The sequence below is a fragment of the Thermobia domestica genome, chromosome 5, assembly GCF_964235325.1.
Source record: "Thermobia domestica chromosome 5, izTheDome1.hap1.1, whole genome shotgun sequence".
NCBI lineage: Eukaryota > Metazoa > Arthropoda > Insecta > Zygentoma > Lepismatidae > Thermobia > Thermobia domestica.
Genome location: NC_137458.1, coordinates 34241617 through 34502946, shown reverse-complemented (window position 1 = coordinate 34502946; position 261330 = coordinate 34241617). Strand labels below are relative to the sequence as shown.

At 35.2% G+C, this 261330-nt stretch overlaps 2 protein-coding genes across 3 annotated transcripts; both read left to right on the top strand.

Annotated features, from left to right (window-relative positions):
- Window positions 1-12004: 12004 nt before the first annotated feature.
- On the top strand, window positions 12005-19328 carry LOC145685848 (uncharacterized). Its single transcript, XM_081758474.1, has 2 exons — window positions 12005-15314; window positions 18247-19328. Exons 1-2 carry the CDS (start codon window positions 13202-13204, stop codon window positions 18258-18260), a joined length of 2127 nt encoding a protein of 708 aa, XP_081614600.1. The 5' UTR covers window positions 12005-13201; the 3' UTR covers window positions 18261-19328.
- Window positions 19329-55335: 36007 nt separating this feature from the next.
- LOC145685851 (TNF receptor-associated factor 4-like) lies at window positions 55336-237980 on the top strand. Of its 2 annotated transcripts, XM_081758478.1 has the most exons (3): window positions 55336-55569; window positions 87815-87900; window positions 233058-237980. In XM_081758478.1, the coding sequence occupies exon 3, from the start codon at window positions 233248-233250 to the stop codon at window positions 234727-234729; it is 1482 nt and encodes a 493-aa protein (XP_081614604.1). In that variant the 5' UTR covers window positions 55336-55569; window positions 87815-87900; window positions 233058-233247; the 3' UTR covers window positions 234730-237980. The 2 variants fall into 2 exon arrangements, with proteins under 2 accessions (XP_081614604.1, XP_081614605.1); XM_081758479.1 differs by lacking the exon at window positions 87815-87900.
- Window positions 237981-261330: the final 23350 nt, after the last annotated feature.

Below are 261330 nucleotides of genomic sequence, written 5' to 3'. Positions count from 1 at the left end.
TCACCATTCAAAGTACATTGGAAATAGCCGAATATTTGTGGAATAATAGTTTTCCTACATATTAACATCAACATTTAATCAGGATCCACTGGAATGACATTTCGGAATTATAAGATCATTGTCATGTGATGATTGCCCTTCTACCCTTGACTTTCTTCATTTGCATATGTTGCAATCTTTGTACCTGTACTATGTTCCTGTAAAAAACGTGCTTTCTTCAAGTTCCAACTGCGAACCTCAAATAATATTTCTCTCACGACTTTTGTTAATCAAATGAGAAAATTGGCAAAAAATCACTGAAGAACAAACAAATAACTAAAGAAAAAGGCGTTACAAAATATCACTTTCAAGTTGATTTTGGTTGAAAAGGGTACAGATGCATGTGACTGGATAAGTAATTCTCCACCACTTCCAAAATGCACTACTGCAAAAGAAGGTCTCGCCTATCATTTGTCAGGTTACATAGTAAAGAGTCAAAATTCACTAAATAGGTCTATACATGCTGTATAAGCAAATTACGAAGAATATCTTCAAAAGAAAATAACGGCGCTGTCTTCTCTAAATTAAAAGACTGGAGATTCATTTCTAATGTACCCAACTCAAGAAGTGTTTAGCGTGTTATTACAGGCAGAAAAGTAGTGACCGCTAACATTGCATCTAATTAAAACATGTAAGGTGACATATTTTTTATGATACTTTGGACAGTTTGAATGACATCAAAGTTGAGGCCATTGTGCTGGGATGTAGGAAGGAACATTCATTCCATGGAACTAATTCCCAAATTGATTTTACATTATATCAAATGCCGTTTCTCTTTTCGCTCAAAGGAAATTCGGAAGGAGTTGGCGTCGTCAAAAATCGCAAAATCATCACTAGAGTTTTCAAAAATTGCTAGTGTCTAATTACTGACCCAGGGCTCAACGAAGAAATCTTGCAGTATAGTTATAGGTAGGCCTATATTTCCTATTTATAATGAAACTCCTTATAGTATATAGTGCATAAAGCACGGAAAGCAATGGGTCCGCCATTTTCGTCCGTTTTGGACAGATTTCCGTTTTATACAAATTTGAAGAGCAATATAAAGACATATCGGGTATTTGAAAAGTTTCCGTTAATGACAGATTTCCACTTTATTGAAGTTCCGGTTTATACAAGTTTCATTATATTTTAAAATTTAACTTGGGTTTTGGCTCAATGCCATGTATAAAATATACAATGACTTTATTAATAGATGGAAAAATATTATATCAAATTTGAGAGTTTGGAAATTTGTGAGTGCAGAAGTTCTTTTTCAGTTATTTTTTTTAAATTTTATGTTTATCTACAAATTACTGCTACACATGTATTAAGTATACAATTTAATACTGAAATGAATTAACTACACGCTACGTTTCTGTAGGTGAATTAACGAATTGTTAAAAAAAAAGAAAAATGTATGAGATTTACATTTATTTCCGTAACGTTTCATACGAAGTCGAATCGTAAAACTACGACAGCGCCTCTCTGTGGTGAACCACTCTAACTAACTGAGTGTTCACACTTTCTCTTCAAAGCGCTATGGTAGTATTATGAAGGATAATATCATATCAGTAAGTTTTTTTCAGGCATCTTTCAGTCAGGGTTGCCAACTATGAAAAATGAAATTACCCTCACTCGCTCATAATTTTCAAAACAGATGAAGAATACTTGTATTTTAAACAATGAAATACATTGTCGAGTTTGACAAAAATCCCGATCTGGCAGTAAAATACCGACCAGTTGCCAACCTAACTCCCAGTTCCTCCTGTTATGACATCTTCAGTCTAGCAAAGAGGAAGTTGCACCGTAGTCGCAATGGAAACTCAATTTTCGTGATATCGGAAAAGTCTAGTAGTTTCCAGTCTGTTCAGAGAGAAGGTGGGTGACTGTTTGTGCTCACCACATGGTGTTGTGTTGTGTATCCATCCAGTGCCACGAGGACAAATGGGGAGCCACTTGAGGAAATGAAGTCCAGGCTAGAAAGCTAGCTGCTGTCGAGAGGGACCAATTACAACAAAGCCATAAGTACTACAAGCCGACTGATAGGCCAAGGCCTCATAAGGGATTTAGAGATTTAGAATTTACATTTCAGGGCTTGTGGCATCTATGGATATTTATCCCGTCACGTATGAGGGATGAAGTCCCTCGGCGAGTACGCTATCCGGAGAAAGGGAAGGAAGAAAGGATTGGGGAAGGAAGAAAGCGACATGGCACCTATAAGTTTGGTACCATCTCGGCATTTGCCTGGTGTGGATGAGGAAAACCGAAGAAAACCTCATTCAGGATAGTTATCCTGAAAAAAAAACTCTTTACACTTTTTCGACCGAGTACCCCCAACGGGAATAGAACCCAGGACCACTCGCACCGAAGGCGAGGGCCGCATAAGGGTTGTAGCATCAGAAGTTTTATTTATTTATTTATTTATTTAGCTTATAAAGCATAAAATACTGATTAAACTAAATATTTAATTCCTGTAAATATTCAAGTAAAAAATGATACATTTTTGGCTATGTTCATAACTTTTGAGAAGTTTGTATCGGCCTTCGGAGATTTGGCACATTCTAATCAAATAACCTGAATAGTCTAACTTGTAGATTATTTTGGACTACAAACAGATGACTCGTGGTTTGTGGTTTGTCGGACAACTCTGGTGTTGTTTTGTAAGAGTTTTTCTTTCATTGACGAACGTTGTCTGAGGCTTCTTTTATTTTTTGGAACAGGGGCGTAATTTCGAGAGGGAAGAAAGACACATTGTTTCAATAAATTGTATACTAATATAGTAATAAAACACTGAAACCCTTATGACGGTGGACATTCTAGCCCCCATGTCAAAACATGAAATGACGTCATTGTTTTTGAATTTTATCTACTGGTGTTAATTTAAAGTTTACCAGTTGTTGCTTCAAACGAAATTGAATGAAATTCTTAATTTAATGCCCCGTAGTTATATTCTTTAGGCTAGAGGAAACGTAGGGTGGTTGTGCCAGTCTTCGACCACCCCCTAGTTGCCGACCACTTTTCACTTTAAAACCATATATTAGGCTTATTTTCCGATAAAAAAGCATGCTTTTCCGTTATAATTGAATTGCAGCTTATTCTGAACCAATCACAAAGATACTGTCAAAATGTATTGCACATGCATTCGGTAATAGCCAATCAAATGTATGCCTACGGAAGACGCACTGAATTTTCGACAACTTTAATCTGTTGCAAATGGGAACGACAGCGCCCTGTTTTTCGTGCTTTTCCATAGTTTTATCTCACCAGGTAAGAAATGCACATATTATTCTGTTACATGGAACTGTAGAGCACATTTTAGTAATTAAATTTTAATGATAACTGTAAAGTATGAAGAATAAATCAATAAAATGTAGTGGTCGGATAATGACTTATGAAATATTCTTTGTTAACTAGTGTTCGACCACAGGGTGGTCGAGCACTGAAAAATTGTAGAAATATCAATAACGACTAACTTTCGATTCATCTGCATGAAATGAGTACCTAGTTATCAATTGTGAAATTATAATGGAATACGAAAACATTTACTAGTGTTCGACCACTACTTTTCGTAATACATTTGTACTGGTCGAAGATTAGCTGTTTCTTTATCAGTGTCCGGCCATGCTTTGCGTATGTATTTTCTCGCAGAATTTCTTGATTCAAACACTAATTCAGTGATCAATTTACATTTGTATAATCATCTGCTGAGTCTTACCGTTAATACATGAATATTAACCGAATGGCCGTGGCTCAGTGGTAATGGTGAAGAGGCAATCCACTGATGGTTCGAATCCCTCTCATGAGCAAGGGTATTTTTAATTGTCCTCGATACTTCTGTGTTCGTGTCCTTGTCAGGATTGGATTATCTCCAATTGGCTCGAGGAGCATTCAGGCTTAATGTCTCGGCTGAGACGAGCTTTGAAAAAATAGTAAAGCGTTGGCTTAGCATTCGGAAGGTCCTCGGTTCGATCCCAGCGGTCGACCATCTTGACTGAGTTTTTTCGGGTTTTTCCTCAGTCACACCAGGCAAATGCTGGGATAGTATCTTCAAAATAGGCCCTGGCCGTCTAACTTCCAACATCCTCTCCCTCACCTTATCCCGGTCGGAACCGTAGATGCCTAAAGGCCAAAAAAAAATTCAAATAACTGAATATTCATGTAGTTTCCCAACATGTTCATGGAAAATTAACGGCACTGTTAGGGTATGACACTTCATTTGAATAATAAATTTATTATATTTGGTCTAATTCGTTTAATACTGAACTACACTATTCTCGCTTCGTCGTGGAATGCATTCAAATATTGTTAGCGGAATAGCAACTATCAGCTTACGTCTGGATTACATGTTTTCCTTGCATGTCCTTAAGAATTTTTGTTTCTTCAGAGATAATGAGTGAGTAGGCTTAAGCTTAAACTGCCAGCTTATTCAAACGAGGATCTACAAAAAGCTCTGGAGGCTTGTTGCAAATAATAATAATAATAATAATAATAATAATAATAATAATAATAATAATAATAATAATAATAATAATAATAATAATAATAATAAATAAAAATAAAAAAATAAAAAAGCGCTCCATACGAAAGGCATCGGGCATCGGGAATCTATGGAATTCCTCGGGTAACGCTGATGGGTAAATTTCATGGTCACAATCCCAAAAAGCGAAAAATAGATCCAGAACCATACCTAACACAGAGAGAAGAAGAGGGATTAGCAAACTGGCTCCTTAATATGAGCAAAAGGGCTTTGTACAGAAGAAATACGAACTTCTGAACAGTGTTAAAAAATTGTCGATTCAGAAAAACGCAAAACGCCGTTCAAAGACAATCGAGCCGGTGAAACCTGGTACTACACTTACTTGAGGAGACACCCACCGAGGGAAACATTCGCTTGTGGTTTTAGGACCTTGAGAAATACTTGAAAGAAACGGGACAATGTGTTATTCTAAATGATTCTGAGCGAATATTTAATCCTGATGAATCCAGCTTTCAACTGTGTCACAAATCAGGAAAGGCGTTGAGGTCCAAAGCGTGGAAAAATATGTACGAGGTGAAGGGCAACGAGAAAGAAACATTAACACTGCTTTGCACTTTTTCCGCAGCAAGAGAAATTATATCCCCGATGGTCGTATATCTGTATGTAAGACATCTTCCAAAGGACGTCAGCAGTGCAGTTCAGAGATTTTCAGAGGCAGGTCAGGTCAGATAGCGGCTGGATGCGAAGTGAAACACTACGAATGGATAGCAAACGGTTTCCTAAAATTGGTGAATGATCCCTCTATTAAGAAACCAGTCCTTCTGCTAACCGACGGCCACAAGACTCACTTGGCAATGGAAGTCAACGAATTTTGTTCCAGTCATGCTATAGTACTCTACTGCCTTCCACCAAACAGCACACATATTCTTCAACCCTGCGACGTATCAGTGTTCAAATCGTTTTCGAGAGTACTACATGGAAACTGAGTAAAATGTTACACGTGTTATTTCTGCACCACTAATTAAAAGAGTAATATACAAGGTAGCAACACAATTAGTAATTAAAAACGAATTTAGAAGATGGGGTTTATACCCCTTCAACCCAGAGAACACGAAGCATGTTTGGTGCTGCATTGGATTGAACCTTAAATGAATTTGGTGGTCCCTTTCTTGACAAAACTATCACAAAATTACTTAATCTCAGCGACTATTGTGCGAAAATGCGAAGTGATACCTGAAAAACTAATGATGTAACATCTACAGATGCTATTAGTTTGGTAAAGTTATGCTTTAGCCTTCATACTGTAATTAAAAGCACATTAACCGAGTAGTGGTCGCTGACTAAACAGTAGGCGGTCGAACATTAACGAAAAATGGTCGAACACTGAAAGAAATCAGTTATTGGTGTTTCTCTGACTAATATTACATAAATGGTATAAGGTATCTCAGTTTTGGATAAAGTATAGATAAAATATAGTTTTAGGAACACATGTGAGCTACTTGCATCCTCCTAAGTTGTTCCACTGAGTGAAAAACGATTAAGGACCATTAGAAAATGAGTTAGGTGGTCGAAGACTGGCACATTTACCCTATGGCTAATTAAACAGAATGGTTGAAAGAATTGATAGAATGAGAATGTGGGAGAAAGTGGAGGACCTCTAGAATATCCACAGACATGATGTAGTCCATCCACCTGAAAGGCACATGACCTGAAGTTAAGCCGGTTGATTCCTCGCACTAGAGGTGAACGATCTAACACTGGGCCACCATGTTCTCATTTGTTATTTCAAATCTATTTTTACTTGATTTATTTGATTAAAGCTTGAATTTATACAGCTTTATGTTTTTATTTTATTCATAGGCCTACTTTCATTTCCCTCGAGCCTCTTACATACTTTTCAGTCTGAAGTGTGTGAATTAATATTGTGACCATTATTAGCCTCAAATGTGATCGAAGGAAATAGCTCAGATCCTAGCAATTATTTTTTGTGCTGCATTACTAGCTTTCCACCCGTCATGAATACTTCGGGAATTTCCCGATGAGAACTGACATACTGAAGGTTACTTGCCTGGGCTATTATCTTGTGTATTTATGCTCCCCCCTCCCGCGCCTTCGCTGTTGCATGTTGATTCAGTCTGGCGTTGCCACATATTGCAACACGCACTCCACAACGTGACTGCAAGTAGCAAATAAGATAATCCACATGAAACCAGACACAGCGTTTCCCACACAGACACAGATGTATTGTCTTGACCGTAAGAATACGGTAATTTGCAGTAGGCCAACTATTTATTTATTTATTCTAATTTTAAGTGACTTCAGATCTATAACTCGCCGTAACCAATTCTAGTGATGCTCTGGTCGATGAGTTGACATTTCGTCTTTGAATAAAATAATGTAATACAAGCAGGGCTGCAGTCGAGGGTACACGCCGTATATCCTCTCTGCTTAATCTTAGTCATTGGAGTATACCTTGTGCTTCAGAGCGTATAGTACTTTCTACTTTTATTTGGTTTTTATTTATTTATTTAATCAAAGCCATGATTCCAATGATAAAGTGACTATATCACCAGCCCAAAACACAAAATTGTTATTTTAGGATTAGAGAATAGATCGACGCAAAGAGAAACAGTTTTGTTCTGAGAGGATATCCTAGCGGTTCTGAAGGTCGATGCCTGTAATATTTCAATTGCTTAAGACCGTGTTCTCTGCTGAAGAGAACCAAACTTGTTAGATACATTCAAACTAAGGTATGAATATTTTCAAGGTCATGCTAATGCTAATAAGTAACCGAGCAATACAGATCCTATTAATTGAAATAAAAAACGTCTTAATGATTTTATAAAATTTAATTTGGATTTTTTTTTCTGGCACGTCGTGCGCGATTTTTACTGTCCCTACTCGGAGTGAGGAGATTCCTTCTCCATACTTACGCCCATTTATGTTTTTAACGAAGTGATTTAAGTAAAGAATGTCATCAAGAAAATAGTATGAAGTGCTTTTAGACTATAAAACAGAAGTAGGCTATATTCTTTACATTTTAATAAAATTAATTAATACATGCGTTGTACATTGTTCATCAAAAATGCCTTTTATGTCTTTTAGGGCAATCATAGAAGATCACAGAACAGCGTGTACTCTGAAAATTTTAGGACTACAGCACTGAATACAAATGATAAACTTATTCTTAACAGTGAATGTATATGCTTTAGCCAGACAGTATGCATTGTAATGCACGGGCGGCACTGGTGGGGAGACAAGGGGGACGTGTCTCCCCCAATATTTTGTTGAGGAGCAGGAGAAGAAATTGACCAATGCTGATCTATATGGAACAAGTACAGAGAGGCAAAACAAACGAATTTATATATGTTATTAAAAATTAGGTTGACATGTTAGCCACTTTCAAGGAAATAAAGCTACATTTCTTAGTTAGTCAAAGTAGTCTCGGATTCAGTCATACACCTTTGTCATTACGCTACTTAAGAGGCCTTACCACTACGAAATTAAAATACCGCTAATTTTACAGTCATTATGTGATATCTTCAAATAAATAAAAGATAATCGAAATGTGGAACAAGCGTGCTGTAGACAATATTATTTTACATGAGGTACCGCTATCACAAGTCTCCTAGTAGCAGTCCGTGTGCAGCCATTTAGAAATGAAATGAAATGAAATTTTTGAGTTTTACGTCCCACGGTTATGCCGGTTAGGCTAAAGGAGACGGTGATGATGAGAAATTAATGAAATGGTGGAATGAAGACAGTGAAAGGAAACCGGAGAACCCTGAGAAAACCCACAAGCGCGGTGTTGGTCCACTACAAAGTTCACACGGCGCGAGCTGGGATCGAACCAGGAACCGCAAGCACCCGAGGTGAACACTCTTCCACTGAGCCCTCCACGGTTATGCCGGTTAGGCTAAAGGAGACGGTGATGATGAGAAATGAATGAAATGGTGGAATGAAGAAAGTGAAAGGAAACCGGAGAACCCTGAGAAAACTCACAAGAACGGTGTTGGTCCACCACAAAGTTCACACGGCGCGAGCTGGGATCGAACCAGGAACCGCAAGCACCGGAGGTGAACACTCTACCACTGAACCCTCGCACCCCCGCAGCCATTTAGAAACGCGAAAAAATGCCGATTTTCTAAATAGCTGGAAATCGAAAGCAGATAATTGAGTCGTGATAACGGTATCTCATGTAAAATACTGTAATATTGGCTAGGGCAAAGGCACCCATCAGGAGGAGCAAGGAAGGGCGCTCGCTCCACTCTACAGGAAATTGTACTTCGGAAGATCGAAAACCCAATAGAAAAAATTAAAAAATGAAATCTTTAAGTTTTACGTCCCATGGTTATGCCGGTTAGGCTAAAGGAGACGGTGATAATGAGTGAGATGGTGGAATGAAGAAAGTGGGAGGAAACGGGAGAACCACGAGAAAACCTACGAGCACGGTGTTTGTCCACCACAAAGTCCACACGGCGCGAGCTGGAATCGAACCAGGGACCCCAAGAACCGGAGGTGAACGCTCTGCCACTGAGCCACCGCGCCCCCGAAAAAAACCCAATGGATTTTTTAGAATAGTTACTGCAAAATTTGAAATGTCACTTATACTTGCCCCCCCCCCCCCCCTTTCTGGAAACTACAACATGGGCACCCTTAGCCTAAGCGCTCTTGTTCTACACTTCGATTATCTTTTACCTATTCGAAGATATCACATAATTACTGTAAAATTAATTGTATTTTCATTTCGCCGTGATAGGGACTCTTAACCAGCAACAATTGGATTTCATGACGAAAGAATACCAGAGAAGGGAAAAAATGTATAGAAAGTTCAACTGCGAATTAAAAAAGGAAATCTACAAAGATAGAGGAATCTGCAATAGAAGTAAAAATGAGAAGAAGAATTAAAAGGGATAGAGAAATTATAATAATGTATATGAAGATAAATTTCTTGGAAATGGAAGGTAGCAAGGGAAAACTACGATGACAATACAGAAACTAAAGATAGAAATGCACTTTTAATGAAAGAATTGTAGCTTGACAAAGACGGAAAGAACACACTGAGGAACCGGATGATAACAACAATAAATTTTATATCTTAGGCATTAAAACGGAAAAGGAAGTAAATGATGGTAGCAAAGGAATTGGATGCTAAGGGACAAGTTCAAAAACATATAACAAAATTAAGTGTGAAAAGATCGACAATATACACCACTTCATTAAGAACACAGGAGAAGAAGGAAAAAGAAATACTGTATTCGAAATGTGTAATGAAATCAAGAATGTCATTGCAAGACTTCTTTCAGGGAGTCAAAATTTTGTAGATTACCATTTACTCATAATTTTGACGTAAATTCAGTTGGGTCTAGTAGCATTTTAGTACCCCCCCCCCCCATTTTAACTTGCCAGAGATGCCTATTTTGTAATGGAACCAAATGTGGCAATATCACATCACCTAAAAATACAGCATCGGCCCCGCGTAGCGTAGTTCCTAATGCTCTCGCCTTCGGCGCGAGCATTCCCGGGTTCAATTACCGGTGGGGGCACATGGTCGAAGAAGTACTAAAAAGTATTTTCAGGCCATCCACCCTGAATGAGGTTTTCCTCATTCACACCAGACAAATGCCGGGGTGGTACCTAACTTATAGGTCCCAGACCGCTTCCTTCCTTCCCCAATGCTTCCATCCTTCCCTTTCCCCGGATTGTGTGCTCGCGGAGGGACGTCATCTTTCAAACGTGACGGGCTATATGGCCTTAGATGCCGAAATCCCACAAATCTAAATTTTATCCTCAAAAAGTATTGCATTGCAAGCTATCGTCTGTAAGGCTGAACACAAAATAACATTCAATAGCAAGTGACAAAAGTCCCTTTTGAGTACGAAAATGGTAACTTCAGTTTTGATAATTTACAATTCGTTTTATTATTATTATTATTATTATTATTTATATTATTATTATTATTATTATTATTATTTCTTTCTTTCTTTCTTTCTTTCTTGTTTGTTTTGAGTTTTCCGAAACTGAAAAATAATATTAAAGCTACATTTTAAAATATCTGCCATCAGCTTGTAATATTTTATCGTACATAATGTCAAAACAAAACTATAAATACGTCTGGATATGGTTAAAAAAAATGTGTATATTTAAACGGTGAAACGCTTTCATAAGAAATGCTATTGTAGGTTGTGTTGCCACGAGACGAGACATTTCTCGTGTCTCGTCTCGTCTCGTATCGTAAACGAGACGAGACACGAGACGAGACAGAACCTTTTAGACGAGACACGAGACAAGACAGACTACTTGGCCCGTCTCGAAAACGAGACGAGACACGAGACGAGACGGGACGTCTCTTGAAATGTCTCGTCTCGTCTCGGTTCTCGAAAATGAAAACGCTGGCGGAAATGGCCAAGATTGAAATTGCCAGTAGTCATATAGATTGCAAAAGGAGAAGACATGTTTGTGTGAAAACATGTTGAAAGCCTTCATAGAAAAGTGTCCTCTGTCTATTGAATGAAACAATCGTGATACATGAGCTTCCAGGAATATCATCCTTAATGTCTTGTCCCCAATTCCCCTTGCTGTAAACTGAGGAATTCTCATTTTTTTCATTTCTGGCTGGAATGATGACAAACAAAATCAAAGACAGGGAAGATTTTTACAAGGTCAAGAAACCGAACTACCACGACCATCTATTCAATTTGAAAACTGGATAAGGTCTACACTCATTACAGGCTGTAGTTGAAAGTTCTGGCTGAGATGGCGGAAGAAAACAGAACACACTACACTTGTCTTTATTCTCTGGTGGCGGTATTCTTTTTGCTATATGAACCGAAAACGGCAATTGAAGTATGTCATCTTGCAACTAAAATTTTGTCTTCTCTCTCTCTCTCTCACACACACACACACACACACACATACACATAAGAAAACACTTTTACCATTTTACCAATCGCTCGCTTATTATACAGCAGTCATGTTGTAAAATTCACCTCTTTGTTTGGAAGGCGGTCGAAGGACAAAAAAAGCGAAGATATTATCGACGAACCCTTCAAATTGTTTGCTTTCAGCAAATTTATGATACTAACAATAACACTTTAAGTGAAGAGTTTTACAGGGGGACCTTCGTTTTGTTACGCGGAAATGTTTGATCTGACCTCTGCGAAATTGCCCTCTGCTTCCATGTTGAGAGGAGGGGAATACTTCTCTTTCCTAGTGAATAATATTCATTAGGACCTAAATTATCTTCAGAAATGTTTTCTTACAGAGTGAAAAGAACATTTGGTATAATATTCATGGAACTCCGTTGAAAGCAGAAAATATCATGAGAATGATCAAAATTCGAACATTGAAGAACATAATTAAGAGAAAAGAAATAGGATACCCATAATTTTAAACCTGCTATAAAATGTATATCCTATATTTTTACTAATTTCTTACTCCCATGAAAGTATCTTGGGGAGGATATTCTCTCCAATTTTTTCAGACTGAAATCCTTTTATCCCGTACGATTTCGCCCCCTGACACAATACGAAAAAACAAATGCTGTTAAAATCCATACACATGACCCTTCCGGGACTCAACCCGGGGCCTTCAAGCCGATGGTCTATCCCCGCAGACCGCTCGGCTTGGTATGAAGATTGTAACGTAATCGACACATAAATGAAAATATTGTAAATTAATATTAGAAACTTGATAGGTTATAGAATGAGGACTTTTACGCTCACCTGTAATGTGAGCGCCTCTAGTGGCGATTCTCTGAATTATAAACCTTCTTCCTTGATGTAGAAGGAATGACCGCCATTGTGGTTTCTGAACTAAGTGAAGAACGTGGTGGCAACGACTCTCCTCTACAATCATGAATTTTCATGATTTCTCGGCAACGAAATTACTCTAAAGCATGCTATTTTGTAAATCAGGTTTGATTCTTAATAGAAATAACTTTTCAGGCGATGCGTTTGGCAATTTCGGATATTAGGAGAGAAAAGAATTTACGTGATTTCTTGCTTCTTTCGTGCCATGTTATATATATTTAAATTACATTTCTTAGTCCTCATGTCTATAACTAGTGTCTATTAATATTTAATGTGCTTATTATATATGTCTGGTGTATTCATATATGTTTCTTTTGTGCTAGTAGCTCAACTGAGGTAATTTTGCTATTTAAGAATTTTCTTGTTAAACTCGAGCCAACATGTGTTAGTTTGTTAGCTTCAATAAGCTTTAATGGCTGTTGACTCAACTTATTTAAAGGAACTTTCGAAGTGAAATTAACTATTAAATCGAACGAACCTATGAGAGACATTCTATATTTAGTTTTGTGGAAATTTAAAATTGAAATTGTTAAAATCTAAGTGAAAATAGAATTACAGCCAAAGAACATTTTTCATGAGTATTACCTATTTATCTTCTTGTTGTTATATATATATATATTTTTCTGTTACTAGTTACAATAAAAAGAGGACTAAACATAGATAGTGTTAATCAAACTATTTCCATGCATATCTCATTCCGCCGCCACTTAATTTGTATGAGCAAACATTTTTTTTTTCTTCTTTCGGAGTATTTTAACCTCTAAATCGCTACATACAAATTATATTTTAAGTTCAGAAACCACAATCGCCTTGTGTTAGCTTTGGTAAAAAGGGCTACACATTGTGCGTGCATGGAAATAAAAAAGAAATTAGTAATTATTGTGAAAAGGGTAACATGGCACGACGAGAGAATTTACTTATAGAATTTTCTGATAGTGAGAACATGTCTGATTATGAAAGTACAGTAGAAGGATCTGAATTGAGTGCAGGTAAAGATGAAGGCCGCCATAGAAATGAAATGGAGGGTACTTGTAATGTAGGAATTCAAACCACATTTCCAATTACGGAACATGTGCCAGTAAGAGGTGCGTGTGAACCATTAAATTGTTTAAATCAGTGTGTAGGTAATTATTCAGAAGGGAGTTCTTCATCTTATAATGAAATTCAAACTACAGGGTGCGATTTTGCGCCGCATTTATTACGAGCTAATCAATTCAAACCGCACAAAATAATGTCTACCTTTTCTCGAATGCAAATGGGTGCTCATGCTCAAACTTCTAATATTTTGCAAGGGCAGAGAATTAGCATAAGAAAAGTGGGTTCAATCGAGGAATCACATGTAAGAAATATTCATTACCCCGAAACTCAGTTTCATGGTTGTATCTTATCTGAATCTAACCCGCATTTTCTTAGGTCTAACATTGAAAGAAGTCAAAATTTAGATTCACATGTAACTGTTAATATGCCTCGTGGCACAGAGGTAATTAGGGGTGACACTGAAGAAACTCACGTAAAACAGCCTTATGCTGATATTAAGAGTACTAATATATTTCAAAATCATTTGAGTAATAATCTTGAAACTGGTAGGCCTATTTTAGGTAATGATAACTTAGGTTTCACTATGGCTAGACCCGCCTTAGCATGTGACTTTCGAAAGCATGTATCCCAGAGTGCCTATGTTGCATTGCAGAAACAAATTCATTCTTTACCGGTGGTTGACGGATCTGAAAGTCATTCTTCTTTCATATTTTTGGTTCGTCTAGACGAAATAATTAGGCGTCAAGAAATGACTATAGAGGTAATTTTAGTTGCGAGTTTAGAACAAACTCGTGGTGAGTTTAACCGCACCTTATATTCCTTCTTGAGTATATCTAATAATTGGGGACAGATTTGTTCTAGTTTGCTTGCAAGATTCGTATCTACAATTAGTAGAACACAATTTGTGAGTCAGTATTTTTACAGAATTATGTTAGAGCACGAAAATATGTATACCTTCTTACAAGAAAAACTAAGTATTGCTAATGTTTTGGGTCTTCACTATGACGATCATGTGTTTTGCGACATAGTAACAAATTTAGTACCTCCGCATATTTATGCAAGATATTTCACAAGTCAGATACCTACTACTGTACCCGAGCTTATGACCATTGCTCAATCTTGCGACCACTTTATCAGGTATAATAATGATTATAGTAAATTAAAGGGGAATGTAAAATTCGCTCAAGGTATTTTGAACTTTTCTAAACCAATGGATGTTTCGGATAAAAACTCTTCACCTCAAAAATCCCATATGGAAAGGAATATTAAGTGCTTTAGATGCAAACAAACTGGACATTTTCAGAACTCCTGTCCTTCCTTACCCAAAGTTACATCTCAAGGAAAATTCTTACCTCGAACTTTGTTAAATCATCTAGAAAGGGACAAACAAGTGCTATTTATTCCAGTAACAGTGGATGGTGTTTCAAATTCTTGTATTTTGGACTCAGCGTCTTGTGTAAATTTGATAAGTAGAAAATTTCTGAACCTTATACGTAATAGGGTACAAGTAAATATTATACCCACCAACTTCACCACTGTGGGAATAGGTGAGACTGTTGTAACGCTCCATCAAAAGGTCAAAATTACCATCAAAATTAGTGATACAGACTTTCACTTGTGGTTTTACGTAACAAACTCTACCCATTTCGATCTTCTATTGGGAAATCAGTTCATTTTGGACAATAAGGTTATTATAGACATATCCCAAAAGAAACTTATTATCACCACGTTAAACCTAACAGTGCCTTTACACTGGAGGGAAGATTTAGTGCCTGCTAACGTTGTACGTTCAGATATTTCTTCCAGTGAGTTTAAATCTGTGTTTAGTCAACCAAAATCCACCTATTCCAAACCCAAGGCGCCTGTTCAAAGGAAAAGGAACTATCCTAGTAGCACCATACGGAGTTTGAATGAGGATCCTAGGAAGGAAGGAAGGAGGGAGGAGGAGCCAGTCCAAGGACAAACCGCAGGTAGCACTATTCCTAATCAATTATGTTGTTTTAATAATGTTTTCAATTCCAGGGAATTATATAAGGACACCAATAAAAATTACGAATTGGTCGAGAATGAAAATAATGAGGTAGATAATATTGAAATTTCAGATAGTTTAAAAGAGAGGTATCCTGAATTGGTAGAATATGTTCAAAATTTATGTAATTCCTATTCAGATGTTATCTCGAATTCTTTAGGCGAAATTAAAGATTTTACTTATGAGATAGAAATGGAAGATCCCACACCTGTTAGATTACAACCGTACCAAGTTACAGGAAGTAAATTAAAAGAACTGGAATCCCATATTGATGAGCTAATAAAAGAGGGCGTTTTAGAAGAGGTTCCCTATTCTCCTTATTCGTCTCCATGTTTTTTGGTGACGAATAACGATAAATCTAAACGTTTAGTTGTGGCCTTCTCAGAAATTAATAAGAAAGTTAGGGTAACCAGTTTTCCTAGCCCACATGTAGAGGCTACTATAGCCAATTTAGGCCAAGATACTCTGTTTTCTCGGTTAGATATTCGGAAAAGTTTCTTTCAGATGAACATCTCTGAAGAAAGCAAGAAATATACTACCATTTGCACGCCCACTCGCTTGCTTGTTCATCGTAAACTCCCAATGGGGTTTAGATGTAGTACGTTTGTTTTAACTAGCTTTATGCACAAGATCTTTGGTGATATGATAGGTAAAAACTTAGAAGTATTTTGTGACGATTTTCTTATACACACCAAAGATGTTGAAACGCACAAGCAAATATTAGAGGAAGTGTTAGAAAGATTGCGTAAATGGGGTATAACTGTTTCGAAAAAGAAATTATCATTATTTCAAACAAAGATAAAGTTTTTAGGATATGAATTTGAAGGTGGCTTTTCTAGAATGGATCCCGACCGTGTAGAAGCTGTGCAAAATCTACCTCAGCCTAAAAACAGGAGAGGCGTTAATCGCATTTGTGGTTACTTAAATTATTATAAGAAATACATACCGGATTATGCCGAAATTATGGCTCCTTTGCATAAATTACGTTCTGTAAAAAATAAATTTCATTGGGGACCACAAGAACAGGAAGCCTTACAACGAGTAAAACAGGCTTTTGTAGATCATGTAATTTTGCGTGTGCCTGATATGGATAAACCTTTTGTTATTCATTGCGACAGTTCATTTAAAAGATTTTCTGCAATTCTTTCGCAGTATGATGAGGAAAAACTTCTAAGACCTGTAGCTTTGTTTTCTAAGGCTGTTCCTGAGTCCGATTGGTCTAAGAACATCTTTGAATTGGAACTTAAATCTCTCTGTTTGGCGCTCCAGAAATTTGAAATGTATTTGATTAAGCCTTGTACTATATTTTCTGACAACTCTTCCTTAACATGGCTATTGCGTAATCACAAAAGAATGAGGAAGTATGGAACGTTAATTGAAAAAATATCGCGATTTCAATTTAAAATTATTCATTTAAGAACGTCTCAGAACTTTTTGGCAGATTTCTGGTCTAGAGTTAACAATGGGGTGGAATTTCATAATTTTGACGATCAATATAACGAAATTCAAGATTTTAAAGGACAAACAGTAAATTTATCTTTGGCTAATTTCTGGAATGCACCTGTGTTCAGTCGTCCTCTTAAGGAGTTACAAAGTGAAGACCAAGAAATAAAAGGAATTATAGAGCAGGTTAAGCAGGGTCAGCTTGCTGACAAATACAAAATAAATGATGGTATTCTTTTTGTCAAAACTAAAGGAAGGAAAAATCAAGGATGGAGGATTTTAGTGCCTGAAGCCATGAAATACAGCATCATGAAATTCTTTCACGAGGATGAAGTGGGCGGATGTCACACCGGCTTTTCACGGACAGCAGCCAAGATTGCCCAAAGATGCAGTTGGAAGAACTTATTCCTCGACGTTAGGAAGTACGTCCAAGGATGCTTGCGATGTCAGACGTGCAAGGATGGTAACAGGAAGAAACAGGGTGTTTATTACTCCCGGAAAACAACCAGACCTAACCACTGCTGGTATTTTGATACCGCCGGGCCGTTCCCAAATTCAGGACCGTTTAGGCATCTATTCATTGTTTGTGACGCTGCATCCAGGTTTGTGATGATTGAACCACTAAGATCTTTAAACTCCAAGGTTATTTGCAGTAAGCTGGAAAACCTTTACTTTCTTCTGGGAATTCCTAATAAAGTCGTCCACGATCGTGCGCAGATCTTCACAAGTTTCTACATGAAGCAACATCTTTTTAGCCTTGGTATTCAGGACATTACTACGGCTCCCTACTCACCTAGCAGCAACCAGGCGGAGAGACAGATTCGATCGATTAAGAACATTCTGAGAACGTATGTTAATGAGCATCAATCAGATTGGGCCCAATACATCAAGAAAATACAGTATACGCTCAACATGTGTGTCTCAGAATCGACTGGATTTGAGCCGGCGGAGGTCTATCTTGGTCGTAAGTTGTCCTCACCCTTGGATGTTCTATGGGAATTAAACTTGGAAGAACTAGACGGAACTCCTGATAAAGAAGAGAAAATGGCGAAACTTGTCGAAAACATTGATCGATCTTGGAAAAGAAAGCAGAAATGTTACTCTAAAACCAGAAACTTGCCAAATTATCATAGAGACCAGTTAGTTTTGGTAAAGAAGTTCCAAAAGGCCTCAATTATTAAACATTTTACTCCTAAGTTAAGTCCTTTATTCGAAGGTCCCTTTAAAGTTTTGAGCAAACCTAATTTAAATACATTGTGGTTGCAAGAGGTTGCAAATCCTAAGCGTATCATTAAGAGAAATGTTAATCACGTTAAGCCTTATAATTCAGTAAGCCAAACGTAAAATGTAATAGAAAAAAAAAATTTTAAAATGTAACAATAATATTCTGTACAGTTATTTTGTGTGTTTTTCATTTTTGTATTTTCCAGATATCTGGCAGTGAAGTGTATAGTGTCTTAGTGTAGTGAGATGTGAAAGAGTGTATCATCTTATCATAATACCGCGGTATTTCATCCATAAGAGTTGTGTCCATAAGTTGTAAGTGGTCGTCGCTGGAATTACTGTATGTATTATATTTTTTTTATTTTTGCAATGGTCATAGTCTATTATCCTTTATGTGCCGATTAACTTCTGTAGTCTAAAATATATATGTATTTATACATATATATTTTGGCGGGGACAGGGAATTTTTATGTAACGTAATCGACACATAAATGAAAATATTGTAAATTAATATTAGAAACTTGATAGGTTATAGAATGAGGACATTTACGCTCACCTGTAATGTGAGCGCCTCTAGTGGCGATTCTCTGAATTATAAACCTTCTTCCTTGATGTAGAAGGAATGACCGCCATTGTGGTTTCTGAACTAAGTGAAGAACGTGGTGGCAACGACTCTCCTCTACAATCATGAATTTTCATGATTTCTCGGCAACGAAATTACTCTAAAGCATGCTATTTTGTAAATCAGGTTTGATTCTTAATAGAAATAACTTTTCAGGCGATGCGTTTGGCAATTTCGGATATTAGGAGAGAAAAGAATTTACGTGATTTCTTGCTTCTTTCGTGCCATGTTATATATATTTAAATTACATTTCTTAGTCCTCATGTCTATAACTAGTGTCTATTAATATTTAATGTGCTTATTATATATGTCTGGTGTATTCATATATGTTTCTTTTGTGCTAGTAGCTCAACTGAGGTAATTTTGCTATTTAAGAATTTTCTTGTTAAACTCGAGCCAACATGTGTTAGTTTGTTAGCTTCAATAAGCTTTAATGGCTGTTGACTCAACTTATTTAAAGGAACTTTCGAAGTGAAATTAACTATTAAATCGAACGAACCTATGAGAGACATTCTATATTTAGTTTTGTGGAAATTTAAAATTGAAATTGTTAAAATCTAAGTGAAAATAGAATTACAGCCAAAGAACATTTTTCATGAGTATTACCTATTTATCTTCTTGTTGTTATATATATATATATATTTCTGTTACTAGTTACAATAAAAAGAGGACTAAACATAGATAGTGTTAATCAAACTATTTCCATGCATATCTCATTCCGCCGCCACTTAATTTGTATGAGCAAACATTTTTTTTTTCTTCTTTCGGAGTATTTTAACCTCTAAATCGCTACAAGATGTACGTTGTATGATTACGAATAGATCACGACAATATAAGAACTTTAATCCAAAATGACCACCCAAAAATCAACTACTTTTCTAGACCACTAGCTAATCTAGGTGTAATGTTATGAGTTTGTTACACAAACGGGGCAACCACCATATAGTGGCACACACTCCGCGGTTATAGGAACAGATTTGTACCATGGAGGTGAAGACTGACCCTAAGCATTCTTTGGTCCGATGTGCCATTCAGCTTCCAATACTGTGGCACTTTAAGTAGAGCTTACTGTGCAGTAACATATAAAATTTCAATCAAATACTTTCCATTACTCAATAAAATTATTTGGTTCCGAGCTTTTTTTTTTTTTAAAAAAAAAAGAATAATTGCAACAAATCTAAATATGCTAAAATGGAAAGTAGTTTTTGGATTGGTATGGAAACCTAAAGGCTGGAATATATGAAATCAAAGTGTACACACATATCTATCTCTCTATTTATCTATATATCTTTCCATCTCTCTCTCTCTCTCTCTCTCTCTCTCTCTATATATATATATATATATATATATATATATATATATATAGACACTATAAAGCAAGTGGGCTACGATCAGTGGCGTCGGAAGTATTTTTCAGCTGGGGGGGCAAACTGCTGTCTTGAAAATAGACACGGGAATGTAACATGGGTCAGATAATACGAATATATGTTTGTAATGTAACAGTAATTTGATTTGATTGGTTAATAATAATAATAATAATAATAATAATAATAATAATAATAATAATAATAATAATAATAATAATAATAATAATAATATAATGAAGCTGTAAACAGTTTCGTGAGAGTAAAATTTCTATCTATTAGAGGCATCTTAGTTTACACCTTTAGATTAATTAATCCCGTGTCAGTTTTGTGCTGGATTTTGGTCTGGTGCAGAAATTTTCAACCACTGAAATCAGAATTAAAAACATATAAAATTGTAAAATTTGTACTGCTCACAAACTGTATTGGACGTGGTCACACGGACACTATTAAAGAGTCTTAAAGCTACTTAAATCACTTGGAAACGAGGAAATTAAAATTATATATTTAAAAACCCAGTTCTGGTGTTGCAGTAGGCCTACACTGTAATATTAGACATTGCTATTTAGAACTACAAACTTTGTAGCACTTTGTTGTAGAAAGTAACTTGTACATTATAAAACAGGCTACATAATTAAGTAAAAAATAAGAAAATATATTTTTTTCTACCTACTTGACTTCGTACCAGAAGTGGAAAAATGGAATTTTTACTAAAGACTTCATAAAATGTATATAGAAAATTCAATTACACTAATTATCCAGAGTTATTGTATTTTTTTACTATACTTACTTCAGTATATCCAGTTTGTTATTACATTCACCTCTCTTCCTAATTTCATTATATTCACTTCACTTCACACTAATAAAGTACGACACAATTAATAAGAAATAATTCAAGTTTATATTGAACTTTAAGTGCTATTTTGTAATTTAAATAATTGGTTATAATACGCATAATATTTTCACTTACGTAATTCTACATTTATTTCTTTTCAAAATTGACTAATAGTATCTTTTCTTTCGCTTGTCTTTGATATGAATTCTCTTGCAGTGGTGTTTAAGTCTGGTCGCCACACATATGCAGCAACAGCAGATGAGCCAATCTTTCCTGCGTCATGGACGTCCTCAAATATGACGCACATAGCTGAATGATCTTTCGCAAATGCTCAAGAAGCTGGCATAGTGAGAACGAAAGTCCCTAGACAACCAACTTGGTCGAAAAGGCTGTGAACAGTTTGGGTTTTAGCACTAATAGTTTTTAATATTCTGATGATCGTCAGCGACTCAGTCATCATCAAAGTAGGCGGATGCAGCCTGAGCTGAGCTCATAATCTATCCAGGTTAAAATCCGACGAGTGAACTCCCAATTCCTGCTTCAAATAATCTCTTGAGAGAGGCCCACCAGCACATATAGCTTCTTCACAAAGTATCTTCTAGAGTTTTATGAGTTGTTTGAGGCATGGCTAATTGAAACGACGCTGCACTTCATTCAACAAATAGTCAATGATTTCGAAGTACATTTTTGGAAGATCTGATACAGGTTCTAGGGTAGGTGCTATAGAAGGATTATCAGTCTCCTCCAACGTAATTGGTGTTGTTTGATCTTGATGAAGTGGGCAATTTTAAGTGTAGTCTGTCTGCATTTTCCTTTGCTTCCTTATAGATGTTTTCAAATGCACTGTTTATTCGTAGGTTTCTCAGAGTGTCCTTTAGATAGAATCGCTGCTGCTCTTTTAGCTCCAGAAGCAGAAGCTTCAGAATTTTGAAGCACTTTCGCCAGTTGTCCGCAAGGTACAAAAGCACGTATTCTGACTATCAGAAACAATATCATTCCGAATTTGTTCATTCTTTTCAAATGCCCTTTTAGAATTACTTTTTGATCATCATTTGGACAACTTGTATTACTGATGGTTCTTTTCCAACGTGATTTGAACTCGTTTGTAGTAGATTGAAATCTGTCCTACTCGCTCGCCTAACACACCAGTGAGTAGGACAAGGAGGCAGCAGATGTTTAGGGTTACTTTCGTTGATAGTTTTACAGGGTTCAAGAACAATGTCGGCGTGCGTATTCTGTCTATCGTTTTGCAGAATCCAGGTTGATGTTTCAAACGTCTTTCACTATAGCACGCACGTCACACAAAGATTCGCATTTTCGTGCTACTTCCTGCAATGGAAGACCTAATGCATGATTGTTGCAATGAATGTATACAACTTTCGGATGTTGAGTCGAAGTTATCTTCTGCACATCATTCAATCGTCCTGACATAATAGCTGCACCATCATGACACTGTTCGCGTGTTTCTGCATTCAGGTTAGGTTTCGTTAGAATATCTTTGATCGTGAATTCTGTTTCCGATTTTGTGCCATGTGGGGAAATCATTTCCATCAATATTTTGTTGGGTTTGATGAATCAGAGTCAATACAGCGCACACAGAGACAACTGTTCTTTCTTTGAAATATCAGTCGTGGAGTCGGCTATGATTGCATAAAATGGAGACTCTTTAACTTCTGCTACCAAGTCTCTCTATATTGCATGTCCCATAATCTTTAAAATTTCATTCTTTCAATCAGCACTAAGCCAGTTATCCTGTCGATTAATCCATTGGCTGAGAACAGGCACATCCATTTTTCTTTCATCCAGGAGTGACATCAAATTACCCGTACTATGCAAATGTCCACTGATTGCTTGACCACTGCGAGCTAGATATCTAACACTAATAGTTATTATAAGCAGTGACTGTCTTCCTTATTCTTGTTTACAAACTTGGTCTGAAAGGAGAGCTGAAACAGGTGTTATGTTTCTGCACTCATATCTTAAACCTTTCACTGCCACTGGGACATGTGTGTTCCAAGATACATTCTCAGAGGACCCCTGGTAATTTACCACATTTTATTGCTATGAATCGATGTTCCACTGGTAAAGAGAGACCTGCTAATGGTTCACAGAATTCTTATTAACATTATCAAATAGACAGTAATGGAAGTGAACGTGAACAATGAAAGTGATAATAGAACAGATGAAAGTGAGGAACAATGTGCTAGTGATAAAGCAGTGGTTGCATGTACTGTAATTTGGAAAAGGATGCCGAAATGTAAAATATTTGTAATCATAAATTCGACCCAATTGTTTTTGTGACAATATACATTTCATAATTGAAAATACAAGATGATCATTCATGTCAATACCACTGGGACATATAGATCACACGTAAAAATATCAGAGGGATACATAATGTCCCACCCTTCCCACGTCGAGAAACGAAACGGTGGAAAATGTCTTATATTTATACGTTTGAAAACAACTTAAAATAGCCCATATATTAATGTTTCTCACTCCGAAAAAAAATGGTAGTGAAAGGATTAAACGAACGGGACGACAATAGAGTTCGCATTTTTCATATGCTCTGAATTTTCAACCCTACCTTATACATTTTTCCCCCTCACTATAAAACTTACTGCACTCTGCATATTGTTTGTAAGTACATTAATTTAACTTTATGGAAAATGTATTAGGCCCTAAATGTCCTGTTACTCATTTAAACTGTTATATTTTTGAAACTTTAAAATCTCGCTCGACGACTCGTTTCCTATTCCAGACTTACGATTACTTAAACAACAATTCTAAAAGAATTTACAGTGTTTTGAGAGTGTACACCAATGGAAATAAAGAGAATTTTCAATTATTTTTCCTAACTCTTTTTGTCTAACATAGGGGCAGAAAAAGCGCCCGGTCCCTTGTTTCAAATAGAAAGATCAATCTGGAATAGAGAATTTTTTTCACATTACTATAAAAAGCAAAATTTACTTCATATAATCAGTGTTGTGTGATGTTTTTACAGTCTGAAAGTGAGGGGGCAAAACGAGTATCTTGCCCCCTCTGAAAATTTCAGGAGGGGCAACTGCCCCCCTTGCCCCCCCGGTTCCGGCGCCCCTGGCTACGATAGTGTCGGGGATGGTGACACCTTTACATCGAACTTTGCTTGTCGTGTAAACATTATTTGACATTAGTGTCTTCATCTTGGACGTACCTATGAGCAATTTACTGTATATTCGTGTATTGAAACTGGTGAAACAAATTACGTTTCAGAATGAAAAAAAAAAAAAAAAAACAGGGTCGAGAAGCCTCAGACAACTAACAGCAGAGATATATTATCTTGTAAACTATTTTTCCTTGCCTCGTGAGCTTATTTGAATTTATTTTTAAGACCTTTAGGCAACTTTGGCCCACCCCGAATGGATGTTGATGGAAAAATTAGTGGAATGAAGAAAGTGATAGGATACTAGACAACTTCGAGAAAACACACACATACGAAAAATGAAATGAAATGAAATCTTTGAGTTTTACGTCCCACGGTTATGCCGGTTAGGCTAAAGGAGACGGTGATGATGAGTAATGAATGAAATGGTGGAATGAAGAAAGTGGGAGGAAACGGGATAACCCGAGAAAACCCACGCACACGGTGTTTGTCCACCACAAAGTTCACTTGGCGGGGACTGGGATCAAACCCGAGACCCCAAGCACCAAAGGTGAACGCTCTACCACTGACCTACCGCGGCCCCCACACACATTAGACGTTTGTCCACCACAAAGCTCACATGGCACTAACCGAGATCGAACCGAATACCACATACACCAGGTGAGAAGGCTTCACGGTGTAGCTACCGTGACATTTCTTGTCTTGTGTGTTCTGGGTAATACTTGTAACTTAGTTGTATCTTGATTAGCATGGTGCAGTCGGCTACATTTTACTTTCGTTCCCATGGTATGCTGCTATATTTTTTACGAAACAAGACGAGACAAAACGAGACGAGACGGGACGGGACAGAACCTCTCGAGACGAGACACGAGACGGGACGAGCACATTTTTTCGAGACGAGACACGAGACGGGACATGCTTTGCACGAGACGAGACGAGACAGCCTAAAGTCTCGTCTCGTCTCGTGGCAACACTAATTGTAGGGTCCTCTGGATAATAACATGGACATTACACGAAAATGAAAGCGACTGGAAGCTTTCGAAATGTGTGTGTGTGAGGAGAAGAACTAAGGAAGATTAACAGGGTCGAACGGAAAAAGAATGAGAGGGCATTAAAAATGGTCGGAGAGAAAAGAACAATTTTAGATATTGGGCGATTCTCAGCGTTACGCATGGGACATTAGTACACAAAAACTGTTTTTTTTTAAACAAAAATGTATTTTCAAATAAAATAAAAAGTATGTCAAAATTAGGGGGGAAATTATTAGTGCATAGTTAAATAAATGAAACACAAAACAATTACAAATTTGAGTTATAAGTCAAAATTAAGCGTTACGAACGGGACTCAGACAAAAAGCTCATTTGACAACCTCAATTTCATTGGACATTCTCTGCGATTTATGGCACCATTTTCATTTTATATGCCATCACTTATGTTCTACATTCATTCTCCTTACTGTGCATTATATTTTTTAAATTGGAAAATAGAATTTAATTAGCTTCACACTATGTTTTATTTTTCGACTCACCGTTACGCACGGGATGTTACGCACGGGACAGAAAAGTAACCATGCAATTGTTTGATTGCTCTAAGGCTGTTATTATGCAATATGCTTACTAAAGAGATTGATATTTTAAGATTAACATTTGGACATTAACAAGCACAAAAAATTTGTATCCATAATTTAATTTAAATGAATTAAATTATATTTGAAAATATCAAAGTCGAACTTTGCTAGGCAACTCGCTTAGTGTTATTACCATATCTTTAGGGTATTTGTCTGAGTGCTGATTGGTGGCGTTCAAACCACATAATGTTGTTGTACAACTGTTGAGCTGCTCGATCTTCTGTGCTACCTACCAAACATTGATTCGTTTGAAAGCTGCCATTGTCAGATGAAATGCGGGAAAGTGAATTGAAGGGAAACAGTTGGTTTTTGCTTATTTGGTATGAGTGTTTGTTACTTCACAGTGAAGATTTGATTTAGTGTGAGTTTTTTTTAAATAAGTAATATGGATTCACATGGAAGTAACTCTGTTCCAAGTACTATTATCAGTGATGAACTGAATCTATCAACAAAAGCAATAAGTGGCGCTGAAAGGGCTAGAAAATATAGACTTAAACATAGCAACAAGGTGAGACTGAAAAATGAAGTGAGGATGCAGCATTATAGGCAAGTTAAAAGATTACAGTAACTCTTTTCCTCTCACGTTCCTTTTGCGAAATTCATTCCGCATTGCTTCGTTGTGGGCCATTTAGAAGAGGAAAACACTCTAAAATGTGAACAAGAACAAGAATTCAAGTTAGATTGGTTCAAGGAAAACAAAAAGAGTGCCAGCGTACAGAATGATATATTCACCAAGTGATGAGAGCGACATTAATTCAGAATACAACTTTGAAGACGATGTTCATAATGATTTTCCAACCCTTCAAATGTCGGGCTCAGAATGGACAATATTAGAGCACGTGTATTTCTCCTAGTGAAATTTGATTGTGGTTCTTCCAGAAATAGGATTAAATATCAGTATGTATATGTGTCTGAAAGTGATGTAGAAGAAGATGGAGACATTAGAGTAACAAATCTGAAATGCATGAACAACAGTTGTACAAAGTTTTGTTTTGATGAAAAGAACAGATCTTATGTCTCATTTGATCAAGTTTTAAATATACTTCATGCACCTAATTTTCTGATAAAGAGTGAAAGAATATAGTAAAAAGTTGTGAATCCATTTGCTCCCTACAAGCTGTCAAACCAACTTAGATACCTACCTTTCTAATGAAATGAAAAAAGTGAGATTTATCATGATAATTTGTCTTTAAGCCTCCTGGTAAATGTTTCTATGTAACTTAACGTAAACGTTTTTGGTAGTTACGTTTAGTTATATTTGATTTAGTTTCAGCAAATTCATGTTTCTTTGAGTTAATATAAAAATTGATTCTTCATTGTTTAATCTCAATAACAATAAACACGTATTGAAATCTTAATAACTTAATTTTATTCACTTCCTTGGATAAATCTGTAATGTTCCGTGCGTAACGTTACGCACGGGACAACATTTCTATACCTCATGCAAAACCAATTTAATAAGTACCACTAACAGGCTAATAATAATTCTACTTTGGAGCAAAAGCTTCAATACTTTATACTCTGCAATTACAAAGGAAATACAAAAAATACATGTTTTCCGTTACGCACGGGACAGCGAAACATGATATGAGAAAACTACGATTTTTGCCTACCAGAATAAAACATTAATTAAAACAAAATTGTCAAATTTATGCCAAAGGTTCACTTCATATTTTTTGCTATTCTTCATATAATTACAGATTTAAAATTTAGTTTGAAAATTATTTGAAAATTGGGATATGTGAACAATATTGAGCATGGTGTAGAACAGATAAAATTTATGTGGTCAAAACCTAGTAAATATATTTTACAAAAACATTTTAAATGTCTCACTCAGTATATAGTTACATTATTTCTTAATAGAAAAACATTAACATCATAGTTTCAAATTAATTTTGAAAATTTATTGACAATGGACCACTTGCCTCCGAATTTAACGTCCCATAGTTATGCGTCTTAGCCTTGATTTAGGCCGGTTTTACACAACTTTATTGATTTGATTGTTTGGCTTAGCGTTCCTTTCAGCAGCGAGGCTATATGAAACGTGCACCTACGGTTTAACGTGGAAAACCACATGAGCTCCCGCCGGGAATCGAACCCAGGTCTCCATACCAAAGGCGCGTATGCTAACCGCTTAGCCCCAAAGAAGTTCTACACAGCTTTTGGCGTGGGTGAATCAATGATCTGACACCATCGGCCTCAACTGTTATGGTGGGAGATAGTTCAGATGCTGGTATCTCCAATCAATAAAATTCTTTGTGCTGCATAAACTAACTTTTCATTATTTTGCCTTGAAACCGGGAATTTCCCGAAGATGAAAAGTTCACATTGGAAGTTGCTGCGTGGACTATTATCACATTCTCTCTTCCGTTTGTTCCAACGCTAGCTGTCGCGTGTTGACTTATTCCGGCGTTGCCACATATTGCAACACACATTCCAAAACGTGACTACAAGTTACTGTTATAAAGAAAGAAAGAAAGACGAAATGAAACCAGATTTGCAAATAAGAGAGCAAGAAACTGAAACTGAACCGTACCCAGCTTGTTAGGCAAACTGGTACGGTATTTTTTGCTACATTATTTTGTAGACAATGAACATTTATGGTCTATATTATTATTAGAATGACACATCCACATGTGATGCCTGCTAGCGAAGAGGTTCTCAACCGGTGTATCGCGCAGTCCCGTTGGGTCGCATTAAAATTTGAAAGTGGATAATAGAAATTTCTCATGAATAATGTAGTCCATGTGTGTATGCAGTGCGTCATTTAGGGAAAGAAGGAGGCCAATTTTCTTCCCCCTGAGTTTGAAAATACATTATTTTAATACATTATATACTAATATACTAGCAAAAACGTGAAACTCATGTCATTAGACATTTTTTTTTTATTCCCGCATTTAAAGTTGCCAACTCTGGAAAATAAAATTACCATCACCCCCTCAAAATTTCTTATGACTCCTGTTACCAACTGGGCAGTGTTACGCATAGAAAGGCTGGGACGTTTGGAATCAAAGTTGTAGAATGAATACGTCTTCGGCGTACATCTTAAACAAAGTAATAAATAATAATATATCTATTTACATGCACAAGGAGACAGAGGGCATACACCATAGAACTTCTCCAAATAAACAAAATTTGCAGGATTTACTGTCCTTAACGCTCTGAAAAATAAAATAATTTTAAAATCCATTACTAATATAATTGTAAAATTTTAATTTCGAACAATTACTTAAAGATATACAGAATAATAATTATATTGGGGATGTTGCATCTTGAACTACGAGGGTTGAGTGTTTTCGGGAATTCAGATGAAATTCACCTCTGGAAAAGTAGGGTGCCATACTTGATTTTAGTTGTATCATAAATACTGTCACAAAGTTTGGAGTGGCGCTGTAGGCATGCGGAGTGGCACAGTGGCCATCTGTGTATAAAGCAGAAGATGCATGTTTGATATTGACTGAGATGTTTGACTGTTCATGACATACGTTGATATTGTACTGAGTTCTGATGGAGTGGGGCGATTACGAAAATCGTGTAGCAGTAATTGTACTACACAAGGTCGGGAAGACAGCAGGTGAGATTTTCAACCCCCTGAAACCCCTACAAACCAGCAAGAGATTCGTGTGTCGCGCCATACAGCGATACACCTAGACTAGAACCTCAGCTGACCGCGCAAGGAGTGGCAGACCACGAACGGTACGAACCCCGCAGGTCCAGAAAGCAGTCGTAGCAAGAATTCGAAGAAATCCTGTTCGAACACAAAGTGTGATGGCTGCTGAGATGAACATCAGCAGAAATTCCATGTCTCGTGTGCTCAGGAGTGACCTAGATCTACGGACGAATAAGAGGCGGACTGGTCACTTTCTGATCCAAGCATTAATGTCGCAGAGGGTCCTTAAATCAAAGAGACTGTTGCGGCGTTAAGCCAACAATCTGCACAGACAGATTCTGTTCACTGACGAAAAGGTGTTCACAATTGAGCAGACCTATGTGAACGTCACATTATCTATGTTATAAGATGATTTGCATATTTAAATTTTTCGTGAAATTATGAATAATATTTCAATTTAATTAGGAATTTGCATATAAAGAATTCTGAGATTTAAATAATTACCAGCGGGAGCATATAACTTTTATTAATATTTCTATGTATAGTTATGGTTTATTGTGTTATGTAAATGAATAGTAATGAACAACAGGGCAGGACTTAAGTGAGAAGCAATGAGAATTTGATATTAATTAATATTAACGTATAAGAAGATAGCGAATTTTGTATTTTGATATGCTAGTTTGCATGGATAGAGGCAGAGAAAGCTTCCCACAGAAAAAAAAAAAAACTCAAAGAAAGCAGGTGTACTCAACGGAGCGTTGGACACCCAAGTTGAGAAGAATTTTGAAATCAATATAACCATCCGAATAAGGATAGAAAACCTATGAGATTCAGATTTTGCTTAGAGGTAGTGCTAGTTGAATTTCTTAGTGTTGTTATAGGGAGTAGCATACACTATCACTACCGAGACACAAATCCTGCAGATACAATACTTGAAAAATCATAAAATTTTTAGCATGTCTACGAGAGAAATCCTAATACAAAGAGGTGTTATTTTTTTAAAACACGCCCATTTTTAGCGTGTTCGACTTGTGAAGCGTTGTTTTGCCAACGGAACTTTCTCAGAGAAAGAAAAGTTGACTATTTTAAAATTATTGACTAGTCCACTTGAACTAGAGGGGAAGCCGTCTAGAACGTTGTTTGTAATGGTTCCATGACATCCGCTAGATGTCTCTGTAAAAATATAGTTATCGTCTGCACCGCTGATATGATTTGAATGATAATATGTGTTATGTTATGTAAATAAACTTTCTGGGTGTTCCCGTAGTATTAGACATATGTAGTTCGATATATATATTTTGTCTTGTCTAATTGGCTTGTACTAAAACCAGTTTAGGCCTAGTTTGTGGCTGTGGAAGGTATGCAGGGAGACGAACACATACCGTTGTTTTTTTTTTTTTTTAAATATAACCGAGAAGGCAATACTGTTGCAAAGGAAAAGCGACCTTCCAATCAGTAATATTATTTTGTTTATCATGTGTCAGGCTACTCCAGCCTTATCTAAAGTTATTTTAATTTGTTTGCATTTTGCATAGTGCATTTAATTTGTTTAATTAACACCATTAATTTGTTCAGAAGCCAAATCCTTCAATGCATCCACTTTTTGTAATTCATCATGTTCAATGTCACTTGTTCAAGTAGCTCCTGGTGTCGCCGATAGATGGTGTCACCTGACAAAGGTGTTTAAGTAAACATGTCAAGTGACAGAGTTTAAATAATGTTGGTGTTTGTGTTAATATTTTTTGCAATTACGGCACAGTGTGTGTGCATAACAGATACTAAATTGAAGCTTGATTATTAAGCAAGTGAACAAACATAGTGACAGACAACGATGTCATTGAAGTGATAAACAAAGTGGAAAAGAACATGAACAAGTGTGTTTTTTTTTTTAAGTTATGTAGGTCATTGGAAACTCGCAAGTGAGGGAGGCACCCTCACCCCTATTCCAGTGGAGCGGGCTACTTTGGTTCGGCCCAACCCTGCAGTTGAAAGAAACAATGAAACTGCAAAGGAATATAACTGTACGCGGGACAACCAGAGAGTTAGTTATTGCTAAATCGCGAGAGAGTGCAGATCTAAGTACTGCAAGTCGTAATAGTGTTGACCGTCAGCCTTTTTGGAACTCTGACCATTCAGAGATGTGTGTACTAGAATAGTGCTTGAGTTACACACTGATATTCTGTGCGTGTGTTCTGTAGAATGGGCAATCATAGTTAGTTTACTTTCAGTATTTCCACGTTTTTTTCTCCGGACTAACATTCTCGTGGTGGAATGGGAGAGTTGGAGATACCGAGTATATATATATTTAAAAGTGTGTTTTCTCAAAAGTGATATGAGAACAAGTGCAACATATATCACCAATTACTAGTGAGAAGAGACAAAGCTTTACATCATATTTCGTAAAGTGCTTCGCACCGGTATCAGTTTTTTTTGCCATGTTTACGTCACACGCTATAACACTTGTTCACGCAACTAACAGTGAAATCGAAAGCAAGTAACTTTCTTAGTGAAGAAAAAGCATTGCCGTGTTCAATAGGAAATCTCCAATGCTATAGTATAGTATAGTTTAATTAAAACCCATTCAATACAAGAACTGAGCTAATTTTGCTTGTATTAAGTAGGCGGGTTTTGTGCAAAAGAACGTCATGAGAACTTTCGTCAAATAACAAGTGTATCTTATCGTTGTATCACACCAAGGACTACCCAGTGGAATTGCACCTGGTGTTTACTGGAATTCCATGGGAGAGGAAACCTGACGGTTAGCGGAACCTAGGAAGAGGATGGTCCACAACTTTGGAAGAAACTCGACCCAGAAGCGCATTCAATCGTGAAACTAGAGACACTACAAGAAAGAAGAGTGCGGCGCGATGAAAACAAAAGTGCACAAACAGTATTAATTGAGAGCTCAAAGTGTGAGAAAGAAATATTAAAAGAAATATATTTTTTTTCTTTTCTTTTGCTCAGGTCTCTTAGCAAGACCACGCGCGCGAGTGCTTTTGTAAATATAATTTCTGTGTGCTCTGGAATTACGAAAGTGGTGCATTAAATCAGGATTACCACTGGAATGTTGACTCCTTTTATTGTAGCAGTTGGCCGCAAGGTAATGTGTTACTCTTTTTTTGTCTTTCTTGTTTGCTTTTCAGGCCGGAAGCTGGGTCTATTGGTGGATCGTAATTGCGATGAACATATTGTGGGTATCTTTCGCATACAGGATGGGTGTTAAAACCATGTGAACCTGTAAATTAGAGTGTCATGCTTAGCAGGAATCTTATTTACTTTTTTTCAAAATTTTAACTTTTATTCATTCTAAGACTCTACCGACTGACTAAATTCACTAAATTAACTTTGTGGCAGGAGGTTATAGTAATTTAAAGTCAATATCAGTTTAAATATTAAGATTCCTCCCACATTTGCATTTTTGCATATTAATGATTTTAGTAATTTATTCAGATTATGCAAACTCACAGTCCTCCGCTCACAAAGAACTTGGCTGCCTTACGCATGGGGCACGACACACACACCATCCTGGATGTATGTTTTGTTTTAGAAATGTCCTTTGCTAAATTTTGCTTTTAATATTAAATTGTGGCAAGAGAATTAAAGTAAAGTCTTGTTTTCTTTTTCATTTTCGATTCAGTAAAGAATGTTGCCACAAGAAATGAAAGATACCCAACGTTTTTACGATATTTAGTGCAAGCCAGACGCGGGTAGCAGTAGATGTGTTTTTTCTTTCAGGTTGTCGCGCAGCCATCCAGAAAGTTTATTATTTCTGTGTGTATTATTGTTGTGTTATATGCATTTATTTTGTTGAAGTGTATTGCCAAATTTTAAACCTTTTGGAGGGGAATAACATTTAGCGCATCAAGTTTAGGCATATTAGAGAACCTAGTTACTTATTTAGAGTTCATAATCACTTGATGGTAGTAACGCGAAGTCAAGCTAGAGCGATGGAAGGCTTTGTAGGCGACAACATTATTGACGATCAATATGCGCAAATAATGGAATTTCCATCGGAGTCTCAGGACACCGGAAGCGATTCAGTAGGAAATGTAAATACCTCTCTCCAGGAAGTAGTTCCGCCTGGAGAAGGTACAGTTAGTAATGAGAGGGCTAATGAATCGGAGCAGGTTAGGGAACCGGTTCCTAGCACCTCAGCGCAAGTCACATCTGTACCTGACCCGTGTCTCGCGTCCCTGTTTATCATGTTAAAAGAAATGGCAGACAAACAAGAGAAATCATTAAATGACATTGCGAATAAGCTTGAGAACCAAGAAAAAATTCATGAGAAGTCACTTTCGGAAATTTCAAGTAAATTAGAAACCCAAGAAAAGACCCATCAGAAAACGTTATCGGAGTTAGCAAGTAGGCAGGAGAACGCTAACAGAACCATGTTAGAGAAGTTGGAGGCTGTTGAAAAACAGATCACTAACAGTTTCCGGCGTGAAATGATGCAAAACGTGACAGAGCTAGAGGCCAGGATTGATTCCTCAGCGGAAGCTCTGGAATCCAAGATAACAGCATCCTGCCAAGAATTAAAATCATCAGTAGAGGCAACCGAGAATAAAATCAGCGAATTAGAGGCACATACCGAAAACAGGATAGGCGAGATATCTGAGGTCCTTGGTTCAGCCCTCGCTCAGGTCTCTCGAGATGTCAACCATTTACGTGGTGACATGGAGAGAGTGGGGGAAAATGTAGCCGCCGTTTCTACAGAAATTGACAGAGTAAAAGCTACAGTAGATAGTTCAGTGGGCCACTTACAATCTAAGTTGCGTAGAGCAGAACTGAGATGGGAGGAACAGCTGGAACTGTTAAAGGAGTCGGTGCGAGAAAACAGTTCCAGTTGTCAAAACACAGCCTCTGTCTCGCATGAGAGAATCGAAACGCCGGTCGCTGGACCGAGCCATGCGGGACAGTTCCCTGAGCTTCCCAGGCGTGAGAACTCAGACGAGCAGGCTGCCCCTCCCCCTCCAAACATAAACAACGTCAGCAGTAGCAATAGTAGTGTTGCGAATTGCCAGGTAGCGTCAGCCTTAGGGCTGTTACATCGAGATTTGTCACTGCCTGTTTTTACAGGAGTTGAATCAGAAATACAGGCCCATAATTTTCTAGTAGAACTAGATAATTATTTCGATTTAACGGGTGTACCAGAAGAGAGACGGTTGGCCTTCTCCTCCCACTGCTTCCGTGGCATCTCACGCCAGTGGATGCAGGTGACTTTGAAGAAATGCGCTAATTACCAAGATCTCGTTAGACATTTCAAGAACGCCTATCTTAGCGAGGAGAAACTTGCTAATCTCCGTGCCTCTATTTTGACGTCACGCTTCGAGACACGGGGAAGCAAGAAGCCGACAGAATACTTGTTGGAATACCAACAGTATTCTCGACCCCCCATTACCGCCCCAGGTACTTTTGCGAGTTCTTCCACGGCAATTGCCATTCTCCATCTATAGATGTATTGTGTCATCTAAACCTCGATCTATAGATGAGTTGTTGAACATTGTTGGTGAGCTGCAGTCCACCTATCAGCCACCAAGTAATAACAACAATAGGAGGGGAATAAACACACTGTCTGTAGAGGAAGAAGAAGAAGATGTAGGACGATCTTCCCCCCCCCACGAAACAGTAGGCCGAGTAACCCCACCAGAGACAGGAGGTTCCACAGGGACAATGGGCCTTATTATAATAGGGGTTCACGAAGAGGCAATGGAAGCAGAAATAACAATAACAATGGCAATTGGCGTTCGAGAAATTCCAGTGGTCAGGAGCGTGACACTGGGGATTCTCGAACGAGAACTCAGGGAAATCGAGGACAACGACGTGGAAGGAATAGGGGTCGTGCACAAACTCGTAATAATAATAATAATAGAAATAGTGACTATGCTGCGGAGGTAAATGAGCTCCGAGTTCATAACGATAGGACTGAACAGTCCACGAGACAAGTCTCGTCTCGTGGGAATTCACGTGCAAACAGCCCTGGAACTAGTCAACGCCACTGAGAACTGTCCGCATGTTCTCAGAGCGGTGACTTGAATACTGGAGTACTGAATATTCAGGATAAACCGGCGAAATGTATTTCTGAGGATATGCGTAATTGTGTTATTGCATGTACCAATATTGTAGAAGAAGAAAAAGAAGAAAGTAGTGAGACATTTGTAAAGACTTTAGAGACACTTGAGAATGGGGATTGTGAAACCTGTAGACGTATAATTAGCACGACACATTTCGATCGTGAAGGAAATAACGACATTCGTCAGCCCGAAATTATGCTTTTACAGAGAAATGGGGACAAAATTAGAATAAACAAAAAGTTGTTTGAAGAGACGAATGCGATTTTTAGGAACCTTTTAGATAGTTCGACTGAAAAGCTACCCAATAACAATTTAGTAACACTTCCGGAGGTAGAAGTAGGTCTATTTAATAGCAAAATTCTGGCATTATTGGACAGTGGCGCGAGCATCTCGGCTATCTCATTGAAATGTTGGGAAGAAATACGTAAGCGAGACCCCCCACCAGCGTTCATTAAGTCAGCGAACATTAGAGTCAGTTCAGCGTTCGGTCGCGCCGTCGCTTCGATCATCGGCCAAGTATTGTTAGAGTTAGTGATTGCAGAAAAGGAGTACTATACTTCGGCAATAGTAGTGAAAGGGCTGAACCGTGAACTCATTTTGGGTTCACAGTTCTTTGTAGAAAGTAGAGCGATCCTAGATTATGAGAGAAACGTCCTTTCGCTTAACCATCCCCACCATATAGAAGTTTCTTTTCGAGACATCGAAATAGAGGAAGAAGACCTTTTCATAAGAAAATTATCCTGGGAGTTCGAAGAGGATGTGGTCGATTGTGAGAATCCCACACTTAGTAGTATGTGCGTGTCGAGGAGAGGACCGCTGACTACAGAGCAGTTCGAGCGAGCGTCAGCAGGCGGAGGCCACCAGGGAGAGTTGGCTACCCTGCGCAGCCAGTTGGACGATGGGAAGTTCCCAACTGCAGCCGAACTTGCAAACGTCGTTTACTCGCCTCAGGAATGGGCGAAGGTTCGAACCCAGGCTACCCCAGAAGAAATTAGAGATCATGTCGAAAAGTATACTGATTTGAGTGGGGAGGAAAAGCAAAAGTTGTACGGCGTGCTCTACAAACATCGAAGCATATTTGACGAGAAGCCCGGTACCATTAGGGATTATCAGCATTCCACTGAAGTGACCGATGATCGAACCATGAAGACGAGGATGTATCTTTACCCTCTGTGACCTAGATCCGCCGCTAACGATACGTTTAGTTGATAGTTGACGTGGGGATTAGTATTGAAGAATACCACTTCGTGTTAGAGTCCGCTGGTTGAGTGCGAAAGTAGAATGAATTATTGCACCACTGTAATAGAAGAAATTAGCCAGTAAAAATTAAGTTTCCTTGCACGATAGCATAGCGTAGAAAATTGAAGAAATCGTTAAGAGCTTGAAGCCGTGGTGAGCTTCGCTCGTGTGTGTGCCTCTCAACCATCCTGGTTGATGAGTAAAGAAAGTGTCAATAAAATATATCGGAAAATTAAGTCTTAATAACTACTCACAAATGAATATCATTAACGCATTTTCGTCGGTTATGCGCAAAGTTCAGTACGCAGTATTCGAGATAGCATTGCTGTAAGATAAACGATCCTGAGCTGAGACTAAGGAAATATTAATGAAGAGAAACGTGTTCCACCTGAAAAAATACGTTCAGCGTGAAGCCACGCCTCCTCAGGACACAGCTGACCTGATGACGTAGGAAAGGCAGGAAATAAACACAGCACGTCATACAGGATGGAGAGCTGAAGAAGAAAGAAACACTCCCAGACGCACCTCTTTACGTCTGGCCTTCAAGAGAGTAGTTGCGCGGAGTGTAATACAACAGCTGAATCAGGATATTACAAAAGAGATGAATCTTGTATAGAATTATGATGATAAAGTGATTATGACATGTTAGGGATTATCTTTATGTGTTATTAGTGTTTAGTTTATTATCTTTTATTTGCTATGATATATTGATGTATTTAGGGAAATCTTGTATAAAGTTAATATATACGGAATATGTATGTGATTTACGTAAAGTAGAGTAGTACAACTTCTGAGAAAATGCAACGATTAAGCGATTAACGGTTGCATTTCCTTAAGAGGGGAATAAATGTGAACGTCACATTATCTATGTTATAAGATGATTTGCATATTTAAATTTTTCGTGAAATTATGAATAATATTTCAATTTAATTAGGAATTTGCATATAAAGAATTCTGAGATTTAAATAATTACCAGCGGGAGCATATAACTTTTATTAATATTTCTATGTATAGTTATGGTTTATTGTGTTATGTAAATGAATAGTAATGAACAACAGGGCAGGACTTAAGTGAGAAGCAATGAGAATTTGATATTAATTAATATTAACGTATAAGAAGATAGCGAATTTTGTATTTTGATATGCTAGTTTGCATGGATAGAGGCAGAGAAAGCTTCCCACAGAAAAAAAAAAAACTCAAAGAAAGCAGGTGTACTCAACGGAGCGTTGGACACCCAAGTTGAGAAGAATTTTGAAATCAATATAACCATCCGAATAAGGATAGAAAACCTATGAGATTCAGATTTTGCTTAGAGGTAGTGCTAGTTGAATTTCTTAGTGTTGTTATAGGGAGTAGCATACACTATCACTACCGAGACACAAATCCTGCAGATACAATACTTGAAAAATCATAAAATTTTTAGCATGTCTACGAGAGAAATCCTAATACAAAGAGGTGTTATTTTTTTAAAACACGCCCATTTTTAGCGTGTTCGACTTGTGAAGCGTTGTTTTGCCAACGGAACTTTCTCAGAGAAAGAAAAGTTGACTATTTTAAAATTATTGACTAGTCCACTTGAACTAGAGGGGAAGCCGTCTAGAACGTTGTTTGTAATGGTTCCATGACATCCGCTAGATGTCTCTGTAAAAATATAGTTATCGTCTGCACCGCTGATATGATTTGAATGATAATATGTGTTATGTTATGTAAATAAACTTTCTGGGTGTTCCCGTAGTATTAGACATATGTAGTTCGATATATATATTTTGTCTTGTCTAATTGGCTTGTACTAAAACCAGTTTAGGCCTAGTTTGTGGCTGTGGAAGGTATGCAGGGAGACGAACACATACCGTTGTTTTTTTTTTTTTTTAAATATAACCGAGAAGGCAATACTGTTGCAAAGGAAAAGCGACCTTCCAATCAGTAATATTATTTTGTTTATCATGTGTCAGGCTACTCCAGCCTTATCTAAAGTTATTTTAATTTGTTTGCATTTTGCATAGTGCATTTAATTTGTTTAATTAACACCATTAATTTGTTCAGAAGCCAAATCCTTCAATGCATCCACTTTTTGTAATTCATCATGTTCAATGTCACTTGTTCAAGTAGCTCCTGGTGTCGCCGATAGATGGTGTCACCTGACAAAGGTGTTTAAGTAAACATGTCAAGTGACAGAGTTTAAATAATGTTGGTGTTTGTGTTAATATTTTTTGCAATTACGGCACAGTGTGTGTGCATAACAGATACTAAATTGAAGCTTGATTATTAAGCAAGTGAACAAACATAGTGACAGACAACGATGTCATTGAAGTGATAAACAAAGTGGAAAAGAACATGAACAAGTGTGTTTTTTTTTTAAGTTATGTAGGTCATTGGAAACTCGCAAGTGAGGGAGGCACCCTCACCCCTATTCCAGTGGAGCGGGCTACTTTGGTTCGGCCCAACCCTGCAGTTGAAAGAAACAATGAAACTGCAAAGGAATATAACTGTACGCGGGACAACCAGAGAGTTAGTTATTGCTAAATCGCGAGAGAGTGCAGATCTAAGTACTGCAAGTCGTAATAGTGTTGACCGTCAGCCTTTTTGGAACTCTGACCATTCAGAGATGTGTGTACTAGAATAGTGCTTGAGTTACACACTGATATTCTGTGCGTGTGTTCTGTAGAATGGGCAATCATAGTTAGTTTACTTTCAGTATTTCCACGTTTTTTTCTCCGGACTAACATTCTCGTGGTGGAATGGGAGAGTTGGAGATACCGAGTATATATATATTTAAAAGTGTGTTTTCTCAAAAGTGATATGAGAACAAGTGCAACATATATCACCAATTACTAGTGAGAAGAGACAAAGCTTTACATCATATTTCGTAAAGTGCTTCGCACCGGTATCAGTTTTTTTTGCCATGTTTACGTCACACGCTATAACACTTGTTCACGCAACTAACAGTGAAATCGAAAGCAAGTAACTTTCTTAGTGAAGAAAAAGCATTGCCGTGTTCAATAGGAAATCTCCAATGCTATAGTATAGTATAGTTTAATTAAAACCCATTCAATACAAGAACTGAGCTAATTTTGCTTGTATTAAGTAGGCGGGTTTTGTGCAAAAGAACGTCATGAGAACTTTCGTCAAATAACAAGTGTATCTTATCGTTGTATCACACCAAGGACTACCCAGTGGAATTGCACCTGGTGTTTACTGGAATTCCATGGGAGAGGAAACCTGACGGTTAGCGGAACCTAGGAAGAGGATGGTCCACAACTTTGGAAGAAACTCGACCCAGAAGCGCATTCAATCGTGAAACTAGAGACACTACAAGAAAGAAGAGTGCGGCGCGATGAAAACAAAAGTGCACAAACAGTATTAATTGAGAGCTCAAAGTGTGAGAAAGAAATATTAAAAGAAATATATTTTTTTTTCTTTTCTTTTGCTCAGGTCTCTTAGCAAGACCACGCGCGCGAGTGCTTTTGTAAATATAATTTCTGTGTGCTCTGGAATTACGAAAGTGGTGCATTAAATCAGGATTACCACTGGAATGTTGACTCCTTTTATTGTAGCAGTTGGCCGCAAGGTAATGTGTTACTCTTTTTTTGTCTTTCTTGTTTGCTTTTCAGGCCGGAAGCTGGGTCTATTGGTGGATCGTAATTGCGATGAACATATTGTGGGTATCTTTCGCATACAGGATGGGTGTTAAAACCATGTGAACCTGTAAATTAGAGTGTCATGCTTAGCAGGAATCTTATTTACTTTTTTTCAAAATTTTAACTTTTATTCATTCTAAGACTCTACCGACTGACTAAATTCACTAAATTAACTTTGTGGCAGGAGGTTATAGTAATTTAAAGTCAATATCAGTTTAAATATTAAGATTCCTCCCACATTTGCATTTTTGCATATTAATGATTTTAGTAATTTATTCAGATTATGCAAACTCACAATCCTCCGCTCACACCTACCACGCCCAAAATGACCGTTTGTATGCCACATCATCTACTGCAGCTGCTGAGGCAGCTCCAAGGGTTCAGAGGGCACATCATCTTGCCTCAGCGACGGTTTGGTGGGGAGTGAGCTACTCAGGCACAACCCAGCTGCATTTTTAAGAACAAGGTGTTAAAACATCTGCCAAGATGTACCAGGACACAGTGCTAACACTTATAGTGAAACCCTGTCTTCTACCATGTTCAATGGTGAAAGGTGGACCTTCCAGCACGATTCTGCTCCTGGCCACAAAGCGAAAACAACCCAGGACTGGCTGGCACGGAACATCCCCGACTTCATTTCTACCGCTGATTGGCCTTCTAGCAACCCTGACCTCAATCCATTGGACTACAAACTTTGGGCAGTCCTTCAGGCACAGGTCTTCCATAAACGGCATCCATATGTCGACAGTCTGAAACAAGCCTTGACCCGAGCAGTGAACAATTTTCCCATAGACGTGGTGTATAATGCCATTGACCAGTGGCCGGACATACTTCGTGTCTGCATCAAGGCCAATTGGAAACATTTCGAAAAATGATTCATGCATTTGGTGTACAACATATCAATGTAAAACATGACCAAAACAAATTGCCTTGGTGTTAATACTTTCTGTGTTATTCACATTCAGACTTGTGACAGTATTTATGATATAACTATGTATATTATTTTTTTATAGAAAAAAATTCACATGTACTTTTCTATTTTTGTGGTGTTAATATTTAATATGAACAAAAACGCCAGAGGTGCAAAAAGTGCAGCCAAGTTCGTCAGCCTTAAAAAGTGTTGAGATGAGGATGAATGAGCCTGTATATAAAACTACATGAACTACATGAGGCTAACTGTATATAAAACTACACGAACTGACATATAAAACTGAGGATGAGGATGAATCAGCTTGTATATAAAACTACATGAACTACATGAGGCTAACTGTATATAAAACTACACGAACTGACATATAAAACTGAGGATGAGGATGAATGAGCCTGTATATAAAACTACATGAACTACATGAGGCTAACTGTATAAAACTACATGAACTGGCATATAAAACTGAGGATGAGGATGAATGAGCCTGTATATAAAACTATATGAACTACATGAGGCTAACTGTATATAAAACTACACGAACTGACATATAAAACTGAGGATGAGGATGAATGAGCCTGTATATAAAACTACATGAGCTACATGAGGCTAACTGTATATAAAACTACATGAACTGACATAAATTAAAGGGGTGCTTCCGGTTGACGTGGAAAGTTGAAGGGGGATGAAGAATTCCCCCATGTTATTTAAATGGGTATTTTTGAGCTATAATCTCATGTTTTAGGAACTTGGAATTAGAATAAAATATTCAAATTCGGTATGCTTGTACTTTTTCTTTAGTATTACCTAAGTAAATCAGTAAAAATAAACAATTCCAACTTTAGAGTGGTTTTATGTGGAACTGAAAAATCTTTCCCATGGTATTTATATGAGACACCTTTTACACCTCAAAATTATAGGGCACTTCCTGTAGGGCTACAATGATTAAATTTGACATGATTGAAACTAACCGACAGAAAAATTGCCAAAAGTGAATATTTTTAAATTTAGGGAGTCTAAAGAGAGATGAAGAAATTCCCATGCTATTTAAATGGGCCTTTTTTGAACTTATAATCTCATATCTTAGGTACTTGAAATTGGAATACAAACGTGAAATTCGGTATGCTTGAACGTTGTTGTTAGTATTACCTATGTAAGTTAGTAAAAATAAAAATTTCCAACTGTAGAGTGGTTTTATGGGGAACAGAAAAACCTTTTTCATGTTATTTATATTGGACGTCTTCTACACCCCACAATGTTTAGGCACTTCCGCAGGATTAGAATGATGAAAGTTGGCACGATTGTAGCCTCCCGAGACTAACTACAGGAAAATTGCTAAAAGTGAATATTTTTAATTTTTAAGGAGACTAAAGGGAGATTAAGAAATCCACATGTTATTTAAATAGGCGTTTTCCTGGAATACAAAATCTTATCTTTTAGATAGTTGAAATAGGAAAAGAAACTTGAAATTTGGTAGAATTGTGGGGTTAAGAGGTGTGAGGAAGTAGGCCGAGCAAAGGCGAGGGTGTGGGAGCGAACCTCCAGGTGGGCAAATTCAGGATATATGAATAGCAAAGGAAAATTCACTGTTGATGAAAAGACTGATATGTAAGAGATTCGCACACTGTTCACAGATAGAGACACGAAGCATCAAGAACATTTTTACATAACGACTGTGATAACCATAATATAACTCGTGGTAGCAATATATTTACGAAATCGATTACATTTTGTTGCTAGTCTCACATAAATTCGAACAATTGGATTTCTCATTTCTTCGAAAACTTCATTAATTTTAAATATTCTCACCTCTACATTATCTCACTTATCAAATCAATTTCAATATCTATTTAGTACCAATGACTGCAATAAAGGAAAAATCTGCACCGAAAAAAGAAAAAAAAATATCGGCTTTCTTTGTCTGGGTTTCCAACTACGAAATTTACGGCAGTATGTACGTGTCTGAGCCTACGTTTTTAAAAGTTAACTGAGTCACAGAATTTCCTCATTAACTTGCTTAACTACTTATTACTAGCTTTCACTTATTTTACTCGCACACTGAGAAAAAATGTATGTGGTGTGCGTAAAAACGTTGGTTACATGTGTAAATCCTGTAGTTTTTGGACTTAACATACACTAAACGTATAACTGAAAAAGTATATTTTAAACATACTTCTTCGTGTAAGTGTTCCGAATAAACGTACTTTCCGCACGAACAAAAGAACTGCATGTAGGCGGTCAGTATCTCACATACAGATGGTCGTATGTAACTTATAGCTGACGTATGTAATGTACGGAAGACTGTTAGATGTCAGACACCCTGCAACGACATTGTGTAACATCTAAGCGGTAAAGAGGGCAGTACGTATGTAGCATATGGATAACGTATGTTAAGTATTGATTTCTGTACTAAACATAAGGATCTCGTATATTTGTACACTATACTGCTGTCCGGATAACGGATTTTTCTCAGTGACCTTAGCTCATTTTTCTATTATTCTAGAACGACAGGGACACGAACACAGAAACACGGAGGAGAGTTAAGATTCCAAAGGCTCTTCCATCGGGAATCGAACCCAGGACCCCATACACCAAAGGCGCACGTGGTAGCTAATAGACCAGCGAGGAGGGCACCAACTCGACCACTCGCACGATTGACAACATTATCACTATGCACATGATTTGCTCAATAACGGAATCGTTCCCGATTTCTGATTGTAAAGGCAGTTTTTTTTCTTGTTTTTTTTTGCCAGTGAAAAATTTTGCATAGCAAATTCCTCAAATTTCATTCTCAAGCCGTTATAGGATACCGTTATGGAGAGTTTCGCATCTTTATCTCGTTATGAAGTACCTAATGGGTATGGACAGTTTTCGCCTATAAAACTTCCCACAGTACATTCCTTAATTTTGGAACCTTTTACTTACACAAGTCATTACGTAAGGTAGGTTCCATTATGTAGAGTTTCAATTCTTACTCTCATTTGGAAGCACCTAATCAATGACGAGTGAGTAAATGAACCGATCTCTGTTTGAGTAAGGACAGCTTTTCGCACATAGAAAATTCCATAGCACATTCCTTAAATTTCTGATATTTTTCATATTCAAGCCATTATAAGCTACCTTCGTGTAGACATTTACATCTTCATCTCATTGGGAAGTACTGTACCTAATGGTTACGGACAATTTTTCGTCTATAAAAAAATTCCCATAACACATTCGTCACATTTCGGACCTTCTCCATACTCAGGCCATTATAAGATACCTTTATGTAGAGTTTCATGTCTTATCTCATTGGGAAGTACAAAATTAATGTGATGAGTGAGTGAGTGAACCGATTTCTGTTTGACTAAGGACAGTTTTCAACCATAAAAGTTTTCCGTAGCTCTTCCTTAACTTTCGAACACTTTCCATACTCAAATCATTATAAGGTACATTTATGCAGAGATTCATCCCTCTATCTCATTGGGAAGTGCCTAATCAATGCTATGAATGAGTCAGTCAATGAGTGAATCGATTTCAGCTGGCTAAGGACAGTTTTCACCCATAAAAAATGTCCTTTAGTACATTACTTAAATTTCAAACCTTTTCCATACTCGAGTCATTATAAGATACCAATATACAGACTTTTACGTCAATATTTCATGAACAAGTACTTAATCAATGTGACGAGTGAATGAATGAACTGATTTCTGCTTGGCTAAAAACAGTTTTTCACCCATAAAAAATTCCCATAGTACATTCCTCACATTTCGAACTTTTTTACACTCAAGTCATTATAAGGTACCTTTATGCAGAGTTTTACGTCTCTATTTCATTGGAAACTAGCAAAGCAATGTGATGGGTGAATGAGTGAACCGATTTCTACTTTGCTAAGGACAGTTTACATCCATGAAAAATTTCCCATAGCACATTCCTCAGATTTCAGACTTTTCCCATACTCAAGTCGTTATAGGTACCTTTATGCAAAGTTTCAAGTTTCTATCTCATTGGGGAGTACCTAATCAATTTGATGAGTGAGAGGACGAACCTATTTATGTTTGGCTAAGGACAGTTTCTCGCCCACAAAAAAATTCCTTTAGCATATGCCACGCATTTCGGAATTTTTCTATGTTCAAGTCATTATAGGGTGCTTCTATGCAAAGTTTCACATCTCTATCTCATTGAGAAGTACCTAATCAATTTGATGAGTGAGAGAATGAACCGATTTGTGTTTGACTAAGGACAATTTTGCTCCCATAAAAACTCCCATAGCACATTCATCACATTTCGGACTTTTTCCGTATTCAAGTCATTATAATGTACATTCATGCAGAGTTTCACGTCTCTATCCCATTGGGAAGAACCTAATCAACTTGATGAGTGAGTGAGTGAAACGATTTTTTCCTGGCTAAGGACAGTTTTCTGCCCATAAAAAAATTCCCATAGCACATTCCTCAGATTTCGGACTTTTCCCATACTCAAGTCGATATAGGGTACCTTTATGCAAAGTTTCAAGTTTCTATCTCATTGGGAAGTATTTAAGCAATTTGATGAATGAGTCAGTGATTCAGTGAGCCTGAAAACTGCATAGTTTAGGGGTTCAGTACTCGAAAATGATTAAAGGTAGGAATGTGAGGTTTGATATGAGTAGGGGTGGGATGGGGATTCTGCGCCACCTCATCATTTCCAATAACAATCTAGCACACCATCAATAATAATAGCGCACTCTTAATAACAATAGCGCATCCCCCTACCTCCAAATAACTTCTAAACTACCCCTAATAATTTCTACCGCACTCCCTATTTCCCAAATAACTTCTATCACCATATCAAATAACTTCTATCTTACTCATAATAACTTCTAACATATTCTATCATTAAATTTAGTTACAAAAAATCAAGAAATCTGGTTACAAAAAAATCATTAAATCTGATTCAAAAAATCATTAAATCTAGTTCAAAAAAATCACTAAATCTAGTTATAAAAAATCACTAAATCTAGTAAAATAAAATTAATAAACACTTTTATGATATTACCATAAAAGTTAACTAAATTCTACATAATTACATAATAGTTACAAATTAGTATATTGATAGTTACAAGTTCGGATATTGATAATGGAATCTTCTGTTAACCTCGTTCTCTATAGGAAACAATGACTTCTTAAACTCTGTCCACTGATCATAATTCAAGCTGAATAGACAACCGTTAATATCAAAAATAACTTGAACTTCGGTCTGCACATTTTTCACAATTACATTGAAATTATTAGTAAGTATAAATTTCTTTTGAGGATCCATTCTATTCACTCCATTTTTTACTTCTGACGACATATTTTTGATCATTTTTTGGATTTACATACAGAACTCAACAGTTGGATAGTTATCTTTTAAACCAGTGTATTTGATTTTTATTCCATCTTTAACAATTTCATCAATCATTTTATCTGTTAAGTGTTTTGTAAATCTAGGTGGAAGAAATACCTTAAACTCCTCACATTCAACTAAAATGCTCTTTCCAAACTTAGTTTTAATCTTTTCCATTTTCACAATCTTATATTCTGTATTTAATTCTAATTCTCTTAATCCAATAACCTGTTTTTGTTCAAGACTTCCAAGTTTATTTAAAAGTTCAATATGACTCGCCATCGTATTTATTATATTAAAACTTTTTAAAAATCAGTTTCTAATAGCCTCGAATTTCGTTAAGTATGTCATTGATTCTGTTAACAATATCTCTTACATTTTCATCTGTTAATTCACCATTCATGAGCTTAATTACATTAAGCTCATCTTTAAACAGTCGAATTCGATTCACCATATTTTTATAATATTCTTTCTTTGAAGCTATATTAAACCGTGTTGATAGACCAGTAATAACAGCAGAAGCCGAAGCAAATGCAGTTGTAATAATTGAATACACTGTAACAGGAATAAATACATTGATGAACCCTGTAGAAGGTGATAATAGAATTGATAACGTAATAAGAGTAATATAAACACATTTTATTCTCTTAAACTTCCTTTTGTTTTTCATTAATAACTTCTCAAGATTTAATATAGTATCTTCAATTAACACAATTAAATTCTCACGTGGAATGTTATCTGGAATAGTCATTTTATTAAATAAGTTTTTATGATATTTTCATAAAAACACTTACAAACTAAACAAATCTAATAAACATATAATTGATTTATATCTTCTCAATTATTTTTTCTTTCTCAACATCATACTCTAAATTTTTCTTACCAATCATAACAACATAACAAATTGTTTTATCTGGTACATCGCTTTCAAAATTAACAGTCAGTTTCAAATTAGTTCTATCACTTACAGTTACTGATTTATGTTTGCTAGTATTAATTACGAACATCGGCCTATTTTCTAAAAATTCCTTAGGATAATAAAACATCTCAGTATTTCCAATTGTAGCTCGCTTATATACCGTATACATTTCATAAACTTTCAAATACTTATGTTTTGCAAAATCTAAGTTTAAAGATTCTAATGGGAAAGATTCATTTCTAGAATTACGAAAATGGATATTCTGAACTTTACAATGATCAAAATAGCTTGAATCTCTTTCTTGATTATCATTTCTATCAGTTTGGAAAAAGGCAATCACAAAATTAGGCATATCAAATTCACTTGAGTTAAATTGTGAATTTCATCTTTAATTGAAACTTTGAAATTATTAAATTTATTGTGATGTATTGGGAAAAATATCTTTTCATTAGGTTCATATATAATTGGTTCTCTAAACTCTGCATTTGTTCTAAATGTTGCAATTAAGTCTGTTTCGTTGTGTGTTGTATCATTGTGTTTTAAAATCATACCTTCTGCTAAATCACAGTGAATATTTATAGTATCAAACGGATGAAACCTTGGTGGTTTATCTCCAATATGTTCTATGTTATTAGCCAAGTTTTTATCACTAAAACCTAATACAGTGTTAATGGTATCTAAGGTTATATCACAAACCTCACTAAATATTTTAACTCTATTTCTTTTCCTGTCTTCTGTAATTTCAAAAGTATCTTTGAATTCATCAGTGTAGAATGGAAGGTTTGATTTAATATATTCTTCTAATTCTTTTAAACTATATTGACCAGGTTGAACTATGGCTTGTCTTGTAACTTCAGGTTCTTCAGTGCAAAACGTTAATTTATTATTTTTTTCTGTAATGTTTGGAGTTAAGTATGTTGTGTAAAATCCTGCAACAGCTACTTCTAAATCGTTTTCAAATGGGTAATGCAATGACATGTTTAATACAGATGAATAACCATTTAAATTAAATACTTTCATTTATTATATAATAAATAATTAAAATGGATAATTGGGATAATAAAGTAAGGTTAACAGAAGAAACGGCGAAGAGTAAGAGGAATGGAGAGTTGTTACCTGATGATATAAGATGTTTAATAGTTGGGCCTAGTGGTTGTGGTAAAACGACGTTAGTGATTGATAATTTTTTGTTAGCACCTAAATGGTTAAAATATGCAAATGTTTATATATATTCTAAAAGTTTAAATCAACCTAAATACCAACACTTAATACAACTTTTTCGAGATATAGAACGTAATATTAAAGACGCAATAGCAATAATAAAAGGAAACAATGAAGAGATTATTCCATTAGATGAATGTGAGGACTATTCTGTGGTAGTATTTGATGATTTCATATTAGAAGAACAAAACCACGTTAGAGAATATTTTACTCGAGGGCGTCATAAGGGTTTGAACTGTTTTTATCTTGGACAAACATATTCTAAAGTGCCAAAACAATTAATTAGGGACAACTTAAACTTTCTTTGTATATTTAGACAGGATAATGTAAATTTAAAACATATATATGATGAATTTGTTGCATCTAATATGTCGTTTGAAAAATTACAATTATTATGTAGCAAGTGTTGGAGTGAAGAATATGGTTTCTTAACAATAGATATGACTAGGAAGGTGAATAATGGTAAATATAGAAATAAAATTAAAGAATTTATAAAAGTGTGAACTAAACGTATATGAATGTAGGTGAACGTATATGTTATGTTATGTTATGTTATGTTATGTTATGTTATGTTATGTTATATTATATTATATTATATTATATTATATTTTTATTTTTTCTTTATATAATAAATGGATGTTAATAAAGCTAAGAAGTATATTAAGTTAAAAGAAGAACTTATTAAAAGATTTAAGGAAATTAAACAAAGTAATCGAAGTAAGTATGAAAAATTTAAAGAACAAGATCAACCTGTTATTGATGCAATTAAAGATTTAGGGCAAGATATATCAAAAGTAGCAGAAGAAAATAAAAATCTAATTCAAGAGTTAGTTCCAGTTGTACATAAAAGTGCGAGAGTGGATTCAAGCTTATTAGAAACACCACCTATGTATGATAGTTCTATAAATGAAAGTGATACGCCTATAACAGAAGAAATAAAACACATGAAAAAACAAATTAAATATAAAGTAGAAGGAATAGAATCTTTAGCAACAACTCATTTGGGTAAAATTGCCTCAAGATATTATGCAACTAGAGATGATAAAAGTTTTGGAATACAACCATATGATGAAGATGGGAAAATTATACATATGATAGGAAATGCGGAAGTTAAAATTCATGGTGATGATTTAGTTATTAATAATCGACATTATACAGGAACAGAAGGTTTATGGGAATTATTGACAAAACATAATCCAACAAATTATAATGATGATGATCTAGAAAAATATAAACAAATAGTAATTGATTCTAGTGTTGCATTTCATAATAATGATTCAAGTACAAGAAAACAAAAATCTAGTAAAGGTAAAAAATATAAAGAAATTATCAAACCTATTTGGGATGAATATATAAAACCAACAACACCTTCAAAAAGGACAACAAAATCTGGAGAAGGAATAAAGGTATATAACGAATTATCAAAAGGATACATATGGATGGATGATGTGAGAAAACTGATTGATCGCTTGATTGTTATTGATGGGGAAGAAAAATCTGGAAATGATAACTTTTATAATGAGAAAGTAGGTATTATGGATATGATTAATTCTAAACTTGCACAATTTATTCCTAATGATAAAAAAGGTATAGGTTATTTGATTAAGATATTGAATACGCTGCCACCAAAATTTTGGAATAATGAAAAGTATGGAAAAGTATTAGTAAATGATTTGATTAATAAACTTCCATTTGAGTTGCATATTCCAGGATTTAGATTTTGCGGGCCTGGGACTAAGTTAGAAGAAAGATTAGAAAGAGGTGATGAAGGTATTAACAAATTAGATGAGGCTTGTAAAGAACATGATATATACTATAGGGATAATAAAGATACAGAATCAAGACACATTGCAGATAAGGAATTAGAAAATAAAGCTTGGGAAAGAGTTTTTGCTAAAGATGCTAATTTAATAACTGAAAAACTACCTGCTCTTGGAACTGCTTTAATGATTAATACAAAAGTAAGATTTGGTTTAGGTTTATAAGTAATGAAAGTAAGATTAGGTTTATAAGTATTTTTTAGATTTAGGTTTATATATGTACTTTTTATGGAATTTTTTCATAAAAAGCTTTTAATTTATATAATAAATATGCAGTTAAAAGGTTTTACATTTACGATTCCTAATCAGGAACTTAAACAATTAAATATAGATCACATTTTAACTAACAAACAACTCAAACAAAAGGAAGCAAAACTAAGTAAAGGACAATGTATGTCTCTATCTCTTTCTATACCACAACTTAAGAAAATAAACAAAGAAATGAAGGCAAATGATAATAAAGTTCATTATGGTGGTTTTATATTTACTATTCCAACGATTTTAGCTTTAATAGGTGCTTTAGGTTCTGTTGCTGAAGGTGCGGCTGCTATTGCTAAGACTGTAGATGATGCAAAAAAGAATAAAATGGAATTAGAGGAACAAAAGCGATATAACTTAGCAATGGAAGAAAAACAAGGTGGTAAGATTTCAAAAAACGTAAATTCCAAAACAGTAAAGAAAAAGAAGAAATTAAACCTTTAAGTAATTTACATCTAATACAACTTGTTAAAAAACTTAAGATAAGAAACTTTAGAGGTGTATTTATGAGTGATGAATTGCCTAAACAACCAAGGAAGAATGAGTGTGGTATTGTTAATTTTGATACGTCTAAAAATATAGGAACGCATTGGATTTGTTATTGGAAAAAAGGAAATAGAAAGTATGTGTTTGATTCATTTGGAGGTAATCCACCAAAAACACTCGTAAAATATCTTGGTCATAATATAGAGTACAATAGCAACCGTATACAACATTTTAACGAGGTAATTTGTGGACATTTATGCATTACAGTGTTAAAAATGTTTACAGATGGGTATAGTTTTTCAGAAATTATTAGTCAGTTGAATAGGAATAAGGATATTTGGAGAAGTTATATTTAAGATTTTATGGGTTTAATTTATGGGCTTAATTCATAAAACGATTATAAATATTTTTATAATAAATATGGATAAGATAGAATCATATGAATTACAATCCTTTAAACCTAATCAAAAAACAATCGAGAATTTAAATAAGCCAAACAGGTCTATTGAATTTGATATTGACGTGGGTGATGGCTTTATACATCCTTATTATGCTGATATTTATGTAACTTTTGAAATTAGAGGTAGAGATGGTGATGGAGAATATACTACTGGTCAAAATATTAGACTTAATAATTTCTTCCCACATTTGTTTTCTCAAATTCAAGTTAGTAAGCATGGACAGATATTAGATATTATAGATTATCCTGGTTTAACTTCAACAGCTGTAAACACATGTACGATTTCAAAACCAGAGGCAAATCACTATGATGAATGTGGATGGGAAGGAATTACGTGGGCAAGAACAGATGAAGAAATAGTGTTTTTGCTCAGACTTTTGCCAGGATTTTGTTCAGATTTTAAAGATCTTATGTGGAAAGGAGGTTTGAAATATACATTTAAAAGAAGTGGTTCTGATGATAATGCATTTGCTATTTGGAAAACAAAAAAGCAGGATGGAACATATGAGAATGATCAACCACATCCAGGTAAAATTAAGATTACAAATATGGAGTTAAGAATGCCTATTGTTAATTATGAACCTAACTATGCCACCTTGTTAAGATCTAATATGTTAAAAGAAGGTAAGATTCCTATTTCATTCAATACGTATCAATGTTTCCAGAAATCAGTTAGTGGGAAATATTTAGAATTCGATTTAACCACACAATTTAACTCAAGTGAATTTGATATGCCTAATTTTGTGATTGCCTTTTTCCAAACTGATAGAAATGATAATCAAGAAAGAGATTCAAGCTATTTTGATCATTGTAAAGTTCAGAATATCCATTTTCGTAATTCTAGAAATGAATCTTTCCCATTAGAATCTTTAAACTTAGATTTTGCAAAACATAAGTATTTGAAAGTTTATGAAATGTATACGGTATATAAGCGAGCTACAATTGGAAATACTGAGATGTTTTATTATCCTAAGGAATTTTTAGAAAATAGGCCGATGTTCGTAATTAATACTAGCAAACATAAATCAGTAACTGTAAGTGATAGAACTAATTTGAAACTGACTGTTAATTTTGAAAGCGATGTACCAGATAAAACAATTTGTTATGTTGTTATGATTGGTAAGAAAAATTTAGAGTATGATGTTGAGAAAGAAAAAATAATTGAGAAGATATAAATCAATTATATGTTTATTAGATTTGTTTAGTTTGTAAGTGTTTTTATGAAAATATCATAAAAACTTATTTAATAAAATGACTATTCCAGATAACATTCCACGTGAGAATTTAATTGTGTTAATTGAAGATACTATATTAAATCTTGAGAAGTTATTAATGAAAAACAAAAGGAAGTTTAAGAGAATAAAATGTGTTTATATTACTCTTATTACGTTATCAATTCTATTATCACCTTCTACAGGGTTCATCAATGTATTTATTCCTGTTACAGTGTATTCAATTATTACAACTGCATTTGCTTCGGCTTCTGCTGTTATTACTGGTCTATCAACACGGTTTAATATAGCTTCAAAGAAAGAATATTATAAAAATATGGTGAATCGAATTCGACTGTTTAAAGATGAGCTTAATGTAATTAAGCTCATGAATGGTGAATTAACAGATGAAAATGTAAGAGATATTGTTAACAGAATCAATGACATACTTAACGAAATTCGAGGCTATTAGAAACTGATTTTTAAAAAGTTTTAATATAATAAATACGATGGCGAGTCATATTGAACTTTTAAATAAACTTGGAAGTCTTGAACAAAAACAGGTTATTGGATTAAGAGAATTAGAATTAAATACAGAATATAAGATTGTGAAAATGGAAAAGATTAAAACTAAGTTTGGAAAGAGCATTTTAGTTGAATGTGAGGAGTTTAAGGTATTTCTTCCACCTAGATTTACAAAACACTTAACAGATAAAATGATTGATGAAATTGTTAAAGATGGAATAAAAATCAAATTCACTGGTTTAAAAGATAACTATCCAACTGTTGAGTTCTGTATGTAAATCCAAAAAATGATCAAAAATATGTCGTCAGAAGTAAAAAATGGAGTGAATAGAATGGATCCTCAAAAGAAATTTATACTTACTAATAATTTCAATGTAATTGTGAAAAATGTGCAGACCGAAGTTCAAGTTGTTTTTGATATTAACGGTTGTCTATTCAGCTTGAATTATGATCAGTGGACAGAGTTTAAGAAGTCATTGTTTCCTATAGAGAACGAGGTTAACAGAAGATTCCATTATCAATATCCGAACTTGTAACTATCAATATACTAATTTGTAACTATTATGTAATTATGTAGAATTTAGTTAACTTTTATGGTAATATCATAAAAGTGTTTATTAATTTTATTTTACTAGATTTAGTGATTTTTTATAACTAGATTTAGTGATTTTTTTGAACTAGATTTAATGATTTTTTGAATCAGATTTAATGATTTTTTTGTAACCAGATTTCTTGATTTTTTGTAACTAAATTTAATGATAGAATATGTTAGAAGTTATTATGAGTAAGATAGAAGTTATTTGATATGGTGATAGAAGTTATTTGGGAAATAGGGAGTGCGGTAGAAATTATTAGGGGTAGTTTAGAAGTTATTTGGAGGTAGGGGGATGCGCTATTGTTATTAGGAGTGCGCTATTATTATTGATGGTGTGCTAGATTGTTATTGGAAATGATGAGGTGGCGCAGAATCCCCATCCCACCCCTACTGATATGTGAGTACATCTCTCGGATATCTCCTTACATTCTAAATTGCATGTTTTTACCCTTAATAGAGTCGTTTTTACAAAGCCTCGAAATCGACGAATTTACCCAAAACTCTTGTTCGTGTATAATATGCTTAGGGCAGTGCAGGCCAGTTTTCATTTTCTTCGCAGAACTTGGCTGCCAGGCACTGTCGTGCATGTTGATAATATTACATACATTGGAGATCCAATGTAATTTTGTTAATGTAAATAAATAAATATTTTTCTTTTTCTAATTTGCGGAAGCAGGGGTAAGCCCCATGTAATGTTGTGATTGTTCCAATCAGACACATTTTATAGATTATGCCCTGTGCCCCCTTGTATATGTAAATATATAAGTTGTATTATTATTATTATTATTATTATTATTATTATTATTATTATTATTATTATTATTATCATTATTATTATTATTATTAACAGAGAGCTATGGGTCCTGCAAGTTAGTTCCTGTCATTCTACTCATTATATGCTAGAGCCAAAGCATAGGATTACATGGGTGACCATGCCTCTCCGCTACCTCAGAACAGGAAAAGAAAAATCGAAATACTATGTAGCTTTGTATGACTAAGAGCATAACTTCAGTTTTGATAATTAAGAAATGAGTGAGTGATTTTTTTTATTATTGCCATGCTGCAACTAATATTATTTATTTAGAAATAATTTTAATAATGTTCTTTTACTTTTCTTTTCTCGTCCATAATTTCAAAGCAAAACACTAAATATGTATTCATAAGTCAAAAAGGAAAAAAATATGTATGTTTAAGAATAAAAGCGCCTTGATGTTGCTGTACTGTTCTCCTGATGATAGAATGGTCCATACTTTTCTTGCGTATGGTTTTCGCAGTTAGTGAGTCTGGCAATGCTGCTTTCTATGTACTTGGAAGATAGAGAAAAGTTCGTTGCAGTTCTCGAAGCATTTAGATGATAACGTATTTTAGTGGCTGACACGTGATACTTAAGTGATATCTGGCAGGGTGTGATAAGATTTGCAAAGAGGAGAGGAGAGTAAATATAATTATCGTTATAATAATAATTATGAACGCTTTTGAGATTGAACGGCAAGTATTCTCGTCCTGTTGTTACAAAGCGCTGACTTCCGAAGGCCCTATTCTTGTCGGAGGTTCCAGGTCAGTTCCCGGAGTTCTACAAGCAGTTGAGGAAAGAAAACCATATAGCAGCATAAAGGTACGCAATCCCTTCTGTTTAATTTTCAGGAAATGTTACCACCTTTGTGCAGAAAGATTAGCTACTGGATAGTTTCAAATTAAATGCAGTTTCAAGTTTATTTTCCCTAAAAAGATATGGAGATAAAAAGAAATTGCAAACGAAAAGTGGTCCAAATTAGCAGTTCCAAGGTTTTATATATATATAACGAAAACGGTAATAGGTGCGTGAATAGTTTCGTTTTGCCTACAATTCAGAGTCTGATGACGACATACTCTAAAAAGAAGTCGTTCAAATTTAGTATTACTTCCGGTTTCAATACCGGTTTCAACGTTTCTCGCCATACAACGTAACAGTAGCAGCGATAAGCGCTTTGTTTGCAAACTATTCAGCGTCTCAAGAACATATATTGTGACTATCCAAAACATTCTGTCTAAACCAAAAATGGTTCAAATTTATTATTCCAGTTACAATACTGATTTCCATAGAGGCGAAACAGTAAATGCTATCAAGATGCGGTTTTAGACAATCGATTCACGGTTCCAAAAATAGGTTGCATTCCCTCTGGTTAACACTTCATTCCAGCCTAAGTGGTTCATATTAGCCATTTTTGGTTCAACGTTTATCTCTATAGAACGAAAGCTGTAAGAGCAACAAGGGTTTTAATATTTTTCGCCTGCGATTCAGTAGCTCAATACAACATATCACGACTGTCGACAACACTCTCCTAAAACCGGAAGTGCTTTAAATTTACTGTTATTTTAAGTTCTAATATGATTTTCGTAGATCAAAAACGGTAAATGCTATCAAGATGCTCTTTTCTACAATCGATTAAGCGTTTTAAGAGTGTGTTCTGTTTCCTCCGTTGAAGCTATATTCAAACCAGGCCCGTATCCAGGGGGGTCTAGGGGGCCGAGCCCCCCTAAAGTTTTGCTGGCCCCCTCTAAAGTTTTCACGGTAGGCTTGCAAATGAACTATAATATGGTGATGAACTATAATATTGTGGGATCGGGCCCCCTTAACTTCAGCCGGGCCCCCCTAAATTTTTAGGTTGGCTACCGGCCTGATTCAAACCGAAAGTAGGTAAAATTGCGATTTTTGGTTTCAATGTTTATCGTCACAGAACGAACATAGTAATAGCGAGAAGCGTTTGTTTTTTCAAACATTTTAGCGTCCGAAGACAACATGATTATTTACAGCACTACTAAACTGGAAGTGGTTCAAATTTACTATTGCTTCTGCTTTCAATACGTATTTCTATAGAACAAATACATTAAGAGATGTCAAGATGTAAGTTTTTGCAATCGATTCAGCTTGCCAAGAATAGGTTCAAATCTTTTCCATTAACTTTCTTTTAAACCCTTTCGGGCCCAGGTCATTTTTTGCTTTTTCCTACATTTTCAGTTAGTGACTTCTTCCTGAAAAACTGTTTACGCGATTGATATGGTTATGGCCTTGCTTTTTAGAAGAGGAATATCGCTACTTTTGGTGTAAGTTACCTTTCAGTGTTGGCAACGGGAGGGAAAATATTGAGAGAAATATAGGGGGTGAGAATTTACAAAAAAAAAAAAAAAATCACTAACCTAATTTAACGATTTTTTTGTAGCTGGCATCACTTTTGCCACATGGGTCCAAGTCACCTAAAAATTCTTTGCTGTGTTGAGAAGGCACAATGAAAACCTGAAGACGCTGACTGTCATACTAAGAAAGAAAGAAAAATTCTTTCTCGTTGTACACACGAAATTTTTACATTTTTTCCGCCTCAGCTCCTCTATTTGTCCTATTGAAGTATTGTATGCTACATTGAGTTGCCCAAAGACGAGACGTTGAGATACGGTCAAACTATGACGTCACATGGCGACAACTAAAGGGACAAACACACACATACACAAATACAAAATAATGGGAAACATGTGTGGCTGAAAATAAGAATTTGAGAAGCATTTCTGTTAGAAATTAGTTTGTTTTGTGATTGTGTTGTGAGCTGTGTTTTGTTGTGTGTATTTTTCCATTATTATCATATATTCATGTGTTAATGCTGAGTGAGTGAGTGCATGTCTAATATCTATAGAAAATGCCGTCTGAGTGTGCTTTTTCAACTTGTAAGAACAACAGCAAAGTTGCAATAAGGACATTATTTTTCATCGTTTTCCAAAAGATTCTGCGGTCTCTGCGGTGTGGACAGTAGGGCGGAGCGAAAAATCACTTTTTTGTATATCGAAGACGCAATAGTGCGGAAAAGTTGTCAATTGATATAGATAAAATACTATAAAAATTTCGTTTCTGAAATCAAATATCTTCCGGTGGCGAATCGCCAAAAAAGATTTTGTGTCTTTATGCAAACCCGCCGTACACTTACTTTTTTGTGTTTCTACAATAAATGAATAAATTAATACCTAAGCAGTCTATAAAATTGAAGAAATAATTTCTAGATGATTTAGGCAGATTTGGAACCATAAAATAGCCAATTTTAGCAAAACAAAGTATTGCATATCATATGCTGTACTTGTGGTTTCTTATAAGGTTCTAGCATTAAATTAATATGCCGATAAATGTATTCATTATAATTTTTCCTTCAACATTCTTTTTCCTTTTAAAACTTTTCGTACTCTTTTATAGAATTTAACTTCCTCCCCTGAATATGAATTCAATTTGGACTAGTCCAATTGATAGTAGCAGTATTAAAAAGAAACAACGTTAGTATTGGATAACTTTGTTCGAGTGTGGAAGACGATATTTTCAAGGTAATTTTGCGGTGTTAACATTGCGTTTCAGTGTTTACTTCGTTGTGCGTACTTGGTACGTGTATAAACAGTTTGTTTTTGTACTGTCAATTAAACTTTATGTAATGTGTGTGAGATCTGTATTTTATATCAATATTGAAACTCGAGCCATGTCGAAGATAAAAACAAGATTAAGAACGACTCACCCCGTGCTTGGACATTCAGCTGAACTTTCAGGTGTGTAGTTGCCCACAAAATTAGATATAATGAAACATTATTTTCAATTGGTAGAGCTGGAAAAGTGTGAGAAAGGGTATGATCGATCTGTAAAGAAGTTGGCGAGAGACGTTGCTCAATGTGTGAAATCTGTTTAGGGCAAAGCTTCCATCCCTACTTTGTCGTTAGAACGTGTAGTTCAGTTTCTACTTGCTTTGCATGGAAAGTATATAAGAAGTTTGTTAAATCTGAGAAGAAAACGAAAGCTTCTGCTAGCTTCCAGAAAAACTGGATATATTTAAACAAGTTTACACGAAGTCTTTTGATATATGTTCCTGAACTTTCCATGTGCTCATGTGAATTAAAATAGAAAATACCTAGGAAGGAGTGAACATTTCTTCAAGATCAGAGAACACGAGTAGCCAGAATAGAGGGAGTTGACAACGAGGAGACTTTAAAACTAATCATACTCACTAAAAGTAAATCATGAGAGACCACTTGGCAACAGTCTTCTTACACATCACAAACGAGTACTTCTAATGAACTCCAGACATCATCTTCTGATGGCGATGAATCAGGTGTTGACGATTACTTTGCAAAACAACATAATATTAGAGAGAAAAGAAGCAAGCAGCAACGACATGTCCTTAGATTTCTCAGTATGCTGGCAGACCGATTTCGAACATCTGATCGTGCAACTGCTTTGATAGCAACAGCTACACTGCAATCTTTTGGAATAATTGATCCACAAAATGCTGGCTAGATGACAGACTGCCCAAAAGTCCGGCGGGAAAGGGAAAATATAGGACAAAAGGAAGTGCTAATGGCCAAAGGAAAGGATCTTAGAGGCTTGTACTTTGATGGCCTTAAAGATCAAACTCTATACAGGAAAGAGACTGGAGGTCGCTGATTTTCAGTAAAGAGATACGCTACTTGTAAAGATGGAGCTAAATACGTGTGGTTAATGAGAACTTCTTCAAGGTACATACCGCCAAAGGAGCGGCAATTGATTCATGAAGTGCGTAATCCAAAATAACTGTTATTTCGCACACTCGGAGAATATATTGCCTTCTATGAAAGACTTCACGTCAGAAAAGAGGCATAGAGAAAGATAGTCAACGTACTGGGAAAAGCTAGGAATGGGAAGAGTAGATATTATGACAGTAGTATCAGTATGAAGACGAAACGAGGAAGACCAGCTAAAGAAGACAATGAGTCACATGTAAAAAAAAAAAAAAAAAAGTATGCTACCAAAGCTCAATTTCAATGCAAACGATTACACAGACCTTATTAATTGGAAATCAGTTGAAGTGAGGCATCCTCCAGCGTTGTCTTGTTTTCAAACAAAGAACTTGACATCTACAATAATAACCGTGAACATCCAGTCATAAAAAGAGCTTTAAAATATTACTGTCACATTACGAGTACAGAACGCTACGTGAAATTTGTAACAGAAGCATCTGCAGCAGTTTGTGGCAGAGATGGTTTTATCAGACTTAAACTAAAAATACCGATTTTTAAACACAAAATAGAAACAAAGGCAAACTATGCCTCGTCGTGGGTCCTCGGTCGTTTCGCTGAAACAAGCAGAGAGGTGCAGAAAAAATATGTTACTTTTTATTAAGTAGATTGTTATTTTGATCAAATTGACTACTGTGTGATCCAAAATGCGCCTAAATCATGCAGAAAACATTTCTTAAATTTTATATATTACTTAACTTAAGAAATGTAGGTTATACTTTTTTCATTTGCCGTAGAAACGCAAAAATGTGATGTGTACGGCGGGTTTGCATACCCTATAAAGACACAAAATCTTTTTTGGCGATTTGCCACCCGAAGAAATTCGATTTCAGCGACGAAATTTTTACAGTATTTTATCAACATCAGTTGACAACTTTTCCGCACTATTGCGTTTTCGATATATAAAAAAGTGATTTTTCGCTCCGCCCTAGTGGACAGTGAGGTGCAAATGAAAAGACAGTTTTAAGCCCGAAAATAGTATAATTTGTTCTATGCATTTTTGTAGTAATGATTATGAGCGTGGCTTGGAACGTGAATTATTAGGCCTCCCTCCCAGAAAACGTCTTAAACAAGATGCAGTCCCCAAAATAAGTTTACCGTCTAATTTTTCTCTCCAAAAATCAGAACGAGGTGCTCGACAGTTAGTAAGAGAGAGGAAACGACAAATAGCGAGCATACTACAAGAATTACCATCATCTCCTAAGAAGAAGTGTAAAAGTGTACCGAGTGATAATATATATGATAATGATAATGTTCTCCAAAATAACTTAGTAAAAGAAAACGAAGAATTACGTGCACAGCTAAATAATTTAAAGAATCAACTAGAAACCGAAAAAAGCCACAACAGAGCGTATTAAGCTCAAATTTCGAATTTGCGTAAAAAATTAAATCCCAGTAGGCAGCGCAGATTCGTTGCGAGTGAAGTTCGAAGAATTTTACAAACGTCATAGCCAAATTGATTGCCTACTCAATCAGAAAACGAGAACTAAGTGGCAATAAGAAGATATGACAATGTGTTTGTCTCTTTGGACTTTGTCAAAGAAAACATACATGTTCTTGCGCGAAAAGTGTCATTTTCCACTGCCAAGTGTAAGTACCATTCGCCGTTGGTTTCGTTCAATAAAATGTGAACTAGGTCTTCTGCAGCAAGTCATATGCATATTGAAGGCCGAAGGTGAAGGTCTATCTGTTTCAGAAAAATTGTGTGTGATCTCGTTTGATGAAATGAACATTCTACAAAAAGCTTGTTATGACAAACGGACTGACACTGTATATGAACCTTCTAAACAGGTGTTAGTGGTGATGGTTCGAGAATTAGTGGGTAAATGGAAACAACCAATATATTTTGATTTTGATATTAGGCTTACAAAAACATTATTTGACACAATTGTCCAAGCTCTGGAAGAAATAGGGTATCCTGTGGTTGCTGCAGTATCAGATCTTGGAGGATCAAATAGGCGTCTTTGGAAAGAGTTAGGGATAACAATGAGTAACACGTCATATCGCAATCCTTTCGACACCGAAAGAAATATATTCTTTTTTGCCGATATTCCTCACATGATTAAGTTATTAAGGAATCATTTCTTAGATGAAGGCTATGTATCAGCATCAGGAGAGAGAATTTCAAAATTCCCTTAGTAGCTCTTTCGAAATATGACTGTAATGAAATTAAAATATGTCCCAAGCTTCGTGACATTCATATTAACGTTCATGGAACAAACAGACAGTGCGTGAAATATGCAACAGAACTTTTTTCGGAAAGTGTTGCAAAGGCAGTGCGGTATGTGTATTCAAAGGAAGAAACATTATCGAATTTCATTTTGGCTATAGATAAATTTTTGATGTTTTTAATTCGCGTCTACCTTTCGATTTTAGAAAACCCTTAAGAAGTGCTTTTGGAAATCCTATTCAATCCCAATTAAGTATTTTGTCGCAAATGCTAAATCTTACCTTAGGTATAAGAAAAGTAGGAAGCAAAAATATTTTGCCATTTCAGGAAGGTATTGCAATATCTATTAAATCTTTAATATCTTTATTCAAATATGTCAAAAGTAAATATGGTATACAATATGTATTAACGAGTAGACTTAACCAGGATTGCCTAGAGAATCTCTTTTCGCAGCTGCGCTTTGCTGGTGGACAGTATGATCATCCTACACCAGTTGAAGTTAAGTATCGATTAAGGAAACTAATTTTAAGTCGCAATGTTTCCGCTGTAAGTTCAAATTTGAATGTGAGTGAAGACAGTGACGAGCCGTATGTTTCCTCCGAGTTTTATGTATCACTATTGAAAGAATCACAGAGTATAGTTAAGAACCTCGAACATAAAACTGGTGAATGTTCAAGTAGTAATTATGCAATTGAACATGAAGGGCTTCATCGGAACTCTGTACACGAAACGCTGGAGGAAAATAGTTATGAGAACATAAACATGTCAAACGAAGGTTTGTTGTATATAGCTGGATATATAGCTTTCAAAGAAGGTAAAAAATATCCAGAATTATGCTCAGAAGACAAGAAAATAATAGATGGAAAAGTTTCATGGTTGTCGTTTCTCTCTAGAGGTAGTCTTGTGCATCCATCGAATAAATTTTATGAAGATGTGATGTTCATGAACAGAGTTTTTGAAGTTTCATGGTTTAACATATTTCGAAAAGGGCATTAGTTGTGAAAACCCTATCCGAATTGATATCGCGCAAGATACCTCATGTGCCTCTTAGTGTAATCGAAAGATTTATAAGATTAAGAACTATTATTAGGATTAGGCATATAAACAACGTTAGTTCACCAAGTCACGTTCAACAAAAGAAAATGAAAAAGTTAGCGAAGTAGTCACGCAATGAAGCTTAACGTATCGATATAGCGTCGAAGGAGAGGGTAAGTTCTTCATTTTATATTTCTCGCAAAAAAAAAAAAAAAAAAGAAAAAGAAAAGAAAAGAACTCGTCTTTTAGTAGAATAGTTTTAAACTTATGCATATATATATATATATATATATATATATATATATATATATATATTTGTAAATATAGCAAGTCGATTCAAATTTCTTACGCAAATTACTTTTTTAGGTATTTGTTAATTACTTCTTATTTACTCGTTTCATATTTATTCCGTTAGTTACTTCATTTCGGTGTTCGTGCGTGTGTCAGGGGGAGTAGACTGTTGCAACTTCTAAAGTTAGTGCGAAAAATGCTATTTATAGGTAGCATTTTTTCGTTTCGCCTTAATTTTCGGGGGAATCTACACTCCATGATCTATTTGTCGCTAAGATACAAATAGAATTGCTTAGATAGCTGAAGGAAGGGAGTGATCACCGTCCCCAGTATTTTGCACCTTATTTTTAATAATAGAAATGTAACTAAATCTGGTGATCTGGGCGAATATTGTAAAGTTAACGTACTCCAAACTAGGAAATTATTTTTTTCCTATTTCGTTTCTTTCATCCGAAATTTTTTGCTATTATCCTCTTTCCATAGAATTTACAAGATGTAAAATCTCCGTATTTCAATAGGCGCGGGAAATGTCTTCCGCAAGCTCTGTGGGTCTCCTAGCTTGATTCTTGTCGCCACTCAACGTCACAAATACGTCACAGATCACGTGACAGAGTACGACCCCAGCCTTATATAGAGCAGTCTTGCGTTTCTTCCAATGCGGAAAACGAGAGGAAAATTACACAAGGAAAAGTGGGATATTTTTTAAACTTTCCACCTAAAATCAGGAATAAAAATTTTCTGTGACTGGAAATACTGGTACCGGACAACCGCAAACTATCTTTAGAAAAAAACCTTTCTTACACCATTAATAAATCCTACAAGTATCATGACTATATCTAATAAACTAAGCATGTCATTAACAAAATATCTCATTCTACCTAAAGAAAAATCACAATTATCTTTCCGCTTAGAGAACAAAAGGTCTACTGCAAACCTCTACTGTACTAACCCTAATTATCCTATTGAAACTGTCTATGGTGCATTGTCTAGGGCAAAGACGAGACTTTCAGCTACTGGTACGTTTGTCCGGATGTAGCCAATATGACGGATATGTAGTCAGCAAGAGAGAAAAAAGGGATTTTTCCAAATTTTCCCTAAAATAAGGAATTAAAATATGGCTGGAAACACTGCTACCAGACAGACACAAACTATTTTAAAATAAACCTTGGTACACTTAATACTTACCCAATAGATGAAAAATTTAAGAAAAGAAAATAAAACACAATATTTTAAAAACATAAAATATCTTAAGAATATTTTCTTTTGTATTGGTGCTTCTGATTTGTAAGAATATCTAGTGTTTTTGATAAAACGTCGAGTGCTTTGTGAAGCAGAAACAGCCACAAACAACAAAGATGAAACAAACATTTTAAATGGTATTGTATGTATTACCTATCTGACGAGTTCTTGCGCATGTTTCGTGAGTCGCTTTTTGTGTTTATTCGTTAATGAAGGAGTTGTCGAGAGGAAAGGTGCGGTTTTCTGTTTTACTTTACACGGTGGCCAGAAGATACGAACACTAACAGTCATTACCCATAGTCCATTTCTTGATTTCTTGTGTTATACCTATTATTGTTAAAGTAATTTTTGTGATTTGAAGTGGAAAATGGAAACGAAAAGAAAAAAATCTCGACACGAAGTAACGCATTCGGATACTAGGAGTGCTGTATATAACTTTATACAAAAGAAAGGAAAATGCGCACTGATATTGCAGTTGGTAAAACAACAGAAATAACTGCCTGTGAGGTAGATAGAAGTGTGAGAACTCTTATAAAAAAATTGATACACTTTATCCAACCATGCTTTTGAAACTAGATTATACGCTTAAAACCACAGTAGACCAGTGGCGTAGGGGAGCTGACGCACTTACGGTTACCCCCTCTTAGTGATATCAAAATTTGATTCTGCTAATATGTAGTGTATTCCATTTGTGATCCCCGATAATACGACTTCCTTATAATTTATCATAAGTATTGTGCAGCCATGTTAAAGACGGAACCTACTTTCCAGAAGTTTCCTTTAACCCTAGATAAGGTTTTACTAAATTAGTTATGTAGGCCTACTGAATGATTCTTTTAGACAAATATGTTCTTTCTCGTCAGCATTAGCATCACAATGTACAGTCTGCGGGGGCGAGTTAGAGCATCAAAAAATAAACAACTTGTTTTACTTTTTTAATGTAATGGTGTGCTTAGTAGAATTGTTAGTGCCCATGATTTCGTAGTGCGTGGTCCTGATTCTACTCCCAATTGAACCATTAACATTTTATGATGTTGGCTCATCATCATAAAGGACAGTGGTGTGTCAGTAGTAGAGCATTTCCCTCTGGTGCTTGAAATCTCTGGTTTAATCCCAGCTAGCGCCAAGTAGGCCTTGTGCTGTACAACCGCCATTTCGAGGGTTTTCTCATGTTCTTCCGTTTCCTTCCACTTTTTTCATTTCACCATTTCGATCATTATCATCATCTCCCTTAGCCTCAAAAGTATAACGGTGGGTCGTAAAACTAATATATATATATATATATATATATATATATATATAGTAAGATAGATAGATAGATATACACAAAGATGTGTGTGTGTGGGTGTGTAATTATTTACTGAATTGTTTAAGTTAATTAATTGTTAGTTTAAATTAGTTAAGATCGTCATTTTGTATAATTAGCAACAATAGAAAGCATCTATATAGAAATTTTCAAATAAGTATAATTGAAAGGGATTTGCTGCTGCCAGGAGCCAATCAGAAGAAAGATCTCTCAGCTCTTGAATGTATATACGATTGTACAGTTATCCTGTATCACAAAGTGTCTGATGAAGCCAAAGAATAGTTGTTGAAACTGTAACACGTGTTGAATTTTAATGAAAATATAGTTTTGCTCAGCAAATAATTAGTTTGTATTTAAAATAAAATCATTGTTTTCATATCATGAGGCAATTCGGGGATTACGTGAATTAAGAAGTAAGGAACTCTTGTCCATAAAAACTAAAATAATGACACCTGAGAGCTGTTGCACTAACCAGGCATCACCATCTTGGAAGTCATAACCGTTCATGGAGTGTAGCGGCAGCTAATTAGGTAACTTGTTTATGTGTGTTAACTAATTTCATCAGTAGCTATATCAAGCCATATTACCCTAAAGAAAACTTTGAGATTTGTTTGTTATTTGTCTCTACTGGAATTTGACTCACCTCAGGTACTTCACGTAGTAAATAAAATATTTAACGTGGTATCTAAAGAGCACATGAAAGCTCATTTTACCATGCGAAGAGGGTTTTAGCCGATGACGCATGGTCAGTGCATCCGTTGATATATAAAGTGTGTTAACGAAGTAGACCAACAAACTGAAACAAGTGATTCCTCACATCAAAAAAGGAAAAAGGAAAAAATGATCATATGGACTTGTGGTCAGGAGTTCATAGTTCCAGAGCTAGAGCTGTCCACAATCGTGGAAAAATGATATTTGGGGAATGAATATCTCCGAAACTATTAGCCATTGGTCTGAGGCGGCATGTTATTGTCTCAGACTTCCAATCTGCTCTTTTCTAAATATGCATGATTCTAAATCATTCAGTGGCGGCGCAAGAGATTCCTAACAGGAAGCGGGGAGTCCCGAATATTCCGTTAGAAAAGATATTTCTGATCCATAACAGATAGAACGACTCCCAACAAGTAACAAAAAGTCGATAAACTATTGATATTTGGAACACAATCAAGATGGCGAAGGATTTGTGGTGTTGTGTGTATGGTCGCATAACTACGACATTGACTACATGAGTGGATAAAATGAAATTAAATAAAATCATTACATCTGCAGATTCATAACCTCCTATCGTGATCTGTGTACTAAAGGAGATAAAAATTAATTATTCTTACTTATATTCGTACACAGTTCAGCTATGTGATCAGATGAAGGGAAGTCGTTACTTTAGGCAAGGCAGTGACAATAGTCAATTCATCTGAACCGGTTCCCGCAGTTACAGTTATAGTTCCCAAGAAGGAAAGACAGAAAACAACGTGCCCTGCGGGGCTCTAACCCACCTTCACTCGCTAACGCTCGCTCGGCAATACTATGTACTGGCATAATATCATTACCTTACCCAAAGTAAAGAGTTACCCAGATTGACAACAACGGACAATGTTCTGATATAAGCATGCCTACTTTGGCTTCAGTTAAACGCGAACATTATGATAATGATGTATGAATAGGTTTCAACCCTGATGTTTTTTTGTTTTCTATTAATAAAAGAATTTGAAGCCTTCTTGTGTTTTGGTCTTTTCACGTGTGTTCTTGGCAGGGCGGATCCAGGACCAACTTCTGGGGGGGGGGGGCGGTGGTTTGTCATACTGCTACTTTTAAGGGCTCCAAACTCTATGATGGGTTTTATTTATATATATAAAATAAGGAAGTTTCCTCTACTGGGGGAAGGGGGGGGGGCGATCGGGGCGATCACCTTTCCCCCTGGATCCGCCCCTGGTTCTTAGAGCATATAATTTCGTCCTTAACTCTCATTTACAATACATACAGTATAATGTGCCTTACCGACATCATTAGAAACAACCTCCAACCAAATACATTAGAAACAATGTACAACGAACCATAACATTCGCCAGTTGATTCCCACTCTTGTCTATAATGTTGGGCGTACTTCGGAGACATTTTAGGAACATTCTATAGTGTGATTCACGAAACCAAATCCACCACCCATACACTACCAAAAGTTTAGACTGACCACTCGTAAATATAACATTTTCGTATTTTGTGTCAAATTATTATTTCCCAGAAGTTGGAGAAGGAAGGTGTTCTGCAGAAGAAACACTCTGTCAAGCTTGTAACTTCAAACTCCTAAATTAAATTGGCGATGACACATTGAGAAGATGTGAAGCAGTGTTTCTCTCCTCAGAGGGTGGGCAGATAGAAAAATATATGAAAGTCAGAACAAGATGAGTAAAATGACATTTTCGAATTGTGTTCATGTCGAGTGTTGAGAAACCAAGAGTTTGACATAGATACACACACGTTTCCTTCTTTCTCTTAATATCAAGAAATATTCTATTACAAGGATATGAGGGGGTTTATTAGTACTAGATTGCTCACTACTTGTGTATACGTCTGGTTTAATTCCAGGAATGGTAGTTTGTATGCTCCCTTATTATGTCTTACTTATTTGTCTATAAACCAGGAAAATATTCATTAAAGCAGAAATTTACAAAATCAATCCTACAAGTAATTGATCAGAAATTCTGCTTTAAACAATATAAGGAACACATGCACATTTATACTTGATTCATTTAACAAACTTCCAGCTACAGAATACGGCGCTAATATACACGATTAAAGTGGCCGACGGCAGAGTGTCAAATCACTGGAGTTACCAATTCAACTATCCCACCGTAAGTCACTTACTGAAGGGGCTGTCAGCGACGCGTATCTCAACCGTAGGTCTCCAGAATTAGGCTGAAGGAGTAATTAGGTAAAATAGTTAGAATACTGCTTGATCTTAATTATTTAAAGGAATTCCCTGACGGGTAAACTTAGACTTCGTGAGGTATCTCAAAGTCGATACCAATTTCATAAGGTGAAGAGATGGTCTGTTCCGTTCGAATAACTGTCAACCAACAATTAATTAGAACAAAAAGTTAGTAAGAATTCAAAATTTCACTAATGTGTAGGTGCCTCACAAATATATATATCAGTTGAAGTGGTGTCAGCGCCAGGTAACTATTCCACAGTTGCCGACCAGTTGAAGCGGCCGACGGTGGGAAGGAAACTTAATTTGAACACGAAGGCCAAAAGGAACAACAAAGTCTAGCGTTGAGAAGTAATTATTTGTACTGGGATGACAACCTTGCTCAATATTGTATGCACAAGCAATTTATACACAAAAAATTAATTAGGCAAGATTAATTACAATGGAAATGAATTTGATTTAATAACGTAATTATTCACACCATAAAATTATAATTGAAAATAGAGGCGCTGACTATTCTTAGTCAACAATAGCAACATGTAATTAACTGACAAGATCATAAAATTAGTTTGTTTAGTAATAAGTTTTGAATCAATCAAAACAAATGAACGGACGAGATATTTGTTGCCAGCAACCAAGTTTTGAGGGATCACCTTAATAACAAAATTAAACATTTAGTACAGACACTAGGCACATGAAATAGCGCGTGATCTCGTAATCGAATGCACAAAAGAGACACAACAAAATCAGAACAATGAATATATCATTTACTCACCCTACAGCTAAAAAGGGATGTAATGATAACAACGTATGGTGGTGTATGGAGCGTCGTCACATCGTCTCGATGATGATGGTGAGCGTGGCAATACTAGTTGTCTAGAAGAAAGTCATCGTTCCGAAAGGCAAAACGAAGTGCAAAAGATCCGAGCGGTTGATCTTCCAGTGGCGTAGCCGATTTCCTTCAGAGAGGTCGAAGTCATCGCTCCAACAGAAATCACACGGACGAAGGCCTGGATGGAGCTGGACTCACGGGACACAAGGTGGTGTTAGTCCTTTCAGCTTTCTAGACACAGGAGTCAGTTTGGCACGGTAACTCTCCAACGGATGTGAAAGAGAATTAAGTCCACAAGAAAATCGATGACGGTAAAGCAGTTTTCATAAGTGAGCGACGACAGACGGTTCGCTGATATTCGAAGGCAAATAAAGAGAAAGAATTGCTTAATGAATGAGATAATATGATTTATAGGCGTTGATTAACTGGAACGCCATGTTAGATAAAGAATGAGTTTTTATTGCTGGTTGCCAAGATACAGTACAAAGGAATTTTTGAAGTAATTCAGTTCATACAGGTGACTAAGAAACTAGAGTCTGAATTCTTAGATGCGTTAAAGTCTCTAGCAGTGGCGTATGTGCTGCTCCTGCATAATTAAGAATGCAGTGTGATATAAAAAGAGAATAAGAGAAGTCAAGGTAATGTGTCAGAAGTTAACTGCCAGCACGGGCGTCTCTGGCGGGGAGACGAGGGGGACGCGTCCCCTCAATATTTTGAAGTACAAAAATATCCAATATTTTATTCTAATTTATTTACTAACGATAGAATAACATATAAATAATAAAAATTATATTTACTTGGAATTTAATATCAGGCTGTGAAACGATAATAACAGAGTTTTTGTATATCTCAGGGTGTCCGTGAAGGTAAGCAGAATGGTAACAAATGTGATCGAAGATAATAAACAGGTTGGGCTAGGTGGTACAATTTAAATCAATTTCTTTGATGCCCCCCCCCCCCAATTTTACATGCCGGAGACGCCAGTGACTGCCAGAGTGTTTGTTCGAGGGGTTTGAAGTTAAGATATCAGCAAACAATAAAGTTGTTAGTAATTGTCACACACACTGAATGTCGGCTAGTACACTAATAGAGAACGAAGATGAGCGGAGTTCTCTCACTGAGGCGGTGTAGTAATACACTGAGAAACTACGCAATAATTTGTTTCTCTCAATGACTAACAACCAAAGTTAAAGCCGCAGGAAAAACGTAGAAGTTCGGAGGGCGTGGGACAGAGTCCTAGCCTAAAGAGTGGCTTGAGCCCCTAAACTTCTACAAGCACGAAGTTCGTGCCTTGCAAAGTGCAGATGGTAATCCCTCACAAAACGAGCTTGCATAGCTGTTTTGTCTTGAGGAAGGATTTCCACACGGCCCTAATCACAGGCGTGGAGTAAGAAGTATCCTTCTCTGATATTACACATTCGTGTGCAAATAGGATATTCGTCTATTTCGTATTGAGTGTGAATTATGTTAATGAGAGTTGTGTGTAATTCGGATTTCCGCACATAAGCCGAATATTAGCTGATCTAAGCCTTCGGGGTCCTCTATAATAAAATATTCCAATTAAAGTTCAATAGGTAAACTGACATCTGCTACAAAATCGAGTTTTGGCCGGAAATTACAAATTATAAGGTGACACACACACCTGTACACATGAGTCAGACTAATAAGTATACAGTGTCTAAAATAGACAAGTATATGAGGTTCAAGTGTCACCACTGGAGACAAAACTTTAATTATGCGTCTACGAGATGTAACTAGAACACTTGTATTAAAACTGAAAAAATAGTAGCATTCAGAAAATACACGGAGCACATATAAATAACTACAGAACTGGGATATATTGGACACGTCCACAGTGAATCATAATTCAAAAGGTTAGAGTTTCATTTTCTTTCATGGGGAAAGAGAGAGATGAGATGAGATGACTCTCAATCAATGATACAGAATACAGAGCTTTGGATTTTAATTTTCACTAAGTTACACCAAACTGAATTAATGCAAAATAAAGAAATAAACACAAGTAGATTAAAACTATCTTAATTAACTGTGTAGTAATAAATGATAATAAATTCTAATTATGCTATTGAAACCAAGAAAAGGCAAAACCTAACCTCGGAAAAAATGAAAATATTCACACCACTACACTATAACCAATAGTAATCAACATCATCTTCAACAATAGTGAGAAATTAAGTCGCCTAAAACCTGTATTAAATGTACGGTATTCACCTAGAAACAAATTCTCAGTCAGGAAGGCCAGCTCATGGATTCGATACTCATACGTAACAACTGCGGGTAAAAGCGCAACCCACTGGCCTATCCCAGTTGTAAACAGAAGTATTTTCCGTGTAGCCAGTGATACTATTAACCATAATCCTCTTACCTTAAATTTTCTGTTCTGTATCAATTAATTTCATTTTTCTGATTTGAAATGTTGTAAAGATAAATTAGAAAATACTTACGTAAGTTTTGAAGCTTAGTAATACTGCATTAGATTAAATTAGAGTTATTTTATATTTTATTTTATTTAGCTTATAATCTTTCTACTTTCCTTGTACTTTCCTTTGTATATAGCATCGTATTTCAATGTTTATCTATTAGATTTACCTTATAGCATTTTGAGTGCACTTACTGTGATTATTTCCAGTAGCGTAGCGTGATGTTCCGAAAGGGGGTTGCCAAAGTTAGTCATTTGTGCGATATATTTAGTACTATTGCAAGCAGCAATACATAGCTATTCGTAATGGAAATATAGGGTTATACAAAATTTAGGAGGAAGCCCCCCCTAATTGGAGGTCTAGTGGGGCATAGAGAAGCGAATGCGTGGACTACGTTAGAATTTAATAACCAATTGTCTCAGCTCCTTCTTGCCACTACCGTTGTGACGAGAAAACTAGGCCCCACTTTTGTATGAACATTGTTTCCAGTATCGTTCCCTTCATTTCTTTCTCGTGGGCGGCTTTTTTCTCCACATACCACACGTCAATCTCGTTCTTTATATATATATCGCCCCTAGAAATTTGTCATCTTGGGTCCGGAACTCAGACTCCCGTTCGTGAATATGGGCCTGAGTGTATATATCATTTGAAGATGTAAATACAAAGCACTTAAACCAACTCTGGCGGCCTGTTTCTGTATCCAGATACTGAAGTCAAGGGCGCAAATCTGTCTTCAACGTTCGTGGGATGGGTAAGACTGTTCCCATAATCCTTTCCTTTTCGTAACGATGTTCAAAATATTTATGAAGTTGAAAAAAAATGCTGTGGAGGATTAGAGGAGCAGAGTTGTCTATAACATCGGCAGGAGGGCACATTTTAAGGCTTATTATGGGGGGAGGGGAGAAGAGACTCATATTACAGTAGATGAATCAGATTTCTGAGGTAAACCTGTTGTACTCGTATATTATATACCAAATGATGTAGATGAAATAGTGGTACATATCATTATTACAACTCAGTGCCGTGAGCACATTCTGAAATTTGAATATATGCATAATAATAATTGACATGTTTCTACTTACGCATCCACAATGATCCACATTAAAATTTTAGGACATTTGTTTTATAACAATACAAATAATGACTTCCCCAAAACTATGAAAGAAAATCAATCAGGCCTATATTTGGCGCAACAATACTCTTATCTGAGCAAAATTATGATTACCACAATAGAATTATAGGAATTGTTACAGGAATTAAACAAATAGTTGAAAATAGACTACTAATAATTAATGACAATGAAATATTAAAGAATACGATTCTTTTTTTAAAATGAAACAAGTCAAAGGACATCAGTTTCCTTTGTGGCAGTCGGATAGAAATCATCATCATCACAATCTCAAATCGGATTATTGGGGGGGGATGGACAAGATTGTAGGGAACATATTCCCTTTATGTCCCCGAGATTTGTGCCAGTGACTGAAGGGCCCTGGCACAATCTTTGCGAGTGACGGGGAGTGGTGGCTTTCTTGTCCTACCAGATCGGTGACCGTAATTCTACAGAATGCTTTAAATTTATGCCTGTGTCTGTGAGCTCCTTTACGATGAAGATTACAATTACGATGCATTTAGTTACGATTAAGGCATAACTATTTTAATACTATTATTTACATAACCGGCATGCTTCAAAAATGCGTTGAACTAACCATTTCCGTTTTGTTCTATTTCGTTTATATTAGGGCTCGTACGTTCTGTTCAGAAACTATAGCTTAGTTCAAAATATATACAGTTGGAAATACTTGAATATGCCAGCGTATATCTAAAGCAAATGTAGGGTTGCAAGGGATGAGGAGAAGTGAGAAGGGAAGTATTGCGCATGCGCATTCAACAGAAAGCAGACGAAAACCCCGATGCTTTCAGTAGGCCTGGAAGCCCGAGGAAAATAGCATACGACAGGAGGAAAGACAGAAAATGTGCATCTGAGCGACGCGCATGCGTAGGTTCCTCTTGTCAAAGTAAGTCGAGAGAGCGCGCCAGAAGATTGCAGTGGAAATAATTGTGATAATTACAAGCAAACAATTTATATATAGTGAAATACGTACTTTTTCTTATTAACAGGGGATGCCGGGCTTACCGGCGTTCCATTACGCTACGCCTCTGATTATTTCTTTCACACGATAATAGATAAATATTTTACTGTAATATCAAATGGTTTCATTATAATACTTGAAAATAAGACTTCAAAGTATTAAAAGTAGAGAAAATAGTTTATTATACGTACCTCTTCCTCCGTTTTTGCGCTGTTGGTCATTTTCCTGGAATCTAGGCGTGATTATATGTATCCTATATATATAAGTAACCAAGCAAGTTGTCTCGCTTTTTCACTCACCACCTTCGAACATCGATATGTCACGTAAGACGTATCTGGGAGATCAAAAATAATCCCCATCAGCATCGATGACTTTCTGCCAACGTTCTGGGAGGCCATGGATTCCATCGCGGTACAACATAGTGGGCCGTGAAGCGAATAAGGTATCAAATGCATTTTGTACCTCTACTAGGGATTTGAACTGGCGTCCTCTAAGGTGATTGTCCAAGGAATGGAACATGTGGTAATCGGACTGTGCAATGCCCGTCGAGTATGGCGGATGCAATAGTATGTCTCATCCAACGCGTAGAATGGTGTCCCGGGTCATCCTAGTCACATGGGGCTTAGCGTTGTCCTGTAAGCGGAGGACCCTTTGCAATTCAGAAGTGGTGGTGGCTCCAGAGTTTAGAGTTTTTCTTGAACACGGCTCAACTGCTGACAGTACACAATTGCATTAGTGCTCTGACCAGCTGGTAGCAGTTCCCGATGCACGATGCCGCGAGCAGTCCATCAATAACACATGTGGACCTTCTGCTGCAACGCTGGTTTCAGCTGTATATATATATATATATACACTTTTGCTCATAAATTAAGGATAATGCGGATACATGGTGAAACAACGCTCTGTTGGGCGGTTTTCTGTTGGAAATCACCTCGGGGTATGACCATGCGGTACATTTGACAATTCGTTGCGGTGCATGTGGGGCGGTCGTCGCACGGTGGCGCTGGCAGCGGTCCAAATACGCAGAGGTGTGTTGGTGCATGTCAGAGTACGGTGCAGCATGTAAGTGTTCAGATGTTGTCAGACGTGCTAATGGCGCCTGTGTGTTGAAAATGGCTCAAAGAACACATATTGATGACGTTATGACGGATAGAATAACAGGGCGACTGGAGGATGGTCATACACAGCAGGTCGTAACACGGGCCCTCTGTGTACCACAAAGTGTGGTCTCAAGATTATGGCAACGATTCCAGCAGACAGGAAACTTGTCCAGGCGCTACAGTACGGGACGTCCACAGTGTACGACACCACAAGAAGACCGATATCTCACCATCAGTGCCCGCAGACGGCCACGGAGTACAGCAGGTAGCCTTGCTCGGAGCCTTGCCACAGCTACTGGAACGGTTGTCTCCTGACACACAATCTACAGACGACTGAACAGACATGGTATATTCGCCCGAAGACCTGCAAGGTGCATTCCACTGACCCCTGTTCACAGGAGAGGCAGTAAAGCCTGGTGTCAAGAACACAGTACATGGTCAATGGAACAGTGGTTCCAGGTTATGTTCACGGACGAGTCCAGGTATAGTCTGAACAGTGATTCTCGCCGGGTTATCATCTGGCGTGAACCAGGAACCAGACACCAACCCCATAATGTTCTTGAAAGGGACCTGTATGGAGGTAGTGATTTGATGGTGTGGGGTGGGACTATGATTGGTTCACGTACATCTCTGCATGTCTTTGACAGAGGAACTGTAACAGGTCAGGTGTATCGGGACGCCATTTTGCATCAGTATGTTCGCCATATAGATCTAAATACTAGTATACGATCAGAAGTGCAGAATGAATTTGAGAAGGACTTTTATAAGTTGGTTAATAATGCTGTCTTTGGTAAAACTATGGAAAATATAAGAAAAAGAATAAATGTAAGATTAGTACATAATGAAAATTTATTAGAGGATTTAGTAGCTAAAACCTAGCTTCAAAGATAGAACGATATTCTCTGAGAATTTAGCTGCTATTCATATGTATAAAACTAAAATTATATTTAACAAGCCTATCTATGTAGGAATGGCAGTACTAGATATTTCTAAAATATGTTTGTATGATTTTTACTACAATGTTTTGAAAAAGAGATATGGAGACAATGTAAAATTGTTAACGACTGATACTGGTTCTGTTATAGCACATATAGAAACAGAAGACTTTTACAAAGATATGAGAGATATGTATGAATATTTAGATATTTCTGATTATAAAGAAAACAGTGAATATGGATTGAAATTAGTTAATAAAAAGGTATTAGGAAAATTTCAAGATGAATTGAAAGGTGTTGTAATAGAGAAGTTTGTAGGTCTAAAATCAAAAATGTATGCTATTAAAAAGAAAGGGGTAGATCAGGATGAACCGATTAGAAAAGCAAAGGGTATAAAGAAAAGTGTAGTTATAAAAGATATATCATTTGAGGATTATGAGAACTGTGTTTTAGAAAAGAAAGAGATATATAAAATACAAAATCATATTCGTAGTAAAAAGCATAATGTATACTCAGTAGAAGAAAACAAGTTAGCTTTAAGTGCTTATGACGATGAGATATATATATTGAATGATGGTATACATACTCTAGCTTGGAGTCATTATAAGATACAATTAAGGAAAGAAGATTTGATTCCCAAGTTAAAAGAGTTATATGATCAATGTACTAAGAGTAGACGAGAAAGAGAAACACAACGAATAGAAGAGGTAAAATAGATTTAAGTTCTTTATAGTTAAGTGCTATAAAGTTCTATACGCAAACAACTATTTAGTGAATTTCCATATGCCAAAAGTCTAGTCTCAAAAATATAGTAAAAATTGTGCTAGTCAACTAATGTTAAAAAATGCTTAGTAATTACGTTAGTCATCTAGTGGCGATTTATAGTTATTGATATTATACCCATTTTCTTTCAATTCTGACATTTTACTTTGTATCCAATCATGAAGCTTTATATGGGATATGGAACAAATGTTCTCATTATAATATGCAGGAATTCCACATACAACACATTTATTATTAATATTTCTTTCATTAATTAAATCATAACAAGATGTAGTATAGCTTCTTCTAGTTAAATATGGTGGGAAACCAACACGTATTATATCTTTAAATAAAATAACTTGTGGTGCTGTTAATGTAAAACCTATGGGGCTATATGTTGAATCTACAAACTTACATTCCGATAATGTAGCTGGTCTTAAAATCATAAATCGTGTGTCTATATCCTTAAAGAAAAAATACATTATTTTTATAAAGTCATGCTCTAACATTTTATTATGTATTTCAACCACTCGTTCTTTTGATGAGAGTGAATAATTTACCAATGGTCCAGAATATTTTAAACCCTGTTCAATTTCTTTATTCAAATTCTTTGCTCTATAACATATTTTACAGTTATCAGACCTCTTGTTTCTATTTCTAGTAAACTCTTGGAATTGTTTTAATTCTCCACAAATTACACACTTTTTCATGATTTATTAAATATAAAATATCCAAAATAGTTCATTTTTTGTTATAACTAGATAGATTTCACGATTCGATTTGCATATGATAAAAGCCAATGCGCAGAGACACTACCCAATCTACTTTGGAGTTGCAATTATGTAAATATTTTGTGCTATTTTTCTGTTCTAGTCAAAAAATATGGAGGTAGGGGTGCGCTAGGGCTGGTATCAATGATACTATTAACACAGATACCTTAGATACCTCTGTTCACCCGTACCAAGTTTAAGTTAATGTAAGACCTCGTGATTTATATCGTTCTCCTTGAATAATGATCGATTGGTATGTTATAGACATTGCAATCGTCCAGAGTTCGATTCTTGGTGCTAGTGTTAAAAAAATTTTAAGTTTAACGTTCCCTCGAGGCTAAGTTAAACGATGATGATAAGAAATGGTGAAATGAGAAAACACCATAAACTTACTTGGCTGAGGATTGAAGCAGAGACTTCACACATCAGAGACAGGCGCTGAGCCACCGTGCCCCATTGATAACTTTTAATTTTCTGTGCGAGCAGTTTTGCGTATGAAAAGAAGACGAGCAGTTGTAAACAGATTATGTTAAATTACACATTTCTGCTCGTTGTTCGCATAGAAGTTTGTTATTGTGAAATTGCAGAATCTGCCTTTACCATGAGTACTACATGAGCATTTCTTTTTTTCAGCTGACGTTCTTTTAAAGCTCAACTTTACATTTATGTCAAAGACAGTTTCGTAACATATCAATGAGTGTTATATTTTCAATCAAGTTTAAGGAAAATGAATCACATTTTAGATGTGTTAATTTGAATGTCGTAAGAAACTAACGAAAGCATGTTTTTTGTCAACGGTATGATGTCATGACCAGAATCGCGATACTAGATGATTAATTATAATATGTTGTAACTATTGATGTGTAAAGAGAAAAAAGTGAATAATGTCACAACCAATCAGATTGTTTCACGTTCCGGCTCATGATACATGATGAAAGCTGCGGTTTCATTGGTTCTCCGTGATGTCATTTATTAATTTCCTTGTTTTTGATTGGCTGATAGTGATGTCACTTTATAGTTGAACACGTTTCTGACCTAAATAAAAATCCATTTTTCATTTTTCAAGTCTTACTTCCAAGAAGATCTTGAAATTGAGCAGGTGTACCTCTCGTGTCAGCGTGACTTTACTCCGTTCCTTGAATTTGAGGTAAGTTCATTAAGATTTTATCCTCAGACAAGTTTATATTCAATGTGAATGGAGTGCTTTTGAAATGCATTACGCATGAGGATAATATTGTTATCACTAACGCACTGTTTTATTTTAGCATGAAATATTTAGTCTATGGGAGAGCAAATGGAAGAATAAGTGGGATTACCCTCACTTACTTGACCGGGGATCGAATTAGGAATTCTACACATTAGAAGTAAGCACGAGAAATGATATGATCTGTTGATTTTGGTTTAGCGTCCTTTCAGTAGTGGGGCTAGGAATCTGAGCGCATACTGGGTGTTGAACCCAGGCCAGAGGTGCGTAACGCTAACCACTTAGCTATGAGGAAGCTCAGTTTCTGAAAGTTACCATTAACGTAAATTAAAATTACAAAATTTTAGTTTTTCAAAAAACTACGAACGAGTTTGTTTCCCTACAGCGTGCCTTTTAACAACGAGACGTGGACCTTCAGTTTAATGTGAGATCTGATCTCTCGCCGAGAATCGAATTCAAGTCTTCCTTGTTTAACCGCTTAGCTCGAAAAAAAGCAAGCGCATGAGATTTTGTTTCCGTTTCATGTTCGTTATACGTTTCAAAGTTCAGTGTCAGGAGAAAAATGCTTACTACAATGATTCTCTCAGCTGAGTTGGAAAACAATTACATTCATTCTTTTTATCACTACAGAAACTTAGGTGAGTTACATGTTGATGTTGGTCCCGGGTTTGATTTCCAGTATGACGACAATAAAACGTTTCAGCAGTAGGACTATTTGAGATATGATAATTCTTTTAGGATTGATCGTGTAGTCATTTGATACCTTTAAACTTGTAAGCAAACTCTGATTTGGTAATTCAATTTTAATTTGTGCTTTTTTCTCTTTCTCGTTTTAGATATTTGTTTCCTTTGCCTATTCCTTTTTCTTCTACCTTACCTTTTCCTGTTTGAATATGGCTACCTCTGGGTTTACTGTTTTACGAGAAATCAATAGACATGATCGGCGTTTTAATCTCGAACGAATGCTTGAAATTCAAATCAATATTCCGACCAGTGATACCGATATTGTTGAGTGGGTTCAGACTTCCTTTCAACATATGTTGGATTACTTATTGGAAAATGTTGACGAATTATCGATGGCTGGATTATCGATTTTATCTCATGATGAGAAGAACAAGCCGTTTTATTTATCGTTTAGGCGTGCAAGTAATTTGACACTGGAAACTTTATGGGCTTCCTTCGATGGTATCCTTCAAAGTAACGATAGTTTTCTCATGAACGAACCGTTCATTGTACATTTTCATCATGTGGATGTGCCCCGTGGATTTGAATTAGTGCGTGAAGGTCTTTTATCAAACGATGAGTTATTAAAGTGCAAGAAAAGCATTCTACGAGTGAAAAACACCGACAAGAAATGTTTAGCTTATGCGATTGTAATTTCTATTGGCCTTAAGAAATATAAGGATACGAACAAGAAACTGTACAGACAATATCAGGACCAGAGAAAGTGTGTTGTTCTCCCTGACGTACATAAACTTTTGTCCAGATCCTCAGTGAATTTAGATCATGGGGGATCTGTGGAAGAATTGCGACAATTGCAACGCTACTTGACCGATTGTAAACTTACCGTATACACCAGCTTTTCCGGAGAGGATATTCAGTATGAAAGGCCTGATGGCGAAGACAAAATTCCAATCAATTTGATGTGTATCAATTCTCATTATAGCATCATCACATCATTAACGTCCGTTTTTCTACTAAGTACTATTGTGTTGCATGCCACAAAAAATATGATCATCTTAATAGACACGTTAAAAACTGTTCGACCATGTGTGAGAAATGATTGCAGAAACCGCCATGCAGTAAGACCAATACGGAGAAACAATGCCCAGAATGTAATCGTGAATTTTATGGTGAAACATGCTATACAAATCATCTGACTGTACCATATCATAAGGGCCAACCAATATGCAAGATGGTGAAACAATGTTCCAAATGTCTACGCATTTATTCGTTTGTCCATACAGGAGAAAGAGAACATCATTGTACAGATTATTTTTGTAATGTGTGTCATAAACACGTTTTGTCGTCTCACCAATGTTATATGATGCATAATACGACTCAATTAAAGTCTGTAGTTCCATCAGCGTTACATGCCAAGAAGGCTATGATTGTTTTTTATGATATCGAAACTACAAGGATACTTTCTTTGATGAAGACACGTTCATTCATAAACGCAATTTACTGGTGGCCCAACAAGTATGTTACAACTGTGTTCAAGATGAAGATATACATCATCCGTGTGAAGTTTGTGGACAGCGGGAATATATTTTTCAAGACGATCCGATCAATGCCTTTCTTGCATATTTACGTCAACCACGACCCAACATCAAAGTTATTGTATCTTTGGCACATAACTCTAAGGGATTTGATGGTCATTTTATTCTTAAATCTTTAGTGGAAGAACATGAATTGAAACCTACTTTGATCTTGAACGAAGCAAAAATTTTAAGCATGAAAGTGAATCACTTATCGTTTATTGACTCCTTAAATTTCATGCCAATGACTTTAAGTAAATTATCCAAGGCATTTCATTTACCAGCGACCAAAGGATAATTTCCATACTTTTTAATACTGCTGCAAATCAAGCGTATGTGGGAAAATTACCGGACATCCATTATTATGGTGCAGATGAAATGAAAGTGGATGAACGAGAGAAATTCGTGACATGGTACAACGAACACCAGAAGAATACGTTTATTTTCCAAGAAGAAATGGTGAAATATTGTGTCCAGGACGTCAACGTACTTCGAATGGCTTGTATATCTTTCATGAACACTTTTGAACAAGAAACTCACGTCAATCCTTTCCTGGAGTCTATCACTTTGGCGAGTGCGTGCAATTTAGTATTTCGACGAAATTTCTTAAAATCCAATACCATTAGCATTCTTCCTGCACGAGAATACCTTCACAGAAATAATCAGTAATGGATTGCTTTGCAGTGGCTTGCCTACATGGAAGAAAAAGAGGGACATCCAATTCTACATGCAGCAAGAGGAAAAGAAGTTTTTATTGCTGGTTTTCACCTGGACGGTTACTATGAACAGCCCGTGTATGAGTTTCAAGGTTGTAGGTTCCATCCCTGTCCTCTCTGTGTCTCTACAGGCCGTGATCAGCCCATTTATGAGAATTCTGAAGAAACTATGAACTATCGCTACGAGAGAACACAGCGTAAAATGAAATTATTGCGATCCATGGGATATAAAGTACATGACATGTGGGAATGTGAATTTCGTCAAGTGTTAAAATCCAATTCAGCATTGAGCTCTTCTTTAAGCACACATCCTTATACTAATAAGACATCGTTAAATCCAAGAGACAGCTTCTATGGTGGCCGTGTTAATGCAATTAAATTGTATCCCGTCGCAAATGAAAATGAAGGCGAAGAAATTCAATTTTTGGATATTGTTTCGTTGTATCCATATGTTAATAAATGAGGACGGTATCCAATAAGACACCCACGAATTTACCTACAGGGAGATCCAAATATGATCACCATTCAAGATGTCAACGGTTTAATTAAGTTAAAGATTTTCCCTAGCAGAAATGTCTTTCACCCAGTACTGTCATTTCGCTGAAATAAGAAGTTGTTGTTTTCACTTTGTGCTGCCTGTGCCACAGCATTAAATCAAGATTCTGAATGTACACATTCCGACAGTGAACGAAGTCTAACAGAAACGTGGGTGTCCTAAGAAATTCAAAAAGCCATTGAACTTGGGTATCAAGTAGAAATTTACGAAATTTGGGATTACAACATCACCGTATATTATCCAGAAACCAAGACCGGCGGATTATTCAGCGAATACACATTTTTGAAATCTTATCTGGAAGCTTCTGGATGGCCGGCCAATTGCGTCACCGAAGAAGAAAAGCAGCATTACATTCAAATGGTACAACAACGTGAAGGCATAACTTTAGATGCAGCAAATATAATGACTAATTCAGCACGTCGTAATCTTGCAAAACTGTTTGAATGCCTTCTGAGGACGACTCGCTATAAGAGACAATTTCAGCCAAACGACCATCATTAACGACCCCAAAGAGCTGTATCAGAAATTAACTGCTCCAGATATATAAGTCAACCAAATTTTACCTATCAGTGATTCGTTCTTATACCTTTATTGGCAGTATGAAGATAATGTTCCAGTACAAAATCACAATGTTAATGTTGTCCTTGGAGCATTTACAACGTGTCAAGCTCGTCTGGAACTCTACAAATATTTAGAACTGCTGCAAGAAAGAGTACTATATTTCGATACAGATTCCGTGATATTCACACAACGACCATCAGAGCCCACAATAGAACCAGAAGTATTTCTTGGTTCAATGTCAAATGAACTGGAATCATATTGGACCAAAAGCATACATTAAAAACTTCGTGTCTGGTGGCCCAAAACAGTATGCTTTAGAAATCTATGACACCGACGCGAAATCAACCAGTTAGTTACGTATGCAAAATTCGTGGATTCACACTCAATTATACAGCAAGCCAAATGTTAAATTTGAATAGTTTGGAGCAAATGACCGTTAGTCAATCCAGTGAAAAAATCTCCATTAGTACGCCACACAAAATTTACAGAGCCCACGATCATCATCTTGTCACAAAACCTGAAGAAAAGAAGCACAGTTTCAATTATAATAAACACCGATTAATACCAGATACATACAAACATTGCCCTATGAGTATAAAAAAGCCAAAACAGAATAACAGCCATATTTTTCCCTAATCCCACCAACATCAACTCCCAAAGACGGGCAAAGAATCAACTTCAACACGAGACATGCTTCAGCGATGCACGAGTTACTTCTGATGCTACAGCAGAGAAAATTTCAAGTCACATCACCCTACAGAAACCAGTCGAGAACAAAAGGAATTCAGGTACGTCACATTTGCTTTTCTTTTTCTCACCTCACTCTCTCTTGATCAGTTAGTTTGTGTTCTTGTTAGATGTTAATAATCTGTTTTCTTCTTTCACATGAAACAAATAAATATTACGACTTATATTTATATGTTTTATTTTCTCTTTACAGAATTTGTACCCGTCACGGACACGTCTTTCCTTGAAGAAAAATAAATGCACACAAACATGGAGAAAAAAGAAATTCTGTATTCTATTTCACATGCTAAAATAAATGTAAAGAAATATAAAGAAAAAAAGTAATTCTGTATTTTTTTTCACATCCTAAAATCAAATTCTTTTTCTGTATTGCGATTTCAATTTCTTTTCTGAATCAGTTTACCGATAAAATAAAATTTCTGAAAATCAATGTTTTGCGGGGAAAAACTAAATTTTTTGTTTCAGAACTTTTTTCGTGTACGAAATAAAAAGTTTTGTGTACAAAATAAAATTGTTTCAGAAAAAAAAACTGTGTACGAAAAATGTTCTGTTTCAGAAAATTTTTGTGTACGAAACAAAATTGTTTTCAGAAAAAAATTTGTGTACAAAACAAAACTGTTTCATAAAAAAATTGTGTTCAAAACAAAAACTGTTTCAGAAAAATTTTTGTGTACAAAACAAAATTCTCTTTCAGAAAATTTGTGTACGAAACAAAAACCAGTTTTCGTCACGAAACTGCTAAGACTAAATGAATCGATTTATTTTGATAGTGTTGGCAACACTGAAAAATAGCGCGATCATTGTTACCGATTCACTGACGACGAGTTACAGCGAACACAACTAGATTCGAACCAACAATCCTAAACGTCTGATTCATCTCTCAATACAGCCAACTAAACAATAAGGTTATGTTTATACATTTTAATGCCAACGCTTAGCACTGAGTCAGCAAGGTTTTCTGTCAAGGTCAAAATCGTACACAAAGTAAAAAAGATGACGTGCCTGAAGTTGGCCCCCCACCTCTCCCAAATTACACCAAACGTTGCACATCGTTAGTGCATCGTTAGTGCACGCTAGTCCACTCAGAACTAACGCTAGTGCTATCAGCGTTTACGAGATATTGAAGATTTTTGGTGCGGGGGCAAACTTCATATGAAGTTAGCCCCCGACCCATCTTAATGCAGACAGATTTTCACAAAACTTAGCGCATCGTTAGTGCATAGTTAGTGCACTTAAACACACTAAGCACTACCGTTAGTGCTACCATATTTTGGGATTTATTCAAGTTTTTTGGTGGGGGGCCAACTTCAGAAATATCAAATTCTATACAAATAGAGGTAGAAACATGGGGTTAACGGCAATCGTTAGTGCACTTAAAAGCACTAAGCACTAACGTTAGTGCTATCATATTTTGGGATTTATTCAAAATTTTTGGTGCGGGGGGCCAACTTCAGAAATATCAAATTCTATACAAATAGAGGTAGAAACATAGGGTTAACGGGAATCGTTAGTGCATCGTTAGTGCACTTAAACGAACTAAGCACTAACTTTAGTGCTACCATATTTTGGGATTTATTCAAGATTTTTGGTTGGGGGCCAACTTCAGAAATATCAAATTCTATACAAATACTGGTAGAAACATTGGGTTAACGTCAACCGTTAGTGCATCGTTAGTGCACTTAAACGTACTAAGCACTATCGTTAGTGCTACCATATTTTGGGATTTATTGAAGATTTTAGGTGGGGGCCAACTTCAGAAATATCAAATTCTATATAGGAGGGTTACCAAATAGTACGCACGCCCTAAGAGCCTGCAGCGCCAATTACGCTGAAGTGGTAACACACAGAATTATTATTGATACGCTGTTTGATGCGTCTTTGTGTGAGTGTTGATACTAAGAAAGCAGAGGTGAACGTATAGCTCCAAACAGAAAATGAGATAAATATATATATATATATATATATATATATATATATATTTTGAATTCTTGATGTAATATTTTAGTACTCTTAGTTAAGAATTTTTTCTGATATAATAGCTAACTACAGTACTTTTGTTGCATGGTAGAAACATAAATGCTGATAGAATTGTTTACTATGGCTTTGTTTTGGGGGTCTTGCATGTGCAGCCACCTGGACGAATTTCACTCGAATTGACAGCTGTTTCGCAAAGAGCGCGCGCGAACTCTTTGAGATAATTTCTTTAAGTGTGTGTGTGGATAGTGGCATTCATCATACAAACTATTTGGTTATGCACTGTAGTTAGTTACTTTAAGAAAGCGAAATGTAATGGAATGTTTAAATGGATTGTGGAATCTTTTCAATTGTCTGTCTTGGATTCAAGCACCAACTGTAATAAGAAGTATTTTCGATTTACAGAATTTCTTAAATTACAATGATGATGATGATTTCGTATTCTGCCCGAAGATCTTTGGCTCGAAGGTTCCCGGGCATGGTGAATCCATGCTAGTTTGCTATTGCCTTTCATGGTATGGCGATGACATCCTAAATAGTGAGCAAATGAACGAAAGAAATGATCAAAATGAAAATCCTGGAAAGTTGAGCGAAACATGGATCCGATTTCCATGGAGGAAGGGAAACGTCTTAGACGTACAGAAGCTGCAACTACAAGCACGTCTGTTCATCCGAGATACATAATTCCTCTTCCGAAATTTAAAAAAAAAAGCCCGACAAACTGCACGAACCAAACGTCGATTTGAAATTCTTATTGGTTCTCCTTTTCATAAGGTCCTTCAGAGCAAACGAATCAAAGGATATAAGTGAAAGAGAAAACTCTTCCATCATTAAAATGGACCACCTCTTCAACAGGGTAAACTACAGCTGAGATCAACCAAATTTCATACCCAATGTGTCACAAATTGTATGAAGAACCAATTAACAAGAACTGGATATAGTGCATTAATTGTGAATGATGGCGACATGAGCAGTGTTCGTCTTACGAAGGGGATTTGGGTTTCAAGTGTGATAGGTGTTGAGTGCACCCTCTTAGGGACCATGAAACGCACTTTTTGGGACAGTGATTCTTAAGAGTACGCGGGGTTTTTCACTTTTTAACGGATATCTCCATATCTACATCTACACTGAGAGAAAAAAATGTAGGTGGCATACTTAAAAACGTAGGTTACATTCGTAATTCCTGTAGTTTCTGGACTTAACGTACAACCGTATATAACATCCTGCAGCAAACGTATAGCTGAAAAAGTATGTATTATACGTACTGTCTGCATAAGTGCAATGACGTCATTCGTGTGACGTCATCTGTAGTAACAAGTATATACGGAGGTAATATCTAGCTTTGTGACGTCAGGATCGTATGTAGCATGTGGGTTAATAATGACGACACTCACTGACGATCAGGACAGAGCATAATTTCAAGAAGTATGCAATATACGTTCTGTACGTATGTTTCTTTCGTTCAACCCCAACACAGCATCTATATTGTACTTGTGCCCCGTACGTACGACTAGATACAGTATACGTATTGTACGTATGTATTATACAGATTTTCCTTATGTCGCACACAGCTTGTCCCGATACAGCATACAGAATATCCGTATGCACGATACAGAGTGCACATATGTAGCTTACAGACTGTCTGCATGCAGCATATAGATTGTACGTATGTCGCGTACAGATTGGTCATATGTAATGTATGGATTGGATGTATGTAGCTAATAGGTTGTCTATATGAACTATACGGATTTTACCTGTATCGCATACATATTGCCTTCTTGTAATATATGGATTGGACATATGCAGGATCTAGATTGTACGTATAGTGCACCATTATTAAAGTGCTGCAACATACTACAAAATGCATGATACATTCTTACTGTAATGTTATCAAATATGTTTTTTTCTCTGTATGAAAACAAAAATAGCTTAAAATATGGTTGATCTCCTTTGTGCCAATAATAATAAAATTAACAATACTACACTTTTCAAATCTTAGTTTGGAGCAGTGAAACTATCCAAAGAAATGTATTTACCTGCAGGGTGTCCTATAAGTTTGGGCTTCCTGCTAATTCGTTGGAAAGCTACTGCAAAGCCAAGCGTTGAAAAGTGAAACAAGCGTTAATTTTAAAATTATGGGCACAAAGGAGGTTAACCATATGTTAAACTATTTTTCTTTTCATACAGAGTAAATCAATATGTGATATATTACTGTAAGAATTTATCATATGGTTTGCAGTTAGTTAGTTGCAGCACTTCAATAATAATGCAAAATGCACAGCCATATACAATCCTATATTCAAACTCAAACATGATTTACGTACAATCATTTATTAAGCTGTTATCATCCATTGCTTGTACGATACAAAGATTGTTTTACCTTCTTCTTTTCTTTAATAGAATCCTCTTCCAATGTGCAGTTGTTACCACAAGAGGCCTGAATAGAATTTTCCAGAAATAACTTCTCTGTACATTTTAATTAACAGGTATGTTTTTTTCTATGTCGCAATAATTAAAAGTATGGTGTCAGTCGAAAACGTGTTCGTTCAAAAGATGATTCCTACTCAGTACTCGCCATTAAAAATGCAACAGCAAGGAGGAGACAAGATAGCTGCGCCGAAGTTCCCAGGCCGATACCTAATAGTAAGTGCAGAATACTCTTAACATCCGCTGTATTTGCTGTGTGACAACGTGGTGACAGGTGTTGTGCAGCCATCGACTAAACATATTTATCCTTCCCTGCTATAGACATTCTACAAATTTGGACTTTCCTGGCTGCATCCTTCTTAGTGCAACATTTTAAGCAACGAGCAGTTTAACAGTCTCATACATTGCTTAAAGAAAGAGCAATGATTCTCAGAATTACTCGGAAGATGTATATACAATAATTTAAAACGGTTATTTCAAACTTTGCAATTCAGAGCACGAAAAGAAGTATAGCTAAAGGAACACTGATTTTAGCCAGATAGTAACTAGTAAACTCAATCACACTCAGTACCATTAGTTGCTTGGTGTTATCCGTAAGTCAGAGATCATGGTATCTCATTTCGTGTAGATTTTTGCATTTGTTTAATGCTAAAAATGTATTTTATCGCTAATTGAACCCAGTACCATATATATACAGACAGGACGTACCTTAGTCACAAAGTGACATGAGTGAAACACTAAACTGTTCGATTGACACCTGCGGCCTTGTCAACACTAGAGAAAGTTACAAAGTGATTAAGTGAACACGGAACATAGTTCATACACAGTATAGCGATGTATGAAGTCTCCGTTTCATACGACTTGGATAAAATATACATCTGAAAATAGCAACAAAGAAATATATAATGATTTCTCTGGATAATTTGGATTAGTCCAGAATTCGAACACATGTAAGTTGGTTAGTTCAACTTTTTTTTTTTTAAAAAAAAACTTCTTTCTTTGGATTCCGAATAAAGTTGACTACTGAAAAGCTGAGTTATAGATTCTGTATTAAAACAACACTTTCGCTAGACATGTTCAGTATACACATTGTCTTACATACAGAACAATGCATTAGTTATTAATGCATGTCTGAAATAATAGTGCTTCGTATAGAATTTTACTTCATCCAATCGTAAAAGCACAAAGATAAAAAAATATTGCGAGGGATAATGTTCTTATTACAGAGAAAAAGAGTTGAAATGACTTAACACTAACAAACATTTTCTTTAAACAGAGATAATATTTTATTCTAATTTATGGAAGAAAGAAATAATTTGTAGTACAGTATCTTTATTAGGGTTATATATTCGTACAAAAGAATGTAAGTACACTTGGGTCTGTCTTCAGAAAGGACGTACTTTTAGCCACAACCTACACTGCTTCTTTTGACTGTCTTTCAAGCAGAATCCTGGTTTGATGCACGAAATACCTGAAACAAAAATCAGAAAATATTTAAAATGTTATATTCGGTGTGCTTAACTTGGATGTACTTAACAATACAAAGTATCTTAACATTTTTTTGAGATTAAATGGACAAAATCTGCTCGGTCAGGTATGGACTTTTGGGTTGCACGTAGAAAAACTATGAAGTGTTTATTGATGCTGAACAACAACTCAAAATGTATTACTATTCAAAAGTAAGTGGGTTCCCCAATGGTGTTCGGGATACCATGAGGTACCTAATGTCTGTATTTTTTAGATATATGAAAATATATGTATTTAAAATGTAAGGAACTGACATCTGTTTACCGAAAACCTCAACTCGGTAAGCCTTATGGATATCGAGATATGGGAAAATAAAGAGCGACACTACAGAAGTGTGAAGTTTGCGTACTAGATGGTGCAGTTTCGGAAACGTAATTACGAGGGCTTACAACAACCTCAAAAGTAGTTTCAATTAAATACACTACACACACGCCCTGATGGGGGTTTTCGGGTACCATGACATTCGCAGAACTCTCATTTCTAAACATTCTAAAATATGTCTTAATAACATTTTAAAGAACGTTAGAGATGTGTGTTTACCGAAACCGCAAGTCGGTACGCCTAACAGTTACCGAAATATGGTGAAATAAAAAGCGACACCATAGGTACGTGGTGCTTGCATATTAGACAGTACAATTTAGAAAATTAATTAAAATATGACTATCAAGATTTTGTCAAATAAAGGGAGGATCCATTCAGTTATGGGGTTTTCGTGTTAGGTGGTAAAATTTCCAAAACCGGTCATGGAAAGTTAATAAGCATCAGTAGCAATTTCATCTTAATGTAATTAGGTATTTCCATAGAGTTTAAGAACATCATGGGGTCTACCAAGAGAGATTAGAAATATGTATTTACCTAAAACTTCCAGCTAGTACATCTAGCAGCTAGAGAGACACCATACAATAAAAGTGTAGATCTTGATCTTAGCTTAGATCTTGAAATTTCAGAAAACAATTATTGATCCTAACAAAAGCTAAATAAGATGGTACTTCTATGGGTTAAGTGAGTACCTCAGACAGAGTCGATTTTTTTTTGTCAATATCTAATATAGCAAGCGAGATATAAGGAATTGTGTATTTTATGACGTCGTAAAAATAGAGACCCACATAGATTTGTACATTTGAGTCTTTGCTGTAAGAAGAAAAAATTTCAGAAAACAACCGTATATACCTTAATAGACAAATAAATGGGCGGGGGGCACGGTGGCTTAGTGGTAGAGTGCTTACCACAGGTGTATTATGTTCTTGGTTCGATCCGCGGCCGTCAGTTTGTAGTGGAGATCGTATTCGTGGGTTTTCTCGGGGTACTCTCTTTCCTCCCACCTTTGCATTCCATCAATTCTGTCAACAACATTCACTTGCTTTAATCATAATCTCCCTGAGACTAAAATGCATAATCGTGGGTCACTACTCTGAAATATTTCCTTTTATTTAATTTTAAAATTAAATAGGGAGTTAAGTACGATCTATCTCTATGGGTTAAGTGAATACTCCAATAGTTTCTGCGAAAAAGATTAGTTAAACACACTACCACTAAGCTACTGTGTCCCCGCCCATTAAATTGTCTATTAAGGTATATACAGTAGTTTTCTGAATTTTTTTCTTATAGGAAAGACCCAAAAGTACAAATCCATAAAGATCTCTATTTTTACGTCATAAAATATATAATTCCTTATATTTGGTTACTATCTTAGATATTGACAGCGAATTTTCATTCTTTTGCACAGCTCGATGAACCCTTGGAATTGCCTGAAGAAAACCTAGGACTGAACTAATCTTTCGATCGAAATTGTACTGAGGTACTCATTTAACCCATAGAAGTACCATCTTATTTAATTTTGTTGCGACCAATAATTGTTTCCGAAATTTCAAGATCTCATACGCTTTTATTTCACAGTGTTTCTCCAGATGTTAGATGTACTAGCTGGAAGTTTTGGGTAAACACATATTTCAAATACTGTTTACAAATGTCAGATTATATTTTCAAAAGCTTTTAAAATTTAATTTTGGTAGACTCCATGATGTTCTAACACCCCATGAAGATATCTAATTACTTTAAGGTGAAATTGCTACTTGTGTTTATTAACTTTCCATGACTGGTTTCGGAAATTTTAGCATCTAACACGAAAACCTCGTAACTGTGTTGGTCCTCCCTTTATTTGACATCTTGATAGCCGTTAGTCATATTTTAATCCATTTTCTGAATTGTAGCGTCAAGTATGCAAGCCCCACATACCTATGGTATCGCTCTTTATTTTCCCATATATTGGTATCCATAAGGCTTACCGAGTTGCAATTTTCAGTTTTAAAAAAAAAATCAGTTCTTTACATTTTAAAGACATGTATTTCCAAATATCTAAAATGCAGAAATTAGGTACCGCATTGGAACCCCATTGGAGTACCCACTTACTTTTGCATAGCAGGGTAAAAACGCCAGTGGTTCTCACTTTAAGGTTGAAAACGTACTATTTTGTCTTTTCTCTGAGCATCGTGCATCTGTCGGAGATGTACCATAGTTGGAAAGACTCACTGATCCTTCCTATAATGACCATGTAGTCTGAATTAAAAAAGAAGTAGCCGTTGAAGGAAAAACAGTATTTTAAAATCCTTGCACCAGTAGTCGTCACCTTAAAATCAAAATGTTCCAGTAGTAATCAGGATTTTCTACCAGTGTTCGTCACTCAAATAACTTGACATAATTTATTCAAAAACGCACTGTGTATCAGTTTAGGGTTAAGAATACAATATAAAGTAGTAAGCTTAATAACTTTGCAACACTTTTAGCACTCAAGAAAGAAAATAAAAACGTTTTTACATACTTTTTAAAGCAATTTTAAAAAAAAATGTTAACTGAATTCAAAAGTTAACTGTATATCACTTTCACGTTAAGAGTACAATATTAAATACTATGTTTAATAACTATACGTCACTTTAAACACTCAAGAATGAAAAACGTTTGTACATACATTTTAAAAACAATATGAGAAACAAAATAAGTTAACTGAATTCAAAATTTAATTATACATCACCTTAAGCTTAAGAATACACTATAAAATACTGAAATTAATAACAATGCATTACTGAAGAATGAAAACAAAAATGTTTTAGCTACCTATATTGTATTTACATGTTATTTCTCATTAACATTTTTTTTTGTTAGCTCATGATCAAGCCTAGGGATGCGCAAGAGAAAAGATTTGAGATTGTCTCCTCTCGAAAAGGTGCAGCGAAAGTTATGTCTCGTCCCGAAAACTGGATCCGTTTCTATTGGAAGAGCTCTGTCTCGTCTCGAATTTCATAACAAAAATTCTGTCTCGTCTTGTCTCGTGCGCATCCCTAATCAGGTCCATAGCGAAATACTTCATTTCGGAGGGGGTTCGATAGGGCTTTGCGATATCCGAATTTAGATATAGATAATCGATATCGACAAACTATCGAAACTCGTTCGAAATATCGAAAAATACAGCAATATCGAAATATAAACAATATCAAAAATCGAAAATATAAAAATACGAAAGAGATAAAAAATATGGATATATCGATCAAAAATTTCGATATCGATGTTTTAATATTTGAAAATATCCACCGTTCGATCTAAATATCACATAGCCCTAGGCTCCAACTGTTGTCACCTTTAAAATTAATGTGAAAATTGCTGACTAATCTTCTGTGAGTACCATAAGACGGGATTATTTTGCACTTCAGGATTAACTTTGCAGAAAATACGGCAAAGTTTCACAGTCCTCTGTCGGTAAAATAATGGACTGTAAAGAGAAAGTTTCAACTGTCACCGTAAGGTAGAACATCTAACTGGATTTTGACTATTTGGTTGGCGGTTAACATCAGTTCTAATTACCTGAAGGGTTTGTTGTTGTAGAGGTATGGAAAGCAGTCACTGTAAAGGCCGACAAAATTTGAAAGATATCACCTACAAGAATTTTCGTCAAAGTCAAGTCAGTTTCTTAGAATACTCTGTGTATAATGGGACTTTGAGACAATAGTTGAAATTGAAGTGTGAAACGTTTTAAAGTCATAGAAAAATAAAACTGGGAGAAGGTTGTTTCAGCCTCTAATCGGGGGGGCTACTTTGCACCGATCAAACGTAACTCCTCAGATAGGAAATTATTACTACTGATACCTCCTGCCATCTAACTTTAGGAAAATTTCCTATTCAGGTAAATGTCGGGATGGATTTATTGTTGGAAAATAAATTACGAACAGCGGCGGATTCAGAAAAATAGTTTGAGAGGGACTTCACACAGAAAGACTTCCTTTATTTAGAAACGACTAGACTTTTTGAAGGGCTTGAAGCGTAGACGCATAGGAATGACTAACATCAGATAGTTTAAAAAAGAAATCCTGAAATTTGGGTGAGCTTCAGCCTGAAAGCCTCAAATCCCGTTAATCTTCCACTGATTACGGTTGGGATGATATTCTTGGATATAAAGAGCAACCAAGGCAAATCAGATCTCAAAGATTTTTCCTGTTCTTGAGTTGCCATTTTTGTGGGACATACTAAATTATCAGAATGTGGTTCTTATGTCGGTACCAGAAAATACATAATTTTCTTTACAAATATCAATAATTCGTACTAAGTACTGACACCGGTACCGTAAGTCTAACCTCAATATTTGTAGACTGCATGCAGTGTTGTGTAGGAAGTGAAATGTATAAATAGAGGAGAGAAAAACACTGCACAGAAACATTATGTTCGTATGTTGAAAATACTTTTTTGTATGTGTAGCAAAGTATCTTCAGCTATCAGGTTACTTTGCAACAAAGTTTATATGAAATGAAATGAAATGAAATTTTTGAGTTTTACGTTCCACGATTATGCCGGGTATGCTCAAGGAGACGATGATGATGAGAATGAATGGAATAGTAGAATGAAAAATGTGTGAGAAAACGGGAAAACCCCGAGAAAAACCACACACACTGTTTCTCGAACACAAAGCCCATTTAGCACGTGCTGGGATCGATCCAGGAACTTCACGCAGGGGAGGTGAACGCTCCACAACTGAGCTATCACGTCACCCAAAACACAACCTTAGAATATATTTCATATAGAGTAGAAATAACAATATGTTGTAAAAAAAAAAAGGCCGGTCTGAAAGGCATGTAAGCTAAAAAATTACAATTGCTACTCGATTTGTTTACTAGCATTGTTTAATTATCTACGGTACTGAACATCGCAACACCAACATCATTATGTTATATCACATCCTTTCAAAACTATGCCAACTGCAAAGTACCTGCTTTGCTTCGTGATGTCCAAAGAGAGACTGAAGGCGAAAGCAGGCAAGTGGCATACAAATTTATGATGTTGAAGGCATTATTTTTCACAGCTATGGAGAAAAGAGATAGAAACAAAAAATAACGAAATCTTTGTTTTACGTCCTACGAATATGTTATGTAGGCTGACGGTCACAAATGAGTAATGAAAATTTATGATCTTGGAATACGATTTGGTGGAATAATAAGGGAGAAAAATAATCATTGATTAAATATTAAATTGAAAAGAAATAAGAGCCTGATGCTCAAATACTTATCTATCCGGCACCCATCTTGATCCCCCTAAAATATCATGAAGTGCTTGATTGATTCTAAACCCAATAATAGTAATAGTAAACACAGAATATATAATTTACGCACCTTGAAATGTAGAAATTAATGATTGTAATTCCCAGCTTTCCAATAGACCTTTGATTTCTCCAAATGAAGATTCGGATATCTTGTTTCTTCTCAAGCAATAATGGGTTAGAATAATCAGTTGCAGTCCAAAGCCAAGTCACTAAGTTAAGTATGAATATAAAAGAATTCATTAGTTAGATGCATACAAATCCTACGCATGTAAATCCGAATCTACTTGTATTAAATTGTAAATTTAAACAAACTAAATTATACCACAGTTATAGTGACATCAAACATATATTAAATAAGATATACAGGGTGTCTCAAAAGTCCCCTGACATAGGGTAACTCTGTTATTATCCGTTACAACAAAATGTCGGAGGGGAAAGCATTTCCAAATATGATGTGTCCAATCTAAAGTGAAGGAATTTTTAAAATCGGATTACCCGTTTGCGCTGTACACTCTTTATGCGCCCAATGTGAAATGAAAATGCAACGCTGCCATTTACCTGGACCCACAACATAAGTGAGTGAAGTTACTGTCTTTTACGCTAACATGTCGATGGCCAGCCCCCGTTTCAAACAGTAACTTCAATCACTTATGTTGTGGGTTCAGGTAAATGGCAACGTTGCATTTTCATTTAAAATTGGGTGCATAAAGAGTATACAGCACAAACATCTCGTCCGATTTTTTTGAAGTGTTCACTTTAGATTGAAAACGTCATATTTCGAGATTTTTTCCCCCTCTTACATTTTGTTGTAACTCTGATAACAGAGTTACCCTATGTTAGGGAACTGTTGAGACATCCTGTATACATCATAAGAAGTTCCTTTCTAAATTCTACACGGATGTGGTTACATTGAATGTGAGGTGGGTGATACACATTAGGCCTTTTGGGAATACGTCACACGGACGACCGTAGTTTTGTGTTCAAAATTTTTATTATGAACTGGTGGGATATATGATACATATGGCCACGGGTTAGAATTTTCTCAGTATGTCAAATATGCAATCAGATGTCATGCAGCTTAATTTGGTGAAAAGCTATTGCCAATTGAACGTTACACTTACATCTTTCTTGCAGATGCCATTAGCACGTGAGGAATGGATCGAAATAATCAAACTGTAGGGCGGGAGGAGCATGTGTCCAGTGGTTGCCGATTGCAGAGTTATCCACAATGTGACTCTGTGTCACATGTTTCAGTCTCACACTAATTAACTAAATTTGAGAAGACGGGTACATTTGTGGACATACGTCGTAGCGGTTCAAACTCGCGGGCCTTTTTCCTTCCCCATTTTGAACTGGTACATGAAAATGCTATTTTCTGCATGTTTGCCTACGCCGATTTTGAAAAATCCTTCACTAATCGATTTCTCTCGTCGAGTACTACAAGAATCAGTTAAAATCTCGCGGGCCCTTTTTTCTTCCCCATTTTGAACCGGTACATGAAAATGAGATTTTCTCCATGTTTGCCTGCGCCGATTTTGAAAATCCCTTCACTAATCGATTTCTCTCGCCGAGTACTACAAGAATCAGTTAAAATCTCGCGGGCCCTTTTTTCTTCCCCATTTTGAACCGGAACATGAAAATGAGATTTTCTCCATGTTTGCCTGCGCCGATTTTGAAAATCCCTTCACTAATCGATTTCTCTCGCCGAGTACTACAAGAATCAGTTAAAATCTCGCAGGCTCTTTTTTCTTCCCCATTTTGAACCGGTACATGAAAATACGATTTTCTCCATATTTGCCTGCCCCGATTTTGAAAATTCTTTCAGTAATCGATTTCTGTCGTCGAATGCTACCAGAATCAGTTAAAATATCGCGGTCCTTTTTTCTTCCCCATTTTGAACCGGTACATGAGAATACGATTTTCTCCATGTTTGAATGCGCCGATTTTGAAAATTCTTTCAATAATCGATTTCTGTCGTCGAATACTACAAGAATCAGTTAAAATCTCGTGGTCCTTTTTTCTTCCCCATTTTGAACCGGTACATGAGAATACGATTTTCTCCATGTTTGCAAGCGCCGATTTTGAAAATTCTTTCAGTAATCGATTTCTGTCGTCGAATACTACAAGAATCAGTTAAAATCTCGTGGTCCTTTTTTCTTCCCCATTTTGAACCGGTACATGAGAATACGATTTTCTCCATGTTTGCATGCGCCGATTTTGAAAATTCTTTCAGTAATCGATTTCTGTCGTCGAATACTACAAGAATCAGTTAAAATCTCGTGGTCCTTTTTTCTTCCCCATTTTGAACCGGTACATGAGAATACGATTTTCTCCATGTTTGCATGCGCCGATTTTGAAAATTCTTTCAGTAATCGATTTCTGTCGTCGGGTACTACAAGAATCAGTTAAAATCTCGCGGGCCCTTTTTTCTTCCCCAATATTTTTGTATATTTTGAATATATTCAAGTATGGAACAAAAGTATTTAATTAATTCCCTTAGTAGGTTTCTCAACTTAATATTTTTCAACTTAAATTTTATTTCTTTTAATTATTTAGTTTCTTGTGACTCAATATTTAATTGCAATCGTTCATTGTGGAGAAGGGTGGCCATTCTCAAATATATAAATATATTATTCTTAAAATTTATGTGTTCTCGTATTGTTAGTTCCTTCCACTATACCTGGAAATTGCAAAATTAATACCTGGAAAACCTAAAAAATTCAGGGAAATCGAGTTCCATATTTATGTATGAACCCTGCTATTTACAGGTTTTTCGAATAGGGAGAACTGTACAAAAGGGTTTTTTGGGAATGGTATAACATTAGGTTTCTGGGGGTGTTGTTCGAAATGAAATGAAATCTTTAAGTTTTACGTCCCACTATTATGCTGGCTAGGCTAAAGATGTCGGGGTGTTGTTCGGTGGGGCCAATGTTGCCAATTTTGGGAAAAGTCGCTAAATCAGGGGAATTCCACCTCCACGATAGCGTAGGGTGACCATAAAATTTTCAGTTAAAAACGGGACAGGTTCTGGCAACCCTAGACTTTTAGATCTACCTTTGTTCTTATCAGTACCTTGATATCAGTTTCCCCCAGTTGTTACAGAGCGGGCACTTATGAAAAAGGAAAGACACGTTGAAGCAGTGATGTGAGGTAAACTATAATTTTACGTCTACGCGATTGTCTACTGTAATCTATACGTAATCTACATTACATCTTTTCTCGTGTAGACTATGTAGACAACCACGATCAAATGTAGGGAAGAATTTCGTTGCTCGTTTGTTCATATTTCCTCATTCAGTTGTTTTGCTTCGGTACAGCGAAAGATTAGGGAAACGACTAACATATAAAAAGTAGAGGGAATTATCTAATCTGAAAGTTATACGGATGACAACGCTGAACTTGCGCTGTCGATGCTGCTGTAGTGTTTAAGAAAGGTAGAAGAATGAATCCTATATCCTTTGTCTGTGCATACCACTTCCTTAGATTTTCCACTTCGAGCACTGCTTTTATAATGAAACGTACAAAACTAATTCTCACCTGTGGGCTTTCAGTCTTGAAGCTGCTGTATTTGCTAATTTTTTTCTTGCATATTTTACAAAATGCATAATATTTGTTATTTTCCTTCATCAAGACGAAACTAACAAGGGAACCTACCGAAAATGATAGTTGCAGTAAAAGATGTGATCTATGCCAATTGAAAGAGCTGTAACAGAGATGAGCATTCCCAAAAAATTAGCTGCCCATAGCAATAGGTTCAAGAAATATAAGGGGTGGAAGTTCGGGAAACAGCAAGGTTGGGCAAGGGGGAAAAAGTGCAAATTCCGCAAAAAAGGGGGCACGGCAAAATACAATGCTGACAAGTGATGCATAGAAAGAGACTTGCCACAATAGGAAACATATGAAGGCCACAGTGGAGTTAACAGTGTTGCCAATTGCAATGAAAAGTACATGTTTTGCAAAGAGCACTATATGAAGTGAGTGCAATATTCAGTGTCAACCTGTCATATAGAACATAAGATATGGCGTGTATAATCAGTGGTACAATCTAACAAAAGAGAACACAATAAACAGAAGTACGAAAAATACGGAAAAGGCGAAGTTGGCCATAATGCGCCACATTTGATCACGAGCTGTGCATATTAGAATGAACAAAATAAGAAAGCACTGAACCGACAGCAGGAAACCGACGTACCTAGAGTCGAAAAGAAAAACAAGTTCCAAAGTTGGCAACACTGGCCATGAACATCCAGACAAGTCTAATATAGTTAGGCCACTCGCTTCACAAAAAGAAAATTCCGGCAACAGGCATCACTCGGAATGCATCAATGCTAGAGTGATTGAGCCGGGGAATGCATCAATGTCAAGCCGGGGAACATGAAATGGTTGGGTTGAGCCAACAACCGATAATAGAAGTAGTGAACGTTATGTTATGGTTGGGTCGTATGTGGGAATATACAGGGTGTCCCACCAAACTTTGTGATCTGAAAGATTTGCGAAACGAACAAAAAAGTGACGGATCCAGTTGTGCAGGAATGTACCAATGTCAGGGGGTGATAAAAGTCTGTGAGAAGCAAGTGCACCCAGGATCCCCATCATAGGGCCCCAGGAGCCAACTTCAAAATTTCAAATGGCAACAGGGACCGAGTGGTACCTCTCTCGATAGATCATGGAATGTGCAACTACACCTATAGGAAACATTTGCTATATGAAGCGTGTTTTTCAAAATGGCCGCCACAAATATGTGTTGTGTCTTAATATGGTATCGAACATTGTGATCTCAAATTGCTGCGAAGCGAAAAGAGATGTTGCAAATCCAATTGCACAGGAATGTACTCATGTCGAGGGCCAAGAAAACTTTGTAAGAAGCAAGTCCCCCAGGGCCCCCATCATAAGGCTCGAGGGGTCAACCGCAACATTTCAAATGGGAACAAGGGGCGGATGATATTTCTCTGGATAGATACAACACCGCCTATAAAAAACATTTGCTATATGAAGCACGTGTTTCAAAATGGCCGCCAAAAATGCACGTTGTTCTTGTCACCGAGCAGATATTTTTGGCGGCCATTTTGAAATCCCATATAGTAAATATTTCTGATATGCGTTGTTGCATATTCCAAGATTTATCGAAAGAAATATAACTCGACCGATCGTGCTATTTGAATTTTTGAAGTTGGCCCCTGGGACCCTATGATGGGGGACTCGGAGGCACTTGCGTGTCACAGAAGTTTGTCGCCCGCTGACATGAGTACATTCCTGCACAACTGGATGTGTCACATTTTTTTTTTTCGCTTTGAAACTATTTCAGTCGCAGAATTAGGTGGGACACTCTGGATATATCATATAGGCGGTGATAGTACTGCAGACAGCAACACACAGCAGATCAAGCCTTTGATTATGTCTGCTTTCTACATGTGTGGATATGTGATAGAAAGACCACCAAAGGTTCCGACACCTCTAGAGAGTAGTAGGGGTCCGCGTATGGCTCGCCGAGTCAGCAAAAATTTTAGTGACGTCATAGGTCAAAGGTCAATGACCTTGGCCCGGGGTCAATGACCGAGGGGTACCTAGGACCACCCCCTCTAAATTTTGGCAGGGGTACCTTGGCCCACCCCCTAAATTTTGGCAGGGGTACATAGGACCACCCCCCTTAAATTTTGGAAATTGCCAAATTTAAAAATTGGGTATGGTAGCCTAGGACCATAGTATGTACCTCTATTAGTATTGGGGTCTATGTCGTTCCCTTTCATGGGTAAAAAATTGCCAAAAAGTCAAATTTCGGGGTTTTTTGACCTAATTTATCCCCTTTGATGAGGTGTTATTACCCTATATAGTTATATGGGCGTATACAGGGGTTCATTACCTTTCATAAGACATGGGTATATTAATGCACCCCTTGAAAAATTTGGGAGGGGTACCTTGGCCCACCCCTTAAATTTTGGAAATTGCCCAATTTAAACATTTGGTATTATAGTATAGGACCCTAATATGTATTATGATAAATTTGGATGGTCCACCTCGTTCCCTTCTAGGGGTACAAAATTGCCAAAATATAAACGTAAGCAATACGTAGTACCACGTGTTTGGTTTTTGGTCGATTTTATCTCCTTGGATGAGGTCCTATTACCTTATATGGTTATATGGTCATGTATAGGGGTCCATTACCTTTCATAAGATATGGGTATATTTGTGCACTCCTTTAAAAATTTGGGAGGGGTACTTTGGCCCACCCCTTAAATTTTGGAAATTGCTCATTTTATATATTTGGTATTATAGTACTGGACCCTAACATGTATTATAATAAATTTGGGTGGTCCACTTCGTTCCCTTTTAGGGGTACAAAATTGACAAAATATAAACGTAAGCAATACGTTGTACCACGTGTTTGGTTTCGACCCAAGTTATCCCCTTGGATGAGGTCCTATTACCTTATATGGTTATATGGTCATGTATAGGGGTCCATTCCCTTTCATAACATATGGGTATATTGGTGCACCCCTTTAAAAATTTGGGAGGGGTACATTGGCCCACCCCTTAAATTTTAGAAATTGACCATTTTACATATTTGGTATAATAGTATAGGACCCTAACATGTATTATAATAAATTTGGGTGGTCCACTTCGTTCCCTTTCATGGGTACGAAATTGCCAAATTGTTAGTACAACCACGTGTTTCGTTTTTGACCTAATTTATTCCCTTGGATGAGGTCCTATTACCTTATATGGTTATATGGTCATGTATAGGGGTCCATTACCTTTCATAAGACATGGGTATATTCGTGCACTCCTTTAAAAATTTGGGAGGGGTACTTTGGCCCACCCCTTAAATTTTGGAAATTGCCCAATTTAAACATTTGGTATTATAGTACCGGATCCTAACATGTATTATGATAAATTTGGATGGTCCACCTCGTTTCCTTCTAGGGGTACAAAATTGTCAAAATATAAACGTAAGCAATACGTAGTACCACGTGTTTGGTTTTTTTTTGTCGATTTTATTTCCTTTGATGAGGTGTTATTATCCTATATAGTTATATGGTCATGTATAGGGGTCCATTACATTTCATAAGATATGGGTATGTTTGTGCACTCCTTTAAAAATTTGGGAGGGGTACTTTGGCCCACCCCTTAAATTTTGGAAATTGCCCAATTTAAACATTTGGTATTATAGTACTGGACCCTAACATGTATTATGATAAATTTGGGTGGTCCACATCGTTCTCTTTTAGGGGTACAAAATTGCTAAAATATAAACATAAGCAATATGTTGTACCATGTGTTTGGTTTTTGGCCCAATTTCTCCCCTTTGATGAGGTTCTATTACCTTATATGGTTATATGGTCATGTATATAGGTTCATTTCCTATCATAAGATATGGGTACGTTGATGCATCCTTTAAAAATTTGGGAGGGGTATCTTGACACATCCACTCGGTTTTAGAAATTGTTTAATATAAGCATTTGGTATCATAGTACAGGTCTTCAATATGTACCACTATAAATTTGGATGGTCCACATCGTTCCCTTTTCATAGGTAAAGAACTACCAAAAATCAAATTTCGGAGGTTATTGACCCCTATTTAGCACGTTATATGGTTTATTACCTTTATATGTTTATGTTCCCTTTTAAATTTGGGAATTATCGAATAACAAAATTCGGTAAACGTTTTCTAGGACCCGTTGGTATTCCTCTTATGGCCAAATATTCAAAATTTAAAGGTTATTGACCGGCTTTATTATTGAATAAGTACAGGATTTATTACTTTTTTCATAAGACACAGGTGTATTTGTGTACCAATCTTAAATTTTGGGAGGGGTACATTTCTTATTGTCATATCAATAATTGGTAAATGTTCTTTGGGTAAATCATTGTGATCACGTGATCAGTTATTGACCTATGATGGGATTAGGAGTCCAGGACATTGGTACATTGAAACTTTGTAGGATAATTTGAGAATGCGTCATTGGTATATATTATTACAGCCAAATATAAACGTAAGCAAGACGTTGTACCACGTGATTGACCTTGATGAGGTAGTGTACAGGGATACATAGCTAACCTTATTGAAACTTATGACTCATAGTCTTAAGGGAATACATGCTACAACACTGGCAAAGTTATTGTTGATGCAATTTGATTGGCTGATCACTATCTTTCGTGCAATCTGATTGGTTGATCACTATCTTTCGTGCAATCTGATTGGTTGATGAGTTTTAAATCTTTGCTGTATTCAGTTTTTAAGTTTTGTTTTACATTTAAAAATCTTGTTTTTGTTCAACATTTTGCACTCAATGATAAATATGATCAAAACCGTTTATTTGTTAATCGAATAGTTAAAAACCGGATAAAGTTTGACGGTTAACCGTGAAACGTAAAAATTTTTTAGTTTGAAATTTTTTTTTGCTTGAAACATTTTGTTTGAAAATTCTTGCTTTCAAATTTTTTTGTTTGAATTTTTTGTTTGAGAATTTTGTTTGAAATTTTTTTTGACAACTTTTGTTTCAAAATTTTTTGTTTAAATTTTTTTTGTTTGAAATTTTTTTTCGTTTCAAAATTTTGTTTAAAATTTTTGTTTGAAATTTTTTCGTTTCCAAATTTTTTGTTTGAAAAAATTTTTGTTTGAAATTTTTTTGTTTCAAAATTTTGTTTCAAAATTTTGTTTGAATTTTTTCGTTTGAAATTTTTTGTTTAAAAATTTTTCGTTTGAAATTTTTTCGTTTCAAAATTTTGTTTAAAATTTTTTTCGTTTCAAAATTTTGTTTGGAAAATTTTGTTTGAATTTTTTTCGTTTGAATTTTTTTTCGTTTCAAAATTTTGTTTCAAAGATTTTTGTTTGAAATTTTTGTTTCAAAGTTTGAGTTGACATTTTTAAAAGTTTGTGCACTTATTAGTAAAGAACCGGAACTGTTTAGAACAGAAACCTTTGACAACATTGTGGTGCAATAGTACACGTCAGAACCTGGGGTTGTACTTGAAATGAAAAAACACAATTCATTGAAATGGATCATTTTATTACACTCCACATACATCCATACCAGATAGTGGTTCTGGATATTGTCGATACAATGTATTTTGAACTTCTTGCACTAGTTTGTCTTTAGCATATAATTTTAATTCCAGTTGAAGTCTTTTAAGGTCTAGTGCAATATCAATTGGTGGAAACTCAATGTCCATTTGATCACAAATAAACTGTTTATCAATACAGGTATGCACCCATGAACGATGTTGACAACCATCACAATATCTAGATACATGTTGTACAATATGCATAACACATTTTTCAAAATAGTACTTTTTCAGGAATATACTTGTTTTGTTACACACTTCCACTGCATGTTTCACACACTGAAATACGCTGATGAATTTGTTCCATTCCGTTTGTGTTAGATACACCATGTTGCGAGGGACATGGAATGTACTCTTTTTACGTAACAGCACCATCTTCTCATCGAGGACTGTACGCAGCACCACTTCATGATTTGAGCCTAATGATTTGACTATGGTCACATTTAGCTCATCATGAAAATAATCGTTCATTTGGTCGATTCGTGAACATAATATTTGCCATTCTTCACAGGTCAGTTGTACACCAAATTGTTCTGCTTTGCCCAATCGAATCACAGGTTCAAATGTTCTAGCACTGATACCAATCATCACATGTTTTGTTTGAAATATATTTATTGGATAATAGCTTGCGAAGATGAACTCTTTATCGTTAGAAGTACACATCTTTCCTCCTGAAAAGCACTTGCTCAAATGATTTCGTGGGATGACAGTGTATTTACTGGTTTATAGTTATTGCTGACGTCATTGGTAAGGAATGTGCTGATTCATGATTTCATCACAGTTGCTGACGTCATGCCGACCAACCACATTCATACAACTACAGCTGACGTCATTGGAAAGAAATGTGCTGATTCATGATTTCATCACAATGGCTGACGAATCTGGCTGTGTACTAAATTCAAGTTGATGACTTCGACCCAAGAATCCTTTGTAACATAAAGATACAGATCCAGTATTTAAGAAACGCAGCAGTTCTTCTTGTTTTGATGCCTCCATGGGTAAATATCTTGCTGGTAAAATTATATTCTTATCATTTTCAAGCTTCACTACGATTCTTAATCCAAACTTTGTAGGGATCATTTGGCTAGCTAAGATTCTATAAGGTACACTTTGTTGTAAATCAGTAATCTTGGTAAATGATTTCATCACATCACGTGTGTTTAGAAACTGCAGACAAGTAGCCATGATGATGTTATCATGAATACTAACTCGAACGATACTTATATATGATGCAAAACTGATGACGTTGCATTATCATGTTCTGACGTGTACTATTGCACCACAACGTTGCCAGATGTTTTTGTTCTAAACAGTTCCGGCTAGTGCATACCTGTATTGATAAACAGTTTATTTGTGATCAAATGGACATTGAGTTTCCACCAATTGATATTGCACTAGACCTTAAAAGACTTCAACTGGAATTAAAATTATATGCTAAAGACAAACTAGTGCAAGAAGTTCAAAATACATTGTATCGACAATATCCAGAACCACTATCTGGTATGGATGTATGTGGAGTGTAATAAAATGATCCATTTCAATGAATTGTGTTTTTTCATTTCAAGTACAACCCCAGGTTCTGACGTGTACTATTGCACCACAATGTTGTCAAAGGTTTCTGTTCTAAACAGTTCCGGTTCTTTACTAATAAGTGCACAAACTTTTAAAAATGTCAACTCAAACTTTGAAACAAAAATTTCAAACAAAAATCTTTGAAACAAAATTTTGAAACGAAAAAAAATTCAAACGAAAAAAATTCAAACAAAATTTTCCAAACAAAATTTTGAAACGAAAAAAATTTTAAACAAAATTTTGAAACGAAAAAATTTCAAACGAAAAATTTTTAAACAAAAAATTTCAAACGAAAAAATTCAAACAAAATTTTGAAACAAAATTTTGAAACAAAAAAATTTCAAACAAAAATTTTTTCAAACAAAAAATTTGGAAACGAAAAAATTTCAAACAAAAATTTTAAACAAAATTTTGAAACGAAAAAAAATTTCAAACAAAAAAAATTTAAACAAAAAATTTTGAAACAAAAGTTGTCAAAAAAAATTTCAAACAAAATTCTCAAACAAAAAATTCAAACAAAAAAATTTGAAAGCAAGAATTTTCAAACAAAATGTTTCAAGCAAAAAAAAATTTCAAACTAAAAAATTTTTACGTTTCACGGTTAACCGTCAAACTTTATCCGGTTTTTAACTATTCGATTAACAAATAAACGGTTTTGATCATATTTATCATTGAGTGCAAAATGTTGAACAAAAACAAGATTTTTAAATGTAAAACAAAACTTAAAAACTGAATACAGCAAAGATTTAAAACTCATCAACCAATCAGATTGCACGAAAGATAGTGATCAACCAATCAGATTGCACGAAAGATAGTGATCAGCCAATCAAATTGCATCAACAATAACTTTGCCAGTGTTGTAGCATGTATTCCCTTAAGACTATGAGTCATAAGTTTCAATAAGGTTAGCTATGTATCCCTGTACACTACCTCATCAAGGTCAATCACGTGGTACAACGTCTTGCTTACGTTTATATTTGGCTGTAATAATATATACCAATGACGCATTCTCAAATTATCCTACAAAGTTTCAATGTACCAATGTCCTGGACTCCTAATCCCATCATAGGTCAATAACTGATCACGTGATCACAATGATTTACCCAAAGAACATTTACCAATTATTGATATGACAATAAGAAATGTACCCCCTCCCAAAATTTAAGATTGGTACACAAATACACCTGTGTCTTATGAAAAAAGTAATAAATCCTGTACTTATTCAATAATAAAGCCGGTCAATAACCTTTAAATTTTGAATATTTGGCCATAAGAGGAATACCAACGGGTCCTAGAAAACGTTTACCGAATTTTGTTATTCGATAATTCCCAAATTTAAAAGGGAACATAAACATATAAAGGTAATAAACCATATAACGTGCTAAATAGGGGTCAATAACCTCCGAAATTTGATTTTTGGTAGTTCTTTACCTATGAAAAGGGAACGATGTGGACCATCCAAATTTATAGTGGTACATATTGAAGACCTGTACTATGATACCAAATGCTTATATTAAACAATTTCTAAAACCGAGTGGATGTGTCAAGATACCCCTCCCAAATTTTTAAAGGATGCATCAACGTACCCATATCTTATGATAGGAAATGAACCTATATACATGACCATATAACCATATAAGGTAATAGAACCTCATCAAAGGGGAGAAATTGGGCCAAAAACCAAACACATGGTACAACATATTGCTTATGTTTATATTTTAGCAATTTTGTACCCCTAAAAGAGAACGATGTGGACCACCCAAATTTATCATAATACATGTTGAGGCCTGTACTATGATACCGAATCCCCTCCCGGGGTGCATCAATGTACCTATGTCTTATGATAGGGAATGAACACCTATACATTACCATATAAGGTAATAGGACCTCATCCAAAGGAATAAATTAGGTCAAAAACCAAACACGTGGTACAACGTAATGCTTACGTTTATATTTTGGCAATTTTGTACCCCTAGAAGGGAACGAGGTGGACCACCCAAATTTATCATAATACATGTTAGGGTCCAGTACTATAATACCAAATGTTTAAATTGGGCAATTTCCAAAATTTAAGGGGTGGGCCAAAGTACCCCTCCCAAATTTTTAAAGGAGTGCACAAACATACCCATATCTTATGAAATGTAATGGACCCCTATACATGACCATATAACTATATAGGATAATAACACCTCATCAAAGGAAATAAAATCGACAAAAAAAAACCACTGTTTATCAATACAGGTATGCACTAGCCGGAACTGTTTAGAACAAAAACATCTGGCAACGTTGTGGTGCAATAGTACACGTCAGAACATGATAATGCAACGTCATCAGTTTTGCATCATATATAAGTATCGTTCGAGTTAGTATTCATGATAACATCATCATGGCTACTTGTCTGCAGTTTCTAAACACACGTGATGTGATGAAATCATTTACCAAGATTACTGATTTACAACAAAGTGTACCTTATAGAATCTTAGCTAGCCAAATGATCCCTACAAAGTTTGGATTAAGAATCGTAGTGAAGCTTGAAAATGATAAGAATATAATTTTACCAGCAAGATATTTACCCATGGAGGCATCAAAACAAGAAGAACTGCTGCGTTTCTTAAATACTGGATCTGTATCTTTATGTTACAAAGGATTCTTGGGTCGAAGTCATCAACTTGAATTTAGTACACAGCCAGATTCGTCAGCCATTGTGATGAAATCATGAATCAGCACATTTCTTTCCAATGACGTCAGCTGTAGTTGTATGAATGTGGTTGGTCGGCATGACGTCAGCAACTGTGATGAAATCATGAATCAGCACATTCCTTACCAATGACGTCAGCAATAACTATAAACCAGTAAATACACTGTCATCCCACGAAATCATTTGAGCAAGTGCTTTTCAGGAGGAAAGATGTGTACTTCTAACGATAAAGAGTTCATCTTCGCAAGCTATTATCCAATAAATATATTTCAAACAAAACATGTGATGATTGGTATCAGTGCTAGAACATTTGAACCTGTGATTCGATTGGGCAAAGCAGAACAATTTGGTGTACAACTGACCTGTGAAGAATGGCAAATATTATGTTCACGAATCGACCAAATGAACGATTATTTTCATGATGAGCTAAATGTGACCATAGTCAAATCATTAGGCTCAAATCATGAAGTGGTGCTGCGTACAGTCCTCGATGAGAAGATGGTGCTGTTACGTAAAAAGAGTACATTCCATGTCCCTCGCAACATGGTGTATCTAACACAAACGGAATGGAACAAATTCATCAGCGTATTTCAGTGTGTGAAACATGCAGTGGAAGTGTGTAACAAAACAAGTATATTCCTGAAAAAGTACTATTTTGAAAAATGTGTTATGCATATTGTACAACATGTATCTAGATATTGTGATGGTTGTCAACATCGTTCATGGGTGCATACCTGTATTGATAAACAGTTTATTTGTGATCAAATGGACATTGAGTTTCCACCAATTGATATTGCACTAGACCTTAAAAGACTTCAACTGGAATTAAAATTATATGCTAAAGACAAACTAGTGCAAGAAGTTCAAAATACATTGTATCGACAATATCCAGAACCACTATCTGGTATGGATGTATGTGGAGTGTAATAAAATGATCCATTTCAATGAATTGTGTTTTTTCATTTCAAGTACAACCCCAGGTTCTGACGTGTACTATTGCACCACAATGTTGTCAAAGGTTTCTGTTCTAAACAGTTCCGGTTCTTTACTAATAAGTGCACAAACTTTTAAAAATGTCAACTCAAACTTTGAAACAAAAATTTCAAACAAAAATCTTTGAAACAAAATTTTGAAACGAAAAAAAATTCAAACGAAAAAAATTCAAACAAAATTTTCCAAACAAAATTTTGAAACGAAAAAAATTTTAAACAAAATTTTGAAACGAAAAAATTTCAAACGAAAAATTTTTAAACAAAAAATTTCAAACGAAAAAATTCAAACAAAATTTTGAAACAAAATTTTGAAACAAAAAAATTTCAAACAAAAATTTTTTCAAACAAAAAATTTGGAAACGAAAAAATTTCAAACAAAAATTTTAAACAAAATTTTGAAACGAAAAAAAATTTCAAACAAAAAAAATTTAAACAAAAAATTTTGAAACAAAAGTTGTCAAAAAAAATTTCAAACAAAATTCTCAAACAAAAAATTCAAACAAAAAAATTTGAAAGCAAGAATTTTCAAACAAAATGTTTCAAGCAAAAAAAAATTTCAAACTAAAAAATTTTTACGTTTCACGGTTAACCGTCAAACTTTATCCGGTTTTTAACTATTCGATTAACAAATAAACGGTTTTGATCATATTTATCATTGAGTGCAAAATGTTGAACAAAAACAAGATTTTTAAATGTAAAACAAAACTTAAAAACTGAATACAGCAAAGATTTAAAACTCATCAACCAATCAGATTGCACGAAAGATAGTGATCAACCAATCAGATTGCACGAAAGATAGTGATCAGCCAATCAAATTGCATCAACAATAACTTTGCCAGTGTTGTAGCATGTATTCCCTTAAGACTATGAGTCATAAGTTTCAATAAGGTTAGCTATGTATCCCTGTACACTACCTCATCAAGGTCAATCACGTGGTACAACGTCTTGCTTACGTTTATATTTGGCTGTAATAATATATACCAATGACGCATTCTCAAATTATCCTACAAAGTTTCAATGTACCAATGTCCTGGACTCCTAATCCCATCATAGGTCAATAACTGATCACGTGATCACAATGATTTACCCAAAGAACATTTACCAATTATTGATATGACAATAAGAAATGTACCCCCTCCCAAAATTTAAGATTGGTACACAAATACACCTGTGTCTTATGAAAAAAGTAATAAATCCTGTACTTATTCAATAATAAAGCCGGTCAATAACCTTTAAATTTTGAATATTTGGCCATAAGAGGAATACCAACGGGTCCTAGAAAACGTTTACCGAATTTTGTTATTCGATAATTCCCAAATTTAAAAGGGAACATAAACATATAAAGGTAATAAACCATATAACGTGCTAAATAGGGGTCAATAACCTCCGAAATTTGATTTTTGGTAGTTCTTTACCTATGAAAAGGGAACGATGTGGACCATCCAAATTTATAGTGGTACATATTGAAGACCTGTACTATGATACCAAATGCTTATATTAAACAATTTCTAAAACCGAGTGGATGTGTCAAGATACCCCTCCCAAATTTTTAAAGGATGCATCAACGTACCCATATCTTATGATAGGAAATGAACCTATATACATGACCATATAACCATATAAGGTAATAGAACCTCATCAAAGGGGAGAAATTGGGCCAAAAACCAAACACATGGTACAACATATTGCTTATGTTTATATTTTAGCAATTTTGTACCCCTAAAAGAGAACGATGTGGACCACCCAAATTTATCATAATACATGTTGAGGCCTGTACTATGATACCGAATCCCCTCCCGGGGTGCATCAATGTACCTATGTCTTATGATAGGGAATGAACACCTATACATTACCATATAAGGTAATAGGACCTCATCCAAAGGAATAAATTAGGTCAAAAACCAAACACGTGGTACAACGTAATGCTTACGTTTATATTTTGGCAATTTTGTACCCCTAGAAGGGAACGAGGTGGACCACCCAAATTTATCATAATACATGTTAGGGTCCAGTACTATAATACCAAATGTTTAAATTGGGCAATTTCCAAAATTTAAGGGGTGGGCCAAAGTACCCCTCCCAAATTTTTAAAGGAGTGCACAAACATACCCATATCTTATGAAATGTAATGGACCCCTATACATGACCATATAACTATATAGGATAATAACACCTCATCAAAGGAAATAAAATCGACAAAAAAAAACCAAACACGTGGTACTACGTATTGCTTACGTTTATATTTTGACAATTTTGTACCCCTAGAAGGAAACGAGGTGGACCATCCAAATTTATCATAATAAATGTTAGGATCCGGTACTATAATACCAAATGTTTAAATTGGGCAATTTCCAAAATTTAAGGGGTGGGCCAAAGTACCCCTCCCAAATTTTTAAAGGAGTGCACGAATATACCCATGTCTTATGAAAGGTAATGGACCCCTATACATGACCATATAACCATATAAGGTAATAGGACCTCATCCAAGGGAATAAATTAGGTCAAAAACGAAACACGTGGTTGTACTAACAATTTGGCAATTTCGTACCCATGAAAGGGAACGAAGTGGACCACCCAAATTTATTATAATACATGTTAGGGTCCTATACTATTATACCAAATATGTAAAATGGTCAATTTCTAAAATTTAAGGGGTGGGCCAATGTACCCCTCCCAAATTTTTAAAGGGGTGCACCAATATACCCATATGTTATGAAAGGGAATGGACCCCTATACATGACCATATAACCATATAAGGTAATAGGACCTCATCCAAGGGGATAACTTGGGTCGAAACCAAACACGTGGTACAACGTATTGCTTACGTTTATATTTTGTCAATTTTGTACCCCTAAAAGGGAACGAAGTGGACCACCCAAATTTATTATAATACATGTTAGGGTCCAGTACTATAATACCAAATATATAAAATGAGCAATTTCCAAAATTTAAGGGGTGGGCCAAAGTACCCCTCCCAAATTTTTAAAGGAGTGCACAAATATACCCATATTTTATGAAAGGTAATGGACCCCTATACATGACCATATAACCATATAAGGTAATAGGACCTCATCCAAGGAGATAAAATCGGCCAAAAACCAAACACGTGGTACTACGTATTGCTTACGTTTATATTTTGGCAATTTTGTACCCCTAGAAGGGAACGAGGTGGACCATCCAAATTTATCATAATACATATTAGGGTCCTATACTATAATACCAAATGTTTAAATTGGGCAATTTCCAAAATTTAAGGGGTGGGCCAAGGTACCCCTCCCAAATTTTTCAAGGGGTGCATTAATATACCCATGTCTTATGAAAGGTAATGAACCCCTGTATACGCCCATATAACTATATAGGGTAATAACACCTCATCAAAGGGGATAAATTAGGTCAAAAAACCCCGAAATTTGACTTTTTGGCAATTTTTTACCCATGAAAGGGAACGACATAGACCCCAATACTAATAGAGGTACATACTATGGTCCTAGGCTACCATACCCAATTTTTAAATTTGGCAATTTCCAAAATTTAAGGGGGGTGGTCCTATGTACCCCTGCCAAAATTTAGGGGGTGGGCCAAGGTACCCCTGCCAAAATTTAGAGGGGGTGGTCCTAGGTACCCCTCGGTCATTGACCCCGGGCCAAGGTCATTGACCTTTGACCTATGACGTCACTAAAATTTTTGCTGACTCGGCGAGCCATACGCGGACCCCTACTACTTAGAGTACTGTTTCGAGACATTCACAGGCGATCATTGTACCATGTGTGACGGATTGGCAGTATTCCGCTGTGCTCACTGCAAATGTATCTTCTGTTGGACCATTGTCTCATCGAACAATTGTACGTACAATGTAGACGAGCATGTACAAATGATGCAAAGGCTAATGCCTGTTGCCGGAATTTTCTTTTTGTGAAGCGAGTGGCCTAACTATATTAGACTTGTCTGGATGTTCATGGCCAGTGTTGCCAACTTTGGAATTAGTTTTTCTTTTCGACTCTAGGTACGTCGGTTTCCTGCGGTCGGTTCAGTGCTTTCTTATTTTGTTCATTCTAATATGCACAGCTCGTGATCAAATGTGGCGCATTATGGCCAACTTCGCCTTTTCCGTATTTTTCGTAGTTCTGTTTATTGTGTTCTCTATTGTTAGATTGTACCACTGATTATACACGCCATATCTTATGTTCTATATGACAGGTTGACGCTGAATATTGCACTCACTTCATATAGTGCTCTTTGCAAAACATGTACTTTTCATTGCAATTGGCAACACTGTTAACCCCACTGTGGCCTTCATATGTTTCCTATTGTGGCAAGTCTCTTTCTATGCATCACTTGTCAGCATTGTATTTTGCCGTGCCCCCTTTTTTGCGGAATTTGCACTTTTTCTCCCTTGTCCAACCTTGCTGTTTCCCGAACTTCCACCCCTTATATTTCTTGAACCTATTGCTATGGGCAGCTAATTGTTTGGGAATGAACATCTCTGTTACAGCTCTCTCAATTAGCATAGGTCAAATCTTTTACTGCGACTATTATTTTCGGAAGGTTCCCTTGTAAGTATTCGAAAGTTACTATTCGCTGGTCTAGGTATTTTATTTTGTTCGCAATTTCGCAAGGTAACGACAAAAGAAAGCTCTTTTATTGCCCACGACGCCATATTAAATTACGTGTTGTTGACATATTCTACATAGTCTACGTTGTTTACATTGTCTACGCATTGTTGACACGTAAACTATCGTTTATTTACGCGTAGACGCACATCTCTGCGTTGAAGTTTGTTCAACACACAAACTGCTAAAGCCTGTGCTGCCTTTCGAGCAGTACTGCGAACTATAGAGTATGTTTAATATAGGGAATTTCAGTTTAATTTTTGCCTCTTTGTTGTTATTAATTATTAATACTTTTAAAAGGAGTAAAGGTACTGGGTTTGTTATTTACTTCTTTCATTTGCATGAAACTGGACGAATACTACTTTTTTCCATCTACTGACGGGACGGCCGGGACACGCCCCTAAAATGGGACTGTCCCGGTCAAAACGGGACGTATGGTCGCCCTACGATAGCGACATTTTTTTTTTTCGATTGGAGACTTTTTTCGGTGATTTTTAAAGGACGATTTAGCTACTTGCACATTTAGTGACCTTTTGCTGCAAACAAAATGTTCATCTGTAGAGAAGCATTATTAGTTCAAAACGGTTTTTACGTTCTTTTTTTCTGTTTGTTTGTTTTAATCAGCGCAAGTGATGAGTTTGGAAATACAGCGTACTCACTGCCCCACAATCCTGCATTGTTATGTTAGTTAACCTTGCCCTCTAACGAAGAACAACTACAAACTTGATGTCCTTTAGTTCGCAGAGTTTCCGTTGAGAGACACACGTAATACATCATTACCGATAGCAACAAGATTAGCTATAGATGCGTGAATAAAGGCGAAGTGGGTGTTTGTTATATTTGTCCTTTGGGGTCTTTTAATTATTCTGCATTTTTTTTTTTTTTTTTACAAAAAATTGTTTAACGTAAGTACTGTAGTGTTAATTATTTCGGAACTATTTTGACTCCACAATATTAAAAAAAGTACCCGAAACAATCTGAAATGATCCCTGAATTCAAGGATTGGTTGCACTCTGTTTACAAAGATGTGAGTAGAACCAGCGGCGCAAATCTGTCTTCAACATTGGGGGGAAAGGGTAAGACTGTTACCATACTTTTTTTTTTTTTGCGATGTCTAAAATACTTATGAAGTTGGAAAACAATGTTGTGGAGGATCAGAGTTGTCTCCAGCGTTGGGAGGCTGCAGATTTGAGTCTTATTCTGGGAGACGTATATTTTATCTCACGTTCCTTTGTAGCAATCGGACAAAAATCATCAAATTTCTCCCAAAAAACACATTTCAAATCGGATTATTGGGGAGAAGTTCCCCTCAGTTCCAAGATTGGAGGGGGCAAATATCCGTCATCCCACCAAGGGATTTGCGCCAGTGAGTAGAACATATTGTTTAGTTTACATCTACAACTTTAAAACAATGCTTATACACAATGAATTTCTCGATTATTTTTTATAGCGACTTTTCACCCAAAATTGGAGTCGTCATCTCTCGTTTCGCAAACTTATTGTCAACATTTTGGCAACACTGGTTGCTGGGAGAGCTGAAATGAAAATGAAATAAAATCTTTGAGTTTTACGTCTCACGGTTATATCGGTTAGGCTAAAGGAGACGGTGATGATGAGTAATGAATGAAATGGTGGAATGAAGAAAGTGGGAGGAAACGGGAGAACACCGGGAAAACCCACGCACATAGTGTTTGTCCACCACAAAGTTCACTTGGCGGGTGCTGGGATCGAATCCGGGACCCCAAGCACCAGAGGTGAACGCCCTACCACTGAGCCACCGCGGCCCCGAGAGCTACGATGGATGAGTCAAGTTATTTTGTCGCTTCCGCTGTGAACCTAAGTACAAGATTCCAAAAGTCACATTTTTTTTTTTGGTTCCAAACAATATGTCTGCTGGGTGAAAGCATAGACTGGAATGTATTTCACTTCATTTGTGTTGCCTTTCCTACCTTATCTTTAATCCCATAGTAGCTTCTTTCCGAAAGTTAAAAAAATGCAATTCTTTCTTTCTTAATAGTATTTATAACTCAAAGTATTACGTAAGCATTGTATGTTACTTATGTAACTCACAGAGCCGCAGCTATGGGGGAGCAAGCAAAGCACGTGCCCCGGGCTCGTGGTTGGAGGGGCGCCTAAAAGAGAGGTTATATATTAGTACTTTTCCTGGCGGTATTTAATACTTTTCATCAGAGTGTGAAATCATGAAATCAAAGTGAGAGGAGACTGGAGGAGTGGAGAAAGAGAGAAGAAAACGCTTGCAATTTTACACTTCAAAGTAAATTAAGTCTTATTTATTTTTTCTGTCACCCTCCTCCCCCTCCCCTAAATTCTACTGTCAAAGTATATAGCTAAAAACACTCCCAGGCCAGAACCACATCTACCTTGGAAATTTGATCGAGATCGGTCAGGTGGTTCAAGAGATTAAGAAAAAATGAAATGAAACCTTTGAGTTTTACGTCCCACGCTTATGCCGGTTAGGCTAAAGGAGACGGTGATGATGAGCAATGAATGAAATGGTGGAATGAAGAAAGTGGGAGGAAACGGGAGAACCCTGAGGAATCCCACTCACTCGGTGTTTGTCCACCACAAAGTTCATTTGGCGGGGGCTGGGATCGAACCCGGAACCCTAAGCACAGAGGTGAACGCTCTACCACTGAGCCACCGCGGCCCTAAGAGATTATGAATCACATAGTCACTTTCATATTTTGTAATATATATATATATATAGCATCACTGACTGATAACTAAAATGCTTGGATTGTATATATAAAAGACGCCTCCTGCCCGAACTCGGAATCGAACAATTGCATCTGTAAAGCAGTGCGGAGTTGATTTTAACGTTCTTTTCAGCAGCAAGGCTGTATGAGACGTGGACCTACAGATGAACGTGGAATCCGAACCACATAAGCTCCGGCTGGGAATCGAACCCGGGTGTTCCACGCCAAAGGCGTGTACACTAATCACTTAGCCACGAGGGAACTCATCTGTAAGGCAGTGTAAGCAACAACAACAACAACAACAACAACAACAACAAAAAACAAAAAAAACACTGGATGTTTGTGCAACTGAGGATCAAAACATTCTCAATGGAGTATGAGATAGTAAACGTCAATCAAAGTGTACTTTTGCTTATTCATTACTTCGTTAATACTTAATTCCTTCTAGAAATAGTGAAACAATACTATGAAGAAACACTAATTAAACTAATAACTATTACGTTGTATTTCTTGCCACACCACGAAAGTAATATACCGTTTTTACCAGCCATAGAACTTGAACCTAGTACTGTACTGCATTAGTCACGCCGTAATGAAAGCTGAAATTCAAACGCCTGGCACTCATAGCTGTTGAAACTGTTGTAGCTATATCACGCGGCCTGCGTTGGTACTCCTCAACATAAATACGTCACAGCCCAAAGCCAGAAAACATCACAGACAGAAGAAGACAGGGGCACAAGCAGTGCCTGACACTTCACGAACTCAAACCCGCCAAGATTCAACTCAACATGACCTTCAATTACGTTCTAGAAACCAAACCAACGCTAAGGCACAAACTCACCAACTTCCTATATGAAAACACAAGAAAAAAAATTCTAACTTTTTGGTTCCAAAGTGATGACATAACAATGATACTAAAAAAGGTTTTAATTCTCAGTAACCTAAACATTGATTAACTAGGGGACATAACAAGCAAAAATAAATAAATAAATAAAAATAAAATCAAATTAAATTAAAAAATAAAAACCTGACAAGTAAGCTCTCCCTGACTACTTTGTTTTTAAAAATTTCCGTGAGGCTGTAAAATATGTCAATATCTTCGTAAAATATATATATTTCAATGTAAACAAGTTCTTTAAACAAAAGAAAGCTCTGTAGTAGAGCGCTTACCTCTGACCCGTTAGGTCCCTGGTTCGATTCCTGCTCCCGACAAATAGGCTTTTGGTGAACACTGTAGGTATGGTTATTCTTAAGACTTTCCAGTTTTCTTACATTTTCTTGATTCCACCATTATCATGTATCTCATCGTCACCTTCTCACTTACATTTATGTACAATCCTGGGGCGTTAAACTAAAAGCCAAAAAAAAAAAAAACAAAAAAAACTTGCAAATATCCTAGTAAAAATGAGTTTTCTAGACTACACAAGTAGCCCCGCGTAGCGTAGTCGCTAACGCTCTCGCCTTCGGTGCGAACGGTTCCGGGTTCCATCCCGGTGGGGGAACTCGGTCGAAAAAGTATCAAAAGATTTTAAGTCCAGCCATCCTGAATGAGGTTTCCTTGAGTTTTCCTCATTCACAGCAGGCAAATGCCGGAGTGGTACCTAACATATAGGTCCCAGGCTGTTTTCTTCCTTCCCCAATCCTTTCTTCCCTTCCTTTCCCCGGATAGTGTGCTCACCGAGGGAAGTCATCCCTCATGTGTGATGGGCTAACAAGGCCATTGATGCCGAAAGCCCAGAAATCTAAATCCTAAATCTTCACTACAGAAGGAGATTTTCGCGCTTGAAACGGTTTCTTAGCAATTATGATAAGCAGTCCTGTAGTAACTTTGCACCAAGTACTAAATCGTCACATATAAAACGGAATGAATAAACACATAACATTCATTTTCTTACCTTGAAACGTAAAATGTTTCAAAACATTAATATTCAAAGATTTCTCAAAATTCAGATTCACCCATTCCATTCTCCTCAATCATTAACGAGTTACAATAGTAAGAATTGTAGTCATAAACTATATTACTTATTTAGTACTATATTAAAGCAAGTTACACTAAAAGAATATGTAATTAATGGATATTTAACTAAAGTAATAGTTAACTGTTTTACTTACCCAGGCTTTTGTTTCCTTCCTCTCTTCTTTTCCGTTTGTAAACAACCTCGTTTCGCAAGCAAAAGTCGGTAGTTCAATGACGTCAGCCATTTCGAAAGAAAGAGTATCTATAGGCGGTCTGGATCTCACACACAGATGGACGTATATAACATATAGCTGAAGTATTTAACATACGTATATACGGAATATGTAAAATATGTAAAATACGGATGTATATGTAAAATACGGAAGATTGTTAGATGTCAGACATCCTGCAAAGACATGATGTAATATCTAAGCGGGTAAAAGACAGTACCTGTGTAGTATATGGATAAAGTACGCTCCGTACAGATTTCCTTAGTAAACATAACGAATCCTTGTATTTGTACAATATACCGCTGTCCGGATAATGGATTTTTCTCAGTGTAGTACTAAAGTTTTTCATTTCTTACAATGTATCGTAACATTCAATTAAAATTATATTCAACTTTTATAATTTTTGCTTCATTCTTTTTGGAGTTTTTTCAAGATGAATATGAAATGCGTACTTTATGGTAACCTTCCTTTACAAATAGAGGTTGAAACATGCAGTTAACGACAATCGTTATTGCATCGTTAGTGCACTTAAATGCACTAAGCACTAACGTTAGCATTACCATACTTTGGGATTTATTCAAGATTTTTGGTGGGGATCAACTTCAGAAATATCAAAGTCCATACAAACGTTTAGTGCTTTCTAGAAGCACTAACGATCCACTAACGAATGGCATTAATTTTTTGTCAGTGCTTGAAGTTGGGGCTAGTTCACCGTTGCCCTCCAAAGTTATTGTACTTGTAGCACCTACACTAATGAAGTAATAGGGGTTGGTGCACTAAGAAGCACTAATAATTGCACTAGAAGATATCATTAGTGCTTTTGAATTTGGCGGAAATTTCATGCAGTTAAAAATTCCCAATAAATTTCTTATGGGAGTTTCGTGACATCTAATTGTCCAGAACTACACTAATATTGAAGTATTAACGAAACTGTTAGTGTTTTCCAGAAGCACTAACGATTGCACTAGAAGAGATCATTAGTGCTCTTGAATTTGACGGTAATTTGATGCAATGAAAAATTTCCGATAAATTTATTATGAGTTTCGTGACATGTAATTGGCCATAACGAAACTAATAGTGAAGTACTAACTAAACTGTTTGTGTTTTCTAGAAGCACTAACAATGCACTAACGAATGGCGCTAAGTTTTTAGTTAGTGCTTGAAGTGGGGGCGCAAAGTTCATTCTGGCCTCAAAAGGTATTTTAATTGTAGCACCTATACTAATGAAGCACTAACCTTAGGTGTAGATGCACTAAGAAGCACTAACAATGCACTAACGGTTGCTCTAGAAGTGATCATTAGTGATTTTGAATTTGGCGGAAATTTGATTCAATGAAAAATTTGCCATAAATTTCTTGTGAGTCTCGTGATATGTAATTGGCAATAACTACACTAATAGTGAGGCACTAACGAAATTGTTAGTGCTTTACAGAAGCATTAACGAATGCCACTATTTTTTCGTTACTGCTTAAAGTGTGGGTGCGAAGTTCACGCTGACTCCCTCAAAGTTTTTTTTACTTGTAACACCTACACTAATGAAGCACTAACGTTAGGTGTTTGTGCTCTAAGAAGCATTTACGATGCACTAACAATTGCATTAACAGAGGTAATTAGTGCTTTTGAATGTGATGGGAACTTGATACAATGAATAATTCCCCATGTGTTTCTTATGGGAGTTTTGTGACTTATAATTGGCAATATCTACACTAATAGTGAAACACTAACGAAACTACTTGTATCTGCTAGAGATACTAACAATGCACTAACAAATAAAACTAATTTTTTCGTTAGTGTTTGTAGTGGGGGCTAAGTTCATGCTAATTTGGAAAGTTTTATTTACTTGTAACATTAGTGCTTCCTAGTGCACCAACACCTAAGTTTAGTGCTTCATTAGTGTACGTGCTACAAGTAAAATATCTTTGGTGGTCAGCGTGAATTTGCGCCCACTTTAAGCACTAACAAAGTAATTAGTGCATTCGTTAGTGTTTCCTGAAAATACTAACACTTTGTATGAAATTTGATATTTCTGAAGTTGGCCCCCACCAAAAATGTTGAATAAATCCCAAAATGTGGTAGCACTAACGCTAGTGCTTAGTGCATTTAAGTGCACTAATGACGCTCTAACGATTGCCGTTAACCCCATATTTATACATCAATTGGGTGGAATTTAATATTTCTGACGTTGACATCTAACCAAAAATCTTGAATAAATACCAAAATATTGTAGAACTGACATTAGTCCTTAGTGCGTTTAAGTGCACTAACGATGCACTAACGATTGCCGTTAACCCCATGTTTCTACCTCTATTTGTATAGAATTTGATACTTCTGAAGTTGGCCCACACCAAAAATTTTGAATAAATCCCAAAATATGGCAGCACTAACGTTAGTGCTTAGTGCTTTTAAGTGCACTAACGATGCACTAACGATTGCCGTTAACCCCACGTTTCTACTGCTATTTGTATAGAATTTGATATTTCTGAAGTTGGCCCCCCAACAAAAATTTTGAATAAATCCCAAAATATGGTAGCACTAACGTTAGTGCTTAGTGCTTTTAAGTGCACTAACAATGCACTAACGATTGCCGTTAACCCCATGTTTTCACCTGTATTTATATAGAATTTGATATTTCTGAAGTTGGCCCGCACCGAAAATCTTGAATAAATCCCAAAATATGGTAGCACTAAAGTTAGTGCTTAGTGCTTTTAAGTGCACTAACGATGCACTAACGATTGCCGTTAACCCCTTGTTTCTACCTCTATTTGTATAGAATTTGATACTTCTGAAGTTGGCCCCCACCAAAAATGTTGAATAAATCCCAAAATATGGTAGCACTAACGTTAGTTCTTAGTGCTTTTAAGTGCACTAACGATGCACTAACGATTGCCGTTAACCCCATGTTTCTACCTGTATTTATATAGAATTTGATATTTCTGAAGTTGCCCCCCACCGAAAATCTTGAATAAATCCCAAAATATGGTAATACTAACGGTAGTGCTTAGTGTGTTTAAGTGCTCTAACGATGCACTAACGATGTACTGAGTTTTGTAAAAATCTGTCTGCTTAAAGATGGGTGGGGGCTAACTTCATATGAAGTTGGCCCCCTTACCGAAAATCTTCAATATCTCGTAAACGCTGATAGCACTAACGTTAGTTCTGAATGTACTAACGTGCACTAACGATGCACTAACGATGTGCAACGTTTGGTATAATTTGGGAGAGGTGGGGGGCCAACTTCAGGCTCGTAAAAAAATGATAACACAGACCTCCTTTTCTATGTGAAACATAAACCTAGCGTGAGAACTGCTTGCACCGAAATGTGTAATATAACATAATCTGTTTAAATCTGCTCCTGTTCTTTTCATACGTAAAACTTGCTCGCACAGAATAGAGTACGGTGGCTCAGCGCTTGTCTCTAATGTATGAGGTTTCTGCTTCAATCCACAATGAAGTAAGTTCATGTTTCCCCCTGTTTCGTCCTGTCATTTCTCATCAACGTATCGCTTAGCCTCGAGAGGGGCATTAAACTCAGCATTTCCTGAAACTCGGACTCGAACTCGGACGATTACAATGTCTATAATGTAGCAATCAACAAACTAAACTTCTCAATGAAGTACGGTGGCTCAGCACTTGTCTCTGATGTGTGAGGTCTCTGCTTCAATCCTCAGCCAAGAAGTTTATGATGTTTCTGATTTCACCATTTCTTATCATCATCTTTTAACTTAGCCTCGAGGGAACGTTAAACTTAAAATTTCCTAACACTAGTACCAAGAATCGAACTCTGGACGATTGCAATGTCTATAACATAGTAATCGATCATTATTCAAGAAGAACGATCTAAATCACGAGGTTTTACATTAACTTAAACTTGGTACGGGTGAACAATACACTTTTAAGGTATCTATGTTCATCCCAGAGGTGGAACGAAATGGATCACGAAGTATAAATCAAATTTAAGGGAATGATCTTAAGTACGCGTCCATATAATCATATAACGTAATGACCCCGGTTACCCTAGCAGACATCTGCTACGTTAAATACAAAATGTTAACAGGGTTGCCAGCAACACACGAAATTTAATACCATACAGTGTTCCACTAATTATTCGATATACACAAACCAAATAGAAACAAACATGGCATACTGCAATAATTATAAATGTATCAACTAAACGGCGATATGTAAACAATGGTCAAAATAAAGGTATAAATTAAACAACAAAATGAAAAAGTAATTTTGAAAACATGAGCAAAACCACAAATGACCGGTGATTAATCGTAGCAATAATTATCCAATATTAATCTACATAAATACCACTAAAATATAAACCACTTAGAATGTGGGAACCTCACCGTGAAAGACCAAAAATACGAGGTGTTCTTAAAAGTAATTATATGCTGCAAGGTTAAGCTAATTTTCCATTTAAAACGCATGAAACGAAAGTAACCTCACAAAAATCGAAATCTAAATTATACAGTAATAATCTACCTAGACTCTTATATAATTGGCAACCGCTCAGAATCTAGGAACGGTACAACAAAAGACCGAACGTACGAAGTGTTTTAATAATGATTTTGTAATTCTTGTCCAGCTCCATAAGATTTAAGACACAAAAATCGGAAGTGACCTTATAGAAAGCAAATCCAAGTTATGCAATAATGATCTACATAGATCCCACTATAATTATACCCACCTATTTGGTCTAGGAATTAATTCGTGCGGTTGGTACGCACACATTGAAGCTGTAGTACAAACACAAAATACTTAAATACCTTAAGAAAAATATTGTCCATCGCTAGCCACCACTTTCGCCCATCTGTCAGGCAATGTACGGATTCCGTGGCGAAAGAAGTCCTCATCCTTGGAAGCGATCCAGTCAGAGACCCATGTTTCGATATCTTCTGAAGAAGTAAACGCTGTCCAATCAAATCGTTGTTCATGCAATCGAACAAGTAGTAGTCCGAAGGAGCAACGTCTGGTGAATACGGCGGGTGGGGTAAAACTTCCCATCCGACATTTTCTAAATAGGTTTTGACCGGTTTTGCGACATGTGGGCGAGCGTTATCATGTTGAACAATAAGTTTATCATGTCTGCTCTCCCATTCTGGTCGTGTTCTGGCCAGAGCTTGCTTCAAACGCATTAATTGTCGTCGATAACGTTCTCCATTCATAGTTTCACCGGTTGCAGCAGCTCATAGTACACCACACCTTTCATATCCCACCATATGCACACCATAACCTTTGCACAGTGAATATCTCGTTTTGGTTGTGATGACCTGGTTCACCTGGTTTCACCCAGGCCTTTTTTCGTTTAGGGTTCTCGTAATGGATCCACTTCTCATCACCCGTAATAATTCGATGCAGAAACCCCTTTCTGCCCTGTCGTTGAAGCAGCAATTCGCAAATGGTTTTTCGTCTTTCAACGTCTCTGTCTTTCAATTCATGTGGAACCCAATGTGACATCTTTGAATCATTCCCATGGCTATCAAGCGTTTGGAGACTGTTGTTTGATCAACGCCTAATGCTGCTGCAAGTTGCTCCTGCGTTTGACACGAATCCTGCTCGAGCAATGCTGTCAATTCTTCGTCTTGAAATTTTTTTGGCTGTCCAGCTCGCTCTTGGTCTGCCAAGCCGAAATCACCACTTCTAAACCGTGCAAACCACTTCTGACACGTTCGCTCAGCTAGAGCATGGTCACCATACACTTCCACCAAAATACGGTGACTTTCAGTCGCACTTTTCTGCATGTTAAAGTAATGCAGCAGGACACCCCGCAAAAACACTTTATCAGGCACTAAATTGCGCCATGTTCACTTAACTACAAACTGTGTTGTTGACGCTTTAATCCACTGCCCTATACTACGAACGATACGCGATGACAGGGGTTTGCAACACATGTGTGGATACACGGAACTGTGGGACGCTCCGTTCGTTGCGCCATCTCTTGTCCACCCGCACGAATTAATTCCTAGACCAAATAGAATCTAGGGACGGTACTACAAAATACAGAAAATACGAGGGGTTTTAAAAAATAATTTTGTATTTCAAGTCCAGCTCAAATACCAATTAAGACACAAAAACCGGAAGTGACCTATAGAAATCGAAATACAAGTATGCAATAATGATCTACACCGATACCACTATAATTTATACCCATCTAGAATCTACGGACGATACTACAAAATACCGAAAATACAAGGTGTTGTAAAAAATACTGAACTTTCAAGTCCAGCTCCCATACCAATTAGACACAAAAACCGGAAATGACCTTATAGAAATCGAAATCCCAAGTTATGCAATAATGATCTACATCGATCCCACTATAATTTATACCCACCAAGAATCTAGGGACGGTACGACAAAATACCGAAAATACGAGGTGTTTTAAAAAATAATTTTGTATTTCAAGTCCAGCTCCCATACCAATTAAGACACAAAAACCGGAAGTGACCTTATAGAAATCGAAATCAAAGTTATGCAATAATGATCTACATCGATCCCACTATAATTTATACCCACTTAGAATCTAGGGACGGTACGACAAAATACCGAAAATACGAGGTGTTTTAAAAAATAATTTTGTATTTCAAGTCTAGCTCCCATACCAATTAAGACACAAAAACCGGAAGTGACCTTATAGAAATCGAAATCCAAGTTATGCAATAATGATCTATATCGATACCACTATAATTTATACCCACTTAGAATCTAGGACGGTACTACAAATGACAGAAAATACGAGGTGTTTTAAAAAATAATTGTGTACTTTCAAGTCCAGCTCCCATACCAATTAAGACACAAAAACCGGAAGTGACCTTAAAGAAATCGAAATCCAAGTATGCAATAATGATCTACATCGATACCACTATAATTTATACTTACCTAGAATCTAGGGACGGTACTACAAATGACAGAAAATACGAGGTGTTTTAAAAAATAATTTTGTATTTAGAGTCCAGCTCCCATACCAATTAAGACACAAAAAACCGGAAGTGACCTTATAGAAATCGAAATCCAAGTAATGCAATAATGATCTATATCGATACCACTATAATTTATACCCACTTAGAATCTAGGGACGGTACAACAACATACCGAAAATACGAGGTGTTTTAAAAAAAATATTTTGTACTTTCAGGTTCAGCGCCCATACCAATTAAGACAGAGAAACCGGATGTGACCTTATAGAAATCGAAATCCAAGTTATGCAATCATAATCTACATCGATCCCACTACAATTTATACCCACCTAGAATCTAGGGACGGTACTACAAATGACAGAAAATACGAGGTGTTTAAAAAATAATTTTGTACTTTCAAGTCCAGCTCCCATACAAATTAAGACACAAAAACCGGAAGTGACCTTATAGAAATCGAAATCCAAGTATTGCAATAATGATCGACATTGATCCCACTATAATTTATACTCACCTAGAGTCTTGGGACGGTACGACAAAATACCGAAAATACGAGGTGTTTTAAAAAATAATTTTGTATTTCAAGTCCAGCTCCCATACCAATTAAGACACAAAACCGGAAGTGACCTTCTAGAAATAGAAATCCAAGTTATGCAATAATGATCTATATCGACACCACTATAATTTATACCCACTTAGAATCTAGGGACGGTACTACAAATGACAGAAAATACGAGGTGTTTTAAAAAATATTTCTGTACTTTCAAGTCCAGCTCCCATACCAATTAAGACACAAAAACCGGAAGTGACCTTATAGAAATCGAAATCCAAGTTATGCAATAATGATCTACATCGAAACCACAATAATTTATACCCACCTAGAATCCAGGGACGGTACTACAAATGACAGAAAATACGAGGTGTTTTAAAAAATAATTTTGTACTTTCAAGTCCATCTCCCATACCAATTAAGACACAAAAACCGGAAGTGACCTTATAGAAATCGAAATCCAAGTTATGCAATAATGATCGACATCGATCCCACAATAATTTATACCCACCTAGAATCTAGGTACGGTACGACAAAATACCGAAAATACCAGGTGATTTAAAAAATAATTTTCTATTTCAAGTCCAGCTCCCATACCAATTAAGACACAAAAACCGGAAGTGACCTTATAGAAATCGAAATCCAAGTAACGCAATAATGATCTACATCGATCTCACTATAACTTATACCCACTTAGAATCTAGGGACGGTAATACAAATGACAGAAAATACGAGGTGTTTTAAAAATAATTTTGTACTTTCAAGTCCAGTTCCCATACCAATTAAGGCACAAAAACCGGAAGTGACCGTATAGAAATAGAAATCCAAGTTATGCAATAATGATCTACATCCATCGCACTATAATTTATACCCACCTCGAATCTAGGGACGGTACTACAAATGACAGAAAATACCAGGTGTTTTAAAAAATAATTTTGTACTTTCAAGTCCAACTCCCATACCAATTAAGACACAAAAACCGGAAGTGACCTTAAAGAAATCGAAATCCAAGTTATGCAATAATGATCTACATCGATCCCACTATAATTTATACTTACCTAGAATCTAGGGACGGTACTACAAATGACAGAAAATACGAGGTGTTTTAAAAAATAATTTTGTATTTAGAGTCCAGCTCCCATACCAATTAAGACACAAAAACCGGAAGTGACCTTATAGAAATCGAAATCCAAGTAATGCAATAATGATCTATATCGATACCACCATAACTTATACCCACTTAGAATCTAGGGACGGTACAACAAAATACCGAAAATACGAGGTGTTTTAAAAAAAAATATTTTGTACTTTCAGGTTCAGCGCCCATACCAATTAAGACAGAGAAACCGGATGTGACCTTATAGAAATCGAAATCCAAGTTATGCAATCATAATCTACATCGATCCCACTACAATTTATACCCACCTAGAATCTAGGGACGGTACTACAAATGACAGAAAATACGAGGTGTTTTAAAAAATAATTTTGTACTTTCAAGTCCAGCTCCCATATCAATTAAGACACAAAAACCGGAAGTGACCTTATAGAAATCGAAATCCAAGTAACGCAATAATGATCGACATCGATCCCACTATAATTTATACCCACCTAGAATCTAGGGACGGTACTACAAAATACAGAAAATACGAGGTGTTTTAAAAAATAATTTTGTATTTCAAGTCCAGCTCCCATACCAATTAAGACAGAAAAACCGGAAGTGACCTTCTAGAAATAGAAATCCAAGTTATGCAATAATGATCTACATTCATCGCACTATAATTTATACCTACCTAGAATCTAGGGACGGTACTACAAATGACAGAAAATACGAGGTGTTTTAAAAATAATTTTGTACTTTCAAGTCCAGTTCCCATACCAATTAAGACACAAAAACCGGAAGTGACCTTATAGAAATCGAAATCCAAGTAACGCAATAATGATCTACATCGATCTCACTATAATTTATACCCACTTAGAATCTAGGGACGGTACTACAAAATACAGAAAATACGAGGTGTTTTAAAAAATAATTTTGTATTTCAAGTCCAGCTCCCATACCAATTAAGACAGAAAAACCGGAAGTGACCTTCTAGAAATAGAAATCCAAGTTATGCAATAATGATCTACATTTATCGCACTATAATTTATACCTACCTAAAATCTAGGGACGGTACTACAAATGACAGAAACTACGAGGTGTTTTAAAAATAATTTTGTACTTTCAAGTCCAGTTCCCATACCAATTAAGGCACAAAAACCGGAAGTGACCGTATAGAAATAGAAATCCAAGTTATGCAATAATGATCTACATCCATCGCACTATAATTTATACCCACCTAGAATCTAGGGACGGTACTACAAATGACAGAAAATACCAGGTGTTTTAAAAAATAATTTTGTATTTCAAGTCCAGCTCCCATACCAATTAAGACACAAAAACCGGAAGCGACCTTATAGAAATCGAAATCCAAGTTATGCAATAATGATCGACATCGATCCCACTATAATTTATACCCACCTAGGATCTAGGGACGGTACTACAAATGACAGAAAATACAAGGTGTTTTAAAATAATTATTTTGTATTTCAAGTCCAGCTCCCATACCAATTAAGACACAAAAACCGGAAGTGACCTTATACAAATCGAAACACAAGTAACGCAGTAATGATCTACATCGATCCCACTATAATTTATACCCACTTAGAATCTAGGGACGGTACTACAAAATACAGAATATACGAGGTGTTTTAAAAAATAATTTTGTATTTCAAGTCCAGCTCCCATACCAATTAAGACACAAAAACCGGAAGCGACCTTATAGAAATCGAAATCCAAGTTATGCAATAATGATCTACATTCATCGCACTATAATTTATACCTACCTAGAATCTAGGGACGGTATTACAAATGACAGAAAATACGAGGTGTTTTAAAAATAATTTTGTACTTTCAAGTCCAGTTCCCATACCAATTAAGACACAAAAACCGGAAGTGACCTTATAGAAATCGAAATTCAAGTTATGCAATCATAATCTACATCGATCCTACTACAATTTATACCCACCTAGAATCTAGGGACGGTACAACAAAATACCGAAAATACGAGGTGTTTTAAAAAAAATATTTTGTACTTTCAGGTTCAGCGCCCATACCAATTAAGACAGAGAAACCGGATGTGACCTTATAGAAATCGAAATCCAAGTTATGCAATCATAATCTACATCGATCCCACTACAATTTATACCCACTTAGAATTTAGGGACGGTACAACAAAATACCGAAAATAGGAGATATTTTAAAAAATAATTTTGTATTTCAAGTCCAGCTCAAATACCAATTAAGACACAAAAACCGGAAGTGACCTTATAGAAATCGAAATCCAAGTTATGCAATAATGATCTACATCGATACCACTATAATTTATACCCACTTAGAATCTAGGGACGGTACTACAAATGACAGAAAATACGAGGTGTTTTAAAAAATAATTGTGTACTTTCAAGTCCAGCTCCCATACCAATTAAGACACAAAAACCGGAAGCGACCTTATAGAAATCGAAATCCAAGTTATGCAATAATGATCGACATCGATCCCACTATAATTTATACCCACTTAGAATCTAGGGACGGTATTACAAATGACAGAAAATACGAGGTGTTTTAAAAAATAATTCTGTACTTTCAAGTCCAGCTCCCATACCAATTAAGACACAAAAGCCGGAAGTGACCTTATAGAAATCGAAATCCAAGTTATGCAATAATAATCTACACCAATCCTACTACAATTTATACCCACCTAGAATCTAGGGACGGTACTACAAATGACAGAAAATACGAGGTGTTTTAAAAAATAATTTTGTACTTTCAAGTCCAGCTCCCATACAAATTAAGACACAAAAATCGGAAGTGACCTTATAGAAATCGAAATACAATTTATGCAATCATGATTTACATCGGTTCCACTCTAATTTATACCCATTTAGAATCTAGGGACGGTAGACAAAATACAGAAAATACGAGGTGTTTTAAAAAATAATTTTGTATTTCAAGTCCAGCTCCCATACCAATTAAGACACAAAAACCGGAAGCGACCTTATAGAAATCGAAATCCAAGTTATGCAATAATGATCTACATTCATCGCACTATAATTTATACCTACCTAGAATCTAGGGACGGTACTACAAATGATAGAAAATACGAGGTGTTTTAAAAATAATTTTGTACTTTGAAGTCCAGTTCCCATACCAATTAAGACACAAAAACCGGAAGTGACCGTATAGAAATAGAAATCCAAGTTATGCAATAATGATCTACATCCATCGCACTATAATTTATACCCACCTTGAATCTAGGGACGGTACTACAAATGACAGAAAATACCAGGTGTTTTAAAAAATAATTTTGTACTTTCAAGTACAACTCCCATACCAATTAAGACACAAAAACCGGAAGTGACCTTAAAGAAATCGAAATCCAAGTATGCAATAATGATCTACATCGATACCACTATAATTTATACTTACCTAGAATCTAGGGACTGTACAACAAAATACCGAAAATACGAGGTGTTTTAAAAAAAATATTTTGTACTTTCAGGTTCAGCGCCCATACCAATTAAGACAGAGAAACCGGATGTGACCTTATAGAAATCGAAATCCAAGTTATGCAATCATAATCTACATCGATCCCACTACAATTTATACCCACCTAGAATCTAGGGACGGTACTACAAATGACAGAGAATACGAGGTGTTTTAAAAAATAATTTTGTACTTTCAAGTCCAGCTCCCATACAAATTAAGACACAAAAACCGGAAGTGACCTTATAGAAATCGAAATCCAAGTAATGCAATAATGATCGACATCGATCCCACTATAATTTATACCCACCTAGAGTCTTGGGACGGTACGACAAAATACCGAAAATACGAGGTGTTTTAAAAAATAATTTTGTATTTCAAGTCCAGCTCCCATACCAATTAAGACACAAAAACCGGAAGTGACCTTATAGAAATCGAAATCCAAGTAACGCAATAATGATCTACATCGATCTCACTATAATTTATACCCACTTAGAATCTAGGGACGGTACTACAAAATACAGAAAATTCGAGGTGTTTTAAAAAAAATTTGTATTTCAAGTCCAGCTCCCATACCAATTAAGAAAGAAAAACCGGAAGTGACCTTCCAGAAATAGAAATCCAAGTTATGCAATAATGATCTACATTCATCACACTATAATTTATACTTACCTAGAATCTAGGGACGGTACTACAAATGACAGTAAATACGAGGTGTTTTAAAAATAATTTTGTACTTTCAAGTCCAGTTCCCGTACCAATTAAGACACAAAAACCGGAAGTGACCGTATAGAAATAGAAATCCAAGTTATGCAATCATGATCTACATCCATCGCACTATAATTTATACCCACCTTGAATCTAGGGACGGTTTTACAAATGACAGAAAATACCAGGTGTTTTAAAAAATAATTTTGTACTTTCAAGTCCAGCTCCGATACCAATTAAGACACAAAAACCGGAAGTGACCTTAAAGAAATCGAAATCCAAGTTATGCAATAATGATCTACATCGATCCCACTATAATTTATACTTACCTAGAATCTAGGGACGGTACTACAAATGACAGAAAATACGAGGTGTTTTAAAAAATAATTTTGTACTTTCAAGTCCAGCTCCCATACCAATTAAGACACAAAAACCGGAAGTGACCTTATAGAAATCGAAATACAAGTTATGCAATCATAATCTACATCGATCCCGCTACAATTTATACTTACCTAGAATCTAGGGACGGTACAACAAAATACCGAAAATACGAGGTGTTTTAAAAAAAATATTTTGTACTTTCAGGTTCAGCGCCCATACCAGTTAAGACAGAGAAACCGGAAGTGACCTTATAGAAATCGAAATCCAAGTTATGCAATAATGATCGACATCGATCCCACTATAATTTATACCCACCTGGAATCTAGGGACGGTACGACAAAATACCGAAAATACGAGGTGTTTTAAAAAATAATTTTGTGTTTCGGTGTTTTAAAAAATAATTTTGTATTTCAAGTCCAGCTCCCATACCAATTAAGACACAAAAACCAGAAGTGACCTTATAGAAATCGAAATCCAAGTAGCGCAATAATGATCGACATCGATCCCACTATAATTTATACCTACCTAGAATCTAGGGACGGTACGACAAAGGACAGAAAATACGAGGTGTTTTAAAAAATAATTTTGTATTTCAAGTCCAGCTTCCATACCAATTAAGAAACAAAAACGGGAAGTGACCTTATAGAAATCGAAATCCAAGTAACGCAATAATGATCTACATCGATCTCACTATAATTTATACCCACTTAGAATCTAGGGACGGTACTACAAAATACCGAAAATACGAGGTGTTTTAAAAAATAATTTTGTATTTCAAGTCCAGCTCCCATACCAATTAAGATACAAAAACCGGAAGCGACCTTATAGAAATCGAAATCCACGTTATGCAATAATGATCTACATCGAAACCACAATAATTTATACCCACATAGAATCTACGGACGGTACTACAAATGACAGAAAATACGAGGTGTTTTAAAAAATAGTTTTGTACTTTCAAGTTCAGCTCCCATACCAATTAAGACACAAAAACCGGAAGTGACCTTATAGAAATCGAAATCCAAGTTATGCAATAATGATCGACATCGATCCCACTATAATTTATACCCACCTAGGATCTAGGGACGGTACGACAAAATACCGAAAATACAAGGTGTTTTAAAATAATTATTTTGTATTTCAAGTCCAGCTCCCATACCAATTAAGACACAAAAACCGGAAGTGACCTTTTACAAATCGAAATACAAGTAACGCAGTAATGATCTACAACGATCTCACTATAATTTATACTTACCTAGAATCTAGGGGACGGTACTACAAAATACAGAAAATACGAGGTGTTTTAAAAAATAATTTTGTATTTCAAGTCCAGCTCCCATACCAATTAAGACACAAAAAACCGGAAGCGACCTTATAGAAATCGAAATCCAAGTTATGCAATAATGATCTACATTCATCGCACTATAATTTATACCTACCTAGAATCTAGGGACGGTACAACAAAATACCGAAAATACGAGGTGTTTTAAAAATAATTTTGTACCTTCAAGTCCAGTTCCCATACCAATTAAGACACAAAAACCGGAAGTGACCTTATAGAAATCGAAATTCAAGTTATGCAATAATGATCTACATTCATCGCACTATAATTTATACCTACCTAGAATCTAGGGACGGTACTACAAATGACAGAAAATACGAGGTGTTTTGAAAATAATTTTGTACTTTCAAGTCCAGTTCCCGTACCAATTAAGACACAAAAACCGGAAGTGACCGTATAGAAATAGAAATCCAAGTTATGCAATAATGATCTACATCCATCGCACGATAATTTATACCCACCTAGAATCTAGGGACGGTAATACAAATGACAGAAAATACCAGATGTTTTAAAAAATAATTTTGTACTTTCAAGTCCAGCTCCCATACCAATTAGGACACAAAAACCGGAAGTGACATTAAAGAAATCGAAATCCAAGTTATGCAATTATGATCTACATCGATCCCACTATAATTTATACTTATCTAGAATCTAGGGACGGTACTACAAATGACAGAAAATACGAGGTGTTTTAAAAAATAATTTTGTACTTTCAAGTCCAGCTCCCATACCAATTAAGACACAAAAACCGGAAGTGACCTTATAGAAATCGAAATACAAGTTATGCAATCATAATCTACATCGATCCCACTACAATTTATACCCACCTAGAATCTAGGGACGGTGCAACAAAATACCGAAAATACGAGGTGTTTTAAAAAAAATATTTTGTACTTTCAGGTTCAGCGCCCATACCAATTAAGACAGAGAAACCGGATGTGACCTTATAGAAATCGAAATCCAAGTTATGCAATAATGATCGACATCGATCCCACTATAATTTATACCCACCTAGAATCTAGGGACGGTACGACAAAATACCGAAAATACGAGCTGTTTTAAAAAATAATTTTGTATTTCGGTGTTTTAAAAAATAATATTGTATTTCAAGTCCAGCTCCCATACCAATTAAGACACAAAAACCAGAAGTGACCTTATAGAAATCGAAATCCAAGTTATGCAATAATGATCGACATCGATCCCACTATAATTTATACCCACCTAGGATCTAGGGACGGTACGACAAAATACCGAAAATACAAGGTGTTTTAAAATAATTATTTTGTATTTCAAGTCCAGCTCCCATACCAATTAAGACACAAAAACCGGAAGTGACCTTTTACAAATCGAAATACAAGTAACGCAGTAACGATCTACATCGATCTCACTATAATTTATACCCACTTAGAATCTAGGGACGGTACTACAAAATACAGAAAATACGAGGTGTTTTAAAAAATAATTTTGTATTTCAAGTCCAGCTCCCATACCAATTAAGACACAGAAACCGGAAGCGACCTTATAGAAATAGAAATCCAAGTTATGCAATAATGATCTACATTCATCGCACTATAATTTATACCTACCTAGAATCTAGGGACGGTATTACAAATGACAGAAAATACGAGGTGTTTTAAAAATTATTTTGTACTTTCAAGTCCAGTTCCCATACCAATTAAGACACAAAAACCGGAAGTGACCTTATAGAAATCGAAATTCAAGTTATGCAATCATAATCTACATCGATCTCACTATAATTTATACCCACCTAGAATCTAGGGACGGTACAACAAAATACCGAAAATACGAGGTGTTTTAAAATAATTATTTTGTATTTCAAGTCCAGCTCCCATACCAATTAAGACACAAAAACCGGAAGTGACCTTATACAAATCGAAAATACAAGTAACGCAGTAATGATCTACATCGATCTCACTATAATTTATACCCACTTAGAATCTAGGGACGGTACTACAAAATACAGAAAATACGAGGTGTTTTAAAAAAATAATTTTGTATTTCAAGTCCAGCTCCCATACCAATTAAGACACAAAAACCGGAAGCGACCTTATAGAAATCGAAATCCAAGTTATGCAATAATGATCTACATTCATCGCACTATAATTTGTACCTACCTAGAATCTAGGGACGGTATTACAAATGACAGAAACTACGAGGTGTTTTAAAAAATAATTTTGTACTTTCAAGTCCAGTTCCCATACCAATTAAGACACAAAAACCGGAAGTGACCTTATAGAAATCGAAATTCAAGTTATGCAATAATGATCTACATTCATCGCACTATAATTTATACCTACCTAGAATCTAAAGACGGTACAAATGACAGAAAATACGAGGTGTTTTAAAATAATTATTTTGTATTTCAAGTCCAGCTCCCATACCAATTAAGACACAAAAACCGGAAGTGACCTTATACAAATCGAAATCCAAGTTATGCAATAATGATCTACATTCATCGCACTATAATTTATACCTACCTAGAATCTAGGGACGGTACAACAAAATACCGAAAATACGAGGTGTTTTAAAATAATTATTTTGTATTTCAAGTCCAGCTCCCATACCAATTAAGACACAAAAACCGGAAGTGACCTTATACAAATCGAAATACAAGTAACGCAGTAATGATCTACATCGATCTCACTATAATTTATACCCACTTAGAATCTAGGGACGGTACTACAAAATACAGAAAATACGAGGTGTTTTAAAAAATAATTTTGTATTTCAAGTCCAGCTCCCATACCAATTAAGACACAAAAACCGGAAGCGACCTTATAGAAATCGAAATCCAAGTTATGCAATAATGATCTACATTCATCGCACTATAATTTATACCTAACTAGAATCTAGGGACGGTATTACAAATGACAAAAAATACGAGGTGTTTTAAAAATAATTTTGTACTTTCAAGTCCAGTTGCCATACCAATTAAGACACAAAAACCGGAAGTGACCTTATAGAAATCGAAATTCAAGTTATGCAATCATAATCTACATCGATCTCACTACAATTTATACCCACCTAGAATCTAGGGACGGTACAACAAAATACCGAAAATACGAGGTGTTTTAAAATAATTATTTTGTATTTCAAGTCCAGCTCCCATACCAATTAAGACACAAAAACCGGAAGTGACCTTATACAAATCGAAATACAAGTAACGCAGTAATGATCTACATCGATCTCACTATAATTTATACCCACTTAGAATCTAGGGACGGTACTAAAAAATACAGAAAATACGAGGTGTTTTAAAAAATAATTTTGTATTTCAAGTCCAGCTCCCATACCAATTAAGACACAAAAACCGGAAACGACCTTATAGAAATCGAAATCCAAGTTATGCAATAATGATCTACATTCATCGCACTATAATTTATACCTACCTAGAATCTAGGGACGGTATTACAAATGACAGAAAATACGAGGTGTTTTAAAAATAATTTTGTACTTTCAAGTCCAGTTCCCATACCAATTAAGACACAAAAACCGGAAGTGACCTTACAGAAATCGAAATCCAAGTAACGCAATAATGATCGATATCGATCCCACTATAATTTATACCCACCTAGAATCTTGGGACGGTACAACAAAATACCGAAAATACGAGGTGTTTTAAAATAATTATTTTGTATTTCAATTCCAGCTCCCATACCAACTAAGACACAAAAACCGGAAGTGACCTTATACAAATCGAAATACAAGTAACGCAGTAATGATCTACATCGATCTCACTACAATTTATACCCACCTAGAATCTAGGGACGGTAAAACAAAATACCGAAAATACGAGGTGTTTTAAAAAAAAATATTTTGTACTTTCAGGTTCAGCGCCCATACCAATTAAGACAGAGAAACCGGATGTGACCTTATAGAAATCGAAATCCAAGTTATGCAATCATAATCTACATCGATCCCACTACAATTTATACCCACTTAGAATTTAGGGACGGTACAATAAAATACCGAAAATAGGAGGTGTTTTAAAAAATAATTTTGTATTTCAAGTCCAGCTCAAATACCAATTAAGACACAAAAACCGGAAGTGACCTTATAGAAATCGAAATCCAAGTAACGCAATAATGATCGACATCGATCCCACTATAATTTATACCCACCTAGAATCTTGGGACGGTACGACAAAATACCGAAAGTACGAGGTGTTTTAAAAAATAATTTTGTATTTCAAGTCCAGCTCCCATACCAATTAAGACACAAAAACCGGAAGTGACCTTATAGAAATCGAAATCCAAGTAACGCAATAATGATCTACATCGATCTCACTATAATTTATACCCACTTAGAATCTAGGGACGGTACTACAAAATACAGAAAATACGAGGTGTTTTAAAAAATAATTTTGTATTTCAAGTCCAGCTCCCATACCAATTAAGACAGTAAAACCGGAAGTGACCTTCTAGAAATAGAAATCCAAGTTATGCAATAATGATCTACATTCATCGCACTATAATTTATACCTACCTAGAATCTAGGGACGGTACTACAAATGACAGAAAACACGAGGTGTTTTAAAAATAATTTTGTACTTTCAAGTCCAGTTCCCGTACCAATTAAGACACAAAAACCGGAAGTGACCGTATAGAAATAGAAATCCAAGTTATGCAATAATGATCTACATCCATCGCACTATAATTTATACCCACCTAGAATCTAGGGACGGTAATACAAATGACAGAAAATACCAGGTGTTTTAAAAAATAATTTTGTACTTTCAAGTCCAGCTCCCATACCAATTAAGACACAAAAACCGGAAGTGACCTTAAAGAAATCGAAATCCAAGTTATGCAATAATGATCTACATCGATCCCACTATAATTTATACCCACCTAGAATCTAGGGACGGTACGACAAAATACCGAAAATACGAGGTGTTTTAAAAAATAATTTTGTATTTCGGTGTTTTAAAAAATAATATTGTATTTCAAGTCCAGCTCCCATACCAATTAAGACACAAAAACCAGAAGTGACCTTATAGAAATCGAAATCCAAGTAACGCAATAATGATCGACATCGATCCCACTATAATTTATACCCACCTAGAATCTAGGGACGGTACTACAAATGACAGAAAATACGAGGTGTTTTTAAAAAAAATTTTGTACTTTCAAGTCCAGCTCCCATACAAATTAAGACACAAAAACCGGAAGTGACCTTATAGAAATCGAAATACAATTTATGCAATCATGATTTACATCGGTTCCACTCTAATTTATACCCACTTAGAATCTAGGGACGGTACGACAAAATACCGAAAATACGAGGTGTTTTAAAAAATAATTTTGTATTTCAAGTCCAGCTCCCATACCAATTAAGACACAAAAACCGGCAGTGACCTTATAGAAATCGAAATCCAAGTTATGCAATAATGATCTATATCGACACCACTATAATTTATACCCACTTAGAATCTAGGGACGGTACTACAAATGACAGAAAATACGAGGTGTTTTAAAAAATATTTCTGTACTTTCAAGTCCAGCTCCCATACCAATTAAGACACAAAAACCGGAAGTGACCTTATAGAAATCGAAATCCAAGTTATGCAATAATGATCTACATCGAAACCACAATAATTTATACCCACCTAGAATCCAGGGACGGTACTACAAATGACAGAAAATACGAGGTGTTTTAAAAAATAATTTTGTACTTTCAAGTCCAGCTCCCATACCAATTAAGACACAAAAACCGGAAGTGACCTTATAGAAATCGAAATCCAAGTTATGCAATAATGATCGACATCGATCCCACTATAATTTATACCTACCTAGAATCTAGGGACGGTACGACAAAGGACAGAAAATACGAGGTGTTTTAAAAAATAATTTTGTATTTCAAGTCCAGCTCCCATACCAATTAAGAAACAAAAACCGGAAGTGACCTTATAGAAATCGAAATCCAAGTAACGCAATAATGATCTACATCGATCTCACTATAATTTATACCCACTTAGAATCTACGGACGGTACTACAAAATACCGAAAATACGAGGTGTTTTAAAAAATAATTTTGTATTTCAAGTCCAGCTCCCATACCAATTAAGATACAAAAACCGGAAGCGACCTTATAGAAATCGAAATCCACGTTATGCAATAATGATCTACATCGAAACCACAATAATTTATACCCACATAGAATCTAGGGACGGTACTACAAATGACAGAAAATACGAGGTGTTTTAAAAAATAGTTTTGTACTTTCAAGTCCAGCTCCCATACCAATTAAGACACAAAAACCGGAAGTGACCTTATAGAAATCGAAATCCAAGTTATGCAATAATGATCGACATCGATCCCACTATAATTTATACCCACCTAGGATCTAGGGACGGTACGACAAAATACCGAAAATACAAGGTGTTTTAAAATAATTATTTTGTATTTCAAGTCCAGCTCCCATACCAATTAAGACACAAAAACCGGAAGTGACCTTTTACAAATCGAAATACAAGTAACGCAGTAATGATCTACAACGATCTCACTATAATTTGTACCCTCTTAGAATCTAGGGACGGTACTACAAAATACAGAAAATACGAGGTGTTTTAAAAAATAATTTTGTATTTCAAGTCCAGCTCCCATACCAATTAAGACACAAAAACCGGAAGCGACCTTATAGAAATCGAAATCCAAGTTATGCAATAATGATCTACATTCATCGCACTATAATTTATACCTACCTAGAATCTAGGGACGGTATTACAAATGACAGAAAATACGAGGTGTTTTAAAAATTATTTTGTACTTTCAAGTCCAGTTCCCATACCAATTAAGACACAAAAACCGGAAGTGACCTTATAGAAATCGAAATTCAAGTTATGCAATCATAATCTACATCGATCTCACTATAATTTATACCCACCTAGAATCTAGGGACGGTACAACAAAATACCGAAAATACGAGGTGTTTTAAAATAATTATTTTGTATTTCAAGTCCAGCTCCCATACCAATTAAGACACAAAAACCGGAAGTGACCTTATACAAATCGAAATACAAGTAACGCAGTAATGATCTACATCGATCTCACTATAATTTATACCCACTTAGAATCTAGGGACGGTACTACAAAATACAGAAAATACGAGGTGTTTTAAAAAATAATTTTGTATTTCAAGTCCAGCTCCCATACCAATTAAGACACAAAAACCGGAAGCGACCTTATAGAAATCGAAATCCAAGTTATGCAATAATGATCTACATTCATCGCACTATAATTTATACCTACCTAGAATCTAGGGACGGTATTACAAATGACAGAAACTACGAGGTGTTTTAAAAATAATTTTGTACTTTCAAGTCCAGTTCCCATACCAATTAAGACACAAAAACCGGAAGTGACCTTATAGAAATCGAAATTCAAGTTGTGCAATAATGATCTACATTCATCGCACTATAATTTATACCTACCTAGAATCTAGGGACGGTACTACAAATGACAGAAAATACGAGGTGTTTTAAAATAATTATTTTGTATTTCAAGTCCAGCTCCCATACCAATTAAGACACAAAAACCGGAAGTGACCTTATACAAATCGAAATCCAAGTTATGCAATAATGATCTACATTCATCGCACTATAATTTATACCTACCTAGAATCTAGGGACGGTATTACAAATGACAGAAAATACGAGGTGTTTTAAAAATAATTTTGTACTTTCAAGTCCAGTTGCCATACCAATTAAGACACAAAAACCGGAAGTGACCTTATAGAAATCGAAATTCAAGTTATGCAATAATGATCTACATCCATCGCACGATAATTTATACCCACCTAGAATCTAGGGACGGTAATACAAATGACAGAAAATACCAGATGTTTTAAAAAATAATTTTGTACTTTCAGGTTCAGCGCCCATACCAATTAAGACAGAGAAACCGGATGTGACCTTATAGAAATCGAAATCCAAGTTATGCAATAATGATCGACATCGATCCCACTATAATTTATACCCACCTAGAATCTAGGGACGGTACGACAAAATACCGAAAATACGAGCTGTTTTAAAAAATAATTTTGTATTTCGGTGTTTTAAAAAATAATATTGTATTTCAAGTCCAGCTCCCATACCAATTAAGACACAAAAACCAGAAGTGACCTTATAGAAATCGAAATCCAAGTTATGCAATAATGATCGACATCGATCCCACTATAATTTATACCCACCTAGGATCTAGGGACGGTACGACAAAATACCGAAAATACAAGGTGTTTTAAAATAATTATTTTGTATTTCAAGTCCAGCTCCCATACCAATTAAGACACAAAAACCGGAAGTGACCTTTTACAAATCGAAATACAAGTAACGCAGTAACGATCTACATCGATCTCACTATAATTTATACCCACTTAGAATCTAGGGACGGTACTACAAAATACAGAAAATACGAGGTGTTTTAAAAAATAATTTTGTATTTCAAGTCCAGCTCCCATACCAATTAAGACACAAAAACCGGAAGCGACCTTATAGAAATAGAAATCCAAGTTATGCAATAATGATCTACATTCATCGCACTATAATTTATACCTACCTAGAATCTAGGGACGGTATTACAAATGACAGAAAATACGAGGTGTTTTAAAAATTATTTTGTACTTTCAAGTCCAGTTCCCATACCAATTAAGACACAAAAACCGGAAGTGACCTTATAGAAATCGAAATTCAAGTTATGCAATCATAATCTACATCGATCTCACTATAATTTATACCCACCTAGAATCTAGGGACGGTACAACAAAATACCGAAAATACGAGGTGTTTTAAAATAATTATTTTGTATTTCAAGTCCAGCTCCCATACCAATTAAGACACAAAAACCGGAAGTGACCTTATACAAATCGAAATACAAGTAACGCAGTAATGATCTACATCGATCTCACTATAATTTATACCCACTTAGAATCTAGGGACGGTACTACAAAATACAGAAAATACGAGGTGTTTTAAAAAATAATTTTGTATTTCAAGTCCAGCTCCCATACCAATTAAGACACAAAAACCGGAAGCGACCTTATAGAAATCGAAATCCAAGTTATGCAATAATGATCTACATTCATCGCACTATAATTTATACCTACCTAGAATCTAGGGACGGTATTACAAATGACAGAAACTACGAGGTGTTTTAAAAATAATTTTGTACTTTCAAGTCCAGTTCCCATACCAATTAAGACACAAAAACCGGAAGTGACCTTATAGAAATCGAAATTCAAGTTGTGCAATAATGATCTACATTCATCGCACTATAATTTATACCTACCTAGAATCTAGGGACGGTACTACAAATGACAGAAAATACGAGGTGTTTTAAAATAATTATTTTGTATTTCAAGTCCAGCTCCCATACCAATTAAGACACAAAAACCGGAAGTGACCTTATACAAATCGAAATCCAAGTTATGCAATAATGATCTACATTCATCGCACTATAATTTATACCTACCTAGAATCTAGGGACGGTATTACAAATGACAGAAAATACGAGGTGTTTTAAAAATAATTTTGTACTTTCAAGTCCAGTTGCCATACCAATTAAGACACAAAAACCGGAAGTGACCTTATAGAAATCGAAATTCAAGTTATGCAATCATAATCTACATCGATCTCACTACAATTTATACCCACCTAGAATCTAGGGACGGTACAACAAAATACCGAAAATACGAGGTGTTTTAAAATAATTATTTTGTATTTCAAGTCCAGCTCCCATACCAATTAAGACACAAAAACCGGAAGTGACCTTATACAAATCGAAATACAAGTAACGCAGTAATGATCTACATCGATCTCACTATAATTTATACCCACTTAGAATCTAGGGACGGTACTACAAAATACAGAAAATACGAGGTGTTTTAAAAAATAATTTTGTATTTCAAGTCCAGCTCCCATACCAATTAAGACACAAAAACCGGAAGCGACCTTATAGAAATCGAAATCCAAGTTATGCAATAATGATCTACATTCATCGCACTATAATTTATACCTACCTAGAATCTAGGGACGGTATTACAAATGACAGAAAATACGAGGTGTTTTAAAAATAATTTTGTACTTTCAAGTCCAGTTGCCATACCAATTAAGACACAAAAACCGGAAGTGACCTTATAGAAATCGAAATTCAAGTTATGCAATCATAATCTACATCGATCTCACTACAATTTATACCCACCTAGAATCTAGGTACGGTACAACAAAATACCGAAAATACGAGGTGTTTTAAAATAATTATTTTGTATTTCAAGTCCAGCTCCCATACCAATTAAGACACAAAAACCGGAAGTGACCTTATACAAATCGAAATACAAGTAACGCAGTAATGATCTACATCGATCTCACTATAATTTATACCCACTTAGAATCTAGGGACGGTACTAAAAAATACAGAAAATACGAGGTGTTTTAAAAAATAATTTTATATTTCAAGTCCAGCTCCCATACCAATTAAGACACAAAAACCGGAAGCGACCTTATAGAAATCGAAATCCAAGTTATGCAATAATGATCTACATTCATCGCACTATAATTTATACCTACCTAGAATCTAGGGACGGTAAAACAAAATACCGAAAATACGAGGTGTTTTAAAAAAAAATATTTTGTACTTTCAGGTTCAGCGCCCATACCAATTAAGACAGAGAAACCGGATGTGACCTTATAGAAATCGAAATCCAAGTTATGCAATCATAATCTATATCGATCCCACTACAATTTATACCCACTTAGAATTTAGGGACGGTACAATAAAATACCGAAAATAGGAGGTGTTTTAAAAGATAATTTTGTATTTCAAGTCCAGCTCAAATACCAATTAAGACACAAAAAACCGGAAGTGACCTTATAGAAATCGAAATCCAAGTAACGCAATAATGATCTACATCGATCTCACTATAATTTATACCCACTTAGAATCTAGGGACGGTACTACAAAATACAGAAAATACGAGGTGTTTTAAAAAATAATTTTGTATTTCAAGTCCAGCTCCCATACCAATTAAGACAGTAAAACCGGAAGTGACCTTCTAGAAATAGAAATCCAAGTTATGCAATAATGATCTACATTCATCGCACTATAATTTATACCTACATAGAATCTAGGGACGGTACTACAAATGACAGAAAATACGAGGTGTTTTAAAAATAATTTTGTACTTTCAAGTCCAGTTCCCGTACCAATTAAGACACAAAAACCGGAAGTGACCGTATAGAAATAGAAATCCAAGTTATGCAATAATGATCTACATCGATCCCACTATAATTTATACCCACCTAGAATCTAGGGACGGTACGACAAAATACCGAAAATACGAGGTGTTTTAAAAAATAATTTTGTATTTCGGTGTTTTAAAAAATAATATTGTATTTCAAGTCCAGCTCCCATACCAATTAAGACACAAAAACCAGAAGTGACCTTATAGAAATCGAAATCCAAGTAACGCAATAATGATCGACATCGATCCCACTAAAATTTATACCCACCTAGAATCTAGGGACGGTACGACAAATGACAGAAAATACGAGGTGTTTTAAAAAATAATTTTGTATTTCAAGTCCAGCTCCCATACCAATTAAGACACATAAACCGGAAGTGACCTTATAGAAATCGAAATCCAAGTTATGCAATTATGATCTACATAGATCCCACTATAATTTATGCCCACTTAGAATCTAGGGACGGTACGACAAAATACCGAAAATACGAGGTGTTTTAAAAAATAATTTTGTATTTCAAGTCCAGCTCAAATACCAATTAAGACACAAAAACCGGAAGTGACCTTATACAAATCGAAATACAAGTTATGCAGTAATGATCTACACCGATACCACTATAATTTATACCCACCTAGAATCTACGGACGATACTACAAAATACCGAAAATACAAGGTGTTGTAAAAAATAATTCTGTACTTTCAAGTCCAGCTCCCATACCAATTAAGACACAAAAACCGGAAATGACCTTATAGAAATCGAAATCCAAGTTATGCAATAATGATCTACATCGATCCCACTATAATTTATACCCACCTAGAATCTAAGGACGGTACTACAAATGACAGAAAACACTAGGTTTTTCAAAAAATAATTTCGTAATTTTAGGTCCAGCTCCCATACCAATTAAGACACAAAAACCGGAAGTGACCTTATAGAAATCGAAATCCAAGTTATGCAATAATAATCTACACCCATCCTACTACAATTTATACCCACCTAGAATCTAGGGACGGTACTACAAATGACAGAAAATACGAGGTGTTTTTAAAAAAAATTTTGTACTTTCAAGTCCAGCTCCCATACAAATTAAGACACAAAAACCGGAAGTGACCTTATAGAAATCGAAATACAATTTATGCAATCATGATTTACATCGGTTCCACTCTAATTTATACCCACTTAGAATCTAGGTACGGTACGACAAAATACCGAAAATACGAGGTGTTTTAAAAAATAATTTTGTATTTCAAGTCCAGCTCCCATACCAATTAAGACACAAAAACCGGCAGTGACCTTATAGAAATCGAAATCCAAGTTATGCAATAATGATCTATATCGACACCACTATAATTTATACCCACTTAGAATCTAGGGACGGTACGACAAATGACAGAAAATACGAGGTGTTTTAAAAAATATTTCTGTACTTTCAAGTCCAGCTCCCATACCAATTAAGACACAAAAACCGGAAGTGACCTTATAGAAATCGAAATCCAAGTTATGCAATAATGATCTACATCGAAACCACAATAATTTATACCCACCTAGAATCCAGGGACGGTACTACAAATGACAGAAAATACGAGGTGTTTTAAAAAATAATTTTGTACTTTCAAGTCCAGCTCCCATACCAATTAAGACACAAAAACCGGAAGTGACCTTATAGAAATCGAAATCCAAGTTATGCAATAATGATCGACATCGATCCCACAATAATTTATACCCACCTAGAATCTAGGTACGGTACGACAAAATACCGAAAATACCAGGTGTTTTAAAAAATAATTTTCTATTTCAAGTCCAGCTCCCATACCAATTAAGACACAAAAACCGGAAGTGACCTTATAGAAATCGAAATCCAAGTAACGCAATAATGATCTACATCGATCTCACTATAACTTATACCCACTTAGAATCTAGGGACGGTAATACAAATGACAGAAAATGCGAGGTGTTTTAAAAATAATTTTGTACTTTCAAGTCCAGTTCCCATACCAATTAAGGCACAAAAACCGGAAGTGACCGTATAGAAATAGAAATCCAAGTTATGCAATAATGATCTACATCCATCGCACTATAATTTATACCCACCTTGAATCTAGGGACGGTACTACAAATGACAGAAAATACCAGGTGTTTTAAAAAATAATTTTGTACTTTCAAGTCCAACTCCCATACCAATTAAGACACAAAAACCGGAAGTGACCTTAAAGAAATCGAAATCCAAGTTATGCAATAATGATCTACATTGATCCCACTATAATTTATACTTACCTAGAATCTAGGGACGGTACTACAAATGACAGAAAATACGAGGTGTTTTAAAAAATAATTTTGTATTTAGAGTCCAGCTCCCATACCAATTAAGACACAAAAACCGGAAGTGACCTTATAGAAATCGAAATCCAAGTAATGCAATAATGATCTATATCGATACCACTATAATTTATACCCACTTAGAATCTAGGGACGGTACAACAAAATACCGAAAATACGAGGTGTTTTAAAAAAAAATATTTTGTACTTTCAGGTTCAGCGCCCATACCAATTAAGACAGAGAAACCGGATGTGACCTTATAGAAATCGAAATCCAAGTTATGCAATCATAATCTACATCGATCCCACTACAATTTATACCCACCTAGAATCTAGGGACGGTACTACAAATGACAGAAAATACGAGGTGTTTTAAAAAATAATTTTGTACTTTCAAGTCCAGCTCCCATACCAATTAAGACACAAAAACCGGAAGTGACCTTATAGAAATCGAAATCAAAGTAACGCAATAATGATCGACATCGATCCCACTATAATTTATACCCACCTAGAATCTTGGGACGGTACGACAAAATACCGAAAGTACGAGGTGTTTTAAAAAATAATTTTGTATTTCAAGTCCAGCTCCCATACCAATTAAGACACAAAAACCGGAAGTGACCTTATAGAAATCGAAATCCAAGTAACGCAATAATGATCTACATCGATCTCACTATAATTTATACCCACTTAGAATCTAGGGACGGTACTACAAAATACAGAAAATACGAGGTGTTTTAAAAAATAATTTTGTATTTCAAGTCCAGCTCCCATACCAATTAAGACAGTAAAACCGGAAGTGACCTTCTAGAAATAGAAATCCAAGTTATGCAATAATGATCTACATTCATCGCACTATAATTTATACCTACATAGAATCTAGGGACGGTACTACAAATGACAGAAAATACGAGGTGTTTTAAAAATAATTTTGTACTTTCAAGTCCAGTTCCCGTACCAATTAAGACACAAAAACCGGAAGTGACCGTATAGAAATAGAAATCCAAGTTATGCAATAATGATCTACATCGATCCCACTATAATTTATACCCACCTAGAATCTAGGGACGGTACGACAAAATACCGAAAATACGAGGTGTTTTAAAAAATAATTTTGTATTTCGGTGTTTTAAAAAATAATATTGTATTTCAAGTCCAGCTCCCATACCAATTAAGACACAAAAACCAGAAGTGACCTTATAGAAATCGAAATCCAAGTAACGCAATAATGATCGACATCGATCCCACTAAAATTTATACCCACCTAGAATCTAGGGACGGTACGACAAATGACAGAAAATACGAGGTGTTTTAAAAAATAATTTTGTATTTCAAGTCCAGCTCCCATACCAATTAAGACACAAAAACCGGAAGTGACCTTATAGAAATCGAAATCCAAGTTATGCAATTATGATCTACATAGATCCCACTATAATTTATACCCACTTAGAATCTAGGGACGGTACGACAAAATACCGAAAATACGAGGTGTTTTAAAAAATAATTTTGTATTTCAAGTCCAGCTCAAATACCAATTAAGACACAAAAACCGGAAGTGACCTTATACAAATCGAAATACAAGTTATGCAGTAATGATCTACACCGATACCACTATAATTTATACCCACCTAGAATCTACGGACGATACTACAAAATACCGAAAATACAAGGTGTTGTAAAAAATAATTCTGTACTTTCAAGTCCAGCTCCCATACCAATTAAGACACAAAAACCGGAAATGACCTTATAGAAATCGAAATCCAAGTTATGCAATAATGATCTACATCGATCCCACTATAATTTATACCCACCTAGAATCTAAGGACGGTACTACAAATGACAGAAAACACTAGGTTTTTCAAAAAATAATTTCGTAATTTTAGGTCCAGCTCCCATACCAATTAAGACACAAAAACCGGAAGTGACCTTATAGAAATCGAAATCCAAGTTATGCAATAATAATCTACACCCATCCTACTACAATTTATACCCACCTAGAATCTAGGGACGGTACTACAAATGACAGAAAATACGAGGTGTTTTAAAAAAAAATATTTTGTACTTTCAGGTTCAGCGCCCATACCAATTAAGACAGAGAAACCGGATGTGACCTTATAGAAATCGAAATCCAAGTTATGCAATCATAATCTACATCGATCCCACTACAATTTATACCCACTTAGAATTTAGGGACGGTACAATAAAATACCGAAAATAGGAGGTGTTTTAAAAAATAATTTTGTATTTCAAGTCCAGCTCAAATACCAATTAAGACACAAAAACCGGAAGTGATCTTATAGAAATCGAAATCAAAGTAACGCAATAATGATCGACATCGATCCCACTATAATTTATACCCACCTAGAATCTTGGGACGGTACGACAAAATACCGAAAGTACGAGGTGTTTTAAAAAATAATTTTGTATTTCAAGTCCAGCTCCCATACCAATTAAGACACAAAAACCGGAAGTGACCTTATAGAAATCGAAATCCAAGTAACGCAATAATGATCTACATCGATCTCACTATAATTTATACCCACTTAGAATCTAGGGACGGTACTACAAAATACAGAAAATACGAGGTGTTTTAAAAAATAATTTTGTATTTCAAGTCCAGCTCCCATACCAATTAAGACAGTAAAACCGGAAGTGACCTTCTAGAAATAGAAATCCAAGTTATGCAATAATGATCTACATTCATCGCACTATAATTTATACCTACATAGAATCTAGGGACGGTACTACAAATGACAGAAAATACGAGGTGTTTTAAAAATAATTTTGTACTTTCAAGTCCAGTTCCCGTACCAATTAAGACACAAAAACCGGAAGTGACCGTATAGAAATAGAAATCCAAGTTATGCAATAATGATCTACATCGATCCCACTATAATTTATACCCACCTAGAATCTAGGGACGGTACGACAAAATACCGAAAATACGAGGTGTTTTAAAAAATAATTTTGTATTTCGGTGTTTTAAAAAATAATATTGTATTTCAAGTCCAGCTCCCATACCAATTAAGACACAAAAACCAGAAGTGACCTTATAGAAATCGAAATCCAAGTAACGCAATAATGATCGACATCGATCCCACTAAAATTTATACCCACCTAGAATCTAGGGACGGTACGACAAATGACAGAAAATACGAGGTGTTTTAAAAAATAATTTTGTATTTCAAGTCCAGCTCCCATACCAATTAAGACACAAAAACCGGAAGTGACCTTATAGAAATCGAAATCCAAGTTATGCAATTATGATCTACATAGATCCCACTATAATTTATACCCACTTAGAATCTAGGGACGGTACGACAAAATACCGAAAATACGAGGTGTTTTAAAAAATAATTTTGTATTTCAAGTCCAGCTCAAATACCAATTAAGACACAAAAACCGGAAGTGACCTTATACAAATCGAAATACAAGTTATGCAGTAATGATCTACACCGATACCACTATAATTTATACCCACCTAGAATCTACGGACGATACTACAAAATACCGAAAATACAAGGTGTTGTAAAAAATAATTCTGTACTTTCAAGTCCAGCTCCCATACCAATTAAGACACAAAAACCGGAAATGACCTTATAGAAATCGAAATCCAAGTTATGCAATAATGATCTACATCGATCCCACTATAATTTATACCCACCTAGAATCTAAGGACGGTACTACAAATGACAGAAAACACTAGGTTTTTCAAAAAATAATTTCGTAATTTTAGGTCCAGCTCCCATACCAATTAAGACACAAAAACCGGAAGTGACCTTATAGAAATCGAAATCCAAGTTATGCAATAATAATCTACACCCATCCTACTACAATTTATACCCACCTAGAATCTAGGGACGGTACTACAAATGACAGAAAATACGAGGTGTTTTTAAAAAAAATTTTGTACTTTCAAGTCCAGCTCCCATACAAATTAAGACACAAAAACCGGAAGTGACCTTATAGAAATCGAAATACAATTTATGCAATCATGATTTACATCGGTTCCACTCTAATTTATACCCACTTAGAATCTAGGGACGGTACGACAAAATACCGAAAATACGAGGTGTTTTAAAAAATAATTTTGTATTTCAAGTCCAGCTCCTATACCAATTAAGACACAAAAACCGGCAGTGACCTTATAGAAATCGAAATCCAAGTTATGCAATAATGATCTATATCGACACCACTATAATTTATACCCACTTAGAATCTAGGGACGGTACGACAAATGACAGAAAATACGAGGTGTTTTAAAAAATATTTCTGTACTTTCAAGTCCAGCTCCCATACCAATTAAGACACAAAAACCGGAAGTGACCTTATAGAAATCGAAATCCAAGTTATGCAATAATGATCTACATCGAAACCACAATAATTTATACCCACCTAGAATCCAGGGACGGTACTACAAATGACAGAAAATACGAGGTGTTTTAAAAAATAATTTTGTACTTTCAAGTCCAGCTCCCATACCAATTAAGACACAAAAACCGGAAGTGACCTTATAGAAATCGAAATCCAAGTTATGCAATAATGATCGACATCGATCCCACAATAATTTATACCCACCTAGAATCTAGGTACGGTACGACAAAATACCGAAAATACCAGGTGTTTTAAAAAATAATTTTCTATTTCAAGTCCAGCTCCCATACCAATTAAGACACAAAAACCGGAAGTGACCTTATAGAAATCGAAATCCAAGTAACGCAATAATGATCTACATCGATCTCACTATAACTTATACCCACTTAGAATCTAGGGACGGTAATACAAATGACAGAAAATGCGAGGTGTTTTAAAAATAATTTTGTACTTTCAAGTCCAGTTCCCATACCAATTAAGGCACAAAAACCGGAAGTGACCGTATAGAAATAGAAATCCAAGTTATGCAATAATGATCTACATCCATCGCACTATAATTTATACCCACCTTGAATCTAGGGACGGTACTACAAATGACAGAAAATACCAGGTGTTTTAAAAAATAATTTTGTACTTTCAAGTCCAACTCCCATACCAATTAAGACACAAAAACCGGAAGTGACCTTAAAGAAATCGAAATCCAAGTTATGCAATAATGATCTACATTGATCCCACTATAATTTATACTTACCTAGAATCTAGGGACGGTACTACAAATGACAGAAAATACGAGGTGTTTTAAAAAATAATTTTGTATTTAGAGTCCAGCTCCCATACCAATTAAGACACAAAAACCGGAAGTGACCTTATAGAAATCGAAATCCAAGTAATGCAATAATGATCTATATCGATACCACTATAATTTATACCCACTTAGAATCTAGGGACGGTACAACAAAATACCGAAAATACGAGGTGTTTTAAAAAAAAATATTTTGTACTTTCAGGTTCAGCGCCCATACCAATTAAGACAGAGAAACCGGATGTGACCTTATAGAAATCGAAATCCAAGTTATGCAATCATAATCTACATCGATCCCACTACAATTTATACCCACCTAGAATCTAGGGACGGTACTACAAATGACAGAAAATACGAGGTGTTTTAAAAAATAATTTTGTACTTTCAAGTCCAGCTCCCATACCAATTAAGACACAAAAACCGGAAGTGACCTTATACAAATCGAAATCCAAGTAACGCAATAATGATCGACATCGATCCCACTATAATTTATACCCACCTAGAATCTTGGGACGGTACGACAAAATACCGAAAATACGAGGTGTTTTAAAAAATAATTTTGTATTTCAAGTCCAGCTCCCATACCAATTAAGACACAAAAACCGGAAGTGACCTTTTACAAATCGAAATACAAGTAACGCAATAATGATCTACATCGATCTCACTATAATTTATACCCACTTAGAATCTAGGGACGGTACTACAAAATACAGAAAATACGAGGTGTTTTAAAAAATAATTTTGTATTTCAAGTCCAGCTCCCATACCAATTAAGACAGAAAAACAGGAAGTGACCTTCTAGAAATAGAAATCCAAGTTATGCAATAATGATCTACATTCATCGCACTATAATTTATACCTACCTAGAATCTAGGGACGGTACTACAAATGACAGAAAATACGAGGTGTTTTAAAAATAATTTTGTACTTTCAAGTCCAGTTCCCATACCAATTAAGACACAAAAACCGGAAGTGACCTTATAGAAATCGAAATCCAAGTAACGCAATAATGATCTACATCGATCTCACTATAATTTATACCCACTTAGAATCTAGGGACGGTACTACAAAATACAGAAAATACGAGGTTTTAAAAAATAATTTTGTATTTCAAGTCCAGCTCCCATACCAATTAAGACAGAAAAACCGGAAGTGACCTTCTAGAAATAGAAATCCAAGTTATGCAATAATGATCTACATTTATCGCACTATAATTTATACCTACCTAAAATCTAGGGACGGTACTACAAATGACAGAAAATACGAGGTGTTTTAAAAATAATTTTGTACTTTCAAGTCCAGTTCCCATACCAATTAAGGCACAAAAACCGGAAGTGACCGTATAGAAATAGAAATCCAAGTTATGCAATAATGATCTACATCCATCGCACTTTAATTTATACCCACCTAGAATCTAGGGACGGTACTACAAATGACAGAAAATACCAGGTGTTTTAAAAAATAATTTTGTACTTTCAAGTCCAGCTCCCATACCAATTAAGACACAAAAACCGGAAGTGACCTTAAAGAAATCGAAATCCAAGTTATGCAATAATGATCTACATCGATCCCACTATAATTTATACTTACCTAGAATCTAGGGACGGTACTACAAATGACAGAAAATACGAGGTGTTTTAAAAAAATAATTGTGTACTTTCAAGTCCAGCTCCCATACCAATTAAGACACAAAAACCGGAAGCGACCTTATAGAAATCGAAATCCAAGTTATGCAATAATGATCGACATCGATCCCACTATAATTTATACCCACTTAGAATCTAGGGACGGTACTACAAAATACAGAAAATACGAGGTGTTTTAAAAAATAATTTTGTATTTCAAGTCCAGCTCCCATACCAATTAAGACACAAAAACCGGAAGCGACCTTATAGAAATCGAAATCCAAGTTATGCAATAATGATCTACATTCATCGCACTATAATTTATACCTACCTAGAATCTAGGGACGGTATTACAAATGACAGAAAATACGAGGTGTTTTAAAAATAATTTTGTACTTTCAAGTCCAGTTCCCATACCAATTAAGACACAAAAACCGGAAGTGACCTTATAGAAATCGAAATTCAAGTTATGCAATCATAATCTACATCGATCCTACTACAATTTATACCCACCTAGAATCTAGGGACGGTACAACAAAATACCGAAAATACGAGGTGTTTTAAAAAATAATTTTGTATTTCAAGTCCAGCTCCCATACCAATTAAGACACAAAAACCGGAAGCGACCTTATAGAAATAGAAATCCAAGTTATGCAATCATAATCTACATCGATCCCACTACAATTTATACCCACTTAGAATTTAGGGACGGTACAACAAAATACCGAAAATAGGAGGTATTTTAAAAAATAATTTTGTATTTCAAGTCCAGCTCAAATACCAATTAAGACACAAAAACCGGAAGTGACCTTATAGAAATCGAAATCCAAGTTATGCAATAATGATCTATATCGATACCACTATAATTTATACCCACTTAGAATCTAGGGACGGTACTACAAATGACAGAAAATACGAGGTGTTTTAAAAAATAATTGTGTACTTTCAAGTCCAGCTCCCATACCAATTAAGACACAAAAACCGGAAGCGACCTTATAGAAATCGAAATCCAAGTTATGCAATAATGATCGACATCGATCCCACTATAATTTATACCCACTTAGAATCTAGGGACGGTATTACAAATGACAGAAAATACGAGGTGTTTTAAAAAATAATTCTGTACTTTCAAGTCCAGCTCCCATACCAATTAAGACACAAAAACCGGAAGTGACCTTATAGAAATCGAAATCCAAGTTATGCAATAATAATCTACACCAATCCTACTACAATTTATACCCACCTAGAATCTAGGGACGGTACTACAAATGACAGAAAATACGAGGTGTTTTAAAAAATAATTTTGTACTTTCAAGTCCAGCTCCCATACAAATTAAGACACAAAAATTGGAAGTGACCTTATAGAAATCGAAATACAATTTATGCAATCATGATTTACATCGGTTCCACTCTAATTTATACCCACTTAGAATCTAGGGACGGTACGACAAAATACAGAAAATACGAGGTGTTTTAAAAAATAATTTTGTATTTCAAGTCCAGCTCCCATACCAATTAAGACACAAAAACCGGAAGCGACCTTATAGAAATCGAAATCCAAGTTATGCAATAATGATCTACATTCATCGCACTATAATTTATACCTACCTAGAATCTAGGGACGGTACTACAAATGATAGAAAATACGAGGTGTTTTAAAAATAATTTTGTAGTTTCAAGTCCAGTTCCCATACCAATTAAGACACAAAAACCGGAAGTGACCGTATAGAAATAGAAATCCAAGTTATGCAATAATGATCTACATCCATCGCACTATAATTTATACCCACCTTGAATCTAGGGACGGTACTACAAATGACAGAAAATACCAGGTGTTTTAAAAAATAATTTTGTACTTTCAAGTACAACTCCCATACCAATTAAGACACAAAAACCGGAAGTGACCTTAAAGAAATCGAAATCCAAGTATGCAATAATGATCTACATCGATACCACTATAATTTATACTTACCTAGAATCTAGGGACGGTACTACAAATGACAGAAAATACGAGGTTTTTTAAAAAATAATTTTGTATTTAGAGTCCAGCTCCCATACCAATTAAGACACAAAAACCGGAAGTGACCTTATAGAAATCGAAATCCAAGTAATGCAATAATGATCTATATCGATACCACTATAATTTATACCCACTTAGAATCTAGGGACGGTACAACAAAATACCGAAAATACGAGGTGTTTTAAAAAAAATATTTTGTACTTTCAGGTTCAGCGCCCATACCAATTAAGACAGAGAAACCGGATGTGACCTTATAGAAATCGAAATCCAAGTTATGCAATCATAATCTACATCGATCCCACTACAATTTATACCCACTTAGAATCTAGGGACGGTACTACAAAATACCGAAAATACGAGGTGTTTTAAAAAATAATTTTGTATTTCAAGTCCAGCTCCCATACCAATTAAGATACAAAAACCGGAAGCGACCTTATAGAAATCGAAATCCACGTTATGCAATAATGATCTACATCGAAACCACAATAATTTATACCCACATAGAATCTAGGGACGGTACTACAAATGACAGAAAATACGAGGTGTTTTAAAAAATAGTTTTGTACTTTCAAGTCCAGCTCCCATACCAATTAAGACACAAAAACCGGAAGTGACCTTATAGAAATCGAAATCCAAGTTATGCAATAATGATCGACATCGATCCCACTATAATTTATACCCACCTAGGATCTAGGGACGGTACGACAAAATACCGAAAATACAAGGTGTTTTAAAATAATTATTTTGTATTTCAAGTCCAGCTCCCATACCAATTAAGACACAAAAACCGGAAGTGACCTTTTACAAATCGAAATACAAGTAACGCAGTAATGATCTACAACGATCTCACTATAATTTATACCCACTTAGAATCTAGGGACGGTACTACAAAATACAGAAAATACGAGGTGTTTTAAAAAATAATTTTGTATTTCAAGTCCAGCTCCCATACCAATTAAGACACAAAAACCGGAAGCGACCTTATAGAAATCGAAATCCAAGTTATGCAATAATGATCTACATTCATCGCACTATAATTTATACCTACCTAGAGTCTAGGGACGGTACAACAAAATACCGAAAATACGTGGTGTTTTAAAAATAATTTTGTACCTTCAAGTCCAGTTCCCATACCAATTAAGACACAAAAACCGGAAGTGACCTTAAAGAAATCGAAATCCAAGTTATGCAATTATGATCTACATCGATCCCACTATAATTTATACTTATCTAGAATCTAGGGACGGTACTACAAATGACAGAAAATACGAGGTGTTTTAAAAAATAATTTTGTACTTTCAAGTCCAGCTCCCATACCAATTAAGACACAAAAACCGGAAGTGACCTTATAGAAATCGAAATACAAGTTATGCAATCATAATCTACATCGATCCCACTACAATTTATACCCACCTAGAATCTAGGGACGGTGCAACAAAATACCGAAAATACGAGGTGTTTCAAAAAAATATTTTGTACTTTCAGGTTCAGCGCCCATACCAATTAAGACAGAGAAACCGGATGTGACCTTATAGAAATCGAAATCCAAGTTATGCAATAATGATCGACATCGATCCCTCTATAATTTATACCCACCTAGAATCTAGGGACGGTACGACAAAATACCGAAAATACGAGCTGTTTTAAAAAATAATTTTGTATTTCGGTGTTTTAAAAAATAATATTGTATTTCAAGTCCAGCTCCCATACCAATTAAGACACAAAAACCAGAAGTGACCTTATAGAAATCGAAATCCAAGTTATGCAATAATGATCGACATCGATCCCACTATAATTTATACCCACCTAGGATCTAGGGACGGTACGACAAAATACCGAAAATACAAGGTGTTTTAAAATAATTATTTTGTATTTCAAGTCCAGCTCCCATACCAATTAAGACACAAAAACCGGAAGTGACCTTTTACAAATCGAAATACAAGTAACGCAGTAACGATCTACATCGATCTCACTATAATTTATACCCACTTAGAATCTAGGGACGGTACTACAAAATACAGAAAATACGAGGTGTTTTAAAAAATAATTTTGTATTTCAAGTCCAGCTCCCATACCAATTAAGACACAAAAACCGGAAGCGACCTTATAGAAATAGAAATCCAAGTTATGCAATAATGATCTACATTCATCGCACTATAATTTATACCTACCTAGAATCTAGGGACGGTATTACAAATGACAGAAAATACGAGGTGTTTTAAAAATTATTTTGTACTTTCAAGTCCAGTTCCCATACCAATTAAGACACAAAAACCGGAAGTGACCTTATAGAAATCGAAATTCAAGTTATGCAATCATAATCTACATCGATCTCACTATAATTTATACCCACCTAGAATCTAGGGACGGTACAACAAAATACCGAAAATACGAGGTGTTTTAAAATAATTATTTTGTATTTCAAGTCCAGCTCCCATACCAATTAAGACACAAAAACCGGAAGTGACCTTAAAGAAATCGAAATCCAAGTTATGCAATAATGATCTACATCGATCCCACTATAATTTATACTTACCTAGAATCTAGGGACGGTACTACAAATGACAGAAAATACGAGGTGTTTTAAAAAATAATTGTGTACTTTCAAGTCCAGCTCCCATACCAATTAAGACACAAAAACCGGAAGCGACCTTATAGAAATCGAAATCCAAGTTATGCAATAATGATCGACATCGATCCCACTATAATTTATACCCACTTAGAATCTAGGGACGGTACTACAAAATACAGAAAATACGAGGTGTTTTAAAAAATAATTTTGTATTTCAAGTCCAGCTCCCATACCAATTAAGACACAAAAACCGGAAGCGACCTTATAGAAATCGAAATCCAAGTTATGCAATAATGATCTACATTCATCGCACTATAATTTATACCTACCTAGAATCTAGGGACGGTATTACAAATGACAGAAAATACGAGGTGTTTTAAAAATAATTTTGTACTTTCAAGTCCAGTTCCCATACCAATTAAGACACAAAAACCGGAAGTGACCTTATAGAAATCGAAATTCAAGTTATGCAATCATAATCTACATCGATCCTACTACAATTTATACCCACCTAGAATCTAGGGACGGTACAACAAAATACCGAAAATACGAGGTGTTTTAAAAAATAATTTTGTATTTCAAGTCCAGCTCCCATACCAATTAAGACACAAAAACCGGAAGCGACCTTATAGAAATAGAAATCCAAGTTATGCAATCATAATCTACATCGATCCCACTACAATTTATACCCACTTAGAATTTAGGGACGGTACAACAAAATACCGAAAATAGGAGGTATTTTAAAAAATAATTTTGTATTTCAAGTCCAGCTCAAATACCATTTAAGACACAAAAACCGGAAGTGACCTTATAGAAATCGAAATCCAAGTTATGCAATAATGATCTATATCGATACCACTATAATTTATACCCACTTAGAATCTAGGGACGGTACTACAAATGACAGAAAATACGAGGTGTTTTAAAAAATAATTGTGTACTTTCAAGTCCAGCTCCCATACCAATTAAGACACAAAAACCGGAAGCGACCTTATAGAAATCGAAATCCAAGTTATGCAATAATGATCGACATCGATCCCACTATAATTTATACCCACTTAGAATCTAGGGACGGTATTACAAATGACAGAAAATACGAGGTGTTTTAAAAAATAATTCTGTACTTTCAAGTCCAGCTCCCATACCAATTAAGACACAAAAACCGGAAGTGACCTTATAGAAATCGAAATCCAAGTTATGCAATAATAATCTACACCAATCCTACTACAATTTATACCCACCTAGAATCTAGGGACGGTACTACAAATGACAGAAAATACGAGGTGTTTTAAAAAATAATTTTGTACTTTCAAGTCCAGCTCCCATACAAATTAAGACACAAAAATCGGAAGTGACCTTATAGAAATCGAAATACAATTTATGCAATCATGATTTACATCGGTTCCACTCTAATTTATACCCACTTAGAATCTAGGGACGGTACGACAAAATACAGAAAATACGAGGTGTTTTAAAAAATAATTTTGTATTTCAAGTCCAGCTCCCATACCAATTAAGACACAAAAACCGGAAGCGACCTTATAGAAATCGAAATCCAAGTTATGCAATAATGATCTACATTCATCGCACTATAATTTATACCTACCTAGAATCTAGGGACGGTACTACAAATGATAGAAAATACGAGGTGTTTTAAAAATAATTTTGTAGTTTCAAGTCCAGTTCCCATACCAATTAAGACACAAAAACCGGAAGTGACCGTATAGAAATAGAAATCCAAGTTATGCAATAATGATCTACATCCATCGCACTATAATTTATACCCACCTTGAATCTAGGGACGGTACTACAAATGACAGAAAATACCAGGAGTTTTTAAAAATAATTTTGTACTTTCAAGTACAACTCCCATACCAATTAAGACACAAAAACCGGAAGTGACCTTAAAGAAATCGAAATCCAAGTATGCAATAATGATCTACATCGATACCACTATAATTTATACTTACCTAGAATCTAGGGACGGTACTACAAATGACAGAAAATACGAGGTGTTTTAAAAAATAATTTTTGTATTTAGAGTCCAGCTCCCATACCAATTAAGACACAAAAACCGGAAGTGACCTTATAGAAATCGAAATCCAAGTAATGCAATAATGATCTATATCGATACCACTATAATTTATACCCACTTAGAATCTAGGGACGGTACAACAAAATACCGAAAATACGAGGTGTTTTAAAAAAAATATTTTGTACTTTCAGGTTCAGCGCCCATACCAATTAAGACAGAGAAACCGGATGTGACCTTATAGAAATCGAAATCCAAGTTATGCAATCATAATCTATATCGATCCCACTACAATTTATACCCACATAGAATCTAGGGACGGTACTACAAAATACCGAAAATACGAGGTGTTTTAAAAAAATAATTTTGTATTTCAAGTCCAGCTCCCATACCAATTAAGATACAAAAACCGGAAGCGACCTTATAGAAATCGAAATCCACGTTATGCAATAATGATCTACATCGAAACCACAATAATTTATACCCACATAGAATCTAGGGACGGTACTACAAATGACAGAAAATACGAGGTGTTTTAAAAAATAGTTTTGTACTTTCAAGTCCAGCTCCCATACCAATTAAGACACAAAAACCGGAAGTGACCTTATAGAAATCGAAATCCAAGTTATGCAATAATGATCGACATCGATCCCACTATAATTTATACCCACCTAGGATCTAGGGACGGTACGACAAAATACCGAAAATACAAGGTGTTTTAAAATAATTATTTTGTATTTCAAGTCCAGCTCCCATACCAATTAAGACACAAAAACCGGAAGTGACCTTTTACAAATCGAAATACAAGTAACGCAGTAATGATCTACAACGATCTCACTATAATTTATACCCACTTAGAATCTAGGGACGGTACTACAAAATACAGAAAATACGAGGTGTTTTAAAAAATAATTTTGTATTTCAAGTCCAGCTCCCATACCAATTAAGACACAAAAACCGGAAGCGACCTTATAGAAATCGAAATCCAAGTTATGCAATAATGATCTACATTCATCGCACTATAATTTATACCTACCTAGAATCTAGGGACGGTACAACAAAATACCGAAAATACGTGGTGTTTTAAAAATAATTTTGTACCTTCAAGTCCAGTTCCCATACCAATTAAGACACAAAAACCGGAAGTGACCTTAAAGAAATCGAAATCCAAGTTATGCAATTATGATCTACATCGATCCCACTATAATTTATACTTATCTAGAATCTAGGGACGGTACTACAAATGACAGAAAATACGAGGTGTTTTAAAAAATAATTTTGTACTTTCAAGTCCAGCTCCCATACCAATTAAGACACAAAAACCGGAAGTGACCTTATAGAAATCGAAATACAACTTATGCAATCATAATCTACATCGATCCCACTACAATTTATACCCACCTAGAATCTAGGGACGGTGCAACAAAATACCGAAAATACGAGGTGCTTTAAAAAAAATATTTTGTACTTTCAGGTTCAGCGCCCATACCAATTAAGACAGAGAAACCGGATGTGACCTTATAGAAATCGAAATCCAAGTTATGCAATAATGATCGACATCGATCCCACTATAATTTATACCCACCTAGGATCTAGGGACGGTACGACAAAATACCGAAAATACAAGGTGTTTTAAAATAATTATTTTGTATTTCAAGTCCAGCTCCCATACCAATTAAGACACAAAAACCGGAAGTGACCTTTTACAAATCGAAATACAAGTAACGCAGTAACGATCTACATCGATCTCACTATAATTTATACCCACTTAGAATCTAGGGACGGTACTACAAAATACAGAAAATACGAGGTGTTTTAAAAAATAATTTTGTATTTCAAGTCCAGCTCCCATACCAATTAAGACACAAAAACCGGAAGCGACCTTATAGAAATAGAAATCCAAGTTATGCAATAATGATCTACATTCATCGCACTATAATTTATACCTACCTAGAATCTAGGGACGGTATTACAAATGACAGAAAATACGAGGTGTTTTAAAAATTATTTTGTACTTTCAAGTCCAGTTCCCATACCAATTAAGACACAAAAACCGGAAGTGACCTTATAGAAATCGAAATTCAAGTTATGCAATCATAATCTACATCGATCTCACTATAATTTATACCCACCTAGAATCTAGGGACGGTACAACAAAATACCGAAAATACGAGGTGTTTTAAAATAATTATTTTGTATTTCAAGTCCAGCTCCCATACCAATTAAGACACAAAAACCGGAAGTGACCTTATACAAATCGAAATACAAGTAACGCAGTAATGATCTACATCGATCTCACTATAATTTATACCCACTTAGAATCTAGGGACGGTACTACAAAATACAGAAAATACGAGGTGTTTTAAAAAATAATTTTGTATTTCAAGTCCAGCTCCCATACCAATTAAGACACAAAAACCGGAAGCGACCTTATAGAAATCGAAATCCAAGTTATGCAATAATGATCTACATTCATCGCACTATAATTTATACCTACCTAGAATCTAGGGACGGTATTACAAATGACAGAAACTACGAGGTGTTTTAAAAATAATTTTGTACTTTCAAGTCCAGTTCCCATACCAATTAAGACACAAAAACCGGAAGTGACCTTATAGAAATCGAAATTCAAGTTATGCAATAATGATCAACATTCATCGCACTATAATTTATACCTACCTAGAATCTAGGGACGGTACTACAAATGACAGAAAATACGAGGTGTTTTAAAATAATTATTTTGTATTTCAAGTCCAGCTCCCATACCAATTAAGACACAAAAACCGGAAGTGACCTTATACAAATCGAAATCCAAGTTATGCAATAATGATCTACATTCATCGCACTATAATTTATACCTACCTAGAATCTAGGGACGGTATTACAAATGACAGAAAATACGAGGTGTTTTAAAAATAATTTTGTACTTTCAAGTCCAGTTGCCATACCAATTAAGACACAAAAACCGGAAGTGACCTTATAGAAATCGAAATTCAAGTTATGCAATCATAATCTACATCGATCTCACTACAATTTATACCCACCTAGAATCTAGGGACGGTACAACAAAATACCGAAAATACGAGGTGTTTTAAAATAATTATTTTGTATTTCAAGTCCAGCTCCCATACCAATTAAGACACCAAAACCGGAAGTGACCTTATACAAATCGAAATACAAGTAACGCAGTAATGATCTACATCGATCTCACTATAATTTATACCCACTTAGAATCTAGGGACGGTACTACAAAATACAGAAAATACGAGGTGTTTTAAAAAATAATTTTGTATTTCAAGTCCAGCTCCCATACCAATTAAGACACAAAAACCGGAAGCGACCTTATAGAAATCGAAATCCAAGTTATGCAATAATGATCTACATTCATCGCACTATAATTTATACCTACCTAGAATCTAGGGACGGTATTACAAATGACAGAAAATACGAGGTGTTTTAAAAATAATTTTGTACTTTCAAGTCCAGTTGCCATACCAATTAAGACACAAAAACCGGAAGTGACCTTATAGAAATCGAAATTCAAGTTATGCAATCATAATCTACATCGATCTCACTACAATTTATACCCACCTAGAATCTAGGGACGGTAAAACAAAATACCGAAAATACGAGGTGTTTTAAAATAATTATTTTGTATTTCAAGTCCAGCTCCCATACCAATTAAGACACAAAAACCGGAAGTGACCTTATACAAATCGAAATACAAGTAACGCAGTAATGATCTACATCGATCTCACTATAATTTATACCCACTTAGAATCTAGGGACGGTACTAAAAAATACAGAAAATACGAGGTGTTTTAAAAAATAATTTTGTATTTCAAGTCCAGCTCCCATACCAATTAAGACACAAAAACCAGAAGCGACCTTATAGAAATCGAAATCCAAGTTATGCAATAATGATCTACATTCATCGCACTATAATTTATACCTACCTAGAATCTAGGGACGGTATTACAAATGACAGAAAATACGAGGTGTTTTAAAAATAATTTTGTACTTTCAAGTCCAGTTCCCATACCAATTAAGACACAAAAACCGGAAGTGACCTTATAGAAATCGAAATCCAAGTAGCGCAATAATGATCGACATCGATCCCACTATAATTTATACCCACCTAGAATCTTGGGACGGTACAACAAAATACCGAAAATACGAGGTGTTTTAAAATAATTATTTTGTATTTCAATTCCAGCTCCCATACCAACTAAGACACAAAAACCGGAAGTGACCTTATACAAATCGAAATACAAGTAACGCAGTAATGATCTACATCGATCTCACTACAATTTATACCCACCTAGAATCTAGGGACGGTAAAACAAAATACCGAAAATACGAGGTGTTTTAAAAAAAATATTTTGTACTTTCAGGTTCAGCGCCCATACCAATTAAGACAGAGAAACCGGATGTGACCTTATAGAAATCGAAATCCAAGTTATGCAATCATAATCTACATCGATCCCACTACAATTTATACCCACTTAGAATTTAGGGACGGTACAATAAAATACCGAAAATAGGAGGTGTTTTAAAAAATAATTTTGTATTTCAAGTCCAGCTCAAATACCAATTAAGACACAAAAACCGGAAGTGACCTTATAGAAATCGAAATCCAAGTAACGCAATAAAGATCGACATCGATCCCACTATAATTTATACCCACCTAGAATCTTGGGACGGTACGACAAAATACCGAAAGTACGAGGTGTTTTAAAAAATAATTTTGTATTTCAAGTCCAGCTCCCATACCAATTAAGACACAAAAACCGGAAGTGACCTTATAGAAATCGAAATCCAAGTAACGCAATAATGATCTACATCGATCTCACTATAATTTATACCCACTTAGAATCTAAAGACGGTACTACAAAATACAGAAAATACGAGGTGTTTTAAAAAATAATTTTGTATTTCAAGTCCAGCTCCCATACCAATTAAGACAGTAAAACCGGAAGTGACCTTCTAGAAATAGAAATCCAAGTTATGCAATAATGATCTACATTCATCGCACTATAATTTATACCTACCTAGAATCTAGGGACGGTACTACAAATGACAGAAAATACGAGGTGTTTTAAAAATAATTTTGTACTTTCAAGTCCAGTTCCCGTACCAATTAAGACACAAAAACCGGAAGTGACCGTATAGAAATAGAAATCCAAGTTATGCAATAATGATCTACATCCATCGCACTATAATTTATACCCACCTAGAATCTAGGGACGGTACGACAAAATACCGAAAATACGAGCTGTTTTAAAAAATAATTTTGTATTTCGGTGTTTTAAAAAATAATATTGTATTTCAAGTCCAGCTCCCATACCAATTAAGACACAAAAACCAGAAGTGACCTTATAGAAATCGAAATCCAAGTTATGCAATAATGATCGACATCGATCCCACTATAATTTATACCCACCTAGGATCTAGGGACGGTACGACAAAATACCGAAAATAAAAGGTGTTTTAAAATAATTATTTTGTATTTCAAGTCCAGCTCCCATACCAATTAAGACACAAAAACCGGAAGTGACCTTTTACAAATCGAAATACAAGTAACGCAGTAACGATCTACATCGATCTCACTATAATTTATACCCACTTAGAATCTAGGGACGGTACTACAAAATACAGAAAATACGAGGTGTTTTAAAAAATAATTTTGTATTTCAAGTCCAGCTCCCATACCAATTAAGACACAAAAACCGGAAGCGACCTTATAGAAATAGAAATCCAAGTTATGCAATAATGATCTACATTCATCGCACTATAATTTATACCTACCTAGAATCTAGGGACGGTATTACAAATGACAGAAAATACGAGGTGTTTTAAAAATAATTTTGTACTTTCAAGTCCAGTTCCCATACCAATTAAGACACAAAAACCGGAAGTGACCTTATAGAAATCGAAATTCAAGTTATGCAATCATAATCTACATCGATCTCACTACAATTTATACCCACCTAGAATCTAGGGACGGTACAACAAAATACCGAAAATACGAGGTGTTTTAAAATAATTATTTTGTATTTCAAGTCCAGCTCCCATACCAATTAAGACACCAAAACCGGAAGTGACCTTATACAAATCGAAATACAAGTAACGCAGTAATGATCTACATCGATCTCACTATAATTTATACCCACTTAGAATCTAGGGACGGTACTACAAAATACAGAAAATACGAGGTGTTTTAAAAAATAATTTTGTATTTCAAGTCCAGCTCCCATACCAATTAAGACACAAAAACCGGAAGCGACCTTATAGAAATCGAAATCCAAGTTATGCAATAATGATCTACATTCATCGCACTATAATTTATACCTACCTAGAATCTAGGGACGGTATTACAAATGACAGAAAATACGAGGTGTTTTAAAAATAATTTTGTACTTTCAAGTCCAGTTGCCATACCAATTAATACACAAAAACCGGAAGTGACCTTATAGAAATCGAAATTCAAGTTATGCAATCATAATCTACATCGATCTCACTACAATTTATACCCACGTAGAATCTAGGGACGGTACAACAAAATACCGAAAATACGAGGTGTTTTAAAATAATTATTTTGTATTTCAAGTCCAGCTCCCATACCAATTAAGACACAAAAACCGGAAGTGACCTTATACAAATCGAAATACAAGTAACGCAGTAATGATCTACATCGATCTCACTATAATTTATACCCACTTAGAATCTAGGGACGGTACTAAAAAATACAGAAAATACGAGGTGTTTTAAAAAATAATTTTGTATTTCAAGTCCAGCTCCCATACCAATTAAGACACAAAAACCGGAAGCGACCTTATAGAAATCGAAATCCAAGTTATGCAATAATGATCTACATTCATCGCACTATAATTTATACCTACCTAGAATCTAGGGACGGTATTACAAATGACAGAAAATACGAGGTGTTTTAAAAATAATTTTGTACTTTCAAGTCCAGTTCCCATACCAATTAAGACACAAAAACCGGAAGTGACCTTATAGAAATCGAAATCCAAGTAGCGCAATAATGATCGACATCGATCCCACTATAATTTATACCCACCTAGAATCTTGGGACGGTACAACAAAATACCGAAAATACGAGGTGTTTTAAAATAATTATTTTGTATTTCAATTCCAGCTCCCATACCAACTAAGACACAAAAACCGGAAGTGACCTTATACAAATCGAAATACAAGTAACGCAGTAATGATCTACATCGATCTCACTACAATTTATACCCACCTAGAATCTAGGGACGGTAAAACAAAATACCGAAAATACGAGGTGTTTTAAAAAAAATATTTTGTACTTTCAGGTTCAGCGCCCATACCAATTAAGACAGAGAAACCGGATGTGACCTTATAGAAATCGAAATCCAAGTTATGCAATCATAATCTACATCGATCCCACTACAATTTATACCCACTTAGAATTTAGGGACGGTACAATAAAATACCGAAAATAGGAGGTGTTTTAAAAAATAATTTTGTATTTCAAGTCCAGCTCAAATACCAATTAAGACACAAAAACCGGAAGTGACCTTATAGAAATCGAAATCCAAGTAACGCAATAAAGATCGACATCGATCCCACTATAATTTATACCCACCTAGAATCTTGGGACGGTACGACAAAATACCGAAAGTACGAGGTGTTTTAAAAAATAATTTTGTATTTCAAGTCCAGCTCCCATACCAATTAAGACACAAAAACCGGAAGTGACCTTATAGAAATCGAAATCCAAGTAACGCAATAATGATCTACATCGATCTCACTATAATTTATACCCACTTAGAATCTAAAGACGGTACTACAAAATACAGAAAATACGAGGTGTTTTAAAAAATAATTTTGTATTTCAAGTCCAGCTCCCATACCAATTAAGACAGTAAAACCGGAAGTGACCTTCTAGAAATAGAAATCCAAGTTATGCAATAATGATCTACATTCATCGCACTATAATTTATACCTACCTAGAATCTAGGGACGGTACTACAAATGACAGAAAATACGAGGTGTTTTAAAAATAATTTTGTACTTTCAAGTCCAGTTCCCGTACCAATTAAGACACAAAAACCGGAAGTGACCGTATAGAAATAGAAATCCAAGTTATGCAATAATGATCTACATCCATCGCACTATAATTTATACCCACCTAGAATCTAGGGACGGTACGACAAAATACCGAAAATACGAGCTGTTTTAAAAAATAATTTTGTATTTCGGTGTTTTAAAAAATAATATTGTATTTCAAGTCCAGCTCCCATACCAATTAAGACACAAAAACCAGAAGTGACCTTATAGAAATCGAAATCCAAGTTATGCAATAATGATCGACATCGATCCCACTATAATTTATACCCACCTAGGATCTAGGGACGGTACGACAAAATACCGAAAATAAAAGGTGTTTTAAAATAATTATTTTGTATTTCAAGTCCAGCTCCCATACCAATTAAGACACAAAAACCGGAAGTGACCTTTTACAAATCGAAATACAAGTAACGCAGTAACGATCTACATCGATCTCACTATAATTTATACCCACTTAGAATCTAGGGACGGTACTACAAAATACAGAAAATACGAGGTGTTTTAAAAAATAATTTTGTATTTCAAGTCCAGCTCCCATACCAATTAAGACACAAAAACCGGAAGCGACCTTATAGAAATAGAAATCCAAGTTATGCAATAATGATCTACATTCATCGCACTATAATTTATACCTACCTAGAATCTAGGGACGGTATTACAAATGACAGAAAATACGAGGTGTTTTAAAAATAATTTTGTACTTTCAAGTCCAGTTCCCATACCAATTAAGACACAAAAACCGGAAGTGACCTTATAGAAATCGAAATTCAAGTTATGCAATCATAATCTACATCGATCTCACTACAATTTATACCCACCTAGAATCTAGGGACGGTACAACAAAATACCGAAAATACGAGGTGTTTTAAAATAATTATTTTGTATTTCAAGTCCAGCTCCCATACCAATTAAGACACCAAAACCGGAAGTGACCTTATACAAATCGAAATACAAGTAACGCAGTAATGATCTACATCGATCTCACTATAATTTATACCCACTTAGAATCTAGGGACGGTACTACAAAATACAGAAAATACGAGGTGTTTTAAAAAATAATTTTGTATTTCAAGTCCAGCTCCCATACCAATTAAGACACAAAAACCGGAAGCGACCTTATAGAAATCGAAATCCAAGTTATGCAATAATGATCTACATTCATCGCACTATAATTTATACCTACCTAGAATCTAGGGACGGTATTACAAATGACAGAAAATACGAGGTGTTTTAAAAATAATTTTGTACTTTCAAGTCCAGTTGCCATACCAATTAATACACAAAAACCGGAAGTGACCTTATAGAAATCGAAATTCAAGTTATGCAATCATAATCTACATCGATCTCACTACAATTTATACCCACGTAGAATCTAGGGACGGTACAACAAAATACCGAAAATACGAGGTGTTTTAAAATAATTATTTTGTATTTCAAGTCCAGCTCCCATACCAATTAAGACACAAAAACCGGAAGTGACCTTATACAAATCGAAATACAAGTAACGCAGTAATGATCTACATCGATCTCACTATAATTTATACCCACTTAGAATCTAGGGACGGTACTAAAAAATACAGAAAATACGAGGTGTTTTAAAAAATAATTTTGTATTTCAAGTCCAGCTCCCATACCAATTAAGACACAAAAACCGGAAGCGACCTTATAGAAATCGAAATCCAAGTTATGCAATAATGATCTACATTGATCGCACTATAATTTATACCTACCTAGAATCTAGGGACGGTATTACAAATGACAGAAAATACGAGGTGTTTTAAAAATAATTTTGTACTTTCAAGTCCAGTTCCCATACCAATTAAGACACAAAAACCGGAAGTGACCTTATAGAAATCGAAATCCAAGTAGCGCAATAATGATCGACATCGATCCCACTATAATTTATACCCACCTAGAATCTTGGGACGGTACAACAAAATACCGAAAATACGAGGTGTTTTAAAATAATTATTTTGTATTTCAATTCCAGCTCCCATACCAACTAAGACACAAAAACCGGAAGTGACCTTATACAAATCGAAATGCAAGTAACGCAGTAATGATCTACATCGATCTCACTACAATTTATACCCACCTAGAATCTAGGGACGGTAAAACAAAATACCGAAAATACGAGGTGTTTTAAAAAAAATATTTTGTACTTTCAGGTTCAGCGCCCATACCAATTAAGACAGAGAAACCGGATGTGACCTTATAGAAATCGAAATCCAAGTTATGCAATCATAATCTACATCGATCCCACTACAATTTATACCCACTTAGAATTTAGGGACGGTACAATAAAATACCGAAAATAGGAGGTGTTTTAAAAAATAATTTTGTATTTCAAGTCCAGCTCAAATACCAATTAAGACACAAAAACCTGAAGTGACCTTATAGAAATCGAAATCCAAGTAACGCAATAAAGATCGACATCGATCCCACTATAATTTATACCCACCTAGGATCTAGGGACGGTACGACAAAATACCGAAAATAAAAGGTGTTTTAAAATAATTATTTTGTATTTCAAGTCCAGCTCCCATACCAATTAAGACACAAAAACCGGAAGTGACCTTTTACAAATCGAAATACAAGTAACGCAGTAACGATCTACATCGATCTCACTATAATTTATACCCACTTAGAATCTAGGGACGGTACTACAAAATACAGAAAATACGAGGTGTTTTAAAAAATAATTTTGTATTTCAAGTCCAGCTCCCATACCAATTAAGACACAAAAACCGGAAGCGACCTTATAGAAATAGAAATCCAAGTTATGCAATAATGATCTACATTCATCGCACTATAATTTATACCTACCTAGAATCTAGGGACGGTATTACAAATGACAGAAAATACGAGGTGTTTTAAAAATAATTTTGTACTTTCAAGTCCAGTTCCCATACCAATTAAGACACAAAAACCGGAAGTGACCTTATAGAAATCGAAATTCAAGTTATGCAATCATAATCTACATCGATCTCACTACAATTTATACCCACCTAGAATCTAGGGACGGTACAACAAAATACCGAAAATACGAGGTGTTTTAAAATAATTATTTTGTATTTCAAGTCCAGCTCCCATACCAATTAAGACACCAAAACCGGAAGTGACCTTATACAAATCGAAATACAAGTAACGCAGTAATGATCTACATCGATCTCACTATAATTTATACCCACTTAGAATCTAGGGACGGTACTACAAAATACAGAAAATACGAGGTGTTTTAAAAAATAATTTTGTATTTCAAGTCCAGCTCCCATACCAATTAAGACACAAAAACCGGAAGCGACCTTATAGAAATCGAAATCCAAGTTATGCAATAATGATCTACATTCATCGCACTATAATTTATACCTACCTAGAATCTAGGGACGGTATTACAAATGACAGAAAATACGAGGTGTTTTAAAAATAATTTTGTACTTTCAAGTCCAGTTGCCATACCAATTAATACACAAAAACCGGAAGTGACCTTATAGAAATCGAAATTCAAGTTATGCAATCATAATCTACATCGATCTCACTACAATTTATACCCACGTAGAATCTAGGGACGGTACAACAAAATACCGAAAATACGAGGTGTTTTAAAATAATTATTTTGTATTTCAAGTCCAGCTCCCATACCAATTAAGACACAAAAACCGGAAGTGACCTTATACAAATCGAAATACAAGTAACGCAGTAATGATCTACATCGATCTCACTATAATTTATACCCACTTAGAATCTAGGGACGGTACTAAAAAATACAGAAAATACGAGGTGTTTTAAAAAATAATTTTGTATTTCAAGTCCAGCTCCCATACCAATTAAGACACAAAAACCGGAAGCGACCTTATAGAAATCGAAATCCAAGTTATGCAATAATGATCTACATTCATCGCACTATAATTTATACCTACCTAGAATCTAGGGACGGTATTACAAATGACAGAAAATACGAGGTGTTTTAAAAATAATTTTGTACTTTCAAGTCCAGTTCCCATACCAATTAAGACACAAAAACCGGAAGTGACCTTATAGAAATCGAAATCCAAGTAGCGCAATAATGATCGACATCGATCCCACTATAATTTATACCCACCTAGAATCTTGGGACGGTACAACAAAATACCGAAAATACGAGGTGTTTTAAAATAATTATTTTGTATTTCAATTCCAGCTCCCATACCAACTAAGACACAAAAACCGGAAGTGACCTTATACAAATCGAAATACAAGTAACGCAGTAATGATCTACATCGATCTCACTACAATTTATACCCACCTAGAATCTAGGGACGGTAAAACAAAATACCGAAAATACGAGGTGTTTTAAAAAAAATATTTTGTACTTTCAGGTTCAGCGCCCATACCAATTAAGACAGAGAAACCGGATGTGACCTTATAGAAATCGAAATCCAAGTTATGCAATCATAATCTACATCGATCCCACTACAATTTATACCCACTTAGAATTTAGGGACGGTACAATAAAATACCGAAAATAGGAGGTGTTTTAAAAAATAATTTTGTATTTCAAGTCCAGCTCAAATACCAATTAAGACACAAAAACCGGAAGTGACCTTATAGAAATCGAAATCCAAGTAACGCAATAAAGATCGACATCGATCCCACTATAATTTATACCCACCTAGAATCTTGGGACGGTACGACAAAATACCGAAAGTACGAGGTGTTTTAAAAAATAATTTTGTATTTCAAGTCCAGCTCCCATACCAATTAAGACACAAAAACCGGAAGTGACCTTATAGAAATCGAAATCCAAGTAACGCAATAATGATCTACATCGATCTCACTATAATTTATACCCACTTAGAATCTAAAGACGGTACTACAAAATACAGAAAATACGAGGTGTTTTAAAAAATAATTTTGTATTTCAAGTCCAGCTCCCATACCAATTAAGACAGTAAAACCGGAAGTGACCTTCTAGAAATAGAAATCCAAGTTATGCAATAATGATCTACATTCATCGCACTATAATTTATACCTACCTAGAATCTAGGGACGGTACTACAAATGACAGAAAATACGAGGTGTTTTAAAAATAATTTTGTACTTTCAAGTCCAGTTCCCGTACCAATTAAGACACAAAAACCGGAAGTGACCGTATAGAAATAGAAATCCAAGTTATGCAATAATGATCTACATCCATCGCACTATAATTTATACCCACCTAGAATCTAGGGACGGTACGACAAAATACCGAAAATACGAGCTGTTTTAAAAAATAATTTTGTATTTCGGTGTTTTAAAAAATAATATTGTATTTCAAGTCCAGCTCCCATACCAATTAAGACACAAAAACCAGAAGTGACCTTATAGAAATCGAAATCCAAGTTATGCAATAATGATCGACATCGATCCCACTATAATTTATACCCACCTAGGATCTAGGGACGGTACGACAAAATACCGAAAATAAAAGGTGTTTTAAAATAATTATTTTGTATTTCAAGTCCAGCTCCCATACCAATTAAGACACAAAAACCGGAAGTGACCTTTTACAAATCGAAATACAAGTAACGCAGTAACGATCTACATCGATCTCACTATAATTTATACCCACTTAGAATCTAGGGACGGTACTACAAAATACAGAAAATACGAGGTGTTTTAAAAAATAATTTTGTATTTCAAGTCCAGCTCCCATACCAATTAAGACACAAAAACCGGAAGCGACCTTATAGAAATAGAAATCCAAGTTATGCAATAATGATCTACATTCATCGCACTATAATTTATACCTACCTAGAATCTAGGGACGGTATTACAAATGACAGAAAATACGAGGTGTTTTAAAAATAATTTTGTACTTTCAAGTCCAGTTCCCATACCAATTAAGACACAAAAACCGGAAGTGACCTTATAGAAATCGAAATTCAAGTTATGCAATCATAATCTACATCGATCTCACTACAATTTATACCCACCTAGAATCTAGGGACGGTACAACAAAATACCGAAAATACGAGGTGTTTTAAAATAATTATTTTGTATTTCAAGTCCAGCTCCCATACCAATTAAGACACCAAAACCGGAAGTGACCTTATACAAATCGAAATACAAGTAACGCAGTAATGATCTACATCGATCTCACTATAATTTATACCCACTTAGAATCTAGGGACGGTACTACAAAATACAGAAAATACGAGGTGTTTTAAAAAATAATTTTGTATTTCAAGTCCAGCTCCCATACCAATTAAGACACAAAAACCGGAAGCGACCTTATAGAAATCGAAATCCAAGTTATGCAATAATGATCTACATTCATCGCACTATAATTTATACCTACCTAGAATCTAGGGACGGTATTACAAATGACAGAAAATACGAGGTGTTTTAAAAATAATTTTGTACTTTCAAGTCCAGTTGCCATACCAATTAATACACAAAAACCGGAAGTGACCTTATAGAAATCGAAATTCAAGTTATGCAATCATAATCTACATCGATCTCACTACAATTTATACCCACGTAGAATCTAGGGACGGTACAACAAAATACCGAAAATACGAGGTGTTTTAAAATAATTATTTTGTATTTCAAGTCCAGCTCCCATACCAATTAAGACACAAAAACCGGAAGTGACCTTATACAAATCGAAATACAAGTAACGCAGTAATGATCTACATCGATCTCACTATAATTTATACCCACTTAGAATCTAGGGACGGTACTAAAAAATACAGAAAATACGAGGTGTTTTAAAAAATAATTTTGTATTTCAAGTCCAGCTCCCATACCAATTAAGACACAAAAACCGGAAGCGACCTTATAGAAATCGAAATCCAAGTTATGCAATAATGATCTACATTGATCGCACTATAATTTATACCTACCTAGAATCTAGGGACGGTATTACAAATGACAGAAAATACGAGGTGTTTTAAAAATAATTTTGTACTTTCAAGTCCAGTTCCCATACCAATTAAGACACAAAAACCGGAAGTGACCTTATAGAAATCGAAATCCAAGTAGCGCAATAATGATCGACATCGATCCCACTATAATTTATACCCACCTAGAATCTTGGGACGGTACAACAAAATACCGAAAATACGAGGTGTTTTAAAATAATTATTTTGTATTTCAATTCCAGCTCCCATACCAACTAAGACACAAAAACCGGAAGTGACCTTATACAAATCGAAATGCAAGTAACGCAGTAATGATCTACATCGATCTCACTACAATTTATACCCACCTAGAATCTAGGGACGGTAAAACAAAATACCGAAAATACGAGGTGTTTTAAAAAAAATATTTTGTACTTTCAGGTTCAGCGCCCATACCAATTAAGACAGAGAAACCGGATGTGACCTTATAGAAATCGAAATCCAAGTTATGCAATCATAATCTACATCGATCCCACTACAATTTATACCCACTTAGAATTTAGGGACGGTACAATAAAATACCGAAAATAGGAGGTGTTTTAAAAAATAATTTTGTATTTCAAGTCCAGCTCAAATACCAATTAAGACACAAAAACCTGAAGTGACCTTATAGAAATCGAAATCCAAGTAACGCAATAAAGATCGACATCGATCCCACTATAATTTATACCCACCTAGAATCTTGGGACGGTACGACAAAATACCGAAAGTACGAGGTGTTTTAAAAAATAATTTTGTATTTCAAGTCCAGCTCCCATACCAATTAAGACACAAAAACCGGAAGTGACCTTATAGAAATCGAAATCCAAGTAACGCAATAATGATCTACATCGATCTCACTATAATTTATACCCACTTAGAATCTAAAGACGGTACTACAAAATACAGAAAATACGAGGTGTTTTAAAAAATAATTTTGTATTTCAAGTCCAGCTCCCATACCAATTAAGACAGTAAAACCGGAAGTGACCTTCTAGAAATAGAAATCCAAGTTATGCAATAATGATCTACATTCATCGCACTATAATTTATACCTACCTAGAATCTAGGGACGGTACTACAAATGACAGAAAATACGAGGTGTTTTAAAAATAATTTTGTACTTTCAAGTCCAGTTCCCGTACCAATTAAGACACAAAAACCGGAAGTGACCGTATAGAAATAGAAATCCAAGTTATGCAATAATGATCTACATCCATCGCACTATAATTTATACCCACCTAGAATCTAGGGACGGTAATACAAATGACAGAAAATACCAGGTGTTTTAAAAAATAATTTTGTACTTTCAAGTCCAGCTCCCATACCAATTAAGACACAAAAACCGCAAGTGACCTTAAAGAAATCGAAATCCAAGTTATGCAATAATGATCTACATCGATCCCACTATAATTTATACCCACCTAGAATCTAGGGACGGTACGACAAAATACCGAAAATACGAGGTGTTTTAAAAAATAATTTTGTATTTCGGTGTTTTAAAAAATAATATTGTATTTCAAGTCCAGCTCCCATACCAATTAAGACACAAAAACCAGAAGTGACCTTATAGAAATCGATATCCAAGTAACGCAATAATGATCGACATCGATCCCACTCTAATTTATACCCACCTAGAATCTAGGGACGGTACGACAAATGACAGAAAATACGAGGTGTTTTAAAAATAATTTTGTATTTCAAGTCCAGCTCCCATACCAATTAAGACACAAAAACCGGAAGTGACCTTATAGAAATCGAAATCCAAGTTATGCAATTATGATCTACATAGATCCCACTATAATTTATACCCACTTAGAATCTAGGGACGGTACGACAAAATACCGAAAATACGAGGTGTTTTAAAAAATAATTTTGTATTTCAAGTCCAGCTCAAATACCAAGTAAGACACAAAAACCGGAAGTGACCTTATACAAATCGAAATACAAGTTATGCAGTAATGATCTACACCGATACCACTATAATTTATACCCACCTAGAATCTAAGGACGGTACTACAAATGACAGAAAACACTAGGTGTTTTAAAAAATAATTTTGTACTTTCAAGTCCAGCTCCCATACCAATTAAGACACAAAAACCGGAAGTGACCTTATAGAAATCGAAATCCAAGTTATGCAATAATGATCTACATCGAAACCACAATAATTTATACCCACCTAGAATCCAGGGACGGTACTACAAATGACAGAAAATACGAGGTGTTTTAAAAAATAATTTTGTACTTTCAAGTCCAGCTCCCATACCAATTAAGACACAAAAACCGGAAGTGACCTTATAGAAATCGAAATCCAAGTTATGCAATAATGATCGACATCGATCCCACAATAATTTATACCCACCTAGAATCTAGGTACGGTACGACAAAATACCGAAAATACCAGGTGTTTTAAAAAATAATTTTCTATTTCAAGTCCAGCTCCCATACCAATTAAGACACAAAAACCGGAAGTGACCTTATAGAAATCGAAATCCAAGTAACGCAATAATGATCTACATCGATCTCACTATAACTTATACCCACTTAGAATCTAGGGACGGTAATACAAATGACAGAAAATACGAGGTGTTTTAAAAATAATTTTGTACTTTCAAGTCCAGTTCCCATACCAATTAAGGCACAAAAACCGGAAGTGACCGTATAGAAATAGAAATCCAAGTTATGCAATAATGATCTACATCCATCGCACTATAATTTATACCCACCTTGAATCTAGGGACGGTACTACAAATGACAGAAAATACCAGGTGTTTTAAAAATAATTTTGTACTTTCAAGTCCAACTCCCATACCAATTAAGACACAAAAACCGGAAGTGACCTTAAAGAAATCGAAATCCAAGTTATGCAATAATGATCTACATCGATCCCACTATAATTTATACTTACCTAGAATCTAGGGACGGTACTACAAATGACAGAAAATACGAGGTGTTTTAAAAAATAATTTTGTATTTAGAGTCCAGCTCCCATACCAATTAAGACACAAAAACCGGAAGTGACCTTATAGAAATCGAAATCCAAGTAATGCAATAATGATCTATATCGATACCACTATAATTTATACCCACTTAGAATCTAGGGACGGTACAACAAAATACCGAAAATACGAGGTGTTTTAAAAAAAAATATTTTGTACTTTCAGGTTCAGCGCCCATACCAATTAAGACAGAGAAACCGGATGTGACCTTATAGAAATCGAAATCCAAGTTATGCAATCATAATCTACATCGATCCCACTACAATTTATACCCACCTAGAATCTAGGGACGGTACTACAAATGACAGAAAATACGAGGTGTTTTAAAAAATAATTTTGTACTTTCAAGTCCAGCTCCCATACCAATTAAGACACAAAAACCGGAAGTGACCTTATAGAAATCGAAATCCAAGTAACGCAATAATGATCGACATCGATCCCACTATAATTTATACCCACCTAGAATCTTGGGACGGTACGACAAAATACCGAAAATACGAGGTGTTTTAAAAAATAATTTTGTATTTCAAGTCCAGCTCCCATACCAATTAAGACACAAAAACCGGAAGTGACCTTATAGAAATCGAAATCCAAGTAACGCAATAATGATCTACATCGATCTCACTATAATTTATACCCACTTAGAATCTAGGGACGGTACTACAAAATACAGAAAATACGAGGTGTTTTAAAAAATAATTTTGTATTTCAAGTCCAGCTCCCATACCAATTAAGACAGAAAAACAGGAAGTGACCTTCTAGAAATAGAAATCCAAGTTATGCAATAATGATCTACATTCATCGCACTATAATTTATACCTACCTAGAATCTAGGGACGGTACTACAAATGACAGAAAATACGAGGTGTTTTAAAAATAATTTTGTACTTTCAAGTCCAGTTCCCATACCAATTAAGACACAAAAACCGGAAGTGACCTTATAGAAATCGAAATCCAAGTAACGCAATAATGATCTACATCGATCTCACTATAATTTATACCCACTTAGAATCTAGGGACGGTACTACAAAATACAGAAAATACGAGGTGTTTTAAAAAATAATTTTGTATTTCAAGTCCAGCTCCCATACCAATTAAGACAGAAAAACCGGAAGTGACCTTCTAGAAATAGAAATCCAAGTTATGCAATAATGATCTACATTTATCGCACTATAATTTATACCTACCTAAAATCTAGGGACGGTACTACAAATGACAGAAAATACGAGGTGTTTTAAAAATAATTTTGTACTTTCAAGTCCAGTTCCCATACCAATTAAGGCACAAAAACCGGAAGTGACCGTATAGAAATAGAAATCCAAGTTATGCAATAATGATCTACATTCATCGCACTATAATTTATACCTACCTAGAATCTAGGGACGGTATTACAAATGACAGAAAATACGAGGTGTTTTAAAAAATAATTTTGTACTTTCAAGTCCAGCTCCCATACCAATTAAGACACAAAAACCGGAAGCGACCTTATAGAAATCGAAATCCAAGTTATGCAATAATGATCGACATCGATCCCACTATAATTTATACCCACCTAGGATATAGGGACGGTACGACAAAATACCGAAAATACAAGGTGTTTTAAAATAATTATTTTGTATTTCAAGTCCAGTTCCCACACAATTTAAGACACAAAAACCGGAAGTGACCTTATACAAATCGAAATACAAGTAACGCAGTAATGATCTACATCGATCCCACTATAATTTATACCCACTTAGAATCTAGGGACGGTACTACAAAATACAGAAAATACGAGGTGTTTTAAAGAATAATTTTGTATTTCAAGTCCAGCTCCCATACCAATTAAGACACAAAAACGGAAGCGACCTTATAGAAATCGAAATCCAAGTTATGCAATAATGATCTACATTCATCGCACTATAATTTATACCTACCTAGAATCTAGGGACGGTATTACAAATGACAGAAAATACGAGGTGTTTTAAAAATAATTTTGTACTTTTAAGTCCAGTTCCCATACCAATTAAGACACAAAAACCGGAAGTGACCTTATAGAAATCGAAATTCAAGTTATGCAATCATAATCTACATCGATCCTACTACAATTTATACCCACCTAGAATCTAGGGACGGTACAAACAAAATACCGAAAATACGAGGTGTTTAAAAAAAATATTTTGTACTTTCAGGTTCAGCGCCCATACCAATTAAGACAGATAAACCGGATGTGACCTTATGGAAATCGAAATTCAAGTTATGCAATCATAATCTACATCGATCCCACTACAATTTATACCCACTTAGAATTTAGGGACGGTACAACAAAATACCGAAAATAGGAGGTATTTTAAAAAATAATTTTGTATTTCAAGTCCAGCTCAAATACCAATTAAGACACAAAAACCGGAAGTGACCTTATAGAAATCGAAATCCAAGTTATGCAATAATGATCTATATCGATACCACTATAATTTATACCCACTTAGAATCTAGGGACGGTACTACAAATGACAGAAAATACGAGGTGTTTTAAAAAATAATTGTGTACTTTCAAGTCCAGCTCCCATACCAATTAAGACACAAAAACCGGAAGCGACCTTATAGAAATCGAAATCCAAGTTATGCAATAATGATCGACATCGATCCCACTATAATTTATACCCACTTAGAATCTAGGGACGGTATTACAAATGACAGAAAATACGAGGTGTTTTAAAAAATAATTCTGTACTTTCAAGTCCAGCTCCCATACCGATTAAGACACAAAAACCGGAAGTGACCTTATAGAAATCGAAATCCAAGTTATGCAATAATAATCTACACCAATCCTACTACAATTTATACCCACCTAGAATCTAGGGACGGTACTACAAATGACAGAAAATACGAGGTGTTTTAAAAAATAATTTTGTACTTTCAAGTCCAGCTCCCATACAAATTAAGACACAAAAATCGGAAGTTACCTTATAGAAATCGAAATACAATTTATGCAATCATGATTTACATCGGTTCCACTCTAATTTATACCCACTTAGAATCTAGGGACGGTACGACAAAATACAGAAAATACGAGGTGTTTTAAAAAATAATTTTGTATTTCAAGTCCAGCTCCCATACCAATTAAGACACAAAAACCGGAAGCGACCTTATAGAAATCGAAATCCAAGTTATGCAATAATGATCTACATTCATCGCACTATAATTTATACCTACCTAGAATCTAGGGACGGTACTACAAATGATAGAAAATACGAGGTGTTTTAAAAATAATTTTGTACTTTCAAGTCCAGTTCCCATACCAATTAAGACACAAAAACCGGAAGTGACCGTATAGAAATAGAAATCCAAGTTATGCAATAATGATCTACATCCATCGCACTATAATTTATACCCACCTTGAATCTAGGGACGGTACTACAAATGACAGAAAATACCAGGTGTTTTAAAAAATAATTTTGTAATTTCAAGTACAACTCCCATACCAATTAAGACACAAAAACCGGAAGTGACCTTAAAGAAATCGAAATCCAAGTATGCAATAATGATCTACATCGATACCACTATAATTTATACTTACCTAGAATCTAGGGACGGTACTACAAATGACAGAAAATACGAGGTGTTTTAAAAAATAATTTTGTATTTAGAGTCCAGCTCCCATACCAATTAAGACACAAAAACCGGAAGTGACCTTATAGAAATCGAAATCCAAGTAATGCAATAATGATCTATATCGATACCACTATAATTTATACCCACTTTGAATCTAGGGACGGTACAACAAAATACCGAAAATACGAGGTGTTTTAAAAAAAATATTTTGTACTTTCAGGTTCAGCGCCCATACCAATTAAGACAGAGAAACCGGATGTGACCTTATAGAAATCGAAATCCAAGTTATGCAATCATAATCTACATCGATCCCACTACAATTTATACCCACCTAGAATCTAGGGACGGTACTACAAATGACAGAAAATACGAGGTGTTTTAAAAAATAATTTTGTACATTCAAGTCCAGCTCCCATACAAATTAAGACACAAAAACCGGAAGTGACCTTATAGAAATCGAAATCCAAGTAATGCAATAATGATCGACATCGATCCCACTATAATTTATACCCACCTAGAGTCTTGGGACGGTACGACAAAATACCGAAAATACGAGGTGTTTTAAAAAATAATTTTGTATTTCAAGTCCAGCTCCCATACCAATTAAGACACAAAAACCGGAAGTGACCTTATAGAAATCGAAATCCAAGTAACGCAATAATGATCTACATCGATCTCACTATAATTTATACCCACTTAGAATCTAGGGACGGTACTACAAAATACAGAAAATTCGAGGTGTTTTAAAAAAAATTTGTATTTCAAGTCCAGCTCCCATACCAATTAAGACAGAAAAACCGGAAGTGACTTTCCAGAAATAGAAATCCAAGTTATGCAATAATGATCTACATTCATCACACTATAATTTATACTTACCTAGAATCTAGGGACGGTACTACAAATGACAGAAAATACGAGGTGTTTTAAAAATAATTTTGTACTTTCAAGTCCAGTTCCCGTACCAATTAAGACACAAAAACCGGAAGTGACCGTATAGAAATAGAAATCCAAGTTATGCAATCATGATCTACATCCATCGCACTATAATTTATACCCACCTTGAATCTAGGGACGGTTTTACAAATGACAGAAAATACCAGGTGTTTTAAAAAATAATTTTGTACTTTCAAGTCCAGCTCCGATACCAATTAAGACACAAAAACCGGAAGTGACCTTAAAGAAATCGAAATCCAAGTTATGCAATAATGATCTACATCGATCCCACTATAATTTATACTTACCTAGAATCTAGGGACGGTACTACAAATGACAGAAAATACGAGGTGTTTTAAAAAATAATTTTGTACTTTCAAGTCCAGCCCCCATACCAATTAAGACACAAAAACCGGATGTGACCTTATAGAAATCGAAATACAAGTTATGCAATCATAATCTACATCGATCCCACTACAATTTATACTTACCTAGAATCTAGGGACGGTACAACAAAATACCGAAAATACGAGGTGTTTTAAAAAAAATATTTTGTACTTTCAGGTTCAGCGCCCATACCAGTTAAGACAGAGAAACCGGAAGTGACCTTATAGAAATCGAAATCCAAGTTATGCAATAATGATCGACATCGATCCCACTATAATTTATACCCACCTGGAATCTAGGGACGGTACGACAAAATACCGAAAATACGAGGTGTTTTAAAAAATAATTTTGTATTTCGGTGTTTTAAAAAATAATTTTGTATTTCAAGTCCAGCTCCCATACCAATTAAGACACAAAAACCAGAAGTGACCTTATAGAAATCGAAATCCAAGTAGCGCAATAATGATCGACATCGATCCCACTATAATTTATACCTACCTAGAATCTAGGGACGGTACGACAAAGGACAGAAAATACGAGGTGTTTTAAAAAATAATTTTGTATTTCAAGTCCAGCTCCCATACCAATTAAGAAACAAAAACCGGAAGTGACCTTATAGAAATCGAAATCCAAGTAACGCAATAATGATCTACATCGATCTCACTATAATTTATACCCACTTAGAATCTAGGGACGGTACTACAAAATACCGAAAATACGAGGTGTTTTAAAAAATAATTTTGTATTTCAAGTCCAGCTCCCATACCAATTAAGATACAAAAACCGGAAGCGACCTTATAGAAATCGAAATCCACGTTATGCAATAATGATCTACATCGAAACCACAATAATTTATACCCACATAGAATCTAGGGACGGTACTACAAATGACAGTAAATACGAGGTGTTTTAAAAAATAGTTTTGTACTTTCAAGTCCAGCTCCCATACCAATTAAGACACAAAAACCGGAAGTGACCTTATAGAAATCGAAATCCAAGTTATGCAATAATGATCGACATCGATCCCACTATAATTTATACCCACCTAGGATCTAGGGACGGTACGACAAAATACCGAAAATACAAGGTGTTTTAAAATAATTATTTTGTATTTCAAGTCCAGCTCCCATACCAATTAAGACACAAAAACCGGAAGTGACCTTTTACAAATCGAAATACAAGTAACGCAGTAATGATCTACAACGATCTCACTATAATTTATACCCACTTAGAATCTAGGGACGGTACTACAAAATACAGAAAATACGAGGTGTTTTAAAAAATAATTTTGTATTTCAAGTCCAGCTCCCATACCAATTAAGACACAAAAACCGGAAGCGACCTTATAGAAATCGAAATCCAAGTTATGCAATAATGATCTACATTCATCGCACTATAATTTATACCTACCTAGAATCTAGGGACGGTACAACAAAATACCGAAAATACGTGGTGTTTTAAAAATAATTTTGTACCTTCAAGTCCAGCTCCCATACCAATTAAGACACAAAAACCGGAAGTGACCTTATAGAAATCGAAATCCAAGTAACGCAATAATGATCTACATCGATCTCACTATAATTTATACCCACTTAGAATCTAGGGACGGTACTACAAAATACAGAAAATTCGAGGTGTTTTAAAAAAAATTTGTATTTCAAGTCCAGCTCCCATACCAATTAAGACAGAAAAACCGGAAGTGACTTTCCAGAAATAGAAATCCAAGTTATGCAATAATGATCTACATTCATCACACTATAATTTATACTTACCTAGAATCTAGGGACGGTACTACAAATGACAGAAAATACGAGGTGTTTTAAAAATAATTTTGTACTTTCAAGTCCAGTTCCCGTACCAATTAAGACACAAAAACCGGAAGTGACCGTATAGAAATAGAAATCCAAGTTATGCAATCATGATCTACATCCATCGCACTATAATTTATACCCACCTTGAATCTAGGGACGGTTTTACAAATGACAGAAAATACCAGGTGTTTTAAAAAATAATTTTGTACTTTCAAGTGCAGCTCCGATACCAATTAAGACACAAAAACCGGAAGTGACCTTAAAGAAATCGAAATCCAAGTTATGCAATAATGATCTACATCGATCCCACTATAATTTATACTTACCTAGAATCTAGGGACGGTACTACAAATGACAGAAAATACGAGGTGTTTTAAAAAATAATTTTGTACTTTCAAGTCCAGCTCCCATACCAATTAAGACACAAAAACCGGAAGTGACCTTATAGAAATCGAAATACAAGTTATGCAATCATAATCTACATCGATCCCACTACAATTTATACTTACCTAGAATCTAGGGACGGTACAACAAAATACCGAAAATACGAGGTGTTTTAAAAAAAATATTTTGTACTTTCAGGTTCAGCGCCCATACCAGTTAAGACAGAGAAACCGGAAGTGACCTTATAGAAATCGAAATCCAAGTTATGCAATAATGATCGACATCGATCCCACTATAATTTATACCCACCTGGAATCTAGGGACGGTACGACAAAATACCGAAAATACGAGGTGTTTTAAAAAATAATTTTGTATTTCGGTGTTTTAAAAAATAATTTTGTATTTCAAGTCCAGCTCCCATACCAATTAAGACACAAAAACCAGAAGTGACCTTATAGAAATCGAAATCCAAGTAGCGCAATAATGATCGACATCGATCCCACTATAATTTATACCTACCTAGAATCTAGGGACGGTACGACAAAGGACAGAAAATACGAGGTGTTTTAAAAAATAATTTTGTATTTCAAGTCCAGCTCCCATACGAATTAAGAAACAAAAACCGGAAGTGACCTTATAGAAATCGAAATCCAAGTAACGCAATAATGATCTACATCGATCTCACTATAATTTATACCCACTTAGAATCTAGGGACGGTACTACAAAATACCGAAAATACGAGGTGTTTTAAAAAATAATTTTGTATTTCAAGTCCAGCTCCCATACCAATTAAGATACAAAAACCGGAAGCGACCTTATAGAAATCGAAATCCACGTTATGCAATAATGATCTACATCGAAACCACAATAATTTATACCCACATAGAATCTAGGGACGGTACTACAAATGACAGAAAATACGAGGTGTTTTAAAAAATAGTTTTGTACTTTCAAGTCCAGCTCCCATACCAATTAAGACACAAAAACCGGAAGTGACCTTATAGAAATCGAAATCCAAGTTATGCAATAATGATCGACATCGATCCCACTATAATTTATACCCACCTAGGATCTAGGGACGGTACGACAAAATACCGAAAATACAAGGTGTTTTAAAATAATTATTTTGTATTTCAAGTCCAGCTCCCATACCAATTAAGACACAAAAACCGGAAGTGACCTTTTACAAATCGAAATACAAGTAACGCAGTAATGATCTACAACGATCTCACTATAATTTATACCCACTTAGAATCTAGGGACGGTACTACAAAATACAGAAAATACGAGGTGTTTTAAAAAATAATTTTGTATTTCAAGTCCAGCTCCCATACCAATTAAGACACAAAAACCGGAAGCGACCTTATAGAAATCGAAATCCAAGTTATGCAATAATGATCTACATTCATCGCACTATAATTTATACCTACCTAGAATCTAGGGACGGTACAACAAAATACCGAAAATACTAGGTGTTTTAAAAATAATTTTGTACTTTCAAGTCCAGTTCCCATACCAATTAAGACACAAAAACCGGAAGTGACCTTATAGAAATCGAAATTCAAGTTATGCAATAATGATCTACATTCATCGCACTATAATTTATACCTACCTAGAATCTAGGGACGGTACTACAAATGACAGAAAATACGAGGTGTTTTAAAAATAATTTTGTACTTTCAAGTCCAGTTCCCGTACCAATTAAGACACAAAAACCGGAAGTGACCGTATAGAAATAGAAATCCAAGTTATGCAATAATGATCTACATCCATCGCACGATAATTTATACCCACCTAGAATCTAGGGACGGTAATACAAATGACAGAAAATACCAGATGTTTTAAAAAATAATTTTGTACTTTCAAGTCCAGCTCCCATACCAATTAAGACACAAAAACCGGAAGTCACCTTAAAGAAATCGAAATCCAAGTTATGCAATTATGATCTACATCGATCCCACTATAATTTATACTTATCTAGAATCTAGGGACGGTACTAGAAATGACAGAAAATACGAGGTGTTTTAAAAAATAATTTTGTACTTTCAAGTCCGGCTCCCATACCAATTAAGACACAAAAACCGGAAGTGACCTTATAGAAATCGAAATACAAGTTATGCAATCATAATCTACATCGATCCCACTACAATTTATACCCACCTAGAATCTAGGGACGGTGCAACAAAATACCGAAAATACGAGGTGTTTTAAAAAAAATATTTTGTACTTTCAGGTTCAGCGCCCATACCAATTAAGACAGAGAAACCGGATGTGACCTTATAGAAATCGAAATCCAAGTTATGCAATAATGATCGACATCGATCCCACTATAATTTATACCCACCTAGAATCTAGGGACGGTACGACAAAATACCGAAAATACGAGCTGTTTTAAAAAATAATTTTGTATTTCGGTGTTTTAAAAAATAATATTGTATTTCAAGTCCAGCTCCCATACCAATTAAGACACAAAAACCAGAAGTGACCTTATAGAAATCGAAATCCAAGTTATGCAATAATGATCTACATTTATCGCACTATAATTTATACCCACCTAGGATCTAGGGACGGTACGACAAAATACCGAAAATACAAGGTGTTTTAAAATAATTATTTTGTATTTCAAGTCCAGCTCCCATACCAATTAAGACACAAAAACCGGAAGTGACCTTTTACAAATCGAAATACAAGTAACGCAGTAACGATCTACATCGATCTCACTATAATTTATACCCACTTAGAATCTAGGGACGGTACTACAAAATACAGAAAATACGAGGTGTTTTAAAAAATAATTTTGTATTTCAAGTCCAGCTCCCATACCAATTAAGACACAAAAACCGGAAGCGACCTTATAGAAATAGAAATCCAAGTTATGCAATAATGATCTACATTCATCGCACTATAATTTATACCTACCTAGAATCTAGGGACGGTATTACAAATGACAGAAAATAGAGGTGTTTTAAAAATAATTTTGTACTTTCAAGTCCAGTTCCCATACCAATTAAGACACAAAAACCGGAAGTGACCTTATAGAAATCGAAATTCAAGTTATGCAATCATAATCTACATCGATCTCACTATAATTTATACCCACCTAGAATCTAGGGACGGTACAACAAAATACCGAAAATACGAGGTGTTTTAAAATAATTATTTTGTATTTCAAGTCCAGCTCCCATACCAATTAAGACACAAAAACCGGAAGTGACCTTATAGAAATCGAAATACAAGTAACGCAGTAATGATCTACATCGATCTCACTATAATTTATACCCACTTAGAATCTAGGGACGGTACTACAAAATACAGAAAATACGAGGTGTTTTAAAAAATAATTTTGTATTTCAAGTCCAGCTCCCATACCAATTAAGACACAAAAACCGGAAGCGACCTTATAGAAATCGAAATCCAAGTTATGCAATAATGATCTACATTCATCGCACTATAATTTATACCTACCTAGAATCTAGGGACGGTATTACAAATGACAGAAACTACGAGGTGTTTTAAAAATAATTTTGTACTTTCAAGTCCAGTTCCCATACCAATTAAGACACAAAAACCGGAAGTGACCTTATAGAAATCGAAATTCAAGTTATGCAATAATGATCTACATTCATCGCACTATAATTTATACCTACCTAGAATCTAGGGACGGTACTACAAATGACAGAAAATACGAGGTGTTTTAAAAAATAATTTTGTACTTTCAAGTCCAGCTCCCATACCAATTAAGACACAAAAACCGGAAGTGACCTTATAGAAATCGAAATACAAGTTATGCAATCATAATCTACATCGATCCCACTACAATTTATACCCACCTAGAATCTAGGGACGGTGCAACAAAATACCGAAAATACGAGGTGTTTTAAAAAAATATTTTGTACTTTCAGGTTCAGCGCCAATACCAATTAAGACAGAGAAACCGGATGCGACCTTATAGAAATCGAAATCCAAGTTATGCAATAATGATCGACATCGATCCCACTATAATTTATACCCACCTAGAATCTAGGGACGGTACGACAAAATACCGAAAATACGAGCTGTTTTAAAAAATAATTTTGTATTTCGGTGTTTTAAGAAATAATATTGTATTTCAAGTCCAGCTCCCATACCAATTAAGACACAAAAACCAGAAGTGACCTTATAGAAATCGAAATCCAAGTTATGCAATAATGATCGACATCGATCCCACTATAATTTATACCCACCTAGGATCTAGGGACGGTACGACAAAATACCGAAAATACAAGGTGTTTTAAAATAATTATTTTGTATTTCAAGTCCAGCTCCCATACCAATTAAGACACAAAAACAGGAAGTGACCTTTTACAAATCGAAATACAAGTAACGCAGTAACGATCTACATCGATCTCACTATAATTTATACCCACTTAGAATCTAGGGACGGTACTACAAAATACAGAAAATACGAGGTGTTTTAAAAAATAATTTTGTATTTCAAGTCCAGCTCCCATACCAATTAAGACACAAAAACCGGAAGCGACCTTATAGAAATAGAAATCCAAGTTATGCAATAATGATCTACATTCATCGCACTATAATTTATACCTACCTAGAATCTAGGGACGGTATTACAAATGACAGAAAATACGAGGTGTTTTAAAAATAATTTTGTACTTTCAAGTCCAGTTCCCATACCAATTAAGACACAAAAACCGGAAGTGATTTTATAGAAATCGAAATTCAAGTTATGCAATCATAATCTACATCGATCTCACTATAATTTATACCCACCTAGAATCTAGGGACGGTACAACAAAATACCGAAAATACGAGGTGTTTTAAAATAATTATTTTGTATTTCAAGTCCAGCTCCCATACCAATTAAGACACAAAAACCGGAAGTGACCTTATAGAAATCGAAATACAAGTAACGCAGTAATGATCTACATCGATCTCACTATAATTTATACCCACTTAGAATCTAGGGACGGTACTACAAAATACAGAAAATACGAGGTGTTTTAAAAAATAATTTTGTATTTCAAGTCCAGCTCCCATACCAATTAAGACACAAAAACCGGAAGCGACCTTATAGAAATCGAAATCCAAGTTATGCAATAATGATCTACATTCATCGCACTATAATTTATACCTCCCTAGAATCTAGGGACGGTATTACAAATGACAGAAAATACGAGGTGTTTTAAAAATAATTTTGTACTTTCAAGTCCAGTTGCCATACCAATTAAGACACAAAAACCGGAAGTGACCTTATAGAAATCGAAATTCAAGTTATGCAATCATAATCTACATCGATCTCACTACAATTTATACCCACCTAGAATCTAGGGACGGTACAACAAAATACCGAAAATACGAGGTGTTTTAAAATAATTATTTTGTATTTCAAGTCCAGCTCCCATACCAATTAAGACACAAAAACCGGAAGTGACCTTATACAAATCGAAATACAAGTAACGCAGTAATGATCTACATCGATCTCACTATAATTTATACCCACTTAGAATCTAGGGACGGTACTAAAAAATACAGAAAATACGAGGTGTTTTAAAAAATAATTTTGTATTTCAAGTCCAGCTCCCATACCAATTAAGACACAAAAACCGGAAGCGACCTTATAGAAATCGAAATCCAAGTTATGCAATAATGATCTACATTCATCGCACTATAATTTATACCTACCTAGAATCTAGGGACGGTATTACAAATGACAGAAAATACGAGGTGTTTTAAAAATAATTTTGTACTTTCAAGTCCAGTTCCCATACCAATTAAGACACAAAAACCGGAAGTGACCTTATAGAAATCGAAATCCAAGTAACGCAATAATGATCGACATCGATCCCACTATAATTTATACCCACCTAGAATCTTGGGACGGTACAACAAAATACCGAAAATACGAGGTGTTTTAAAATAATTATTTTGTATTTCAATTCCAGCTCCCATACCAACTAAGACACAAAAACCGGAAGTGACCTTATACAAATCGAAATACAAGTAACGCAGTAATGATCTACATCGATCTCACTACAATTTATACCCACCTAGAATCTAGGGACGGTAAAACAAAATACCGAAAATACGAGGTGTTTTAAAAAAAAATATTTTGTACTTTCAGGTTCAGCGCCCATACCAATTAAGACAGAGAAACCGGATGTGACCTTATAGAAATCGAAATCCAAGTTATGCAATCATAATCTACATCGATCCCACTACAATTTATACCCACTTAGAATTTAGGGACGGTACAATAAAATACCGAAAATAGGAGGTGTTTTAAAAAATAATTTTGTATTTCAAGTCCAGCTCAAATACCAATTAAGACACAAAAACCGGAAGTGACCTTATAGAAATCGAAATACAAGTAACGCAGTAATGATCTACATCGATCTCACGACAATTTATACCCACCTAGAATCTAGGGACGGTAAAACAAAATACCGAAAATACGAGGTGTTTTAAAAAAAAATATTTTGTACTTTCAGGTTCAGCGCCCATACCAATTAAGACACAAAAACCGGAAGTGACCTTATAGAAATCGAAATCCAAGTAACGCAATAATGATCTACATCGATCTCACTATAATTTATACCCACTTAGAATCTAGGGACGGTACTACAAAATACAGAAAATACAAGGTGTTTTAAAAAATAATTTTGTATTTCAAGTCCAGCTCCCATACCAATTAAGACAGTAAAACCGGAAGTGACCTTCTAGAAATAGAAATCCAAGTTATGCAATAATGATCTACATTCATCGCACTATAATTTATACCTACCTAGAATCTAGGGACGGTACTACAAATGACAGAAAATACGAGGTGTTTTAAAAATAATTTTGTACTTTCAAGTCCAGTTCCCGTACCAATTAAGACACAAAAACCGGAAGTGACCGTATAGAAATAGAAATCCAAGTTATGCAATAATGATCTACATCCATCGCACTATAATTTATACCCACCTACAATCTAGGGAAGGTAATACAAATGACAGAAAATACCAGGTGTTTTAAAAAATAATTTTGTACTTTCAAGTCCAGCTCCCATACCAATTAAGACACAAAAACCGGAAGTGACCTTAAAGAAATCGAAATCCAAGTTATGCAATAATGATCTACATCGATCCCACTATAATTTATACCCACCTAGAATCTAGGGACGGTACTACAAATGACAGAAAATACGAGGTGTTTTAAAAAATAATTTTGTATTTCAAGTCCAGCTCCCATACCAATTAAGACACAAAAACCGGAAGTGACCTTATAGAAATCGAAATCCAAGTTATGCAATTATGATCTACATAGATCCCACTATAATTTATACCCACTTAGAATCTAGGGACGGTACGACAAAATACCGAAAATACTAGGTGTTTTAAAAAATAATTTTGTATTTCAAGTCCAGCTCAAATACCAATTAAGACACAAAAACCGGAAGTGACCTGATACAAATCGAAATACAAGTTATGCAGTAATGATCTACACCGATACCACTATAATTTATACCCACCTACAATCTACGGACGATACTACAAAATACCGAAAATACAAGGTGTTGTAAAAAATAATTCTGTACTTTCAAGTCCAGCTCCCATACCAATTAAGACACAAAAACCGGAAATGACCTTATAGAAATCGAAATCCAAGTTATGCAATAATGATCTACATCGATCCCACTATAATTTATACCCACCTAGAATCTAAGGACGGTACTACAAATGACAGAAAACACTAGGTGTTTTAAAAAATAATTTTGTATTTCAAGTCCAGCTCCCATACCAATTAAGACACAAAAACGGGAATTAACCTTATAGAAATCGAAATCCAAGTTATGCAATAATGATCGACATCGATCCCACAATAATTTATACCCACCTAGAATCTAGGTACGGTACGACAAAATACCGAAAATACCAGGTGTTTTAAAAAATAATTTTCTATTTCAAGTCCAGCTCCCATACCAATTAAGACACAAAAACCGGAAGTGACCTTATAGAAATCGAAATCCAAGTAACGCAATAATGATCTACATCAATCTCACTATAACTTATACCCACTTAGAATCTAGGGACGGTAATACAAATGACAGAAAATACGAGGTGTTTTAAAAATAATTTTGTACTTTCAAGTCCAGTTCCCATACCAATTAAGGCACAAAAACCGGAAGTGACCGTATAGAAATAGAAATCCAAGTTATGCAATAATGATCTACATCCATCGCACTATAATTTATACCCACCTTGAATCTAGGGACGGTACTACAAATGACAGAAAATACCAGGTGTTTTAAAAAATAATTTTGTACTTTCAAGTCCAACTCCCATACCAATTAAGACACAAAAACCGGAAGTGACCTTAAAGAAATCGAAATCCAAGTTATGCAATAATGATCTACATCGATCCCACTATAATTTATACTTACCTAGAATCTAGGGACGGTACTACAAATGACAGAAAATACGAGGTGTTTTAAAAAATAATTTTGTATTTAGAGTCCAGCTCCCATACCAATTAAGACACAAAAACCGGAAGTGACCTTATAGAAATCGAAATCCAAGTAATGCAATAATGATCTATATCGATACCACTATAATTTATACCCACTTAGAATCTAGGGACGGTACAACAAAATACCGAAAATACGAGGTGTTTTAAAAAAAATATTTTGTACTTTCAGGTTCAGCGCCCATACCAATTAAGACAGAGAAACCGGATGTGACCTTATAGAAATCGAAATCCAAGTTATGCAATCATAATCTACATCGATCCCACTACAATTTACACCCACCTAGAATCTAGGGACGGTACTACAAATGACAGAAAATACGAGGTGTTTTAAAAAATAATTTTGTACTTTCAAGTCCAGCTCCCATACCAATTAAGACACAAAAACCGGAAGTGACCTTATAGAAATCGAAATCCAAGTAACGCAATAATGATCGACATCGATCCCACTATAATTTATACCCACCTAGAATCTTGGGACGGTACGACAAAATACCGAAAATACGAGGTGTTTTAAAAAATAATTTTGTATTTCAAGTCCAGCTCCCATACCAATTAAGACACAAAAACCGGAAGTGACCTTATAGAAATCGAAATCCAAGTAACGCAATAATGATCTACATCGATCTCACTATAATTTATACCCACTTAGAATCTAGGGACGGTACTACAAAATACAGAAAATACGAGGTGTTTTAAAAAATAATTTTGTATTTCAAGTCCAGCTCCCATACCAATTAAGACAGAAAAACCTGAAGTGACCTTCTAGAAATAGAAATCCAAGTTATGCAATAATGATCTACATTCATCGCACTATAATTTATACCTACCTAGAATCTAGGGACGGTACTACAAATGACAGAAAATACGAGGTGTTTTAAAAATAATTTTGTACTTTCAAGTCCAGTTCCCATACCAATTAAGACACAAAAACCGGAAGTGACCTTATAGAAATCGAAATCCAAGTAACGCAATAATGATCTACATCGATCTCACTATAATTTATACCCACTTAGAATCTAGGGACGGTACTACAAAATACAGAAAATACGAGGTGTTTTAAAAAATAATTTTGTATTTCAAGTCCAGCTCCCATACCAATTAAGACAGAAAAACCGGAAGTGACCTTCTAGAAATAGAAATCCAAGTTATGCAATAATGATCTACATTTATCGCACTATAATTTATACCTACCTAAAATCTAGGGACGGTACTACAAATGACAGAAAATACGAGGTGTTTTAAAAATAATTTTGTACTTTCAAGTCCAGTTCCCATACCAATTAAGGCACAAAAACCGGAAGTGACCGTATAAAAATAGAAATCCAAGTTATGCAATAATGATCTACATCCATCGCACTATAATTTATACCCACCTAGAATCTAGGGACGGTACTACAAATGACAGAAAATACCAGGTGTTTTAAAAAATAATTTTGTACTTTCAAGTCCAGCTCCCATACCAATTAAGACACAAAAACCGGAAGTGACCTTAAAGAAATCGAAATCCAAGTTATGCAATAATGATCTACATCGATCCCACTATAATTTATACTTACCTAGAATCTAGGGACGGTACTACAAATGACAGAAAATACGAGGTGTTTTAAAAAATAATTTTGTACTTTCAAGTCCAGCTCCCATACCAATTAAGACACAAAAACCGGAAGCGACCTTATAGAAATCGAAATCCAAGTTATGCAATAATGATCGACATCGATCCCACTATAATTTATACCCACCTAGGATCTAGGGACGGTACGACAAAATACCGAAAATACAAGGTGTTTTAAAATAATTATTTTGTATTTCAAGTCCAGCTCCCATACCAATTAAGACACAAAAACCGGAAGTGACCTTATACAAATCGAAATACAAGTAACGCAGTAATGATCTACATCGATCCCACTATCATTTATACCCACTTAGAATCTAGGGACGGTACTACAAAATACAGAAAATACGAGGTGTTTTAAAAAATAATTTTGTATTTCAAGTCCAGCTCCCATACCAATTAAGACACAAAAACCGGAAGCGACCTTATAGAAATCGAAATCCAAGTTATGCAATAATGATCTACATTCATCGCGCTATAATTTATAGCTACCTAGAATCTAGGGACGGTATTACAAATGACAGAAAATACGAGGTGTTTTAAAAATAATTTTGTACTTTCAAGTCCAGTTCCCATACCAATTAAGACACAAAAACCGGAAGTGACCTTATAGAAATCGAAATTCAAGTTATGCAATCATAATCTACATCGATCCTACTACAATTTATACCCACCTAGAATCTAGGGACGGTACAACAAAATACCGAAAATACGAGGTGTTTTAAAAAAAATATTTTGTACTTTCAGGTTCAGCGCCCATACCAATTAAGACAGAGAAACCGGATGTGACCTTATAGAAATCGAAATCCAAGTTATGCAATCATAATCTACATCGATCCCACTACAATTTATACCCACTTAGAATTTAGGGACGGTACAAAAAAATACCGAAAATAGGAGGTATTTTAAAAAATAATTTTGTATTTCAAGTCCAGCTCAAATACCATTTAAGACACAAAAACCGGAAGTGACCTTATAGAAATCGAAATCCAAGTTATGCAATAATGATCTATATCGATACCACTATAATTTATACCCACTTAGAATCTAGGGACGGTACTACAAATGACAGAAAATACGAGGTGTTTTAAAAAATAATTGTGTACTTTCAAGTCCAGCTCCCATACCAATTAAGACACAAAAACCGGAAGCGACCTTATAGAAATCGAAATCCAAGTTATGCAATAATGATCGACATCGATCCCACTATAATTTATACCCACTTAGAATCTAGGGACGGTATTACAAATGACAGAAAATACGAGGTGTTTTAAAAAATAATTCTGTACTTTCAAGTCCAGCTCCCATACCAATTAAGACACAAAAACCGGAAGTGACCTTATAGAAATCGAAATCCAAGTTATGCAATAATAATCTACACCAATCCTACTACAATTTATACCCACTTAGAATCTAGGGACGGTACTACAAATGACAGAAAATACGAGGTGTTTTAAAAAATAATTTTGTACTTTCAAGTCCAGCTCCCATACAAATTAAGACACAAAAATCGGAAGTGACCTTATAGAAATCGAAATACAATTTATGCAATCATGATTTACATCGGTTCCACTCTAATTTATACCCACCTAGAATCCAGGGACGGTACTACAAATGACAGAAAATACGAGGTGTTTTAAAAAATAATTTTGTACTTTCAAGTCCAGCTCCCATACCAATTAAGACACAAAAACCGGAAGTGACCTTATAGAAATCGAAATCCAAGTTATGCAATAATGATCGACATCGATCCCACAATAATTTATACCCACCTAGAATCTAGGTACGGTACGACAAAATACCGAAAATACCAGGTGTTTTAAAAAATAATTTTCTATTTCAAGTCCAGCTCCCATACCAATTAAGACACAAAAACCGGAAGTGACCTTATAGAAATCGAAATCCAAGTAACGCAATAATGATCTACATCGATCTCACTATAACTTATACCCACTTAGAATCTAGGGACGGTAATACAAATGACAGAAAATACGAGGTGTTTTAAAAATAATTTTGTACTTTCAAGTCCAGTTCCCATACCAATTAAGGCACAAAAACCGGAAGTGACCGTATAGAAATAGAAATCCAAGTTATGCAATAATGATCTACATCCATCGCACTATAATTTATACCCACCTTGAATCTAGGGACGGTACTACAAATGACAGAAAATACGAGGTGTTTTAAAAAATAATTTTGTATTTAGAGTCCAGCTCCCATACCAATTAAGACACAAAAACCGGAAGTGACCTTATAGAAATCGAAATACAAGTAATGCAATAATGATCTATATCGATACCACTATAATTTATACCCACTTAGAATCTAGGGACGGTACAACAAAAAACCGAAAATACGAGGTGTTTTAAAAAAAATATTTTGTACTTTCAGGTTCAGCGCCCATACCAATTAAGACAGAGAAACCGGATGTGACCTTATAGAAATCGAAATCCAAGTTATGCAATCATAATCTACATCGATCCCACTACAATTTATACCCACCTAGAATCTAGGGACGGTACTACAAATGACAGAAAATACGAGGTGTTCTAAAAAATAATTTTGTACTTTCAAGTCCAGCTCCCATACCAATTAAGACACAAAAACCGGAAGTGACCTTATAGAAATCGAAATCCAAGTAACGCAATAATGATCGACATCGATCCCACTATAATTTATACCCACCTAGAATCTTGGGACGGTACGACAAAATACCGAAAATACGAGGTGTTTTAAAAAATAATTTTGTATTTCAAGTCCAGCTCCCATACCAATTACGACACAAAAACCGGAAGTGACCTTATAGAAATCGAAATCCAAGTAACGCAATAATGATCTACATCGATCTCACTATAATTTATACCCACTTAGAATCTAGGGACGGTACTACAAAATACAGAAAATACGAGGTGTTTTAAAAAATAATTTTGTATTTCAAGTCCAGCTCCCATACCAATTAAGACAGAAAAACCGGAAGTGACCTTCTAGAAATAGAAATCCAAGTTATGCAATAATGATCTACATTCATCGCACTATAATTTATACCTACCTAGAATCTAGGGACGGTACTACAAATGACAGAAAATACGAGGTGTTTTAAAAATAATTTTGTACTTTCAAGTCCAGTTCCCATACCAATTAAGACACAAAAACCGGAAGTGACCTTATAGAAATCGAAATCCAAGTAACGCAATAATGATCTACATCGATCTCACTATAATTTATACCCACTTAGAATCTAGGGACGGTACTACAAAATACAGAAAATACGAGGTGTTTTAAAAAATAATTTTGTATTTCAAGTCCAGCTCCCATACCAATTAAGACAGAAAAACCGGAAGTGACCTTCTAGAAATAGAAATCCAAGTTATGCAATAATGATCTACATTTATCGCACTATAATTTATACCTACCTAAAATCTAGGGACGGTACTACAAATGACAGAAAATACGAGGTGTTTTAAAAATAATTTTGTACTTTCAAGTCCAGTTCCCATACCAATTAAGGCACAAAAACCGGAAGTGACCGTATAGAAATAGAAATCCAAGTTATGCAATAATGATCTACATCCATCGCACTATAATTTATACCCACCTAGAATCTAGGGACGGTACTACAAATGACAGAAAATACCAGGTGTTTTAAAAAATAATTTTGTACTTTCAAGTCCAGCTCCCATACCAATTAAGACACAAAAACCGGAAGTGACCTTAAAGAAATCGAAATCCAAGTTATGCAATAATGATCTACATCGATCCCACTATAATTTATACTTACCTAGAATCTAGGGACGGTACTACAAATGACAGAAAATACGAGGTGTTTTAAAAAATAATTTTGTACTTTCAAGTCCAGCTCCCATACCAATTAAGACACAAAAACCGGAAGCGACCTTATAGAAATCGAAATCCAAGTTATGCAATAATGATCGACATCGATCCCACTATAATTTATACCCACTTAGAATCTAGGGACGGTATTACAAAATACAGAAAATACGAGGTGTTTTAAAAAATAATTTTGTATTTCAAGTCCAGCTCCCATACCAATTAAGACACAAAAACCGGAAGCGACCTTATAGAAATCGAAATCCAAGTTATGCAATAATGATCTACATTCATCGCACTATAATTTATAGCTACCTAGAATCTAGGGACGGTATTACAAATGACAGAAAATACGAGGTGTTTTAAAAATAATTTTGTACTTTCAAGTCCAGTTCCCATACCAATTAAGACACAAAAACCGGAAGTGACCTTATAGAAATCGAAATTCAAGTTATGCAATCATAATCTACATCGATCCTACTACAATTTATACCCACCTAGAATCTAGGGACGGTACAACAAAATACCGAAAATACGAGGTGTTTTAAAAAAAATATTTTGTACTTTCAGGTTCAGCGCCCATACCAATTAAGACAGAGAAACCGGATGTGACCTTATAGAAATCGAAATCCAAGTTATGCAATCATAATCTACATCGATCCCACTACAATTTATACCCACTTAGAATTTAGGGACGGTACAACAAAATACCGAAAATAGGAGGTATTTTAAAAAATAATTTTGTATTTCAAGTCCAGCTCAAATACCATTTAAGACACAATAACCGGAAGTGACCTTATAGAAATCGAAATCCAAGTTATGCAATAATGATCTATATCGATACCACTATAATTTATACCCACTTAGAATCTAGGGACGGTACTACAAATGACAGAAAATACGAGGTGTTTTAAAAAATAATTGTGTACTTTCAAGTCCAGCTCCCATACCAACTAAGACACAAAAACCGGAAGCGACCTTATAGAAATCGAAATCCAAGTTATGCAATAATGATCGACATCGATCCCACTATAATTTATACCCACTTAGAATCTAGGGACGGTATTACAAATGACAGAAAATACGAGGTGTTTTAAAAAATAATTCTGTACTTTCAAGTCCAGCTCCCATACCAATTAAGACACAAAAACCGGAAGTGACCTTATAGAAATCGAAATCCAAGTTATGCAATAATAATCTACACCAATCCTACTACAATTTATACCCACTTAGAATCTAGGGACGGTACTACAAATGACAGAAAATACGAGGTGTTTTAAAAAATAATTTTGTACTTTCAAGTCCAGCTCCCATACAAATTAAGACACAAAAATCGGAAGTGACCTTATAGAAATCGAAATACAATTTATGCAATCATGATTTACATCGGTTCCACTCTAATTTATACCCACCTAGAATCTAGGGACGGTACTACAAATGACAGAAAATACGAGGTGTTTTAAAAAATAATTTTGTACTTTCAAGTCCAGCTCCCATACCAATTAAGACACAAAAACCGGAAGTGACCTTATAGAAATCGAAATCCAAGTTATGCAATAATGATCGACATCGATCCCACAATAATTTATACCCACCTAGAATCTAGGTACGGTACGACAAAATACCGAAAATACCAGGTGTTTTAAAAAATAATTTTCTATTTCAAGTCCAGCTCCCATACCAATTAAGACACATAAACCGGAAGTGACCTTATAGAAATCGAAATCCAAGTAACGCAATAATGATCTACATCGATCTCACTATAACTTATACCCACTTAGAATCTAGGGACGGTAATACAAATGACAGAAAATACGAGGTGTTTTAAAAATAATTTTGTACTTTCAAGTCCAGTTCCCATACCAATTAAGGCACAAAAACCGGAAGTGACCGTATAGAAATAGAAATCCAAGTTATGCAATAATGATCTACATCCATCGCACTATAATTTATACCCACCTTGAATCTAGGGACGGTACTACAAATGACAGAAAATACCAGGTGTTTTAAAAAATAATTTTGTACTTTCAAGTCCAGCTCCCATACCAATTAAGACACAAAAACCGGAAGTGACCTTAAAGAAATCGAAATCCAAGTTATGCAATAATGATCTACATCGATCCCACTATAATTTATACTTACCTAGAATCTAGGGACGGTACTACAAATGACAGAAAATACGAGGTGTTTTAAAAAATAATTTTGTATTTAGAGTCCAGCTCCCATACCAATTAAGACACAAAAACCGGAAGTGACCTTATAGAAATCGAAATCCAAGTAATGCAATAATGATCTATATCGATACCACTATAATTTATACCCACTTAGAATCTAGGGACGGTACAACAAAATACCGAAAATACGAGGTGTTTTAAAAAAAATATTTTGTACTTTCAGGTTCAGCGCCCATACCAATTAAGACAGAGAAACCGGATGTGACCTTATAGAAATCGAAATCCAAGTTATGCAATCATAATCTACATCGATCCCACTACAATTTATACCCACCTAGAATCTAGGGACGGTACTACAAATGACAGAAAATACGAGGTGTTTTAAAAAATAATTTTGTACTTTCAAGTCCAGCTCCCATACCAATTAAGACACAAAAACCGGAAGTGACCTTATAGAAATCGAAATCCAAGTAACGCAATAATGATCGACATCGATCCCACTATAATTTATACCCACCTAGAATCTTGGGACGGTACGACAAAATACCGAAAATACGAGGTGTTTTAAAAAATAATTTTGTATTTCAAGTCCAGCTCCCATACCAATTAAGACACAAAAACCGGAAGTGACCTTATAGAAATCGAAATCCAAGTAACGCGATAATGATCTACATCGATCTCACTATAATTTATACCCACTTAGAATCTAGGGACGGTACTACAAAATACAGAAAATACGAGGTGTTTTAAAAAATAATTTTGTATTTCAAGTCCAGCTCCCATACCAATTAAGACAGAAAAACCGGAAGTGACCTTCTAGAAATAGAAATCCAAGTTATGCAATAATGATCTACATTCATCGCACTATAATTTATACCTACCTAGAATCTAGGGACGGTACTACAAATGACAGAAAATACGAGGTGTTTTAAAAATAATTTTGTACTTTCAAGTACAGTTCCCATACCAATTAAGACACAAAAACCGGAAGTGACCTTATAGAAATCGAAATCCAAGTAACGCAATAATGATCTACATCGATCTCACTATAATTTATACCCACTTAGAATCTAGGGACGGTACTACAAAATACAGAAAATACGAGGTGTTTTAAAAAATAATTTTGTATTTCAAGTCCAGCTCCCATACCAATTAAGACAGAAAAACCGGAAGTGACCTTCTAGAAATAGAAATCCAAGTTATGCAATAATGATCTACATTTATCGCACTATAATTTATACCTACCTAAAATCTAGGGACGGTACTACAAATGACAGAAAATACGAGGTGTTTTAAAAATAATTTTGTACTTTCAAGTCCAGTTCCCATACCAATTAAGGCACAAAAACCGGAAGTGACCGTATAGAATTAGAAATCCAAGTTATGCAATAATGATCTACATCCATCGCACTATAATTTATACCCACCTAGAATCTAGGGACGGTACTACAAATGACAGAAAATACCAGGTGTTTTAAAAAATAATTTTGTACTTTCAAGTCCAGCTCCCATACCAATTAAGACACAAAAACCGGAAGTGACCTTAAAGAAATCGAAATCCAAGTTATGCAATAATGATCTACATCGATCCCACTATAATTTATACTTACCTAGAATCTAGGGACGGTACTACAAATGACAGAAAATACGAGGTGTTTTAAAAAATAATTTTGTACTTTCAAGTCCAGCTCCCATACCAATTAAGAAACAAAAACCGGAAGCGACCTTATAGAAATCGAAATCCAAGTTATGCAATAATGATCGACATCGATCCCACTATAATTTATACCCACCTAGGATCTAGGGACGGTACGACAAAATACCGAAAATACAAGGTGTTTTAAAATAATTATTTTGTATTTCAAGTCCAGCTCCCATACCAATTAAGACACAAAAACCGGAAGTGACCTTATACAAATCGAAATACAAGTTATGCAATTATGATCTACATAGATCCCGCTATAATTTATACCCACTTAGAATCTAGGGACGGTACGACAAAATACCGAAAATACGAGGTGTTTTAAAAAATAATTTTGTATTTCAAGTCCAGCTCCCATACCAATTAAGACACAAAAACCGGAAGCGACCTTATAGAAATCGAAATCCAAGTTATGCAATAATGATCTACATTCATCGCACTATAATTTATAGCTACCTAGAATCTAGGGACGGTATTACAAATGACAGAAAATACGAGGTGTTTTTAAAATAATTTTGTACTTTCAAGTCCAGTTCCCATACCAATTAAGACACAAAAACCGGAAGTGACCTTATAGAAATCGAAATTCAAGTTATGCAATCATAATCTACATCGATCCTACTACAATTTATACCCACCTAGAATCTAGGGACGGTACAACAAAATACCGAAAATACGAGGTGTTTTAAAAAAAAATATTTTGTACTTTCAGGTTCAGCGCCCATACCAATTAAGACAGAGAAACCGGATGTGACCTTATAAAAATCGAAATCCAAGTTATGCAATCATAATCTACATCGATCCCACTACAATTTATACCCAGTTAGAATTTAGGGACGGTACAACAAAATACCGAAAATAGGAGGTATTTTAAAAAATAATTTTGTATTTCAAGTCCAGCTCAAATACCAATTAAGACACAAAAACCGGAAGTGACCTTATAGAAATCGAAATCCAAGTTATGCAATAATGATCTATATCGATACCACTATAATTTATACCCACTTAGAATCTAGGGACGGTACTACAAATGACAGAAAATACGAGGTGTTTTAAAAAATAATTGTGTACTTTCAAGTCCAGCTCCCATACCAATTAAGACACAAAAACCGGAAGCGACCTTATAGAAATCGAAATCCAAGTTATGCAATAATGATCGACATCGATCCCACTATAATTTATACCCACTTAGAATCTAGGGACGGTATTACAAATGACAGAAAATACGAGGTGTTTTAAAAAATAATTCTGTACTTTCAAGTCCAGCTCCCATACCAATTAAGACACAAAAACCGGAAGTGACCTTATAGAAATCGAAATCCAAGTTATGCAATAATAATCTACACCAATCCTACTACAATTTATACCCACTTAGAATCTAGGGACGGTACTACAAATGACAGAAAATACGAGGTGTTTTAAAAAATAATTTTGTATTTCAAGTCCAGCTCCCATACCAATTAAGACAAAAAAACCGGAAGCGACCTTATAGAAATCGAAATCCAAGTTATGCAATAATGATCTACATTCATCGCACTATAATTTATACCTACCTAGAATCTAGGGACGGTACTACAAATGATAGAAAATACGAGGTGTTTTAAAAATAATTTTGTACTTTCAAGTCCAGTTCCCATACCAATTAAGACACAAAAACCGGAAGTGACCGTATAGAAATAGAAATCCAAGTTATGCAATAATGATCTACATCCATCGCACTATAATTTGTACCCACCTTGAATCTAGGGACGGTACTACAAATGACAGAAAATACCAGGTGTTTTAAAAAATAATTTTGTACTTTCAAGTACAACTCCCATACCAATTAAAACACAAAAACCGGAAGTGACCTTAAAGAAATCGAAATCCAAGTATGCAATAATGATCTACATCGATACCACTATAATTTATACTTACCTAGAATCTAGGGACGGTACTACAAATGACAGAAAATACGAGGTGTTTTAAAAAATAATTTTGTATTTAGAGTCCAGTTCCCATACCAATTAAGACACAAAAACCGGAAGTGACCTTATAGAAATCGAAATCCAAGTAATGCAATAATGATCTATATCGATACCACTATAATTTATACCCACTTAGAATCTAGGGACGGTACAACAAAATACCGAAAATACGAGGTGTTTTAAAAAAAATATTTTGTACTTTCAGGTTCAGCGCCCATACCAATTAAGACAGAGAAACCGGATGTGACCTTATAGAAATCGAAATCCAAGTTATGCAATCATAATCTACATCGATCCCACTACAATTTATACCCACCTAGAATCTAGGGACGGTACTACAAATGACAGAAAATACGAGGTGTTTTAAAAAATAATTTTGTACTTTCAAGTCCAGCTCCCATACAAATTAAGACACAAAAACCGGAAGTGACCTTATAGAAATCGGAATCCAAGTAATGCAATAATGATCGACATCGATCCCACTATAATTTATACCCACCTAGAGTCTTTGGACGGTACGACAAAATACCGAAAAGACGAGGTGTTTTAAAAAATAATTTTGTATTTCAAGTCCAGCTCCCATACCAATTAAGACACAAAAACCGGAAGTGACCTTAATGAAATCGAAATCCAAGTAACGCAATAATGATCTACATCGATCTCACTATAATTTATACCCACTTAGAATCTAGGGACGGTACTACAAAATACAGAAAATTCGAGGTGTTTTAAAAAAAATTTGTATTTCAAGTCCAGCTCCCATACCAATTAAGACAGAAAAACCGGAAGTGACCTTCCAGAAATAGAAATCCAAGTTATGCAATAATGATCTACATTCATCACACTATAATTTATACTTACCTAGAATCTAGGGACGGTACTACAAATGACAGAAAATACGAGGTGTTTTAAAAATAATTTTGTACTTTCAAGTCCAGTTCCCGTACCAATTAAGACACAAAAACCAGAAGTGACCGTATAGAAATAGAAATCCAAGTTATGCAATCATGATCTACATCCATCGCACTATAATTTATACCCACCTTGAATCTAGGGACGGTTTTACAAATGACAGAAAATACCAGGTGTTTTAAAAAATAATTTTGTACTTTCAAGTCCAGCTCCGATACCAATTAAGACACAAAAACCGGAAGTGACCTTAAAGAAATCGAAATCCAAGTTATGCAATAATGATCTACATCGATCCCACTATAATTTATACTTACCTAGAATCTAGGGACGGTACTACAAATGACAGAAAATACGAGGTGTTTTAAAAAATAATTTTGTACTTTCAAGTCCAGCTCCCATACCAATTAAGACACAAAAACCGGAAGTGACCTTATAGAAATCGAAATACAAGTTATGCAATCATAATCTACATCGATCCCACTACAATTTATACTTACCTAGAATCTAGGGACGGTACAACAAAATACCGAAAATACGAGGTGTTTTAAAAAAAATATTTTGTACTTTCAGGTTCAGCGCCCATACCAGTTAAGACAGAGAAACCGGAAGTGACCTTATAGAAATCGAAATCCAAGTTATGCAATAATGATCGACATCGATCCCACTATAATTTATACCCACCTGGAATCTAGGGACGGTACGACAAAATACCGAAAATACGAGGTGTTTTAAAAAATAATTTTGTATTTCGGTGTTTTAAAAAATAATTTTGTATTTCAAGTCCAGCTCCCATACCAATTAAGACACAAAAACCAGAAGTGACCTTATAGAAATCGAAATCCAAGTAGCGCAATAATGATCGACATCGATCCCACTATAATTTATACCTACCTAGAATCTAGGGACGGTACGACAAAGGACAGAAAATACGAGGTGTTTTAAAAAATAATTTTGTATTTCAAGTCCAGCTCCCATACCAATTAAGAAACAAAAACCGGAAGTGACCTTATAGAAATCGAAATCCAAGTAACGCAATAATGATCTACATCGATCTCACTATAATTTATACCCACTTAGAATCTAGGGACGGTACTACAAAATACCGAAAATACGAGGTGTTTTAAAAAATAATTTTGTATTTCAAGTCCAGCTCCCATACCAATTAAGATACAAAAACCGGAAGCGACCTTATAGAAATCGAAATCCACGTTATGCAATAATGATCTACATCGAAACCACAATAATTTATACCCACATAGAATCTAGGGACGGTACTACAAATGACAGAAAATACGAGGTGTTTTAAAAAATAGTTTTGTACTTTCAAGTCCAGCTCCCATACCAATTAAGACACAAAAACCGGAAGTGACCTTATAGAAATCGAAATCCAAGTTATGCAATAATGATCTACATTCATCGCACTATAATTTATACCTACCTAGAATCTAGGGACGGTACTACAAATGACAGAAAATACGAGGTGTTTTAAAAATAATTTTGTACTTTTAAGTCCAGTTCCCGTACCAATTGAGACACAAAATCTGGAAGTGACCGTATAGAAATAGAAATCCAAGTTATGCAATAATGATCTACATACATCGCACGATAATTTATACCCACCTAGAATCTAGGGACGGTAATACAAATGACAGAAAATACCAGATGTTTTAAAAAATAATTTTGTACTTTCAAGTCCAGCTCCCATACCAATTAAGACACAAAAACCGGAAGTGACCTTAAAGAAATCGAAATCCAAGTTATGCAATAATGATCTACATCGATCCCACTATAATTTATACTTATCTAGAATCTAGGGACGGTACTACAAATGACAGAAAATACGAGGTGTTTTAAAAAATAATTTTGTACTTTCAAGTCCAGCTCCCATACCAATTAAGACACAAAAACCGGAAGTGACCTTATAGAAATCGAAATACAAGTTATGCAATCATAATCTACATCGATCCCACTACAATTTATACCCACCTAGAATCTAGGGACGGTGCAACAAAATACCGAAAATACGAGGTGTTTTAAAAAAATATTTTGTACTTTCAGGTTCAGCGCCCATACAGATTAAGACAGAGAAACCGGATGTGACCTTATAGAAATCGAAATCCAAGTTATGCAATAATGATCGACATCGATCCCACTATAATTTATACCCACCTAGAATCTAGGGACGGTACGACAAAATACCGAAAATACGAGCTGTTTTAAAAAATAATTTTGTATTTCGGTGTTTTAAGAAATAATATTGTATTTCAAGTCCAGCTCCCATACCAATTAAGACACAAAAACCAGAAGTGACCTTATAGAAATCGAAATCCAAGTTATGCAATAATGATCGACATCGATCCCACTATAATTTATACCCACCTAAGATCTAGGGACGGTACGACAAAATACCGAAAATACAAGGTGTTTTAAAATAATTATTTTGTATTTCAAGTCCAGCTCCCATACCAATTAAGACACAAAAACAGGAAGTGACCTTTTACAAATCGAAATACAAGTAACGCAAAATGATCTACATCGATCTCACTATAATTTATACCCACTTAGAATCTAGGGACGGTACTACAAAATACAGAAAATACGAGGTGTTTTAAAAAATAATTTTGTATTTCAAGTCCAGCTCCCATACCAATTAAGACACAAAAACCGGAAGCGACCTTATAGAAATAGAAATCCAAGTTATGCAATAATGATCTACATTCATCGCACTATAATTTATACCTACCTAGAATCTAGGGACGGTATTACAAATGACAGAAAATACGAGGTGTTTTAAAAATAATTTTGTACTTTCAAGTCCAGTTCCCATACCAATTAAGACACAAAAACCGGAAGTGACCTTATAGAAATCGAAATTCAAGTTATGCAATCATAATCTACATCGATCTCACTATAATTTATACCCACCTAGAATCTAGGGACGGTAAAACAAAATACCGAAAATACGAGGTGTTTTAAAATAATTATTTTGTATTTCAATTCCAGCTCCCATACCAATTAAGACACAAAAACCGGAAGTGACCTTATACAAATCGAAATACAAGTAACGCAGTAATGATCTACATCGATCTCACTATAATTTATACCCACCTAGAATCTAGGGACGGTACTACAAAATACAGAAAATACGAGGTGTATTAAAAAATAATTTTGTATTTCAAGTCCAGCTCCCATACCAATTAAGACACAAAAACCGGAAGCGACCTTATAGAAATCGAAATCCAAGTTATGCAATAATGATCTACATTCATCGCACTATAATTTATACCTACCTAGAATCTAGGGACGGTATTACAAATGACAGAAAATACGAGGTGTTTTAAAAATAATTTTGTACTTTCAAGTCCAGTTGCCATACCAATTAAGACACAAAAACCGGAAGTGACCTTATAGAAATCGAAATTCAAGTTATGCAATCATAATCTACATCGATCTCACTACAATTTATACCCACCTAGAATCTAGGGACGGTACAACAAAATACCGAAAATACGAGGTGTTTTAAAATAATTATTTTGTATTTCAAGTCCAGCTCCCATACCAATTAAGACACAAAAACCGGAAGTGACCTTATACAAATCGAAATACAAGTAACGCAGTAATGATCTACATCGATCTCACTATAATTTATACCCACTTAGAATCTAGGGACGGTACTAAAAAATACAGAAAATACGAGGTGTTTTAAAAAATAATGTTGTATTTCAAGTCCAGCTCCCATACCAATTAAGACACAAAAACCGGAAGCGACCTTATAGAAATCGAAATCCAAGTTATGCAATAATGATCTACATTCATCGCACTATAATTTATACCTACCTAGAATCTAGGGACGGTATTACAAATGACAGAAAATACGAGGTGTTTTAAAAATAATTTTGTACTTTCAAGTCCAGTTCCCATACCAATTAAGACACAAAAACCGGAAGTGACCTTATAGAAATCGAAATCCAAGTAACGCAATAATGATCGACATCGTTCCCACTATAATTTATACCCACCTAGAATCTTGGGACAGTACAACAAAATACCGAAAATACGAGGTGTTTTAAAATAATTATTTTGTATTTCAATTCCAGCTCCCATACCAACTAAGACACAAAAACCGGAAGTGACCTTATACAAATCGAAATACAAGTAACGCAGTAATGATCTACATCGATCTCACTACAATTTATACCCACCTAGAATCTAGGGACGGTAAAACAAAATACCGAAAATACGAGGTGTTTTAAAAAAAAATATTTTGTACTTTCAGGTTCAGCGCCCATACCAATTAAGACAGAGAAACCGGATGTGACCTTATAGAAATCGAAATCCAAGTTATGCAATCATAATCTACATCGATCCCACTACAATTTATACCCACTTAGAATTTAGGGACGGTACAATAAAATACCGAAAATAGGAGGTGTTTTAAAAAATAATTTTGTATTTCAAGTCCAGCTCAAATACCAATTAAGACACAAAAACCGGAAGTGACCTTATAGAAATCGAAATCCAAGTAACGCAATAATGATCGACATCGATCCCACTATAATTTATACCCACCTAGAATCTTGGGACGGTACGACAAAATACCGAAAGTACGAGGTGTTTTAAAAAATAATTTTGTATTTCAAGTCCAGCTCCCATACCAATTAAGACACAAAAACCGGAAGTGACCTTATAGAAATCGAAATCCAAGTAACGCAATAATGATCTACATCGATCTCACTATAATTTATACCCACTTAGAATCTAGGGACGGTACTACAAAATACAGAAAATACGAGGTGTTTTAAAAAATAATTTTGTATTTCAAGTCCAGCTCCCATACCAATTAAGACAGTAAAACCGGAAGTGACCTTCTAGAAATAGAAATCCAAGTTATGCAATAATGATCTACATTCATCGCACTATAATTTATACCTACCTAGAATCTAGGGACGGTACTACAAATGACAGAAAATACGAGGTGTTTTAAAAATAATTTTGTACTTTCAAGTCCAGTTCCCGTACCAATTAAGACACAAAAACCGGAAGTGACCGTATAGAAATAGAAATCCAAGTTATGCAATAATGATCTACATCCATCGCACTATAATTTATACCCACCTAGAATCTAGGGACGGTAATACAAATGACAGAAAATACCAGGTGTTTTAAAAAATAATTTTGTACTTTCAAGTCCAGCTCCCATACCAATTAAGACACAAAAACTGGAAGTGACCTTAAAGAAATCGAAATCCAAGTTATGCAATAATGATCTACATCGATCCCACTATAATTTATACCCACCTAGAATCTAGGGACGGTACGACAAAATACCGAAAATACGAGGTGTTTTAAAAAATAATTTTGTATTTCGGTGTTTTAAAAAATAATATTGTATTTCAAGTCCAGCTCCCATACCAATTAAGACACAAAAACCAGAAGTGACCTTATAGAAATCGAAATCCAAGTAACGCAATAATGATCTACATTTATCGCACTATAATTTATACCTACCTAGAATCTAGGGACGGTATTACAAATGACAGAAAATACGAGGTGTTTTAAAAATAATTTTGTACTTTCAAGTCCAGTTCCCATACCAATTAAGACACAAAAACCGGAAGTGACCTTATAGAAATCGAAATTCAAGTTATGCAATCATAATCTACATCGATCTCACTACAATTTATACCCACCTAGAATCTAGGGACGGTACAACAAAATACCGAAAATACGAGGTGTTTTAAAAAAAATATTTTGTACTTTCAGGTTCAGTGCCCATACCAATTAAGACAGAGAAACCGGATGTGACCTTATAGAAATCGAAATCCAAGTTATGCAATCATAATCTACATCGATCCCACTACAATTTATACCCACTTAGAATTTAGGGACGGTACAACAAAATACCGAAAATACGAGGTGTTTTAAAAAATATTTTTGTATTTCAAGTCCAGCTCAAATACCAATTAAGACACAAAAACCGGAAGTGACCTTATAGAAATCGAAATCCAAGTAATGCAATAATGATCTATATCGATACCACTATAATTTATACCCACTTAGAATCTAGGGACGGTACCAGAAATGACAGAAAATACGAGGTGTTTTAGAAAATAATTGTGTACTTTCAAGTCCAGCTCCCATACCAATTAAGACACAAAAACCGGAAGTGACCTTATAGAAATCGAAATCCAAGTTATGCAATAATGATCGACATCGATCCCACTATAATTTATACCCACCTAGAATCTAGGTACGGTGCTACAAATGACAGAAAATACGAGGTGTTTTAAAAAATAATTTTGTACTTTCAGGTTCAGCTCCCATACCAATTAAGACACAAAAACCGGAAGTGACCTTATAGAAATCGAAATCTAAGTTATGCAATCATTATCTACATTGATCCCGCTAGAATTTATACTCACTTCGAATTTAGGGACATTAGAAGAAAAGACCGAAACACGAGGTGTTTTAAAAAGATTGTTACATTTAAGTCCAGCCCTCATACCAATTAAGACACAAAAAACCGGAAGTGACCATATAGAAATTGAAATGCAAATTGTATATTAGTAATTTACATATATGACAGTTTAATTGACACCTTCTTAGAATTTTGGAACGGTACGAGAAAAGATCAAATTTACGATGCTGTCTTAAAAATAATTTTATATTTTAAGCTTCATCTACCTTATCATCTCAGATAAACCGGAAATGACCTTAGAAAAATCGAAATTCAGATTTTACAATAATAATCTAGATAAATCCCAGTCTAATTTACACCCGCTTAGAATGTAGGGACGTCATTTCAAGAGTATTAAAATTCCAGGCGTTTTTAAAAATAATTTTATACATTCAGTTTTAACTCGTTTATCGTTTAAGACTTTTAAACCAGTAGTGACCTTACATGAATCATAATACAAATTATCCAGTGTTAATCTTCATAAAGTGTACTCTACTTGACACTCACCCAGAAACGTCATTAGGAACGTCAGTAGGAACGTCATTAGGAAAGGACTAAAATACGAGGCATTCTCAAAATAAATGTATTCATTCTGTGCATCTCGCTTACCAATTAACAGTCTCAAACTATAAGTGACCTAACATGAATTGTAGTGCAGATTATGCAGTATTAATCTTCATAAAGCGCACCCTAATCGACATTCACTTAGAATGTGCGGACGTAGTTACAGTAGACTAAAAATACGAGAAGTTTCTAAGAATAATTTTATACATTTAGCTTCAACTCGTTTATCATTTAAGACTTATAAACCGGAAGTGACCTTCCATGACTCATAATACAAATTATCCAGCATTAATCATTATGAAGCCCACTCTAATTTACACGCACATAGAATGTAGACATCATTATGAAAGATCAAAAATTCAAGGGATTTTAAAAAATATTTTTTACATTCAGTTTCAACTCATTTATCATTTAAGACATAAACCGGAAGTGATCTCATGTGAATCCTGATACAAAGTATCCAATATGAATCTTCATAAATCCCACTCTAATTGATATCCACTTAGAATGTAAGGACGTCATTACAAAAATATACGAGGTGTTGTTAAAAGTAATCGAAGGACCCTCTGCGATAACAAGGTAAGTCTAGTTACCTTTATTCCTAGTAAAACATAGATAAATAAGGCGTGTGGATTTACCTTCCTTTTCCGTCCTCTCTAGACACTTATGTATCAGGTGGGGAGGACTGCGTGCTACAGTGAAATTTAGAGCTGTGTCGGTGGTAGTTCACTACCAGAAGGGCCACCCATACCGAATTGGTCTAAATTGAGTAGCCAGACGAAAAGTGTTCTGGGAGAAGGCAGCAGTTCTCCAGTAGCCAAATTGGCGAAAATCATAGTGATTGGTACGGCAACTTGGACATTAGTCCCAGGCGTGGTCAGAGTGACTTTAACGGCTGGGATACTGCGGGGTGGAAGGCAACGGGAAACCACCACTCTAAATGTAGGCAGAAGAAAAGTACGTAACAAAGTGTTGAATACTGAAAAGCTGAAAAACGAGGAAATAAGAAATCTTTTTCGTTAAAAAAAATCGAAGAAAAATGTTCAAATTAAAAATATAGGAGACAAGGGAAAGAAACAATTGTTCCAACTATGGAATGAAATATATGAAACAGGAGAATGGCCAGACTTTCTGAAAACGATCATGATACCGATGGTTAAGAAATCGAACCCAAAGAGATGTGAGGATTATACAACTATTAGTCTCATATCTCATGCAGCTAAAATTCTGCTCCGAATACTGAACAGAAGGTTATATGAAATAGCAAATAAAGAAGTTGAGGAGGAGCAGTTCGGATTCAGAAGAGGCAAGGGCACAAGAGATGCAATTGGATTTTTAAGCGCGGGCGATTTATAGAAAAAGGGAAGAGGTGTATGTTATATTTATTGATTTAGAAAATGCTTTTGACCGCGTGAATTGGGAATTGTTGTTGGGAGTTCTAACGAAGATAGGGTTGGAATGGAAAGATAGAAGACTCATAAGAAACTTATATATGAACCAACAAGTAGGTATTAGGATAGGGGAAGAACTGACGGAAGAGAGTTCAATTGGAAGGGGAGTTCGACAAGGATGCTACCTCTCGCCAACACTATTTAATGTCTATCTAGAAGAGATAGTGAAAAAGAGTTTACATGATGATGATGGCATTTCGGTACGAGGCAGAATGATTAGATGCATAAGATTTGCAGACGATATGGCGCTTGTTGCAGAATCTGAAAAGAAAATCAATGAAATGTTAGAAAAAATGAGAAAGAGCTTTGAAGAATATGGGATGAAAATAAATGTTAGAAAGACCAAAGCCATAGTGATTGGAACGAAGCGGTCTGTGTCAAATATAAAAGTAGGAGGGGAGAAAATAGAACAAGTGAATAGTTTTCGATATCTGGGTAGTATTCTTAGTAATAACATGAAGTGCGAACGTGAAATAAAAGCAAGGATAGGAATGGCGAAAGAAGCCTTTAGGAGGAAGAAAAGTCTGTTTTGTGGGACCTTGAATAAAGAGTTGAGAAAAAGACTCATAAAATGCTTCGTTTGGAGTGTTGTACTATATGGGGCGGAAACGTGGACATTACGTAAAGGTGATGAAAATCGACTGGGAGCCTTCGAAATGTTGGTGTGGAGAATAATGGGAAAAAATTAGTTGGGTTGAGCGGAAAACGAATGAGAGAGTGTTAGAAATGGTGGGTGAGAAAAGAACACTTTTAGATATTATTAGGAAGAAGAAGAGAAACTGGTTGGGACATTGCCTAAGAAGAAATTGTATCATGAGGGACGTCCTAGAGGGTATGGTGGCGAGAAAGAGAGGGAGGGGGCGAAGGAGACTACAATTAATGGATGATATAAAAACAGAAACATCATACGCGAAGACGAAGAAGTTAGCGGAGGACCGTGGAGCATGGAAGCTTCTCAGCTGCGACAAGTGACCTGCCATACCTATGATGATGATGATCCGTCTTCTCTCGTGCATACGAGTATACAAAGTGTCTGTTGTGAGAACAACAGAATTTGTTTGCATTTTGCATGTTGTACTTTAAGTTTATAACATTTCTACCTCAAAACCTTAATTTCACTTACCTTGCTATTGCAGAAGGCCCTTTAATCTTATACACTCAGTTTCGACTTATTTACCACTTAATACATATAAACCGGAAGTAACCTTACTTGAATCGTAATACAAATTATCCAATATTAATCCTCATGAAGCTCACTTTAATCGACACCCACTTAAAATGTGGGTACGTCATTACAAACGGACAAAAATAAGAGGCATTATTAAAAATAATTTTATACATTTAGTTTGAACTCGTTAATTATTCAAGACCTATAAAGCGGAAGTGACCTTATATGAATCTTAATCAAAAGTATACAATATGAATCCTCATAAAACCCAAATTTGAGCCCACTTAGAATGTATGGACGTCATTACAAAAGGACAAAAATACGATGCAATTAATATGTATATTCAGTTTCAACTCGTTTGATTAACCCTTTTAGGATTTTTAGTAACTTTTGTTACCATGGCGTAGTATTGCCTTTGGTCGCTTATTTAGGTTCTATAACAAGTATTTAAGCCGTTTTTTTACTGGTCAACTAGGGGTCTCGGGTTCAAACCCTGCTCCCGCCAAGTGAACTTTGTGGTGGACAAACACCGTGTGCGTGGGTTTTCTCGGGGCTCTCCCGTTTCCTCCCACTTTCTTCATTCCACCATTTCATTCATTACTCATCATCACCGTCTCCTTTAGCCTAACCGGCATAACCGTGGGACGTAAAACTCAAAGATTTCATTTCATTTCATTTTTTTTTACTGGTCAAATGATGGATGGACTACAGAATCCCCAAGATGTGTTTTGGAACCGGCTGGTCAACTTGGCGGCGCCAAGGGGCGAAGAGACGTGCCTTTTTATTTTTTCTTAAGGCATATTTAAAAAAAAAAATCACGCCTTTAGTTTTCAAGATATCAGATTGAAACTGCATACGGATTGTGTGTACCATTGGGTATTTCTCAATTTTTCTTTGGATATCCCTTCCCGAAACGAGCCGGGTCTGAAGGGTGCAAGTGTTAAAAGGAGTTTTTTTTTTTAAAGAAAATTTCGTTTTTCCCGTTTATTTATACGAAACGGACACGTGATTGGTTCCGTTGGAAAGGGCTTGTTATACAGAGAAAAATGACGTTTGAACCATGACTGTAGGCCTAATAGTAATGACGCAGTAAATTTTTACTACATATATATATATATGTAGTGGCGGATCCAAGGGGTGGCAATAGTCCCTCCTTCACGCACAGGTATACACTGAATAAAATGGGCTTCAGTCCTGCTTTACACTGGATAAAGCGGTAAACTATGGTTTAGCCCCTACCTTTATCATATCCTGGATCCGCCAATATATATATATATATATATATATATATATATATATATATATAGGGGTTGATTAATTCGTGTGTCAATTTCATTTGTTCACTGTGCAAGAGTGGTATGAGGTAAAGCCGTGTTATTTGGTGTAACTTTAGACGAAGGACATAAGTTTTGTTTCACCATAGAAGCATGTCACTTGTACTAAAGATTGAAGAGATATAGGGTCAAAAGTCAAATTTCGATTTTTTTCCTTATGTGATTGCAATAGTAAATTCTGAAAGAGCCTTAAAAAACGTAAATCGAAGTGATAACAAAAAAAGCCGTATGATATGATTCTATGTCGCAAGCCGTCCAAATATACGTCAAGTGTCATGGTCAGAGGTCACTGTCAGATCAAGGTCACAGGTCACCTTGAGAACCCATTTGGCATGATGAGGTACGGACATTGCGTTGTTTTCACTGTAGATATTCAAATGGGTTCTCAACAGGAGCGTCATTTCACATTTTGCTTGGGGGGGGGGCAAGACCCCTTGATATAAGCAATATTTCGCGTTTTTCACTGCTTTATTGCTATTCTATTGATAAAATCTATATACATCTCAAACTCAGGGGGGGGCAAATGCCCCTCCCTGCCCCCCCCCCCGAAATGACGCCCCTGGTTCTCAAGATGACCTATGAGCTTGATCTGACCGTGACACTTGATTGACGCATATTTGGTCGGCTTGCGACATAGAATCATACCATACAGCCTTTTCTTTGTTATCACTTCGATTTACGTTTTTTCAGGCTCTTTCAGAATTTACCATTGCAGTTCCAAAAGGAAAAAATCGAAATTGGACCATTGACCCTATATCTCTTCAATCTTTAGTACAAGCGACATGCTTCTATGGCGAAACAAAACTTATGTCCTTCGTCTAAAGTTACACCAAATTGCACGGCTTTACCTCATACCACTTTTGCACAGTGAACAAATGAAATTGACATATATGTATATTTTTATGTATATACAGTAGGGCCTAAATTAAGACTTTCAACAATTTTTCCAATCTTTGTTTTCAGATACAAGATAAATATTTTGCACGCGTATTATGTATATACATAAGAATGTATTACTTACAAAAAAAAAAAAAAAAAAAATCAGATCCCTACGGCAAAGTTTTTTGGTGGGATTTTCAAAAAATATTCCTTCTTTTTCCCGATTTTTCCAGTTGAGGTGTATAATACGGACACGTGAGTGGTACCGTTGAAAAATGCTCGTTATACTAAAGAAAATGGCGTTTTTGGCCACGTGCTCATCTTGACCTGGTTAGTCTTGAACCTTCATTTTCCCATAAGACATTCGTTACTTACTATGTATGTTGGTCACCAGTCTGTCTTGGAAGTTGGCTGCATTGAAGCAATGTTTACCCTATGATAATAATGATAAATTTACCTGCATATCTTGGCCACGCAAAATACCGTTTTGTTATTTTTCGTATTCCCATATGAGAGGCAGATGTTCTGTATTTGTGACTGGGGACGAGGAAGCATAGATTCCCACATTTGTTCTTGGAGGTCAATGGCCAGAACACTACCCTGATAAAGGGGTGGTGGAGGAAAATGTGAACAAGAAAAGGGTATACGGACAAAATCTCGCGGCCGAAACATCGCCGCCCAAAATCTCGCCGGCCAAAACCTCGCGGGACAAAATCTCGCCGGGCCAAAACCTCGCGTGGCCAAAACCTCGCCGCCCAAAACCTCGCGGGACAAAATCTCGCCGGGCCAAAACCTCGCGTGGCCAAAACCTCGCCGCCCAAAACCTCGCGGGACAAAATCTCGCCGGGCCAAAACCTCGCGTGGCCAAAACCTCGCCGCCCAAAACCTCGCGGGACAAAATCTCGCCGGGCCAAAACCTCGCCGTCCAAAATCTCGCCGTGCCAAAACCTCGCCGCGAATGAAAGTTTTCTTTAAAATTTACCGAATGTGTTTCCTAATATGCAATTCCACATTACAAATAATAATAATAATAATAATAATAATAATAATAATAATAATAATAATAATAATAATAATAATAATAATAATAAAAATAATATACAAAACATCGTGTGCGTGGGCTTTCTCGGGTTATTCCCGTTTCCTCCCACTTTCTTTATTCGATCATTTCCTTCATCCTGGTCATCTACGTTTCCTTTAACCTATAGGACATAATCAAGGGACGTCGTAAAAACTCATATATTGTTTCATATTTTCATAAATATTATTAGATTTTTGTTAAAATTTTAAGTTTTTGGATGTTCCAAAGTTCACGAAACTAACCTCGTTAGTTGTCATTACTTTCCTTATGCAGACTTTCTTTCCCTATAACCAGTTTAAAAACATCCTGTCGCCCTACCTTCACATTGAAATCCTCTAATACAGAAATAGAATTTTCATATGGTATCGCGGGACTTGGTCAAATACCCGTGATACTTCTTCTGAAACAGCGTCTTTTATACCGTCATCCTTATCACCTGTTGGAACATTTACATTTTGGTCAGGCGAGATTTTGGGTATGGCGATATTTTGGGGCGCGAGGTTTTGGCCCGCGAGGTTTTGGGTGCCGGGGTTTTGGCCAGGCGAGGTTTTGGCCCCGCGAGATTTTGGCCCGCGACGTTTTGGGAGGCGAGGTTTTGGCCAGGCGGGGTTTTGGCCCGGCGAGATTTTGTCCCGCGAGGTTTTGGGCGGCGAGGTTTCGGCCTGGCGAGATTTTGGGCCGCGAGGTTTTGGGAGGCGAGGTTTTGGCCAGGCGAGGTTTTGGTCCGCGAGGTTGTCGCCGCGAGGTTCTGGCCGCGGGGTTTTGTACCCAAACCCAAGAAAAGGCACGAACAGGAATACAGGAAACGGTTTGCATATTTCTGTACCCTGTATCTTTTGGTAAAACCAATAGCTATATCGGCTCCTTTCATCAGTGAGGGGCTTTAGTAATTCCGGAAAATTCTCAAGGTTAAAGTTAGCCATCTCAATTGTCAACTATTGGCACATGACGGCTTGTCGAAACACAGCGGAGGTTTTGACATATGAATTCTCTTAAGATTTATTCAAAACATATTTTGCTCCTAGGGAAACTCTTACAGTATAAAATTAAATTACAGTGAGTAAAGTATAAAATTATTTTTAATAACGGCTTGCATTTTTGAACTTTCGTGGTAGCGTCCCTAGATTCTAAGTGGGTGTCAATTATAGTGGGGTCTATTAAGATTATCACTTTATAACTTTTATTTCGATTATTATAAGGTCACTTTCCGTTTATAGGTCTAACATGATAAGAGTGTTGAACCTTAACGTATGAAATTATTCTTAAGAATATTTTGTAATTTTCGTCTTTTATAGCACCGTCCCTAGATTCTAAGTGGGTGCCAATTATAGCCGGATCAATCTAGATTATTGCTGGGGGCCGCGGTGGCTCAGTGGTAGAGCGTTCACCTCTGGTGGTTGGGATCCCGGGTTCGATCCCAGCCCCCGCCAAGTGAACTTTGTGGTGGAAAAACACCGTGTGCGTGGGTTTTCTCGGGGTTCTCCCGTTTCCTCCCACTTTCTTCATTCCACCATTTCATTCATCACTCATCATCACCGTCTCCTTTAGCCTAACCGGCATAACCGTGGGACGTAAAATTCAAAGATTTCATTTCATTTTTTAGATTATTGCTGTATAATTAGGATTTCGATTCGTATAAGGTCACTTCCGGTTTATAGGTCTTAGCTGATGAGAGAGATGAAACTTAAGGTATAATATTATTATTATTATGAATGCCTCGTATATTTTGATCTCTTGTGGCACCGTCTCTAGATTGTAACTGGGTGTCAATTGTAGTCGGATCAATCTAGATTGCTACTGCATAATTAGGATTTCGATTTGTATAAGGTCACTTCCGGTTTTTAGGTATTAAATGATAACGGAGCTGTACCGTAGGCTATAAAATTCTTTTTAAGAACGCCTTATATATCTGGTCTTTCGTGACAGCATCCCTAGATTCTAAGTGGGTGTCAATTATATAGGAATCTATGTAGATTATTACTGTATAAATTAGATTTCCATTTTTATAAGGTCACTTCCTCTTATTGGGTTTTAAATGATATGGGTGTTGGACCTAAAAGTTAGAGTTATTTTTTAAAACACCTCGTATTTTCGGTCTCTTGTAATACCGTCCCTAGATATTAAGTAGGTATAAATTATAGTGGGATTGTTGAAGATCATTATTATATAACTTCGATTTCGGTTTCTATAAGGTCACTTCCGGTTTTTGTGTAGTAATTGGTATTGGAGCTGGACCTAAAAGTGCAAAATTATTTTTTTAATATTTCCCGTATTTTCGTTCTTTTGTTGTACCGCCCCTAGATTATAAGTCGATATAAATTATAGTGGGATCGATGTAGATCATTACTGCACAACTTGGATTTCGATTTCCATAAAGTCAGTTCCGGTTTCTGTGTCTTCATTGGTATGGGAGCTAGACCTAAAAAAGAAAAATTATTTTTTAATACACCTCGTATTTTCGTTCTTTTGTTGTACCGTCCCTAGATTCTAAGTCAGTATTAATTAGATTCAGATCGATGTAGAACATTATCACATACCTTGGATTTCGATTTCTATAAGGTCACTTCCGGTTTTTGTGTCTTAATTGATATGGGAGCTGGACCTAAAATTACAAAATTATTTTTAAAACACCTCGTATTTTCGGTGTTTTGTCGTACCGTCCCTAGATTCTAGGTGGGTACAAGTTATAGTGGTATCGATGTAGATCATTATTGCATAATTTGGATTTTGATTTCTATAAGGTCACTTCCGGTTTCTGTGTCTTAATTGGTATGAAAGATGGACCTAAAAGTACGAAATTATTTTTTAAAACACCTCGTATTTTCGGTGTTTTGTCGTACCGTCCCTAGATTCTAGGTGGGTACAAGTTATAGTGGTATCGATGTAGATCATTATTGCGTTACTTGGATTTTGATTTCTATAAGGTCACTTCCGGTTTCTGTGTCTTAATTGGTATGGGAGCTGGACTTGAAACTACAAAAATTTTTTTAAAACACCTCGTATTTTCGGTATTTTGTAGTACCGTCCCTAGATTCTAGGTGGGTATAAATTATAGTGGGATCGATGTAGATCATTATTGCATAACTTGGATTTCGATTTCTATAAGGTCACTTCCGGTTTTTGTGTCTTAATTGGTATGGGAGCTGGACTTGAAAGTACAAAATTATTTTTTAAAACACCTGGTATTTTCTGTCATTTGTGTTACCGTCCCTAGATTCTAGGTGGGTATAAATTATAGTGCGATGGATGTAGATCATTATTGCATAACTTGGATTTCTATTTCTATACGGTCACTTCCGGTTTTTGTGTCTTAATTGGTATTGGAACTGGACTTGAAAGTACAAAATTATTTTTAAAACACCTCGTATTTTCTGTCATTTGTAGTACCGTCCCTAGATTCAAGGTGGATATAAATTATAGTGGGATCGATGTAGATCATTATTGCATAACTTGGATTTCGATTTCTATAAGGTCACTCCCGGTTTTTGTGTCTTAATTGGTATGGGAGTTAGATCTAAAAGAAAAAAATATATTTTTAAAACACCTCGTATTTTCTGTCATTTGTAGTACAGTCCCTAGATTCTAAGTGGATATAAATTATAGTAGTATCGATGTAGATCATTATTGCATAACTTGGATTTCGATTTCTATAAGGTCACTTCCGGTTTTTGTGTCTTAATTGGTATGGGAGCTGGACCTAAAATTACGAAATTATTTTTTGAAACACCTAGTGTTTTCTGTCATTTGTAGTACCGTCCCTAGATTCTAGGTGGGTATAAATTATAGTGGTTTCGATGTAGATCATTATTGCATAACTTGGATTTCGATTTCTATAAGATCACTTCCGGTTTTTCTGTCTTAATTGGTATGGGAGCTGGACTTGAAACTACAAAAATTTTTTTAAAACACCTCGTATTTTCGGTATTTTGTAGTACCGTCCCTAGATTCTAGGTGGGTATAAATTATAGTGGGATCGATGTAGATCATTATTGCGTAACTTGGATTTCGATTTCTATAAGGTCACTTCCGGTATTTGTGTCTTAATTGGTATGGGAGCTGGACTTGAAACTACAAAATTATTTTTTAAAACACCTCGTACTTTCGGTATTTTGTAGTACCGTCCCTAGACTCTAGGTAAGTATAAATTATAGTGAGATGGATGTAGATCATTATTGCATAACTTGGATTTCAATTTCTATAAGGTCACTTCCGGTTTTTGAGTCTTTATTGGTATGGGAGGATGATCTAAAAGAAAAAATATTTTTTTAAACACCTCGTATTTTCTGTCGTTTGTAGTACCGTCCCTAGATTCTAAGTGGGTATAACTTATAGTGGGATCGATGTAGATCATTATTGCATAACTTGGATTTCGATTTCTATAAGGTCACTTCCGGTTTTTGAGTCTTTATTGGTATGGGAGGATGATCTAAAAGAAAAAAAATATTTTTTTAAACACCTCGTATTTTCTGTCATTTGTAGTACCGTCCCTAGATTCTAAGTGGGTATAAATTATAGTGGGATCGATGTAGATCATTATTGCATAACTTTGATTTCGATTTCTATAAGGTCACTTCCGGTTTTTGTGTCTTAATTGGTATGAAAGCTGGACCTAAAAGTACAAAATTATTTTTTAAAACACCTCGTATTTTCGGTATTTTGTCGTACGGTCCCTAGATTCTAAGTGGGTATAAATTATAGTGGGATCGATGTAGATCATTATTGCATAACTTGGATTTCGATTTCTATAAGGTCACTCCCGGTTTTTGTGTCTTAATTGGTATGGGAGTTGGATCTAAAAGAAAAAAATATATTTTTAAAACACCTCGTATTTTCTGTCGTTTGTAGTACCGTCCCTAGATTCTAAGTGGGTATAACTTATAGTGGGATCGATGTAGATCATTATTGCATAACTTGGATTTCGATTTCTATAAGGTCACTTCCGGTTTTTGAGTCTTTATTGGTATGGGAGGATGATCTAAAAGAAAAAAAAATATTTTTTTAAACACCTCGTATTTTCTGTCATTTGTAGTACCGTCCCTAGATTCTAAGTGGGTATAAATTATAGTGGGATCTATGTAGATCATAATTGCATAACTTGGATTTCGATTTCTATAAGGTCACTTCCGGTTTTTGTGTCTTAATTGGTATGGGAGCTGGACTTGAAAGTACAAAATTATTTTTTAAAACACCTCGTTTTTTTCTGTCATTTGTAGTACCGTCCCTAGATTCTAGGTGGGTATAAATTATTGTGGTTTCGATGTAGATCATTATTGCATAACTTGGATTTCGATTTCTATAAGGTCACTTCCGGTTTTTGTGTCTTAATTGGTATGGGAACTGGACTTGAAAGTACAAAATTATTTTTTAAAACACCTGGTATTTTCTGTCATTTGTAGTACCGTCCCTAGATTCTAGGTGGGTATAAATTATTGTGGTTTCGATGTAGATCGTTATTGCATAACTTGGATTTCTATTTCTATATGGTCACTTCCGGTTTTTGTGTCTTAATTGGTATGGGAACTGGACTTGAAAGTACAAAATTATTTTTAAAACACCTCGTATTTTCTGTCATTTGTAGTACCGTCCCTTGATTCTAGGTAGGTATAAATTATAGTGCGATGAATGTAGATCAATATTGCATAACTTGGATTTCGATTTCTATAAGGTCACTTCCGGTTTTTGTGTCTTAATTGGTATGGGAGTTGGATCTAAAATTACGAAATAATTTTTTGAAATATCTCGTATTTTCTGTCCTTTGTAGTACCGTTTCTAGATTCTAAGTGGGTATAAATTATAGTGGTATCCATGTAGATCAGTATTGCATAACTTGGATTTCGATTTCTATAAGGTCACTTCCGGTTTTTGTGTCTTAATTGATATGGGAGCTGGACGTAAAATTACGAAAGTATTTTTTAAAACACCTCGTATTTTCGGTCTTTTGTAGTACGGTTCTCACATTCTAAGTGAGTTTCAATTATAGTGTGATTTATGTAGATGAATATTGTATAATTAGGGGTACGATACATATGCGTTCATTTCTTTTTCGTTCTTCTCTTTGAAAATGAGTTTTTCTTCGCAGCGTTTATCTTCCCTTAGTATTTTTTCCATTGTTGTATTTACCGCCGTATGATAGATTCCTTTTTAATGATTTGAGTATTCGTTCGTTATTTTTGTTTTGTTTGTGTACATCGAATAATATGTAGAACACTGTATGGTATTAAATTTCAGATGTTGCTGGCAACCCTGTTAAAAATTTGTATTTCACGTAGCAGATGTCTGCTAGGGTAACCGGGGTAACGTAATGAGGCCCCAAAATTAATCATTAATACTCATGAAAGGGAACGATGGCTCCCAAATTTAAAAAGTGAACCATTGTACTCAATTATATAACGAAAATGTCTCATAAAAAATAATAGGATAAGTTTCAAAAACTTCCGAATTTTGATATTTTTATACTCATCAAAGGGAACGACGTCCTACACGCCCCCTCTTGTCACGTGGATCAAGATGAACATATGTGTCCTGAGTGATCCTATGCATTCCCTGGCCCCTGAGTAAGCATAAGCAAACTTTCAATAGGTGATGCAATTCCGGGCCAAACTACCTCTGACTCATTCACCCTAACGCTATGGGGCATGGGTCCCTACATGATACATATTAAGGTCCTGTGCTATAATACCGAATGCTTAAATTGGTAAATTTCCAAAATTAAAGGGGTGGGTCAATGTACCCTTGCCAAAAATTTTAAAAGGGAGGCAAAAATGTACCTATGTCTTATGATTGGAAATGGACCCCTATACATGGCTATATAACCATATAAGGTAATAGGACCTCATCAAAGGGGATAAAATGGGCCAAAAACAAAACACGTGGTACAACGTATTGCTTACGTTTATATTATGGCAATTTTGTACTCCTAAAAGGGAACGAGGTGGACATTCAAATTTATCGTGATCTATATTAGGGTTCTATACTATACGTATTACCAAATGTTTAAACTGGGCAATTTCAAAAACTGAAGGAGTGGGCCAAGGTACCCCTCTTAAAATTTTAAATTGGTGCAATAATATACCATGTCTTATGAAAGGGCATGGACCCCTGTATACGCCCATATAACTGTATAGGGTAATAACACCTCATTAAAGGGATTAAATTAGATAAAAAAAACCGAAATTTGAATATTTTGTAATTTTTTATCCATGAAAGGGAACGAGGTGAACCCGCAATACTAATAGAGGTACATACTATGGTCCTAGGCTACCATACCAAATTTTTAGATATGGCAATTTCCAAAATTGAAGGGGGTGGTCCTATGTACCACTGTCAAAATTTAAAGGGTTTGCCAAGGTACCTTTACCAAAATCTAGAGGGGGTGGTCCTAAGTACCCCTAGGTCATTGATCCCGGGCTTTGGGGCCCCTTATCTAGGATAATCAAAAACGCGATCAGATGGGGTCATTACTACTAAGGAACTTCCTCTTTTGATTTTTTTTTTTTTTTTTTTTTTTTGTTTGACCGTATGGTTAATCCTATCTTCCCGGGTGACAGGGATGGAGAGACGCATGGCGGCCTTGCAGTAGAGTGATTAGTTGCTTACCTATGATTTAAGGAGTGTCTTGCTCAATCCCAAGTAATGTAATGATGTGAATAATATCGTGGTCGCGTTTTTTGTAGGTTTTTCCATTTCTGATTTTTACTGTATAAAATTTTCCATGCTAAAGATGCACACAAAGGGGTTACGATGGTAAGTGCGTCTTCAGAGTTTAAGGGAGTCTGTTAAATTTATATAAAAACTTCAACTTATTGAAGAACATTGTAGTTAAATCAAGTGCGCGTTGGTAAGGAAGAATGTGATTGGAAGTCAGAGCTAGTGCTGCTCATGAGACGAGAGATAAGGGTTTCCCATTACGTCTTGTAAGTAAATTTGTTAAAACTCACATCTCAGCTCCATTCTTAAGAATATTTCAACTTCTCGTCTCGATTCTCGGAAAACTTTTGTGATCTTGTCTCGTCTCTTCTGATAAATTTATATAAAAAATAAAGGCTGGCAACAGGACTAGTACGAAGCGCACCAGTAGCTAGTTGAATGTACAGGTAAAGAACTGTTTCTAGTTGTTTCACCAGAGAAGAGCGAGCGAACACATAAACAATAAACAAAGATGTTCAAAATCAACACGTTCCAAGTGTACCTAGTGCAATTTTCCATTCAGGAAAACAGGAACTGCTTCTATGATTTCCATGGAAAGTAAATCGGATAATGGAATGCAGAAAGGGAAATGAAATGGAAAGAACTAATAGTTCACAAATTATCAATATAAACACATTATAAATATTGCACGCAGGCTATATTAGTTTAACATAGTCAATATACATAATTGAATGTACGATAAATATATGAATAAATGTACTCAAAATTTAAGAAGGTGAATCTCACTGATCTTCCAAAAATACGTATCCGATTATGGACAGAAATATAGTGCCTTGTTGCAAATGTTCAGCCGCCTGAACAGGCCCCCCACCCCATCCCGTAAACCCTACCTCAACGAAACTATCATTTATGTGTTTCATAGCACCCCAATTTTATAATATATAAAACTCCTATCTCTGCGATTCCAACTAACAGCTTGGGACTGAAGAGGTTAACCTGCACGGCATTATTATGAACCCTGAACTAAATATTTCATTTCGTAGCCTGGAAAGATTTCTCAATTCTCAAATCTTTCTGAACATTTTTTAAAGTTTCGCATTCTAGAAATAATTATGATGGTGTGTTCTCTGCATTATATTTATTATAATTTCCATCCATCGTTTCTATAGGCTATCAGATGCAGAAAGATATTTAGTATAAACAATATGATAAAACTCCTTCTGAAGTAATCTTAAATTTGCTTATATTTGATTACTTTGCCGAATTTACTTTCCCTAGAAATTTGCTCCAGAACGTACAGTCGTGCTCAAAACTTACTGACGAGCATCTCTTTTTGAAAAGCTTTGTATTCTCGCGCACAATGGGAATGAAATCAAACTAACCTGGATACACTTTGATCAATTTGAAGTATATATTTATAGTAAAAGTATCAGAATTTTCTACATATGGTTACCTGAATATGGCCATCTCAAGAAACGTAAGTAGGTAAGATATAAAGAAGACTCTATATTATACATACAAGTCTTCATGACGAAGTTATAAATGTATCAAGAAATTCACTTTACTTTCCTATCATTTGTTAACGTATGGAAAGACTGTAATATATATATATATATATATATATATATATATATATATATATATATATATATATATATTAGAATGGTCCTTAAATAACAATTTTCAGATCGGGCTGGTCTCACCCCCTAAAATGGTTCCATATGGGACTAAATTAAGCCAGGAGAAAAATTAGCTTGATGGGATAATATTAAATGGTACCCCAAGCGACCTAAAATTTTGAATCCGATTACAGTACATAGTATATGGGAAAAATCTGGTAGAAACTCATGTAATTTAGAAACGGCTAAAGGTAATGCAAAGATACCCTGGATAGTAGAAATAGAGGAAGACACATATCGAATTTTGTATAATACTGGCATTGCGGCCACCTTGAAATCCGCCATCTTGGATTCAGGTCAAATTTTTTAAATAGAAAGAGGGTCATGTGACATATCGTTTTGAGGTATCGTTTTATCAGAAGCACAAATCTGGCACTATTTTAAAGATAGCTTTAGTCGTAAGAATTATTACCTGTGAAAAGATTTCTCCTTTTCAGATTAATAATTCTTACACGACTAAAAGTAAAGACATGAGTTTGGCGTGAAAAGAACGAAAGCGATATGCACGGCTTCAAACGAAAGAGGAACTCGAAAGAAAATGCACTTCTGAAAATAATTTGTTTGTACTTTATACGCCAAAAGACATGGAGCAGTTCAAGTAATGAAGAGCAAAACCCAGTTGAGAATGTTAGAGAAAATGTAAATACGAATGGACCACCTATTATGGACCCCAGATTTAGGGAGTCCATAAATATCAATTTTCAGGTCGCGATGGTCTCACCTCCTAGGATTGTTCTTTTATGTCATGTTTATGTGCAAATGTTAAGGCAAATGGGATGATAATAAATGGTGCCCCAAAGCAAATTTATTTTACATACTTTAGACTGTATTGGTTAAATTGCGTCTGAATGTAAATATTAATTTCGCAGCACATGAATCCGAGTACATCAATTTTGTACATTGAAAACAGCATAAAAACATACAAACAATAGACAAATAATGTCAGCAGAAGTAGTAGTAATGGATTTGCTCAGCTTAAATATTCATTACACTTGCTTTGTTACAGTCTGGGTATTGTGCACGGTAGTCACTCACCACTTGTAACAAGTACTGCTTCTGATTTTCATCTTTCGTCAACACATTATTATATTCTTGAATTAATTTCACACCACGCTCTGCAATATCATTGATCACAAGAAGGTTTGAAATCGGATCAAATGATTCCTTATAGCCTTCGTTTGTTTCCCAGACATCAGGGTCAATTTCCAAGAAGTCAGTTGATATTTGGAACCGTGTAAAGAAGTTCACAGTCTGGGGAGTAACGAATTGACTGAAATCTTTGGTAATTACTGTGTCAATGCCATCCAAACGTAGGACAGGCTTCTTGTTACAAGCTTCTTCGGATACATCACATGACTTCATTGCTTTCACTATGTTTACTCTGGTTTCTTTTGGTATCCGCTTATCAAATAAAGAAATGCCAATGATTTCGGGTGACAGGTACCGCAGCTGGCCACAAAACTTGCGCAGTGCAGTTTTGGAGATGTCTTGGTCCTGATATTCCCTCAATTTCTTTAAAAATTGGAAATCATTGTATGGTGCAGCAATAGCATTGGTGCACGTGAACCAAGCTTCGACGTACAGATTAACAAGAAATACGCAAATGTCTCGTAGGGATTTCTCTTCAACACTTGAAAGACTGAACTGTTTTTGGAACATGAATATCTTCAAACTGTAGATGGCTTTTGACATCCATCTTGCATGATGTAAGGCACCTGGATAGTGGAAATTATTTCCGTTCGGTAAAGCACCTCCAAGAAATATTATGATGAGCTCCAAGAATTCTTTGTAATCATCCCTACACTGTTGCTGTTTGAGAGTATTCAAAGTAAAATGAAGAACATTGTCACGAGTACTCTGAACACACGACTGCACAAAACTGTCGTTCACTCCAGGCTCATATTTTGTTAAGTCAAATGTTGCCCATTGTTCTTTAAACTTCTTGAATAAATACACGTCTGAACCTGATGTTGACAATTGCAACTTCGTATCAAACACACCTTAATACCAATTCGTAAATTCTTCGAATTCGAATTTCTTCCAAGTTATATTTTTTCTTTTTCCTCATAACCCTTTCGGGATCTTATGGTACAATTTGTACCATATGCACTTTTCATGGTACATTGCGTTATTTCTCTTCTATTTGAGCATTTTCGTCCGGCTTTTTTTTGTTTTCCAAGTCCAGAGGCCTTGTAGAAGACATTACGTATGGTTTCAGACCGTCCTGGGTCCAGACATAGGAGGTGATGACGTCACAAGTCAAAAATTTCTCTTCTCATTTTCTAAGCCTATGTTCAATATTTTTTGGCGGGCTTATTTTTCTACGCAGAAGATTGAAATTTTGCACAAACATTCAGCCCACCGAGTAGTATTTACCAGATTTTTTGTTCCGATGTCAGTGCTAAAACATGGAGGAATCAGAGGGGACAAGGGGTAAAAAAAGGGATTTTTTACCCCCAAAATCCCGTTTCTCGTCATTTTCCCGCCTCACATACATGATAGGACCACGTGAGTCATACCGTCTGAAAGGCCGTTCCATTCTGAAGAGAACGACGGTCGAATTGTTATTCTAGGGTAATTAGGGCCGTCTCAGTGAATCTTTTTCCAAATATACTTCTGTATAGGGTAAAAGTGGGGCATGGTACGGAAATTTTTTCTGGCAGGCCTACTTTTTCACGTAGAAGATTGAAATTTTGCACAAACATTCAGTCCACCGAGTAGTATTTACCAGAAGTTTCTTTCCGATTTCTGCGTAAAAACAGGGGGAGTCCAGAGGGGCAAAAGTTTAAAAAAGGGAAATTCCCTTTTTTCAGGAATTTCCCGCCTTAGATACATGATGGAGACATATGAATGGTACCGCCTGAAAGACAGTTTTATTCTAAAGAGAATGATTGGCGGATTATAGTCCTAGGGTAATTAGGGATGTCTCAGGAATTTTTTTCCCTGAGATCATAGTGTTTTATGGTACTTTGGGGCACTGTGGGAATTTTTGATAAAAATTCTCCCGCCCTTACTATTCAAGACAGAAACTTGAAATTTGGCACACACATTCAGTATACCAAGTACTATTTGTCAGACTTTTTAGATGGCTACGATCACACAGGGGGGGTCCAGTGGGGGCCAAAGTTCGAGAAAAAAATTTCCCTCCGAAATTTTCACTTTGACATTTTTTTCCCGCTTCTGGTATATGGTATGAGCACGCAAGTGGTACTATTTGAAAGCCAGCTCTATTCTGAAGAGAATGAGGTATGCACTATGATCCTATGATAAATAGTGACGATGCACTAGCTGCTTGACTGAAAGTCTATAAAATAGCCCAAAAGCCAGGATCCGGAGTAAATTCTTCGAATTCGAATTTCTTCCAAGTTATAATTTTTCTTTTTCCTCATAATGGTCTATGAATCATCTTGATGGAAAAACTTATTTGTAGTTCATAGCGAAACAAGCAGTTTCTTTCAGTTTATGTAAAACACTTCCTAAATTCTTACAAATCTGTGTTCCATAACTACAATAAAATAACATTACATCGAAGCATTTTGCTTTTTACACTAATAACTCTTATATGAATATAGATAACTTAAAAATAATATCAGATTTGTGTTTCCGGTGAAATGTTACCCCAAAACGACATGTCACATGACCCTCTTCATATTTAAATGTTTTGACCTGAATTCAAGATGGCGGACTTCAAGATGGCCGCCATGACGGACTTCAAGATGGCCGCCATGGTAATGTTATACAAGATTACGTTGGTCTCTTTTTCTAGTTCCATTATCCAAGATATCTTTTCATTCTCTTAAGCCGTTTCTAAATTACAAGAGTTTATTCCAGCTTTTCCCCATATATTATGTATTGTAAGCACATTGAAAACTTTAGGTCGTTTGGGGCACCATTTAAAATTACTCAATGGATCTAATTTTTCTCCTGGCTTAATTTGGTCCCATATAGAACCATTTTAGGGGGTGAGTCCAAGGTAATTCCTAAATTTATTTTTCTCCATGTAAATAAGGACCACCCTAATATATAGGCCTATATATAAAATGTCAAGATATTTTAACCATACACCACACAGAATGACATTTCCTAAATGCGTCGTAGGAAATAAATTACATAGCGTATATTTATACTTAAGCAGAGTGACGTATCACTTCAGTAATAAGTGGTTTCAACGTAAAATCTACTGTACAATACATTTTTTTTTAAAGCGATAACATTCCCCTCATTTTCGTCGGTTTCAAAATTTTGCATAAGGCAGTATCCCTGTATTACATTTTTTATACAAAAGAGCACGGAATCAGCAATTTTAAACGAAAAGTTGTTCAATTACACTATTCTATGTTTTGTTTCAACTGTTAGGAACATGCCGTGAAAGTGTTATTAATGCTAAATATTTTTAGGAGATCATAACGAGAAAAGTTAATTTCTGTGCCTTTGTTAGGAAAAGAACTCAGGATAAGCGCTCTAACTTAAGTTGTGGATCGTGTTCTCAGATTATTCCCACTGAAGAAACACACACCCATTCTGGTCGGAAATAATTGTATGAATAATTGTAGAACTAAACTTGGGAGTCTAACATAAAGATGAATGACAAATTTAGGTGTGTGTGTACATTTTTGTGTTTTTTCTATCATAATCTTTAAAATAAGAATTATTATTTGAATCAACAATATGATTAATATTTTTCTTTTTTCTTGTAGGTGGGAAATGATATATCAGAGAATTTGGTAGTCCAACTATTGCATATACTACACATCCCAACTTGCAAATTTACGTTTTATAATGCTATAAACAACCACTAAAATGTTTCTGCAGTCTTTTATTTTGAACGCAATAACGTTCCAAAGTTGCAAGAAAATGAAATGTAATTAAAATCTGTAATCGAACTTTATGAAATACTTATCATTAGCGACAATGCCCACGTACAAGTTTTGCCACAATTGCCAAAAGTATATCGAAGGAGACCTAGAAAACCACCAGTTATATTGTATACGTGACGAAGCTCAAGCACAGCAAACTAATACGACTGTCAATACTGATAACAACTGCACTGGTGAGATATTGAAATGTGAATTCTGTTCACAAGAATTTAACACTCAGCAACTACATAATGATCATATTGAACAATGTAAAGCAGAACTCATACAATGTACAAAATGTTCTGTAAAAACACAACGTTTAGACATGTTTGAACATGAAAAGAAACATTCTCAAGAAACTCACTCTAATTGTAATTATTGTGGAAAGAAAATGCCAAAAGTTGATTTAGAATTTCACATCCAAATCTGTGAATTTGCTTTAATTCGATGTGAGAAATGTGCTGTAATGGTTCAAAGGTTATATAAGGAACATCATATGGAGAATATTTGCAGTAAGAGAATTGTGAAGTGTGAATATTGTGTTTGTGAAGTAGTGGCAGATATACTTCAAGATCATTTTAATGTGTGTGATTTAATTTCTGTTTACTGCGAAAATAAATGTGGAAGAGAAATGCCGCGTAAAGATATGAAGAAACATTTGTTGGAGGAATGTCCTAAAAGACTGGTCATTTGTGAATATTGTAGTGAGGAAATGGAGGCCAAAAATTTGGAAGATCATCATTCTAAGTGTGTGAGATTCGTAGTAGATTGTCCAGAGAATTGTGGCGTAAGTGTTGAAAGAGGGAACATAGATACACATCGTGATGAAGAGTGTATTAAACTCTTTGCCAAATGTAGCTTTGAAAGTGTTGGTTGCAGTTACGAAGGGTTTCCGATCGCATTACGTAACCATATGCAAACATTTATTATTCGCCATTCAGAACTTACGAAAGGTATCGTAGAGCAACATTCAAAACAGTTGGAAGCCAAAGATATTGCAATCGTAAAGTTAGAAGAGAAGCTTAAAGAAATGGAAATGAAATTGATTGAAGCAAGAGCCTGGAGTGATGGCACATTTTTGTGGAGAATTTCAAATATTTCTGAGAAGCTAACATTACATAAAAGAGATAATCCTTTATACAGTGACTACTTTTATGACTCTCAGTACGGGTATAAGTTAAAAATAATGTTGTACGTCAAGGAGGAAAGAAATTTATGGAGCAGTTGTGATGTTTTATTCATTTGTATTGTAATATGTTCTGGAGAATATGATTCTCTTTTGGAATGGCCTTTCGAGAAGAAAGTAATTTTTAAACTGATTAATTTAAAAGACAGAGAAAAGGATGTCATTAGTTCTATTGTGGGTTATGACAGTACATTCTTCCGAAAACCTTCGAATGGTAAAGATAATGGTAGTACGGTCATCATCGAGAATATGCGTTGTCACAAACTAAAAGATGAAGGCTATATTTCCGATAATGATGAAATATTCTTGGAAGTAACTGTAGATTAGAAAACTTTGCAAAGCAGTTTAAGCGTAGTAAAAGCATGATCTTATTTGGATTAAGGAAAATGCAGGTTCAACATTTGTATGAATCCAAATAAGTGCTAGACTCTTCAAGTATACAGCACGTGTAATGATGGTACCTAGATATTAGTAATTTTACATTTTAGAATGTCTGACCACTATTATATTTTACTTCTAGAATTAGTTAAACTTATTTTTTTCTTAAAATATTATCATTATTTCATAGCCGAAATTATTTTTATACTGTGTTGAAAATCCATTTTGCGGTAACATACCGTATATCTGTTGTTAATTAAGAAATTCGTTAAGCACATAAATTGAAGGATTTCCTTTCTTTGTAATTTTAATCTTTACGTCGAAACTTTTAGTCCCACAGGCTTGAATTTCAAATGGACAAAAGCAAATGCGAGGGCTATAACTGCAGGAAGTCTATAATGTTCATGAGCAGAAGATGATTTCGCTTAGTGTCAGGGAAATGTTGAGTGAGAAACTTCACAGGCTTCATATATTCTAAAAATGGGATAAAAGTGGTACTGCTTAAACGGCGAAAAAGGAGAAACAGCAGAGTGCTGTACATTGTATATATTTAATCCAATAGATAAGGAAAAGTAAAAAATTGTAATAATTTTATTGGTCATGATATGAAGAGTGCACAATCAATACACATTAGAAGATTGGACTCCTTTTGAAATATATGCTTTCTAATGTCCTCTGCCCGCATGAATGCGCTTTTGGAATTTGCGTGAGTATGCGCCTGTGAGGAATTTCAGTGAGTATGGCACTTTGTGCTGTGAAATCTGGTGCACTTAATAATAAATTAATGATTTCAATTCCTCGAGCTTTATTATTATTAATATTATTATTATTATTATTATTATTATTATTATTATTATTATTATTATTATTATTATTATTATTATTATTATTATTATTACGTTTATTATTAAGAAGAAAAAGCCTCGCTTTCAGGAACAAACAAAGTAACTAGTACTAATCTGTTAAATCTGGAGGTGAGGTGGTCAATTTAAATAGCGACCATCTTCACACAATCTAAGAATTGACGACATCTATCCGTTGATAAATGCGCACGATTGCACGAAATTTAGTGCTAGTCCTTATGGATGATTTTCTACCCGAAATTTATTCAATATCCCTACAGTCACTTGTAGACGCAGAACACTTAGAAGACGTCAGTTTGGAAAGAAACTGGTTCTTGTACACTGTATTAAATGCGACTGTAACGTTTAACGTCTTGGACAAAGTTAAGTTTTCGCTATTCTTTAATAACGACATATACAACAAGGTGGCAGAAAAGACAACTTCTGCTATGAGGGAGGAAGATTATATTTGTAATACAGAAATGTTTATTTCCTGTTTTTCAGAGGTAAGAGAATCACAAAATACCTCACATGCTTTTTCTAATTCATTCTAAGTAACTATGATAACACTTACATATCTTTGGTAACAAATCTCTAGTGTGTTAAATTTCACCAAAAAATTTCAATGCTTGTAGCAAATCATTCAAATGTAATTTCTCAGAAAGCCGAATCACAAGGTATAAAAATGGTATGAACGAGGAGGTCAGTCTAATATCCTGTGGTGACGATCTATTCAACTATGTATTTATTCAAGAAATAAGAAATAGGAACCATGGTGTGGACCATCTTGTTGCCAGATAAAGGATTAAACGTATTGGTACATGCAGTCGTTTTCACAATTGAGTAATCTATAGGTAGCGCTAATACTAAGCAGAGTTTTCCCGGAGACGTTCTTAACACCAATATTTTATTTTTAATTATTTGAGTTACATAGCCTACGCAGTTTCTCGTGGTGAAGCAGACTTTTGAGCCATGTGAGTATAGTGATAGAATGCGAATACACTAGAAACCGATTATTAATTTGATATTCTAGCGATTGATTTAAGAATTCTTCCATAATGCTTGTATTTAGGGAATTTATTTTAAAAATTCCAAAATTGATTATGGGACGTTCCATGTGAAAGCAACCAATGAAATGACAAAAACAGACCTGACGTCCTTAGATTTTTGTAGAAATTGGTGTACAGCTTTATTACAGTGGGAGATGAAAAAATTCAAAATATTACCTCTCTGGTCCTGAAAGTGTCCCTATAGAGGGTTTTCAAAAATTTTAAAAAGGCATTTTTTCAGTTACAGTGATTATTAAAAATTGTCATAAAATGGTTAATATATCCATTAGAGAGATGGAACAAACATCACTGAAAAGCCCAAAGGTTTCTCTACCAGTCGTACTATATTAAAAAAACTGTACAATAAAAAACAACACTTCAAAAATTCGAATTTTGAATTTCGCACAATAATGTCCTTGTAAATTTGTACAAAATTGTCCAGATTGTAGTCTGATATTTGTACTAAAACTTCAAACTGTTGCATTTTGGGCACTCAATGGGATCCGATTAAAAATTCAACATAAACCAAAGATTGCAAGATATTGACCATGTGAATATCTGGGTTCAGCCCGATAACCTTTTGCCTGTAATTGTTTACCTGCAGCATCAAAGGAATTTACATTCAACTTCATTTGTTTCTTGGTGTGTTCATTCTTGTCATTAACCATTTTATGACAGTTTTTAATAATCACTGCAACTGAAAAAAAATGTACTTTTTCGAAATTCTTGAACACCCTGTATGGGGACACTTTCAGGAGGAGAGAGGTAATATTTGGAATTTGTTCATCTTCCACTGTAATAAACCTGTGCACCAATTTTTACAAAAATCTGAGATGGTCAAGTCTGATGACTTGTTGATTTGACATGGAGTGCCCCTTATGTGAACAAGTATATTTATAATTCTAATGCCTAATTGCTGTTAATTAATAATGTACTTAATGAATATAACTATTGTAGAAATTTCTCAATATTTTGTCAATAGTATTTTTGAATATGTTTTGCATTTTAGTGCATAGTCTTTGTTATATTTTATGTTAACAGTTGTTTTACGAAATTCATGACTAACTCTGTTCATTTCAAACAATTTGATACTTACCACTCATTTCTTTCATTCGTTAAATAATGATTGTTTTACTAATAAGTCATAACATTTTAAAACTCATTTAGTTGAAAGAATGATTCACTTATGCTCAGTTGTAACAGACCTTGGTCCCAATTTTAACGGCGATTGTTGAAAGCTAGTATTTTGCTTAGAATAATAGTATACTGTAGCTGTAAGAAAGATGTTCATTTCCAGGCACATATGAAAGAGAAATAAAAATATTAAAAAAATTAAGTAAATTATTTGTTAAGAAAAGGTTGTTTGTTACAAATAGGGAACCGTTGAGATTAGCACTAATTTTATTTTTATTCATTGTGCACTATCTCCTCGGAAAAGTGAGACGCATTATAACTTGCTTATCATACTAGCCATTAGTTTCGTTTCAGTCTACAGAAGAAACTGTAGAATAACATTTGTTTGCCTATGAGATATAGGATGTGGAAATGTGGAAGAGTACAAAACATTCTCTGAGTAAGATTCTATGAAAGTAATCTGTAATACATTTTGACCAAAAGATACATCTATGATCATAGTTTATTACTGAAGTGTCATCTTTTGCAGTAGAAGACAGTCAACCATTGTCTTCCCTTCTATCGATCTTGCGTACAGTTAAAGCTCAATAATGAATCTTAGAGAACACGACGTTTTTCTTTGTGTTTGATAGGTTGTCAGGAACACTACGGACTACATTCAAAATCACTGGAAAGTGTCTGTGAACTTGACAGATACCATATCTGCTTCTACAGTTTATTCTATCTTCACAGATGGCGACTCACTGGGCTCTCAAAATTTAGGAAGCATGCTTACGTTTTGGAAACTAGGTTACTAGCTAGAACATCTTTTGCTCTCTTACCTTTCGATATTGTTTTATAGCGTAAATATCCCTCGTTTTGCTACACATTCCTGTTTTGCATTGAAATGACGAATAAAAGTTAATATTCAGTTTAAAATACGTTAAGAAATGGGAAAACGAACTGGACCTGAGTAGCAATTGACTACAATAAGAGTCAGAAAGTGAACTTTTGTGTGAAATAAAGTTTTTTGATTGTATCGCTTAGAAGTTTAATTCGTGGATTATGGAATTTCAATTCCTCGTTTCTTCAAGTCATTACGGATTCAAGTCTTAATTAGAAGAGCTTCATATAAACGCATTCAAAACCAACTACCTATTGCAATGTGTCATACATACAAAATTTTATAAATATATTTATTATCTTTTTTCCTACTTTACTTTTCATTATTATACTGGTTTGTGATACTAAACATTTTCATCATTCGCGTCCTTAGAGCGCAAAGGTTCCATGTTCAATTTTATAAATTTTACAGGGAAGCAAAAAATAAAGTTCAACTCTTCATGAAAATTACATTTTTTTTATTTGTTCAAATAAATGTTAAATTATCATTTTGTATGCCTTTAGTAATAACAAAATTTAAAATACTACATTGAAAGTTAATAATTGCAGCAAATAAGAATGTCTTTTTAGGTATAATGCTTATAATAAGAAGTAAATGCTTTCAAACTATTTCAATTTGTAACATAATGAACTTTTAAACTAAAAACAAGATTTAGTAGCTCTAGAAAAGGGTTATGAATGTAAATACAGTGAAAGCTCTACTAACTGACACCTCTATAAAGCGGACACCTCCCATAACGGATATATTTTGTAATCCCCAAACACCGTAATAGGAAAAAACATATTGGCAAACCTCTCTAAAGCGGACACGCTCTAGTATGGACACGGACAGTGTTTCTTGTCTTTTATAGGTATTATTTACCTCCAATTACGGACACTTTCTCTAAAAACAAGTTGAAAAGTACAGTAAAAATACACTTTTAGTAATTCACACTATGTCACCAAGGAAGAACATGAGGGTGTGACAACATTTTGCCTCCTAAACTGTCTGTCCAGCAACTCTGAGGAAGGGTCTCTGTTTCACAACACTCTTATATCCTTTGCTTGCATTCCACTCCCACCCAACCTGTTTTAGAAACAAAAGTTGTTGACAGTTGCCCACTGTTTGGGATGACACATCATTCTACTATCCCGTTGGAATCTCTAACCAAGCAGAAGACAAGTTTGGTATTTTTGACCACGGGTACGCATATTGTCTTTTAAAAAAAAGTCTTTACTGGACTGCAATTAACTCACAAATTAAAGCAACACACCGAAAACGTAGTAAGTAGCGATAAATGTAAAGTGCAGAGAACTCTAACATCTTATTCCCATGTTGTGCCTCGAACATGGGGAATTGGATGACGCAAGATAATGCAGATACAGTAACATTTTGGTAATATTCATAAATACGTGATTCATGCAAAAATATTTTTTCTAATTGGATATTACCTTGATTATAAATTTACGTAAAAAAATATTGAAACCTCTGTAAGGCGGACACCTCTCTATAGCGGACAATTTTTGATTCCCCATGGCTGTCCGCTTTAGAGAGGTTTCACTGTAGTATATTATTACAATGTTACTGTTTTGACGGAATTAATATTCTTTGTCACTGTTACTTTCTGTCACGTACGGCAAACTGTCTTCAACTTGAGTCGATGATCTGAAGTTAACTGTAAAAGTGATAATACTCTTGAGGAATTACTCCAGTATTTAAGATATACATCAGGTCGGCTTTCTTGGCTGAGATATTGGAATTGGATTCTTGTACAGTTAAGGCACTTAGAGACGACTTGGTCTCCCAGAACTACTACGTGCGCGAACATTAATTTCACGGAAGGTAGTCTCAGAAATTCTTGACTTGAATTGAATTACGTAAGGTTTACTTTCTTCAAACCGTAACTACTTAATACGCATCGAATTTACATTATTCTTCATTGTATCTTTTGTTCTGTTCTTCATAATCATACTAGCAAGTTTTATGTAGTCCTTAAAAGATTAGGGCTCCAAACGAGTAACTTTGTAGGGACGCTTTCTTCGAGCACCAGTAATGACAACTTCCCATTCACTAGTGGTGTAAACCTTTTGATGCCGCCTTGCTTTTTCCACTGTAGAATGAATGGAATCAGCTTCCAAGTAGCTGTGACCTTTTATTCATGAACTTCAAGTCAATAATGTTCAGAGTTGGATCCAATTCTGAATTAACAGCAGAAGTGCTACCGTTACGTACTGGTTTCTGTTTTATCCTGCACATGTATCTGAAAAACACGAAACTTGTTTAACAGTTGGAGGCAACTCTTCAAAGTACATTACCAACGATGTTGCAATTTCACATGCCCGTTTTTTTCATCACACTCACTCCATAAGAAACAAAACCCATCGGAAGTCTGGTTTTCATAAATGGTGAAGTTGTATACTGATAACTTGCGTTTATAGAAGATGGTACAATCGGCAGCAAATGGTGTATGCAGAACAGCTTGAAGATCACAGGACACACTTCGAAACTAATTATCTTCTTTTGCTCTTGATTTATCTTGTCCTTTGCTCTCAATGGCTTCTTTCTTCCTTTCTTTTTGTGTTGTTTCCATTGAGGAAACAAACGTTGCTTGTGCTCTTCATCTGCTTTCTAGTAACTATTGCAAATTGTGCATTGTTCTTTCTTAGGAATTCATTATTAAAACTCTGTATTTGTGTTGTTTTAGTGGCTGAAGTGCATTTTGCTTGCAATAGTCATTAACATATAGTGAATACATCTTTGACAAATTCAGATCTGGTGACAAATACTCGAATGTAGAATCTCGGCGACAATAGTGTGGTTGAACTCTAATAAAAAGATTAATATGAGCACGTAAATGCATTATTTGTTACTCTGATATTTTATTACTTTGCACTTTTCCTCGTCGACCATTATTTCCACTGTAGATTCCACACGTGTTTTTTCAGACTGCACGCATTGTACACAAGTTTTTGGCTAATTGATAAAGTGCCACAAAAAACTTTTTACAAACTGTAACTCTTTCCATCCAGACACAGAGCGTACTGAAATGATTGCACTTTGTCTTTCACGTGGGTGCGCTGCCGTTTCCTTGCCGTTGGCACGTACGTAGGATCATTGTCAGAGTCATCTTCAAGTGCAGAGAGACGGGCTGAGTCCGACGCAGATGAATTACTGCTATTTGTATCCACAAGCTCGTTTTCTACTTCACGGTCACTAAGATACTTGGTGCGCAACATCTTCCTAAAACCAATTAGCATATTACTTTTGGATATTTAAACAGAATTATTGTACTAAAAAGCGAGATATTTTATTTCTTTCGTTACGTTGAAATGTTCTTAGATATAATTATATAAAAATGTTTCATATTTCCCTCACTAATAATGTAATAATGGACAAAACTACATCCTTTTGAAAGCGGAAACAAATTTGGGAAACATCTTTTCTTGTACAGCTATTTAGTACCATCTAGTGTGCTAACTACAATAATATAGAAAGACAAAACTCGTTGATGTACTTCGAGTACGAAGGTTCTGTCCATGTTAGCAAGAATATGATGGGACTAAAGTTCTATGGCCGGACATACAACCGTTGTGCTCTAAAAAAATTTTTTTCAGAGGACATAGGTAAATGTATCATTCATTATTTCTCGCAAACAATAAGGAGATCGTATGTTTTCTTATCGCCATGTGGAAGAGCATTTCATGCGACATCTATAAGTATAAAAAAATCAATTTCGAAAAAAATTAGACATTGAAACTTTGCGCTCTAAGAACGCGAGAGAGAATGAAATAAATAAATAAATAAATAAATAAATAAATAAATAAATAAATAAATAATAATAATAATAATAATAATAATAATAATAATAATAATAATAATAATAATAATAATAATAATAATAATAATAATAATAATGTTTTCCTCCTTTACCGAAAATGCGATACAAAACTCTTAAATTGCAATACAAATTAACATTTGTTTCGCAGCTTCCTACGCACACAGTCAAAACTAAAAGAAACGCTGATATACACATATATCTATGTAATGGTGCATATACAAATTGATCTCATTGAGTTCAACAAGTGATTTGGGTGAATGTAAATTATTACGCTTACTTTCGGAGCAAAAAAAAAAAAAAAAAAAAATCTTGTAAACGTAAAAATATAATAACGTACAAAAACTGCACCACATATTAAGGCGAAATTGATTTCAAATTAAACTCTTATCAGAGATTTTTTACGGTATTATCAAGATAGTTATGTAAGCAAGTAAGTATGGTACAAACGATGTAAGTATGGTTATCAAACGATGTCCCAAAATTAAGATTGAGCAAAATCAAAAACAGCACCTGTAATACATTAAATAACTTTCAATGGATTGAAGAAACGTAAACAATATATCCTAACAATGTTGCAATGTATATTTAGCCTAAGAATAGAAACCGGCACGTTCCTGGGTGAATTCAAAATTTGTCATAAAACCTATATGCAAAAATGGTCCAAAGCGTGTGTAAGTAATTATAGACCAACTTCAATACTCAATTAATGTGCCTAACTATTGGAAAATGTATAAAAAATAGAATAGCTGCTCCTATGGAACAAAATATTAAAATATTGTTTTTCAACGATGAGTATACAGTAGTTTCCGAAGTGATAGTATATATAAATTAAGAAAATTATTAGCTGTAACATGGATAGTAACGAAAAAAATAATTACAGTATTTCTAGACCTACCTAAAGCATTTTATAACACAAAATTCTCCTATAGAAGCTTGAGAAATGTTTAATGCGAAGAATAGCGTTAGTTTGGGTTGGTAGCTATTTAAGTAATAAAAAAGATACCGTCCAAATTGAAGACTTTCGAAGTGAATAAAGAACTATACAGTATGGCAGGTCCGTCAACTTGGAGTGCGGAATCCGCAAATCACGTATTAAACATGTTCATAATTTTGTACAATTTTGTACATCTATTAAAAATTTTTGTACACCCCTGTGTTTCCAGAAATTTGCGGTGAAAATTCCGCACTCCAAGTTGACGTTCGAGTGCGGAATCACCAGATCCCAGATTTAAGTAACTAAAAATATTCTGCAAATTTTCTACAATTTTGTACACCTTTAAAAAAAATTTGTACACCCCTGTGTTGCGAGAAAGTTACCATCAAAGTTTCGAACTCGACCATCAACTTGGAGTGCGGAATCTTCATATCGAAAAATTAAGGAGCCAAATATAATCTACAAATTTTGTACACTTTTGTATACCTATTAAAAAATTTTGTACACCCCTGTATTTCGAAAAAAAATGGTCTTAAATTTACGGATCGTACCATAAGCAAACCATTAAGTTGGAGTGCCGATTAGCAATATATGACATATAATTAGCGCATATAATTCAATATATGCCGTAAAATTTTGTACACTTTACGTAGAATTTTGTACACCTTTAAAATAATTTTGTACACCCCTGTGATTCCAGGAAATTAGCTCCAAAATTTCGAAATCAACCATCAACTTGGAGTACGGAATCTTCATATCGAAAAATTAAGTATCCAAAAATAATCTACGAATTTTGTACACTTTTGTACATCTTTTAAAAAAAATTGTACACCCCTGTATTTTGAAACAATTGCCTCGAACTTAGGGATCCTACCATTAGCAAACAATTAAGTTGGATTGCCAATTAGCAATATATGACATATTATTAGCGCATATGATTCAATATGTGCCGTAAAATTTTGTACATCTTCCGTAGAATTTTGTACACCCCTGTGATTCCAGGAAATTAGCTCAAAAATTTCGAACTCAACCATCAACTTGGAGTGCGGAATCATCATATCGAAAAATTAAGTAGCCAAATATAATCTACGAATTTTGTACACTTTTGTAAATCTTTAAAAAAATTTGTATACCCTGTATTTCGAAAAAATGGCCTCCAACTTAGGGATCCTACTATAAGCAAATCATTAATTTGGATAGTTGAATGGTGTACAAAATTCTACGTAAGGTGTACAAAATTTTACGGCATACATTGAATCATATTCGCTAATTATATGTTACAAATTGCTAATCGGCACTCCAACTTAATGCTTTGCTTATGGTAGGTTGCGTAAGTTTGACTATATTTTCGGAATCACAGGGGTGTACAAAATTTTGTACAAGTTGATGGCCGAGTTCTAAATTTTATGGCTAATTTTCTCCGAACACAGTTGTGTACAAAATTATTTTAAAAGTGTACAAAATTCTAAGGAAGATGTACAAAATTTTACGGCATATATTGAATCATATTCGCTAATTATGTCATATATTGCTAATCGGCACTGCAACTTAATGGTTTGTTTATGTTATGATCCGTAAGTTGAAAGCCATTTTTTTCGAAATACAGGGGTGTACAAATTTTTTAAAAAGATGTACAAAAGTGTACAAAATTCGTAGAAGATTTTTGGCTACTTAATTTTTCGATATGAAGATTCCCTACTTCAAGTTGATGGTTGAGTTCGAAATTTTATAGCCAATTTTCCGGAAACACAGGGGTGTACAAAATTATTTGAATGATGTACAAAATCCTACGGAAGGTGTACAAAATTTTACTGCATATATTGAATCATATGCGTTAATTATTTATCATATGTTGATAATCGACATTCCAACCTAATGGTTTGCTTATGGTGGCATCCTTAGGTTGAAGTCCTTTTTTTTTTTTTTTTTTTTTTGGAAATTCAGCGGTATACAAAATTTTTTAAAAAGTGTTAAAAAGTGCACAAAATTCGCAGATTATTTTTGGCTATTTATTTAATATTTCGATATGAAGATTCCGCACTCCAAGTTGATGGTTGAATTCAAAATTTTGGAACTTATTTTGTAGAAACACAGGGGTGTACAAAATTATTTGAATGGTGTAGAAAATTCTACGGAAAGTGTATGAAATTTTGCGGCATATGTTCTATCATATGCATTAATTTTATGTTATATATTGCTAATCGGGACTACGACTTAATGGTTTGCTTATGGTAGCATCCATAAGTTGGCCATTTTTTTCGAAATACAGGGGTGTACAAAAATTTTTTAAAAGGTGTACAAAATTGTACAAAATTCGTAGATAACTTTTAGCTACTTAATTTTTCTATATGAAGATTCCGTACTCCAAGTTGATGGTTGAGTTCGAAGTTTTGGAGCTAATTTTCTGGAAACACAGGGGTGTACAAAATTATTTGAATGATGTAGAAAATTCGACGTACGGTGTACAAAATTTTACTGCATATATTTAATCATATTCTCTAATTATATGTCATATATTGCTAAACGGCATTCCAAATTAATGGTTTGGTTATGGTACGATCCGAATATTTAAGACTATTATTTTCGAAATACAGCGGTGTAAAAAATTTTCTAATAGGTGTACAAAGGTGTACAAAATTCGTAGATTATATTTGGCTACTTACTTTTTCGATATGAAGATTCCGCACTCCAAGTTGATGGTTGAGTTCGAAATTTTGGAGCTAATTTTCTGGAAACACAGAGGTGTACAATATTATTTTAAAGGTGTACAAAATTCTACGTACGGTGTACAAAATTTTACGGCATATATTGAATGATATGCGCTAGTTATATGTCATATATTGGTAATCTGCACTCCAACTTAATAGTTTGCTTATGGTGGCATCCGTAAGTTAGCCATTTTTTCGAAATTCAAGGGTGTACAAAAATTTCTAAAAGGTATACTAAAATGTACAAAATTAGTAGATAATTTTTGGCTACTAAATTTTTCGATATGAAGATTCCGCACTCAAATTTGATGGTTGAGTTCGAAATTTTGGAGCTAATTTTCTGGAAACACAGGGGTGTACAAAATTATTTGAAAGGTGTACAAAATTCTACGTACGGTGTACAGAATTTTACGTCATATATTGAATCAAATGCGCTAATTATATGTCATATATTGCTAATCGGCACTCCAACTTAATGGTTTGCTTATGGTACGATCTGTATATTTAAGACTTTTTTTTTTTTTCAAAATACAGGGGTGTATAAAATTTTTTAATAGATCTACGATCGTGTACAAAATTCGTAGATTATATTTGGCTACTTAATTTTTCGATATGATGATTCCGCACTCCAAGTTGATGGTTGAGTTCGAAATTTTGGAGCTAATTTCCTGGAATCACAGAGGTATTCAAAATTATTTTAAAGGTGTACAAAATTCTACGTACGGTGTACAAAATTTTACGTCATATAATGAATCATATGCGCTAATTGTATGTCATATATTGCTAATCGGCACTCCAACTTAATGGTTTACTTATGGTACGATCCGTAAATTTAAGACTATTTTTTTCGAAATACAGGGGTGTAGAATTTTTTTTTAATAGGTGTACAAAAGTGTACAAAATTCGTAGATTATATTTGGCTACTTACTTTTTCGATATGAAGATTCCGCACTCCAAGTTGATGGTCGATTTCGAAACTTTGATGGTAATTTTCTCGGAACACAGGGCTGTACAAAATTATTTTAAATTTGTACAAAATTGTAGAAAATTTGCAGATTATTTTTAGTTACTTAAATCTGGGATCTGGTGATTCCGCACTCGAACGTCAACTTGGAGTGCGGAATTTTCACCGCAAATTTCTGGAAACACAGGGGTGTACAAAAGTTTTTAATAGATGTACAAAATTGTACAAAATTATGAACATGTTTAATACGTGATTTGCGGATTCCGCACTCCAAGTTGACGGACCTCAGTATGGCGTACCACAAGGAACAGTCAGCTATATTTTTAATACATATTATTGATTTATGTAATTTGAAAATAGATGAGCAGAAGGGCGCCAATTAGTGGGGCAAGGTGGGGCGCTCGCCCTCTTGAAGAAATTGTACTTCGGAATATCGAAAACTCAATGGAATTTTTAGAATAGTTACAGCAAAATTTTAAACTATATTTGGAATGTCGCTTATACTTGCCTCCCCCCCCCCCCCTTGGAAACCACAACAAGGGCACTCTTTGATGAGCATATACTTTCTTTCGCTCATGATACTTCCTGTTTCATGCCAACGAAACTGTAAAATACGTTTATGACGAAATACAAAAATATACTTTCGAAGTATTATGAGAATAGCCTTTTGCGCTTCCTCATACGCTTTAGAGATACAACTCAATTTTCACTTACTGTTCTGTAAGTTTTAAAATTCATTTCTAATTGAACGGGTCACGGCAGTCCGCAATTAACGGTCAGACATATGCCATAGCTATTGTCCACGCTGTTGCAGTAGCAACGTCAACCCGAATACCACGCCAGCAGTTCATTCAGTGAAGATTATAGTGCAAGCTTTGTATTTGCGAAATACCTTGCTCATCATGGACAAACTGTAAGTATGAAAATAATTATTGGTAATTATCCTGACTTAATTGGAAGTTTAAAAGTCAGTAAACAAGAAAATCGTCTGGAATTTGTCCAGAATCCATTGCTACTTACGTAGCAGCTGTTATCGAGGGATATTATGTAAGTAGATCCTACATTAAGTAACTGTTACCGTAATTACATTAGTGTTGTTATGTTGTGTATTAAAAAAAATATTAGCCATTACGCGCGAGACGCATATTCAGAGCCTCGAAATTACGAATGATTTTTAAAAAAATATTATTCATGGTGCTCTTTGAAATATATGTATCGGTATAATATGGTGGCTATTTTTACTTATGTTTTATAGTGTCAGAGTAAAAGTGTCATAAGTTGATTTTATTGAAACTTGTAACATAATTAAATTGACTATATATAATACTACTGATCCTACAGACTCCTCACTAAGATTTACGTTTGTTTCTCTTATTTTCTGTAACTCAATCAGTGTAGCGAAATACTATTGAATGATTTGTTTCTATTAAAGATGTTTCATGTCCAATACGACAAAGAACTAAGTGTCAGGCAATAATGACCTCATAAACGGAATTCAAAATTTAATCAAGTAGATTTTCGTTTTTGTATTAGTTTTTACTAGCTCTAGTTCAAGACTACTGCTGAGATGAAATATTTTTACTTGGTTGTTTGTTGAAGTTTATCGCGTCCCTTTTCAGTATCGAGACTACACAAGACGTGGACCTGCATTTTAAAGTGAAATCGGAACCACCGTTCAATGCTTTTCCACCCGAGACCATGCGTATCAAAGAAAGACGTGCTAGCCTTCAGACCAGTGGGCCGACCTTGAAATCTTTTCTTGAAGTTATGAAATTATATTTTAGAAAACAATTATCGCATCCTAGTACCTTTTTCATTCTATGATGATCAGTAATTGTAACCGGAGGTGGTAGTAAGTTTCTATCACTGCTAGTTGCAATAGAGTAATAAAGTTAAGGAAACTACTGTTGCGGGACTGAATCAATATCAAAAGCGCTTCTTGAAATTGCTTTTCCACTATGACGATCAATGTTGAAGCTGCAAATGATAGTTTCTTACTTAATCCGGCTTATCTAGAGGAATAACGATCGAGACAACAATATATATATATTAAAAAAAAAAAAAAACATATCTCGCCATCTCTTCCATCTCTCGCCATTTCTATCAGAGAATAAAACTTGGGTTTAGTCTATTCTTCAGGTACTGAATGAATGTTTCTCGCTAACTATTACTGTACTGGCTGTATGATCAGAGGCGGACTGGAAGTACAAGGGCCCACCCGGAGAATGATGCTTAAGGGCCTTAATGAATACCGAGTTGGTCTGCAGTCAGGATTGCTCTTTTAGAAATGAACCCTTAGCTGGAGTCTTGGATGACTAAACCCCCGCCCCCACGAAATGTAAAGTTGTGTATGCGTATCTACAGCTAAGTATTAATTCGCTTTCTTTATTTTCTAGTCTGAAAATCTTTGCAATGAATCGTACATGTCCCTTCAAAACAGTGACTGTTTATATTGAAAGAAATCTGAAAATCATACGATTCTATCTTCAAAATTCTGAAGAATTTAATTTTCATGAATGGTACATGCAAATGAGTGTAATAAACATAATTTTATCGCGTAAAATTATAGTCTACCTTTGTAGATGTGTTTACATGATATATAATGAAAAACACTGAGTAACCACCGAATTATGGAGCGAGAAACAAAAAAGTAACATTTTGAAAACACAAAGTTTAGGGAAACACTTTTAAAACATTTTTGATAAAGCACGTGCACTGAGTTTGATAAATAATTTCTTGTTGACTTCTTGAACACTAATTAAATTGAAACATTACAACCAGAAATATTTCTTCTACTAACGGCAGTTAGGAATCACCCTCTCAAAATCAGCAAAGAAAAACGGAACGAACCGCACGAACTTTTGATGTAAAAATTCGTACTTATTGACTACATAGAGGTGGTAGCGCATTTGTCAGTCATGTCTTTGATGCATTTTGCAATTCTTATAAAATATGTAGTTCATTTATCAAACCAACTTTTACAGCAGCACTTTTCTAAAGACAGAAGATTTCCCAATTTAATCGATAATTTCATCTTTAGAGATTTTTTTGCAGAACTTCCCTTTCAATGGTCATAAGTATAAATTATTCCAGAATATAATTGAACAAAGACAAACGCGTACGAGTTTTAATTAATTTAAGATAACTGAATGCTCGCTCACACGATACTTGAGTAACTGAGAGAGTTATCAAATATTTGTGTAGAGTAAACAATGTTTGGAAACTGGAAACATGCATGTTATATCTTAGTAGCAACCTGTAGCAACACAAGTAACACTGCTTACTCGGATTATTTTCGTTGCACATCTTATAAGACTAGCTTTCTGAAAAAGAGGCAATGCATTCCTCAGATTCACTTTTGTCCTCCGAAGCACTACACTTAGTAGAACTATCGCGTTCTGCAACATCTACGTCGGGTTGTATGTCAGTACAGCCTTTATTATTTGCTTTATCACAGTAGTTTGGCAGAGTTTTCCCGAGTTTTTTTTTATTATTATTTTAGCAAATATCAACAATTCAGATTTCAAATTTTCATGCTCACTAAACATTTTCAGCTATCTCCTACAAATCACCTTCTCCTAAATGGAACACCCTAGAAAAATCTAATCAAATAAAACCCGTAGCATAAACTCAGACAGCTGAAAAACTATGAATAAACTTAACCATATCAGAAACTGAAAAGAAGAAACACCAAAGGCAAGAATCGAATAAGAAAATTCTAGAAAACATAGAGCTTACATTTAGAAATCGCATTGGTCATATTATTGTTTGCAATTTTTTTTCAGCATCAGCTCACTGTAACATTTTGTGCGCAAATTTGTATCTGAATGTATTATTAGGAGCATTACTTCCACTATTCCATCTAATTACAGTACGCGTTTAAACTAGGATAGTATAACTTAGGTGTAGAATAAATTCTGGATTGTATGTTGTTACGTTTTGTTTGTTCTTAAGATTATGTTATTTACCAATAGGTTGTAGTTTCCGTTACACTTGTATCTCTAGTTCTTTTTCTGTCGTGAACTTTGTTTTAAAATGAATGAAAAAGGAAACAATATGCAATGATAGCCCTGGTCTGGATTTTCTTTTAGATACCAGCCTGAAGGAGGCTCTGAGCATTAAAAAGTAGACAGGAATGCTGAATATCACCCCATTTATTTAATATATCCCAAATTAAGATGGTTTAAACACGTACACCAACAGGAAAGGGGAAGAAGGAGTAAACAGAAAGAATGATAATGCAAGTTAATGTCAAAAATAGCCGTACATAAATATGATTGTTCGAGAAGGGGCACCGATCTACCTCACTGGCCCCGGGTCTCAGTTTGCCTTACGCCGCCACTGATTCGGAATCTTCAAATGAAAAACTTTTAATTTGAGTTATGGTCGTAGAAAGCATAAAGCAGAGTATGCTTATTCTTGAACTGATTTGTTATGTTGTTGTTGTTCGGAATTAGTGAAGATAAGATATGAGGGTCATTCCATGTCAAATGACATAGAGCACTGTGCTTCAATGTCTCAGATTCTCTTCAAATATTTTTCATATATTAATACCAATGAAAATATGCTAAATTAATTTTTTCCGATTTTTTGAATGAGAAAGGGCCGAGGAGAAATTTTTGAAAAAAATGTGAATTTTGCTTGAATTTCACTTTTTGGCACTCACCATCATGGAACTAAATTACCATAACTTTCTCATTTTTGAAGTTATTCGGCTCATTCAAGTGCCAAATAGAAAGCTTAATTTTTGCTCTTTCAGCAGATTCTAAGTAACTTTGCAAAAAATTACATTGTCAAACATTAAGGGGCATACAAAGCAAATTTTAGTTTTTTTTTCTTTACAAATTGTGCAATTGCTCAAAAGTTACAACTATGAAACTTTTGAAACTTTTTTGTACATTCATCTTAATACGTACATAGTATGGTTAAAAAATAAAAAGGTTGTTTTTTGTACTTTTGTAATTATTATCTTTTTATGTACGGAAATATACAGTTTTAAGTTTTGTTACAAATTGTGTCATTGCTCGTAAATTACAACTGTAAAACTCTTCAAACCTTTCTTATAGGATCATTTTAGCACATACATCATATGGTTAAAAAATAAAAAGTGTGCTTTTGGTATTTTTTTAAATTATTATTTTTGTACATCAGAGTGCAATTCATGACTAGCTCTGGGCCTTCTATATTCTACTAGCCAGAAAATGAAGACTTTTGTTGGATTCCTTTTAAAAATGTCATCTGGGAAGTTCCTGTTTTATCTCTTACAAGCCAATCAGCCCGGACTTGCGCAACTGAAAGCAAAATTAAAAGAAGTCATCATATCATCAATGAAAAGAATGAGATGTGAAATATAGGACACAACATTTTATATGTAAATCTATTCAATTGTAAGAAGTTTTACTGGTATGTATTTTTATTGTTTTCATCTATGTACATTAGTCTATTATTTTTTATTTCTGTTGATAGGGTTTGTAATAATCACTCAAACCCCTTACATTACTAGATCTATATTTTCCATTCACAAAACCGCAAGATTATTACAGAAAAAGTTATCTCTTTTTGTTATTTAATCGTACCTAGTAAATGCAAACTAACCCTACAAAAAGTTACAAAAGTTTGATAGTTGTAAGCGATGATACAATTGCGAAAAAAGTTGAAAGTCATAGTTAAAGTACAAATATATAATGTTATGGTAGTACCAAAACTCCACATAACACCAGTTCTATTTTTAAGTATACCTAATATTTACTAAGATGATTATTTGAAAAAGTTTTTAAGTGTGACAGTTCTGACTTCAGGGCAGGAATAGCCAAAATTTTCCGGCATCGGAAATTTCACTTTCCGGAATTTTTTCCGAACTGCAGATATTTGCGAAATCGGAAATATTCCGATTTTACTTTTCGGAATCCGGAAAGTAGAGAGTCCGGAATTGGCCATCTCTACTTCAGAGAGAAGGTATAATCTGTTAACAACAGTAAAACTGTATATTTCTGTACATTTGAAACACTAATAATAATAATAATAATAATAATAATAATAATAATAATAATAATAATAATAATAATAATAATAATAATAATAATAATAATAATAATAATAATAATAATAATAATAATAGGGCCTAATAATAATAATAATAATAATAATTGCAAAAATACCAAAAGCACAAATTTTATTTTTTAACCATTTTATGTATGTGCTAAGATGATTCTATTTAAAAGGTTTCAAAAGTTTCATAGTTGTAACTTACGAGCAATGACATAATTTGTAACAAAACTTAAAACTGTATATTTTCGTACATAAAAAATAATAATTACAAAAATACAAAAAACACCCTCTTTATTGTTTAACCATACTATGTACGTATTAAGATGAATGTACAAAAGAAGTTTCAAAAGTTTCATAGTTGTAACTTTTAAGCAATTGCACAATTTGTAAAAAAAAAAAAAAAAAAAAAAAGTTTGCTTTGTATGCCCCTTAATGTATGACAGTGTAACGTAGAATCTACTGATAGAGCAAAAATTAAGCTTTCATTTGACACTTGGATGAGCCCAATAAGTTCAAAAATAAGGAAGTTATGGTAATTTTAGTTCCATGGTCCTGAGTGCCAAAAAGTGAAATCGAAGCAAAATTTACATTATTCAGAAATTTCTGACCGGGCGCATTTCTCATCCAAAAAATCAGGAAATAATAATTTAGCATAATTTCGTTGGTATTAATGCATTTAAAAAAAATCAAGAGAATCTAAGACATTGAAGCACGGTCATGTTTTAAAATTAGGTGATTTGACATGGAATGACCCATGAATGTTGTCTTTAGCACCGTAATATCGGAGAAGAAAAATTATATTCCTAGAATACATTCATAAGAAATATCAACGGTTTAGAGTAACAGATAGATTTATTTTCACAATGTGTCCTTTTCTTTTCTTTCATTTGAAATTATCGCGCTAAACATTATATTCAAGATTGACAGTATGGAGTAACATGTTATAAATTACGGTACTATGAATACTCATAGGTATTATTATTAGTGTGAAGAGTCCGAGTTTGTGTTCTTCAGCTCTATGTACACTCATGTCCAACATTATTGTCGCATGTCCATAAATATACAGGAATATAATTTGATAACGAATTCGCCCGGTATTTCTTATAATGTTAGTATGTGTAGAATCGGCAAAGACATGTATGTGGTAAATTTCATGATAAATGAGCAGTAAATAAGAACAATAAAATTAAAATAAAATATTCTTGTCCATTTAGCAACATTTTATTTTACTCATTCTAATTTTCGTATTTATAATTGTTTTCCTATGAAATTTAAAACAAATATACATTTCCCGATTATAGACGTAGTATCGGTATTAAAAATACCTGCAAAATCATTGTCAAATTATATTCTTACAGTTATAGATATGCGACAATCATTTTGTACATGAGTGTACTTAAGCAAACACGGGGTTATGAAGGGAAAAACACAATTAACGTAGGCTCCAAAAGACGACTGTTGCTTGAATTCAGTGCATTTGGTGGGGGCGCTGTGCCTTAGTGGTAAAGCGTTCAGCTCCGGTGCTTGAGGTGCGTGGTTCTATCCCAGGTCGAGCCGTATGGACTTTGTGGTGGACAAACACTGTGCTCGTGGGTTTTCTCCGGATTCTTCCGTTTCTTCCCACTTTCTTCATTCCACCATTTTCATTCATTTCTCATCATCACCGTCTTCTTTATCCTAACCGGCATCACCGTGGGACGTAAAACTCGAAGATTTTATTTCATTTTCAATTCAGTCTATTTGGTGGATGCATAGGCCATCATGCAAGATCAATTCTTAGGGTATAGGCCATCCCTCACCATATTATCTCGGCTTCAAGAGAGCTGCATTATGGACTATATCATTGGTCTCACATTTTAGTTGGAATATCTTGGTTGATAAGTTACGAGAAGTTTTCCTTACGGTTAAACTTGAATCACTCTATAACAACCAGCTGCACATGGAAATATGAGCAAGATATCTCATATGAAATGAACAAGAAAACTGTAGTGTAAATATGGAAATTAAAAACAGAAATCTTTCATATTTAGTTAGTGCTAATTACGATAATCTTAATGATTCTGTCGTTGACATTATAGAAAGTCAATGCATTCTACACGTATCTTCATTACTTAGGTAATCACTTGCACAACTACACAACTCTTGTGTACGCACTATTCCTAATCCTAACCTAAACCATTTCATCAGCTCCGGCCCTTAATCTCCAGATTTTCCGAGTTCTTTAAGAACCACAATAGTTCCTTTTGATCCTCTATTCCTGTTCTGCTGACTTATTGGTTACGTCTAGCTATGTAAGGGTAAGTTGGCTGGAACATGCCTTCGAGCAGTACGTTAGACAGAGATACAATAGATAGTCCCCACAATGCGTTTAAAGACGCAAAGAAAGTCATTGGAAATTCTACAGTGATCGAAGGCAAAAATGAGAGTGATTAACAATTTGTATATATCATGAAAAAAACGATTTCATCAAGAAAACGCAGTAATCCAATAACCTGAGGAGAGAAGAACAGGATTAGGCCCGGCACACACGTTACGATATACCTTTGAGGTAGACCTCACCGGTATACCGGAAAAGTATACCTGTTCAGGCTAGAGCACACACACGCAACAGTAAACCTGAAGTTTTTAACGCAGTCGAGAGATGGCGAGTAAACAAAAAGACGACGACCGACGCTCCCTATTTAAGGAACTGGCCACAACTCACCTAAACACTGTACACTTGAGCTGGAGTGACTCACACACGCGCTCAAGTCTACACGCCTACGCAGGTATTAAGGCCCGGCACACACGTTCCTGTTTACCGGTGAGGTTTACCTGTACAGGTAAACCGGAGCGTGTGTGCCAGTCGCTGCAGGCCGAACAGTACAGTTGTAGCGACCTATGCAGGCGACCGGAGAAGAATTGAAATTTATTTATTAAATTTATTTTCAAGCGTCTCCCAGTTCCTCCTGTTATCTTCATTCTAACAAAGGTGTGAATATTGTGGTGGATTCTCTTGAGCTTGCTCAACGCCGTACCTAGACTGGGATATCTATATTCATGGTCCGGTAACGATGGGTGACTGTTCTTACTCATCACATGGTGTTGGCATTGTGACATCCATCCACCACCGTGAGGACAAATGGGGAGCTACTTGAAGAAAAGAAATAGCGAAGTCCAAGCTAGAAGGCTAACATTAATGTCAAGAGGAGCTAACGTGCTCACTACACATCATCCCAAAGGCATAAGTGCCACAAGCTGACTAGTAGACCATGACCCCATAAGGGTTGTAGCACCAGAAGTATTATTTATTAGCTTACGAAGCATAAAACCAAAACCATATTCACGAAGAAATTAAATATAGTCTGAAAGCAGAGAATTCGTGTTATTATTCAGTTCAAAATGTCTTGTCGATGCTAATTTTGTCGAGGAATTCGAAGCTTAAAATATATAAAACGATAATCATGCCTGCTGTTCTGTATGTTAGCTTACTCTGAGGGAAGAACATAGGCTGAAATTATTTTAGAATAATATCCTGAGACGAATATTCTGACCCAAGAGGAACGGGAATGGGGAATGGGGAAACTTCATAACGAGGAACTACGTAATTTATAAGGTTTACCAAACATTGTTAGAGGGTCATTAAGTCTAGGAGGCTCAGGTGGGCAGGTCATGTAGCCAGGATGGAAGAAAGTAGGAGCGTTTTCAAAGTCTTAATTGGAAGACCAATCGGAAAGTGACCATTAGAAAGATTGGAGGCGTAGATGGAAGAACGGGAAGATCTCGTATAAATAGGAATACAAAGTAGAAACTGTATCCAGTTGGCTAAGGATAGAAGTCAGTGGAGAGGTTCTGTGAACCCGACATTGAACATCTGGGTTCCATAAACCATAGAGTTAATTAGTTAGTTAGTTATAAAGCATAAATTGTGAAAGTTGAAGTAAATATTTTATTCCTGTAAATATTGATGTAAAAGCGATATCTTTTTGGCTATGTCCATAACTTTCGAGAGGCTTATGTCGTCCTTCGGAGATTCGGCACCTTCTAATCAAATAACCTGAATACTCAAACATTGTAGAATATTTTGGACTGCTAGACAGCATGACTCGTGTTTTGATGGACTCTTACTTGAGTTTTGTACGAGTTTTCCTTTCATTCCTGATACTACATAGACGAACGTTGTCTGAGGCTTCTTTTATTTCTTGGAACAAGGGCGTAATTTCGGTAGGGCAGAAAGACACATTATTTCAATAAATTGTATACTAATATATACTAAAATACTGGTGGTGTTAATTTATATATTATGATTTGTTGGTCCAAACGAAATAGAATGTATTTCCGAATTGAATATCCCATAGTTATGCCCTTTAGGCTAGAGGAGATGGGTGAATAAATGAAGTGAATGGTTTGGAAGCATTGGTAGAATGAGAATGCTTAAAAAAAGTGGACGGTCTCCAGAAAAAGCACATTCACCTCAAATACATATGACCTGAGATGACGCCAAAGATTCTTCGCCCCAGAGGTAAGCGCCCAACCATTGAGCCATAGTGCACGTATTTGTTGTTTCGAATCGATTTTCTTTCGTTTTATTTATTGATTCAAGTTTGATTTAGACAAATTTTACACAACTTTATTGATTTGATTGCTTAGATTAACGGCCCTTTCAGCAGCGGGGTTATATGAAACATGGACCTACAATCTAACATAGAATCCGAACCACATGAGCTCGGGAATCGAACCCAGGTCTCGCACGCCGAAGATGAGTGTGCTAACCCCTTAGCCACAAAGGAGCTCTACACAGCTTTTGGCGTGGGAGAATCAAATGTTCTAACACCATCGGCCTCAACTGTTACGATGGGAAATGGTTGAGATGCTGATAACTGCAATCAGCAATCAATAATTCTTTGCGCTGCATAAACTAACTTTTCATTGTTTTGTCTTGAAACTTCGGGAATTTCCCGAAGATGAAAACTTCACATTGGAAGTTGCTGCGTGGGTTATTATCACATGCTTTCTTCCATGTGTTCGCTGTCTTGTGTTGACTCATTCCGTCGTTGCCACATATTGCAACACACATTTCAAAACGTGACTGAAGTAACTGTTACAAAGAAAGAAAGAAAGAAAGAAAGACGAAATGAAACCAGACTGCTAATGCGAGAACTATATCAACCTTCTTAGGCAAAGTGGTACGGTACTTTTTACTACAATATTTTTTTAGACAGTGAACATCAGAATGACACACCACATGTGATACCTGCTAGCGCAGAGGTTCTCAATCGGTGTGTCGCGCAATCCCATTAGGTCCCATTAGAACTTGAAAATTACGAAGCACTTAATAGTTAGTTAAAAATCAGTTTTGAGACAGATTGCACCAATTGACTTCTCCGGCAGCAGTAATAGTACTCAGTACTAGGGCCACTACTCTGTAGAAAGTAATAGTCTTTTGCTATTATAATTTACATTATTATTAATAATAAAAAATCAAACAAATGTGTCGCACAGTCCTAGGTATTCAGCAAAATGTCGTCAGTCAAAAAAGATTGGGATTTAATGCACCTACTCTCACAGTAAGTGTTACATTATTAGATTGAAGTATTTTCTTATAGGAGGCTCGGTATACGGATGGAGAATTTCGCATAGTGAAATCATTCTTTTCGTAATATAGGCCTACATACAAAATTGATGAATAGTCAAGCTGCGCATGAGATTACGTTAGATATTAAGTAGATTATGCAGTGCTAACATAGCTATAATCGAGATCAATTCTAACAATTCTTGAACAGCCTTTAATAAAATTATATAAATGTATCACTTAAAACATATTTCCTTATCATTATCTTCAAATGTTTATTGTTCATAACTGATTCATCACAATTTTTATATTTGTTATCTTAAAATACTTCATATTTAATTATATTATTAATATTAGATTCCGTTGAGGGCTTCTTTGAAGAAGCTAGAATTAAATGCCCGATATAACCATAATCAAACTATAAATTAATTACCTAGATATTGTTTATTATTTTCTTGAAAACCGCATATTCTACGTAAAGGATAATGTCAGAATTACGGATAAGGTCAGCTTTATCTAATTCTAATTATTAAAATTCATATGCACATCACATATACATAATCGAGAACGGGCCTCATTTAGGGAGAGAATGGGGCCAATTGTGCCCCCGGATTTTTAAAATACATTATTTTTAATACATTATATGCTAACGTACTAGCAAAAACTTGAAACTCATGTCAATAGACAATCTTTTCCCCCCACTCAGGGTTAAAAACTGTGGAAAATAAAATTACAGGCACCCCGTTAAAATTCCCTATGATTACTGTTGCCAACTGACCGGTACTTCGCATAGAAAAAGTGGGAGGTTTGGAATCAAAGTTGTAGATTAAATACCTCTTTGGCCTACAACTTAAACAAACTAGTATAATAATATATCTATTTAGATGCACAAGGAGACCGAAGGCATACACTATAGAGCTTCTCGAAATGAACGAAATTTGCAGGATTTACTGTACTTAACGCTCTGAAAAATAAAATCAAGTTAAAATCCATTACTAAAATAATTTTAAAATTTTAATTTCCAACGAATACTTAAAGATATACAGCAGAATAATTATATTCGGTATGTTTCTTCTTAAACTACTATTGAGGAATGTTTTCTGGAGTTCAAAAGTAATTCACCTCTGGAAAAGTGGGTTGCCATACTTGTATATATAGTATATTATTTTTCTATATTCAAAGGTATTTTTATATTTTTGTGGTGTTAATGTTTAATAATAAATACTATATGCATTCAAGATCCAATGTAGATTTTGTTAAATAAATAAATATTTTCCCTTTTCCATTTGGCGGAAGGAGGGGTGATCTCCGTGTAATGTCATGATTGTTCTAATCAGACAAATTATTATTAGATTTTAGAACTAAGAACTGTGGATCCTGCAAGTTGGTTCCTGTCATCTACTTATTCTATGCTAGACCTAAGAGCCTAACCATGGCATTACATGGGTGACTATGCCCTCTCTGCTCCCGCCGAATAGGAAAAGAAAATTCGAAATACTATGTAGCTTTGGATGACAAAGAGCAAAACTCCAGTTGAGTGTTTTTTCCTGTTATTGCCGTGTTGTAACTAACATTATTAATTTTCATAATGCTCTTTTACCTTTTGTTTTTAGTCCATAATTTCAAAGCGAAACACTAAATATGTAAGCATAAATAAAAAGAGAAAAAGGTTATAAGGCTATGTTTAAGAAGGAAAGCGCCTGTATGATGCTGTATGATCCTCCGGAGCAGTGTTCGAAATGGGAAAAAATAAGAGGCGGTGTGTTTTATTACAATTTTGACTCGACATACCGGCTCTCTTAATGTTGAAATACAATGAGGGTATGTTGCCTAAAAGATTGCATTTCTGTTTGCATATTGACTCAAAACAATGGCAGAACTTTTCGGAGTTACGGGTGGGGAATGGAGAAGCTTTGCCCCTGCCCCCAATTATCTGCGAATAATAATAATAAAATCCCCTTATGTTGCAATATAGAGAATTAAACACAAAAATGCTCTGAAACCGATTTTTTTTTATACTATCAATTTTTAAACATCTTCCGACGGGTAAACGCCTGAACTGCCCACTCGACTGAAGGATATTCCAAATCCCCGGAAAGTATTATTAGAAAGATGCAAAAATACGTTTTAATGAAAAAGCTCCATCAATTTAATCTTAACACACCACATAATAAACGAACAGTTGACCAAATTAACATATATTTTTTTAATAGCATAAACTATATTTTTCTCATAAATACTGTACTCATGTATTTCTTTATCATTGTACACACGAAAGAAGTCTCGGTGAACCCACAACAGTACTTTCCGATTTCAGTTTAAACGAGTCCTCTGGGCAAAAATGACTGATCTCTTTCTGTCATGTCACCCTTATCCGCAACCAACATATTCAACACGAGTTCTTCCGTAGGAGCAAGAGGTGAACTTCTTTGTAGACATCTTATTTTATAAACAAAGGGTAGGAAAAATATAACACAAATGTTGGTGTTGCCAACTTGAAAATTATTTCTACATAAGTAATACAATCTTTGATGTGCATAGCAATTCATCAATTACTGTGAGTAAGAATGGATTTATTAAACAAGTAGCTATTAGCTCCCACTTTCGAGTTGAGTTGATT

Coding starts and splice junctions, on each gene's coding strand:
- LOC145685848 (XM_081758474.1), top strand. CDS start 13,202: ATGGCACGACGAGAGAATTTACTTATAGAATTTTCTGATAGTGAGAAC.
- LOC145685851 (XM_081758479.1), top strand. CDS start 233,248: ATGAAATACTTATCATTAGCGACAATGCCCACGTACAAGTTTTGCCAC.